The 242,702-nt window shown below is 48.8% G+C and overlaps 6 protein-coding genes and 1 long non-coding RNA gene across 28 annotated transcripts; 6 read left to right on the forward strand and 1 right to left on the reverse strand.

The window, feature by feature from the left end:
* The first annotated feature begins 11,156 nt into the window (after positions 1-11,156).
* Positions 11,157-43,543, forward strand: MEF2B (myocyte enhancer factor 2B). Of its 9 annotated transcripts, XM_053289546.1 has the most exons (10): positions 11,157-11,364; positions 22,993-23,131; positions 33,224-33,304; positions 33,712-33,915; positions 35,754-35,882; positions 38,102-38,282; positions 39,375-39,514; positions 40,275-40,386; positions 40,731-40,836; positions 42,585-43,543. In XM_053289546.1, the coding sequence occupies exons 3-10, from the start codon at positions 33,251-33,253 to the stop codon at positions 42,880-42,882; spliced, it is 1,224 nt and encodes a 407-aa protein (XP_053145521.1). In that variant the 5' UTR covers positions 11,157-11,364; positions 22,993-23,131; positions 33,224-33,250; the 3' UTR covers positions 42,883-43,543. The 9 variants fall into 9 exon arrangements, with proteins under 9 accessions (XP_053145521.1, XP_053145519.1, XP_053145528.1 ...); XM_053289544.1 differs by lacking the exon at positions 22,993-23,131; XM_053289553.1 differs by lacking the exon at positions 22,993-23,131 and having other exon boundaries at positions 40,299-40,386.
* A 10,228-nt stretch (positions 43,544-53,771) lies between these two features.
* Positions 53,772-106,457, forward strand: LOC128347764 (uncharacterized). Of its 3 annotated transcripts, none has more exons than XR_008317697.1 (5): positions 53,772-55,171; positions 59,186-59,242; positions 96,254-96,664; positions 102,666-102,858; positions 104,572-106,457. It is a non-coding gene; the product is annotated as an uncharacterized LOC128347764 (long non-coding RNA). The 3 variants fall into 3 exon arrangements; XR_008317699.1 differs by lacking the exon at positions 53,772-55,171 and adding an exon at positions 55,254-55,364; XR_008317698.1 differs by lacking the exon at positions 53,772-55,171 and adding an exon at positions 56,863-56,904.
* Positions 106,458-120,741: 14,284 nt separating this feature from the next.
* On the forward strand, positions 120,742-134,489 carry TMEM161A (transmembrane protein 161A). Of its 4 annotated transcripts, XM_053287799.1 has the most exons (13): positions 120,742-120,877; positions 123,717-123,820; positions 124,372-124,452; positions 124,737-124,834; positions 125,143-125,299; positions 126,945-127,096; positions 127,187-127,247; positions 127,355-127,498; positions 130,153-130,266; positions 130,955-131,129; positions 132,716-132,812; positions 133,501-133,555; positions 133,797-133,924. In XM_053287799.1, the coding sequence occupies exons 1-12, from the start codon at positions 120,875-120,877 to the stop codon at positions 133,527-133,529; spliced, it is 1,215 nt and encodes a 404-aa protein (XP_053143774.1). In that variant the 5' UTR covers positions 120,742-120,874; the 3' UTR covers positions 133,530-133,555; positions 133,797-133,924. The 4 variants fall into 4 exon arrangements, with proteins under 4 accessions (XP_053143774.1, XP_053143772.1, XP_053143773.1 ...); XM_053287797.1 differs by lacking the exon at positions 133,501-133,555 and having other exon boundaries at positions 133,797-134,489; XM_053287798.1 differs by lacking the exons at positions 120,742-120,877; positions 123,717-123,820; positions 133,501-133,555 and adding an exon at positions 123,827-123,970 and having other exon boundaries at positions 133,797-134,489.
* Positions 134,490-138,265: 3,776 nt separating this feature from the next.
* On the forward strand, positions 138,266-167,532 carry SLC25A42 (solute carrier family 25 member 42). 3 transcript variants are annotated; one of them, XM_053299479.1, is made up of 8 exons: positions 138,266-138,379; positions 153,611-153,736; positions 154,643-154,754; positions 156,280-156,305; positions 158,132-158,298; positions 158,721-158,837; positions 162,133-162,284; positions 163,984-167,532. In XM_053299479.1, the coding sequence occupies exons 2-8, from the start codon at positions 153,650-153,652 to the stop codon at positions 164,307-164,309; spliced, it is 987 nt and encodes a 328-aa protein (XP_053155454.1). In that variant the 5' UTR covers positions 138,266-138,379; positions 153,611-153,649; the 3' UTR covers positions 164,310-167,532. The 3 variants fall into 3 exon arrangements, with proteins under 3 accessions (XP_053155454.1, XP_053155453.1, XP_053155452.1); XM_053299478.1 differs by having other exon boundaries at positions 138,273-138,404; XM_053299477.1 differs by having other exon boundaries at positions 138,330-138,485.
* Positions 167,533-169,876: 2,344 nt separating this feature from the next.
* Positions 169,877-185,939, forward strand: LOC128344390 (uncharacterized). Of its 2 annotated transcripts, XM_053294415.1 has the most exons (6): positions 169,877-170,009; positions 171,739-171,900; positions 173,639-173,779; positions 175,014-175,184; positions 177,463-178,272; positions 185,458-185,939. In XM_053294415.1, exons 1-6 carry the CDS (start codon positions 169,995-169,997, stop codon positions 185,737-185,739), a joined length of 1,581 nt encoding a protein of 526 aa, XP_053150390.1. In that variant the 5' UTR covers positions 169,877-169,994; the 3' UTR covers positions 185,740-185,939. The 2 variants fall into 2 exon arrangements, with proteins under 2 accessions (XP_053150390.1, XP_053150391.1); XM_053294416.1 differs by lacking the exon at positions 171,739-171,900 and having other exon boundaries at positions 169,883-170,009.
* A 768-nt stretch (positions 185,940-186,707) lies between these two features.
* On the reverse strand, positions 186,708-196,663 carry ARMC6 (armadillo repeat containing 6). Of its 2 annotated transcripts, none has more exons than XM_053294418.1 (8): positions 196,512-196,663; positions 192,692-192,842; positions 192,284-192,366; positions 191,186-191,756; positions 190,100-190,245; positions 189,694-189,825; positions 188,103-188,240; positions 186,708-187,491 (listed from the first exon to the last, which is right to left on the reverse strand). In XM_053294418.1, exons 2-8 carry the CDS (start codon positions 192,810-192,812, stop codon positions 187,279-187,281), a joined length of 1,404 nt encoding a protein of 467 aa, XP_053150393.1. In that variant the 5' UTR covers positions 192,813-192,842; positions 196,512-196,663; the 3' UTR covers positions 186,708-187,278. The 2 variants fall into 2 exon arrangements, with proteins under 2 accessions (XP_053150393.1, XP_053150392.1); XM_053294417.1 differs by lacking the exon at positions 196,512-196,663 and adding an exon at positions 196,364-196,505.
* On the forward strand, positions 196,603-222,400 carry SUGP2 (SURP and G-patch domain containing 2). 5 transcript variants are annotated; one of them, XM_053294410.1, is made up of 12 exons: positions 196,603-196,712; positions 197,269-197,367; positions 200,127-200,248; positions 207,213-208,703; positions 209,493-209,610; positions 210,093-210,562; positions 212,031-212,142; positions 213,846-214,261; positions 215,683-215,744; positions 215,907-216,055; positions 219,608-219,725; positions 222,085-222,400. In XM_053294410.1, exons 3-11 carry the CDS (start codon positions 200,134-200,136, stop codon positions 219,723-219,725), a joined length of 3,051 nt encoding a protein of 1,016 aa, XP_053150385.1. In that variant the 5' UTR covers positions 196,603-196,712; positions 197,269-197,367; positions 200,127-200,133; the 3' UTR covers positions 222,085-222,400. The 5 variants fall into 5 exon arrangements, with proteins under 5 accessions (XP_053150385.1, XP_053150389.1, XP_053150386.1 ...); XM_053294414.1 differs by having other exon boundaries at positions 215,919-216,055; XM_053294411.1 differs by lacking the exon at positions 196,603-196,712 and adding an exon at positions 196,972-197,076.
* Positions 222,401-242,702: the final 20,302 nt, after the last annotated feature.

The raw sequence follows: 242,702 nt of genomic DNA on the forward strand, positions 1-242,702 counted from the left end.
TGGGCCAATTTGTTGGGGCGCTGGTCTCAAGTGGTGAGACCACTATCACTAGCCCATGTCTTTGGCGCAAACCAGGAAGGAAGTTCATTGCGTTTCTCCAGGCTGGCATCCTAGACAGCCCCATGGGAGTTAAGCCAGCAACTTTCTCATCCGGACCGCAGAGGCGGAAGATGCCCGCTGTGTCTTTTGCGTGGGTGATGCCAGCTGGTCATCGTCTGCTTTGGCCCAAGGAAGACGGGGAGCAAGGGTCTCATTCTGAAAAATGCTGTTGACTTTGGCATGTGGGTCTGTCTGGGATCTTGAGGCCACTTGGCCGCCTGGGATTTGCTGTTCCCACATCACGGGCATGTGGGTTCCAGACTGGAGGCGGGTTTTTTTTTACAAGAGTTAAAAGTGTCTTTTAGAAAGTTAAAAGTATCACCAGCGTTGATAGTGGGGTGAGTTTGGGGAGGGGAGGGCGGTAGATCAGTGGGACAGTTTGATGATGTGGGTCTGCTTATGTCCTCAAGAGGGAGCCAAACCTTTTCCGCTGCTGTCAACAACACACACGGACATCAGACCAATCTCAACAGGGAAAACCTCAGACGCAAAGCCAGCCCAGAGAATCAGCGGAAACATGTGCTTGCAAGTTACCTGTAAAATTCTTATCTCTCCCCAGATTTTGGAGTTTGAACAACCTAGTCTTGCGTCCCAAGTGGAAGTGATGCACCGAGAATCCTCCATTGTTGTATTTCTCAGTTTCTAGAGTGGAACCTTCATATTCAGGGGCAGTCTACCTCTGAATATCAGCTGCTGGTAGACAAATGAGAGGGGGGTTTGTTGCCTTTGTGTCTTGCTTGTGGGCTTCCTGGAGGCAACTGCCTGAAGTCACTTTGGTCTGATGCCTGGGGAATGCATTTGGTCTGATCTCACTTGATGGGGAGGGGAATGCATTGAGACTTTCAATCATTTTTGTGTATTCTTCTCCCCCCCCACCCCACCCACAAGCATTCAAAAATGTTCTCTCTGGGGCACCTGTCCCCATTAGCTAGTTATTCAGTGGTAGACTGCTTCTGCCTATGGAAGTTCCATTTAGTCAGCATGACTCATGGCTGTTGATAGACATGTCCACTATAAGAACAGCCCAATTGGATTAGGTTAAAGGTCCCTCTAGCCTAGCACTCTGTTTCCAACGGGGATGGGTAGAGGCCTCCAGAAAGCCCCCAAGCAGGGCAGGAAGGCAAGAGATTTCTCTGCTGTTGCTTTCCCCAGCAACTGGTATTCCAGGGTCTACTGCCTCTAAACATGGAGGCTCCATCTCGACTGCCATGAACAAGATTGCCCTATCTTCCAGGAATTCATTGAATTCCTGTTTCAACCTCTCTCCACTCATTGCATTTATTACATACTTCCTGCAGCATCTCTTTGGATTTGAGCTGTTTCCCGGAAGCCTACGCCCCCCCCCCATTCCCCCCCTACAGAAACAAACTGTCAGCCTGCCACGGGGCCTAGAGGGGCCTCCAACTTAGTGGCATGTCCTCCGACAAGACAAAGTCACGTCCGTCCAGGGACTGCGGCAACAGCTAAATCTTCCCGATGCAGAGATGGCTGCGGTGGCATGCAATTAATGGGGTGTTAATGAACTAATCCTAATGCCTTAATTGCTAATCTTAATTGCTCCCAGAGAAAGGGGGAAAGGCAAAGAGCCACTCTTTGTCCTTTATGGGCCACGATCCGAGAACGTTATGCACGCACAGAACTCAAGGGCCATGGCTCATGCAGCCCACAGTGCCTGGGAAGTCTCCGTGTTCATTGCCAAAGAGGCAAGCTGTGTTGCAGAAGAGGCAAGCCCTCACGGTCATTAGTGCAGCAGATGGGGCGGCGGGGAGGGAGTCTCTTCCCTAGCTTGTAGCTCATAGTTCAACCATGCCTGTTAACATGTCTCTCTCTCCCCCACACCTCCCTCCCTCCCTCGTCTTTGTGACCATGCCTCCCTCTTAACAGCTAAATTGTAGGTGTTAAGTGAATCATTATTAGTGTATTGCTTTGGCTCTACTGTTGATTTATAAGCAGGGATATCTTATTATCTGTATCATCTTCTTTTCTTTCTTTCTTTCTTTCTTTCTTTCTTTCTTTCTTTCTTTCTTTGCACATCCGTCAATCTGTCTGTTTTCTTCCTCTTCTGTCTGTCTATTTCCTCCCTCCCTCCCTCTATCTAGATGGGTAGGGTGGTATTCTGAGCAACAGGCTTCATCGACGCTGGCCGGCCTGCTGCATCAACCTGGACGGCACAGCACCTCAGCTAACAATCAGGGAAGGTGCCATCTCCACAGAGCTCTCTCTAGGCGGCCGCTTGGTCCTCTGCTGCTGTCGCTGGATCATGTAACTGGAGGCTCTGGGTTGCATCAGGTTCCCCTTCAGCTCCCGCAGTAAACACAAACTTCTCTCCAGGGGGATCCAAAGGTCTCATTCTCCAAGGATGGTGAATCCAGCAACTGCTTGGAGATCGATCAGAGAGATTGTGTGTGTGTGTGTGTGTGAGAGAGAGAGAGAGGATTTTAAATTTTTTAAATTAGATCTGTTTCTATATTTTAGCATAATACTTTAATAGTGTAATTTTTATAGTCTTGTTTTAACTTTTTCTATGTGAACTGCCTTGTGATTGTTTTAATGAAAGGTGGTATATAAATTCAACAATAAATAAAATAAAATAAAATAAAATCTTTATGACTATTCATTATTTGTTTGCTAAACTCGGGTGAGATTTGAACCAGGACTTCTTCCTAACATTACACCTAGCTGATCAAAACAAACTGAAGTTTGGGGATTCATAACACTGGTGTGGTGCATGGGCCCTGGGCCCCGTAGGAGGGCCTTCTCTGTGGCCGCCCCTCTTCTTTGGAAGACTCTCCCCCTCGCCCATCTTTAAAATTCACATCTGCCCTGCATGTGTCCTGCAGAGAGGAGAGCTGGTCTTGTGGTCGCAAGCATGACTTGTCCCCTTAGCTAAGCAGGGCCCGCCCTGGTTGCATTTGAATGGGAGACTAGAAGTGTGAGCACTGTAAGAGATTCCTCTCAGGAGATGGAGCTACTCTGGGAAGAGCAGAAGGTTCCAAGTTCCCTCCTTGGCAGCATCTCCAAGAGAGGGCTGAGAGAGATTCCTGCCTGCAGCCTTGGAGAAGCCGCTGCCAGTCTGTGAAGACAATACTGAGCTAGATAGACCAAGGGTCTGACTCAGTGTATGGCAGCTTCCTATGTTCCTATGTGCCTCTCAGGAGGCAAAGGGTGGCGTTCTTCCCACCAGAAGGAGTGGGCCAGTAGCCCAGGTCGAGTTCTGGCATGTGCCAGGGGGACCCTAGCACAGAACATCAAAGGCTGCAGAAACTGCAGAAACTAGGGCTTTGTAACATGGGAGTGAGAAGCTCACCCTTCCCATGTCAGGAGGGAGAGAAAAGGGAAAATGTCCTATCGGGCAGCCGACGCTGCCTGAAATAATAGACGGAGAGTTTGCCCGGGCTCTCAGTAACCAGGGAGGGAGGGGGAGTTCGCTCTGGGCTCCTCCGGAGACTGAGCCACCGCCCCCACCCCCCGGTGCATGTGACATCATGTGCACGGGTGTATCTGGAGGGGGCCGCCAAACGGGGCCAGACCCAGGCCACCGTTCGACTGGCTCCACGGCTGTCAGGATGCAAGGCACTCTGCACGTCCTCAGGGGCACACTGCTTGAAGCATCCTTAGGTGGCGATCCATGGAACTGAAAAATGGCTAAGCCGTGCCTGGATCCCCTTTCAGTGCAGTAAAACTGTACATCAAAAATGGTGCCACCTCCCATTTCAGAGACAATGAAGCCATTTTGGGTATGTCTCCCCCTGAAAACAATTTTTATGAATAATTATTTTCCAAGGTTGGGTGTCCCCTGCCTGCCCCACCCACTCCAGGGTGCTCTATAACCACAGCTCAATTTAAAAACCAGTAGTTTGAAGCAGAACGAACAGAGCTGACCTTTTCTTCTTTAAACAAGGTGACTCTTACCCATGCAAATTTGGTTTGTATCTGACTGCCAGCCAGAGGTGTAACTATAGGGGGGGCAGGGGGGGCACGTGCCCCGGGCGCCATCTTTTCTGGTCACATGGGGGGCGCCATCATGACCAATTTTTTTTAATTTTTTTAAAAAATTTTGTTAATACAAATGTTTCCTGCTTAGTGCAGCAGTGCTGCAGCAGTTAAGGGAGCGCGTTGGTGTCCCCTTCCCCATGAGCGGTCCCTTCCACGCCGCCTGCGCCCCCCGCATTGCTTTGCTGGCACCTGGCAGCCAGTCAGTGGCCTGGCTTGGCAGCGGCGGCGGGCGCTTGTGAGGAAAAACCTAAGTATAATGTACTATGTTGGGGGGGCGGGGGGCGCGGTGGGGGGGGGGGCGACATTTCAGTGCTTGCCCCGGGCACTGTTTTCCCTAGTTACGCCTCTGCTGCCAGCACATGGGTTATGAAAGGGTGGTGCCTATATTCGAGTGGCCGCCATCTTGAAACAAGATGGCAGACCAGGGGAAAATACCTCCATCAGGGTCTCCTTAGACCCTTTCCCACATGCTGTGGATTTGGTATGTATCCAATTGTCAACACATCAGTTGCAAAGGGGTGTTGCATATACTTTGAGTGGCCGCCATCTTGAACCAAGATGGTGGATTGACCAAACCAAAAAAAACAAAAAGAAAAAACATCCCCTGTCAGGGTTCCCGAGGACTCCATCACACGTATGCTGTGAATCTGGTTTGCACTGGACAATAAACACAAAAGATATTAGCAGACACGCAGACATAGTGATCTCAGAAAAAATCTTGTTAATTTCACTCCCTTTGACAGCACAAAATGAAATCAACAAAGCCTGACACCAATGAATTTTCTGAAAATTACTTCAGAGACCTGCAGCCAGGGGGTGGCTAGGATGGGCCTGCTCCCCTAATTTTCTCCCCCCCTTCCCCCATAAACAAATAATTTTAGAATAACTGAACATTGCTTGCATTTAGCACAGATGGAGGCCAGATAAGCCAGGCCCCCACTTTGGGGGGGGGCATCCCCTCCCTAAACGTTTAGGCTGGCTATGAGCTGGTTAGCTGGGTTACATGGAAGTAAATTCCATGTACATTTTTCATGTGCTTTCTGTAGAATTAGGTGCAGCTTAACGGGGTTCCCCAGGGGGTATACCACCCGCCAGATGACAATGAAACTCAGACCTGCTTCATTTTGGCAAGGTGGCAGCACTGTTTAAATCTCTTTTGTTTGTTTGTATTCAGGAAACCATTTTAAAAATATGATTTCAGTTCCGGTTCTTGTTCATCACTATCTTGCAGCTCAGATACAAAATTTTAAAAGCCAATTTGGAAACCAGTTCAGACCCTTTGAAGTGGTTTGGTTCAATTTTTTTGCTGAATAGTATCTAATTCTCTTGCTTGAATCCATTCATAAGAACACAACAGCAATCATGTTGGATCAGGCCCAAGGCCCAACTAGTCCAAAATCATGTCCCACCAGGTGCCTCCAGGAAGACCACAGGCAAGAGCTGAGGGCATGCCCTCTCTCCTGCTGTGACTCCCCTGCACCTGGTACTCGGAGGCATCCTGCCTTTGAGACTGGAGGTGACCTGTAGCCCTCTGACTAGTAGCCGATGATAGACCTCTCCTCCATGAAGTGATGCAAACCCCTCTTCAAGCTGTCCAGGTTGTTGGCTGTCACTACATCTTGTGGCAGAGAATTCCACAAGTGGACGATGCGTTCTGTGAAAAAATACTTTGGTTGGCTGGTACTAAATTTCCTAGCAATCAATTTCCCTCTCTCCTGCTGTTGCTCCCCTTGCAACTGGGATTCGGAGGCATCTTGCCTCTGAGGCTGGCCTATAGCCCTCAGACTAGTAGCCATTGATCGACTTGTCCTCCATGAATTTGTCTAAGCCCCTAGTAAAGCCATCCAGGCCATCACCACATCCCATGGCAGATAATTCCATAGATTAATGTTGTGCTGTGTGAAAAAGTACTTCCTTTTGTTGGTCCTAAATTTCCTCACAACCAGTTTCATGAGATGACCCCTGGTTCAGTTGTTATGAAAGAAAGAGAAAAAATTATCTCTCTCCACACCATGCATGATTTTGTGGACTTCTATCATGTCTCTCCTTAGTCATCTTTTTTCTAAACTAAAGAGCCCCAGGGATTGTAGCCTTGCCTCGTAAGGAAGGTGCTCCAGGCCCCTGATCATCTGGGTTGCCCTCTTCTGCACCTTTCCCAGTTCTACAACGTCCTTCTTAAGATCCGGTGACCAGAACTGTACGCAGTACTCCAGATGCGGTCACACTGTAGATTTGTATAAGGGCATTATAATATTAGCATTTTTATTTTCAATCCCCTTCCTGTGAGATTGATAATAGTTTTCTTTCTTCAATGAAATCGTTTTGATTTTTTTAGATCTAAGGCCTTCACCAACAAAATCTGATCTCTCGGCAGCTTTCGATGCTATCGAGCATAGTATCCTTCTGGAGTGTCTGAGGGGATTGGGAACAGGAGGCACGGCTTTGCAGTGGTTCCGCTCCTACCTCCCAAGCAGATTCCAGATGGTGTCCCTTGTAGACTGTTGCTCTTCAAAATCTAAACTTTTGTATGGTGTCCCTCAGGGTTCCATACTGTTTCTAATGCTTTTTAACATCTACATCAAACCACTGGGAGACATCATCAGGGGATTTGGTGCAGGGTGTTATCAGTATGCTGATGACATCCAAATCTTTTTCTCCATGTTAACACCATCCGGAGAAGGCATAACCTCCCTAAATGCCTGCCTGCAGGCAGTGATGGGCTGGATGAGGGATAACAAACTGAGGCTGAATCCAGTAAGTACCAGAGGTACTTCCTGTGTGGCGTTGGAACTTGGGAGACAATTTTCTTTCTATCAGCTTCAGCTGTTAAGCCACCTGCATTCGTTTCTTGAGATAAATGACCTCAGAACAATAGTACAACTGCTGGTCACCTCCAGACTTGACTACTGCAATGTGCTCTATGTGGGGCTGCCTTTGTATGTAGTTGGTTCAAACTTCAGTTGGTTCAGAACGCGGCAGCCAGGTTGGTCTCATTTCAGAGAGACCATATTACTCCTGTGTTGAAAGAGCTACACTGGCTGCTAATAAGTTTCTGGGCAAAATACAAGGTGCTAGTTATAACCTATAAAGTCCTAAACACAGCCCTGGATTAACCATAAGGCAAAACAAGCACGTGCTTAGGGCATCAAGGGAAGGGAGGCACCACAGAGTTTTCCCCCAGCTATCATGCCCTTAACTCTTTCACTGAACATAAGAACATAAGAATAGCCCTGCTGGATCAGGCCCAAGGCCCATTTAGTCAGTTGCAGGGGAGCAATGGCAGGAGTTGCAGGGGAGCAATGGCAGGAGAGAGGGCATGCCCTCAACTCCTGCCTGTGGCTTCCAGCGGCATCTGGTGGGCCACTGTGCGAAACAGGATGCTGGACTAGATGGGCCTTCTTGGGCCTGATCCAGCAGGGCTGTTCTTATGTTCTTATGTAGTCCAGCATCCTGTTTCGCACAGTGGCCCACCTGATGCCGCTGGAAGCCACAGGCAGGAGTTGAAAGGGGCATGCCTTCCCTCCTGCTGTGACTCCCCTGCAACTGGGACTCAGAGGCATGCTGCCTTTGAGGCTGGAGGTGGCCTTTAGCCCTCTAACTAGTAGCCGTTGATAGACCTCTCCTCCATGAAGTGATCCAAACCCCCCTTAAAGCCCTCCAAGTTGTTGGCTGTCACCACATCTTGTGGCAGAGAATTCCACAAGTTGTGATTATGCGTTGTCTGAAAAAGTACTTCTGTTTGTTGGTCCTAGATTTCCCAGCAATCAATTTCATGGGATGACCCCTGGTTCTAGTGTGATGTGAGAGGGAGAAGAATTTCTCTCTCTCCACTTCCTCCACACCATGCATGATTTTATAGACCTCTCTCATGTCTCCCTGCAGTCGTCTTTTTTCTAAACTGGAAAGCCCCAGGTGTTGTAGCCTTGCCTCATAAGAAAGGTACTCCAGGCCCCTGATCATCTGGGTTGCCCTCTTCTGCATCTTTTCCAGTTCTACAATGTCCTTTTTTAGATGTGGTGACCAGAATTGTAATGTAGCAGTACCCCAGGTGTGGCCGCACCATCATTTTGTATAAGGGCATTATAGTTCCTGAATTCCATTCAGGAACAGGTATATGCTCTATATCCTCTGCCATGAAGATGGACACAAAGAACTCATTGATCTTCTCTGCAACCTCCATATCCCCCTTAATAATCCCTTTTAGGGATGTGCACAGACCGCGGATGCGCGGTCCGACGCTGGGTGTGTGTGTTGCTTTAAGGGCGGTGGGGGGTTGTACTTACCCCTCCCACCGCTTTTCCCCCTCTGGGGCTTCAGTTTTTAGGGGAATCTTGGCATGGTGCATGCGGTGGTGGGCGCATGTGCAATAGTTAATTCCGCTTTTAGCAGGCAACGAGGAGGCAGGGACGGCAGGGAGGAATGCTGCCGCCCCAAAGATTTCCCTAACAACTGGAGTGCCAGAGGGGGGAAAGCAGTGGGAGGGGTAAGTACAACCCCGCCACCCTTAAAGCAATACCCCCCCCCAGCATTGGACCGCCAGACCGGGCCACCTATGAACCGGTTTGCAGGCCTCTAACATGACCTGCGAACCGCTTCATGCACACCCCTAATCCCTTTCACTCCCTCATTGTCTAGTGGTCCAACTGCCTCCCTGGCAGCTTTCCTGCTTCTGATGTATTTAAATACGTTTTTATTATTCCCCTTGATGCTTTTAGCTAAATGTTCCTTCACCTTGCATTTCTTTTGCTCCCTTGCATTTCACTGCCACACTCCGCTTTAGTCGATTTTTTGTGATTGTTTTGATCTGCCATGTTCAACTTTACTCTGCCTTGTTAAAAAAACGTTTTCTTTGGCTCGGTGAGCGACTAAAGTGTCGAGAAACTACTAAACTATGTATCAGGAGTAAAAAGTCATTGATTTGCGAAAGATTCCTGTAAAGAGCAGTACACAATATTCACGGAAAAGATGGTCATCTGTTATGATGTCTGACCTTGAAGAAGAAATATTTTTCTCAATCATTCCTTCTGTTGTGGCTATAAATATGAAATTGTAGGCAGTGGAACTGTTTTGTTTTACCTTTTAAAAAATCTAGAAGAAAACTTTTTAAAATTTAAATAAATATTAAGTTATAATTAAATAATTTGCTTGAGTCTTAATGTCTTGTCAGTTAAGCAATGGAGGGGAGGCAGTGGCACCATTGTTGGGCTGTTCTTAGGGCATCAGAAAATGCCTTCTTCGCCATGAGCCCACTGCCCACTGAGATCATCTGGAGAGGTTAATCTGCAGTTGCCACCGGCTCGTTTGGTGGCCATACAGGGACGGGCGTTCTCCTTTGCTGCTCCGAGGCTTTGGAATGCACTCCCTGCTGAAAAAAGAGCCTCCCCATCTCTGACAACTTTCTAAAAGTCCCTAATGACTCATTTTCCCCCACCCAGGCTTTCTAACTTGACCTCGGTTTAAATTGTTTTAAGGTTTCATTTTAAATTTGGTTTATGTTGTAAACTGCCCAGAGACGGAAGTTTGAGGTGGTCTACAAATTATATACATACATTAAATAAATAAATAAATAAATAAATAAAATGAAATACACACAGCAGATAAATATAAAATCAAGAAAATAAAACACCATACACCAAACGGTTTCCATGTCTTGGGCTGAGGGGTTTGACTCTAGGTTAGGTTCAAGGCAGAGATTTTAGGTTTCCAGTGAATTCTGGTTCACTGGGTGTGTGTGTGGGGTGGGGGGGAATCTTGTTTTAAACAGGATTTGGGGCTTGGGTTCAAGTGTGAGTCAATTCCCAGTTTGCACTAAAAGTTCTATGCCACCTTTCCACTTGCAGCATGGGAAGAATGTCATTCCCAATAATATTCTTTTTTTTAAAGCAGCAATTTGCATCATTATTACATCTTTAATTCTTTATTTTATTTTATGATTTATTTTATCGTATGCCTTCAGACGATACCCTAAATTCTTCAGGTGATGTAATCGTAATCTAACTGTGATATATTTGCAATGTAGCAATCTTAATATTGCATATAATTGCTATATTGGCAATCTAGAATTTTTTTTAATGGATCCTTACATTTCTAGAACACTTTTCAGAAAAGTATATCCCAAGGTGCTCACTCTCTCTCCCTCCCACACACACACCCGTACAATATTTATTTTTAGAGACCTTTTTTTTTAATGATGATGATGATGATGTCAACTACAGAAGGTCACACTACTATGACACTATCTTTAATTTTTCTTTAGTTATCCTAGACCTTTGGAAAGGGCCCAATAATTACATTACCAAATCCAGTCAATAACATCTGGTAGACTGTGTGTAGATAGCATAACAACAACAGCAACAGCAATAATATATTGATTAATATTGTGGTTTTTAATGCTGTGCCCTATTTTTTAATATTGTGTCACGACTGTTGTAAAAGCTACCTTAAATGGCACAGCAGGGAAATGCTTGACTAATAAGCAGAAGGCTGCCGGTTCGAATCACCTATATCGGGCAGCAGTGATATAGGAAAAATGCTGAAAGGCATCATCTCACACTGCGCGGGAGGAGGCAATGGCCAACCCCTCCTGTATTCTACCAAAGACAACCACAGGGCTCTGTGGGCGCCAGGAGTCGACACCGACTTGACGGCACACTTCACCTTACCTTACCGTTGTAAACCAGCTTGCGGTCGTCAGATGAAATGCGGTATACAAAACCGAACTGATTAAAAAACCGATGGTATTCTTAATCCTTTATTTTATTTTATTTTATTTTACATTTTATGTACTTTACTAAAATATACAGACAGAAAACTTTAAAATATAGTTTCTTTGGGGGAAGGGGTTCTGTTTTCCACCACGGACCTTTTACCCTCCCACCCCGTGAACGTGTGAAAAGAGAATATTCCGAGTTAGGGACTAGAAGCTTCCTGGTAGGGCGGGCCAATGAGCTTCTGCATGCAAAGAAGCCGGCAAGGCGAGCCCAATCAGGAAGGCGCGAGGGTGTGGCTATGCAAAAGAGTAGCCTTCCAGGCCCGGCTGCGCCTTCCGGCTCAGAGCGAGCGCGAGGCGAGGCTGTGTTGTTTGCTGTAGGGACTTTTGCAAAAATTATTATTATTATTATTTTGCAATTAATGCGATGGTCCTTGCACGGAGAGGGCTGCGCCTGTCGGGACTTGGAAGAGGGAGCGGCTGCTGGTGAATCCGAAAGGCAGCAGGGCGGACCTCCTTGGCAGGGAAGGAAAGAAGACCGGTTGCACACCTGAGCTCAGGTAACCCGCAGGGGAGAAGTGGGTCTGGAAGGTGAATGGGGCTGGCTCGGAAGGGATGCAGAAGAAGGAAAAACTGGAAGTTGGTTTTTTTTGGGGGGGAGTACTTTGATTTGTCAAACTTTGGCTGCCTCCCGCCTCAAGCCTCGAATTCTTCCCCCGAGGACTGGCTGTCGCTGGAAAAACACTCTGTGTAAGCTCAGAGGGCTGCGCTCGTCGCCCCAGCCCGCCCGTGGTAAGAAACAGCGCCTTCCCACGGATTTCCAAAGCGATTATTGATCCTATGCTAATCCCCCTGAAAATCTGGCATGGCCGAGGGAGGCAGAGCTACGGATTGGGAATGTCCCCAGTTCGAGTCTCTGCCAGGAATGCGCTTGGGTGGCCTGAGGCAGGCTGTGCTATCCGCACCTGTCCTGTAATATATGGGGTGGGGGGGAATGATGATCCTGGGCTACCTTGCAAGGTTGTTGTGAGGATTGTGACCAGATCATGTCTGTGAGGTGTTATTATTTTATGGCGATTTTTAAAGAAGCACTAACAAAGAAGCCAAATGCATGCCATTTGTTGCTCTGCCCAAGGAAAGTGAATCCTGACAAAGCACTGTTGAAACTGACAAGAGAAGTTAGTCATCACATAGAGAAGTTTGTCCCATTGTTGCATTTAATGAGTCTTAGTTAGGATCTGTTGTCTCTGGATACAGTTTCTCCTCTAAATATAAATGCAAACTCTTAAAATTTATACTGGCATGTGTAGCAAAGGAAAACAGCTACTTATAATAGCTGTTTGCTGGGAAGTCCAATACTTTCTGAATTATTTCCATTCCTCCTCCTGCTTCTTTCGAACAGAAAACCCCTTTTCTGAAAATATATAGAAAAAACAATCCTCTTCCTCAGTGCTCCAAAAGTGATTCTCTTACAAACTACAGGACTTTGAACAATATAACTTCAAATCTGCTATTATTTATGAAGTATTTAGCTTTCACGATCCTCTGTGGTGCTCTGACTTGCTCAGTTTGCAGTTCTAATGTGCTAAAAATGGTGCTTTGAATTATTAGTACAAATATATATATGTATGCTGCTTGTCAACAAAAAGTGCTCCAAGCAAGAGAAGAATGAGGATTATGATGGTGGTGCTGATAATTAATGATCATTTATTGAACTTTTTTCTTGCTGAGTACCAAAGGCCGTGGGTGACTTTCAGGTTTATTTATTTTGTGTGTTGCGTGTTTAGCCCAAAGGAATTCAGGGCAGTGTACTTGATCGTTCTCTCCCCCCACCCCCGCCCGTCCCCTACCATCAATTTTATTCTCACAACAACCCTGCAATGTAGGTTTAGCTGAGAGAGAGGGACAGGCCCAAGGTCACCCAGTGAGTTTCAGGGCAGGGTGGGGATTTGAACCTGGGCCTTTGCGAGGCTAGCGTGGCACACTAACCGCTACACCATGCTGCCTTTGTGGTCTCCAGATCTAACCAATGCACCACTCTGCCTCTCCAGCCTGTGTTTGGCTTACAGCTCTGAATCATTTGGCCATTGGTGATGTGTGAACATGGAGGGTTTGGAGTTATGTGATTTTGGTTCATGGTGCAGAAGATGGGGGAATCACCAAAAATATTTAGATACAACTTTTCAACAAACAAAAGTTATCAGAGCAGTTTACGAAGCAAAAGGAATGAGAAAATAGTCCCCTGCCCCCGGGGGCTTATAAATGAAAATGAAGTACAAAGAGAGGCCCCCAGCAGCACCACTGGGGGGGAACCCTGTGTGGGGCTGAAAAGGGATGCTTGCTCTTCCCCTACTAAATATGAGTCACTACTTTTAAAGGTGCTTCCTGGCCCGGGACTGGGACTAGAAGATTTAGACTTTTGGCTTTGGATCCAAAGGGGGGTCTCTGGTCCTGAGGAGGACCTTGAGGAACTCCAGACCAAATGGTTGCAAGTGAAACAGAATTGGGTACTGGAGACATGGTATGGAGAGATGGATGTTCAGTTTTCCAAGGTCTTTGGACCCTTTGTTCTGAATCTTATGAGATCAAGCTTACACCCTAAGTCTGAGAGATTCTGCATTTGGCTGGGTCTGGGGTCCAGAGTGTGGGGAATATCCCGGACATGGCATCTGAAGGGGGGGCCAGGGGAGGAGGAGAAGCCAAGATGCACACGGATTTTGAGGCTGGATGGGGAGAAGTTCTCTCTTCAGAAATTCTAATTTCTTAGACATTTCTAGGACATTTCTTACAAAAAGAGATTTTGGCACTAGACTCTGTTTGAAACCATCTCTTTCCAACTGGGAAGCTGTTTCTCTAGAGGAGATTCTCTGCAGTAATCCCACACTACTAGTGCTGAGAGGGCTTCATTCTGCACATGCCCAGAGACACTCTCAGCTGTGTTTACTTCACATCTTACTATGCTGAGACTGAAAACGAAGACCAAATATGAGCCCCGATTTAGTCAAAGACCCATCTGTATCTAAGCGATACGAGCCTAGGATCGTGTCTTCAAGGGGGAGTGTGTGTGTGTCTGGATTTGTGTGGGTTCTGGACAGAAAAGAATTTTCTCTCTGAATCGGGCAGGGATATTCTGATGTGTCTGATCGATTTCCTGGCCTGCTTCTCCTGCAGTTCCAATTTTAGTGGAGTCTTCGAAACACACTTATTTTCACTTCTGTTGCACAGAACACGTCATGAGTACTTCCCCTTTATTGTTTGTTCAGATTTGCCTCCCTGTTTCTCTGCGGTGCTTCTGTACCATAACTCTAAATGCCACAGGGGTGTGAGACAACATTGTGTGAACCTGTTGCTCTGACCTCTGCCCTCAAAAGGTGACTGAAGGTTTGTCATGCGTATAGCTGACGCTGAAATCTCCTCTGCCTTGCTTGCTTTTGAACAGTAGGTGCTATAACGGTTCTACTTTATACAGAGTATTCAAGGCAAAAGAGATTTGTGGCAGATTGCCTTTCAAGTTTCTAGTTCTTAAGCTTGCAAAGATGATACTTTAATCCTCCCTCTCCTTCAAGGAGTTCAGGCCAGAATTCTCCTGGAATTTGCATTGACAACCCTCCTCTCCTTCTCAAAAATAAAATGGATCTGCCCCCCTCACAAAGTTTCTTTCTCAAAGAAACTTTGATGAAGGTGTGTGCAAAAAACTGAGTCCTGGGTGCATTTCAGATGCACATTTTGGTATTTTGATTTTACCTGCTTGTACTGGAAATGCAGATGACTTCATCTTGAGAACTTTCAGGAAACAGAGTCATTGCTTTATTTTTAATTTATTTATATTTATTAACATGCGGACACGCGGGCGCACACACACACACACCACCTTCAACCGATGACCTTAAACCATAATAAATTGCCTTGCTGGATGGGTCTAAAAGTCTACCCCAGTATCCTGTTTCCAACAGTGACCAACTGCAGACCTCTCTGAAGCCGTCTTGAACAACACAAAAGCAGCAACCTTCTCCTGGTGTTTATCTCCAGCATCTATATTCAGAGGTAGATTGCCCCTGTGCATGGAGGTTTTGTTTGATTTAACAGATGTTCATAGAACTCTTAAGGAGGACTGTGGTCCAAGCTCCCGCTTCCAGCCGTTTCAAGACAGACGTTTCTGAGTAGCATGCAAGCAAAGCATGGCCTTCCTCATTGTTTTACTTGATGGTCGGAGGTAGGCTGCTTTGGAACATGGAGGTTTGATTCCAAATTATTAAAGCAAATAAGAGCGCTGCTGGCTCAGACCAAACATTTATCTCTACCCATGCTCTCTGACCATTCTTAATTTGACAAATCTTTATCCTGTTCTTTCCTTTGTTGCCATTTTCCCTGACTTCAAAAGCCCTGGGTTTTTTAACCTTCCCTTGTACAGAAGGCGCTCAGATTCCTTTGATAGTTCTTGGCTGGACTGTTCTGTCCTTTTTCTCCATCCTTACCAGATTCTTTCAGAGACCCGACCCATGTGCGGAGAGAGTGGCGTGAAAATTTCTGGGATTTTCCCACCAGCACCATCTCTTCAAATCTCCTTCAAGGACAAATGGGGAGAAATTATTTTAAAAACCCGTTTGAGAGATGATGATGGTGCAGCACTTCTGGTGCTTAATTTGGCAGGGGTTGGTGGTGGGGGGGGAGGATATCTTAAATATACTAATTGGTTTCCCCAATCTTCCCATCTTCTCGGGCTTTCCCAGGAGTAGACAGTTTCTATTGCTAATCTCAAATCTGCTTTCCATAATCCAATCCCTCTTCTTCTTATTTTTTTTAGGGGTGAGAAAAAAATTTCTGGGGGATTTAGGGACCACTTTAAATAACTATCTGTAATACTCGTACTTGGGATGCGATCTCCAGAGTCATCTCCACCCCGCTGACGCTTATCCTTGTGTATGACAGGATGGGTTAGATTTTCAGAGTACATTCTGTAGGAGTGGGGTTGCCCAGAGCGAAAAGACAGCTAGACATTGCTGTTTTTCTTACTAGAATTAATAATGTATTTGGCACATTTCTACACCTCCCCATATGCAGTGGTTCACCATCTAAAACACAACGCAGCACCAATTAAAACAATTTAAAATATAGGTTTTTTTTATTATTTATTTATTTAACACACTTCTATACCACCCAAAACAAACTTCACAAAAAACAAAAAGCTAAAACATTAGTTAAAATAAATGACAACAAAAAACCTTAAAACAGTAGTTAAAACAAAATAAATGACATAGTAAAAGTTAAAACATTACAGCAATTTAAATTTTTAAAACAACATTTTAACGATGATAAAATTGTTAAAACAATATTTAATTAAAAGCCTGGGTGAATAGGTGTGTCTTTAAAGACATTTTAAACGTTGTCAGAGATGGGGAGGCTCTTATTAGCAGGTGAGGCCTGTCGTTGACCTGGCAAAGTCATTTTACGTAAATTACAAGTATAAGGAAGTTCAAGAAATTAAATATACGCAATGGAATGTTTTAGCACCATGCTGGGGAAAGGGAAATAAAAGAATCGTGATGAAATTTGTAGGATTTCAACTTCAAACATTCACATCATCATCATCATCATCATCATTATTATTGAAAATAAGTGCTGCCTTTGTAAAGAAGCAGATGAAACCGTGGACCACCTAATCAGCTGTTGTAAAAAGATCGCACAGACTGACTACAAACAAAGGCATGACAAAGTAGCAGGGATGATACACTGGAACATCTGCAAAAAATACAAGCTACCTGTAGGCAAACATTGGTGGGACCATAAAATTGAAAAAGTTGAAGAAAATGAAGATGTAAAAATATTATGGGACTTCTGACTACAAACAGACAAACATCTGCCTCACAATACACCAGATATAACTTGTAGTCGAGAAGAAAGAAAAACAAGTCAAAATAATCGACATAGCAATACCAGGGGATAGCAGAATAGAAGAAAAAGAAATAGAAAAAAATCACCAAATACAAAGATCTACAAATTGAAATTGAAAGGCTGTGGCAGAAAAAGACCCAAAGACCTTGAAGAGCACCTCAACACCATCAGGGCCACAGAAATCACCCTCAGCCAATTACAAAAAGCAGCTTTACTGGGAACAGCCTATATTTTGCGACAATATCTATAATAACCAACAGTATTGATGATAAAATTCAGCCATCCCAGGTCCTTGGGAAGGACTCGATGTCTGGATAAAACAAACCAGTCAATAACACCTGTCTGACTGTGTAAACAAGAAATAATAATAAATTAATCTTTATTCGTTAGCTGCCCCATAACAAATTGTTCTCTGGTCTGCTCACAACAGGGGATTAAAATATACAATAACAAGTTGTTCTAGTAAGAACTATTCTGCCTACTTTCCTTTCACTATCTCTTCAACTGGACGAAATTTGGTTCAAATCGAGGTCCACAAGTTAGATCTCTTGTACCTCAAATGTTCGTGTGTCCACCACCTTGGATCAGGGTGGATGGCATAATCACAAACTACGCCATTGAGGTGTCCCTTTGTGTCTCTACAACTGTACCCAATTTGGTTTATATTGGTTTAGGCATTGTGAAGTTGATGGTGGGGGACACACAGACAGACACACACAGAATGCCGGGTGATCTCATAAGCCTACTGGAAAGAAGGCTGAAAATTTATAACACATTAAATCATAACAGACAAAAGAGGTGAAAAGAAAACACAAAATGCAATACAAAGCAGCTCAAAAACTCATTTTAAAATTAGTTAAAAATCAGACCAAATCTGAAAACCTGAATTTAAAAGACCTGGGTGAACGAAAAGGTCTTTTTAACCTGGTGTCTAAAAGAAGAAAGTGACAAAGCCAGGCGGACCTTACTGGGGAGGCTATTCCATGCGTCCACTTTACTGATTCATTACCATAGATGGCAAATTTGAATCATTGTAGACTTGAATATGAGAAAGGTCTTCTGCTTCTCTTGTTGTTTTTGAATTATTGATCCGATTATTGAGTGTGAGAACTCTGTTCAGAACAATAACAGTTAAAATCTGAGGATTATAGTCAGAATTTAACCTTTAAAAATACAAAAAAAAAAAAAAAACCCTTTCCCTCTGCATATTCCCATATAAAAAGAAGTCCATCCGGCTAATTTCAGTGGCAGGATTGTGCATGCAAAAATTTGGTGTCTGTAGGTAATTGGGACGTAGGACTTTCTTTCGCACAAACACACTCTCAAACTCTTAAAAATATATAATGGATATTTCACCATTGGGGTGCCTGGTGCTGCATGTAATGCCACCACAGGAAATGAAGTCACTTCCCCATGTCTGAAAGAAACTGGCTGGACCGACAACGATACGACAGACAAAGTTCCCTGTAAATCCGTCTAAGATGATGCATATCGGAGCAAAAGAATAACAATCCTATATTCTGATGGAGAATCTGAACGGAGAGTAACTAACTTGGAAAGAGATCTTGGGGTTGTGGAGGACAGCTACTAATAACATAAGAAGAAGCCGGTAGGATCGGACCGAAGTTCGGTCTAGGTTTGTATCCCGTTTTTGATTGGGGACAGCCAGATGCTTCCAGAAAGCTCCTGAGCAGGGAAGGTAAGCAATGTCCCTGCTTGTCATTGAGCATCTGGGTTCTGAGTAGACTGCACCTGTGCAGGGAGGTTCTATTTAGTTACTGTGGCTAATAGACACTGACTGACCCATCAAAAGGCATATGGAATGGGGTTGCTGGATCGGTCCAGTCCAGTAACCCTGATTCCACATGCCCTTCAATGGATCTATTGGAACCTGCTGGCATCCACTTTCCAGGATCAGCCAAGCATCCTGCTTCCAACGGTGGAAAGCAAGATGTCTCTGGGAAGCCCATGAGACAGGGCTCGAGGGCAGCAGCATTCTCCTGTAATCCCTCCTCAGCATCTGGTGTTCTGAGGTAGACTGCTGCTGGGCAAGGCAGTTCTTTAGCTACAGTGGCTGCCATTCAAAAAATCTCCCTCTACATGAATGTGTGCCTAAACCGCTTTTAAAAGACATGGAAGCTGGTTAGCTCTGTGGCCATCCAACATTCAGAGTGTGATCTGGTCTGGGTTCTGTCCTCTCCCAGTACCAGCAAGGTTTCATACCTGCCTCTTCCCCATGGAGAGAGTTATAAGCGAATAATTCTCCGCTGGCTTCCCTTCTCCCCACCTGAAATTAATTTCCGGCAAGGCCTCGCCCTCAGGAGAACGACACTTTCGGCGGTGGAAAGTTTCCCAGAGCTGCTAACTTTAGACCCAGGCATTTCAGCTGCAGAGAGAATTAATTTAACAGTTCGGAGGTTTTCCTGGCACTGTCTTCTCAGAACCTGAAATTAAGTGGTGTGTGTGTGTGTGTGTGTGTGTGTGTGTGCGCATGCGTGCGTGTGCGCATGTACGTGCACGCATGTTACTAGGATCAGGCCTGGCTTATCAATTCTGTTTCATGTTTAAACAGCCTCTCCGATTCGAATCCCAGCTGGTACTGTATCGGGCAGCAGCGATATAGGAAGATGCTGAAAGGCATAATCTCAAACTGTGCAGGAGGAGGCAATAGTAAACCCCTCCTGTAATCTACCAGAGAAAACCACAGGGCTCTGGGGTGCCAGGAGTCGACACCGACTCCTCACCTTTAAGCACTTGCAGGTGGGGTGTGAGGGTGGTGGCTGTATTTTGTCCTGAAGATTTGGCATTTGGGGCTAGGCTGCCTCTGAACGTGGAGACTCAATTGTGACAAATAGCCCTAGATTGCTCTAGCCTTCATACACTTCCTCAACCTTTTTGAAAACATGGCCACTATTGCATCTTGTGGCAGTGAGTTCCCCCACCCTACGCACTAAAAATGGCCTTGCTGGATTAAACCACGGGCCCCGCTAAAATTTCCCCAGGATGTCCACAAGCAGGGCACGAAGGCAGCAGACCTCCCCTGTTTTGTTTCCAGCATTTGATAATCTGAGGTAGACTGCCTCTGACCATGGAGGCTTGCTTGTTTGTTCTTCAAGGCTGGGTGAGGTGGTGGTGGGGAGAATTTTGCCGAAACTCTCTCCCCCTGCTTGCCGAGCAGAGATGGCCTCTGTGACCGGAAACACAAAAGGGGGAACTTATATACCCCCAAAATAAACTGAGACTTTCACTCTTTGTCACTCTAGAAATTAGCCACACTCCACGTGCTCTCGTTCTGCTGTGTACATTGCCGAGTCAGGGGCGTATATATAGCAGCCAGGGGTTTTTTACCCTGTGAAAAAGCTATTTATAAACCGCAATCGTACAGAATCTATTAAGTCAACCCTTGTATAATCCCAAAATAGGTTTAAATTCAATAATGCAAAAATGTTGCGCGTGTCACCTCCTAACGAGTAAACGCAAGCTGGTGCCGCTAAGCATTTAAAAATTTAAAAATCAGCTTTTTAGTTTGCCGAATTGCAGTGCAACTTTCAGGAGCTTAAAGTGACTTATCCCTTTTTAAAAGAATGATTCAAAAGCCACAGCAAGGCAATGCCATTTTCGGGCCCGATTAAAATATCACAAACAAGTGAGCAAGGTTTTGAGTTCCGCAGCACTCTCCTTCCGGCAGAATCAACTCAAGAGGCAGGGAGAGAAAAGGTTGGCAGGGTGTTGAAGCCCCCAAGCGAGCAGTTTGAGTATTAATATGAAGGAAAGGGGGTTAGGATGGTGAGCCAGCATGGCGTAGTAGTTAGAGTGCTGGACTAGGACTGGGGAGATCTGAGTTCAAATCCCCATTCAGCCATGAGACTAGCTGGGTGACTCTGGGCCAGTCACTTCTCTCTCAGCCTAACCTACTTCACAGGGTTGTTGTGAAAGAGAAACTCAAGTATGTAATACACCGCTCTGGGCTCCTTGGAGGAAGAGCGGGATATAAAATAAAAAATAAAAATACATGCTTATTTGCAAGTAAGCCCACTGAGTCCAATGGGGCTTCCTTCCAAATATGTCTTCTATAAAATCACAGCCTGGGAGACTATAAGAGTAAGGATGATTTGTGTCTCTGCATAAGTCATTGTTCTGTCCCTGGTCTTGTGGTAGCAAGCATGACTTGTCCCCTTAGCTAAGCAGGGTCTGCCCTGATTGCATATGAATGGGAGACTAGAAGTATGAGCACGGTGAGATATTCCCCTTCTTAGGGGATGGAGCCGCTCTGGGAAGAGCAGAAGGTTCCAAGTTCCCTCCTTGGCAGCATCTCCAAGATCGGGCTGAGAGAGACTCCTGCCTGAAACCTTGGAGAAGCTGCTGCCAGTCTGTGAAGACAATACTGAACTAGATGGACCAAGGGTCAGTAAATGACAGCTTCCTATGCTCCTGTCTTCCTGATTGGAAGGAGGTGACCCAGAACAGCAACTCATATGGAGATGTACCTTTTTCTTCTGGGGTAGCCAATTCCACTGCGTCTGTTCACCAGGAGTGAGGCTGCTGAACGATTTGGAGTTGTAGCCAAGATTGAGACCAGGTTGAGAGATCATTCAGAGGCACATCAGCAGCCTCCTTTTAATGGCTGCATTTATAGGCGCACCCCCCCCCCAACGTTGCTCGAATCTGTTTCCCACACCTCTAGAGTGCCTCCAGCAAATGGTTTTAGATCATTGCATCAGGAATGCTAGCAAATACCCTGTCTTGCACCCTTGCCCTGCTAGGACAAGGCAGGCTGCACCTGTTGGATAGCCACCTTGGACCCCAGCTTTAAAAGCACCAGAGTTCTTCTCTCCTGCTAGCTGGAGCCCCCTTCTTGGCAGGCAACCTATTCCTGCGGTCAGAGCTGCATTGGGCTGGTGGCTTCCGGCTGGCCGTCTTATTTTGGTCCCTGGCTTGGCGTCGCTTTCGTAGGTTCAATGTTTCCACATTATCCTTCCCAGAGTCCAGCTTTTTGAAGAACTGCAGGAAAAGGTGGCTGAGAATGAATCCCTTCGGCTCTTCCCCAAGGACAGAGCTTAGGATGGTAGATCCTGGGGAAATACAAGGAAATTGCCCCCACTCTTCTGCGACACCCTGCTAAGGAGGGTGGAGGGTTTGGATTTTATTTTTCTTTTGTTTGTAATAACTTTGCCCCCCTCCCTCAAATCCAGCCCCAGAAATATTTCTGACTGGTCAGTTCTGAGGGGAAGGATATTTTTGCATCCGCAGACCCGTGCACCTTTACTTGGATGGGAGATTTGCAGAATTTTAAAAACTTGGTTTTAAATGCCATTTGGTTTCCCAAAGTCTGGGACTTAATGCTCCAAGACAAAATAGCCTCAGATTTAAAACAAGACCCTCACTTGACTAGGACACAATTTTATTCTAGATGGCAACCCTTTTGGCTCTTTCTCTCTCTCCAGGACATGGATCAGATTAATTTAGCTGCTGAACTCCATGTGATTGCCACTTGGTGACTGAACTATCTTTTTCTTTCTCATATTATAATATATGGTACCTTCATGTGTTCTGGGGGTTCTGTTGTCATTATATTGGATAACCTGGTGTATGTAATTGAAGGTTATAGCTGTCTCTGCAGCAAATTTTTAAAAAAATCAACATATTTTTATACCGCCCAGAACGCACGTCTCTAGGCAGTTAACAAAAAAATAAAAACAGAGAATAAAACATTAGTTATAACAAAAACTAAAATTTTAAAACATTACAACAATTTAAAAATTTTAAAGAATATTTTAAAACATCATTAAAACCATATATTTTATATATATATATATATATATATATATATATATATATATATATATATGGTTTTTTATATATATATGGTTTTATATATATATTATATATAAACCATTATATATATAACTACATATATATGTAGTTGATATTTGCAGGATTTTTGACGGTCATGATTTTTGTTCACCCAGTTTCAGAGAATTATACCAAGAGACTCCTAGTCTCGGATGGGTCTGTGGCGTGCATATTAGTCATGACAGCTAAGTGGTGCCTCTATGTTCAGGGGCAGTCTACCTCTGAATACCAGTTCTTGGAGACAGACAGACTGGGTGGGGGGTTGTTGCCTTCCTTGCTTGCTTGTGAACTTCCCGGAGTCCTTTGGCCGTTGGAAACGGGATATGGCCAAGATGGGCGTCTCTGGTCTAAAGGTCAGCCAAGGTGATTCTTCGGTAATGACCTACCAAAAAACCCCTCCCAATTATGGATTTTCCATTGGTCTTTTTTTTTTTTTTTTTTAGTATTTCCCGTAAACCCATCTGCAGGGTGGCTGGCAAAATCGCACAGGTGTCTGTGAAAGCGGCAAGTCCTGCGTGCCAAGCCGGGGGTATTATTAATGGCGGTGCCCGCTGACGAGCCATTTGCATCACGGCAGAGACGGTAAACTTCCTACTCGGAGCCCTAATGAGAGCTCCGAGATGAGAGAGAAGCCCCAAGGGGCGTGCTGTGTTTTTCCATGCGTCTGTTCACACCTCTGCTGCGCTGGCGTCAAGGGACAGCCTGCGCTCCGCGGAAGGCCAAGGCTTCGCTAGAGGTGTTAAGTCTGCTAGGTTGCACAGCTCCGGGCTGCAAGGAAGGGCTTAATGGCACTCTGTAACCAAAAATCCCCGCATGTAGAAATCTAGTGTGTCAAGACATGCTGCTAGGTTTCTACATGTGTGGGTGGTTTTTGGTTTTTTTTTTTGGTGGTTTTTTTTGTTCTCAAACTTGGGTCCCCAGATGTTGCTGGACAGAAATGCCCATCATCTCTAGCCACAGTGGCCAAAACGGTGATGAGTGTCTGGGGGCACACGTTCGAGAAACCCTGCTTTATAGCAAGGAGCTAAATGGGGAAGTTCCATGTAGCTCTCATGACTGAAGGCCCTTAACAGCCCTCTCTTTCTCTGTCAGATCTTCGAATCCTTTTAAAGGCCGTTTAAACGCCTGCTGATTCACGTGTTCTTGTGTGTTTTTTGTCCCGTTTGAGAATGTGATTTGGGCTGACCCCAATTTGGAAAATTTCACTCCATTCGTTTCCCAGCTGTCTCTCCCCTTTTCATCCCTTTTTTATTCCAGAGCTGTGTATGAACCGAAGTTCATGCCCCGGTTCTAAGCTGAACTGGCTTGTGCCGCTGCCGAACCGGTTCAGCGGTTCGAGTGCAGTGCCTGGTTGTGGGGCGGGGGGGGGGCATGAGCGGGACCTTTAAATGTGAGTACAGCAGGTCCTTCCCTGCTCACCTGCCTGCTCTGTGTAGCTTCCTGCTGCAGCAGTGTTCTCTCAAACAGCCCGCACACGGCACCAGCACACATATGGCCTCCGCACATGCTCAGACACAGATTTGTGTGGTCAGCAACAGCTATCAAATTGCTCTGACCGGTTTTTGTTAGACTCCATCACCATCACCATCGGCCGTCCCTCACCAAATCCGTTTCTCTCTGTGGCAACTTCCTTTTTGCAGGGATAGAAGCCCTGGAGAGGCTTTATTTCATTCATTCATTCATTCATTCATTCGATTTACATACCGCCCTTCCAAAATGGCTTTAGCAGGAAAGGTTTTGTTTTGAAACCTAAGCCCAGTTCCAAAGAGGTTCCCCGTTCTGCCTCTGTGCCAAGCAGCTTTAAAAACGGGATTAGAGAACATCATCATGGAGGAGTGGTCTGTGGCCGGTGATTGGTTGTGATGGCTATGTGGAGCCTCCCTAGCTGGATGCAGTCTATCTTGCAATATGGGAGCGACAGTGAGAGTGGGCTCTTGCCTTCAGTGTCCAACTTGGGGGGCTTCTCGGCGGTCTTCCTACGAATCGGGAAGCCAGGCTTGATTCACTGTCTGAGCCGTCCAGGCACGTTCTGCTGTTTGTCCAAAGTGGGGGCTCTCTGCGATTTAACAGGTGGAGAACAGCTGCCCCAATTTCAACCCAGCACAGCATCTTTTCCAGTAGCCATTGCGGGTGTCTCTGTTGTGGCTGTTATTTTATTTATGTATTCATATTTAATCCATGAAGCAAGCCCACAAATCTTGCCATTGGTACCAGTGCGGAGGACGGAGGGCATGAGTAATGCTTATCGTGATTTTTAGAAACGTCTACCCCGCTAGGGATGGGGAATGGGTGGTGGCATTGTTGCCTTTACCGCTCTCTGTCTGTTATCACCCCTTCTTTAGCCTTAACCACACACACAGACACCCCAATGATGACGGCACAATTGTAGTCATTTCTGCAAGGCCAGGCTGGTTGTAATATCTTGATGGAGTCCTCTTTGGAGGACTTTCCTGCCAGTTCCCATTCCTTGGACAACATCAATGACATTTTACAGTAGTTCTTGTGATTTTGAAGCCTCTTGGCGCTTTTAAGGCACCATGGCAAATTTGGCTGTTGCAGCAAGCCTGATGGCCAGGGCCCTGAACGCCTGAAAACACACGGAAAGCTGAAAGTCTTGCAAAGCTGTCTCCTCTTTTCCATCTCTCGGGGGGCAGGCCTTGTCAAAAATCGGTGCGCATTCATGCCACCCCAGCTGGCTTATGTGCTAATTGTAAGCCCTTTGGGGCAGGGAACCATTTTCTCACACTCTTCTGAGACGGGGACTGCTTCTGAAAATGTTCTGGTTGAGAGGTGGTACATAAATATTTTTAATACTAATCGTATGTTGAAGACAGATCATCCTGGAGAGAATCTATCGATGTGGTCACTAAGAGTTGTCAATCAATCAATCATATGTGCCTTATTCAAAGATGTCCCTTTGCACTAATCCTGCAGGGAAAGCCTGTAGTAAGTATGCATTTCTTTATCACAGCCTGCTTTCCCTTCAAAGGGAAGAAGCAGGAGGAGGACAAATGGGGCTGACCCTCAGAAACTGCCCCTCCACTAATCTGCAGGGTGCTGGCTGCAGGCTGTCTGAGACGCTTGGCTTTCATTTTTTAACAGCAAGTTGCTAGTCCTCATGGTTGCAAAGTGGTACTTGAGAGTCTGTGATCAGTGCCTGCTGAAATCCTAGAAGCTTGGAAGGGTGGCTGCTGCATCCTCTTTCCTTCCTCTGCTCTGTGGTGCTGGTTTAGTGCCCTGGTGATAAACAAGGGTGTCTCTAAACGCACGCAGAGTGCTTTGCTTTCATCTCTCAGGAGCGTGTTCCTCTGATCAGGACCTCCACATCCAAAGGTGCTGTTTTGAAGTGGGCTGAGTCCTCTGGATTCCTTGCCTTTAGAAATAGACAATTTCAAGGTTTTTTAAAGTCCAGATTGCGATATTTGGGTCTGCATGATGTGTCGGCAATGGCTGTATTCTGCCTGCCTTGTGGAAATGGAGTATCATAAGCAGGCCTGTATGTACACCATATGTGGTGGTGGAGAAGAATTTTAAAAATACAGGCAATCCAATCTTTTCTCCAAGAAAAATGGATTTGATAGGCAGTGCGCATTATGCACTGAACACCTTATTCTTAGCATGCCTAATTACCAGCCGCAGTGGAAGAGGGAGGCATCACGGGAGGGTGTTGAAATTACCGAGTATTTTTTTTATTCAGCCAATTCTGAGGTTTCAATCGGTGTTGCTAGGGATGGAGGGAATTCCTCCCATTCCGTTCCTTCCTTCCTTCCAGAAGTTTGTTCTAAGCTGCGTTCCGCTCCTTCTGAATTCCGGTTTCACTGACTAGGAGAATTCCTCCCATTAGTTTCGAAATTGGAGCAGTTTGCTGTCGCATTCAGCTCATCAGTCTCCTTGCCCTGGTCCCGTATTACTGATGATGCACAAATTCATAGAGCCCTGCAAAAAAAAAGCAATTGCCATATAAGTGTACAAGTACAGACTCGCAACACAATGTTGCAGTGTGTCGCTGATATGTGGGGGAATGGCAAATGTGGTGGGTTTATTGTGTGACTGTGTGTGTGTGTGCATGCGTGGGCACAGGCGTATGTGTATGGTGATCAGCAGATTAACAGATTCCGGGTCCAACTCCCCGCTCCGTTCCTCCGGAGAGTTCACACACGTGCGGGTTTTTCCCTCTTACTTTGTGGGGGTTAAGCCTCCCTCGTGCCAAGAGTATAAATGGGCTGGACTCCTTTCACCTCAGAAACATAAAGGTGTGAAATGGCTGGTGAGAGAACTAAAGAGTTTTAGACACCTCCCCCCCGCCCCCCGTCCTCAAAAGGGTTGTATGACTGTCTCGAGTCAAGGGACGAGAAATTTTCTTGAATTTCTCTTCAAGCTGAGAAATTTTCTGCTCTTTTGGTTCAAGGCCTCAACTCTGCTCCCCCCGCCACTGAATTCTGTTAGCCTAGTTGTCTGTTAACTGCCCTCTGAGTCCACAAACATTCCATTCCACTGAGTTACATTTGGTAACTCAATTAACCCTTAGGAGTCCTCCCCCACCCCCACCCCTTCAGATTGTTGTGAAACCAACATTTCTGTGGGTTACCCCATCTGCCGATACCTCTGTCTTGCCTGCAGTTGCTCCAGTTGCTGTGTCCATAAGGAAAATAATACTTCCAGCTCTTCTGGAAATTGTTATAAATGACGTGACTGCATGAAGATACATTATGAAAAAGAACTGTGATCCACTTTTTTTTTTTGCAGAGTTTTACCATGTGGGCCTGAGCACTGAGAAAGCACCATGCAGTAGGGATGTGCACGAATTGATTTTAAAATTTGATTTGTGCCCAAATTGAATCACCCCTGATTAGTTTTGTGTCCGAATCTGTCCCGCCGAATCACCCCAGATTCGATTTTGATTTGATTTGATTTTGATTCTGATTTATTCAGACCACTTATAAAAGCCCTAGGAGCACCAAATTTGGTTGGTGGGTAGGTCCCCATGGGTGCCACACACCACCCAAATTTTAAGGCAGTGGGGCACTTGGTTGATTTTTAATAATTTTCTTTAGTTTTTTTTAAATAGTGGGGATTTGAAGTCACCCTATCCTAACCCTAACATGGATCACCAGCTTTTCTTTTCTTTTTTTAAACGAAGCTCTAGCCCTTGTAGAAGTAGAGTTACGGAGCAAAATGTGTGGTCACTATTTTTCAAATATTTGGATTCTTTGGTGTAGAATGACTTTTTCTCATAATGAATCTCTATGAGGAGTTATTGCACACCTTCATTTCTTCTGTTCATTTTGACTGCCATGTGCCAACTACCCCCCTCCACCTGTTAGATAGTGGGATAATGAGTTTATTTTTTTAGGAATATTGAAGTGTTTAGATTCTTTGGTGTCTTCATTACACACCTTCATTTCTTCTGTTCATTTTGACCCCAATGCTTTGCAGGTGGGGGTGGGGAATTAATGGCATCCTATGTGCCAACTATCCCCCAACTCACAAGCCACTGGGTACTCAGTTTATAATTTAGGAATTTTTGACGTGTTCAGACTCTTTGGTGTGTAATGAATCCTCATAGGGATTCATTATGAGGAAAGGTTATTGCAGGTTGGAGGGGGTGTAGTTGGTACATGGCAGTTGACAGTTGGCACTGTCTAAAGACAGTCAAAATGAATAGAAGAAATGAAGGTGTGTAATGAATCCTCATAGAGATTCATTGAGGGAAAGTTATTATACATCAAAGAATCCAAACACTTGAAAAATAGTGACCACACAGTTTGCTCCATAACTCAACTTCTAAAAGGGCTAGAGCTTAGCTTTAAAAAAAACACCCCAAAAACGAAAGCTGAGAATCTGGGGAAATTAATAGGATGAATCCGAATCTTGAATCGGTTTGAATTGAATCTGGTGTGATTAGATTTGGATCCGAATCTAGCCAATGGACCACAGGGGTGATTTGTTCTGTCTCGAAATTGCCCGAATCAGCTAGATTCGGGTACAAATCAATTTGTACCTGAATCAATTCACACATTGCTAACACACAGAGGGAATTGTGACCCATTTGTACAGGCCATTGTATCAGATTGCTTTTTTATGGTGTGTTATCGATGCCCAGGGTACATCCATAATACCAAGGAGAGAGAGAAAGATGTATGAACTGAAGGAACCCAAAGCTGCTTATACCTGCAAAATTTGGATATCGTTTTAAAAAATAATTAAACTACTTATGTAGTTTGGCAGTTCTCTTGGACCCAAAACTGTCTCTGTTTTCTCGGGCTGAGGCAGTGGCCAGGATTGCTTTCTATCGGCTTCAGCTGATATGCCAACTATGTCCATTTCTGGAGATAAACAATCTCAAAAGAGTGGTACATATTTATTCATTCATTCATTCATTCAATTTTTATACTGCCCTTCCAAAGTGGCTCAGGGCAGTTTACAATTAAAACAAAACAATTAAAACCAATAACAGTTAAAACAAAAATATAGACAATATAAAACATCAATTAACAATTAAAACATCATAAAAAACAATTAAACAACCGGAATAATTTAAAAAAAAACCACATACCCTGAAAACCAGGTAATAGCATTAAAACAATTTTAAAAACCTGGAAGGCCAGGCCAAACAGATAGGTTTTAAGGGCTCTCCCGAAGGTCAATAAAAAATTCAGATTGCGGATTTCTGCCGGGATGCATTCCCCAGCCCAGGAGCAGCTACAGAGAAGGCCCACCTCCGTGACACCATCATACGAACTGGTGGTAACTGGAGACGGACCATATGCTGGTAACTTCCAGGCTAGACTTCTGTAATGCTCTGTGCATGGGGTTGCTTTTGTGTGGGGTTCAGAAATTGCAGTTGGCGCGGAATGCAGCAGCCAGGTTGGTCTCTGGGGTTTCCCGAAGACACCACATACCCCTATTTTAAAAGAACTGCCGTGGCCACCAATCTGTTTCCAAGCAAAATACGAAGTGCTGGTTATTACCTATAAATACGAATATGAAGAATATTTATAGACCGCTTTTCAACAAAAGTCCCCAAAGCAGTTTACATAGAAATAAATAAATACATAAATAAACAGAATGGCTCCCTGTCCCCAAAGGGCTCACAATCTAAAAAAGAAACATAGGATAGACACCAGCAACAGCCCCTGGAGGGATGCTGTGCTGGGGATGGATGGGGCCAGTTGCTCCCCCCCTGCTAAATATAAGAGAATCACCACTTGAAAAAGGTGCCTCTTTGCTCAGTTAGCAGGGGATATAAAGCCCATAATGGCTTGCGTCCAGGGTATTTAAGAGAGTGTCATGAACCTTGCCACTTACTGAGATCACGTGGGGAAGTTCGGTTACAGTTCCCTCGGGACAGGGCCTTCTCTGTGGCTGCCCCCGGGCTTTGGGATATGCTCCCTGTCAGTATAAAAGCTTCTCCATCTCTGGCTGCCTTAAAAAAAAAAAAAAAAATCATTTCACACCTGTCTTCTCAGACCTTTTGCAAAAACGGTTTTAAGATGTTTTTGTTAGAACTATTCTTAAAAGATTTTATGCTTTTAAAATTGTTTTGAGTTTTATTTACTGCTGTGTACATCACCTTGAGTTCTAAGTGTTAGGCAGTTTATAAATGTTTAAAACAAATAAATAAAAGAACCATGGATTCCTTCTATAATGTTTCCTCTTTAGAAAAAAGGCTGTGTCATTTTGAAGCGCCAAAATCCAGGAGTAAACTCAGAAGAGGAACATTTTGAAAGCAGGGGAGAACTGGACATGCTGCCCACTCAGGGTAGCTGACTCCTTTTTATTTTCTAAAAAAATGATTTTTATTCAGTGATAAACTGTACTGGAGAACCTTCCCACTCCCTCCCCGGCTCTTTCTCTCTTTCCGGTCTTCTCTAATGAGCTTTCCAGGGAGGAGATGTCTGATGAAACCGACCGTCTCCTTACATAAGCTTATGCCTGCCTACGCTGATGCACGCATACCCCGGTGGGCCAGCGGGAATTCGGGGACAGGATGGAATGACGTGCCAAGCTTTCTTTTGAATCAGAATCTAGTAGATTTTGCATTTTCAGGGAAATGTATTCTTCAGATTTGTGGCCCGTCCTCCTCATGGCTTCTGGGAAGGGTGGGAAAATCCCTGCTGGGCACGCCGAAGGTCCCAAGTTCAATCTTGACAGCATCTCCAGGTAGAGCTTGGAAAAACCCCTGTCTGGAAATCCTGAAGAGCTGCTGCCAGTCCGTGTGGACAGTCCTGAGCCAGATGGACTAAGGTCCTGACTCCATAGGCAGCCACTTTGTATGTTAATTGGCCATGTCCAAAACTCTCAAATCTAAAGAGCGTTAAAAAGGGTTAGAACTCTAGGCCGGAACAGCAGTCCTTTGAACTGTGATATTAAATCTTTCGGTCCTTCGGAATACAGTTTCAAAAGTTGCAATGTGAATTGCAGAGGGGAACTGGAACTAGGGGAGAGGCATACACCAGCCATTTCCTGAAAAACCAGACTTTAGCAATCACCCCAAATTCATTCATTCATTCATTCATTTGATTTCTATACCGCCCTTCCAAAAATGGCTCAGGGCAGTGCACACAGAGAAAGAACAAATAAATAAGATGGCTCCCTGTCCCCAAAGAGCTCACGATCTAAAAAGAAACCTAAAATAGACACCACCAGCCACAGTCACTGGATGGGTGCTGTGCTGGGGGTGGATAGGGCCAGTTGCTCTCCCCCTGCTAAATAAAGAGAATCGCCACCTTAAAAGGTGCCTCTTTGCCACGTTAGCAGGGGTTTGTCTTTGCTTCCAACCTTCAAGATCAGTTACATGGAGCTGAGGCACCCTGCAGATGCTTTCCCGGGCCTGTCGAGTCTGATTCATAACCTGCCTCTGCTAATGCCTGCCTCCAGCAAAACTGACATTTGCCGGTAGACTGCTTCAGAACATGGAGGCCATTTTGCCTAACGGCCAGTGACAAAACCTTCCCCCCACCGTGGGCCTGGAAACTGCCTTTCCCGGGACGGCGAGGAAGCCAGTTCCTCTCTCTTCTGCCCTTTGAGTTCTCCTCCAAATGCCCGCAAACACACGGCCTCATCCTGCACAACGTGGCACATGGGGGGATGTGGCTGTCCTAGTGGGCGGAAGAGAGGGGACCCTTCGCGAAGCTGCACCCCAGTTCCCAGCTTTGAGTTCCTCCTGATTCTTGTGGCGCTCCTGTAAGCTCGCCCTTGCTGGGGGCCGGAGGGCCGAGGCTTCCCCGCGGGAATATTTCCCGGTTTCCCCTTCCCACCACGGCAGTTCCTCTGCAAGCGGCTGGCCGCGTCCCTTTTAGCGCCTTGAGTGGGTGTCGGCAGAAATTGGCACTGCCCGAGGTCATGGGAACCCCGTCATGGTTTCCTTCCATCCTTTTAAAATTAGCTCTGAAAGGCTAAATATAGCCCGCAAAGTTTGCCGGCCAGAAGCGAAGACGGGAGGATGTCCGAGTGGGTGAGCGGGGGTGGGGGAATGAACACTGGGGAAATCCAGAATTTCCCAGTAGTTGCCGTTGATTTCTGTAGGTCTGGCTTCCTGGGTCAGGGGGTGGGGGTTTCTGTGTCTGGAGATGATGGATTCACATGTGGGGTCCTCTGTTGGGTTATAGCAGGGAGGCAGCGTGGTTTAGTGGGCCAAGCCCTGGGTTCAAATCTGCCTCGGCTAAGAATCTTGGCATCGGCAGGTTCTTGCTGCCTGTCCTCCGCCGGCAACGTGAGTAGGGTAGTTGGCTGTACCGTCGGCATTGGTGCAGAATTTTTGGCGAGGAGGTTAGGGTGGCGTCCATACTGCAGGCCGGAACTACTTTGAAGCTGAAACCCCTGGGTTGAAATTGCAAGGCTAAACGTTAGAATGCATTTCCTGACTGGAAGAGCTGTTGGACAGTGGAACAGTCTGCCTCATGAAACCTTCGCGGAAGGTTTTCAGGCAAAGGCTGGACAGCTATCCCTCTGAGATGCTTTTGTCTCTCCGAGAGGTTTTCATCTGTTTCTTGATTTTTTACTGTGTTTGATCTTTCTTTCTTTCTTTCTTTCTTTTTGCTGTTTTTAATTCTGTGCTGCCTTCATTGCTTTGTTGTTGTAAACCACCCCAAGCGGTATTGTCCTGGAGAGGCAAGATATAAATATATTAAATAAAAATTGAGTGAATGAATGAATAAATCAATGCCATTGCAGATTCCTGCTGAACAGGTTAGCCTCCTGGTGCTCTTGCGACTCTAAATGCCTATGTGCCACATGGTTCCTTGTCACGGACAATTAAACCAGTTTGAAACTGGTTTAAATCCTTCTCAGATGTGTCCTGGCTTTCTTAAATGAGCTTCTAAGGAGTCCCAAAGCTTCCCTGTAGGTGTTTGATTAAGACTATTTTTTGCCTGCTTTCCTTACGGAAAGTAAGCTTATAAGATCACCCCACATTGTGTGTGTGTGTTTCTCCCTCCCATCGATTTTTTAATGCCTGAACCAATATGAACCAAAGCAGCTACAGTTGTAGGGAACCCTCAACGGCATAGTTTGTGGTGATGTCACCCACCCCCGTTAAAGATGCCGGACGTGTGAATGTTTAAGGCTGAAGTGGGCTAACTTGTAAGGATGGTAATTGTCAATTCAGGTTATAGTGCAAGGAAAGTCGGCAGATTAGTTCTCACCGAAACTGCTTCTTCTTTTCTTCTGCAGAGCCGCCTTCACCTCCACTGAACCATAATGGGCCGGAAAAAGATACAGATCAGTCGGATTTTGGATCAAAGGAACCGGCAGGTAAGTGCCTTTTCAAAATGGGCAGTGCAAGCATGAGCTGCCCCCTTTGCTAAGCAGGGTCCACCCTGGTTTGCATTTGAATGGGGGGGCTACATGTGTGAGCCCTCTAAGGGATTCCCGTTAAGGGATGAGGCCACTCTGGGAAGAGCATCTGCCTGCTTGCGTGCAGAAGGTCTCAGGTTCCCTCCCGGGCAGTATCTCCAAGATCAGGCTGAGAGAGACTCCCGCCTGCAACCTTGGAGAAGCCGCTGCCTGTATGGGTAGACCATCCTGAGCTAGATGAGCCGAGGGTCTGACTCAGTAAATGGCAGCTCCCTATCTTCCTATGAGCTGCTGTGCTTTGCTCTTTCTGTCTCAGGCGGCTGAATTTGTGCCTCTTCTTCCCGGTTGCATCTCTCCTCTCGCAGGTCACGTTCACCAAAAGGAAATTTGGGCTGATGAAGAAGGCCTACGAACTCAGCGTCCTGTGCGACTGTGAGATCGCCCTCATCATCTTCAACAGCACCAACCGTCTCTTCCAGTATGCCAGCACAGACATGGACAAGGTCCTGCTGAAATATACCGAGTACAGTGAGCCCCACGAAAGCCGGACCAACTCGGATATCTTAGAGGTGAAATCTGGGGGCACACCTGGAATTCTGGCCCCATTTTCTTCCTGGGGGGGGGGGAATTCTCTCTATTGGGTTTTGGAGAGATGTTTCTTTTTTAGATTCTGAGCTCGAGTCAATTTCGACTCCTGGCGACCACAGAGCCCTGGGGTTGGCTTTGGTAGAATACAGGAGGGGTTGACCATTGCCTCCTCCCGCGCAGTATGAGATGATGCTTTTCAGCGTCTTCCTGTATCGCCGCTGCCTGGTGTAGGTTTTTCCCATAGTCTGGGAAACATACCAGCTTGGATTTGAACCAGCAACCTCTGGCTTGCTAGTCAAGTCATTTCCCTGCTGCGCCATTAGGTGGTGTGTGTGTACACACGTGTGTGTGTGTGTGTATAGTGTATAGTGTATATATATGGAAAAGTGCTTTTGTTGAAAAGCAATATATAAATAAATATTCATCATTGCCAGCGTGTCTCACAACAACAAAGCAATTAAAACAGTACAGAATTTAAAATGGCAAAAAATAAACCACAATATAAAATTAACAAATTGATTAAAACACCTCCGAGAGATAAAAGTGCAGCTGACTCATTAGGAATCCTCCATCCCTCATGACCCTGAATTTCTGAAACTTGTACAGCTGCTGGGTGAATTGCCGCTGCTTCTGTTCCTTCTGTGTATTTGTGTGGTTCTTTTTTTACATTCATATCTTGCCCTTCTCCAAGGAGCCCAGAGTGGTATATCCATGGCTATGCTTATCCTCACACCAGCCCTGGGAAATAGGTTAGGGTGAGTGGCAAGCCCAGAGTCACCCAGGGAGTCTCGTGGCTGCGTGGGGGATTTGAACTCGGGTCTCCCTGGTTGGGTCTCCTAACCACTGCACCACACGGTATCTCTTCTCATACTCTTCTGCATTACTGGTGCAGACATTATTGTGTGCATTGGCATGACACTTTACCAAAAGAATCTCCGTGCACTGACCCACCTGATGATTTCAGGGTTGCACTTTTGCTGTGGCTTATGAATGCTTTTGTGTACGTTGGTCACACAGGGTGGCAGAAATATTCCCATGAACCAAAAGCAGCAGCAAATGGTGTGCCCTCCACCGTTAACTGGTTACTGAGAACTAATTGATTCTAAATTAATGTTAGAAATTCTAGATAAACTGGAATTCAGGCGAAAAGGAATTCGGGACAATAAGGGAATGGAGAACCAGCGTGGTGTAGTGGTTAGAGTGCTGGACTACGACCGGGGAGACCTGAGTTCAAATCCCCATTCAGCCTTGAAACTAGCTGGGTGACTCTGGGCCAGTCACTTCTCTCTCAGCCTAACCTACTTCACAGGGTTGTTGTGAAAGAGAAACTCAAGTATGTAGTACACCGCTCTGGGCTCCTTGGAGGAAGAGCGGGATATAAATGTAAAAATAATAATAAAAAATAATAATGGAGCCCCGGCTTTCCCCCTCACATGGGTGATGGACATGAAACTCATTCTACAATGAATATTTATATACGATGAATATTTATCTACCGCTTTTCAACAGAAGTTCCCCAGCGGTTTACACAGATATAAACAAACAAATAAATAGAATGGCTCCCTGTCCCCAAAGGGCTCACAATCTAAAAAGAAACATAAGGCAAGATACCAGCCACAGCCACTGGAGGGATGCTGTGCTGGGGATGGAGAGGGCCAGTTGCTCTCCCCCTGCTAAATAAAGAGAATTGCCACTTTTTAAAGGTGCCTCGTTGCTCAGTTAGCCGGGCAGAGTGAGCCATTCTGGCTTGGGCTGGCCTGTCGTGTGTCTGTGTGTTTTCTAACCGTTTCCCCACATGCCGTCCCTTTGCTGTGCACAGACTCTGAAGCGTAAGGGCTTAGGCTTGGAGGGCCCAGAACTGGATCTCGAAGAAGCCCTGGACCCTGCTGGGAAACTGAGGCGTCCCAGCGAGGGCGTGGACCTGACGTTGACGCGGCCGAAACTTTGTGTGAGTAGCGACTTTTGGGGGAAGTGTTTGGCATGGACCTTCTGTGCTGGTGCCTCCCCGGCCCCTGACCACCCCGAATGCATGCTGGTTTAGGGTTCTCCTCTTTCCCCACTGCCAGCCTCGGATCTTATGCAGTTGGGGGCTGGAAGAAGCCTAGGAGAGGTGACCTGCAGACAGATATGAGTTCGATCATACCAGGTTGCTTGGCTTCCCAAGCTTGCAAACTTCTCTTCCTGTGAGAGAGACCCCATCGTTTCCTCATCTGTCGCCCCATTCTCCCATTCTAGATAATCCTGCCTTCCCATGGCTAGCCTTAAGGGTCAGCATTTCAAACTGCCACCGGCCGAGTCTGACCTTTGTTCCATCTAGTTGGGTATTCTGTACTCTGACTGGCAGCAGCTCTCCACAGTTTCTGGCAGCAGCCCTACCTGGAGATGCTGCCAGGGACTGAACCCGGGACCTTTTTGTGTGCAAAACTGCGCTGAGCGAGGGCCCCCTGATTTGAACTTGGGAACGTAAAAGGCAGAACATAATGCTCAAGGCAATTTGGGGCTCCAAAGAAAGACAAAAATTACCACAAAACCCCAACCACTTTAAAAGAAACAATTTTTCTTTTGGGTAGGCTGCTTTTTCAAACAGGTCTGGAAAAGTTCATATAAACAACAGATGCAGTTGATCAGCAAAAATATCTTTCTACAGCAAGAAATGGATGTAACTGGCAAACTAGGTCCATATGAAACTGCCTTCTAGTGTCAGGCTCTAATTCAGGATTGTCCACACTGACTTGCAGCATCTCTCTAGGCTTTCCAGACAGGGGTCTTTCCCAGACTTGCCTGGAGGTTTTGCACACATGGCTTTATGCCTCGGGGTATCTGAAGAGCGAATCTGCTTCGTAGCAGATTCGAGGCATTTTAATTCTTCGCTCCCTCCTGAGATACAATCCTCCCCATCTCTGACAATGTTTAAAAAGCATTTGAAAACCCGCCTCTTCACCCAGGCTTTTTCAGTTCTTTACAATTTTAAGGTTTTAATTTGTGGGTGATTTTTAAATTGTTAAATTGTTTTAAGTTTTTGTATATGTTTTAACTTGTTTTATGCTGCTGTTAACTGCCCAGAGATGAAAGTTTGGGGTGGTGTACAAATTTGATTGAGAAATAAATAAATAAATTGAGGGGTGAGACTGACCATTTGCATAGCCATCAGCACCTCCATCAACACCTTCGGAGAAAGCAAAAACCCCGGAGTTTCCCCCCAAAAGCTGCTGGAAATAGAGGATTTTTTTTTACCCCGGACATAACTCGGGCCAAGCCAGAATTCGCAGCCTCCCTTTGGGGAGAATCAAAGTCCTGTCTGTCCTGGTCCCTGATAGCCCGCAGGGAGGTCGGGTTAAATCCAGCGAATATGTGGACTGGCACACTCCAATCAGGATTAGATTTTGGGGAGGGTGGGGTGGGGGGAGCCCCGTCTGTAAAACCTCTGGAATTCAGTTTGCTGGTCAATGACCGAACAAACTAATCTCTCTCTCCCTCTGGAAATCTTTCACGCCCGGCTTTTAATTCCTGTAAATTGTTTAATTGCGGTTTTAAAATGTTTTTAAATTGTTAATTGTTGTTATATTGTTTTTAATTTGTTTTAGCTTTTTATTGTTTTAGTGGTTTGTTTTAATTGTAAACCGCCCTGAGCCATTTTGGAAGGGCGGTATATAAATCAAATAAACAAATCAAATCAAATAAATAAATAAATAAATAGTCCAGATCTCCTCCATTGTGGCGAGTGGCCTTCACAAATCTCTGTCCAAATTCACCCCCAACCCCCTGCAAGCTATCGGGGAGCACTTCACACACACAATTCGGATTTTCCACTGTGCCTTTAGGCAGGGATTCTCAACGTGTGGGTCCCCAGATGTTAATGGACTTCAACTCCCATAATTCCCAACCAAAGGCCACTGGGGCTGGGGATTATGGGAGCTGAAGTCCAGTAACATCTGGGGACCCACACGTTGAGAATCCCTGCTTTAGAGTGTAGCCCGATCTATATCCGGGGTAAACAAAATCCACTTTGTGCATCGGGGTTTTTTGCAGCGGGTGGGACTTCAAACTGGCAGTAAAACCTCGCAGCAAACCCGCAGCAAAAAGCTTGCTGTCTGGGAAAACTCCTGGAGAGGCTGAGTTAGGGACTCCCTAACTGGCCCTGTGACCTTCTCTCCCGCCTTTTCTCAGTCCGCAGCTTCTCTGTCGAGCCTCGAGGGTGCCTCGGTGGGAACTCCCCCCTCCGGAAGCGAGGGTGGGGCAGGGAGCACTGATGGATCCCCTCTCCAGCAGAACCGCTTGCAGCCGTTTAAGGCCACCCTCTCCAGGCATGGTGTCCCCCCCGGGCGCTCTCCAGGGCCCCTGCCATCAGGTATGTCCTAGGTGGGACCTGGCCGGTGCAAAAGGCATGCTTTGCCCCTCGGGAGGCTGACCCTCGCTGCATGCATATCCTACCTTCTTCCATGGCGGGGGGGCCTCCAAAGTGGGGTTCCCAGGCAGTCTCCCAACCAGGGGCTGACCAGATCTGGACCTGCTTAGCTTTTATGTTCCAAACAGTCCTCCGTATGGCTCCTTATAACTAGGAACATAGGAAGCGGACTTCCTTCTACTGAGTCAGACCTTTGGCCCATCTAACTCAATATTGTCTACTAAGACTGGCAGCAGCTTCTCCATGGTTGCAAGAACAATGGCAAAAAACACGTGGACAAAAGAAATAATGAATATATATATATATATATAGAGAGAGAGAGAGAGAGAGAGAATTATATGTGTGTGTGTGTGTGTTTGTATTATGAGAAAATGAAAAACCAGCTATCAACACACATGACAGCAAACAGCCACATCGGTATCACATGTGTAAACATAGATAAACATAAGGCCATAATAATACACATAATATTATGCTCATAATACACATATATATCGTTCTTTATTTATATATATTCATTATTTCTTTTGTCCATGGGTTTTTTTGCCATTGTTCTTGCTTTTCCATTCCGTGGACCCCGTTTCCTTTCTTCTCTCCATGGTTGCAGACAGGAATCTCTCTCAGCCCGATCTTGGAGATGCTGCCAGGGAGGGAATTTGGAACCTTCAGCTCTTCCCAGAGCGGCCCCATCCCCTAAGAGGGGAATATCTCACCACGCTCACATGTCACCTCCCACCCAAATGCAAACCAGGGCAGACCCTGCTTAGCAAAGGGGACCATTCAGGCTGGCTACCACAAGACCCGCTCTCCTCGTGGCAGCACAACCCGTGGGTGCAAAATATGTATCTGAAAATTCTCAATGAACTCTGCAGAATCAAAGCATCCCGTGTCTAATTGATGGGTGCGGGTTTCTGAACTTAGCACCTTGCCGTGCAGACCGAAGGTTCTCTTCAGGCACAACGGGGTCTGGAGACGCAGGACTTCGTCCCTCTGCCCCGTCAGCAGCTGGCACTTTGCTTTCCCTCTGTCCTGCAGGGATTGGGTACCCGATCTTCTCCCCCGGCAACCTGAGTCGTGCGCTGTCCAGCAAAACGCCCCCTCCGCTGTACCTGGGAGCTGACCCCCGTCGGGCCGAGGGGCACCTGTCTGGTAGCAGGACCAACATGACCTCTGCCGTGAGTAGCGCTTAGCAGCCGTCTCCAGTCGGGGTGAGGACGCTGACGCTGGTGTGGGTCTGCGGGGCCTGGGTGCAGGGGCAGCTCCGTAAGCAAGGAGTGGCATACACCTGGGACGCCAAAATGAGCCGGGAAACCGGCTCCTTGCCCGAAGTGCTGCTGCCAGCCTCTGCGCCTCCGGATGGAACCGAGGAAGCTGCCTCCTACTGAGTCAGACCCTTGGTCCGTCTAGCTCAGTATTGTCTTCCCAGACTGGCAGCAGCTTCTCTCCAAGGTTGCAGGCAGGAGTCTAACTCAGCCCTCTCTTGGGGATGCTGCCAGGGAGGGAACCTGGAACCTTCTTCAGGCAAGCAGGCAGGTGCTCTTCCCAAAGCATCCCCTCCCCGGAAGGGGGAATATCTGACAGTGCTGGCCCATGTAGTCTCCCATCCAAATGTAAACCAGGGCAGACCCTGCTTAGGCATCTCGCCCCAAACACCGGCTGCCGGAGGCTGGCTTTGCCATGCCCGTCTTGCTTTCTTGCGTGGGAAACTTGCACAGATTATTCTTGCTTTGCACAGACCCAAGGAATCTGCAGGTAAGGAGTGTATTCCTGGGGTGAACCCCACCCTCCAACTTTCTAGACTGTCCTCCCCAAGTGGGTTAGGCCCAAATCCCGGAGCTGGCATTCTGTGGTGCGTAGCTGCCGTACATGGAATTCATGCGTCCTGGGCCCGAAGTGCTGAATCTGACCACGTTTCCCGGTTTTCTTTCTTCTCAGCGCTCTTTGTATCCCAACCTGCAGACCGTGAGTCCCGCGTTGCCCGCTGGGACTGCCCCTCTTCCCGGTCACGGACTCCCAGGATATCCCTTCCTCTCTTCCAGCCAATCGGGTAAGGTCATTGATTCTGGGAGCGGAGAAACCCAGAACCTCCTAGCCTGACCGAGTGAGCAGCAGAGAACTTTGTCCACTCGTGATGTGGCGCCCTCTTCAGGCGCAGAGAGGAATTGCAGTGTGCAGCATCAGCTCCTGCGATTGGTTGGCAATATGGAGCATCTGGATTGGCCAGGCCTGGTATACATACAAAATGACCCCGCGCCTTTTTGCTTTACTCTGTCCACTTAAGCTCTTAAGCTGCCCGTTTCCGATGCCTGCTGTATACCATGCTTGCCTGCCTGCTTCTCTCTAGATTGCCAAGTCTGACATTCTGTTCTGATATCTCTGACTTCTTTTCAGAATACACCCCCGGAGACAGCGCCTCACACTCCTTTGGTCTCCAGGCCAGTGCTGTAGCAGGGTGGCAACACCGCGATATGATGATCACCAGGCACCCGCCTCTGGGGTAAGAGACCAAGAGGCACTGGCATTCTCTGCTCTGAGAAATGGGAGCGGATTGCATTTCTGGGTGCATTCAGACAACCATGCGTGCACTGAGATCTTTCTAGCTGTGCAGTTACTAAGCCAGACAAATGCATACAAGCTCTGACTACTGCTTGCTCTCTGGGAAACGGCCTTTCTGCGTCTCATTGAAGACTGGCTGAGAACCCGATGTGAGCTTTGGGTGATGTTTTGCTGCCACCTTGTGGCAACATGGTGCCTAGCAGCAAGAAGGATCACCTCGCTGCCACGTCCCATGAGCAATATAGGAACATAGGAAGCTGCCATATACTGAGTCAGACCATGGGTCTATCTAGCTCAGTATTGTCTTCACAGACTGGCAGCAGCTTCTCTAAGGTGGCAGGCAGGAATCTCTCTCAGCCCTATCTTGGAGAAGCCAGGGAGGGAACTTAAACCCTTCTGCTTTTCTCCAACCCCTGAGGGGAATATCTTACAGTGTGCAATGCAAGTTCTCAGGGGTTGATTCTTGGTGGGATAGGTTATGAGGACGGGATGCTATGCCCCCGACCTGGGGGCAGCTGCGCTGGAATGGATTGCCTGTGCAACACTTTTGCAACAGCCCAGCTATAACACCAAGAGTTAGAGTTGGCAGGAAAGATAAGATTTTTCCAGAAAGCCGACAAAAATATATTTTTGTAGAGATTATAACTTTGCACTCTGCGTGGGTGCTTTGCAAAGTAATGTAAGCTGGTCTTGTGATAGCACGCATGAATTGTCTCATTTGCGAAGAAGAGTCTGCCCTGGTTCTTATTTGGATGGGAGACTGAGCACTGAAAGAAATGCTAAGCAGGGTCTGCCCTGGTTTGAATTTGGATGGGAGACCGAGTACTGTAAGATATTCCTTAGAGGATGGGGCTATAGCTCAGGGGAAGAGCATCTGAGGTCCCAAGTTCACTCCCTAGCAGCATAGAGTGCTGGACTAGGACCAGGGAGACCTGAGTTCAAATCCCCATTCAGCCATGAGACTTGCTGGATGTGACTCTGGGCCAGTCACTTCTCTCTCAGCCTAACCTACTTCACAGGGTTGTTGTGAGGAGAAACTGAAGTATGTAGTACAACGCTCTGGACTCCTTGGAGGAAGAGTGGGATATGAAATGAAATGAAATGAATAAAATAATACACCCTTGGAGAAGCTGCTGCATGTCTGTGTGCAATACAGGACCAAGGGCCTGTCTCAGTAGAAGGCAGCTTCCTATGTTCCTAACTTTGTTGTTGTTTTTACTAATGTGAGCCCTTTTTATTTGTTTTAATTTTATATATTTCTACCCTGCTCCTCTGGCACACTGCCACTCAGAGCAGCCCACAATAAAACCACAATTAAAAAATAACAAACCAAGCATTAAAAAAACAAAAACCAACCGCAAGATAATATGGTGCATAAGAACAGCCCTGTTGGATCAGGCCCCAGGAGGCCCATCCAGTCCAGCATCCTGTTTCCCACAGTGGCCCACCAGACGCCGCTGGAAGCCCACAGGCAAGAGGTGAGAGGGGCATGCATGCCTCTCTCCTGCCGGTGCTCCCCTGCAGCTGATACACAGAGAACCATCTTCTCGTTTCCTTGGCTCTTTCAGCCGCTTTGAGGGCGTGTTTTAGTTGAAATGCATCACATAAATATGTTATCGTTCCCTGCCCTGAGGAGCTTACAATCCAAAGCAGCTTTGTTTTTTGCCTCCTCTTCCCCCCGCCCTCCAGCACTGCCGCTCGAATCGGAATCTGTGACCCGGCTGCCCTGACTTCCGCCTCGCCGCCTGTCCACGTCAAGTCAGAGCGCCTCTCTCCTGCGGCCAGCTGCAGCACCACGGCCCTCCAGCCGTCTCCCTGTGTCCGCCCCTCCCTCAGCGATGTCCCCATGGACCTCCCCCCCCGGGAAGATTACGTCAAAGCCTACCATTACTCCTTCCTCCTCTCCCGGTCGCTGGCAGAAGAACCACAACTTGCTGCCGTTCCCCCTCGGCGAATGCAGCCCGCTATAGAAGAATGGCAGAGATAATTGTGTGTGGGGTGTGTGTGTGTGTCCATATTCCTACATACACCTGAGGTTGGGAAGCACCTGCAGGGGGTGTACGTGTGTTGAGTTTGTGTGTGTGTGTGTGTGAGAGAGAGAGAGAGAGAATGAATGATCTACACACCTGTAGATCACAAGCAGAGAATTACGTATGGTGTAGAGTGGACAGAGAGAGAGAAGTTGTTTCCCCTCCCCTAAACTAGAAGGCGAGGCAGGGAATGACCAATAAATTTGATTTGGCCAGACATTTAGGGCCAAATCCTAAATTTGGGGGGAAGCAGACATTCTCCTTCCCAGAATTCACTTGCGGAACTCTCTGCCACAAGCTGTGGTCATGGCCTCTCTCGTAGGCATATCTAAAAACCTATTAGGCAAATTTGCCACGGGTGAAGTATATTGACGGCGAAATGTCCACTGCATGGACAGAGGCAGTCTATCTTGGAATCCCAGCAAACCAAGGGCAGGGCTGAGGGCTTCAGGTCCTGCTTGCAAGGTTGAGGAAGGGGAGGGTGGTGTTTTGGGGAAAACTGCCAGGTGATTTTTTTTTTTTTAAAGGACGATGAGCATGTTCATCTTGAAACTTCCAGGTGTTTTGCGTTATTGATGTATTAAAGGAAATTGTCACGCTTCTGTGAAAACACAAAGACCCCAAAGTTGTGTTGCTTTTGAGATTTTGCTTAAGGTGAAATAAGTTCGGAGAAGATCAGTGGGGGGAGAGCTGGCGCTCAATGCTCGAGCCTCTGCTTTGCCTGCAGAAGGTGCCCGGTGCAATCTCCGGCATATTAAGCAGAAATAGGGAAAGATCCTTGCCAGAATTCTTGAAAAGCTGCTGCCAGTCAAAGTAAACCATCCCAGGCTAGAAGGTCCCACATTCAACCTCTGATAGCATCTCCAGCAGGGCGGGTGGGTGGTGTGGGGGACCTTCGAGAGCTGCTGCCAGTCAGAGTAGGCAGTCCTGAACTAGGTGGACCAAGGGTCAGACTCAAGTCGACAGCAGCTGATTCCTACATACCCTTAAGCTGGCCCAAACCCAACAGAGCCATGGCGCTTGGGGGCCCACTGTGCCTGACCTGGCCAAGCAAACTATCACTGCCAGTGGGGAAGGAATACTGGAAATGCCCCTCTTCCAGAAGCGTTTATAAGGAAGAGGCGGGGTCAGGCCTGGTCACATGACCTCTTCTGGCCTATTGCTGTTTGGTGGCCTTTGCCAGTTGCCTGCCATTCCATCGTTGGCCAGAATTTAGTGGTGGCGCTCTTGCCGTATCCTCAGCTCGGAAGCTTGGCCTTGTTGCCCGTTGTTTTGAGTCCTGGCGTTGACTGATATTTTCCAACGGCTGCGTTTCCGGGGGCAAAAGCCGAGGCTGGTGCCTGCAGTCAGAAACTGCTGAAAGGGCCCACCATGAAAACCCACTCCCATCTTTTATTATTATCCTTTCACTGGAGCTGGAATCGTGCCTCGTTTTCTATTGGGAATCTTTTAGTGCAATCGTTGGGCGTCGGTTTCCCAGCATATGAAACCAGAGAGGCTGCCGAGAATCAGCCTTTGTATTGGAAGCCCCTCCCTCAATTATCGTTTGATTGGTTGATTTCTATACCGCCCTTCCAAAAATGGCTCAGGGCGGTTTACACAGAGGAGTAATAAATAAATAAATAAAATGGGTCCCTGTCCCCAAAAGGCTCACAATCTAAAAGGAAACTTAAGATCTACACCAGCAACAGTCACTGGAGGGATGCTGTGCTGGAGGTGGAGAGGGCCAGTTGCTCTCCCCCTGCTAAATAAAGAGAATCACCACATTAAAAGGTGCCTCTTTGCCAAGTTTGCATCTCTTAAGGCTGGGCTGTAAAGCATTTTGTGAATGCTCAGGGTCCAGAGGTTAAAACTGAACCGCAGAATTCACAGCTGGCCTCTTGCCCGGGGGTCAGAAGAACCTGGGTCCTCCCAAACACCCCTTCTCAACATTTTGACACATGTCCCAAACTATCCTGTTGACTTTCCTCTTACTAATACACTTGGCTGTGTTGGCAGTGAATGCAAACCATGGAGCTCTCTACTGCTCCCTGGGAGTAGAGAGTTGAAACTGGCATGCCCGGAGGTGAACAGTTCCTGCTTTGTGGGTTGCACAATGGTGCAATGGAAAAGCCACCTGCCTAGAGAGCAGGAGGCTGTTGGTTCGAATCCCCGCTGGTGTGTTTCCCAGGTGTAGGAAGGTGCTGAAAGGCATCGTCTCATAGGGAGATGGCAATAGTAAACCCCTCCTGTATTCTACCAAGAAAACCACAGGGCTCTGTGGGCGCCAGGAGCTGACACCGACTTGACGGCACAACCTCTCCTTTTCCAACAATGTCAATAATATAGTTTTGGTGAGATTCCGCACCCAACCTGGAGGTTACAGCCAGTTGCTCGGCTTGGGTGTTTGTAGGTCTTCCTTCCCGGTCCCTCATTTCTCATGCACTTCTGGGAAAGCCTTGCGTTGTCTGGAGAGAACAAGTGGCCTCTGTCGATAAAGCGGACGTGGCGTGCACAAAAAAGTTGGAGTCCGAAGAGGCAGCCATTCAGTGTTGGCCACTAGAGGGCACCCTTTGCTGAGTTTTCTCTTCTTCAGTGTCCCCTTCATCCTGTGTGCATTGCTCTCCCTGGCAGAGGGGCCAGCCGCCCCCCCCCCTCCCCCGGGCATTCAGAACAAGGTCTTGGCTTGAGGATTTTTTGGAACGGTTCTAGATGTTTGTGCATTGTGGCAAAAAAAGAACTGCAAAAGCACCTGATGGCATCCTAGGGAGCGTACCACTTTCTTGGGGTAGAACGTTTTAGAAAGGAGAGCCTGCTCTGGCAACCCTTATGAAAAGGATCATGTAGTGTTGGGAAAGGTGCAGAAGAGGCTTAGGTCTTTGGGGTGTTTAAGTTTTTAGAGCAGGGCCCCCAACCTTTAACAAGTCTTCGACTTGGGTACCCTATAGTGAGCGTGTGTGTGTGTGTGAGAGAGAGAGAGGCAGAGACCCCAGAGAGACAGAACATACAACGTTCCTCTTCATGTGTTACACTGTGGAACTGCCTGCTGCAAGATGTGCCAATGAAACAGACACTTAGATGTTGCAGTTGACAGCCTCTGGATCACATCCTCACTAAGTTGCTCATAAACGGTCTTATTGAAATTAACGAGGCACGTTTGCTTGTCCTATTGAGTACAGTGGGAGCCTTTGGTGCTAATTTTCTGAACCCTGTCAGCCAGGCTGAGGGGGCGGCAGGAGGGCTCTGAGTACCCCCCAGAAGCCCTTCAAGTATCCCTTAGGTACTAGTACCCCCTGTTGGGAAGCCCTGGTTTAGAGAAAAGACCATTTGGGCGGGGCGGGGGGATGATAGAGGTTTATTGAATAGGGTATGGAAAAAATGTATGGGGGGGGAGAAGTTTTCCTCCCTCTCTCTTCACACTAGAACTTAGGGGCCAACCATGTGATGAATTGACGGGAGAGACAAAATAGACAAAGTTCCTCTTCACGTGTCACACTGTGGAACTGCCTGCCACAAGATGTGGCAATGACTACCGCCTGAGACGCCTTTAAATTTGATCAGACAAATTCGCGGAGGAGGCGGAGAAGTCTAGTGAGGGCTATTACATTTGTGTGTAATACATCAAATTCCATGTCCAAAGGCAGTGTACCACTGGAATACCAGTTGCTGGGGAGAGACAACCGTTCAGTTGTCATTTTGTTCCATTTTTTAAGAATGTCACTCATTCAGGTACTTATTTGTTAAACATTGCATGTGTCTCTATATTTGTTCCCTGCTTCCTGGTTTGCTTTCAGCAGAAGACCTGGCCGTTCTTCTGTGGCCCAAAATTTCAGTTTTTCATCCCCTAGGCACGAATTTTTGGGGCCGGCAGGGTCCTTCCTGTCTCTCGTCAAATTAACAGCACAACCGCTTTGGATCTTCAGAGGAATGAGCTTAGCGTGAGGGCCTAGGCGGGGGCAAATGGAGACGGCCGTCCAGACGGTTTTATTTTAATATGCCGTGTCTCATCCTGGTGGGAGATACTTCGGAACAACAGCCAGCAAAGAGCGGCCTTGCATTCTGTTTGATCCTGACCTGGATCCATGGGGGTGGGGGGCAGACATAAAGGAGAGGGTGGGGCCGTCAGGGCGGCCAATCTGCCTTGATGCTGATTTATGGCGCCTGCGATTTGCATGCTTCATTTGCATATATGCTAATTGGGCTTTCCCACACTCCCTGGGTGGTGGTTGCGCCCCGCACATTTTTGCTATGGCAATCGGCTCGCCACGAAGAAAGCCCCGAGGAATGTCGGAGGCAGAGGTTAGCAGACAAGGAGGGTCTTCTGTGTGCCCACACGAGGGGCTGTGAGAAAGCAAGCGGCCTCAAAAGAAGTTTGCTTGAGGGGCCTGTGCGCGCTAGGGCCGGATCGTTCGACGTGCCAGATTTATTAAGCTGGTGCCAGCCTTAGTTTGAAATGTGGCAGGGAGTCTGGGCCCAGCTTTTCATGGCGACATTTGACGGTTGGGATATCTTGAATTGTGTGCGTCTTTTAAAGACCGTTCCAATTCCAAAAACATGGCTCCATTCAAACAGCCATGAAGCTGAGCGTGTTGTGGGTGTCTGATTTGTGGGGGACGCGTCCTGAGGATGCTTTTCAGGCAGTTGGGGGGAAAGAAAGCATGGGGAAGGGACCTTTTGGGAGAAGCACTTCACGGGCCTCGCGTTGGAGTCAGCCGCTGGCAGGCCCCAAGTTGAATCTCCCCCCCACCCCGCACCCGGGAAAGGGGAGAGAGGGGGGAGAGTAATATGGGCATCCTCCCCGTGCTAGCTGCTTCCCTGTTCAAAATGGCCTGGGACACGCACCAACTCCTCTGGGCAGCTATTTTTCTTTCTCACACAGAAAGGGAGGCTTCATTCTAGGCAGGGCTGCTCAGCTTCGGCCCCCCTGCAGATGTTGGCCTACAACTCCCACCATGCCTGATTAGTGGTCAGTGTGGCTATGGCTGGGGGTGATGTTCAACAGCTGAAGGGCCTAAGTGGTGCAGCCTGAATTTAAGGTGGTGAGGCATTATCTCATGCACAGGATGGAATGCCTCTTCTAAAATGAAATCTCTCTCTCTCTCTCTCTCTCTCTCTCTCTCTCTCTCTCTCTCTCACACACACACACACACACACACACACACACACACACACACTCACTCACACACTTGGATGAGACACTCTTCCTCCCCCCTTTTGCACAGGACAGAATGCCTCTTCTAAAATGAAATATCACACACACACACACACTCATTTAGATGAGACACTCTTCCCCCCCCCCTTTTGCACAGGACGGAATGCCTCTTCTAAAATGAAATCTCTCTCTCACACAGACACACCCTATTTAGATGAGACACTTTCCCCCCCTTTTCACAGGAGGGAATGCCTCATTTTAAATGAAGTGTCCCCCTCTTCTTCTCTCATGTGACAGAATGCCTCTTCGTGTCCGCCCTTTTCTCACACAAAGATGCACAGGAGGGAATACTCTGTTTAGATGAGACACTCCCTCTTCTTTCTCAAACACGCACGCACGCACGCATGCCTCTTCCAAAATGGCACCTGTCGCACCAGAATGCATGCATCAGCTATTTCTTCACAGTAATTCTGTGCACTGATGCATATGCAGATCAGCTGAAATACATACACTCAATCAATGCCAGATCTTCTGACATCTCGCAGATTCAGAGGGTTCTCTTGTACATCTCATGCCCAAGAGGTTGGCTTGAGACCGCATCCCGTTCCAGCAGCGCCCTTACCAGATTTAAACTCTAGCAGCTACTGTGCTCTTCGGCTTGCCTGACCTCCCCGCTCCTAAAAGGTCAAAATACATTGTCCAGCATTCAACAGTTGACATCAGGAAGTAAGACCAAACTTAGAAACCTGTTCAGATAAGGAGTGTGTTTCCCCCAGTGAATCAGGACCAACCTAAAATCTCTCAGTTGCCTGGAAGCAGCAGGATCAAATCCCGAAACACACAGATTGGCAACCCTTTGGAGATAATCCATTCCATTCACCCGGCTGTGTGATTGATCTCTTGTTTTCCTGGGTTTTTTTTGGGAGGGGGTGGTTTAAATCCTATGGTATGTGTTTTGTTTGTATAAGCCTTGAAACAGTTCAAAAATAAACAGTTGGGGAAATGTTTGTTCTCGAGTGATACAGTCGCCATATTCATCTCTGGGAGCTACAGTGCCAACAAGACAGTCTCTTACTATGCAGAGAATAAATGCATCTGAGCTGCTTCAGAATGTCCAAACTGGTTACTGGATCACTTTTCACAGTTAGTGTCTCAACTGGAGCTGGACTGGAGAGAAGCAGACTCCCTTGTTCTAGTGATGCTGATGTCGATTGTGACGTGCCATGTGCTTGCTGCATGCCACCGCCTTAGTGTTCATGTGCGGGCATTTGCATGCATGTGCACTAGAGATGCACTTGCTCTTTATTTATTTTTTACATTTATATCCCGCTCTTCCTCCAAGGAGCCCAGAGCGGTGTACTACATACTTGAGTTTCTCTTTCACAACAACCCTGTGAAGTAGGCTAGGCTGAGAGAGAAGTGACTGGCCCAGAGTCACCCAGCTAGTCTCATGGCTGAACGGGGATTTGAACTCAGGTCTCCCCGGTCCTAGTCCAGCACTCTAACCACTACACCACGCCGGCTCCATCTTCCCACATGGAGTTTTATCTTCTGGAGTCTGTGAACATTCCAGCCAGGTGGTCACAGCCACCATGTTCCAACAAGGTATCCTTAAGAAGGCCCAAACAAACAAACCAGGCTAGTGACCAGAAAATCAGCACCACCGGGGATAATTTGGGATTGTTGGCGAGTACAGGCACCTGCATCCTGTGTCACCAAACTAACAAACCAGGTTTAACAAACCAGGTTTACAGGTTTAACAAACCAGGTTTAACAACCAAACAAACCAACCAGGCTAGTGACCAGAAAATCAATACCACCGGGGATAATTTGGGATTGTTGGAGTGTACAGGCACCAAAAGATTGCGTCCTGTGTCACTTTTCTCACCGCCACAGCTTCTGAGAATTGTCATTTATGCTGTGGATTCCCCCTACAACGCCCCCTCCCTCTATCCTTGCAGTCTTTGCTAGCTGGCAAAAACTCTCAAATATTCATAGGTGAGGCTGTGAGGGAGATCTCCCCCACCCTTGACACCTTTAAATGAATTTTTGATCAAAAATTCACCAGAAACTCCAAATATGCAAGCCATTTTCTCCCCACACACGGATCCCTAGACCCTTTCCTCTGTTTGGATGAGGTCCCCCCCCCACGCCCCCTAGGTACAAAGAGATTCTTTTTAAGTGGGTTAGGGTGTGTCTGTGTGTGTGTGTGTGTTCATTTTTCTTTTTCCTAAACGCATACAGGTGACGAAGCTTGGACCTTTGGACACGGTCTATGGGCTTGTCCTGTGTTTGGTAAACTTGGAAAATATCTCCTCCAGTGATCATGAAAAGGGAGGGAGAGAGACACCGAGGGGCAGAACATGACGCCCGAAGGTCTCTCCTTTATGCCGAATATATCGCTATTTAAAACTCTTTCTGTAGAATAAAATAGGGGAGTGGGGGAAATAAGGTGTTATCATAGGAAACATGGATCCGCTTCGGTTCTTGGTCTTCTCAGAAAAAAATCTGAAGAGAAGAGAAGACAGCTTCGTTGGGTACAATTGGGTGACCTCTTGAGTAGGTTAGGACAAAGATCCCTTGGAACCGGCCAACACTCGTGCAGTGCAAGTCTAAGCAGGCTTACTCAGAAGTAAGCCCCAAGGAGTTACTTAATACAGCTACCCGTGTCTAGGCCGGCCGCTTGGATCTGCTTCCCCGTTCCTTAAATGCATTTGCAGCCTGATTGCACGAACGGTCGTTCACCCACCACCTCTCTACACCCCATAATAAGCTTTGGATCACCCCCCCCCCCAAAGTATACTCCCGGGAGACTATCCCCTTACAGATGCTTCGCTATGGTGCCCAGTTCAAAAAAATCTCATTTTTCGCATTGAAAACTCTACTCACACGACCTAAACAAGACATCTAACCTTGTCTCCCAATCGCTCTCTCTCTCTTTCACCGTCTTTTGCTTCTTCTACTTTTCCGTTACTCTCTCTCCCTTCCTTCCTCGCCTCTCCCATCTTCCTGCCTTATACTTTTTTGTTCTACTTTCTCCCACATTCATTTCTCTTTCTTCCTTATTTCCCTCTATTTTTTCTTCCTTCCTTATCTTATTTTTCTCTTATCTTAAATTCTCTTCCTTCCTTTTCTTATTTTTCCTCCTTTTCCTTTCCCCCCCTGTTCTTCTGTCCTTTTTTCTGTCCTTCCAATCCACCTGCCTGCCTTTACCAGCCCTTAAGAGCCGAGGCGACGCTCCCAGGAAACCTGGGACACGATCCAGCTAAACCTGCTGCCTCCCGCTCGCGAGCACCTTTACCCAGCGAGGAGTCTCACTAAGTCGAATGGTTTTCTTGGGTTAGCACGCACCGGATCGCAGCCTTCGGCTCATTGGGGTTCGGGAGAGAATGCTTCAAGCCGCAATATTACTCGAGAGTAAGCCCTTTGGAAACCAGTGAAGCTTACTTCTGAGTAACCAAAGTTACTCGCGAGTCGCGCCCCACTGAATGCAATGAGGCTCTCTTCTGCGTAAATAGGCTCGTGCCCTTTAAAGGAAGTTTACTAAGCCAACTAAAATCCTAACCATTACAGAAGTAGGAGGATAAAAAAAAGAATTCAAGGCCAGACAATTAAGGCCCAGAAACCGGCCCAAAATTTCTTCTTCGGCTCAGGTGATGAAGTGTTTGGAAAAGCTGATCGTGGTAGAAAGAGAAACAGTAAACGGACGAGAGATTTCTAAATTAAAAGATAGTCGCACGCATTGGCACACAGCATCCCACCGCCCTAGGACCTCAGCAAAAAATTAAAAATTAAAATACTATTTCAGAAAACTCCAACTCGGCCATGTGTGTGTCCTAACAGAGACAGCGTGCTCCTGCTCCAGAAACAGGGAGAAAGTTCTGTATTTGGGCATCAACTGTGCCGTTAGGTTTTGAAGTTGGGCACTCAGAACACCCGCACCCTACAGAGATAGTCTTAAAAGACGTGTTGGTTGCGTGTTTCCCCCCCCCTTAAAAAATACAATAATACACGTGTCAATGGCAGCCGATCGTGAGAACGACTTCTCCAAAGTAAGCTAATATAAAGGACCAAACTAGATCACGGGTATCGTTTGGGGTTGTGTAGAAGGAGCAGAGTGGACCCCTTTTCTCCAGCGTACAATACACACGTCAATGAGAGCTGATTGTGAGAAGGGCGCTTCCAAGGCAAGATAATATAAAGGGCCGGCTTCACGTGGGTAGGAGGAAGGGCTGGTACCCCGGGCAGCTTTTCTGAGCTCTGCAGACACATACGCTGCCCGTAGCAGATTCCTGGAGTGAGCTGAGAGTTGGAGAAGAAGACCTCCAAGGTCCCAGGCGGCACTGCGAACATTCTAGGATTCCTCCTCCTTTCACACGGGCTGGGGAAAGCTCGACGCCTTCTCATCATAGGACCTAAGGACAGCCCTGCTGGATCAGGCCCAAGGCCCGTCTAGTCCAGCATCCTGTTTTCACAAAGTGGTCCACCTGATGCCTCTGGGGAGCCCACAGGCAAGAGGTATGTGTGTGCATGCCCTCTCTCCTGTGGTTGCTCTCCGGCAACTGGGATTTAGAGGCATCTTGCCTCTGAGGCAGGAGGTGGCCTATAGCCACCGGACTAGTAGCCATTAATAGACCCGTTCTCCATGAATTTGTCTAAGCCCCTTTTAAAGCCCTGCAGGCTGGTTCCCGTCCCCACATCCTGCGGCAGAGAATTCCATAGATTATTAATGCGCCGTGTGAAGAAGTACTTCCTCTTGTCGATCCTAAACTTCCCGACCTTCGGTTCCATGGGATGACCCCTGGTTCTAGCGCTGCGAGAGAGGGAGAAACATTACTCTCTCCACTCCGTGCATAATTTTATACACCTCGATCATTCCTGCGTCGCCTTATTCGCTTCCTTTCCAAAGGAAACAGCCCCAGATGCTGTAGCCTTGCCTCATAAGAAAGGTGCTTCAGGCAACTTCTAGAGCTCCCTTCCCGCAGTCCTTCCTGCGGTATGTATTACTCGGAAGTAAGTCTCAGGGAGTCCCACAGGCGCTCCTCTCAGGCAAGGCTGCGTGAGAGAGCGCCTCGCTCTTGAGGATCTGTTGCACAACAGATCCTCAAGAGCACCCCTCTCTGGTTCGGGAAGGGTTAACCAATCTCCCCCCCCCTCCTCCACACACACAAACACACACTCTTTCAATAAAATAAAATAAATAAAACACACACGCAAAAACTGGGGCTTCTTGGGGGGGGGTGCCTCCTCCCTCTCCAAAGATCTCTGTCTTTCCAGGAGACCCGGTTTCCTTTCCCCCAGAGGAATCGCCCCTGATCATTCCTCGCCATGCGACCTATCCGAGGCTGGCAACGTGAAGACGTCACGCCTTAACGTAGTAAAAGCTAGAAAAAGTCCCCCCCTTTAGGGGGGGGAAACCCCCCCCCGCATTTATGCTTCCCCCTTTCTCCCCCCACCCGACTTCCGCGCCCTCTTTTGCCACTCTAATATGCATTTGTTGGAGGGTGGGGGGAGATGAGAATGAGCGCCATCCTCAAAGGTCTTGCTTTGAACCTGAGTGAAACGGACTAGGCAGCTGAAATTCCCTTGTCAGATGCAGGAGGAGGGAATTTGGGAAGGGAGGGGGGGAATCAGACGTCGTTAACCCCACGTACAGCCAACGCGAGGCTGGCTCAGATGGGCATCGCCCGCCTCTCTTAGGCACACTGGATCGCATTCCCCTGCTGCATCTCGCTCTTTTTTCGGGTGGGGGAGGCAAAAATAAATCTACCTTTGCCACCCTGGGAGCCGAAGAGCTGGGCGTGGGGGGGGGGGGACATCCTATATGGATACAGATCGAATTTCCAGAGATCTTATTTTTGGTTTGCAAAGCCGCCTTACTCTTTCTCGCATCTCTCCTCCTGGTGCCAAAGTGGTACCCAAGTCATTAAGGATGCAGATAAAAGGATGGGGGCGTGAATGACGCGGCGCACACAGCGCTGTTAACCACTTGGTGACCGGACCACCAGACCCTGAAGGAAGAGCTGGAGATATTTTTCTTTCTTTCCCTCGTTGGTTTGATTGTAAAAGGTGCCTCGTTTCGTAGCAGGGAGTCTATCTGCGTCTTAGAGAGAGATTTTTTCCCCTTTCTTTTTCAAAATACGATTGAAACCCACACGGCATCTGGAAGCTTCTCCCACCCACCCCTGCTCCCGCCGTTGCCCAAAAGTTTTTGAACTTGAATTTTCTCAGGGATTAATCCCCGCTCCGCTTCCCCAGCGCTCTGCACTGTTTTTGACCTCACGTGTTTGCCCCAAGTGCTGTGCGTAAACTCTTTCCTTGCGGTTTTTTTTTTTTTTAAAGGATTCCTCGTCGGTGTGTGTGTGTGTGTTGTTTGGTTGTTTGTTCTGCCTCAGGACCGTGGGAGGGGGAGGTCAAACAATATCCCCCCCTCCACTGGAGCTGCCCGGCCGCCCGCCCCCTTCCCACTTTTTAGTTCATGCAGCTTTGGGGGACCTTTCACGCTCTGGACAATGCGCCTTTTGGAAACGAGACTGTTTGGTTTTCAAGACACGTTGAGAGCTGGGGGGGGGGATGTGTGTGTAGAAGCAGGAACGGCGAGTGAGCAAAAAACAAAACAAAACCCAAACCCATCGCAGCTCCCTCACCACCCCCCTTCATCCCCCCCTACCCCCCTCTGACTTGGATCTGTGAGAAAATGTGTCTGGACTTGGAAGACAGAGAGAAATTGAACCTTTTTCTACCCTGCCTGCCTCCTCTCTCTCTGATCCCCCCTCCACTATAAAAAATTGCATCGCCCTCCCTCTCCCCCGCAACTTTTGCCACTCAGCCAAGCAAAAGTAACAGCGTTTATTATTTTCGAATGGGGGAGAGTTTTTTGGGTTTTTTTAAAGGGATTTGGATAGCAGAAGCGCCCATCCCATTTTCTGCCAAGACCGAAGGTAGGGACACTGCGAACTTCTGGTTTCTTCCAGCTGCTTCCGAAAAAGTTTTCATTTTTCCCTCCTCCCAGGAGACGGGGGACCCTAAGACATTCCCCCCCTCCTTTTCTCCTAAACTTCAGCTGCCTTGAGAAGGTCGATCTGGCTTTACTCGTGGAGGAAACTACTTGACAAGTAAGTCCCATTTTGATTAGACTTCTTTACACGCACGCGTGAATTTCTGGGACCTGGGAATTTGGGGGCGGGCGGGAGCAGGGAAAGGGCCTGGTCCTCCGCGGCCTCGATCCAAAGCTGAAGTCGTTTCCAGGTCCATGGATTTCTAAGGGAGAGAATTCAGCAGGGTGAGAACTGCATGAGCATTCAAGCGGTACGTGTTTACTTCTGGGTATGCCCCACTCACTCCTGAGTAAACAATCCTAGGACTGAACTGCACCTCTCCAGTTGAAGGCAGGTACTCTTGGGAGTACTTGGACGGGATGGTGCCCCTGTTTTAGCGTGGCAGAAGATCGCTGTCTTACCTGAAGGATGACCACATTCATTGCAGTGGTTAAAAATATTACAGTGGCATCAACTTGGGAGAGTGAAGGCCACGTTCTACACTGCTCCTTTTTGAATCGATGGTGATGGTATTATTTCTGTGATAGTCATCACCGGCCAACTTCTGTGGATCCAGGAACGCCATCTTTAGAGTGCTACAGGACGCCTGGTTCCTATTTGCTACAGCAAATCCAAATGGCTTCTCTTAGAAAAGCTTTTTTTTAATTTCCAGAACCTGTATTTTAAACTCTCTCTCTCTCCCCCACCAATTTTTCTACCTCTTTTATTTGAGGAGGGGAGCCAAAAGACTTCACCAGGCAATATTTTTGAAACCCAGCAGCTTTTGCATTAAAATGTTGGTGGTTCTCCAAAGCAAACGTTCGAGCCCTGGCACAGTTGGCTGATTGTTGGGACCCTGGGAAAGAAAAATAGTTGGGAGCTTGAATGGCGCAACCCTTGGACGCCTCCCCCCCCCCTTTCCATTCTATCCCTTGTTTGAGTAAAAGTTTTCTGTCCCCAGACCTGATTGTTATGGAAATAGAGCCCAGTGCGCTGTTGAACTTGAGGCAGTCTGATCTATTCCACCCCCACGTCTTGTTTGTGGTGGAGGGAGGGGGAGAAGCCCAAATATTTCCAGGGTAAAAATAATTAATCAAAACCTTCACAAGACTTCTAGGCCACAAAAGATGGGTGGGGAGGGAGGGGAAGGGAGGGGAGAGGGAACCCGGGGGCTGATGCTGAAGGGAGCTGAAATCTTTCTGCAGTGCTCAAAATCGAGGAGAGTTTGGCGGAATCCCTCCAAAGGGGGAAAATGTGATTACTGCAAATAAATAGAAGGGCCTTTCTTTAGAAAAGAAAGAAAGAAAGAAAGAAAGAAAGAAAGAAAGAAAGAAAGAAAGAAAGAAAGAAAGAAAGAAAGATTGAGCTTTTACACCTTTTCCCACTTCCGTTTTGCCAACTTTTACTCCATTCTTTCCTCTTAAAATGTTACTATTTATGCCCCTTATTTCTGTTTGTAAACTTGCTGCTGACTTTTCTCCTTCCACTCTTAAAAGAATGAGGATGATGATGATAAATTAATAATATTTGTTGTTATTAATTTATTTAGTGTCCTCCAACAAAAGGGTCTGTTTCCCATTCTGACATCTCTTCCCTTCTCACCAAACGTGTGTGTGTGTGTGTGAAATTTTGTTGGCTCAGTTTGAGGGCAAGCAGTCAGAGAACACCACAGCTGCCACATTCTATGCCAAATCTCTCTCTCTCTCTCTCTATCTATCTATCTATCTTCTCCAGCTACTAAGAGCCTAGGCACCATCAGAGGTGAGCGAGGAAGAGAAGAAGGAAGAGAAGATCCTCTTTTAGGAGCTGAGGTTTGCCCCATAAACCTTGATGAGGGGACCCCGGCACATGGACTCACTTTCCAACACCCGAAGTGATCTCTCCCCCAGCTCCCGCCCTTAGATTTTCCTCTCCACCGCCTCTTTTGAAAGAAACATTTTCTTTTTTTCATTAAAAGCATACAGAAAAATGCGACAGTATTCTTCACACTCCCCCCCCCCACAAATCCGGCAATATTTTCCACACTTTGGGTGTGTGTGTGTGGGGGGGGCTCTCAACCTCCCGCAAGCAAGGTGCCTCAGCACAACTCTACCTTCAAACTAAATCGATTCTACCCAGATAGATCGATGATCAGTTTGGTGGTGGGAGGGAGGCAAAAGGCTGGCTGATCAGTAGTATTAATACTCATTGCTATTTTATTTGACTTTTGTGTATGCCCCCCGCCCCGCCCCAAGTTACTGCTTCAGCTGCGCCAAATATATATAAACCAACTCAGCCCTGCAACAGCCAGATGTAATCATTTCCCTCCCAACACATCGACCCTCAATTTCGGGCAGGGGGGAAGAGGGCAGGCAGATCTTAATCACTGGATTAAGGTTTGCATTTGAAGGAAGTTTCTTCTTTAGCTCTGCAAACTGCCCCCTCCCCAGTTTCTGTCTCTCTCCTCTCTCTTTTCTTTCTTTCTTTCTTTCTTTCTTTCTTTCTTTCTTTCTTTCTTTTTTGTTTGGGGGGGGGGACAAAGTAATGCTCTCATATCCACCGTTTTGTAGGTTATCTCCCAATGCCTTATATTCTGAGGAGCATTGCAGTCCTAATGCACTATTACTTGGGAGTAAGTCACATTCAACACAGTGAGTTTTCCTTTTGAGAAAACGCACATAAGACCAGGCTGTAACTATACAGTAAATTTCTATAGGTATGTGCAAATAATCTATCTCCTTCCTTCCTTCCTTGTAGATCTATCTTTCTTCCTTTCTTCCTACCTCCCTATCCATCTAGGAGAGTTTTCTATATATGTGTATTCTTCTGGAATGCCTCCAGATTTTCCACCCTGCCACTTTACCAAGGTTGGCATTCCAGATATCTTTGTGTGTGTTTCAGTGGGCACCGAGGCTCTCTTCCTGCCCTGAACTAGGAATGCTTCTCTCCCTTGGACTTTGGCACAATTAAAAAGAAGAAGAAGAATTTCATATATGCCCTCCCCCTCAACTCCAAGTTAACTTCAGATTAAGACGATTCACTTCTAAATGAATTAATCTCTCAAATTGCCTTTCTTACTGAAACTGACCAAATATTCTGGCAGTGGGGGTGGATTTTTGGTTTCAGGTTGATTCACCTCTTGCTCTTTTTCTCCCTACAGCTGAAACTCAATTGTTGTTGTTGTTTACACAGTCAGACAAGTGTTAGTGACTGGCTTGTCTTATCCCGACATCGAGTCCTTCCCAAGGACCTGGGATGACTGGATTTTATTATCAGTGTTCTTGCTGTTATTATTATAGATATCATCACAGAATACAGGCTGTTCCCAGTAAAGTGGCTTTTTGTAATTGGCTGATGGTGATTTCTGTGGCCCTTATGGTGTTGAGGTGCTCCTCAAGGTCTTTTGGAATTGCACCTAGGGCGCCAATTGCAATTATTATATGCAATAAATATATTTATTTATTGCAATTTTATTGCAATTTATTTATTGCAATATATATGCAATAAAATATATATGCAATAAATAATAATAATAATAATAATAATAATAATAATAATAATAATATAATGTAAACCCTTTTCCTGACTGAAAACAAGGAAGGAAGTAAACTACTAACCCTTGGGGTTGATGATGATGATGATGATAATAATAATAATAATAATAATAAATAGCTATTTATATGAGCTATTTATTTTTACTTTTTTTATTTTTGGGTGCCTGTCTCTGTATATTTGTCTATATATATTGTACCAGCTCTCTTCTTTATCTGTTAGTAAACCATGCATGTATATAATCAGCTGTTGCAAAGCAGCTGAGAGAGAGTGGAGCAAAATGCAAGTCACCCATGTCAATGTCTTAAAATTAATCTGAACCATGCACTCGCTCCATTCTTTTACACATACATTTTGGATTGCCCCCTATCTCAATATTGCCATGCAATCTTCTTTGGTTTTTGCAAAAAAATAAAAATTGCTTGTTAATTACTCCCTTGAGAGAAAATGGCTACATCCATGTTTAATAATAATCTCAAACCACCTTGAGATTGTATTAATGAAAGATGGTATAAAAATTGATGATGGTGATAGAGATATTTGTTTTTCTCCCTCTCCTAGGCAAACCGAACTGGAAACAAACAAAAAGGGCAGGAACTTAGCGAATTCCAGGAGAAGGTAATTTCCATTTTAAATTGTTCTTTCTACCTGAAATTTAAGGTTTTGTGGATGTTATCCTATGATTTTAGGACACCTATGTGATTTGAGGCATGCTGCTCCTGAAAGACACACACATCTCTTGAGGAAACTGGAAACAGTGTCCCAATATTTAGGCAATACTGGAAATGACTTAACTCAGGAATTGGCTGGGGGGAGGGGTCCAATGAATTCTTCATGCTCCTTAAATTCTCCTCCCACAGACAGAGAGAAAGAGACTTCATTAGGGCTCCTGATTGAAGTCATCTCTCTGATCTGCCCCCTCCCCAAATGACCGTTCAGCAGTGAAAGATGTATCATCTCTATCCCAAAGCACCTGAAAGAGTTCCATTTAAACAGCCAGGCAAGATCAGAGAGTCCATATCAGGAGAAGGAAAATCCCTGAAAATTACAGTTCTCAGAGGTTGGAAGAGATTTCAGTGTATGCAGCAAGCTCCATTCTGCATTCTCGATCTCTCTCAATCACACCAACCCACACATGTATAATATGTTGCAATGGCACTCCTTTACACATTTACTTGAGGGTAAACTCCATTGAAGTCAATGGGACATACTTCTGACTCTGAGTCCAGCACTTTATGAGTGCAACAGAAAGAGAGAAAGATCCCTCACAAAAGCCTGTGTCACCTGAAGGCTGCGATCCACTGCACACACTTACGTGGGAGAAAATCCAGATAAACATGCACAGGATTGTTGCTGTGTGTGTTTAGTTTGGTGTTGGACTGTGCTATAGCAAATTTTTAGAAGTACTCAATAATAATAACATCTCTTTAAAAAACCAAACACCTCCAGTCCAGTTGATCAAGGTGTTTTAAATCCATTAATAATCGAACCCAGAGGTTCTCAAGCTTGGATTCCCAAATGCCATCACTCCCTGACACAATGGTCGAAGGATGATGGAAGTTGTAGTCCAGCAACATCTTGGACCCAGGTTTGAGGACTCTTGCTTCTAACCAATTAATCTGCTAAATTTTGCAACTCTGGTTTATGTTACATTCTTATGAGCACACAACAACACACACCAACTAGATATTCATGGTTACCTGGGTAACTTAAAATCATATCCTATCATGTTCACCTCTTCATACAAGGTTGAGCTGTCTTAGCAAGCCAGCTGGAGGTCAGCCACAGCATCTACAATCTCCACCATGTTGTGGAGAATGGTTTGGAGTCTTAACATAAAAGCAGAAATGTGTGAACCCCTTTAGCATACAAAAGGGAAAGAAATTACACTTCTGTACCACAGAAAGCTGGACAAAGTGACCTCTATAAATCATGCACGATGGAAAGAGAAATCTGCAGAATTTCTTGTCTGTGTTTCCCCCCCCTGGTTGGGGCCTTTAAGCCTCCAACAAGCTGGGAACCAGTTAGGAAGGATGAATTTCTCCTCTTCAAGCTTGAGATCAGTCCTGTTCTCTGGTGCCACCACCAAAAAGGCTCTGTTTCTGGTTCCCACCAGCCAATCTCTCTCCAGACCTTCCGGAAGCCTTTTAATTCTGCTTCTTGAAATGATTTTAGCTTCTTCTCTCTCCTCAGAGCACTGCTATCCATTCTTAACTTGCTACCATTCTGTTCTTTTATTTGTGGCATGTTTTTTGAAGCCTCCAGGCCCATCCTGGAGGTAGATGCTGCCTCAAGTTGCACAGATCAAGTTATTATTTTATACAGGACCATCTATCTAGCTATCATATTTATATCCCACCTGATATGTGTATCCATGGTTGTGGCATGGTGCTTTACAGAGGATGAAGGGGCAAGTCCCTGCCCCAAGGGGGTTACAATCTGGAAATTGATGCAACAGAGAAAGTAGGGGGAAATGGAGAAGAGGGTAAACAGGGGAGGGATATTTCTGTATAAGACCGAGGTCTCTGCCCCGGGTTGCTGACAATTTAACATGGGGAAATAGCAGAGAAAGGAAAATGGGATTGTGGTGCTTTTGCACAAAAGAGTTCTCAAAGTGGTTTACATAGGAAGAAGAAGGGAAAAAAACGGTTTCCTGTCCCCAAAGGGCTCACAACTGAAAAAGAAGCACCAGCCACTGGGAGAGATGCTGTGCTGAATGGAATAAGGACAGACGCTCTCCCCCTGGTAAATAGAAGAGAGTCCCCACTTGAAAAGGTGCCTTTTGTAGGGGTGGTTCCCAAATGCAAGAGGACCTGAAATGATCCCTTGCCCCCAAAGGGCTTACAAGAAACACAAAGGAGACCCCAGCGACAGCCACTGGGAGAGATGCTGAGCTGGGTTGAAGAGGGACAGTTGCTCTCCCCGACAAATGTGAAAGCCTCTACTTAAAAAAACACAAAACTATGACTATGTATTATTATTTGACTATGTATCATTAGACTATGTATTATTTCAGTGAGATGTCCTTGTAATTCCCCAAATGCATGTGGTACTATACGGAAGCTCTACCACGTCACAGTACAAACTGGTGGCGGGGAGGTAATGCCAGTTCTGCACATTTTCCTTGATATCACAACCCTTCCTGCTGATGAAAAACGAGTGCATCAGGGAGACCATCTCCTAGACTGCATTGCTGTGATCATTGTTGTACATAACTGTGTCTATATGGGGCTTAACAAAGGAAGAGTGGATTTTAAAAAGGCCCTTCTCTAGGGCGTGTTCGTCTTCCCTGTGCGTTCTGGATCGCCTCACCACCATCGCCACCACCTCCTATGAGGACATAGGGCTGCATATTTCCTGGAGGAAGCAGCAAAGCAGGGACTTTTAAATCCTCTAGATTAAGATCCTTCGACATCTGCAGCGCGCAGATGTAGGCATGGAATACACACAAGGCAAGCGAAAGCACATTTCAGCACCACGGACAGAACCACCCTCCCGGGCCCGCAGATCCAGCCAATATCCACAACAGCCTTTTTGCTCCCGATCCGAGGCATGTACGCGGCTGGTGTGGAATCCCTCTGTGGGTTTGGAGCCGTTAATTTGGTCTCCATTCCAACGCATCTCATCCTCCTCCAAGGCAGCGGGCAGGGTTAGAGAAGGGTCGAGCAGATCTCTCCCTCCATCCTCGCCAAAGGTTTCTGACTCTACCCAAGTTCCTCCTCACCAGGATTCATGACTTGACATCCTAAAGCCTAAAGCTTCTTCTTCTTCTTCTTCTTCTTCTTCTTCTTCTTCTTCTTCTTCTTCTTCTTCCTACTACTACTACTACGATTTATATACCACTTTTCAACCCCCCCCCCCGCAAGGGTTCTCAAAAACTCTACATAGAAAAATAATAATAAAACTTGGAGAAAACTTCCCTTGCTTGCATCAGGAAGTTTCTCCTGCAAGATTTGAAACCGGAGTCTGCTGGTTTTAGGGCAACAAGCTAGCCTCCAATAGGTGTGTGTGTGTGTCTGTCCTCCTCTGTTTCATCCTTTCTTCATCATCACCATCATCATTTATTTAGTTATTTATTCTATTTCTATATCACCCTTCCAAAAATGGCTCAGGGCGGTTTACACAGAGAAATAATAAATAAATAAATAAATAAATAAATAAATAAGTAAGATGGCTCCCTGTCCCCAAAGGGCTCACAATCTAAAAAGAAACATAAGATCAACACCAGCAACAGTCACTGGACGGGTGCTGTGCTGGGGCTGGATAGGGCCAGTTACTCTCCCCCTGCTCATTAAAGAGAATCACCATGTTAACTTAAAAGGTGCCTCTTTGCCAAGTTAGCTTGCTCTCTAACATATCCCACAGTTCCTTAATTCTGGCTTAATTAGGATAATTTCTAAGATTAATTCCAGAATGGATGTGTGCATGGTTTCCCAGAGATTTTGGTCCCTTTCCCTTCTATATGGAGAAATGGCTTGACTACCAAGCCAGAGGTTGCTGGTTTGAATCCCTGCTGCTATGTTTCCCAGACTATGGGAAACACCTATATCGGGCAGCAGCGATAAAGGAAGATGCTGAAAGGCTTCATCTCATACTGTGTGAGAGGGGGCAATGGTAAACCCCTCCTGTATTCTAACAAGGACAATCACAGGGCTCTGTGGGCGCCAGGAGTTGACACCGACTCGACAGCACACCTTTACCTACCTTTTACAGATGGGTATAAAGCAAACACTGCACATTGTGATGGGTTTGCACATCGGATTGTATCAGGATGCTTTTTGTGTGGTGTTTTACAAATGCATGGGAAAACACAACAACATACCACGGAAGTAAGATCACACTGCTTCCCACTGTGTCCCTCAGAACTGTCCTAAAGTGGCTCAGGAAATAATCACAGTGGAGTTTTTAAAAAAAATACTATCCATTTGAAAATCCTGTTTCTTTTCTCCTTGTCATGGCTTCTTGCTACCATGGTATAAAGTGTTTTACAGAGTGTTTTTTTTTAATTAGCCACAGGTAGAATTTACAGCTTAAATCTAGACTGATATGAATAAATGCCCCCTCTATTCCCTCCCTGTTCTGTTCTGTTTTCCCCCTATTGATTCCTTTCAAATGTGCCTCCCCCTTTGTTTTCTGTTGGGAAGGGAAGAGTGGGAAAGAGGCTGGTCCCGTTTTGCCTTCCTGCCTCTGCAGACTTCTGCAGTCTGCTGCCCAAAGCAGCCCATTTCACCCTGCCTCATGGCAGAATCCCCCAAGCTGCTGCCAGTCAGTGTAGACAATACTGAGCTAGAAGGACCAAAGGTCAGACTCAGTAGAAGGCAGCTTCCTGTGATCCTAGGCTTCTAGCCCTGCTACTTGAGAATTTTCCACTGGAGGTGCCTGGTACCAATCCTAGGCTTTCTGCATGCAAAAGCAGGGGCCTCTGCCCTTGAGAAACAGCTTCTCCCCTGTTTAAGGCAAGAGGAGGGTGCAGCCGGCAGCTTCTGGGTCGTAGTTTCCTCACACTTGCTTTTGGAGCTGAATTGTGGGCAGGGGACAGGACCTTTCTGCCCAGCAGACAAGGTTGTTTGTTGATTATCGCCAAAGTTTGATTTCGGCGGAGAACGTTCTCGGCGTTCAAGAAACATGGTTGTCTGGGCTAGCAGTTATAAAGTTATTTGTTGAGAAATTGAGATGGTTTCTGGAGAAAAAGTGAAAGATAAGAGGGAGAGAAAGGAGGAAGGAGAGCGAGGGAGGGAGAGGGAAAGAAAGAGGTACGTTTGAGATGTTATACAAATATGAGAGAGAGAGAGAAGGAAAGGGATGGAGGAATGAAAGAAAGAGACAGGCAAAGAGACAGAGAAACTAGCAATGCAGAAGTTGCTCCTTCCTTCCTTCCTTCCTTCTCTCCCTCCTTTTCTTTCTTTCTTTCTTTCTTTCTTTCTTTCTTTCTTTCTTTCTTTCTTTCTTTCTTTCTTTCTTTCTTTCTTTCTTTCTTTCTTTCTTTCTTTCCCATCTTCTGTTTCATAATCACTTTCCCACTTTCCTTCCTTCCTTCCTTCCTTCCATGGTCTCTCTCCTTCCATCTTCCCACTCCTTCCCTCCCACCTCTCCCGTTCTCTGTCAAAATCAAATCTACTTTGGGCAACCTTTCAGACTAACCCTTGACTTACTTTTGGGGTCTGGTCTTTCAGGGTTTTAAAACTGATTTTAAATGGTTTTAAACTGTTTTATGTTGTTTTGGGTTCTGGTCGTTTTGTTGGTTGAAATGAATGAGGTTTCAGTTAGTTGTGACTAACTCACCCAGGTGATTCCAACAGTGCTTAGCTGTGACGTGTGTGTATGTGTGTGTATAAAATATTATATTATGTATAAGACACAGCGAAACACCAGCTGGATGAGTTAGTCATGACAAACGGAAACTGCATTCATTTCAAAGGGACTTAGTCACGACTAACTTAGTCTGGAATGTTGTCCAAGATATCCATGATTCGAAACCTGATGCTTCAGCTTTCCAGAGCAACCGCTCTATTAGAAGAATTCTTTCCTTTTTTTAACCCTCACAGTGTGAGGAGGAACACAGACAAGGTATTCCTCTTTAGTATTCTTTTATTACACCTGCCTTCTGCCTTTCTTCTGTCACAGCATTTGAGGTGGCATTTGTGGAGTTCCCATGAAATTAGGATCAGCCACTAGCATGCAGAGAAGCATAAGCAAAGAAAGGAAATGCTAGATCCCTGCCCGCAAAGAGCTTACAATCTCAATTTTTTCCCATATAAAGGGAGGGGAGGGAACTTGAGGCAAGGTTATCAAAACCACCCCAAAAGGAGCAGAAAGGGAGAGGCCTAGGAGTCAGGGATGAGGAGTGAGCAATTGCAGTTAGGTGCACTTGACCTCCTTTTCCATTGACAAGGAAAACCAGAGTAATTAAGCCAAATTTGAATGCAGAAAACAAACAGGTGGCCAGGATTTCCAAGGGTGAGTAGGAATGAGTACACTTTCTTGAGTCTGCTAGAAGGTTATATATATATTGCAAAATAGAGATATCCATTAAAGATAGTTCTATTGACAATTCTAGTTATAGGGAGCCCTCCCGGACAGGAGAAATGTCTCTCTAAATAGCAAATGCTGAGGATAATTTATAGGGGAAATATTTTCCCTTCCTGCCCTGCTCATAGGCTTCCCAGAGGCCTCTGGCTGCCCCTCCCCCATTGGAAACAGGATACTGGGTCTAGATGGACTTCTCGCCTGCTCTAGCAGGGTGGCTCTTATGTAGGGTGGATTTATCTGTGGCAGTGTATGGAGCCTCCAGGTCTCTGAATTCCAGTTGCTGGGGAGCAAATAGCTGAGGAGAACTGATTCCTATCTTCCCTGCTTGTGGGTTCCCCAAAGGCCAATGGCTGTCCCCTGCTGGAAACAGGATACTGGGTCTAGATAAACATTCAGTCTGATCCTGGAGGGGCTTTTCGGGTGTCCGTAGGGTGGCTTTTAAAGACCCTGCATGAAGTGGACAACCAAGCAGGGGCGATTCCAGATTATTATTTTTTTAATGTTTCTAATTGGTTTGCCCTGTAAAAATAATAATCTCCCCCCCAAAAAGTTAGCCTGCCCTGGCCCAAGGGGCAGCAAGAAGAGCTGGCCTGTAAGTCACCGGGACCCAGCTTAGATGGGAAAGAAGAACGGGGCCGGGGGGGGGGCAGAGTCCTTGTGGGTGCTGCCATGGAGGGATTTTTACCCAGACCTCCACCTTGGATTCAGCAAACTTGTTCACCCGTGCCTCAATAGGCATCCCCAAATGCAGTGACATCATCAGTGGCTTTGGAGGGTGACCTCTGACCCTGTCTGGCTGTCCCGCATAGAGAGAGGCTGTCGTCTTGCCCCGTCTGGCATTGTCTCTTCTCTTCCCCCCACCCCCACCCTCTTTTTTCCCAGGCTAGCACTCTGGCTCCCCCCCCCCATTTTTTTTCTTTTCTGCCTACCCCAAAGGAAGCTCTTTTGAATCCATCAAGTTTAGAGAAGGGGCCGCAGACGACCTGAAATCATTTCGGGACGGAGAGACCGGCTGGCGGAGCTGAGAACTCCTATTCGCCAAAGGATTTGGGGCAAAGTGTCCACAAAGTTCTTTTGCCTTGACATTTTCTTTTCTTTCTTTTTTATCACCCTCTTTCCCACGCTTTGGAAAGTGAGAGAGAAAACTTTTTCAATTTTTAAACATTAAGTTTTTGGCAAAAAAGAAAAAGAAAAAAGTCCTTTTCTTGGGGAGGCAAAACAGAAGCACAAAGCCAAGTAAGTAGACAACTCCCCCCCCCCCAAATATTCTTCTTTCATGTAGCGTTTGCAGCTTTGAAAGGAAGCGAGTTTCTATCCAGGTAAAATCCATAAGAAAGAAACTAAAAGTAGATTCTGTTTAATCCAAGATAGGAATCTCTTACCTTGTAACAGTTTAAGAATTGAGCCTGTCTGTCTTGCATGCTACGTCATATTCATTTTGAATGCTTGTTTGTAAATTTGTAGTCTAGAAAGCTGCTAAACCACTGTCTCAATTGTTCAGAAATACTTCTAACAAATTCCGTTCTCTATGACCCAACACAAACGTTAGTTGATCAACGTGGCCAAATTTTGCTTTTAAAATTTTATTTTAAAAATGCGATTTTATATTAGAAGATCTGTTAACTCTGCAAAAGCGCGCGTTTCCCTTATCTATTTCATGGATGTTTTTAAATGATCAGCTCTGAAGTTTTGACTCTTGGGGGAAGGAGAAGGGAGAATGCTGAACTGTTTTCAATGGAAACCAGGCTGACTTTTGTTAAAGCTCCGAGCTGCCGTTTTAATAGGTAGCAAGGGAGGCAGAGGACTGGTCTCTCTTGGAGGTGTTGAAACAAACCAGTTGAAAAGGAGAGATCTTAACTTTGCTGCAAAGGATTATTCCAGTGGATGGAATAGTGCAAATTTTGCAAAGGAAAGTATGGCTTTACTAAGAAAATAAGAGAAATAAAATAGCCAATGCGAGGAAGAGAGAAATAGCCATCGAGAGAGAGAGAGTAATGCCCATTGGGTTTGGAGGCTTTAAGGGTTAATGGGTTTCCAGGCACCCATGACCATATCCAATGAGAAAAAGTTAATAAAGTGGGGGGTAGGGCAGGAAGAAATGAGGGAGGCGCCTTCAAAATCCTGGATGCTTCCTTTAAGGTGAATACACCTCTCATTCCCCTTCTGTGCTTCATGACTCAGCGTTTGTGGTGTCAGTAATTTGGGGTGTGTGTAAAATTGCTGTCAACTGCAGGGCAAGGATGAGGATTTGTGTGGCTGATGGGGAGGGGACAACCGAAAATGTGGGGGTGGCATTTGGAAGATCTGGGGAAAGGAGGCCTTTCTAGGAGACGTGTGTGTGTGTGTGTGTGTGTGTGTGTGTGTGTGTGTGTAAAAGACAGAGTGGTTCCTTGAGGGTCAGCCTATTTTTGCTGTGTGTTTAAATAGCATTTGGATGATAGGACACTTTGCACTTTCGGATATGTCCGCTGTCACTCGTGTTCTGCTCCAAAACAAGACCCATAGCCTAAGAAACTCCCCCTGGTTCTTTGATACCAATCCTCTCCCAGTCTCTTTCTAGCTTTCTGATAAGTGAAGAGAACCATTTGCTAACAGACATCCTGGAAATGGTCCCGAGTCCACCGGGAAGGATGCAGAGTAGTGTGTGTGTGTGTGTGTGTGTGTGTGTGTGTGTGTGTGTGTGTGTCCGTCCACACATTTAGGTGTTTGGTTAGGCCTACAGACCAGGGTTGGTTTTTCTCTTTGGTTATCTAGCTGTATGAGTATATCTGATGTCATAAAGCTAGAAAACCGAATGTAAAAACCCACTCACTGTTCAGCAGTGTGTCCGCCTTCCAAGACTGTTTCCACATCCTCCCGCGGCGGAATGGTGAATCGTTCCTGGACATTAACCCAAGGACATGCTAAGCTGGAGGGTGTTTTCCTGTCCCCTGAGGAATGGACACTGCTCCAAATAATTTTGTATCGGTCGATGTGTAGATTCGAGTGGATGGATGAGAGCTGGGATTTATTCGGGGCCCTGAATCCTTCTCGGAGAAAGATTTAGGAAGTCGGATTCGACTGTCAGGCCTGTTTCTTGGAGTGGAAATTAGCCCTTAGGGAAGTGCTTGAATGCATAACTGCACCTGAATTACCTGGGATCGACCCTGGCTTACTTCCCCTCTGGCTCAAAATTTGACAGTGAGGGTATTATTTTTCTGTGGGGGTGCACAGGTGATGATTCCACTTCTCAAAGGCTTTGGGCATCCTGAGAATGGAATTCCTGTGGGCATTCCTGTGGGCATCCTGAGAATGGAAGCTTGTGTTTCTTCGCTCATCCCTTCCTTCCAAATTAACATGTTCGGCCATACCAGAATGTTAACGATTGCATATGTCCTTGGTAAGAAATGCAGCTTAGAATAGACAATGACAACAAACCTACACATGCACAGAGAACAACCACCGAAGCAAGAGTCCAGCCCAATTATCGGCTGTTTTTAGCTTTGGGTAGTATGTGGCTGGTCCTCATGGTTTTGGAGTGATGCTGGATGTTCAGAGGAGTCGTTCATATGCCGATGCCCAAATCTGAGTCGACTTCTCCATGTATATGTGTGCCCTCTGGACGCTTAAGGAGAGCCACAGCTTAACGGCAGAGCTCCTACTTCATATGCCAAGATCCCAAGTTCAATCCATGGTGTGTCTGGTTTTAAACAGGAAATCGGATCTCCTTCTGCCAAGGACCTTGGCTGGCTACTGCTGGTCAGAATGGAAAATGTGAGGCTGAGCTTCTGGGAGGGACGATCACAAGGTCTCAGGTTCTGTCCTTGTCATTCCAAAAAATCCCTGCGCATAGAAAATGGGGAGGAGAGCTGGTCTGGTGGTAGCAAGCCTGACTTGTCCCCTTAGCTAAGCAGGGTCTGCCCTGGTTGCATATGAATGGGAGACTAGAAATGTGAGAACTGGAAGATATTCCTCCTAGAGGATGGAGCATCTAGGTTCCAAGTTCCCTCCCTGGCAGCATCTCCAAGATAGGGCCAAGAGAGATTCCTGCCTGCAACCTTGGAGAAGCCACTTCCAGTCTGTGTAGACAATACTGCGCTAGATGGACAAATGGTCTGACTCAGTATATGGCAGCTTCCTATGTTCCTAAACTGAGTGTGTTGGGCAGGAGATGAGAGAGGGATAAGAGCTGGTCTTGTGGTAGCCAGCATGAATTGTCCCCTTTGCTAAGCAGGGTCCACCCTGGTTTGCATTTGAATGGGAGAGTACATGTGTGAGCCCTGGAAGATATTCCCCTTAGAGGACAGAGCACCTGCATGCTCATGCAAAAGGTCCCTCCAAGTTCCCTCCCTGGCAGCATCTCCAAGATAGGGCTGAGAGAGACTCCTGCCTGCATGCAACCTTGGAGAAGTTGCTGCCAGTCTGTGTAGACAAGATTGAGCGAGACGGACCAAGGGTCTGACTCGGTAGAAGGCAACTTCCCATGTTCCTCTGAGATAGGCTGAAATGCTGAGTTGTTGTTCTCTGTGGGCAGGGGTTTGTGGTTCCAGAGGAGTATCTGATCAGGGGTGCCTCCCCTTTTGCAGTCTGATGGCGTGCCGTGCAAGCACAGAGTCCCCTCCCCGGCTGTGTTTATGGGCCCCAGCATGGGAAATGGTGGTGCTTCCCTTCACTTAGGCCACCAGAAGGTGGCAGGCAGCTTTAAAACAATATATTTTTAAAACACACATACATTTGCACGATGTGGCTTGGCTTGCTTACATGAGCTCATGTGGCAGAGAACGTTTGGGTGTGCGCTCAGTTTTCGGGCCGTGCTTCCATCCAGTGGTATCGGGGAATCGCTAATGTTCTGTTGTTTGGGAGCCTTTTAAGCTCTTGATGCAAACTGGTCTTCCTTTTCCACGGATGCAGAGGTCCAGCAAGGGCTGGGCTCTTTCATGGGACTGCTTGCTACATGGCTATGGCACTCTCTGCCACAAGATGTGGTGATGGCCACCGCCTTGGGTGGTGCTAAAAGGAGATTAAGCAAATTAAGGGAGGGAGGACTAACCATGGCTAGGAACCATGATGGCTAAATGGAACCTCCATGTTCAGAAGCAGTCTACCTCTCACAGCCCTCCTGCCCTGCTATGGGCTTTCTGGAGGACTCTAGACTGTCCCCTGTTGGAAGCAGGATGCTGGACTAGATGGACCTTTGGTTTGATTCAGCAGGACTCTTTTGAGATTCTTAGTACAGCTCGATGGAGCCTCCTTGTTCGGAAGCAGTACTCCTCAGAATACCAGCTGCTGGGGAGGGCAATGGCAGGGAGAGCCTTCCTGCTTTGCTTAGGGGTTTCCCAGAGGCATCTGGCTGTCCCTTCTTAGAAACAGGATGCTGGGCAGGACAGAACTTTGGTCCGATACAGGACCGAACAGATACAGGACAGAACGATACAGGACAGAACTTTGGTCCGATACAGCAGGGGCCCCTTTATGTCCGTAAGTCTTAACGCTGACCCAGGAGATGCACTTCAGCACATGTGCAGCTAGTGGGGAGGCATGTCTGCTGTGGTTGTGCAGTTCCTGGATTTGTCATGGGATGTGAAATTCAGACTTCTAAAAATGGCACCTTTCCGTGTGTTGGTTTTTTTTGCTTTTTGCTTTAATGTTCTTGAGACAATCTTAACAATATGTGGGCCAAGCCCGATGAAACAGCACAAGCCAAAGAAGGGGCTGAATGAAAGCAGCAGAGGGAGTGAGATTTTAGCACTCCGCTTAAGCGCTTTTCTCTAGCCCGATGTTAGCAGAAATTGGAATAAATTATTTGGAAGCCTGACCGGTCTCTGCTGTCTTTGCAGAGTTGGAATTTGGGTCTGCCTGATGTATCATTGTGACCGCCTTGGCGCAGAATTTCCATTTGGGTAATATCGAGGACACAGAACATAACTTTCCCTTGCTGCTCCACAATCTAACCTGCCCCCGACTCGAGCCGGGTGCACATCAGGGGAGTCAAATCTGGAGTCTACTTTGGGTGTAAAGATGGCCCATTCCTGCTCTTCAAGAAGGCCCCCTTCCCTGCTCCTTTCTTGTGGCAGAATTTCACTCCGCACCAAGCATTCCACTCCTCCACAATTCCGGTTTAACTGGGACTAACCTCAAGTGAATTTCCGGATTGGCGTAGGCTCCAGTTTAACCACAGCTTGCTGCTAATTTGGATCTTCTCTTCATCCTGTGTAAAGGGTGCCTTGATAACAAAATGCTGCAGGAAAGCGATCCTGAGGTGATTGCATGGGTAGCTGCAGATTTTTATACTAGGTGGTATATAAATTCAATAAACAAACAAATACATAAAATCCATTTTCTGCAGTGTTTTACCAGCATGCATATGTGCTCCAGTGAATCCGTCAGACACCACACACGAAAATAATTTTGATGCACTCATAGAAGATCATATCAATACTGGTTTTGTTGTTTGCACGTGTGCACATTGTTAAGGGAGAAAGAGATGAAGGAGCTGGAAGCTGTGGTTAACCGCGCATGTGTTGGTGATAAAAACCAAAACAGTGGATTCCTAAGACACTGGTTTCACTTTGAAAGCAAGAGCAGAGAATTGGAGTTGCAAAATCCAGGGAGAAAATTCGGAGGATATCATTTCTGATTTCCCGTTTTTTTCCCATGTGAGTCCCCAAGCAACTGTGCGATCTTGTATGGATAATATTTTCCTAGGCCCACAATGCAAAGGGAGTAAAAAGAGCAATTTCCAGGAGCGAGAGAGAGAAAGCTCTTCTCTTTCTCAGGAAGAGCATCCAGTGAGTCAGAAAGAACATCTTAAAATAGGTTTCACTTTAAGGACTTATCTGTTGAATGTCATTAATTTTCCAGAGTTCATTAAATGCAAACTTGGTATCTTAGCAACAGAATCTATTCCAAGGGAGCTATTTAAAAAAAAAAGAAAAAGAAAATGGTAAGAAAAAGACATACTCTTCCAGGCTGTTAATTTTTTTTTTTTTTTTAAGTCAAGTTTGAAAGTCAAGGATCTGGCATCTTTTAAAATTAAACATTCTCTTTCAGAAGGGGATGGGGAAATATGTCTAAGTTCTGATGGATATGCGGTAGTTGTCTTTTGTGATGCCAGCATTTTGGGGCTGGCAAAGAGAATCTAAGACATGAACATTTTCCAAATGACTGAATCATGCCTTTAAAAATAAATAAATACAAAAATGTGAAAGATGGAGATATGTGACAGACAGACAGACGGACATAGGAAACTGCTGTTTCTTGAGTCAGACCCTTGGTCTTCTTGCGCAGTATTGTCTACTCTGACTGGCAGTGTCGCTCCAGGCCTTCAGGAAGGGTTTTTTTCAGCCCTACCTGGAGATGCTGCCAGGGGTTGAACCTGGGACCTTCTGCACACAAAGCAGACGCTCTTTCACTGAGTTACAGCCCCATCCCTAGACCATCCCTCTGTAGTCCAGTTTATAAAACTGGAAGAAATAAAAAGCAAGCGTCAACTGCAGCACGTCAGTAGTCAGACACACTGGCCGGAATCCTGTGTCGTCCAACGACTGATACATTCTTCAACTGGACAGATTCCAGTGTTCCCCAAAAGCCGCACGTGTTTTCCTGTTTAAATAAAACAATGGCGCGTTCTTTGCGGGTCCAGCTCCGCAGATGAAATTGCTGCTGATTTAAGGCTCAGCTGGTGGGCTGTCCTATGCCGTTCGTCTACCGCTCGTAGCATTCCACCAGTATTCGGAATAGAGGAAGCTGCTGTATACTGGGCCAGAACCTTGGTCCATGTAACTCAGCATGGTCTGCTCTGACGGGCAGCAGCTCTTCAGGGTTTCAGGTGGGTTCCCCCCCTCTCAGCCCTACCTGGAGATGGTGCCAGGGATTGAACCTGGGTCTTTCTGCAGGCAAAGCCAATGCTCCACCACTCACCTGTATGAAGCTGCCTTCTACTGAGTGTGTGTGTGTGATGGCAGGTGGTGCATGAGTGGGCTTGGTGTTCACAAACATCCACTTCCCTGTGTGTGCCCTAGAAACGTCAACTCGCACTCTTAAAGAAAAAACAAAACCAACAACACTACTCTGCTTTTCCAATCTAAACTGAACACTCAAGGAAGCTTAGAGCAAGGTTTCCTAACCTTGGGTCCCCAGATGTTCTTGGACTACAGCTCCCATCATCCCCAGGTCATGGCAGGGGGTGATGGGAGTTGTAGTCCAACAACATCTGGGGAGCCCAGGTTAGAACACCCTGGCTTAGAGGATAAAAGAAATAGCAAAAAAAAAAAAAAAAAAACAACCCACAAACAAATAAACAAACAAAAACCCCACAAACAAATAAACAGACAAAAACCCTACCGCCAGACCTCAACAACTGAGAAAGGAAAACCATTTAGCTGGTTTGTGTGCTGCTTTTCCAAAAAAGCATCAGCTGTCAGCACTACCTTGAGAAAAAGTTCCCATTTGTTACAAAAGAACAAATGCGGTTTATCAACAAGTTCAGATGCAAGCCCTTTCTGCAGCAAGGGACTGACATAGAGGGGGTTTGTTCGTGGTGGGGGTCAGGGGGTGCACTCCGCCCGGGGAGGGCAGACAGTCGGGCGTGCTCCTGATCGGCGATCATGTGAATGCAAAGACTGAGGGAAGAGGAGGAGGAGGAGGGAACAGTGATCATTTGGGAGCTAGGCATGGCCAACCCTGCTTCTGCCCCCAGCATGTTATCGAGGGTGAACGAAAAGCCGTCCTCCCCAATCACTCTCCCCTCTTCCTGCCTTGATCTTTGCTGACCAGGAGCACACTGTTTGGGGTCGTGTGAACAAGCCGACTAGCTGACAAACTGGGTTTCTATGAAGCTGCTGCCTTCTACGGAGCCAGACACTTGGTCTGTATAACGCAGTATTGTCCTCACTGACTGGCAGCGGCTCTCCGTGACTTCAGGCAGGGGTCTTTCCCAGCCCTACCTGGAGATGCTGCCAGGGAGTGAACCTGGGGCCTTCTGCAGAGAAAGCAGGGCCTTTCCCACTGAGCAGCAGCCCCCTCCCTGCGCTTAATAGCTTTCGAGGACTGCTGCCTTCAAGTTGTGGTGCTTCCAGACTAAGCGGATCCCAAACTCCTACGATGACGAATATGATGAATATGTGTATACCGGATCCGGATCCTGAACTCCTGTGTCTCTGGATGAGTCCCTGACTCAGGCAGAGATGCAAAGGACAGACTCCGAGGCTTGTAGGTAGCTCTGCTGCGTCCCTGCATCAGGAACGGTGGGATTATTCCAGCTGTGCGTGATGCCAAGTGGAAGCAGGTAGGGATGTGTGAGCCAGCTGATTTCGAGCTGGGCTCAACATCGAACTGGCCCAGTTCGGACGGTCTGAGTTCGAACCGGACCAGCCCCTGGTTCTAAGAACCGGTTCGTGGACTGGCTCTAGTATACTTGTCAAGGGGGATCCTTGAGGATTCCTTTACAAGTAAAGGGGGCATCTCTAATCTTTAAGCTAAAGGCAGGGGCGGAGGAAGAAAGCAGACTCTGTACCGTTACAGGAGGCAGCAGTGGAGGTGGAGGAGAAGCATCGGAGGCAGTGGGGGAAAGTGGTGGGGGCTCCTCCAAGCCCTTTGCCGGCCTCCCAAATGACAGCCTAGGCTGGCTGCACCCCGGTTCGGGCCTTGGCATGTGCCGGATTTGCTGCCCACTCAGCAGAGGCAGATTCGAAGGAGGCAAACTCAGAGCAGTGACTCATGCATAGGAATATAGGAAGCTGCCATATACTGAGTCAGACCCTTGGTCCATCTAGCTCAGTATTGTCTTCACAGACTGGCAGCGGCTTCTCCAAGGTTGCAGGCAGGGAAACTGCCATATACTGAGTCAGACCATTGGCCTATCTAGCTCAGTATTGTCTTCACAGACTGGCAGTGGCTTCTCCAAGGTTGCAGGCAGGAATCTCTCTCGGCCATAGGGACATAAGAAGCTGCCATATTCTGAGTCAGACCATTGGTCTCTCTAGCTCAGTATTGTCTTCACAGACTGGCAGCGGCTTCTCCAAGGTTGCAGGCAGGGAAACTGCCATATACTGAGTCAGACCATTGGCCTATCTAGCTCAGTATTGTCTTCACAGACTGGCAGCGGCTTCTCCAAGGTTGCAGGCAGGGAAACTGCCATATACTGAGTCAGACCATTGGTCTCTCTAGCTCAGTATTGTCTTCACAGACTGGCAGCGGCTTCTCCAAGGTTGCAGGCAGGGAAACTGCCATATACTGAGTCAGACCATTGGTCTATCTAGCTCAGTATTGTCTTCACAGACTGGCAGCGGCTTCTCCAAGGTTGCAGGCAGGAGTCTCTCCCAGCCCTATCTTGGAGATGCTGCCAGGGAGGGAACTGGGAACCTTCTGCTCTTCCCAGAGCGGCTCCATCCCAGAAGGAGAACCTCTTACATTGTTCACACTTCTAGTCTCCCTTCATATGCAACCAGTGCAGACCCCGCTTAGCTAAGGGGACAGTTAGGCAGCAACTGACAAAATGCATCGTATACCACTGCCATCTTACACCATGCAGAGTTGCAACTTGGTGTTGTTGTTGTTGTTGTTGTTTAGCTGCCTTGGTTTTATCTTTGAACTTGTTAAATATTTTTTGAAGGCGAGAAATAAAAACCGCACCTCCAAAAGTGGCGGTTGCCCGTCTGTGGTCAGAACCGGCTTGCACAACTCTTTCAGTGCAATGCGGCCTGATGAACGAAAATCCTACAACACCCCCCCGCCACCCCCCCGACATGCACACCCCATCCCAGCTGCTTGAATCCAGACCCTTCAACACACTAAATCCCAGCAGCAGGGAGGACCACCTGCCCGCCCAGAGCAAACACAATAGCTCTGTCTGGGAGCTGAGAGGTGGAAGAGACGAATTTATGATCTATGTAATTCATTAGGAATATAAATAGCTGCTCTGATCAAACCCCCACCACTTTCTCTGACCAGTCATCTGGCCCAGGCTTAGAAAGTACACAAGTCGAGGTCAACAGAACTGGTTTCTGGTTTTTCTTTCTTTTTCTTTTTCTCCTTTCTTTTTTCCTCCTTTCCAATTTCGAGAGCAGGTCTGGAGAAATTTCGCCAGCCTGTAAATTCTCTCCAAATTCCCAGGTCCCTCCTAAGGAGAAATGGGGATTCTCTCCAGATTTCAGGATTCTTCCCAAGGGGAGATGTTGGCCCATTTTCTCCGCTGATATCCCCGCATCTCTCCTTGCCTTCGGAGTTGTAAACAAAGATGGGTCTGGAAGGGAGACCTTTCCCCACCTACCCACCCTGTTCCTTCCCTCTTTTTTTCACCCAGTGACATCTCCTGGGTTCCTGTGTGCACTGGTAATATGAGAAGAGACAGATGACCTGAAGGTACAGAGAGCTGCAGCCAGCCACACACGCTCCAATTCTGGAATTAATTTCAAAAATTCTCCTAGTTACAGTGGAACCTCCCTGAGTCCTCTTAAGAGGACTGCGTTCCCCTTCAAGGACCCCCTCCTGGGCACTGGGCAAGGCTCAGCACTGCAGGGTGGGCATGCTTGCCTCCGCCTCGTGCCAGGGGGACTGGGTGGAGTATTCCGCTTTGGCCCCTGCTTTGCACAAGCCCAGTCAGCCATTAGCCAGGGGGCTGCACTGGGGGGTGTTGATGGGGGCGGGGGCTTCCACTGGCCCCTGGGCCTTACAAAGAAGAGCCCTGGGCTAGGGAGACCAACCGTCTGACTCAGCTTCCGTGCTGCCGGATCCGGAATTCTTGCTAATATTAATAATATACACAATTTTGATTATTATTCAGAGCCCATTTTTCTTCCATTGTGGAACGTAAATGGGGGTCTCCAGGTGGCCACCGGTCCAGGCACTGCCTGGGGATGCAGACCTGCTCAGCTTCAGCATCACAGATCTGTTTCTTGGTCACCCCACAGTGCCACAGAAGCCCTCGCCAGCTGTTCGAAGGAACATGTGGGAAAGAGAGGTCAGGAGCCTGCCAGCTACCCTTGAGGTATCCGTGGCTGCCCCCTTGACTCTCCCCCTATTCTGAAACCATGGGGTTTCCAGAATGTGGGGAGAGCAGGAGAGTGTGGTGAGTTGGCACATGGCCTTGCCTCCTTTTCCATACATGAATTTGAATGCCCAAAGTGGATTAGAAGCTTGACCACTTTCATAGCACTGCAGAAGTTTCTCCTTCTCCTTCTCCTTCTCCTTCTCCTCCTCCTTCTCTTTCTCCTCCTCCTTCCCCTCCTCCTCCTTCTCCTTCTTTCCCCCCCTTTTCCCCTCCTTCTCCTTCTTCCCCTCCTTTTTCTCCTTCTCCTTCTCTTTCTCCTCCTCCTTCCCCTCCTCCTCCTCCTCCTTCTTTCCCCCCTTTTCTCCTCCTTCTCCTTCTTCCCCTCCTTTTTCTCCTTCTCCTTCTCTTTCTCCTCCTCCTTCCCCTCCTCCTCCTTCTTTCCCCCCCTTTTCTCCTCCTTCTCCTTCTTCCCCTCCTTGTTCTCCTTCTCCTTCTCCCCCTCCTTTTTCTCCTTCTTCTCCTTCTCCTCCTCCTCCTCCACCTCCTCCTTCTCCTCCTCTTCCTCCTTCTTCTCCTTCTCTTCCTCCTCCTCCTCCTCCTTCATATTATTATTTGTTTGTTTGTTTTGTTCTGTTCTATGTTGTTGTTTGCTTTAGTATTATTTTATTTATACACTGCTTTCCAAAGACAACCACAGGGCTCTGTGGTCGCCAGGAGTCGACACCGACTCGACGGCACACTTTACCTTTTCAGCAAAGGTTCTTGCAACCAGTGGGCTGAAATTATAAGGCAGCAAATTCCAACTAGGTGTTGGGAGAGATTTCCTGACTGTATGAGCTGTTGCACAGTGGAACAGTCTCTCCTGCACTGGAGGTTTCGAAACAGAAGCCACCGGGCAGGGACGTTGTAGCCGATTCCTGTGCTGATCAGGGGGTTAGACTAGAGGACCACTCATACCCCTTGGGGTATTAGAGATCCTCTAGTCCAACCCCCCAATCAGGGCCACCCCTCCAACTCTCAAATTCTAAGCTCTTTGCAGAGCAAAAGTGTAGGCAAGATGGTTTCTCATCCCCAAGGAACTGCCAGTCGTGGTTATCGGAGCGTACCCTCAATGGCTTCCCCAAAGGGCAGAGACGGTTCCGCTGGCACCGAAGCCGGTTGTAGGGCAGGCTGGCACCCAAGAGAGTGCTTTCTGTCTGTAAATGCCCCTTTGTGCACAACATCCGCCTCCTCCATCCCGGCCCGGATGGGCCACACAATAGCACGGAAACCTGAGCAAATAGCCTGGTCTCCTCCGCTGCCAAGTGGGCAGCTGGGAACGAAGGATATTTCCGCTCATTCCTCTGGCGAGGGTTGAATAGAGAGAGCACTTGGCTGGAAAGTGGGAAGCAGGTTCCGGATTCTCCGGCCCTGCTCTGCAACGCCGCATGTGCCTTCTTCCCACCGTCTCGGAGGAGGAGGAGAGGTTCAAGGGTTGGCGGCGTTTTTCACCTTAGGAACAAGGAGTCCATGGTTGGAGGGGGGCATGAATAGCATGGGACAATGGAGGGAAGAGGACTTTTTCGCCTTGTCGTTCCCGGGAAGAGTTCGCATTTTAAAATTTTATTGGTTTTTACAATATCTTAACAGTCAAATTACATTTAATTAAGTAAATCTTGACTTCCCGCTCACCAATCTGCGCGGTTCATATTAGCTCTACAAATCTACCATTGCTATAATAATTCAAAACACATATAGTCCACATTGCAAACTCAATTTTACCCTACCCAACCAGCTGTTATTACTAAATTTCAAACCCTGCTGAAAGGTCCATATTTGAAAAATAGTTCTTTAAATAAAGTAAGAATGGCTCCCAATCTTCTTTGAAACATTCCAAGTTTTCATCCCTTATGAGTGCTGTAAGTTTTGCCATCTCAGCGTATTCCAAAAATTTTAGTCGTTCTCGAAAAGAGTTAGGGATTGGGAGGCCATGCCATTGGCAGTCAAAAGGCAGACCTTAGCACAGCACAGAGGTGCTCTTACCCCAGACTTCGGGGCCGAGGTCCAGGGCCTCCACACCCCCTGGGGGCCCCCAAATCCTCTTTGGTCTGTCCTGGGTAATGTGTTCGCTGTGCCTCTGGCCCGTGCTGCACCGGGCATGCCACAGCACATAGCTAACCTGTGGAACTCTCCACCTCAAGATCCAATGCTGGCCACTGGCTAGGTTTCCAATCCTCCAAGATTGGCCTGGAATCTCTGGCAATCCACTTCTGTCTCCAGATGACCATGGAAAGCATGGGTTTTATTATGATGACATGAAATTTTGTCTCCCGCCTATAATGAAAAGTATTGGAGGTGGAAAGAATCTTCACGAAGAGCTTCAGGCAGAACTGGCAACCCTGGTTTAGCTGGCAATTGGCAGACACACTCATGGTAGGTCTGTCTGCAGAGATTAGCTGTGAGAGCTAAATGGAACCTCCCTTTTCAGTGGGTGTCTATCTTTGAGAAACCAACACTGGGGAGGAGGAGCAAAACAGAGAAGGCCAAATAAAACTGGAGTAGATTGGCCCTTCTTAGCTTTCCTTCGTCCCCATCCTCCGTTCCCCGCCTATCGGTCTAAATGTTTAAAACATCAAATAATCTTGTGACACTTGAGAACCTAGCAAATGCACTAAAGCAGAAACATTTGGGGACAATGTGAAATGTCTACATTTAAAATCTTGGACACTCCTTGGGGCAGGGATCTCTCTCTCTCTCTCTCTCTCTCTCTCTCTCTCTCTCTCAGACATTTCTCTGCAAAGAATATGTTGATAATAGTGCTAAGCAAACCCTGCTATCATGACTATGTCATTCAGCCAATTCTTCATGCAATCCTGTGTTCTTAGAACCAAATCTGCCAGTTTGCCAGATATATATATCTCCTATGTGCCACAATAGAACACCATCCTAATTTTTTTTTTTAAGGTTTTGTAAATTGTGGACGATGCAAGTCATTGAATGGAACTAGAGAAAGACATGCTGTTCTGGTAGCTCCAGGACTTAACACTCACATCAGTTAAGGAGGATGAATACAACAGAAGGAAGCCCGGGCAGGTGCGTGGCTGGGGGAGTCAGTCATGTGACTTGCCTCTGGGGGCCCCCCAAGGCAGTGGACCCCTGGACAACTGTCTCCCCTTGCCCTGTTATCGTTACGCCCCTGACTAATACTAATTAAAGGGCAAACGCCTGGTGAAACAGGTGTGTCTTATGAAGGGCCTTAAAAACAGCTAGGCAGGGGGCTGAATGAATCTGCGGGGGGGGGAGTATTCCAAAGAAGAGGGGCAGCCACCGAGAAGGCCCTCCTACAGGCCTAGGCACCAAGCACTACCCCAGGGCCCGGGACACTCAGGAGGGCCAGCTGAGAAGACCTCACAGGACAGGATACAACTGGCCGAGAGAGGCGTTCCCGGAGAACGCCATGGCATGTTCTATGGCATTATTATTATTATTATTTTATTTATTATTATTAATTCGATTTCTAGACCGCCCTTCCAAAAAGGGCTCAGGGTGGTTTACACAGAGATATAATAAACGAATAAGATGGCTCCCTGTCCCCAAAGGGCTCACCATCTAAAAAGAAACATAAGCTAGGACACCAGCAACAGTCACTGGAGGTACTGTGCTGGGGTGGATAGGGCCAGTTACTCTCCCCCCTGCTCAATAAAGAGGCATGCTGGTGTGTTCCTGAATTTGGAATCCTAGCCTGCTGGCGGCTCCTTTGGGACAGACGCCTCCTTCCAGGCTGTGCGGACAAGAAAGTGGCATTGGAAGAAGAGGCCCGTCTTGTTGGCCCGGGAGTTGCTGGGTAGGCATGGAGCAGCAGGGACAAGTTCCCAGAGTAGCGGCCGTGCTCCAAAGAAGCCCGTCAACTGGCCTTTCTTCCCCTCGGCCTGCGTGTTGAAAAGTCAAGCATCTCTTCTTGGGCTTGACTGGATGGCGGTTAGACCGCGGGTGAGCCGTTTTCCGGGCAGAGAATATCCGTGGGGGTGGAGCTGGATCTAAACGTGAAGGGGCAGAATCCTGACCCGCAGTCGGCGACAGGGCTGAGCTGCTTGGTCTGTGTGTGAAGCAGGATGCAGTGGTGAAGGGGCCGGCTGGGCCGCTTTGCTGTATATGGACCGCTTTGCTGCACCTGACGGCAGAAATGAGGCAACAGAGAGGACCATACGAGACGGAGTGGAATTGAGTGATCGAATCCTGACGTGTCAGACAAGCTGAGCCCTGTCATGCTGCTGCTGAGCAAATGTTTTTTAAAAATACTTCTTGTTAAGTACGGAAACAGGGTGTGTTCAGACTTCTCTCCCATCTTCTTCTTTTCTGTGTAAATTACTTTTTCTGTTGACAAACAGTATATAGTCTTAATAATAACATGCTCCTTTTCTAGGTGCAGGGAGGTGGGTTTTTAAAGATTCAGAAATGGCACCTTGTTGCGGCTGCAGCCTGAAGTGGTACAGTCCTCGCTGAAACCTCCAGACTGTACCACTTCATGCTGTTGCGTGTGTAATACTAAACCAGGCCTGAGAGAAAGTGGGCTTTATCAACTGTGGACATCAATTAGGACAGAATAATTTTGTTTATAATTTATTATGAATCGCTGGCAGCCTCTGGGAAAACTTCAAGAGGGTGGTTCTCTGCTCGAATTACAATATATTAGGGCTCCCCTGTGCTTCTTTCTTCAAATAACAGTATGTTAGGAATCCTCCATGCAAAAGTTTATAGAGCACAGCGCATGCACGGTTTTCAACAGTGGCTTTCAGTTCCTTCTTCATTTGGGGCTTTTCTCCTAATCTGTGTTGACCCACACAAGGGCATTACATAAACCAATTTTTTTTTTAAAAGCAGTTGTGTCACTGATTGTTACGTTTGCTGGAAGGTGCAATTATTTGCCACCAGCTTTGCTGTTTTGTTTTGTTAAGGATTAAATGAATTCATGGAGGAAGGGCAGGCCTATAAACTGCTCTTTGTCATGGAAACTAAATAGAGCCTCCATGTTCAGGGATAGTATATCTGCTTTCATATTGCTGTTATGACGCTCTTACATTTTTGTTTCTTTAAAAAAAAATGGTGAGATGCCTAGATCAAAAGAGCCAGCAAGGAATTCGGTAGCCTTTCTAAATTATGCAGCTGGGAGGAAGCCCTAGGGTGCCTTTTGCAAGTGTGCATTTGCAAACCTTTTCCTGTCTAGGATTATGTTTTCAGAGGAAACATTTGGCACAATTCCTATCATCTCCTGGGTAGCAACTCTGATATTCTGGATTGCTGCAGGGCTCTCCAAGGCAAGGCTACAACACCTGGGGCTTTTTTAGTTTAGAAAAAAGATCACTACATGAGAGACATGTTAGAGGTCTATAAAATTATGCATGGAGTGGAGAAAGTGGAGCACAATTATGTATGTATGTATGTATGTATGTATGTATGTATGAACATACTATATTTGTACACCGCCCCAAACTTCCTGTCTCTGCACGGTTTACATCGACATAAATTAAAACAGGGATTAAAACCTTAAATTACTTTAAAACCACAAGTTAGTTAAAAAGCTTGGGTGAATAAATGTGTCTTTAGAGACTTTTAACAAGTTGTCAAAAACAGGGAGGCTCTTATTTCAGCAGGGAGTGCATTCCCATGAAATTGATTGCCAAGAAATGCAGGACAAACAAAATGAAGTACTTTTTCACAAAATGCACCACCAGTCTATGGAATTCTCTGCCCTAAGAGAGGAGAGCCGGTCTTGTGGTAGCAAGCATGACTTGCCCCCTTAGCTAAGCAGGGTCTGCCCTGGTTGCATATGAATGGGAGACTACAAGTGTGAGCACTGTCAGATCTTCCCCTCATGGGATGGAGCCCATCTGGAAAGAGCATCAGAAGGTTCCAAGTTCCCTTCCTGGCAGCATCACATCTCCAAGATAGGGCTGAGAGCGATTCCTGCCTGCAGCCTTGGGGAAGCTGCTGCCAGTCTGCGTAGACAATTCTGAGTGAGATGGACCAATGGTCTGACTCAGTATATGGCAGCTTCCTATGTTCCTATGTCATAAGATCTGGTGACAGCCACCAGCCTGGATGACTTTAAGAAGGGCTTAGACAAATTTGTGGAGGACAGGTCTATCATGGCTACTAGTCCGGTGGCTATAGGCCACCTTCAGCCTCAGAGGCAAGATGCCCCTAAATCCCAGTTGCAGGGGAGCAACAGCAGGAGAGAGGGCCTGCCCTCACCTCTGGCCTGTGGGCTCCTCAGAGGCATCTGGTGGGCCACTGTGTATGAAACAGGATGCTGGACTAGAGAGACCTAGGGCCTGATCCAGCAGGGCTATTATTAGGTCCTTATGTTATGCTGCCAGTCAGTGTAGACCATACTGAGCTAGATGGACCAATGGTCTGACTCAGTATATGGCAGCTTCCTATGAACCTAGCCTGTCAGTTACTCCATGTCTGTTTCTTGCTATTGAAAGGACTTTTATTTCAACTTGTAGATCAGCTGTATATACTGTTTAGGAACTTGTTCTCCGTGTGATGCAGTATTCTGATACTTGTTCTTTGAAAAAAGCAGCAGATAAATAAACTAAATTGTGTGTGGCGGGGGGGCTTTTAAGTTGCTGAGATCTGGTGATCGTTTTTTGTTTTTCTTTTATGACCTAAGGTGCCTGGAGCACTTGTTTGGCTTTTTCTTTAAGTTCAAAGCAAACTGTTCCCGGTCCATTTCCTGACAGCACCTCCAGGTAGGGCTGGGAAAGACCCTTCTCCCTTTGAAACCTGGGAGTGTTGCTGCCAGTCAGTGTAGGTAGGGCTGCACTTGATGGACCAAGGATCAGACTCCACAGAAGTCTGCTTTGTATGCCCCATGGCGTGGTGGGACAGCAGCTGCTTGGCATAGTGAAGGCCCCAGGTCATAGGAGCACAGGAAGCTGCCATATACTGAGTCCGAACCTCGGTCCATCTAGCTCAGGATTGTCTACCCAGACTGGCAGCGGCTTCTCTGAGGGTGCAGCCAGGAGTCTCTCTCAGCCCTATCTTGGAGATCCTGCCAGAGAGTGAACCTGGGACCTTCTGCATGCAAACATGTAGGTGCTCTTCGACTTCCCCAAGGTGGCAGGCAGAGTTCTTTAGGAACATAGGAAGCTGCCATATACTGAGTCAGACCATTTGTCCACCTAGCTCAGTATTGTCTGCACAGACTGGCAGCAGCTTCTCCAAGGTTGCAGGCAGGAGTCTCTCTCAGGCCTATCTTGGAGATGCTGCCGGGGAGGGAACTTGGAACCTTCTGCATGGAAGCATGTTGATGATCTTCCCAGACTGACCCCATCCCCCAAGGGAAATATCTCACAGTGCTCACACATGCAGTTGTTCAAATGCAAACCAAGGGGGGACAATTCCATGCTTGCTTGCTACCCCAAGACCAGCTCTCCAATCCCTAGCCACGTCAACTCGGCAGCTAACCATGGCCCCCAAGGCCTGACTCTGTATAAAACTGCTTCATATATTCCTGGGTGGGAGAACCTCCATAGTTCAGTAGTACGGCAGGGCCGCCACCCCACCCCCCCGCCTCGCTTTGCCTTCCTCTGTCTGAGAGCTGCTGCCAGTCAGAGTAGACAGCACTGAGCTAGAGGGAGCGGTGGCCAGGCTCTGCAGAAGACCGCTCCCTGCGCTCACCCGCCTGCCTGCTTGACCTTGCCGGCAGTTCAGCGCGGCATTGTGGGTCGGGGGTCTCCGGCGCCTCCGGCGGGGCAGCAGGCGCTTTTTTGGGGGGGGGAGCTGGTGCCCGCCCCCTCCCCCGCCTTGACAAAAGGAGCGCGGAGCGGGGCGGGCGGGGCGAGGCTGCAGCACAGGGGCCGTGAAGTGGGGGTCAGCCCGGCGGGGGGCAGGGGGCGGGGCTCGCCAATCAAGCCCCGCCCAGGAGCAGTAGTGGGTGGGGGCGGGCGAGAGAGCGAGCGGCTCTGTCTGTCTCGGCGCTGGGAGGGGCTGACCTTGCCAGCGAGCCCCCCCCCCGCCCCGCGCCCCCCGCCGCAGCCTTTCTGCCGGGCGTGGGAAAACGGGCCGCTCCTCTTTCACAGCCAATGAGCAGCGAGGCCCGCCGGGGGACACCCCCCCCCGCAAGCCGTAGGAGCAGCAGCAGCAGCAGGCGACCCCCCCCCCTTGGGCGGGGGAGGGTCCTCCTCCCTCCTCCCCTCGCCCCACACAAGCCGCCCTCATTGTTCCGGAGCGCGGCGGCGGCTGCTGGCATTCAGATGCCGCGGGGCTCGGCGCGGTCGCCTAGGGGAGGCGGCGGTGGGGGCAGCCGGCCAGCCAGGCCCCCAATCCATGGCCAGGCTGGGGCGCGGGGGGGGGCAGAGGAGGAAGGAGGGGCCGGGCGGCTGCTGCTGCTGCTGCTGCTGCTGGTGGTGGTGGTGGAGTGGCCAGAGGAAACAGCCCGGGTTGGCAGCGTCAGGACCCCGCAAAGGACCCGCTCGCGGATGAGGCAGCGCCGCGGCTGTGGCTCCTCTGTAGGATTCCCCGCTCGGGCTAGCCTAGCACACCCTCCGTCCAAAGGACTCTCCTGCGGAGGCTCTGCCGGGAAGAACAGCTCCCTGCGTGGACTGCAAGCAGGAGGGGAGAGCTGGTCTTGGGGCAGCAAGCATGGCTTGTCCCCTTAGCTAAGCAGGGTCCGCCCTGGTTTGCATTTGCATGGGAGACATGAGCACTGGAAGAGATTCCACTCAGGGGATGGAGGTCCCAAGTTCCCTCCCTGGCAGCATCTCCAAGATCGGGCTGAGAGAGACTCCTGCCTGTGACCTTGGAGGAGAAGCCGCTGCCAGTCTGAGTAGACAAGGCTGAGCGAGATGGACCAAGAGTCTGACTCAGTCGATGGCAGCATTTTATGTTCCTCGGAGTTTCTCCTTCCCAGAAGTGGCAGGTCCTTTTGCCAGTTCTCTGCAGTGGGCACAATTGAATCGCTTGACTGTGCCTGCAGCAGAGGCGCTGGGATCAGCTTGCCCTCTGAAAAGACTCCTCGTTGTGTCTCTGTGTGAGTTGCTGCGCTGGGCTTTTTCCTTTTTTTACCCACCGGCCTCTGCCAGGGTAGGTGGACAGCCAGTTCCCCGCCACGTCACCTCCACCCAGATGGCCCGATCTCGGCCCCTGAGGAGACCCAGGCGGAGCAGTCTGTGTTTGCCGGCTGAAGGTCTGCACGAGTCCTTGCTCCCTTCCAGTCACTGGAAGGAAGAGATTCCCCCCCACACACACACACACCTCTCTGCATCATCCCACCACCACTTCCGAAGCAGAGGCCTATCGGGGACACCCATTCTTGGTGGGAGGCTGCCCACTGCAGCTCTGTCTGTGAGCTGCTCCATCCTGCTTCAAATCCGTTGGGCAAAAGCAGAGGCTGCAACGGTCCAGCAAGGTGGAAGTAGGCCTTGGGACAAGAAGGGAAGACGGGCCCCTGTTCTCTGGGGCAGCCAGGGAGGCTGGCTGGAGGGGAAGAGCCCAAGGAGGGCATTGGCCCCACTGCAAGCCTATTTCCGCACCCGTAAGGAATCCAACCTGTCGCTTCTGACACACTTTTTGGGTCGTTTGTGAACCATGATCAATCCAGCACAATAAACCAGTAAACGTATCGTATTTGTTTTTCATTACCTTGGCTTTTCCTTTCCCTCCCCACTCCTGGTCACCTCCTCCTCCCTTCAGATTTAGATTGTAAGTGCTTTGGGGCGGGGATCTAGCAGCCTACCTTTTTGTTGTTCTACGAATTAAATTGTAGAGGTAAGCAGAGCTCTGTGGGGCCAAACTATCTCGCCCGGTATCCCATCTCCAACAGGGGATAGCCAGATGCCCTTGGGAAGCAATAGATGTTTTCCTGCAGTTTGTCCCAACATTTGATACTCTAAGGTAGACTGCCTCTCAACATGGAGGTCTCAATTCAGCTCCAACAGCTAATAACCCAGTGAGGTGCAGGTGTTGGGATACCTGTGTTTCTGCACTCTGGGCCATTACAGGGCAGACAGAATTGGTTTGATATTCCAAGTTTCTAATTAAAACATGAATGGATTTTTTTTGCGGCGGGGGGGTGGATTTGTCACTTGTGTCTGCAGTCTGAATGTGAAGATCTCTGTCTCGCATCTGAAATGTTCAAGCTTATTGCATTGGGGGTGGGGGTGGGTGGGATATATTTGATTTTGAAACCCTTTGGAGACATCTTCTCTGCTCCCTGAAGATCGGATTTGCCACTTGTTCACACACCATCTGCTGCCTCACAGATCCGATGACTTGATATTCCTATAATTAACCTCTGGAATTCTCTGCCACAAGATGTGGTGACAGTCACCAACCTTGGTGGGTTTAAGAGGGGTTTAGATAAATTCATAGAGGACAGGTCTATCAATGGCTACTTAGTCATAGGGACATAGCAAGCTGCCATATACTGAGTCAGACCATGGGTCCATCTAGCTCAGTATTGTCTTCACAGACTGGCAGCAGCTTCTGCAAGGTTGCAGACATGACTCTCTCCCAGCCCTCTCTTGGAGATGCTGCCAGGGAGGGAACTTGGAACCTTCTGCTTTTCCCAGAGCGGCTCCATCCCATAAGGGGAATATCTTACAGTGCTCACACTGTGACTTCCAGCGGCATCTGGTGGGCCACTGTGCGAAACAGGATTGTGGACTAGATGGGCCTTGGGCCTGATCCAGCAGGGCTGTTCTTATGTTCCAGTCTCCCATTCATCTGCAACCAGGGCAGATCCTGCTTAGCTAAGGGGACAAGTCATGGCCAGTGTGGTGTAGTGGTCAGAGAGCTGGACTAGGACCAAGGAGACCCGAGTTCAAATCCCCATTCAGCCATGAGACTAGCTGGGTGACTCTGGGCCAGTCACTTCTCTCTCAGCCTAACCTACTTCACAGGGTTGTTGTGAAAGAGAAACTCAAGTATGTAGTACACTGCTCTGGACTTCTTGGAGGAAAAGCGGGATATAAATGTAATAATAATAATAATAATTATTATTATTATTAATATAATAAAATAATAATAAAGTCATGCTTGCTACCACCAGACCAGCTCTCCTTAGTCTTAGGGCTACAGGCCACCTCCATCCTCAGAGGCAGGATGCCTCTCAATCCCAGTTGCAGGGGAGCAACAGCAGGAGAGGGGGCGTGCACATATCTCCTGCCTGTGGGCTTCTCAGAGGCATCTGGTGGGCCACTGTGGGAAACAGGATGCTGGACTAGATGGGCCTCCTTGGGCCTGATCCAGCAGGGCTGTTCTTATGCCTTTTCTCTCTCCTCCTTGCTGCCATTTGTTTGTGACTAAATTTCCTCTCGGAAGAAAGGGGATGGAAGCAGGCGGGATGCTCTGTCACAGGGGTGAGCACCCTTGGCCCTCCAACTGTTGTTGAACCACAATGCCCATCATCCCCCACCTACAGGAATGATGGGAGTTGTAGTTCAACAACAGCTGCAGAGCCAAGACTGCCTACCCCTGCTCTGGACTAAGATTCCCCCTTTCCAGCATGGGGGGCGGGGTGGGCTTTCCCAAGCAATTTCCCACACAAGCACTTGTGAATTGCAGCTGATGACGAGGGTCTTCCGTCATCTTTGTGTCATGGGGGACCGGTCTATCAGTGGCTACTAGTCTGGTGGCTATTGGCCACCTCCAGCCTCAAAGGCAGGATGCCTCTGAGTACCAGTTGCAGGAGAGGAGAGCTGGTCTTGTAGTCGCCAGCATGACTTGTCCCCATAGCTAAGCAGGGTCTGCCCTGGTTGCATCTGAATGCGAGACTTGATGTGTGAGCACTGCAAGATATTCCCCTCAGGGGATGAAGCCGCTCTGGGAAGAGCAGAAGGTTTCAAGTTCCCTCCCTGGCAGCATCTCCAAGACAGGGCTGAGAGAGATTCCTGCCCGCAACCTTGGAGAAGCCGCTGCCAGTCTGTGAAGACAATACTGAGCTAGATAGACCAATGGTCTGACTCAGTATATGGCAGCTTCCTCTGTTCCTATGTTCCACGAGAGAGGGCATGCCCTTTTCAGCTCTTGCCTCGGGGCTTCCCAGGGGCATCTGGTGGGCCACTGTGTGTGAAAGAGGATGCTGGACTAGATAGGCCTTGGTTGTTCTTATGTGTCCGTGTTCTTATGTGTCCAGCCCTCTGCCCTCCGTGCAGCTTCTCCTCCTTGGCCACCAAGCTCGTATTTACTTTGGGCACTGACTTCCAAAGGCCACCTGCTGCTTTTACAGACTCTTTTGTTTATCTTGAGCCTCTTTATTGTCTCTTGACTGGTTCCCAACTCCACCCCAAACAGTAGCTTCCCATCAGGGGTGACAGGGGAAGTTTCACTACTAGGCAGTGACAGTCCTGGTTTTGCTGCATCGCAAAATAGCAGTAGGACTTCCGAAGTTCTCCTCCGCAAAATGTGCTCGTTTCGGAACGAATGGGAAACCGAATCGAAATCGGGCCGATTCGGTCCCGTTTGTATTCATAGCGGAGAGCACGTGTTCTGGAGCCCCAAAGAAGCCAAATGGTGATGCACTTCATTTGGGCCCTGTTTGTTTTTGTAACAAGCAGGGTGGTGGGAGGTTTGCAGTAGGACACAGAGGCGGACTCTCCCCACTCCCGCTTTTAAATAACTCATGTTGTGAATATTTATACTGCTTTTGAGCAAAAAGGTGACAATGTGGTTTAAATAGCAAAAGGCAACAGAAAAAGAATGAGGAGATGGTTCTCTGTCCCCAAAGAGGCTCACAATCTTATCTAATTTTTAAAAAATAATTTAACTTTAAACAGAGCTATTCTTTAAAATCAAATTTCAAAGTACAAAAGACGTATCGGAGCATCTCCTGGTAACTACCTCCCAGTGGCCACCATCGTGTCCATCTCCCCACTTGCCCCACACTAAGCTCTGGATTGATGCAGTGTGCTGTTTTCATAACTTTTATCAGTCTTGGGTATCTTGTTGGGTTTCGGACTACAACTCCCATCATCCCTGGTCTTTGCCAGGGATGATGAGAGTTGTATTCCAAAACCAAGTTACCCAAGACTACTATTATTTGATATTTACAAGGCAGTTTTATGCAGGTTTTTGTTTTGGTATATGGTATATGGTATATGGCATATGGTTTGGGTATATGTTTATCCTCACAACAACCCTGTAAGGTAGGTTAGGCCAAAAGAGAGTGAATGGCCCTAGGTCGATCAGGACTGAGTAGGGATTTAAACCCAGGTCTCCCTGGTCATAGCAAAAAACGGTGATTGCTCTTCTCTAACTCAATTCTCTAACCCACTCTCCCGTGACCTGTTTTTCTTCCCCCGGTGGAGAAATCTGGGACTTTTACACACAGCAGGCATGACCGTGAGTTTACTGGGAGGCTTTACTGCGAACTCAAAGTTGTTCCCCAAACCCAACACAAATAGTGGATTTTTTTTTTTTACCCCGGATATAAATCGGGCCACACTCTTAACATGCTGTGAAAACCCCAAATTGTGTGTGAACTGCTCCCCGATAACTGGCAGGGACTTTGGGGTAAATCTGACCAATATGTAACACACACACACACACACCCAATTCTGGAGGAGATGCAGGTTAAAGGGCTTTAAAAGCCCCGTGTGGAAAACTGCCTGGGAACACCGGAGGGAGACCTCCCCATTAGAAATGCATCCTGTGGCCCGACCACCTTCCTCCCCAATCGACACAAACACATATGCATTCCCTCTGAACTTAAAGCGTGTTCTCTGAGGCAAAGTTCAGATCTGTGACTGGTTTTCCCCACCCCACAACATATATATGAGGCCACAATATATAAGTCATTTATTTGAAAAAATGGATGACTGTTGCCCGTCTGGTCAACAGTGGTCAGAAGACAGGAATCACGAGAGGGACAGACAGGGACCTTCTCCGTTGTTGCCCCTTATACCAGGAATAGCTTCCCAGAACCCCATAGATCTTCTGCCCCCTTTCTCCCTCGCTGCCCGTTATGCCTGGAACCTGCGTATAAAGCCCTATTGATTTCCCTCTCCCTTAACTGACTCTGCTATTTCTCCCTTGCTGCCCCTTAGACCTAGAATCTTCTCCTAAAGCCCCATTGATCTCCTGCTCCTATAAATCATTCGACCTTCCTCCTTTGCTGCCCCATATGCCAGCAATCCACTCAAAAAACTTCACAGATCTCCTGCTCCCTTAAATGTCTCTGCCCATCCTCTCTTGCTGCCCTTATGCCAGCAACCCCTCCAAGAACTTCACAGGTGTCCTGCAACTTTAGCCAACTCGGTCTTACCTCTCTTGCTGCCCCTTATACCAGGAATTTCCTCCCAGAGCTCCACGGATCTCCTGCTCCTTTGAAGGGCTCTACCCTTCTCTTTGCGATCCCTTATGGCTGGGATAAGGGCCCTCTTGGTCTCCTCTTATCCAGCCAGCAGGTACCAATGTACAGATTGTACTGACGGTCCCGCCACCATCCCTGGGGGAGAAAATGGACAAGATGCCATGAAGATGATATAACCTCAAGTTCCGTTTTTAAAATTTAAAGCAGCTGTGGGTGCCTCTGGTTTCGACTGAGGCAGTGCCACCGCAGGAGAGGGTCTTTCCATGACACGCAGATTCGTTTAAGCCATTCAAAGTATCTGAGGAGTCTACCCACAGTGTCTCTGTTGGATTTCTTCTTCTGTCACTTCCTCCAGTCTGATTTCCACCAGAGGATGGGCACTTCGCCCGCGTCTGTGCCTCAGGTGACTGACCACGTGATCCATTCCTGACGCCAAGACAGAACAGAACTGCCTGTCGTCCAGGGAGGCTCTCTGCTGCATCTCTGCCTGAGTTTGCATCCTTCCCATCAGCTTCTGTGTGGAGGGAGGATTCTGCCACATTTCCAAATCAGGTATGATTGGAATATCCAGTCACTCCTGTGAGCCCAAAGTTCCTGGCCACAAAGGAGGTTGCCCCACTGAGCTTCTGAGGTCGTTCACACAATCAAAAACTGTGTTCTGCCCAGGTTAGGGAGCTGTGTCTGCTCCCAGTTTTCGGTTGTGTGGAAGCAAGGAAGGAGGAAAACCTGGGTAGAAGCGATCGTGTGCAAGCAAGGGAGGAGGGAAAGCTACCCAGGTTTTCCTCCCACCATGCTTTCACACGATCACTTCTGCTCAGGTTTTCCGACCTTGCTTCCACACAAGCGAAAACTAGGAGCACACACAGCTCCCAAACCCGGGTAGAACACAGGTTTTGATTGTGTGAATGACCTCAGTCACTCCTGATGCAGAGACCAAGCTGACTTACTTGCCATCAAGGGAGGGTAGCCATTACAACTCTGCATGAGTTTGTTCTGTGTCTATGCCTCTTTCCATTCAGGAGGTACATCCAGATCATGTATGTATGTAAGTTTGTGTATGTATGTATGTATGCATGTATGTATGTTTGTAGCATTCCAAAGTGCAAGCAAATAGGCCTCTGCCCTGAGGATCCTACAATCTAGAAACGTGTACAGAAACAGGCTTCTAAGGGCCATTCTTTCTCTTCTCTGAGGAGCCTACCCAGAGCCTCTCTAGATGGTTCCCTCGCTGTTTTCCCCAACATAAATTCCTTCCCGCATTAACCAAAGGGTGTTGCCGTGATTAGAGCATCGAGAGAGGCCCAGATCCAAATCCTGCTATCCCTATCACTGCCCTTGAAAGAGTCAACCTCTTTCTCTCTCAGCCGACCCTACCTTGCAGGATCGTTGTGCGGCTTCATTCTGAATTCTGGAAAAGCACAGTGGGTGTCCCTTTTGAGGGAAAGACCGGACTCACATTTGCATACCTGGAGGTAAGTCCCACGAGAACAAGAGAGGGGGAGATTAGTTAGAGTACCCTCACCAACATGAATGTGACTTGTATTCTCAGTACTGACATGGTTCTGGATGATGAGCATTTGTCAGCAACAAGCACGGCTTGGGGTTGTCCAGCACATCCCGGGAGGGGACCCAAGTTCCCTGCCACGTTCCCCTATGTCTCTGTGTGCTTTGAATCTTTATAGCCCTGTTTGGGGTAAGCCCAAAGTTAGGGTGAGGGGAGAGGCTGGGAGGGGGAGGAGAATTGGGGCCTTTTCTCCATGCCTCTGTGCCTGAAGGAACAAGACAAAGTAGCTCTCCTCTGGGACAAAGTCTTTGCTCCGGGAAAGTGTGCATTAATGTGTCCATTATCCAGAGGGAGGGAGGGAGGGAGGGTGTCGGGCTGTTCCATTGTGACTGGCTGAGAAGGGACCGAGACCCACGTCTGGGCCCTGGAGAATGAGATCATTGTGTCTGAGCTGTCCATCTCTCCCTTTCACATCTCTCCCGGCACGGGCTCGCCTTGAGAACCTGTCCTTTCCTCATCACCACCGTCAACCAAGTTAACCTGCTAACCCCTGCTAACTGGGCAAAGAGGCACCTTTTACCGTGGTGATTCTCTTTATTTAGCAGGGGGAGAGCAACTGGCCCTCTCCACCCCCAGTACAGTACTTCCAGTGACTGTTGCTTGTGTCTGTCTTATGTTTCTTTTTAGACTGTGAGCCCTTTGGGGACAGGGAGCCATCTCATTTGTTTATTATTTCTTGGTGTAAACTGCCCTGAGCCATTTTTGGAAGGGCGGTATAGAAATCGAATTATTATTATTATTAATAATAATAATAATAAATAATTGTCTGGTTTTGCTGCTGTTCAGGGTTTTTAGCAAGCTGTTGCCTGATGTTTGTTTAAAAGAGGCGGGATATAAGCACATGAAAACAAACCAACCCAAATATATTATTATTGTTAGGAACATAGGAAGCTGCCATATACTGAGTCAGACCATGGGTCCATCTAGCTCAGCATTGGCTACACAGACTGGCAGCGGCTTCTCCGAGGTTGCAGGCAGGAGTTTCTCTCAGCCCTATCTTGGAGATGCTGCCAGGGAGGGAATGTGGAACCTAGATGCTCTTCCCAGAGTGGCTCAATCCCCTGAGGGGAAGATCTTCCAGTGCTCATGTCTCCCATTCAAATGCAAACCAGGGCAGACCCTGCTTAACTGAGAGGACGAGTCATGCTTGCTACCACCAGACCAGCTCGCACTTCTTATTTGTTCGCTTTGTTACTGTTTGCTTTCAGCGACGGGTCCAGGCATGAGGGGCAGAAGGGGAGGGAAGGAGGGATTGCTTAGTGGAGCAGCGGATGACTCTTGAGTGGGGTTCCAAGGCATCGGGGCAGCAGTGGAGAAAGGGCAGACTCGTTTAAGGGAGCAGAAGATCTGCGGGATGCTGGGAGAGGGTTGCAGGCACAAGAGGTGTCGAGAGAGAGAAGGGTGGAGTCATTTAAGGGAGCGTGGGATCTACGAGGCTGTGGGAGGTGGTTCAAGGCGCAAGGGTCAGCAAGGGGGAAAGGATATTGGCTGCGGCCAGATAGGATGATGGCCGTCAGTCTAGATGGTTTTAAACGGGGATCAGACAGGTTCGTGGAGGGCAGGGCTGCCAACAAAAACTAGCTAGCTGCACATTTCCTCCAGGATCACCCTGAATACCATGTGCTAGGGAACACCGATGGGGATGGGCGTGGCGTTGCCCCCTTCCCACCGCTTGGGGGTTCCCCAGATAACCCTGGCTGGCCACTGCTGAATGGGCCTAGGCCAGATCCCGCAGGGCTTTCCTTCTACTCTCATTTATTTATGTATTGTTTTAATTATCCTTCACCTTTAACAGCACTCCGCAAACCTGGTTTTTAGAATCGCGAGTAGCCGTGGCGCGGCTTTGCGCCGTGCCTACTCATGAGGAGACCCCCGGCCGGGAGGCTTAAAAGCAGACTCCCGGCTTGGGGGTCTCCCCAGTATGCGCAGGGCATACTGGGGCTTGCGGGGGCCGCGTGGCCCCCGAGCTCCCCAGCCCCCACCGGCTCCGTTACGGAGCCGGCAATCGTGTGGCCGGGTGATCCGGCCACCCAGGGCTCCCTCCCCACTCACCCTGCAGAACCGGGTCTCTCGGATCGTAAGACCCGGTTCATAATCAAATAATACAGGTGTTCTGCACACTCCAGCAAGGCTCTACCAATGCTAAGGATTTATTGAGTGCATTGAATGCTGGAAAACACCATTCCTGTGCTATCTTTTCATCTTTTCAATTAAGAAGATACTAATTGTGTGTCTTTAAATGACTGTGCTGTCTTCCCTTGCTTACCCCCTGCCCCCATCTCACTTACCTTTCTCTGTGGTCTCCCCCTCTGTCATCTTTTAGACTGTAAGCCACTTGGGGCAAGGATCTAATTTTGAAATCGTTGCTATTTGTGGATGTTTTAATCTGGTTCTATGTTTTAACCATGACATTCTTGGTTTGGTTTGGTTTGCTTTATGTAAGTAAAACTTTATTTCAGTCGTAGACTAGCAATAGGTTTATGCTGTAAACTGCCTGGAGACTTTGGTAGTGGGCAGTATACAAATTAATTAATTAATTAATTAATTAATTAAAAGAAAGTGGTATTCCTGCCCTGATTGGCCATTCCTGGCAACAGATTTCTGGATAAGACAGACTTTTCATGGGATCCAGCAATGCAGTTCCTTATGTATCTAGCCGTGAAACTGAGCCTCGTTGTGCAGGGGTATACCTCTTGAGACCATATTCTCAGGTCAAATGAGAAGGGATATCCTTCACCTTTAATAGTTTCTTAATGTTGGGATATTTTGCAGGAAGGAGACCCGAATTAGTAATTCCATTCTGGATGGAGGTATCCGAGCCATTGTAGATGAACTGGGATCAGATATTGGAACAGAGAACCGGACGTATCTGATGGATTTTCCTCTCCGAGCAACATCGGAAGAAATTTGGGTGGCTGTTGGAATGAAAGACCCAGATGAATACCAGAGGCTAGGAAACCAACTTAATGGCTACCCTGAAGTTTCTGTGTGCCTCCTGGAGCCAACAAAACCCAACCTTCTATACCTTGCTTCTCCGAACAGGAAAAATGGCACCAGCATCATTAAATGATTTGCTCTGAGTCGGGTCGAAGAAATTGCTTCTGTCGTATCGCTCGAGGCAGGGATGCATTGAGTGATCAAAGATGACTCTTTATCGCTAAGATTATTTCCAGTCTCACCACAGTAAGTGTGGCATGGCCTTCTGTTTTGCAGCATTTTGGGGGGTCACATTGGGTTTTCTCAAGGGCACACCCCATGCGGCCTAGTTTTGGGTCCAGTTTTGTCAGCTTGGGGGTATCATCCAGAGTCTGTTTTCATCCCATCATGCTTTAGGATGAGTTGGGTTTTCGTTTCCCCGGTGACATCAAGTTGCTGTTTTTTGCTTCGGTTGCCGATACCGATTCATTCCGAGTCGATTCTTCCATTGGTTGCTCTTGGGAGAATGTTGAGTTGCAAGAGGTAGGGATGTTTTTGTAAACAGGCAGCTATGGTGGTACCTGAGACAAGGTGCCCAGGCTGTCTTGTCTCATGCCTTCACTGGGGCCAGCCCCCTTTCAAGTTTCCAAAGTGGCATGGGGAAACAGCCGAGGAAGGAAGCTGGCCTTCACTCTCTTCTTCACTCCTTGGGCTCCTTGCAAAGCTTGCCAGGGTCAGAGACGAATTATGACATCTGAAGCCCTAAGCAATGTTGACCTCAAAAGACTCCATAGCATTGCAAAATGGTCCGGAAGCACTGCTTAGCATGACACTCACCACACCACTCTGCTCATAGTAACAGCAACCTTCATCTGAAGAGGCTTCTAACCATGATGGCGGGCCTTGGTCTAAACCGAGCTCTGGCCGAACAAAATTGCAATATAATTTTTTTTCCCCAAATTCAATTTTTATTAGTTTTAACAATAGTATCCATAACAAACATAATAGACAAAAATGAACTTCCCGTGCACCTCTCTTCGTGAAACATCAACTGTAAGATTTACCCTTGCTATAATAATAATACAAAACACAAATTTAAACCTTTAAAAAGACAATTAGTCTACCCAACCTGCATGTTTTTCTAAATTTCAAATCCTGCTGTTAGATCCATAGTAGGAAAATGATTCTTTAAGTACAACAAAAATGGTTTCCAATCTTCTTTAAAGCATTCTAAGTTTTGGTCTCTTATCAGTGTTGTAAGTTTTGCCATCTCCGCATATTCCAAAATTTTTATCAACCAATCTTCTTTTGAAGGCAGTTCATTACTTTTCCATTTCTGTGCATATATTATTCTGACCGCCGTGGAAGCATACATGAAGAATGTTAAGTTATTTGTAGAGATTACTCCTTGTGTTATTCCCAGCAGGAAGGATTCTGGCTTCTTAGGAAATGTCATTTTAAATATTTTCTTTAACTCATTATATATCATATCCCAATAGGCCTTAGCCTTCCCACAGGTCCACCAAATGTGAAAAAAGTACCTTCAGAATGCCCACACTGATTGCAATATAATTTACCATTATTTCTGTACAGATGTATAAACTCAACATCATACATAGCTGTGTAGCCCTGTCAGTATATTTTTGTCCTATAAGGATTATAATATGAATACGACAGGTATTTATATACCACTTGAAGGTTCCCAAAGCAATTTACAGAGATATAAATAAATAAAACAAAAGGGCTCCCTGTCCCCAAAGGGCTCACAATCTAAAAAAAGAAACCTAAGACAGACAGCAGCAACAGCCACTGGAGGGCCGCGGTGCTGGGGACGGATAGGACCAGTTGCTCTCCTCCTGCTAAATAAAGAGAATCGCCACTTTTAAAAGGTGCCACTTTGCTCAGTTAGCAGGGGAAATGTCTGGTTTGGGGATAATGTCTGTTTTAGAGTCTTTCCTTCCACTGCTCCCTTATTTTTCTACTACTACTTGTAGTTTGGATATTCAGAGACCCCTCGTAATATGAGGCCTTACATTGTCGCTTCTGTAGCTTGTGTCTCAACGTGGCACTGGCCAGAGTGGCCCGCGCAGAGCTGCTCTGTTGGCAACTGCGGAGGGCATTTTGCCACCCCAATAATCTGCCACCTGAGTGAGGGACTCACCTTGCCTCATGAAAGGGCTGCCCCGTAAATAAACAAGCAACTGTGTGGACAGCATGCAGGTCTGAGTGGGTGGAGCCGGTGCACTGAATGCAGGAGGTCTCCGATTCGATCCTTCACGTCTCCAGTTGAATAGAATTGTGGGTGGTAGAGCTAGGAAACGCGTCTCTCTGTCTGAGTCCCTGGAGAGTCGATATGCACCAAAACCAACCAGTCCTGGGTGGGGTGGACCCATGACGATATTCTGCCTCATGCAACTTCACGTGTTTATCGGAAGCATCCATAGCTTGGTGGGAGTGCTCAGGGCATGGATGGAGATGGTTCAGTCTCCAGTTTAAGAGACTGGAGGGCTGCTGCCGGTCAGAGCAGACAGTGCTAAGAAAGATGGAGCGATTATTTGATTCAGGATAAGCCCATTTACACCGAGCGGTTGGACCTTGGCGGCTAAAGGTCTCTGCCAGGTTCAATCTCCGTTTGAAAGGATATCATGTCCCTGGACTGGGGAACACTCTCTCTGCTTGAGACCCTAGGGAGCTGCTGCTTGTCAGAGTAGACAGCGCCAGCCCAACTGTCAGACTCGGGCCAAGGCAGCTCCATTCAATTTTTGTGCCAACCTCACGTCTCCTTTTCCCGACACCCCCAACAGGCATGTTTGCGCCCTCCAAACAATTGAGTTAACTTTATTAGTTTTATGGCCCAAAAGGGGACGGCCTGAATAATTCATGAGGTGGGGGGGGGAGTTACCTCTGACCTTGAACGCTGGGGTCCCTTTTCCCCCTTTTTCTCTCCGCCCGCCGAGTAGCCATTTAGAACAGCTGGGCTGTCTAGCCGTGGCCGAACAGTTCAATGCCGGCTTTGTCTCACCCCGGTCATTAAGGCAGACAAGTTTTAAAATGCAGAGAAGTGACGATATAATATTTATGGACTCTCGGTTACCTCCTGCCTCTCTCTGCCTTTAGACGCCGTCAGCCTTTGCATGCCTCGTTTGGGGAAAGGTTGCCTTCTGCCCTCGAGGTGCCAAAGAAAGAAAAAAGAGGCATGCACAAGGGCGAGGATCAGAGAGCCCAGCAGAATTTGTGGGCTCAATTGCTAGTGTTCAGCTGGTCACCTTGCAAGATTTGGGAAAGCCCTTCTTGCTAAGATGTCAGCCACTCTGGCTTTTTACAGTTTTGGGTAACTGTAAAAAAACTTGTGCTTGGGGCGATATACAAATGTGTTAAATAAATAAAATAAATAAACTTGGTTTTGGACTACAACTCCCATCAGCCTGGCCTTCAGCCATTGTGGCCAAGGATGATGGGAGTTGTAGTCCAAAAGCAACAAATTTATTATTATTATTTTTGTTTACACAGTCAGACAGGTGTTATTGACTGGTTTGTTTTATCCAGACATCGAGTCCTTCCCAAGGACCTGGGATGGCTGAATTTTCTTATCAATGTTGTTGTTGTTGTTATAGATATTGTTGTTGTTGTTGTTGTTGTTGTTGTTATTTATTCAATTTCTATACTGCCCTTCCATAAATAGCTCAGGGCAGTTTACACAGAGAAATAATAAATAAATAAGATGGATCCCTGTCCCCAAAGGGCTCACAATCTAAAAAGAAACATAAGAGAGACACCAGCAACAGTCACTGGAGGTCCTGTGCTGGGGATGAATAGGACCAGTTACTCTCCCCCTGCTAAATAAAGAGAATCACCACGTTAAAAGGTGCCTCTTTGCCACGTTAGCAGGGGTTATCCGAATTATCCGAGTCTGGCTTTTAAACAAAGGGTCAGCTGCATTTATGGGAGGAAATGTGGCTCTGCTGCAGTGGACCAAAGCTGCAGCCATCCTGTGGAGCCTCCATGTTCTGAGGCAGTCTATCTGTGAATAGCAGGTGCTTGGGCACAGCCAGGAAAGGAGGGCATGGCCGTGGTGTTCTGTTCGAGGGCTTCCTGGAGGCATCTTCTGCCCTCGAGGTGCCAAAGAAAGAAACAGGGGCATGCACAAATGCTAGGATCAGAGAGCCCAGCAGGATTTGTGGGCTCAATTGCTGGTGTTCCAGCTGGCTATCTTGTAAGATCTGGGAAAGCCCTTCTTGCGAAGATGTCATCTGCTCTGGCTTCTTACGACGACATCAGTTCGAGGGCTTCCTGAAGGCATCTTACTTAGCTGTCCACACTCGGAATTAGGATGCTGGAACTGGATGGGATCATTCACCGGGGAAGGAAAGAAGGGCAAATATAGGCATGAGAGAGGGACGGAGGGAGGGAGGAACGGTTGCATCGGTCCCATACTCACAGGGGCAGCCCAAGGGCTTGTGGAAGCTGGCAAGACCCTCAGCGCCTGCCAGCCCCCTTTCAAAACTGGCCCATGAAAGCTTTGAAACTGGCACGGGAGACGGGCAGGAAGGGAGGCCTGCCAGCGGCCGCCTCTCCTGCAAGCTCCGCCCGGAGGTGTGAGGAGAGGCAAAGCGCCTTGCCGAGTCAGCAAGGGCCAGCCTGCCCCCAAAGAGCTGCCCCAAAGGCAACAGCGAGGTCACATCCTGCCCCGGTCGTCGGCCCCTGGAGGCTGTTGCCTGGCCTGGCCTGGCCTCCGGAAAAGGGCCTCCCCAGCATCCTTAGGTGGCATCACTGGGCCTTCTTCTCCACCTCTGTGGACGTTCCTGGGTATATTTGGGGGTGGCCAGGTCTGCTTAGCGGCATCCTCCTCGCTGCCTGCCTCTCCGAAGGCCCCGTCTCCATCTTGTGCCCCGTCTCCATGGCTCCCCCAGGCCACCAGCCACCTGGGGACGGTCTGTCGAGACAGACATCTCTTTCCCGGCTTGGCATAAATTGGGGGGAAGAGGCAGGCGCGCCCGGAGTGCAGCAGCGGGCTGTTTTCATGATTAGCCCTACTGTCTGGGATGATGGGTTCCCAGCCCTTGGCCGGGGGACGGCCGTTGGGGCGGGTTGGTGTTAGTGCTGCGTGCGGGAGCAGATGGGTCCTCCCCCAGATGGGACCCCACCTGCTGCAGAAATGCAAATTATGTCTGCGCTGGGAAGACTGTGTCCTTCAGGACGGCGGCTGGAGCGTGGGGAGAAGGAACAGAAAAGAACAAGGAGGCAAACAGTGCCCTTAACTCTGCTCTTTCTCCCCTGCTGCCCCTTATGCCTGCAAGCACCTCTCTCGCTTCCATCCTTGAGAGCCACCTTTCCCACAAAGCCTCCGTGACCCCAGTCCTTCCTGCAATGCAGCCTAAATATGGGGAATTTATTATTCATTCATTCATTCATTCATTCATTGAATTTATATACCACCTAGTACAAAAATCTCTAGGCAGTGTACAGAATTAAAACATAAAATATAACATTTGAAATTCTTAAAAAGATAAAATCATAATAGATAAAAACACATTGATTTTTTTTTTAAAAAAATTGCCTATTCATCATCCTCTGTTCAATTTTGTTTCCGTCTCTCTCCTCTTCCTCTGCCTGTTTTCCCTGTGTTGAATTATAGACTGTAATTCCCTCGAGGCAACGACCCTGCTTGAACTTCGTAAGTGCCTGGCACAATAGTACCGACCTTCTGTTTCTTTTTAGACTGTAAGTCCTTTGGGGCAGGAAACCATCTTCTCATTCCTTCTGCTGCAGGACCTGCTTTGAGAAATATTTTTTCTTGCAACTTTTTCTTGCAAAAATCAGCAACTTTTTGCTGCCTAATTGCACTTTCCTCCTCCTCCTCCTCCTTCTTCACAGGAAGAAGAAGAAGAAGAAGAAGAAGAAGAAGAAGAAGAAGAAGAAGAAGAAGAAGAAGAAGAAGAAGAAGAAGAAGGAGGAGGAGAGTGCAATTAGGTAGCAAAAAGTTGCTGATTTGGGGACTCGAAGAAAATTTATATCCCATATCCCAAGAAAAAATAGTTCTCAAAGCGATTTACACAGCAGAAGGGATGAGAAGATGGTTCCCTGACCCAAAGGGCTTATAGTCTAAAAAGAAACAGAAAGTTGGTACCAGCGACGCACCCGTAGGAGGGACACTCTGGAGAGAGCACCCACTTTAAAAGGTGCCTCTTGGGCCAGTTAGCCGAGGGGTTGTGTAAAAACAACTGTTGCTTTATTCCCCCAATGCCTACCTGCTCCCTTCCTCATCTAGGTTCCTGAAGATGAATAAAGTCATCTTTGAGAGAGAGAGGACGGTCTCACCCTTCGTGCGTGTTGCTCAGAGACTCTGGAGCTGTGGCTCCCCACGGACTGACCGCTTGGTTGAGCTGCTCAAAGGGAAACTTAACTGAAGGGGTGAACCCAGCCCAGCTCCTGCTCTTCGGAGACGGGGGGATCCTGCAAAGGTTGGTTCAGACCCGAACTTGAGTTTTCTCTGGAAGCAGATCGTGGTGGCAGCACGACTGCACACCTCACTGGAGCAGGGGTGAGTGAGTTAGACTGCCCAAACTCCAGTGGGCTCCTTTACTGGCTGCTGATGTGTTGTGGCTGCCGGTGTGCAGATGCGCTGCAATTCTTTTTGTGCGGTGCATGTGTGCTCCTGCACCACAGTAAAACACTACACTAAAAGAACTGTGATACAACCATGTGTATACAATTGCCTCCTGGTTGGTTTTTTTTTGGGGGGGGCAGTATTTTATATTACACATGCATCAATGTAATGCAAAGGCAGGGAAAAGACACAACACAAAGGAATGGAAGGTGTAGCAAACTGTGTATGTATGAACAGCGTCCTGTACAAAATTTGGAAAGATTTGTCATGTGTTGGTTTCTCTTCAGAGACGAGATCAGGGCCTTCAGAACTCCAAAACCCAAGGAGAAGTTCAGAGAAGGAGAATGTGGGGAACTGCTGCTATTTGGCCTCTCCTCCCTCCTTCTTCCCATTGGTGTCAAATATTCTATTGTATGCTTTTGGGGGCAGGGAACTTGTGGCTACGCTGTGGAGTTTGGCAGGTCAAGAGTGCTGCATAATATCACCAGATAGATCATCAATTAATCATGGGTGTTTTGTTTTTGTTTTAGGGGGGGTTGTGTTTGTTTTGTTTTGTTTTGTTTTTACCATTGGGAGGTTCCATCACCTGCTGCAGGCACCCAAATAGATGGACATCTCCCTCTCCAAATTCATGGAGGACAGGCCTATCAGTGGTATAGGCCACCTCCAGTCTCAGGCGCAAGATGCCCCCAAATCCCAGTTGCAGGGGAGTAACAGCAGGAGAGAAGGCATGCCCTCAGCTCTTGCCTGTGGGCTTCCCAGAGGTCATCTGGTGGGTCACTGTGTGACACAGGATGCTGGACTAGATGGGCCTGATCCAGCAAGGCTGTTCTTATGTAACGTTCCTCCAACTTCCCCCACATGGCTAAGGAGATACACACACACACACACACACCCTTATTCTGCAAGCCAAGCTTTTTCAGCATACTCAAGAAGGATCCCTTTTACCCCGGCTGACCTCCAGACACCCGTGCCAGGCAAAAGCACATCTCTTAAGTGACGATTTCCCATAAGTAAATTAAGGAAAAGGGTCTTTTTCCGTCACCAGCCCAAAGGTTCACTGTACGGCATAAAAGTGTCATTAGCAATTTCTGGCTCTGGGGATTCTCGAGCCAGGGAGGGGCGGAGGGACTCCCACGCTCTGCTTCTGCCCTGGTGCTGCTCAGAAACTGCAAGCATGTGGCTCTAATGTGGTGGGTCACCCTGTCTCAGGTAGGGAACCGTAGATCCAGGAAAGGCGCAAAGCACCGCAACACCCCAGGATGCTGGACTCGATGGTCCAATCCAGCAGACATCTCCTTATGTTCAGAGTGACACTCAATGGAGCCTCCATGATTAGAAGCAGTCTACCTCAGAATTACCAAATTCTGGGGTCACCACACAAGGCAGGGAGGTGTAGGATTCCGAAAGCATTGGTCCCGCTTCAGAAGCACAACTGAGCCATTCAGGATTCTCAAACTCCCAATCTGGATAAGGGGAAATTTCTGAAGCCTTCCTAATTCTCTGCAGGGTAAAGGGAAATTTCGGAAGCCTTCCTAATTCTAACCTTCTCCTGTCTCTTCAACAGTTTACAGGAGCAGAAGAGAATCCAGACTGCAGAGTCCTCCCTGAGATCTGACCAGAAGACATCCCCTCCCTGGACTTGTGTTTCGAACAGAATCAATGTTGACATGGCGAGAGACATCGGATATTAACAGCAGCCGCTGTGGATCATTCGCCCATGATCCAAGCCCAACATCCCAACTTGCATGACATCCATGCCAAATGCTGGGCCGGTCCTTAGCGTGGTCCCCAACTTTTAAAGTACCCCTGCCTTATCCTTACTTTAAAAATTTTCATTATATATATCCTGTTCTCTAAGGTGCGCTACGAATCACGATGTGCAGAGTTCTTTCCCTTATATATCCTCACAACCAAGCTGTGGCGTAAGTGAGGCTGACAGGTGATGATTGGCCGTAGATCACTCGCTGAGTTTCATGGCTGAGTAGGGATTTGAACCCAGGACTCACCCCTCTAACCATTGCACCATACACTGGTTCTCCGCCAAATCTGTACATGTGGCTATCCTTCATCTTACACAAACCCCTGCAAAAAGAGAAAAAAGCATGCATTTTGAAAATAATTGCACAACCCAGGGATTTGGGGTGCTGTGTATCGGTGATGACACAGGTGCTAGCCAATAGATATCCAGATTTTCCTTAGTGTAACATTTAAACAGAGGGTTAAGACAGTGTTCTGTTGGCTGGAAGGATTTGAACAGTAAGATCAAGTAGGGTCCTGAGTGGAATCATTACTGAGATGGACCCCATCTTACATAAGAACAGCCCTGCTGGATCAGGCCCAAGAAGACCCATCTAGTCTAGCATCCTGTTCCCTACAGTGGCCCACCAGATGCCTCTGAGAAGCCCACAGGCAGGAGTTGAGGGCAGGCCCTCTCTCCTGCTGTTGCTCCCCTGCAACTGGTATTGAGAGGCATCTTGCCTCTGAGGCTGGAGGTGGCCTTTAGTCACTGGACTAGTAGCCATTGATAGACCACTCCTCCATGAATTTGTCTAAGCCCTTCTTAAAGCCATCCCATAGATTAATTATGCATTATGTGAAAAAGTACTTCCTTTTGTCGGTCCTAAATTTCTTGGCAATTAGTTTTGTGGGGTGACCCCTGGTTGTAGTGTTATGAGAGAGGGAGAGAAATTTCTCTCTATCAACTTTCTGCACACCATGCATGATTTTATACACCTCTATCATTTCGCGCGCACACACACCCCAGTCCTCATTTTTCTAAACTAAAAAGCCCCAGGTGCTGTAGTCTTGCCTCATAAGAAAGGTGCTCCAGGCCCCTGGTCATCTTGGTTGCCCTCTTCTGCACCTTTTCCAGTTCTACAATGTCTTTTTTCAGATGGGACCAGAATTGTACGTAGTACTCCAGGTATGGCCACACCATAGGGCATTATAATATTAGCCATTTTATTTTCAATCCCCTTGCTAATGATCCCTAGCATGGAATTGGCCTTTTTCACAGCTGCCGCACATTGAGTCGACACTTCCAACGAGCTGTCCACCATGACCCCAAGATCCCTCTCCTGGTCCGTCACCGACAACTCGGATCCCATCAGCATATACTTCAAGTTGGGGGTTTTCATCCCAATGTGCATCCCTTTACACTTGCCAACACTGAAGCGCTTTTGCCATTTTGTCGCCCACTCCCCCAGTTTGGAGAGATCCTTTTGGAGCTGCTCACAATCTGTTGTGGATTTCAATAACGCTAATAAGGCACACCACTATCCTGGAGACCTTCGGTTTTATAATGCTATTTTAATAATCCGCTATCATTATGCTTTATATACACTTTGTGGAAATTCGTACTCCGTTTTCTCCCCCTTAAAAAAAGGGGGGGATTTAATGTTTTAATTAGAATAATTTTATAAATGAAATTAAAATGAAACATGCTTGAAACTGTCCAATCCTTTTTGTGTGTGAAATAACTTGGCTTGTTAGAGGAAAACAGGTATGCCAGTGCCTTTTGAGTCAATAAAGACGTCCAACGCTCTGAGTTGCTTTCTAGTCTCAAGCAATTGCTGAAAACCAGGGCTCACCACTGCATGTATATAACTTGATTCCTGAACACCAGAACACAAAAAACTGAATGTGGAAGCTGACCCCAGGTTTGATGTGAAATACCTCCAGTGCATCAGCTAGATGCTTCTGGGGAACTCCCAAGCAGGGTGCAAAGGGGCTCACTTTCCCCTACCATTTGTCTGGTAGACTGCCCCTGGACTTGGAGGCTCCATTTAGCCTCCAAGTCATCTTTAGACCTCTCTGTGGTACCATTCCTAGCTTTGGAGGGCTTTAAAAGAAATGTTCAGCCAGAAACAGTCATGGAGGAGAAGGCCTGAAGAGAGCTCTTAAGTCACCGAAGCTAAATCGAGCCTCTGTTGACAGAGGAAGTCTATCGGATGCGGGGGGGGGGACACACAGCCCTGAATGAGATGGGCTGGTCATGTGAATCTTTTCACTCTAGGGTTGCCCAATTTAGCCAAATCTGCCCAAACACTGGAGCACCTTGGCCCTGTTGCATATTTGTGGAGCATCACTGGAGTGTGCAATTTCTACTTAAGGAGGGGAATTATTTCCCAAGAAAGTCACCAGTGGGGGCGGGGGGAGAAGGAGGGAGGGAGGGAGGGGAGGAGAGGAGAGTTACAGCTTCTTCTCTCTTGCCTGGGTGGAGAGAGATAAAGCCTGACCGTTCCTGGAGTTAATCCATCTTTAGCTCTGTCCGCAGACCACCCAGCAAAAGAGCAGCCATCCGTGCCCTATCCCTCATCTAGGGTAAGATGCAAGCGAGTCTTACAAGCGACTTAGAGATTTAGGCCGACTTCAGTGGGGAGGGGCAAATGTCCCCTCCTGCCCTCCACCACTGCCACCAGGCTGGGAGATTAACTCTTGTTTCCAGCTTGCTTGAGCATCGATTCCACCGAATCGCCTTCCTTCTGCCGAATCGTCTTTCTTGCACCGAATCGCCATTCGATCCTCCCAAATCGCCTTTCCCCAGAATGGCCCCCAGCTGTTTTTCTGCACAGAATACCCATGGCCCAAGGATCCCAGACTAGTTCCACGCCAGCCAGAAACCAGAAAAACGGAGTTCGTGGCAGAGACCAGATTCGAAGCAGGGGCTTCCTCACTGGGATCACCAGTCTCTTTTCCACAATCAGTTAATGCCACTCTCTCACCCCCAGCCAAAGTTAGCTGCTGCCAAGGCTGCAGAGCTAAGCATACTACTGACTAGGGAGTAAGAAGTCCCAGTGAACTCAGTAGGACTTACCTTGAAGTAAATACGCTTAGGCTTGCCCATGGCAAGTAACGGGACAGGATTCGGTGGCAGCTCTCGGAGGCTGCTGGAGCTCCAAAGCCACAACCAGTGATGTAGCTGCCAGTTCAGAAGTGCAGGCTGGGCGTTCTCCATGACACACACACACCCCACGGCCATGCCCACCCCAGCAGCCAGAAAAGCCGAGAAATACTGGAGTGCCGTCCCTATGAATCCCCCCTCCTCTGCACCCCTGGCCACAACTAACTTTGGCTGGATCTCCCCTCTCTGAGCGTCTGCCTGTGCACTGTGTATGCTTGGTTTCCTTCCTTTTTAGTTAAACTGTTGGCTTGTTTGCATTTCATTGGGTGTTATCCAATGTGCCTGGGGGCAACTGTTGGAAGGGGCATCAATGGGTCGTTTGTGTGGGCTGGGGCAGGCAGGCAGGCGGGCAGGAAGGAGGGCAGAGTGAGAGAAAGAGGAGGAAGGAAAGAAGGAATGTAAGAAATTAGAACAGCAGAACTGCCCTGCTGGATCAGGCCCAAGGAGGCCCATCTAGTCCAGCATCCTGTTTCGCACAGTGGCCCACCAGATGCCGCTGAGAAGCCCACAGGCAAGAGGTGAGGGTAGGCCCTCCCTCCTACTGTGACTCCCCCCTGCAACTGGGATTGAGAGGCATCGTGCCTCTGAGGCTGGAGGTGGCCTGTAGCCACCTCCAGGAAGGAAGGAAGGAAGGAAATTGAGAGAAAGTGAGAGAGAAATGGAAGGAAGCAAAAATGGGGGGGGGAGCTGAAAAAAAGAAAGAGGAAGAAAGAAACGAATGGATTGAGAGAGGGGAAAAAGAAAAAGAATGGCAGAGAGAGAGAGAGAGAGAAATTGTCAGTAGGGCAGGGCTTCTGTTCTGTTCCTCTGCACCCTTGTCCGGCACTGTGTCGTCTCACAGAAGGTCCTGTCTGGGAACTTTCCAAACATTAAAAAAAGACACGCACGCACAAGGAACGCCCATCCCAGACAATCTGATCCAGAGCCTGCTCTGAAGCGAAGCTGTTGTGGGGCTGGGGGCAGCGGAGGGGGGGGACGTCTCAGTTTGTTATGCTAAATCCCCCCAGGATTCCATTCAGGGGCCTCAGCCGAGAGGTCTGGAGAGCAAGGGGTTCACAGGCCCTCTGGCTTTGTCATGCTAAGCACCTCCGGCACACACACGCACACTCCCGCACACGCACCCTGCGCGCCCTGCCATGGCTGCACCCCACAGCTCTGCCTCCAGCTGCTCAGTGGGGCATGAAGCCTTGGCCGCTGCGGCCGGGACGGGCCGAGGGCCACCCCCCTCCCCACACTGAAGGCATGTCAGCAGGCCCCAGACAATGGTGGGGCCTCCTTTCGGACGCCTGGGCGAAAACAAAAATTCGCTTTGTCGGGGTGAATGGGTTCCTCGCCAGCCGCCAGGTGCAAGGGAGAAATATATCGACGACGTCGTCGTCGGATGGGGAAGGCTACGGCGGGGTGAGGCCGCTCTGGGGGCCGGGGCTGGAAGAAAGGGGTCAACGGTGGGTTTATGGTGTGGATCTCTTCCACCCGCTGGCCAAAGATCACGGGCAAGCCGTGGTGGCGAACCCACAAAGCTGTATCACAGCAAGTTGAACCCCCCGACCCAATCTTGGCCGAGTTCCGAGATCAGAACTTCTGTCCGGACTATAGTACATCAGGGCTCATCATCTGGATCAGAAAATCCACTCATCGTCCACGGGCAGGAATGTATTTCGTGCGCAGGGTGGATTTCGAGGCTCACATGATCGGACGTTCCTCTGGGCGGGACATTCCCTGCACGCAGAAAGCTAGTGTGTCAGGGAAAAGTCGAGGAGACAACCCTTCTCCCTGGCAGGCTAGCTTTCTTGGTGCTGGGATGTCTTGCATGCAGAGGACTACTCAGTTTCGTGAGCCTGTCCCTGCAGCAAGATTACCAGGCCGCTTTGGTGAGGACAAGGCGAAGAACTGGGCCTTGGTGAGAACTAGGCTCCAGATTCTCCAAGGTCTTGGGCAACAGAGGAGTTCCCCACCCCGCCGGCCTTGCTGCCCCAAATCCTTTTCACTGAAGATTAAACATGGGACTTATTTAATGCAAGCAAAAGCTCCACCACTGAGCTGAGAACTAAAACACACAAAGAAAGAGGGGGGAATTCCCCTCAATCAAGGCAAAAACAAACAAGAAACCCTTCAAGTCAGTAATCTCCAGGAATAGGTGACATTTTGCTCCTGATGCAGCAGAGATGCAGCAGAATTGCCCACCTGTCCGCCAAAGAGTGGAAGGTGGCTGTTGCATCTCTGCATGAGTTACTGTCCCAAGTAGGAGGTGCTTCAAGGACAAAGATTTGTGCCAAAATTCCCCTGAGGTTGAGACGTTCTCATGGTCATGCTCTCGCCAGGTGCAAGAGGGGCACCTGTGCCTCCCGATTTTAATTCAGAAAATGAGGGCTGTGAGCATCTCTGCACAGTCTCCTCAGAGGGAGCCCTGTTGAACATAACGGGGTTTATTTCTGAGTAAACATGCTGCAGATGACACTGTAAGTATGCCAGCCAGCAGGTGGGGTATCAGTCCCAAAGAGAATGTTCTGGAAATGCTCAGATGGCAAAGATCCAGGTTCGAATCTCCACATGGCTGCAAAACTTCTGAGACTAATAGCAATAGCAATCTCTCGGTCTAATCCTGCCTCACTTTGCAAACAGGCATCTTCTGCTGGGATCTTCTGCCTTCCTTGTGCAACACATGTTTTTGAGCACAGTGACCCCCCACATCGGAAGAGCTGTCTTGGGGCGGGGGGGGGTAATCTTTCACCCTCTCTGCTCTCTTTTCTTTTTTTAAATCTGCGACCCTCAAGGCGAGGAGGGAGGTGGCCTGATCACCATATGAGCCCAACCCAACGGCCACGCTATTTGCTGGTTTAAATTTATGAAGCGGCCAGGAGAAAGAAGCAGGGGAACAGAAGGAGGTGGCCACCAGCCACTTTGAAAGGGGGGGGGCTTCTTGGGCCTTGCCCAGAAGAGGTGGGGTGGGGGGCGGATGGCGTGGCAGCCAGAGGGGGTGTGTGGGGTGAAGCATCCATCTTCCGCTTTTTGTCTGGGATGAAATGAAAATTTGACACCGTCTAGAAGCAGCCGGGTTCTCAAGGCCTTCCGATTTGTTCCAGGGACAGCCGAATTGCATTTGCATGGGCAACAGGATGAGGGAAACACCCAGACTGGTGAGGCTGCCGAGAGGACTTGCATGGGGTGAAGCTGCAGCCCCATTCCCTTCCCAACACTGACCCAAAGAGGGCTCCCATGCCTAGGTTAGGGGGGCTTCCCGGAGGTATTTCATAAGTGAGCAACAAGGCACCTTTCAAAGTGGGGGGGTCTCTCCTGTTTAGCAGGGGGAGAGCAACTGGCCCTATCCACCCCCAGCACAACGTCCCTCCCAGTAAACATAAGGACAGCCCTGCTGGATCAGGCCCAAGAAGGCCCATCTAGTCCAGCACCCTGTTTCCCACAGTGGCCCACTAGATGCCTCTGGGGAGCCCACAGGCAAGAGGTGAGGGCATGTCCCCTCCCCTGCTGTTGCTCGTAATGAAATTTTTTTACTTTGGGCACTTTAGCTGAAAAGCAGCATATAAATATTCATTATTTTATTTTATGTATTCAATTTTTATACCACCCTTCCAACATTGGCTCAGGGAGGTTTGGATTTGTCGTCGTAGTCCCCTGTTGGAAACAGGTTCCTGGGCAAGACAGACCTTTTTTTTCTGATCTGGCATGGCTCTTCTTTTCTGCTTCATTATACCTAAGTGGAACCTCCAAGTTCAGGGGCAGTCTGCTTCTGAATGTCAGCCGCTGGGGGATGGGAGGGGGTCTTTCTGATCTTCCCCAAGAAATAAACGTATGTATGTATGTATTTATTTATTTATTAAAAAGTTCTTGTATGCCGCCTCCAAAGATTCTAGGTGGTGAACAACAACAATACCAATAACAATTTTTTAAAAAATTAAAGGCCAAAAGCCTGGCAAAACAGGTAGGTCCTAAGAAAATCAATCTAGCACAGCATCCTCGTTCCAAGAGTGGTTAACCAGGCACCTTGACGGATATTTTAAAAAGACTGGAAATATTCCTAGCTAGGTTAGGAAGCAGATAAAGTGAAGTAGTTAAGCGGCCGCACTATTGATCAGAAACCCGCCCCCCCCATGTAAAGCTAGCCCATTCAGGGGCATAACTATCATCGGGCAAGAGGAGACAGTTGTCTGGGGGCCCACTGCCTTGGGGGGCCCCCCAGAGGCAAGTCACATGACTGACTCCCCCAGCCGCGCACCCGCCCGGGCTTTGCGGGGGGGCATGTTAAAATCTTGTCTCTGGGCCCACTCCAACCTTGTTACGCCCCTGAGCCCCTTCAATCTCACTCATGTGACCGCCTCCAGCCCACAACTCTGCAATATGAGGGCTAGAATACAGACCTACCTTGCAGGGTCAGCAAAGGGATTACAGGATAACTCGAAGCACGTTGAACTTCAAGCACTCTGTTCATAAGTATAGTATTTGACGCACTGGGAAGTCATCAAAAACAGGGCTTTCCCCTGTTTGTCCCCAACAGTCGGCAGCCAGAGGAAGACTATCTCTGAACATGGAGGTTCCATATAGTCGTTTTGGCTCAAGGCTTCCTTTGTGGTTTTGCCCAATCCTTAAAAAAAACCCACAGCCATCTAAACTCACAGCCATTGACACTGCTTTCGGAGGTCAGTTCCACCAATAGGGTTTTGTTCTCTTGCTTTTTGGTTGCAGCTATGAAAAAGGCCAATTCCATGCTAGGGATCATTAGAAAGGGGATTGAAAATAAAACGGCTAACATTATAATGCCCTTATACAAAACTATGGTGCGACCACATTTGGAGTACTGCGTACAATTCTGGTCACCACATCTTAAAAAGGACATTGTTGAACTGGAGAAGGTACAGAAGAGGGCAACCAAGATGATCAGGGGCCTAGAGCACCTTTCTTATGAGCCAAGACTACAACACCTGGGGCTTTTTAGTTTAGAAAAAAGACGACTGTGGGGAGACATGATAGAGGTCTATAAAATCATGCATGGTGTGGAGAAAGTGGAGAGAGAGAGATTCTTTTCCCTCTCACACAACACTAGAAGCAGGGGTCACTCCATGAAATTGATTGCCAGGAGGTCTAGGACCAACAAACGGAAGTACTTTTTCACACAACGTGTGATCTACTTGTGGAACTCTCTGCCACAGGACGTGGTGACAGCCAACAACCTGGATGGCTTTAAGAGGGGTTTGGATGACTTCATGGAGGAGAGGTCTATCAATGGCTACTAGTCGGAGGGCTGTGGGCCACCTCCAGCATCAAGGGCAGGGTGCCTCTGAGTCCCAGTTGCAGGGGAGTAATGGCAGGAGAGAGGGCATGCCCTCAACTCCTGCCTGTGGGCTTCTCAGAGGCATCTGGTGGGCCACTGTGCGAAACAGGATGCTGGACTAGATGGGCCTCCTTAGGCCTGATCCAGCAGGGCTGTTCTTATGTTCTTATGCACCCAAACTTTCTGCCGGTCAGCTTTGTGAGTTGGCTCTGGGCTCAAAGATCTCAAAAGTAGGAAAAATCTCTGCCTTGCTCTGGGTCTCTCACTGCCCTTGGCCACCCACTCCCCGCACAGAATGACAATCTGCGTTTCTTGCAGATTTTTGGAACTTGTCTGCATTTCCTCTAATGATGGCAAGAATGATTATTGATTTCTCGAGTCTGTAAAGTAAGTGCCACACATAAAAAGAAGGAAAAGTCACAGAACCCGCCCTTGGGGGTTTACTACATCTAAGAGACCAGACATAAAGAGGAAGGACTGAGAGAGAGAAAACGGGAAAGCAAAACCGAGAGCTCAGTAACGGGAGCAAGTCCGTTCAAAATATTTGCACACCTTAACCATCAAATTCTAGTTTGCAAAAACGGAGAAGTTTGGACTGGGAGTGAAGGATGCCAACTCTGACTGATGCGATTCATGGAGATTCCCTCCCTCCAATATCCCCCCACCCCAAATATTATGCATATACTATTAAAATCTCCAGACTTGCTTTCAAGAGTCACCAGGAGATGAAGACTGATTCCTGGAGACTCTGGACCAATCCTGGAGGGTTGGTAACCCTATCTACCTTGCAGGGTTGTTGTGAGGTTAAAATAAAGGGGAGAACTATGCATGCTCATTGGAGGAGTGAGGGGTGGTGGTTGATTATTCTGACTGAAATTATTCTTGGGAGATCTACACACACACACACGTTCTTCTACATAGGAACACAGGAAGCTGCCTTATACCAAATCAGACCCTTGGTCCATCTAGGTCAGCATTTTCACACTGACTGGCAGCAAAGTTCTCCAAGGTTTCAAACAGGAGTCTTTCCCAACCTGGAGAAGTTGCCAGGAATTGGACCTGGGACTCTATCTATCTATCTATCTATCATATTTATACACTGCCTGACATGTGCATCCTAGGTAGAGTACATAAGTTAAAATACAACAAATATAAAAACAGGATAAGAACATCAGAACAGCCCTGCGTGATCAGGCCCAAGGAAGCCCATCTAGTCCAGCATCCTGTTTCACACAGTGGCCCACCAGATGCCGCTGGAAGCCCACAGGCAGGAGTTGAAAGGGGCCTGTCCTCCCTCCTGCTGTTGCTCCCCTGCAACTGGTACTCAGAGGCACCCTACCCTTGAGGCAGGAGGTGGCCTACAGCCCTCTGACTAGTAGCCATTGATAGACCTCTCCTCCATGAAGTGATCCAAACTGCTCTTAAAGCCATCCAGGTTGTTGGATAAAAATGATTAAAACAATTATGATGTAAAACCAATTAAGAGCAGTTAAAAACCTGAGAAAACCGGTGCGTCTTAAGGGACTTTTAAAAAAGAGCCAGAGATGAAGAAACTCTGATTTTAACAGGGAGTTCATTCCAGAGCTCTGGGGCAGCCCCAGTGAAGGCCTGGTCCCGAGTCACCACTAAACAAACTGGTGGCAACCGCATAACCAGACCTCCCCAGATTATTTTAATAGGTGGGTGGGTTCAGACTCAAGCCCTTCAGGGCTTTAGAGGTAAGAGCCAGAACTTTCTGGTCACCACATCTAAAAAAGGACATTGTAGAACTGGAAAAGGTGCAGAAGAGGGCAACCAAGATGAACAAGAGCCTAGAGCACCTTCCTTATGAGGCAAGGCTACAACATTTGGGGCTTTTTAGTTTAGGAAAAAGATTACTGCAGGGAGACATGATAGAGGTCTATAAAATCATGCATGGTGTGGAGAAAGTGGAGAGAGAGAGAGAAATTCTCCCTCTCCCATAAAACTAGAACCAGGAGTCATCCCATGAAATTGATTGCCAGGAAATCTAGGACCAACAAACGGAAGTACTTTTTCACACAATGCATAATCAACTTGTGGAATTCTCTGCCACAAGATGTGGTGACAGCCCCAACAACCTGGATGGCTTGAAGAGGGGTTTGGATCACTTCATGGAGGAGTGGTCTATCATCGGCTACTAGTCGGAGGGATACAGGCCACCTCCAGCCTCAGAGGCAAGATGCTTCTAAATACCAGTTCCGAGGGAGTAACAGCAGGAGAGAGGGCATGCCCTCAACTCCTGCCTGTGGCTTCCAGCAGCATCTGGTGGGCCACTGTGCGAAAAGGTTGCTGGACTAGATGGGCCTTGTTCTAACTTGGGGTTTCACTTGGAAACGGAATGGCAGTTCTTTGAAGATCAGTGTTCTATGGTCTCTTCAGGGTGTCCCAAAGACCAGTCCGGCTTTCTGCATGCGAAGCAGAAATTCTATCATTGGGCTTCAGCCCCCATCCCCTAAGGGGTAGGCAACCTTGTCTGTCCAGCTGTGGTTGAACGACATGAGAGGAGAGCTGGCCTTGTGGTGGCAAGCATAACTTGTCCCCTTAGCTAAGCAGGGTCTGCCCTGGTTGCATATGAATGGGAGACTGAAGTGTGAGCACTGGAAGATATTCCCCTCAGAGGAAGGAGCCACTCTGGAAAGAGCATCTGGGTTCCAAGTTCCCTCCCTGGCAGCATCTCCAAGATCAGGCTGAGAGAGCTTCCTGCCTGCAACCTGGGAGAAGCTGCTGCCAGTCTGGGAAGACAATACTGAGCTAGATCGATCAAGGGTCTGACTCAGTATATGGCAGCTTCCTGAGCCAAGAAGCCACTTATTGGCGCAGTGGAGCAATGACTTGATTATCGAGCCAGAGGTTGCCAGTTCGAATCCCTGCTGGGAAACACCTATATCGGGCAGCAGCGATATAGGAAGATGCTGAAAGGCATCATTTCATACTGCGTGGGAGGAGGCAATGGTGGTAAACCCCTCCTATATTCTACCAAAGACAACCACAGGGCTCTATGGTTGCCAGGAGTCAACACCAACTCAACGGCACACTTTTACCTTTAGTATCCAGCCATTCAAATCTCCAGGGTTACTTTCAAGAGTCACCTGGGGACAAAGACCGATTCCTGGAGATTCCACTCCAGGCCAATCTCAGAGGCCTGGCAACTTCTAGGAATGGTGACTCTAGGGAGAATATTCTATAGCTGATAAATATAGGTCACTTGGCAGATGGCTTCACTATGGATTAAAAAGAAACTGGGGGCGGTGTGGGGGGGCACCTCAAACATTGCATCTGAGTTTCCTTCAACCTCAGCAAGAAAAGGATGAAACCTGGTTTAATCCATGAAAGTTGGTAGCTTGGCAAAAATGTGAAAACGTGGCTATGAAACTTCCTAGCAAAAACAGGGCTGAAGCGCCACTGAGTGGAGAAGTGAGGTAAGGCCCAGTCATCATCTCCAGGCATCCCCATAGCAACCCTGCATCTCTGCCAGCCAATCAGAAGCAGAGCTACCCAAACAGGTGGTGGAAGCATCCCCCTGGTAATCTGTAGGATTTGGGTAAAAATCTCTGACTGCCAGAGCAGAGAAATGTCCTGAAGGTTTTGCCCAGTTTTTAAAGACTGGGCAAATGATCCCATTGAGATCATCAGTAGGGGTCCATCTGCATTTGCCACCAGCTCCTCTGGTGGCTATTCAGGGACGGGCCTTCTCCGTCGCTGCCCCAAGGCTTTGGAATGTGCTCCCTAGTGAAATAAGAGCCTCTCCATCTCTAACAATTTTTAAAAAGTCCTTAAAGACGCATCTGTTCACTCAGGCTTTTAACTGATACAGTTTTGATTGTTTTTAATGTTGTTTTAGAATATTGTTTAAAATTTTTTAAATTGTTGTGTTTTAAAATTTCTTGTTTTTGTTTTTAAATAATGTTTTAATGTTGTTTTTATCTTCTTGTAAACCGCCCAGAGACGTAAGTTTTGGGTGGTATAAAAATATGTAAAATAAATAAATAAATAAAGCGATTGATTCTGGAGCCTGCGATTCACAGCTTACACTTGAGCCTTTCTCTTCTCTTCTCTTCTCTTCTCTTCTCTGTTAAAAACAATGTTTTTAGAATGTGAGCCCTTTTGGGACAGGGAACCATGTTTTTCTTTTTTCTGTGTAAACTGCTTTGAGAACTTTGTTTAAAAGTGGTATACAAATATTGTTAATAATAGTAATATGTATGTTAATAATAATAATAATAATAATAATAATAATAATAAAATGAGTGCCTCTCCCATCAACAATATGGTGAGACGTAACTTTAATAAATCTATACCGGATCGGTCGTCGCCCGGGTCAACAAGGACCGCGCCAGGTGCTGGAGTCCCTGGACATCTGGTGGCAAGTGGGCTAAAGGACTCAGGATCTTCAGCTGAGCAACCAGGGCTGGAGACTGCAAGGTTACTGGAAGAAACATCGCTTACTTCAAATGGTCAATAACGCGAAACTATTCAACACCAATGAAACAAAGCAGGCCTACAAGAAAGAACAAGTCAAGAACCGAGCAGAAAAATGGAAAAATAAGCCCCTGCATGGTCAATATTTGCACAATATAAGTGGAAAATCAGACATCACCAAGACCTGGCAATGGCTTAAGAATGGCAACTTGAAGAAAGAAACAGAGGGCTTAATACTGGCTGCACAAGGACAGGCACTAAGAACAAATACAATAAGAGCAAAAGTCAAAAAATCCACCACAAACAGCAAGTGCCACCTTTGTAAAGAAGCAGATGAAACCGTGGACCACCTAATCAGCTGTTGTAAAAAGATAACACAGACTGACTACAAACAAAGGCATGACAAGGTAGCAGGGATGATACACTGGAACATCTGCAAAAAATACAAGCTACCTGTAGCCAAACATTGGTGGGACCATAAAATTGAAAAAGTTGTAGAAAATGAAGATGTAAAAATATTATGGGACTTCCGACTACAAACAGACAAGCATCTGCCACACAATACACCAGATATAACTGTAGTCGAGAAGAAGGAAAAACAAGTCAAAATAATCGACGTAGCAATACCAGGGGATAGCAGAATAGAAGAAAAAGAAATAGAAAAAATCACCAAATACAAAGATCTACAAATTGAAATTGAAAGGCTGTGGCATAAAAAGACCCAAATAATCCCAGTGGTAATTGGTGCCCTGGGTGCAGTTCCAAAAGACCTTGAAGAGCACCTCAACACCACAGGGGCCACAGAAATCACCCTCAGCCAATTCCAAAAAGCAGCTTTACTGGGAACAGCCTCTATTCTGCGACGATATCTACAACAACGGCAACAACATTGACAATAAAATTCTGGCATCCCAGGTCCTTGGGAAGGACTCGATGTCTGGATAAAACAAACCAGTCAATAACACCTGTCTGACTGTGTAAACAACAACAACAACAATAATGTATAAAACAACAAATATATATATATATAGAGAGAGAGAGAGAGAGAGAGAGAGAGAGGGAGAGAGAGAGAGGCTGTTCTCACGAGCAACCAAGACGGGGCTAGGGCAACTAAGCCTGAGCTTGGCTGTTTGTGGGAACGGCCTCCAGGACCTGACAATCTCCTTGCAGCGCCTTGATGGCAAACCCAGCTAAGAAGCCAGGCTCTTAAACGAGGTTAAGGGAGCGAGTGCTTAACCCCCATTTCCCTGACTATGTGTCAGCGCTGCCTGCTTTCTGAAGCACTCGCTGGTGCATTGTGGGATTTCCGGGGGCCGGGACTACGCATCTCAACCCCTGCACCTCTGCACTGCTTGTGGCAGCCATGCTCCGTCTGGGTGCAAGATCTGCACACCCGGACCGCCCCCCCCCCCGATCATCTGTGGGGAAGGCAAGCTTCTACTGCCTTCCCCACTGCCCGCTCTCAAGCCTTCTCATGCAATTATGAGAAAGGGCTCATTTATATTATATTATATTATATTATATTATATTATATTATATTATATTATATTACTTCTTCAAAGTCCAGCTTTCTTATCCATAGAGCTTCACGGGGGAAATCATTGTCCGAACTATTCTAATCTTTGTGGGTATAGACACGTCACGGCATCTACACATGTGGTACACAAATGTGTTGGTACCCCTCCACGAAAAAAGAAGAACCCACAATTGTCACTGAAATAACTTGAAACTGACGAACGAAATTGGCACCCATCATTGTTTATTCCGCATTTAACAAAAATCAGACTTTGCTTTAGAGTTTTGATGCAACAGAATATTTCAAATAATAACACAAATGAAAATGGCACGGACAAAAATGATGGGACCCTTAACCTAATATTTTGTTGCGCAACCTTTAGAGGCAATCACTGCAAACAAGCAATTCCTGTAGCTTTCAATGAGATTTCCGCACCTGTCAACAGGTAGTTTGGCCCACTCTTCTGGAGCAAACTGCTCCAGCTGTGTCAGGCTGGAAGGGTGCCTTCTCCAGACTGCATGTTTCAGTTCTTTCCATAGATGTTCGATAGGATTCCAGTCAGGGCTCACAGAAGGCCACTTCAAAATAGTCCAATGTTTTGACCTTAGCCATTCTTGGGTGCTTTTAGCTGTGTGTTTGGGGTCATTATTCTGTTGGAGGATCCATGACCTGCGACTGAGACAGAGCTTTCTGACACTGGGCAGTACATTTCGCTCCAGAATGTCTTGACAGTCTTGAGATTTCATTGTTCTCTGCACAAACTCAAGGTACCCCGTCCCAGATGCAACAAAGCAGCCCCAAAACATAACCGAGCCTCCTCGTATCTTTCACAGTGGGTATAGTTTCTTGCAAAGCTTCATTTTTTCATCTGTGGACATAGAGCTGATGTGAGTTGCCAAAAAGCTCCAGTTTTGTCATTAAAAAGCCAGCCTGGAATTTGCTAAAATGCATATTGACAAGCCACAATGCTTCTGGGAGAATGTCCTTTGGACAGATGAGACAAAACTCTCTGTTTTGCTATGACCGCTCTATGTCCACAGATGAAAAAATCTTAACTCATCTTAACTCATGCTTAACATCTTAACTCATGCTTTTCCAATGGGAGTGTTTTTTCTGCATTTTCCAGGACATTGATGCATTTTTCTGGGATTTTCGATGAGTGTGGGGATTTTTTGTGGTCTTGTCAAGGTCTAGAACCTACCTATGTAAACAGTATGTTTCTATCTTTTGTCGTTTGGTCTGGGAATTTTATGTCAGTGAGTGAGCGAGTGACGTCCAAGCAGTTTTATATATAGATCACATATTATTATAACATATGCCTAGATATGTTGTATATTCTGAATGAGGTGCGGAGAAAGTCAATCTGCATTAATAATATGCATAATATGTTATTTTTGCATTAAAAAAAAAACCCCAGCACTTCTTTGCAGAAAACGTAAGGGTGAACGTAACAGGAAGGAGATGGGAAACTACAAGTCCCAGGATGCCAAGCGCCTAGCTGGCTGCTGAAAACCGGAAACAGGTGGAACTGGGTTCTTTTTAAACATGGAAACAAAAGCACCACCCATCTCAACATTTAGCTTTGTCATTGGCTCCGTGGCTGCCAGTCACTCAGCACCTCGGTTCGGATTGGTGAGAAGGATTCTCGGCAAGAAGATCAGAAGTAGTGAAGTCTCTCTGCTCTGCCTCCAGCTTGCCTTTGCTGGCGACTCCCCTGCAAGATGGTGAGTCCAATGCACGCGCTAAAAGGGCTCGTTTGGGGTCTTGGGGAGGGTGGGATTTGGGGCTGTTGCAAGGAGTTCTGCGGTGGCCCATTTTGCTCAGTTCCATGTAGTGGGTCAGTTTCGGAGGGCCATGACCCTGCAGAGAGCCGGGAGGAAATCTTGCTAGTTGCAAGACTTGTGGCTGTTGGCTGTGATGAGTGCCATTATTTGGCCCCTGCCCCCAGGAGCTTACAATCTACCGCGTTCACCCGAATTGAAGACGACTCTGAATTTAAGACGGCTCTCATAAAAAGTAGAAGCTAAGTACAGGTTGTGCCTGCATTTATTCGAAAGGAACAGGACTCTGAATTTATGGAGAAAGACTTAACTAGCAAGCCAGAGGTTGCTGGTTTGAATCCCCGCTGATATGTTTCCCAGACTATGGGAAACACCTATATTGGGCAGCAGCGATCGAGGAAGGTGCTGAAAGGCATCATCTCAGACTGCGTGGGAGGAGGCAATGGTCAACCCCTCCTGTATTCTACCAAAAACAACCACAGGACGCTGTGGGGACCAGGAGTCGACACCAACTCAATGGCATCCTTTACCTGATTTGTAGCATAAAAATACTTTGGGAAAGGCTAGTCTTGGATTCAGGAAAATACAGTAAATTGGCACTGTATAGTGGCTGAAAGTAAGAGAATGAGGAACTTCTCCTGTGTGAGGGCTGGAGGGATAAAATATTCTGCTGCATTGTGAGAGAAAAACTGACAGCTCTGGTTTGGAGCTGGGCAATATGCTGGCAAAATGTATGAGCTTGCCGTTCAGACCCACATAAACAGATGTTGGCTCTCTCGCATGCACACACAAGTTCACGTTCATGCTTGCTCAAGGATAGGCATGATTTGTGCAGGAAAATCCAGGAAGTGTGCATTTTGCATCTGTGCATTAGGCAAAAGGTCTAGTGGCTTTCTCCAAAGGAGTTCTCTTTTCTGCATACTCCTTGTGCTTTCTCACAAGGAGTACATTGCTTGTACAGGCAGTTAGGAAGCACATGAATAGATATCTCACACTCAGGGATATGGAGGGAGAGAGAGAAAAGGAACATAGGAAGCTGCCATATACTGAGTCAGACCCTTGGTCCATCTAGCTCAGTATTGTCTTCACAGACGGGCAGCGGCTTCTCCAAGGCTGCAGGCAGGAATCTCTCTCGGCCCTATCTTGGAGATGCTGCCAGAGAGGGAACTTGGAACCTAGATGCTTTTCCCAGAGCGGCTCCCTTAGGGGAAGATCTCGCAGTGCTCACACTTCTAGTCTCCCATTCATTTTTACAACCAGGGTGGACCCTGCTTAGCTAAGGGGACGAGTCCTGCTTGCTACCACAAGGCCAGCTCTCCTCTCCATTCCCCGCCCCCCGCAATGCACTGTGGGTGGTTAAGCCTGCTTCTGACAGAATTGTGCAGTGGAGATGGGGAATATTGCACGTGACTTGCACGCCCTTATGGGAGAGGGAACAGCAATTTATTTATTATTTCTCTGTGTAAACCGCCCTGAGCTATTTTTGGAAGGGCGGTATAGAAATCAAAATAATAATAATAATAATAATAACTTATACTGGAACGGTCAATCTTGGTAAATAAATGCTTAAGCTGGGAGGAGAAATTGAGGCCTCTATCCAGCCTGTGTGGCCTTCATCCCCCTCACCCCCACCCCGGTCCTTGTATGATCACTCTCTCCTGGTTTTTGGAGAGTAGCCAGATCCACCCTGTCCCCGTCCCTCTGAAGCTCCTGTGTGCATCGGATCAGTTTCCCACTGCTACAAATAGAACGGGATTCTGCCACCAAATTTCTCCCTCTCTGTGGGCATTGTGGTGTCCGCATCTTAGCTACGGCTCCCGAGGCGTGCAACAGTTTCCCCCTTCTTGGGAAGTAGAAAAACACTTTTCTCTCCCCCGCCCTCCTTCTGACCTTCGGTTGAGATTCCTTTGAGAAAATGATTTAAAATGACTCTCCCAAGCTTGCATTTAGCTGGTTGCCTCTGGCAAGAAAAGATCACCCCAGGAGATTAGAAAGAACCTGTAAATAACAGACAGATACTTAACAACTAAAGATAAAGCGTGCCGTGCTGTCAAGTTGATTTTGACTCCTGGCGACCACAGAGCCCTGGGGTTGTCTTTGGTAGAATACAGGAGGGGTTGACCATTGCCTCTTCCCACGCAGTATGAGATGATGCCTTTCAGCATCTTCCTCTGTTGCTGCTGCCTGATATAGGTGTTCCCCATAGTCTGGGAAACATACCAGTGGGGATTCGAACCAGCAACCTCTGGCTTGCTAATCAAGTCATTTCCCCGCTGTGCCATTAGGTTGGACTCTTTGCTCTGGAACCATGAAAATGCCACATGCCTCTGTGAGCAAGCAGTAAATAGCATTTTGAGGACTGTGCGGACTTTTTAGAAAGCTCACGCCCAGGCTACAGTGTAGCTGAACAGGCGCCTTGCTGATTTATTGAGGTAGACTGCCTTTGAATGTGGAGTTTCTAAATAGCCATCACTGCTAACAGCCACTGAGCAACCTCTCCCCCTCCTCCTCTCCCCCCTCCTCAATGAATTTGTCTCATCCTCGTTTTAAAGCCTTTGTCACACCTTGTAGCAGTGAGTTCCACACAGCCTTGTGTCAAGAGGGTCTTTCGCTGGCCTCTCCTAAATCTGCTGCTGGTTAGCTTTGTCTGATCCGAACGGTTCCATTTCAGTTTGTTTGGGCTGGAGCCGTGATCCTGTTTTGTTTAATGGAGGTGGAAGGAGTACCAGGCGGATGACCCACTTGCTGGTTCTGAGTGGGGTCTTCTCTTTCTGGTCGGCAGGCGCTGATGGGTGTGCAGCTCGTAGTGTCCTTGTTGGTGGCCAGCCTCATGCAGAAGATGGCACCCCACTGGTCCTTCGCACGGTGGCTCTTGTGCAATGGAAGGTACTTCACCCCAGGGGACGGCCCTCTTGTGAAGTAGAGGGAGTCCACGTTCCTCTTCTTAGCCACCTCTGCCACAGGCAACTCTCTGAGCAGCAAATTTTATTTTCTAAAGCATTTGATTGTAACTGCTTGCAAATCCATGGGAGACAGGTATTTTCTTTGAAGAGCATCCAGTTGATAAACTTGACTATATAATGAACGGAAGAGGCATTCCCATTGCTGTTCCCTCTAACAGGGATTCCCAGATGTTGTTGACTACAACTCCCAGCATCCCCAGCTGCAGTGGCCTTTGGCTGAGGATTCTGGGAGTTGTTGTCTGAGAATTCCTGTTAGAAGGAACACTGATTCCCATCTGTGTGTGAGGGAGGAGGAATGCCTATACTAAGACTATCTCCAAAGAGACACTACTCTCATACAGTGAGGAATGCCTCTCCAACTATTATGTAGATCCTTCCTCCTTTTCTACACGAGGGAATGCCTCTTCGAAGAATCTATATGCCCTTATTTATCTGCTTGGCCCTTAACCTCTTGTTTTCTTTTCATCATGGTAGTTTGCGCCGTTACAAGCATCCGTCAGAAGAGGAGTTGTTTGCCCTGGCTGGCAAGCAGAAACCCAAAGCCAAGCGGGACCGGTGAGTCTGGGGCTGGCAGTAGTCAAGTTGGAAAGAGGACTCATCCTCCACAAATGTATCTACCTTTCTCCTTTATATAAAAATAAAGTAGTATCTAAGCTAGTGGCTGTCACTCACTTCCTGTGGCAATGAATCCCACAGATTAACAGTGCATTGTTGCATGAAGCAATGCTTCCTTCTGTCTGTCCTGAGCCCACATTCTTTTAATTTCAATGGCCTCCGGGATTAGGCCAGATGGAGAACTTCCCCAGGTGGGTTATAATGTTGGTCTGTCCGTCTGGCAGGAGGATGAACGGCGTTACTGATGAGAAGCCTTTATCTGTGCCCAGAGATATTGATTTGCGACTGGAGACCAGCCCCATCACGACGATCGATGCTCTGGGTAAATGTGTGGAGGTTGGATTCTCTAAGCTACGTCTCTTTGCCGTGGGTGGGTGGGAGAAAGGCACCTAGTATAGGCTTGCTCCTACCCTTTGCGGGGGAAAGGGTAGGAGTTGGGAGCCAGATGGGAGCCCGTGAGGCTCTGCCCCAGGAGGAAACGTGTGCAGTGACTCACGCGGGGACATGGAAAGGGGCTCCTTGCCTCTTTGATGCTTGAAAAGTCAGCCTTTTCAGGTGTAAGAGACCATGCCTCTGCTTTCAGTGCATAATGCCCAAAGGTAACAAGACGGCGTTCTCCTTTCTGCTTAGTCCTACGCTATTTCCTGGAGTATCAATGGTATGTCGACTTTGCACTGTACTCCACATTCATCTACCTCTTCACCGAAGGCTATTACTGTCTGGTGGACCCCCGGAAGGAAGCCAATATCGGGATCCTCTGGTGCCTTCTCACCGTCATCTTCTCCGTGTATCCTTCTCTGGCGTAGCCGCTTCCTACCCTAAGAGTGGCAGCTTTTCTGCCCCGAGGCAACTGCAGTGGATTTTGCTGGGTTGTCCTTGTGCAGAGTGTCTTAAAGAGAGAGAGAGAGACATTCTCCAACCAGACCCCACCTTTTCCGTTCCTCCCAAACTGCCTAACAAAATTAGACAAAACTCTAAACACAGAGCAGGTTTCTGAGCAACGATGTGTTTCCCCTTTTCTTCCAAATTTGCAGGTGCTTCTCAAAATCCTAGATATCATTGCTGTTTTTGTTTAAATAGCAACCCAACAGATCCAATGGTAATTAAGAAAAAAGACATAAGAAACTGGAATACATAAATTTTTCTATATGATGGTAAAATCATATAGCAATGGTAATAGTGACAAATCATACGAGACGAAAATGCTAACAAAACATAAGATACTCCCAATGACAACTAATAAAAAAGGAGACCTACGTAGTCCATGATAGATATTAAAATGACAGCAACCCCAGTCAGGGGTCCATGTGTGAGTTCATATTGAGCCCTTTCTCATGAGCAGAGAAAGGGCTCCGATGGGGCGAGGGGAGGAAGCCGCGTAAAGCTTACCTCCCCTGCAGATGAGCAGGTCCTTGACTCTGGGTGGGCGGATTGCCCTCCCAGGCGATCATGGGTTGCTGCCGGTTGCTCCAAGGGTTGGGGTGTCGGGATGTGCCCCCCAGAGCTCCAAATAGGAGGGTCCCCCATTCCCTCCCCGAGTCTGCTAGCAGCCGCAGCTGACAACCAATCGGGAAAACAAAGTTAAGGGAGCGCTCACTCCTTTAACCTTCTTTTAAAGAGAGGCTCCATGGATGGGTTTGGTGCCCTGCTGCTGCCTGAATCGGTCTGATTGCAGCGGTTCACCCACGTGTGTGTGAATAGCCTCACAAACATCAACCAAACCTTCATAGTAACTTCAAAACCATGTTGGAAAAAAGCATTTGTGGGCACGCAATAAATCCTTTTCTCTTTTTTGAGGCAGCGCTTCCAAATTCTTCAGCCACTTTACTCCGAGCTGGAGTGGCCGGGGCCATCTGGGAGGGCGAATGCTCGTGGCGATTTTTGACAAGGTTTACAGCCCTAGAGATGGAAAAGCACAGAATGGCGTTGCAAGGCTTTGAGTGTGTTCTCATGCTTTTATTGTCCCGACCATCCGGCCTGCAACAGTCACATTTGCAATAGTGTTTTTAAAAGCTTTTAAAAACGCAAAAACTACTATGAAACTTCACTGATGTTGTCAGAGGAATAGTAAGGAAAATTGGCAGGAATGTCCTCCAAGGAGGATTCCATATGGAGAGCAGAGCAATTTGTTGTTGTTCTAACCCTGAGCCTAACCCTTTGCTCTATGCAAAAATGGCTGCAGTTTTACCCTACTTGTTTGGGGATAGGGATAAAGAAGGGGTGGTGACACACAGAAAGCCATAAGTGCAGCAATGTTGTTGTCTGTTTTCCACCTCTGGGGTGGGTAGATGTTGCCAGAAACCTTGATGAGCATTCGTCCTCTGAGATGGGACTGATGTCTAAAATGTGTGGGCCTGGTCCATGGAATAAAACTCTGGAGAAGGGAAATGAGATTCCTTGCGTTGATCCCCTTAGCCAAACTTCCGCGACAGCAAGATATTTTTCATGGTGATGCGCCACTACTTCCGCTCCGAGGAGGGAGGCGAGCGCTCCGTCTGCCTCTCCTTCGCCTTCTTCTTCCTCCTGATCGCCATGATCGTCCTCGTCATCCGGGAAGACTATCTCGAATTCGGCCTGGACAGGGGTGGGTAGGCTGCTCCTAGGGTGAGGTTGGCCGTTGATGGCCCATCGGCTGAATCCGGCCATTGTTTACCTGGTTTTCTTGTCTGCTCAGGACTGACCAACGTCAATGACAACTTGGAGGTCTTCTTAATGGAGCAAGGGTGGGAGTGGACGTAAGTAGGGCTTCCGCATTCTTCGGTCTCCAAGCCCAATTTTCTCCAAGGTTGGCTGTGGAAGCTCTCCTGGCCTTCCTTCAGTTCTCTTCACTGCTTCCCTGCAGGATCCCCGTGACCAAGCTGAGCGTCCGACTGGGACTGGTAGCTCTCTGCTCGTTCATCGGTGCCTGCCTCACCTTCCCAGGACTGCGCCTGGCTCAGACACACTTGGACGCCCTCAAGATGGCAGCTGACCGACCAATGGTCCAGTTGAGTAACAGCTTCTTGCTTTGTATAGAAAGCAGGCAACATGGTGGGACAAATGGGGAAAACTCTTTGAAGATCAAAGAACCACACTTTGTTCTTCAAAAACCACTATTTTAGTTGTATGCAAATATAGGCAGATTTCACCAATTAAAATCTCAATTGACTCGGATTTCTTTGAAGCAGCCGTAGATTTTAGGGATGTGCAGAACATTTCGATGTCGAAATGTTTCAACTCGAGATGGGCTGTTTGAAGTGTTTCAAGCTCAAAACAAAGTGCCCTCTATTTAGGCCTCTTTTTGAGCTCAGAACAACCTTGTTTTGATCAAAACATTTTGACATTTCAAGTGTCATTTTGGAGGCCTGTTTTTCCCTTGCTGATAGGTTTTCTGGCACTAGCTTCTTATTGGCTTGTGATTTCCTTGCTTCTTGGTTGGGCAACTGTGGCCCCACTGGCTGGGGTGGGGAAGGAGGAGGGAGGGGAAAACACAAAGGGAGGGAATTTCAAAATGTATTCAAAGAGACTGGGATACAGAGAGCCCTTAGGCCTCACTTGAGGATATATCGGAAGAGGTGGAAGGAATCAAGGAAGATTTGATTTTGTGGTTTTCTTTTCTCAGCACCAAGTATAATATGCTGTGCTGCTACTGCTGCTATAATTCTCTGGCTTTGTATTGACAAAGGCAGAACTTGGGTGCCTGCCTTGCTTCCTTGAGTTGTGGCTTGTTTTGTTTGTGAGATAGTGTTGTGGTGAGAAATGGGCAGCGGCAATTGTGTGAGAGATGGAGGGAGAGAGAGAGAGAGAGAGAGATTTCTTGGTAATTAAGAATATCACTGTTGGATCAGTCCCAAAGCCTATCCAGTCAAACATCCTGTTTCACAAGTGACCCACCAGGTGCCTCCAAGAAGCCCAGAGGCAGGGGTGAGAGCTTGCCCTCTCTCCTGCTATTGCTCCCTGGTATTGAGAGGCATCTTGCCTCTGAGCCTGGAGGTGACCTGTAGCCACCAGACTAGTAGCCATTGATAGACCTGTCCTCCATGAGTTTGTCTAAGCCCCTTTTTAAAGCCATCCAAGCTAGTGGCCATCACCACATCCCATGGCAGGGAATACCATAGATTTATTTTATTGTTAAATTTATACCCCGCCTTTCGTTAAGAAAATCCCAAGGTGGCTGGGATAACGTTCATTTCAAGGAAGCTAAATGAGTGTTATCCCAGCAGTGAGGGCTGCCTGCCTAGAAATGAGCTCTGGGGAGCTCCCAGCGGCGGTGCCGCCCCCCCCCCAGCTTGAAATTGTTTTGGGGGGTGCCTGGGGGTGGTGGCGAGGTGGAGGCGGCCCTCTCACTAACTGCTGGTCTGGGAAACTGCACACAAAGACTGTACCGGTCCATGACTCTAAAAACGTTGAGAGAAACTGCTCTAGGCCCCTGATCATCTTGGTTGCCCTCTTCTGTACTTTCCCCAGTTCTACAATGTCCTTCTTAAGGTATGGTGACCAGAACTGTATACAGTACTCCAAATGTGGCCATACCAACTATCCTAATGTATAAGGGCATTATGATATTAGCAGTTTTATTTTCAACCCACTTCCTAATGATTCCAAGCTTGGAATTGGCCTTTTGAAAGTGTTGGCACTTTCAATGAGCTGTCCACCATGACCCCAAGATCTCTCTCCTGGTCAGTCACCAACAGCTCAGATCCCATCAGCATATACTTGAAGTTGGGGTTTTTCATCCCAATGTGCATCACCTTACACTTGCTTGCACTGAACCACATTTGCCACTTTGTCGCCCACTCACCCAGTTTGGAGAGATCCTTTTGGAGCTGCTCACTACCTGTTTTGGATTTCACTACCCAAAAGAGTTTGGTATCATCTGCAAATTTGGCCACCTTGCTGCTAACCCCTGCTTCTAGATCACTTATGAATAAATTAAAAAGCACCGGTCCCAGTACAGATCCCTGGGGGACCCCACTTCTTACTTCCCTCCACTGTGAAAACTCTCCATTTATACCTACCCTCTGTTTCCTGTCTTTCATCCAGTTAGCAATCCACACATGGATGGATGGATGGATTGTTAAATTTATATACCGCCTTTCATTAAAACAATCCCAAGGCTTATCCCATGACTGCTAAGTTTTCTCAAGAGTGTTTCTGCAGTGTTTTGCAAGGCAGGGCTGCAAAATGTGTTGCACATTGCAATGCAAAACTTGTGTGCATGCACTCTGTGAGTGCAGTTTGTTCCAGCCATAGAGAACAATGGGGAAATTTGAAACACCCTGTTGTTTTCCTAGGTACACCAAAGTGGGTTGTGTAGTAGAGCATGATGGGTGCTACCTACCACCTAGCCCACAAAGAAATGGGCAAGCGAGCAATTTTAAACAATTTTTTAACTTTCCCCCCAAACCCATAGAGTCCTTTGGTGTCCCTAGGAGCTACCTTTGGAACACTGGGGTGTTTTGGGTTTCCCCATTGTTCCCTATGGCCGAAACACTGAAAATGTTGTCATGTTGAAACAGCCAGCTCAACCGCTGTTTTGACAAAATCCATTTTGTGCACATCCCTTGTAGATTTAGCCCGTGCTTGTGGAGTTGTCGAAGACTCTAGAGACGGGAAGATGGATACGGCTCTCTGACCTGTCTTGTTTTCCTTGCCTGGCAGACTCCTCCTCCATGCCAGCTTCCTCGCCCCTGTGATCGTTGTGCTGATGTGGATCAAGCCCATTTCCCGGGACCTCCTCTTGCACTCCCCCATGGGCAAGCAAACCATGCAGCTGTGAGTCTCTTTTTGTATGGACTACTTATTTATTTAAGCACATCTCTGAATCTTTTAAAGTTTCAGAACGGGCTACTACAGGCCTCTCTGGTTTCTTCTCTTGCTTTCCTTTTTGTTGATTAGCGTTTCCCAAACCAATTCTGAAACCTGGCTTCAGTGCCCCATGCTCTTATTCAATCCCAGCTAGACTACTGTAACACCCTTTTCATGGGTCTACTTTTGAAGATAGTCGAGAAGCGACAATTGGTGCAGAATGCGGCCGCCAGAATGCTGATGGGGCCAGACAAATTAACTAATTTCCATGGATATTATCCCAACTCCACTCTTAATAGGCTTAATGTAAATGCTGCCACTGCCTCTTTAAAAACCCTACATAATCTGGCATCGGGTGCTCTGAGGGACCACCAATTCCTGCATGAACCTCCTGGAACTGTGAAAGTCCCCAGCAACAAAAATCAAGTTTCTAGATGCCATGGCTATAGTATAGAGGTATGTGGACTCTCTGCTCTCACCCACACCCTTTCAAGCACCATGAGGTCTAGAAGAATTATTTTCTCCCCTTCCTCAATGCCAGAGGTGATCAGGAAGAAGCATTCTGCAGGTGGATTCTGGCAAGCACACAGGCAGCTTTTTCAAGCTTCCTCTTCCCCCTTCCTCGCCACTGACTGCTCCTTCTGCCTTCCTGCAGCATGTCTGACGCCACCTACAATTCCTTCCGCCTCTGGATGATTGTGGCACTCTGCGTCCTGCGCTTGGCCGTCACTCGCCTCCACCTCCAAGCCTATCTGAACCTTGCGGAGCGCTGGGTGGAGCAGATGAAGAGAGAGGCCGGCCGCATCACCGTGCTAGAGATCCAGCGGAAGGTACGAGCTGGGCAGAAGGGAGTGGGCTATCCCCAAAAGGGTGGAACAAGCAGCATCTTGGAGAGGCAGAGGGTTCCAGAGGCTCATGGTGGATTACATAAGAATTGCCCTGCTGAATCAGGCCCAAGGTGGCCCATCTCGTCCAGCATCCTGTTTCCCACAGTGGCCCACCTGATGCCTCTGGAAAGCCCACAGGCAAGAGGTCTGTGCATGCCCTCTCTCCTGCTCTTGCTCCCCTGCAACTGGGACTTAGGGGCCTCCTGCCTCCGAGGCTGGAGCCAGACTAGTAGCCACTGATAGACTGTCCTCCAAGAATGTGTCCACGCCCCTTCGAGATAGTGGTCATCACCACATGCTGTGGCAGAGAGTTCCATAGATGAATTGTGCACTGAGTGAAAAACTACTTCCTTTTCTTTGTCCTAAATTTCCCGACCTTCAGTTTCATGGGGTGACCCCTGGTTCTAGTGAAGTGAGAGAGGGAGAAAAATTCCCCTCTGTCTACCCACTCCACTACATGCATAATTTTATGCACCTCAATCATGTAATCCAAGGTAAAGAGCCCCAGATGCTGTAACCTTGCCTCAAAAGGACGGTGCTCGCTGACCATCTTGGTTGTCCTTTTCTGCACCTTTTCTAGTTCTGCAATGTCCTTCTTAAGATACGGTGACCAATGCTCTACGCCGTACTCTAGATGTGGCCGCACCGTAGATTTGTATAAGGGCATTATAATAATAGCAGCTTTATTTTCAATCCTCTTCCTAATGATTCCAAGCTTAGAATTGGCCTTTTTCACAGCTCTGTCCACACTTCCGATGAGCTGTCCACCACGACCCCAAGACCTGGTCAGTCACTAACAGCTGAGATCCCATCAGTGTATATGTGAATTTGAGGCGGGTGGGGTTGCCCCATTATGCATCGCTTTACACTTGCTTTTAATAGGGGCACAATTCCCAAACCTTGGGGGGGGGGTTCTCCCTTGAGGAGTGTACAGTTTTTAAAAGTGGCTGGAATGGGCTGGGGGTGGGGAACCCTCTCTCCATTCCCATGTGCAGAGTAGGGAAAGATTGCTAATGTTGGAGGGCTACTAGTTGGAGGGCTACAGGCCACCCCCAGCCTCAAAGGCAGGATGCCTCTGAGTCCCAGTTGCAGGGGAATCACAGCAGGAGGGAGGGCAGGCCCCTCTCAACTCCTGCCTGTGGCTTCCCAGAGGCATCTGGTGGGCCACTGTGTGAAATAGGATGCTGGACTAGATGCACCTCCTTGAGCGTGATTCAGGAGGGCTGTTCTTATGTTGGTGGGGTGGGACCTTTTTAAAGTATGGATGGATGGGGAGAGAGAACAAAAACTCTAAACAATATTATCTGGTTCTCAGGAGCAGACGGCCTCTGAACATGGAGGTCCCACTTAGCAAACATGTCCCAGAACCTTTTAATTTGAAAGAAGGGAGGCCCGCCAACACAGCAGGCTTGGCACAGACGCGTTTCTGAGCAGAAGAGCCTCGGATCCACTCTGTGGGAGAACCCCGCGTAGCGGGTCTGAGTGTGCTTTTGCTCGTCGTCATGACTGCACTGTGTTTTGTTTTCCAGATCACCCGAATTTACTGCTATGTAACCGTGGTCAGCTTGCAGTACTTGGGTCCGATCATTCTCACCCTACACTGCACACTGCTCCTCAAAACTCTCGGTAAGGGACTAAGCCAATTGCACTCCAACACAGTCAGCCCCCCCCCTTCCCTGCTGAAACAAATCCCTCTTGCATTTGACTCTACTGTCAGGGAGCCAAAGATCTGGGTTCAACGTCAAACCAATTTGGATACATTCCTCACCAGATCGCCACTTTCTCCAAAGGAGGCCTGACTTTCTCCAAGAGTTAGACCTTGGGTCCCCAGATGTTGGACTACAACACCTATCATCCCCTCTGGCTACTAGGAACATAGGAAGCTGCCATATACTGAGTCAGACCACTGGTCTGTCTAACTCAGTATTGTCTTCACAGACTGGCAGCGGCTTCTCCCAGGTTGCAGGCAGGAGTCTCTCTCAGCACTATCTTGGAGATGCTGCCAGGGAGGGAACTTGGAGCCTAGTTGCTCTTCCCAGAGTGGCTTCATCCCCTGAGGGGAATATCTTGCAGTGCTCACACTTCTAGTCTCCCATCCATATGCAACCAAGGCAGCCCCTGCTTAGCTAAGGGGACGAGTCATGCTTGCGACCACAAGACTAGCTCTTGTGGCTGGATATGATGGGAGTTGTAGTCTGACGGGATTTGGGGACCCAGGGTTGGAACCCCTGATTTAGCTAGCATACTTAAAATATTATAAACAATTTATTATTTTTAATTTTTTTTTACATTTATATCCCACTCTTCCTCCAAGGAGCCCAGAGCGGTGTACTACATACTTGAGTTTCTCTTCACAACAACCCTGTGAGGTAGGTTAGGCTGAGAGAGACTGAGAGACTGGCCCAGAGTCACCCAGCAAGTCTCATGGCTGAATGGGAATTTGCACTCGGGTCTCCCCGGTCCTAGTCCAGCACTCTAACCACTACACCACGCTGGCTTTTTAATGTTAATTTAATGTTTGTTTGTTCATTTAAAAAATCTTTGTATCAGAATGTTTTGCCCTGCAATTGATTCTTTTGTGTTTTGGTTTTTCCCCTACAAAAACTTAAGGCGAATACTCCTGGGGTCTTTATCCAGAATCTGCCCCCAAATCCCCGGCAGTGGATACAGTGCCTGTGCTCCAAGCTACCCCCTCGGCTGAATCTGGGACAGAAGACATCCAAGCCACGGTTCAGCAGATCACGGGGGCCCTCGGCGCTCTAAGCGCCGTCTTCACGCCCCTCTTCTACCGTGGGCTCCTCTCTTTCCTCACCTGGTGGGTGGCTGTCTGCCAGGTCGTCTCCAGTCTCTTCGGGCTCTATTTCCACCAATATCTGGCTGCGTCCTAACCAAGAGAATCTCCTGCTCTTCTTGCACAGCCTTGGACTGCTCTTTCAGGGAGAAGCTGGCTGCGGGAGCTGCTGATTGGTCAGTAGCTGTGCCGTCGCCAGGGATTAGCCAACTACTGTGCAGTGCCTCCTCCAATAGGAGAAGCTTCTACTGACTCCCTCCCCTTACACCACTACGGCCCAGAAGCAGGCTGCAGGGGGATGGATCATGGCCTCCGTTGCTCTGTTGCACCCCTGTGGCTTTAGGAGAGCCTAGCGGATGTTCTCCAAGAGCTGAGCGGCTGTTACTCCATGGCTATTTATGCTTGCTGTGCTATAGCCCAGAGAGGTCACAGACTGTGGTGCCAATCAGTGAACTTGGCTTTGATTCAAAGCTTTGGTTTTTAAAAACAATAAAGGTTCCTAGTCCTCATGACTGCAGAGATATGCTTTAGCAGCTGAGAGCAGGCTGGATAATCGTCCAGAGATGCAGGTTTTGGGCAATATAGAATGAAATGGAATATATAAGAGCCGTGGTGTTCAGGATGGGGTTTCGGCCCTCAAGGCTGGCAGATCTGGGGAAATGCAAAATGGTTCCAGTGGCGGATGACCTTTATGCAAATTAAGAGAGTCAATTTGCATAACATTCAGAGATTCCCAGAGAGAGCGGTGTATTTTGTAGATTTGCAACGTTTAGCGTGTCTTATTTGTGGAATCTGGATGGGAAGGGCACGGCAGGGCCGGGCCGTGTCCTCTTCTCCTATAACTCATAATTTCACAAGCTCAACCTAGCCTGTGCTTTAGACATGAGTTTTTCTCCTACATTTAAAAGGCTCCAAACATTTTTCCCCTTTCCTTGTAGGTCTGCTGACTGCTCGATCATTTTGATGGCCATAGCTGTTCTGCATGTGGAAACTCCCTGGCAGCATCTCCAGATCAGGCTGGGAAGGACCCCTGTCTGAAACCCTGGAGAGCTGCTGCCAGTCAGAGCTCAGTATTATCTGCTAGGTGGACCCAAGGGTCTGACTTAGTAGGGGGCAGCTTCCTGCCTTCATTGATGATCTGTTTCAGGACCGTGAGGGGAGTTCATTTGCAAGGCCAAATGGAACCCAAGCCCCCTTGAGCTCAGACCCACTGATGGTTCGCTGCCCCCCAGATGGCTGCCCAGACGTGCTCTTTTAACACATCTGGGACACTGATGGATGGGCTCTAGGGAGCAGTGACCCAGACGGGGCAATTGGCAGATGCTGCTCTCATACTGGCCAAGCCAGACACCAATTCAGCCTTCATTGTCAGGAGCCATTTAGCCTCTCCCTCCAGGGACAAAGGGAAAGAATATATTAAGGGGTCCAGAAGTCACCCCCTGCCGAAATAATAAGTCACTGGCTCTCCTGCTGGCTTAAACCACTGCTATCCAGGGCAGCCTTAGAGATCCCAGTTGTGGACTCTTACCCTGGATTTGCAACTATTTAAAACCCCCTGTGCAGCTCTTTCTGTGCTGGAAGGAGTTTCTGGAGTTCCAGCGATGCAGCCGCAAGTACCAAGTGGCTCAAATCACTCTGTGGCTGTTGCCCATTGGAAACTCTGCACTTACTCCTGTGTAACACTTGCTGTGTGGTGGCAGGAGCAGCTCATTGGGCTGCTGCTGCTGTGGTAGCTATTTATTATTTATTTAGCATATTTTTATACCGTCCAAAATGCAAGTTCTCTGGGTGGTTTACAAGACAATAAACAGATTAACATATTTCAACAATTAAAATTTAGAAAGTTAAAACAATATCTAATTAAAAAGCCTGGGTGAATAAATGCGTCATGACTGCCCTTCTAAAAGTTGTCAGAGATGGGGAGGCTCTTATTTCATCAGGGAGCGTGTTCCAAAGCCTTGAGGCAGCAATGGAGGAGGCCCGGCCCCGAGTAGCCACCAGACAAGCCGGTGGCAACTGCAGACGAACCTCTCCAGCTGATCTCAATGGGCGGTGTGGTTCATAGCGAAGATGTTCTCTTAAATACCCAGGGCCCAAGCTGTTTAGGGCTTTATAGGTTATAACAATGCAACAATAAAATAAATAAACAAATAAATAATTATTATTTTATCATTTATTACATTTATAAACCGCCCCATCCAGAGGCTCTGCGCGGTGTACAATAACTTTCAAAAAGACATAAAACCCACAATTAAAAAAATGCTAAAACAATAATGTAAACGTAACAATAATTGTTTTAACGTAGACCACCCTGAGCCTTTTGGAAGGGTGGTATAAAAGTTTTAATAATAAATAAATAAATAAATATAAAAATGATTCAAAAATGATTAAAACTATTTAAAACCAATTAAAATACTCTTTAAAAACAACAACACCACTTTATAAGCCTTGGAGATAACCAAAACCTTGTACTTTGCCCAGAAACTTATCAGCAGCCAGTGTAGATTTTTTAAGATAGGAGTGATATGGGCTCTCCGAGATGACCCAGAGACCAACCTGGCTGCTGCATTCTGGACCAACTGCAGTTTCTGGACTACGTACAAAGACAAGGCAGCCCCCCATAGAGCGCACTGCAGTAGTCAAGTCGGGAGGTGACCAGCAGATCTACGACTGTTCTGAGGTCATTTATCTCAAGAAATGGACGCAGCTGGCGTGTCAGCCGAAGCCCATTCCACTTCCCCAGCCACGTTTTTCTTTGCAGCAGCTTGCCTCCTCGTTTGCTCAATGACTCACGGTGACTGGCCCAGGGGCCCCAAGGAGGGACGACGACTTCTTCTTCTTCTTCTGCCTGTGCTGGGTGTCTCTGTGGCTTTACAGCTGCAGTGTGTGCAGACAGCCAGCTCCCTCCCTCCAGCTCAGGAAACCTTATGCTTCCCCTATAATATGCACCACCACTGTGGAGGGGAGGCAAGTGTTGGATTGTGGAGAAGGGGTGCCTTCCCACCTACCAAATGAAATTAACATCATGCACCATTTGTCTGTGCCATAGGATTCTGTGACCCAGTCGGGCCAAGTTTGAACTGTGTGAGTAGTATGTATTCTCAGATGATCCTGTTTTTAGCCAAGCATGCATATATTATACCAATTAACATGTAAAATGTATGCTTTTTTGTTTGTTTGTTTGTTTGTTTGTTTAAGTGGAGATGTTGTAGAGACTCTTTTGGAGAATAGCACCAACTATTTCCACCTTTTTTGGTGACAGATTTTGACTCTTTTCACCACCTGGCAGACCTAGGCAGCATTCTGGTTCTGTGCCGAGGAAGTCCACCAGCAAGGTACCAAGGCAGAAGCGGCATTCCTTTCTTGTTATGAGTACCCAGAATGTTGGGGGCAATATGCTAAAATCATTGTAAACTGCTTAGAGAGCTCAGGCTATAGAGCGGTATATAAATGTAAGTGCTATTGCTATGTGATCAACTGGGGTAGACTGCCTCTGCACAGGGAGGCTCAGGTACACAGCGTACTTAACAGCCATTGCTAGACCTATTATGTTTCTCTAGTCCCCTGTTCATAATAGTAATAAAGTCCCGTTCCAGCTAATCAAAAGGTCTGTCTAATTCTGCTTCCAACCCTGGACAACCCAGTTTCTCTGCAAAGCCCACAAGCCCAGGGAATGAAGGCAATCTGCTGTTTCCCCCCAGAATCTGGATTTTTTTTTTTATAAAAGAAAGAAACATAGACTGCCCTTGGACACAGAGGTTCCATTTAGGGTTCTGTTAGTGGCAGCTGCTAGTTGACATAATGTCCCACCCCATATTGGTGGCTACACCTGCCTGTCACACGAAATCCCGCCTTCTGAGCCCTACCGTTCTTTGGGCCCTCCGTCCCGCCCTCCTCTTCCTATTGGAGAAGACACCTGCCTGTCCGATACTTCTACGCCCCGTTTCCCGTCTCCTCTCACCCTATTGGCGAAGACACCTGCCGGTTACACCCAGAACGGCCTCCCTCGCGTCTCACCATTCTCCCCACCCCTCTGTCCATTCCTCTTCTTTCTATTTGAGAATATACTTGCCTGTCCCCAAGCAGGAGTCCGCCCTCGTCCCCTCCTCCCTTCTTATTGGTGCAGCCACCTGCCGATCACTCACAGAACTCTCCTTTTCCCCGCCTCGCTCGCGCCTTCCCGTTCTTCCCGCCCCTGCGCCCCTCCCTCCTCTCCCCATTGGCAGAGCCGCCTGCCAGTCGCACCCTCCCCTCGCCTCGCCCTTTCCCCAGGCCTCGGCTTTCGAGAGCAGCCCCGCTGATTGGCGGAGGCGGGGGCGTCAGGGGCGTGGCCCGGGAGGAGTGGCCCCGCCGAGGCAGCGCAGCAGCTGTGCAGTTCAGGCGCGGCGGCTGGAGGAGCAGCGTGAGCCTCAGTCTGTGGGGAGGGGGTGAGTCCTGGGTGGGCGGCCCGCATGCGCAGCTGGGCCCCTCAGGCCAAGGGGGATAGGATAAAAAGCCATATTATTCAGGTAGGTCTGTGTCTGTATTTGGGGGGGTGCCTTAAAGCCTGTGACCCCCCATGTCTTCATTTGGGGGGGTTCAAGGTGAGCTGCCCCCCCCCGGGTTGGACAAGGGTTAATTTCTGCTCTCCTCCAGACTTAGAGCAGGGAGCTAAGGGCTAATTAAGAGTTGAAGGGGATTAATTTCTGGGCTGACTTGGGGAGGAAGCTGTTTAACTTTTTGTGTGTGTGTCTGCGCCCCCCAACCCCAATTCTCAAGGTGGGGTAGGTTAACCCCCCACTTTCTCAGATGTGGGGGGGGCTAAAAGTGAGTGCTGGTCTCCTTAAAATGGGGGTGAAGGTCATTCACCCCCACAGAAGCGCCAGAGGCATCTATGGGGGTGGGGTGGAAGAAAGGTTGTTATTCTTTCCTCCAAGGAAGGTGAGGTGAAGGATGAATTGCTCTCCTTTTTCTCCTGGCAAGACTTGGTAAAGTCTTAGAGATTCTTATAGTAGGCGGTATATAAATTCAATAAATAAATAAAAGTAAAGTGTGCCGTGGAGTCGGTGTCGACTCCTGGCGCCCACAGAGCCCTGTGGTTGTCTTTGGTAGGATACAGGAGGGGTTGACCATTGCCATCTCCCACACAGTCTGAGATGATGCCTTTCAGCACCTTCCTATATCGTGGCAGCCCGATATAGGAGTTTTCCATAGTCTGGGAAACATACCAGCAGGGATTTGAACTTGCAACCTTTGACTTGTTAAGTCATTTCCCCGCTGCGCCATTAGGTGGCTTGCCAAGACGTGAGGGGGAGGTAAAGTTTCGTTGTTGCCGCTAGCTAGGCTTGTAGGAGGAGGGACTCGCCTTCCCCATGGAGAGAAGCGGGGGGGGGGGGGGGCGCGGCGGGCTAAATTCCCCCAGACTTGAAAGGGTTAATTATGCTTCTCTGTGCTTGTGTGGTGTAGGTCGGTATGTCTATGGGTGAAAAGGTTGATTTCTGCTCTCCCCACTTGAATTGAACTCCCCTCTCCCTTGAATTGTGGGCTTAACCTTTACAACTGAGAATATACCAGGATCTTACCTTACCAGGACAATTAGTTGTTTTCACCCTCCCCCACAACTGAGAGTGGGAGGCTGGGGGTTAACAGAGTAGAGGGGAAGAGCCAAAAAGTAACACGCACACCCTTCTTCGAGGGGTTGGGGAGATCAAAATATAATTCCCTCCTGGTTTCCAGATTGGAGAAGCCCCCCTGTACTGGGGTGGAAAAATGCTATAGGTTAATTCTCGCCCCCCCCCACCATAATATGCAGGCTTTATGTAAAGAGAGCACCCCCTTTTCAAGGGCTTGAATGTTGCTAAAGTCGTTTATAAAGCAAAAGGTATGAGAAAACAGTTCTCTGCCCCCAAAGAACTTACAATCTAAAATTAAATGCAAGGCAGGCTACTGGAAGAGGTGCTGTGCTGGGCTGAAGAGGAACCAATGCTGTTCTCCTGCTAAACAGAAGAGAGTCCTCACTTGAAAAGGTGCCTCTAGTCTTGGCCCAGCTAGTGGGGGTAAATTGCACCCCTCCACACCCATGGCTGGAGGGAGAAAGACTTTAATCCATCCAACACAAAAGCAGTGTGTTTTGGCTGGTGGGGAGAAGTAAAGTGTGTGTGTGTGTGTGTGTGAGAGAGAGAGAGAGAGAGAGAGCGCAACCCTTCTTTTTTTTCCTTACCACCACCCCACTTCCAAAATAAACCCCTTCCTTCCACCAGCCCTGCCCTCGAACTGTAGGAAATAGGAATGATTTTTCTGCTCTCTGGTTGCTGGAGTTAAAGTGGGTTGGGAAACTCCTCCCATTTTGCTCCTTCCATTTGGGGAGGGTGGGGAGAACTTGGTGGAAAGGTAATCTTTTCTCTCCTCCCCTACCTGGGGAAAAAAAACCAGAGTAAGAGATTGTCTTGGAGAGATCTCCTTCGCTGCAATCTTGAGTAAAGCAGAGGGGTGGGAGGTTGGTGGGCAGTGTTGCCTAATTTGCACTGATAAAAATTCAAGGCGCCACAGGGTAGCAGAAGGTTAAAAAGGCCTGGTGTGTCAATGGTTCATTTTTAACTTTCGCCCACCTGCAAGAAGGCGTAACAGAGCTGGGTGGGGGTGGTTAGGCAGATCCCTGTCCAAGAGTTCAGTTGTTAGAGTCCCTGCTTTCTCTGCATGTAGTTTCAATCCCTGCCCTCTCTCCAAGAATCTAGGGTGCAAAAGACCCCTGAGAACTGCTGCCAGGTGGTGATGACAGTGCTGAGCTCGATGGCCCAAGGGTCTGACTCAGAAGGCAGCGTCAGACCTTCCTCCGTAGCTCAGGGGCGGAGTGTTTGCTTTGTGTGCAGAATGTCCCTGGTGCAGGCCCTGGACGTTGCCAGTTAAAAGATCCCAATTAGCCTGGCTGGGCAGGCCTTTTTCCAGCGGTGGACAGGCTAATAATCTTGCTCAAAAAATAAGGCAGTTTTGTATGTTAAAGTGTGAATAATCGGGCTCACCCTTGCCACAGTTGTAGAGGGTGGTTTACCCTGTTCTCCTCTATGTAAACTGCTTTGGAAACTTTTGCTGAAAAGCGGTATACTGTATAAATACTTGTCATTGTAGTAGTAGTAGTAGTAGTAGTAGTAGTGTGATTAGAGGATTTTTTTTTTCTCCCTGGAGGGGAGAAAGATATGTGGACATCACCCCTGCCCTGCCCCTAGTGTTGAACTGAAATTGGCTTGTGTATGCCAGCCCCCTTTGGAAAAAAATCTGGGTTAACACTGAAGCAAGGCCGATAGAGGTTTTTGCCAGGCCAGGGGAGAAGTGGAATTGAGCCATAAAGCACAAACCGAATCGCAGCGTCTCCTAAGTGCTTTCTCCTGGAGGGGCGTTGCTTGCATTTTTATTCCCCCACCCCACAATTTGAGATGGAAGTGGGACTGCCACTTGGTAGCAGAGCATCTGCTTTGCTTGCAGAAGGTCCCAGGTTCAGTCGCTGACAACCTCTCCAGGTATGCCAGGGGAAAACCTCTGTCTGAAACCCTGGAGAACTGCTGCCAGTCAGAGTAGACAGTACTGAGTGAGTCGGACCAAGTGTCTGACTCAGTAGGCGGCAGCTTCATATGGACCTGGCTTGTCAATTTCTTGCTCTGGAAGAACTTGTTGATCAGCTGGACGTGCTTTGTAATGAACCGGAACTTTTTTCTCAGTGTGATGCTGCAGATTTGATGCTTTAAAAAGCTGCATAGAGAGAAATGAAATTGTGCTTTTTAAAACTGAGGCTTGGTGGTGGTTTTTGTCTTCTCCATCCCCAGCTGTGTTGAGCGTTCTGTTTAGAGTGGAAAGGCAGAGTAGGTCTTTGGGAGTTAAATCTCCAGGGAGGCTCAGTGGCTCTGTCTGAAATCTAGGAGAGCCACTGCCAGTCAGTTTAGACCGTGCTGAGCAAGATGAACCAAGGGTCTGACTCAGTAGGAGGCAGCTTCCTGTGTTCCCATGAGACTGTGTTGCTGCGCTGAGCAGCAGGGTGGACTAGAAGACCTCGGAGGGTCCCTTCCAATCTAATATTACTTGGTTTGAAAGGCAGCAAGCTCTTCTTTTTTCCTTCCACAGGACAGAGGTGGTAGCCTTTTTCTCCTCTGCAGTCAGAAGCAAGAGTGCCTGTCTAATAATCCTGGCAGTCCTCCTTGCTACGAATGGGAGGCATGTGCTTCTCTTTTTACAAATAATTTTTTGTTCTCTCTCCATGCCTGGACACTTTTTCTTGGGCCGCGTGGTGTGCTTCTGTCCCGTCTTTAAAATACAATTTTGCAAGCCAGCATTCATTAAACATGGCAGCATAAAAGTCAGTTATTCCTTCAGGCAAATTGGCCCTTCGTATGGTTTTTACTGTTCCCCGTTGGAGGAGAACCGCAAGGATTTGAACCTGGTTCTCTGGATCCATGAGGGCCCTGCTAGGTCCCTCAGCTGTTTGGTTTCCAGGAGATCCTCTGAAAATGTTCTCAAGTGGGGCATTAACGTGGGTTGCTTTCCCTAGCTCTGTGTGTCTTCAGCATCTGTCTGGCAGAGGTATGCTGCCTCTGGATAGGGAGGCTCTCTGCTTGCGTATCACAAGGCCATTGGCCTGGCTGTGTTGCTCTGTTTGTGACATGAGGAGAAGAGCTTCTTTGCTGGGGTGGACCAAGTTGCCTGTCTCCGTTGGAGGGGAGCCAGATGCCTTCAGGAAGCTCATGTGCATGGCATGATGGCAACAGCCCTATGCCTTGTCTGGTGTCCAGAGGTAGACTGATTCTGAATCCGGGTTTCATTTAGAAATCACGGCTGAGCCTTGCTGGATTGCACCCCAATCTTGTCTGCTGATGTGCTTCGAATGGAGAGGAGAGCTGGTCTGGTGGTAGCAAGCATGACTTGTCCCCTTAGCTAAGCAGGGTCTGCCCTGGTTGCATATTAATGGGAGACTAGAGGTGTGAGCACTGCAAGATATTCCCCTCATCAGGAGATGGAGCCGCTCTGGGAAGATCAGAAGGTTCCAAGTTCCCTCCCTGGCAGCATCTCCAAGAGAGGACTGAGAGAGATTCCTGCCTGCAACCTTGGAGAAGCCGCTGCCAGTCTGTGAAGACAATACTGAGCTAGATAGACCAGTGGTCTGACTCAGTATATGGCAGCTTCCTATGTTCCTATGAATGCTGTGATTAATGCATGAAAGGCTCGTCTGAGCCCGAAGAACCCACCTGCCGGAAGAGGCTGCCCTCACATCTCTGTATGATGCCCTGCCTCTGTGCTCAGCTCCGTTTGCCTGTCGCATCTCTGCACGAGTCCCTGCTCCATATTTGCCTCTGTCTCCTGGGGAAGCGTGTGCAGAGCAGGGAGGCAAGCTCAGCTGAAGCCAGAGAAGCTCACTGACCCCCTCTAAAAGTGAAGCCTCTTTGGGCAAAAGAGTGAACTAGTTTCAGAAAACTTGTAGCAGAAGTTTTGGACGGTGGCCTTCGGCGTCATTAGCCAAAGCACGTCCCTCAGTTTCTGATAAAGCTGCAAATCAGGGGGTGATTGTTGCCAGCCCCGTTCTAGAGGAACTCAACAGAACCATTCTTTGTTGAGGATGGATTTAACAGTGGGAAAGATCTAATTTCTTCTTACATTCCACTTTTTTTTTTTTAACCTCCCTTGCCTGTTAACGAAGCCCTGCATCGCTACACAGTGGTAGTACCCATATTGGATTTCCCCCAGCAGCTCTGCAGCTCCAGAGGAGTGGTCCTTTTTTTTGTGGCCCTCGATATTGCTGGCAGCGGAGCCCTTGCAGGCAAATGCTTTCCTCTCGGCACTCTGTGCGTGCGCGTGTGGCGAAATCCTTCCCAGTGGCAGCTGACTCTGCAAGCTTCCTCACTCGCCTGTGGTCGGTCAGTCATCCCGGGATTTCCAGAGGGTTCAAAAGTTAAGCAAGTGGATTCTTTCCCCACCCCTAACATTGCTTTGGGGTAGATGTTGTTGAGTCAAAGGGCAGTCCAATGCTCCTTGCCCCAGGCTTTCTGCCAGGCAAAATGCTTAACATTCTTCCTGGTATGTTGAGTGTGTGTGTGTGTGTGTGTGTGAAAACGTGCTGTGTTTCAGGATAAAATATAGCTTTAAGACATTATAGCATATTTACCCACATAGAAGATCCAGAATTTAAGACTTTAAAAAATAGAGGTTAACTGCTAACTTGGCAAAGAGGCACCTTTTAACGTGGTGATTCTCTTTATTGAGCAGATGGAAAGTAACTGGCCCTATCCACCCCCAGCACAGTGAACTGTTGCTGGTGTCGTATCTTGTTTCTTTTTAGATTGTGAGCCCTTTGGGGACAGGGATCCATCTTATTTATTTATTTATTTCTCTGTGTAAACCACCCTGAGCCATTTTTGGAAGGGTGGTAAAGAAATCGAATAAATAATAATAATAATAATAATTAATAGCACCTCAACACCATCGGGGCCACAGAAATCACCATCAGCCAATTACAAAAAGCAGCTTTACTGGGAACAGCCTATATTCTGCGACGATATCTATAACCATTGACAATAAAATCCAGCCATCCCAGGTCCTTGGGAAGGACTCAATGTCTGGATAAAACAAACCAGTCAATAACACCTGTCTGACTGTGTAAACAACAACAACAACAATAAATAACAGAGGTTATATCTTTTTATTTACCCAAAAGGAATAGCGCTCTGAATTTAAGGTGCCCCCACCACTTCCTAACATCAAAGATCTTGGAAACTTGCTAACTCAGCAAAGAGGCACCTTTTTAAAGTGATGATTCTCTCTGTTTAGCAGGGGGAGAGTAACTGGCCCTACCCACCCCCAGCACAGTACCCCTCCAGTGACTGTTGCTGGTGTCTATCTTCTGTTTCTTTTTCAGGTTGTGAGCCCTTTGGGGACAGGGAGTATAACCTGTATTTAACCTCTGCTTTTTAAGGGGGTTGTCTTAATTTCAGTGTCGTCTTAGGTTCAGTAAATACAGGCATTCTGCTGCAGGAGCCGCTTGGGATGATGTTCTCTCTTCCTGGTGACTTTCTGGAATTCTCTCTTCACCTCTTTCAAGACTTACTCCTCTTCCTTCAAGCCTGCAAAGGCTTGGGCCCTAATCCCCCTCTCCAACTAAGTTTACCTATGTGTAGTTGGTAATTGCATATTCATCCCCTGTTTACTTCTGCCATGGCTTCTCTCCTGTTCCTCTGTTGTCTCCCTCCGTGTTGAATCTGCAGAGGAGACTGTAAGCCCCTCGGGACAGAGACTGCCCTCTTGTATTTTGACAATGTTGTGCAGATTCATAGCAGATTTGAACTGGGGGACTTGATCCTTCGCTTGCTCTCTTAGTCACTATAATGTAGTCTTTTTTTGTGACTGGACTTGTTTCCAGTTACATATGAGCCTGATTCAGACATTATGCTATACGACTGTACAGATGTCTGTACACTTGTACGTGTGTGTGTGTGTGTGTGTGTGTGTGAATGACTGTACCTGTGTTCATTTTACAACTATCTCCAGTGCTTTTTAACATCCACATGAAACTGCTGGGAGAGATCATCAGGAGATTTGGAGCAGGATGCTGTCTATATGCTGATGACACCCAGATCTATTTCTCCATAGCGACCATCAGGAGATGGCTTAACGTCTCTTGACAAAGTCAATATGCTTGCTTGAAATTGCTTGCTTGAAATTGGTAGTGGGCTGGATGAGGGATAACAAACTGAAGTTGAATCTAAATAAGACATTCATTATGGGAGATCAAGACATAGGAAGGGGTTTAGATCTGCCTGTTCTGGGCGGGGTTGCACTCCCCCAGAGAGAGCAAATGTGTCGTCTGGGAGTACTTCTGGAGCCAAACACCTCTCTGATATCTCAGGTTGAGGCATGGGCAGGAATGCTTTTTATTAGCCTCGGCTGATACACCAGCTATGTCCATTTCTCAAGACAAACTACCTTAAAACAGTGGCGCACGTGCTGGTAACATCCAGACTTGACTACTGCAATGTGCTCTACATTGAGCTGCCTTTGTTAGTTTGGAAACTGCAGCTGATGCAGAATGCAGCTGCCAGGTTGGTCTCCGGGGCCACCAGAAGAGACCACACTACTCCTGTTTTAAAAGAATGACACTGGCTGCAAATTGGTTTCCAGGCAAAATGCAAAGTGCTGCTGATTACTTATAAAGCCCTCAACCGGCTTGGGCCTAGGGTATTTATTTATTTCATTTATTTATTGTTAAATTTATATACCGCCTTTCATTAAAGCAATCCCAAGGCGGTTTACAGCAAAAAATTTTTTAACACAAAATGGTAAAAAAGACACAATGAAAATATTAAGTGGGGAAAAAAATATTAAACAAATCTGATTAAAAAATTTTAAAAAACCACATAAAAGCAATAAAGATTATAAAGAGCAGCAGCAGAGAATCAAATAAATGCCTGGGCAAAAAGCCAAGATTTTACACTTTTTCTAAAAGCTGTGATGGAAACTGAGGAGTGAATAGCTACCGGGAGAGCATTCCAGAGTCTGGGGGCAACAACAGAGAAGGCCCTGTCCTGCGTGCACGACAACTGAGCCTCCCTCATTGTCAGCACCCGGAGCAGAGCCTCCTCAGATGATCTTGTCAAGCAGGCAGCAACCCCCTCTATTTAAAAGAGTGCCACCTTTGTCATGAACCTTCCCACCTATAAAGATCATCTGGGGAGGTCTGGTTGCAGTTGCCACGGCTCTCTTGGTGGCGACCCGCAACTGGGCCTTCTCTAGGGTTGCCCTGGGACTCTGGAACACACTCCCAAATGACATCAGAACCTCCCCATCTCTGGTGGTGTTTAAACAACTTTTGAAAACAGACCTGCTTTATCAGGCTTTTAGTTTATGTACCAAAGTTTTATTTAAGGTAACTTTAATCTGTTATATATGATCTTTTGCTGTTCGTTTAAGTTGTAAACTGCCCTGAGATTTTATACAGGGAGGTATATAAATTTGACAAATAAATAAAGCGAACCTGGATACAGGCCCTTCAAATGCATGGTACAGAGAGGAAGTAAACTTCTGTGCCTGCATTCCGCATAGCATGTGAACTCGTACAGATTCTTGTACGAGGGTTGACCTTGACGTGTGAATGAGCCTGTTCTCTGCCTTGTATTGCAATGGTGTGTGTGTGTGTGTCTGTCTGTCTGTCTGTCTGTCTCTCTCTCTCTCACTCTCATATATGGAGGGTCACCGTCTACTCACCATATGCCACAACTCTAGTTCTTCTGCTAGGAAACTCTGAGCATTGCTTTCCTCCTAACCGTTTCTTGATGTGACAGCTTTATTGAGGGGATAAGAATGTAGCTGTATCTTTTTATTATTATTGCTCTCGTTCTTTGACACGGGAATGCTGCTTTGAAGTCCGTCTCCTGTTTGGAAGCTGGATCCGAGTCCCGAATGCCCTCTAACTGCTTTAAACTTTAACTCAGAAGCATTCTGGGGGAGGGGTGTTGTCTTCAGTCATAAGAATAATGAAATATTTGCTCAAAACCCCCTCCGTGGCTGGACTTTGCACGCTCAGGGCTTAAACTGGATTTGTGTTGGCCCTGAGAATGAATTCTCCACCCCTCTCTCCAATAGTCATAGGAACATAGGAAACTGCCATATACGGAGCCAGACCATTGGTCTTTCTAGCTCAGTATTGTCTTCACAGACTGGCAGCGGCTTCTCCAAGGCTGCACGCAGGAATCTCTCTCACCCCTCTCTTGGAGATGCTGCCAGGGAAGGTGCTTGGAGCCTAGATGCTCTTCCCAGAGCGGCTCCATCCCCTGAGGGGAATCTCTTCCAGTGCTCACACTTCCGAGTCTCCCTTTCATATGCAACCAGGGTGGATCCTGCTTAGCTTAAGGGGACAAGTCATGCTTGCGACCACAAGACCAGCTCTCTTCCCTGTCAAACAGGGTCAGCAACAGGAAAGATCTGAAAATGAGTCCAGCTGCCACCTTTCTGTGTGTGTCACCAATCTGATAATGCATCTGACATTATTCAAGACAAGTCTGGCTTTTGGCCCTCATTCCCCCCCCCCCCCCTTAGAGTTGTCAACCTGTGATGCTGCAGCAATAAGACGCAACCCGTGTGAATGATTTTTGCATCACAGAGAGGCAGATCACTTTTCCTCATTAGATTTCTTCTTGGGCCCCGAGGGTGAAGCAGCCCTCCGCTTTGGGCAGTTTGGAAGACATTGCGACATACTCTGCAAGCTTGGTAGAATCTTTACTTGGTGCATAGAAGGTCCCGTGTTCACTCCCTGGCAGCATCTCCAGGGAGGCCTGGGAAGGACCCCATCTGAAACTCTAGAGAGCTGCTGCCAGTCAGAGCATACAACAGATGGGCCAGCAGATGAGCTAGATAGGCCGTGTGTGTGTGTTTGTGTGTTTGTTTGTGTGTGTGTGTGTGTGTGTGAGAGAGAGAGAGAGAGAGAGAGAGAGAGACAGAGAGACAGAGAGAGACAGAGAATAAATGGGAGACTCCATAGGTCAGTGGAACAGCATCTGTCTTGCATGCTAAAGATCCTGGGATGAATTTCTGGCATCTCCAGAGTTTCAGGCAGGGGTCTTTCCCAGCCCCACCTAGAGAGCTGCTGCCAGTCAGAGCAGGCAATACTGAGCTAGATGGACCAGGGGTCAGACTCAGGCCAATACAGCTTTCTACATTAGTTGCTTGCTTCCTCGTACCATACTTGGCTGCCTGACCTGCTATACATGTTACTTTGTGACTGGCATGGCATTGTACTTTAAAAAGCAAACCATGTTTTGACTGGTATCCGCATTGGTCAACCAGTGTTAAAAAGCTACAAAGTTGCATGGTGTGCTTCTAGTCCGAACAGAAGCACCAGTTTGTGGCAATATGTGGGGACCTGAACCTTTTCATCGGAGTCTGCAATCCTGGAGAGCGGCTGCCGGCCCGTGCAGACCATACTGAGGTAGACGGACCAAGGGTCTGACTCAGTAGGTGGCAGCTCCCTATGCTCCTGGTTCTGTCATGCTTTGTTTGTTTGTTTAACATATTTTTATACCACCCAAAACTTATGTCTCTGGGCGGTTTACAACAAAATAAAAACAGAAAGTGAAACATTAGTTAAAACAAATCGATGTGTCTTTAAAGACTTTTAAAAAGCTGTCAGAGATGGGGAGGCTCTAGGGAGCGCATTCCAAAACCTTGGGGCAGCAGCAGAGAAGGCCCGTCCCTGAGTGGCCAGCCGACGAGCCAGTGGCAAATGCAGACGGACCTCCCCAGATGATCTCAGTGGGCGGTGGGGTTCATGGTGAAGACGTTCTCTTAAATGCCCAGGGCCCAAGCTGTTTAGGGCTTTATAGGTTACTAGTATTTTTCAGCCCGTTATAATAACGGGCGCTAGTGGCTCTGGGTGGGGAGCACCTTTAAGAGCGGCGGGAGGATTTACTTACCCCTCCTGCCGCTCTCTCACTTGCCGCCACCAGTCGCCCCCGCCGCCCCCCACCTGATTAAGGGCCAAATCGGCCCAAACAATTGCCACCGACCAACCGCCCTCCCTCCCAGCTGCCCGAGTCCTCCTCGCCCGGTTAGGCCCGCGTCAGTTGGGTGATGAAAGACCATATTCTGAGAAGGAGAGAGGAGCTCGCAAACAGAGTGCAAAGCCTCTGCCCGAAGTGCCAAGTGAACAGAGTGCAAAGCCTCTGCCCGAACTGCCGCTATGGACGCAAAGGACGCAACAGGCGTCCTTTGTGCCCAAAGCGTTCGGGCAGAGGCTTTGCAGAGAGAGGAGCTCTGTTTGCGAGCTCCTCTCTCCTTCTCAGAATATGGTCTTAGATCGCCCGACTGACGCGGGCTGGGGTTGAGGAGGACTCGGGCAGCTGGGAGGGCGGGCAGGCGGTCGGCGGCGGCAGTTGTTTGGAACGATTTGGCCAACATAGCCGCCCGTCTCTGGGCGGCCGTATCTTTCTCAGTGGTTCTGGGCATGCGCTCCGCGCATGCCCAGAACTGCCGAGAAAAAAACGGGCGGCACGGGATCACACTTAAGGGTTTTATTATAGAGGATAACCAGCACCTTGTATTTTGCCTGGAAACATATTGACAGCCAGTGTAGCTCCTTCAATACGGGAGTAATATGGTCTCTCCAAGATGACCCAGCGACCAACTTGGCTGCCGCATTCTGAACCAGCTGTAGCTTCCAGACTACATGCAAGGGCAGCCCCACATAGAGCGCATTGCAGTAATCCAGTCTGGAGGTGACCAGTCTGGAGGTACCACTGTTTTGAGGTCATCTATCTCAAGAAACAGATGCAGCTGGTGTATCAGCCGAAGCTGATAGAAGGCACTTCTGGCCACCGTCTCAACCTGGGAGACCAGGAAGAGACTTGGATCCAGAAGTACCCCTAGACTGCGTACCTGTTCCTTCTGGGGAAGCGTGACCCCATCCAGAACAGGCAGATCAAAATCATCTCTTGAGTTCCGACCCCGCTTTGTAGCCACTCCCCAGCCCATCTCCCCACTGCTGGTGGAAGAAAGTTGGATTCTGCCTGGATTTGGAATCTGGCTTGCCATGAGACAGAACCTGTTCCTCTTGCCCAAGTATGACTTGAGTTCCATGTTTGCAAGTAAAAACAAACTCCTAAAGTGCTTTCAGGCAGGGCTTTGCCCCCTCCAAGCTGAGAGCATACTTCTCGGAGGCCCTGGTGGATTCCAAAATAGCTTCGGCTGCGGCTTGTTTGCCCTCCGGATATTTTCGGCTTTAAAAAAAAAGTATTTGCCAAGTGTCATGGTCTTATGGCTGTTAAAAGGGGTAACACAGATTTGCAAATAATCACATAAGGAGAAACGTCTGCCTTTGGTGCCTTCAGTGTGTCCTGAACAGACTTGTCAGCAAATGCTGAAATGTTAAAAATTCTGCACATAATTTTTGATTATGAATTTATAATTTATGAATTCATTTAATCATGAATTAACTTCATAATTATTAATTGTGAAAATCAATGTGGGTATTTGTTAAAACTGCAGGGGAGAAGTGCTGCTGTAGAAGAGGCATGCCTTCCTGTGTGAGAGAGCAGGGGAAAATATTAGAAGAGAGAAGATTCCCTGCTTTGGGGGGGGGCGGGGTTTGCAGAGAGAAGAGGGAATGCCTCGTCTTCAAAGAGGCATTCCAAGCCATCTCTAGTACTACGACTATGAATATTTATATCCCGCTTTTCAACCAAAGTTCCCAAAGCGGTTTACATAGAGAAATAAAAATAAATCAAATGGCTCCCTGTCCCCAAGGGCTCACAGTCTAAAAAAGAAACATAAGATAGACAGCGGCAGCAACAGCCACTGGAGGGATGCTGTGCTGGGGATGGAGAGGGCCAGTTGCTCTCCCCCTGCTCAATAAAGAGAATTGCCACTTTAAGAAGGCGCCTCTTTGCTCAGTGAGTGTGTCTCTGAGAGGAGGGGACTACCTCGGCTTAGAGAAGAGACATTCTGGTCCCAGGATGCGAGAGAAGTCTGGCTCTGATGCTTGTTGAAGTTACCACAACAACATAAATAAGCCAGCTTTTTCCCCTTTCTGCGTTTGCAGATTCAATCGATCCGTTGATCAATTCACTAAAACTTAGACTCAACAAAAGATTTCTTTGAATGGGGTGACATCCCTAGTTTTGAAGAGTGGAAACCACTCTGTCCTTTTCTAAAGGGGCCCTTGGCCGAGATGAGAAGGCGGCTGAACTGGTTGCCCCATTTGGCATGTGGAACTGGTCTTGCGAATGCTCCTCCGGCCAAGGGTCGAATGCAGCATTCCTCTCCCTTGCGAAACGGACCCTGTGCCTGGCCTGCGGTTAAATCCAGGCCCCTCTGGGACTCCGGACTGTCCTGTGCTGTGTCAGTCATGTCACTCGGGTAGATCTTTAACCAAGAGAGCAAACACACCTCTCCCTCTGCCTTTTGAAAGCGGCCCAGGACAAGCCTCCCCGCAGGAAGGCCGAGTGTGGAGGAGGCATGATCTGGCGGCACTGCGGTGAAGGAGCGGACGCCGCCTCCGGGCTGTGAGAGTGTCTCCATGCAACCTGGGGAAAGTGGCGTGGACAGAGGCCATTCTCCTGCGTCAATCCTGTTTCTGGGAAGGCAGCTGGGGAGCGCCCGGAGCCAAACGTTTCCAACGTTCCTTCCCTTGACGCCAACTTTTCCAGCCCCCCCCCGAGCTTCAACGCAGTAGCCTGGGTGCAGGATTCCTTTCTGACTCCCTCCCACCCCCGGGCCATACGTGCTTGTCTAATCTTCTCGGGACACAAACACACACACACACACACACGTGCGCGCCCTGGCGGTCTCCATGCTTTCTGTGCAGACTGGGGAGACAAGGGGCGCTTTGTCAGGCCAGGGAGCCCGGAGCGCCTGGCTTGGGTCAAGCTGTTGGCCAGCCGGCCTCTCTTGCCACCAACTTCTGGGCGCTCTGCCCAAAGGCGAGGAGCAGCCTCTCTCTCTCCCCCCAGTTCTGGGTTTGGTTGCTTGCAGCTTTGGGGAGGGAGCGTGGTGGTTTGCCTGCAGCAGGAAGGAACTCCGGCCTGCCAAGTTGAGAAGGCAGAGTAGGGTTGTTTGTTTGTTGGTTTGTTTGAAAGAAAACGGAGCCCTGTATCTTTGCAATTAGATTAGGTCGTGCGTGGCTTAACCGTCTTCTGTCGCCATGGGGTGGTGAACTCTCACCCACATCTCAAGTTTCCTCTCCGTATTGGGCCCGATTTGAAGTTTTAAAAAGAGGTGGGGAAAGTCTTAGATGCAGAAGAGATGGGCCCCAAAGGTGGTGGTGCACGGTTTGGGAAGGAAAGCTGCCCCTTTTGTTAGCTCAGAGGTCCCTAACCTTGTGACCCCAGATGTTGTTGGACTACAACTCCCATCATCCCCAGCCACCCTGGATGTTGCATGATGGGGTATGTAGTCCAACATCATCTGGGGACCAGTGTTCCCTGTAACAGGGATCCCCAGATGCTGTTGACCACAACTCCCAGCACCCCCAGCTGCGGCGACCATTGCAGCTGGGGATGATGGGAGTTGTAATCAACAGCATCTGGGGTTCCCTGTTGCAGGGACCACAGCTGGGGACCCAAGGTTGGGAACCCCTGCATTGGCTTATGGCTGTGTCCCTCCTCAATATCTTCCCTAACCTCCAAGTCTCTCTTGTGGTATCTTGCTTCTCACAGTGGCCAACCAGATGCTTCCAGGGCACCCACAAGGAGGTCACAGCTCTTTCCAGCTGCTTTTGCTCTTCAGCAGCTCCTACTGAGAGGTGTCCTGCCTCTGATCATGGGGGCTCTGCGTGGCTGCCACCCACCCCTACAGCTCTTAGACCCCTCGGGTGTGTGGGAGCGCCTCTCTCTTTAACTCTTAGGAAGGGTTCGCCGGTGGGGTTGGAGGGGTGAGTTCCTCACTGCTCTGCCGCTGCTTGTGAAATCTGATTCGCGTCTGTTTGTTGTGGAGAGCTTTTTAGAAACTTTGCCCTTGAGCTCGCTGCTGGGGTCTGCCCCGGTGTCCTCGGCAGTTGTGCTTTCTGGGCAGTGGGAAACATTTGGTCCCCCAGGAACCTCTGGTCACAGTCCCTAATGTGTGGAGAACCCCGTGCCTCTTGGGTGTCTTCTGTCCCTCCAGTAAAACCATTTCTTCCTCTCTCCCCCCACAGAACGCCCAACTCTCTTCCTAGCTAGTCATCGAGACTGGTATGGGTAATGGACAAGCGGCGAAAGGTCAAGCAGGTTTAAAACGGAAAGATGCCGAGCCCGGCCTCCACGGACATGCTTTGCCGGAGGTGAGCGGAAGAGGGGATCGGGTGGCTTCACAGCCCACCCAGCTTCGGATTCCTTTAGCAGTTAAAATAAAAAATAAAAACCTTAGCACTATTCCCCTCTCTTTTCCCCAGCACCCCAAACGAAAGGTCAAGTGTTTAGTGTGAATCTGGAAATTCCTTGCTTCCTTCTCCAGACGATGAGTTAGTCTAGTCTTTTCTCATCTCTCTGCCTGCAATGGATTTCAGGTCCTGGAAGTTCACAGGGCTGTGTCCGGAGTTATAAAGTACATGTTTGTTTTGCTTTACAAATGTATGTATTTTTACATGCCTGGGGAGTCTCCTCCAAGTACACAAAGTCCTTGACTTTATTTGTGGATGCTCCTCTTCCACTTCTAACCCAATAGGCACTTGGCTGCCCCAACTTGCTGTTTGGGTGCCTAAAAATTTTCTTAGCAACCAAGATGTTTGCCTACTCACTCCCAAAGAGGAGGGCTGGTCTTGTAGTAGCAAGCATGAATTGTCCCCTTTACTAAGCAGGGTCCATCCTGGTTTGTGTTTGAATGGGAGACTACATGGGAGTGCTGTAAGATATTCCCCTTAGGGGATGGGGCCGCTCTGGGAAGACCCAAAGGAGATCAGTTGTGTGAACAATACTGAGCTAGCTGAACCAAGAGTCTGACTCAGTATAAGGCGGCTTCCACTTTAGTGGCTTATTGAGAGAGAGCAAGAGGGGACCAGCTCTCTCCCAATTTACAGTGTATTTTTTGGCCTCATTCCTGGTCGCCTGGAGCCAATCTTAACTCGCCATAGGTGACTGGATGAGTGGATGTTTATACACTTGCTCTTGTGGGAGGCTCCTGGGTTGATTGGCTCTTATAGCTCTGCTGGTTCTCATCAGCATCTCTCCATGACCCTCTCTCTGTCCAGGGTGCCCAAGAAGGAAGGAATGTCCTCAATTCCCTGATGTCTGGGGCGTTAGCCGGCGCGGTGGCCAAAACAGCAGTGGCTCCGCTGGACAGGACGAAAATAATCTTCCAAGGTATTTCTGGGAGGGGTGAGGATAAACAGAGGCATGAGGGATCTTCCCATCTGTCTCGGCCCGACAGCTGGCTTCATGGCAGGCGTGTAATGACAAAAATGAACAGGGTCAAAACAGAAGGGAAAGAGATTAGTTGTTGGAGCAGGAGAATGACGCTAAAGACTCTGTAAGAAGAGTCGGGCACTCCCAAATATCTAACCTGCTCTGCAGCTTGGATTGTGAGAGAGCCCAGGAGAGAGGGAGGGGTGTTCGTCGCTGGGGATTAATCTTCGGATGAGATTTTAGCAGGAAACAATTGGGCTCGGTTATTTTATTGTGTTAAATATTTGCTCATCCCTAGACTGGAGGAATTGAGGGCAGGCAGAGTCAAGTTGAAGCCAGAGAGCTGGCAGGAACATTACAGATTGCAAGGAGGGAACCAGCAGGCCTCCGGGTGGGGCCGTCAAGGTTATGGGCAGCGGGAAAGTCCCGGGCAAATTTTATTGTAGTATTTATAAATACATCGGAGGGAAAGGAAGGAAATTGAATAGCTGCTATGAAATTACTGCTGCTACTTATATACCGCTTTTCGACAAAAGTTCTCCAAGTGGTTTGCATATAAAAATACATAATAAATGAATAGGATGGTCCCCCGCCCACAAAGGGCTCTGTCTTAAAAAGAAACACAAGGTAGACATCAGCAACAGCCTCCGGAGGGATCTGTGCTGGGATTGGGGGAGGGCTAATGGAACTGGGATGGAAAATGCTTTTCCGTTTTGCTTTTTGTATTTTGTTGTTGTAAAGGGTGAGGCACCACATGAAAATTGTCCAAATTCCTGGACAAAAACAAGTCTCCAAACTGTTGGAACTCTCCAAATGTTTCTATTTCAAGTCAAGTTTTCTTTACAGTCCTAGACCAAACAAAATGTGTCTCTTTTTATTATACACTATGCTGGACATACTTCTATCCTGCCCTTAAGAGAATTTGTTTTGATTAGTTGTCCCTAGTGTGGTTTTCCCAATTGCAGCTTTGAGTATCCACGACTGGGAAATTGTGAAAGGTCTCGGCAACCACAACCCGGCTGTCCATGGTTTGGCGAGATTTCTTGGTGGTTGTGCTTGGGGGTTTGTTTGTTTGTGTGTGTGGGGGGGGGGGTTCGGGGGGATGATTGGGGGGGTTCGGGGGGATGTTTTCTGGGGGTGCCCTCTCACTCTACTTGTTCACTATTGGTGATTTAAAGAGATTCCGGGTGATTTTTGGTGATTCTTTTGGTCATTTTTTCTGTATTTTTCAGTCTTTTTGCGACCGTGATTCCCCTAACCCCCTGTTTCCAATGCTCGCCAACTGCAAGGTTTTCCCCGAACGGAACCCTCACGGTTGGCGAGGGAGGGCTGTATTCTAATCTCGAATAAATCAAAGCCAGCTCCTCTCAAGTGTTTGTTTCATTTCTTCTCCCTTAGCCTGATGTGACTGATTGAATTTTTGAGCCTGGAGTTTCTAAGCCCTGATGCTTCATGCACATCTGTGTGTCTTTTTCTCTTTCAGTGTCTTCGAATCAGTTTTCCGCCAAGGTAAGGCAGAGTGCCGTTTTTCCTTTCTTGACTCACTTGCCGTTCGACATAGGAAGCTGCCTCCTGTTAAGTCAGACCATTGAGCTCCGTATTGTCCACACGGGCCAGGAGTGGCCCTCCAAGGTTTCAGGCTCGGGGATCTTTATTTTATTTTTATATTTACATCCTGCTTTTCTTCTGAAGTGGTACAGCAGGGAACTTGACTAACAAGCAGAGGGTTGCCGGTTCGAATCCCCACTGGTCTGTTTCCCAGACTACGGGAAACTATCGGGCAGCAGCGATATAGGAAGGTGCTGAAAGGCATCATCTCATACTGCGCGGGAGGAGGCCATGGCAAACCCCTCCTGTATCCTACCAAAGACAACCACAGGGCTCTGCAGTCGCCAGGGGTTGAAATCGACTTGACGGCACACTTTACCTTTCTTCTGAGGAGCCCAGAGCAGTGTACATGGTTATTTTTATCCTCACAACAACCCTGTGAGGTAGGTTAGGCTGAGAGAGACATGACTGGCCAGAGTCACCCAGGAAGTTTCATGGCTGAATGGGGATTCGAACTCGGGTCTCCCCGGTCCTAGTCCAGCACTCTAACCACTAAATCACGCTGGCCTTTTCTCCAGCCGTACCTGGAGGTGCTGCTGGGGTTTGAACCTGGGGACCTTCTGCAATGCAAAGTAGGGGTTCATCACCCGAGCCATAGCTCCTCTGCCTTATTATGTAAACCTAAACTGTGGAATGAATCATATTCTGCAGTGGTGGTATGCACACACAGAAATGACACAAGAATTCTGCCTCCCAATAATCATTTGTTTTATTTATAAAATAAATCTTATTTATTTATTTCTGTGTAAACTGCCCTGGGCCATTTTTGGAAGGGCGGTATAGAAATCAAATTAATAATAATAATAATAATAATAATAATAATAATAATAATAATAATTATTATTATTATTATTATTATTATTATTATTTGTGCTTTGCTCTCCACTCTAAACTGAATGCTCAAGGCAGCTGAGGGCATAAAAGAAATAGGAAAACTACCACCAAACCTCAACATTAAAAAAAAAAAAAAGCACAAATGTTAGCTGATTGTTATGCTGACTGTTTTCAAGGAATGATGATTGAAATACAGCATCACATGGAGATGTTCCTGTTCATTACAGAACAGATGCAGTTGATCTGAAAGAAGTCATTTCAGCAGCAAAAAACTGACTTAGAAACTGACAAACTAGGTCCCTATGAAGGTGCCCCCTACTGAGTCAGACCCTTGGCCCGTCTAGCTCAGTGTTGTGAACTCTGATTGGCAGCGGCCCTCCATGTTTTCAGGCAGGTTTGTTTGTTTGTTTGTTTGTTTGTTTATTTATTTAGCATATTTTTTATACTGCCCCAAACGCAAGTTCTCCGGGCAGTTTACAAGACAATAAAAACAACCAAATAAAAAGATTAGCCCATTTCAACCATTTAAAATTTCAGAAACACAATTCATTGCCCACATCCTACCTGGAGATACTGCCAGGGATGGAAAACCGGGGACCTTCTGCACGCAGAGCAGGTAGTCTGCCCCTGAGCGATGGGCCCTTTGCTGTAGAAACCTGCTGGGCACATGGAATTCAGGGGTAGACTACCACTGAACATGGAGGCTCTGCTTAAAGCCTTGATAAGCCTCTCCTCCACGAATTAGTTTAATCCCCTTTCTGAGCCACCTATGCCCGTTCCTGCTTCCTGCACCAGCAGCGTGTTGCAGAAATTGGGTTCCACGAGCTGGTCTTGCATCATCCCAGCTTACAGATCTCCCTCTTTCCCTCACCCCCCCGCCCCACTTTGTCCAGGAGGCTTATCGACTGATCTACCGCACCTACCTCAATGAGGGCTTCTTCAGCCTGTGGCGTGGCAACTCCGCCACCATGGTCCGGGTGATCCCGTATGCCGCCATCCAGTTCTGTGCGCACGAGGAATACAAGCAGCGTCTGGGCAGTTATTACGGCTTCCAGGGAAAGTAAGAGGAAATAGTTTGGGCCTATATATCAGTGGGGGGACCCTCTTGGCTGGGAAGAGGGTGGGCTGCTGAAACGGAGGGTGTCCTGACTGCTGGAGCTCTGTGATCTCTCCAAAATCTTCTGGTGTGACTGACCAGCCTAGAATTCCCCAGATACGTGAAAAAGGAGGGCCTTGGTGGGAACCCCTTCCCTTACTCCCGGGACTGGGTGGAAGGGGAAAGCTCTTTGTACATGCTCAGGGGCATCTCTCACATGGCTACGGGTTAAGATGGGGCTTGGAGGGCCCTCGCCGAGTCCTGTCTTGGCCTCATGCCCACCTGGGCCCACAAGGAGCCGGCTGTGGCCAAAGTGGTTTCTGCCTGCAGAAGGAGGAGAGAAGGAAATCTCTGTGGTCTGTCTTCTCTCTCTCTCTCGGATTCAGGGCACTCAGCCCACTCCCCAGGTTTCTGGCGGGCTCGCTTGCAGGCGCAACAGCGGCCATGTTGACGTACCCCCTGGATCTGGTCCGCGCACGGATGGCAGTGACGCCAAAGGAAATGTGAGTGGTTCTTGCCCAGGCCGATGGGATCTGGGGGTGTGGGGCGCTCGCTGGCTGGGCTAGAAGTCCTCCCTTCTGGCCTGAAATCGGATTTCAGAGCTGGCAGGAACTGGGGGCGTCTTCTAGTGTGACAGAAAGGCATTAATGCCTTTCTGTTGGTTAGTGACCCCTGCTAACTTGGCAGAGAGGCATATTTAAAGGGGCAGTGGTTCCATTCAGTAGGGGGAGAGCAACTGTCCCTACACAGCCCAGGAGAGCACTGCTCCAGTGGCTTGGGAGCCTCCCTTGTAAGCTCTTTGGGGCAGGGAACCATCCTTCAGGTCCTCTTATGGCACATAGTTTGGGCCTGAGAAAGGGAGTAGAAGGCAGCTTCCTATGAGGAAGCTTGTAGAGCCAGGGTTCCCGACTGGTGGCACTCCAGATGTGGTTGGACTACATCTCCCCCACTGTTGGGGATAGGAACAGCCCTGCTGCTGGATCTGGCCCGAGGAGGCCTGATCTAGTCCAGCATCCTGTTTCCCGCAGCAGCCCACCTGGGAGTTGTAGTCCAGGGACAGCCCTGATGGAGAGCAAAGCAGGGTGTGTGTGTGTGGGGGGGGGCAGCTCTTTGCCGCCGGCTTGCCCGAACTCTCTTCACCCCCCTGGAATGCTCTAAAAAGAACACCCCTTGGCAGTGCCCAGAAAGCAGCGCCCCCAGCACCCCTGCAGTGTAGGCCTGGCCAAGCAGCTGGCTGGCACCGAACCGACCTGGTTCGTCTCGTCGCCTTCCCCTCCCCCCCACCCACCCGTGTGAGGCCGTGCTTTTAAAATAGCCCAGATCTCTCCGGGCTGCCCGCTGAGCAGCCGAGGCCAAAAATAGCTGCCGCTGACAGTGAGCTGGCTGTGCCGCCAGTTTGTCCTCTGCCCTCTGAGTGAGTCCTGGGAAAACGAGTGCCCCGGGCTGGAGCTCTCCGAGAGGACGAGGCTCTCCCTCGCTCTCCAGAGGGCCGCATTTGCTGTGAGTCTGGGGACAGAGCCTCCCCTCCGGCGGGACCGCGCGTGGCTCTCGATCCCTGCCGGCAGCGCTGGCTTCCGCAAAAGGGAGTGAGCTCCTGGCTTCCCCAGCCTGCCGGCGTCCCCACTCTGGCTTTTCGATGCCCCTCTGTACACCTGCCTGCTTGGGCGTCGAACGGAAATCCAGGTGCCAGCCTTGGAATCCTGAGCGTTTGGGGTGGTGAAGCCCCCGTCTGGTTCCGCACCCTCTTCCCGCCAGCAGCTGGTACGCAGCGAGATCCTCGGAGCGTCGCTGTGATTGGGCAGACGTGTTCAAAGGACACGAGCCACTGGGGGCCCCTCCCAAAGAGAGGCCGCCCACCCGTTGCCATGCCCAGCACCCTGCTCCCTTCCCGCTGCCACCTCCAGTCGCCTCCGCTGCCACCCGTTACTGCCGCCGCCGCCGCTGCCACCCGTTACTGCCGCCGCCGCCGCCATTTCTCTGCCAGTGCTTGTGCTGGGGAGCGGGGAGCTGGGCGCTCTCCTCTCCCACGTGACAGAGAGAAAGCAGCCCACCGACCTGCTCCCTGCTGCACCTGCCGGCCGGGAACTCCCATCGGCTGCGGCCACTTTGTGGTGCCTGGTGCTCTTGGCAGGGAGTGGGTCGGTGGGCTGCTTTTTCTCTCGCGCGTGCACAGAGGCGTAACTAGGGAAAACGGCGCCCGGGGCAAGCACTGAAATGGCGCCCCCCCGCCGCCCCCCAACATACTACATTATACTTAGGTTTTTCCTCACAAGCGCCCGCCGCCGCCGCCAAGCCAGGCCACTGACTGGCTGCCAGGCGCCAGCAAAGCAATGGGGGGGCCGCAGGCGGCCAGGAAGGGACCGCTCGTGGGGAAGGGGGCACCGACACGCTCCCTTGACTGCTGCAGCGCTGCTACACTGAGCAGGAAACATTTGTATTAACAAAAAATTAAAAAATTTTTTAAAAAATTTGGTCATGGCGGCACCCCCCACGTGACCAGAAAAGATGGCGCCTGGGGCACGTGCCCCCCCTGCCCCCCCTATAGTTACGCCTCTGCGCGTGCATGCGCGTGCTTGTGGGAGAGGAAACAGCCCAGCTCTCCAGCATGAGCGCCGGTGGGGACAGGATGGTGGCAGGGCAGGGAAGAGGCTGTGGTGGGGGCGGTGGCAGGGCAGAGGGCAGATCAGCCCCTATATAGAGATGGTGGGGAGCGAGGGGGCGGGGGTGGCAGGGCAAAACCCTGCTAACCCTGTGGGGCAAGTAGAAAACGAAGATGCATAAAAATATTATGGGACTTCCGACTACAAACAGACAAACATCTGCCACACAATACACCAGATATCACTGTAGTCGAGAAGAAAGAAAAACAAGTCAAAATAATCGACATAGCAATACCAGGGGATAGCAGAATAGAAGAAAAAGAAATAGAAAAAACCACCAAATACAAAGATCTACAAATTGAAATTGAAAGGCTGTGGCAGAAAAAGACCCAAATCATCCCAGTGGTCATTGGCGCCCTGGGTGCAGTTCCAAAAGACCTTGAAGAGCACCTCAACACCATAGGGGCCACAGAAATCACCATCAGCCAATTACAAAAAGCCGCTTTACTGGGAACAGCCTATATTCTTTGGCAATATCTATAATAACAGCAACAACACTGATAATAAAATCTAGCCATCCCAGTTCCTTGGGAAGGACTTGATGTCTGGATAAAACAAACCAGTCACTAACACCTGTCTGATTGTCATAATATGACATATTATGTCAATAGATAATAATAAATAAGTAAAAGGGGTCTCCCTCCCTCCCCCGGGCTTCCTGTGCCCATGGATAGACTGCTTCTGAACATGGGGGTTCTGTTCTACCCCTCACCATCCCACCCTGCCTCCGAAAGCGCTCCCAGCGCTGTGGCCCCAGAGACACTGGCCGTGGTGGCGGGCGTGATATGCCGCAGGCTCTTCCGAGGGGTGTCTGTCTATGTCCAGGCTTTCCTCTTGAACGTAGGCAAGGAGCCAAGCCCAGCGCCCTGCCCCAAGCAGCTTCTGGTCCACACTTTGAAGAAAAAGAGCCTGGAAAGGCAGGAGCAACGGGAGTGGAGGGGGTGCAGTCCCCCCACACACATACATGCTGAGTTCCCCTTGGTGTTGGGGACGGTGAGGTTCGTTTGACAGTGGTCCCCTCCCCACCGCCTGCCCCCCACTTCCCACCGCTGCCCCCACGAGCCATTTCCAGCCTGCAGCGGCGAGCAGCTGGCCCAGAGACACGCAACGTGATCCCTTTCCCCGAACCTCCCGGCAGGTACAGCAACATCATCCACGTCTTCATCCGGATCTCCCGCGAAGAAGGTCTGAAGACGCTGTACCGGGGCTTCGCACCCACCATCCTGGGGGTGATCCCGTATGCCGGGCTGAGCTTCTTCACGTACGAGACGCTGAAGAAGCTCCACGCAGGTGAGCGTGCTCTGTGGCCTGCAAGCTGCCTTCCGCTCAAGGCTTCGTCCAGGTGGCTTGTAAAGGGTCTGGGGGGATGTGGGGAGGGGTGCTTCTCCTCTCTTCAAGCACTCGGGTTCAGGGTCATCCAACATGTCTGTCTATTCAGGACGGACCAAAGAGTCCTTCACACAATGCGTACTTGAGCTTATGGAACTGACTGCCACAGTACACATCGGCCCCAGACGCATTTGGGAAAGGGGGAGCGTATCTCCTGACTGTGAGTGCTACAGCAGGATCTCCATGCACAGTAGCAGCCTACCCCCAATTTTCAGTGGTTGAGGAGCAAACGCTGGCGAGGGCTATTGCCTTCATCCCCTGCTTGAGGGCTTGGCTTGCTAGGAGGACCTGTTTTGGCCGCTACTGGCAATAGGATGGTGGATTAGACAGACCTTGGGGCTGATCCAGCAGGGCTCCCCTTTGCTTCTGAGTGGGGCGTTCCTTGGATTCTTATCACCTTGCTCAGACCTCCAGCGATAGTGCTGTCGGGCCCTCCCTCCGGCTCCTGGAGGGATTGATGGGGGCAGTCACTGAGCCACGCGGCGGCAGTGAGGGGAATCGCGGGACCTCCAGTCCATGGCCGGTTGCGTGGCCGGGCAGGGGGCCACGGGAATGGGCCAGAACTGCCCTGGTGGATGCAGGGCACTCGTTAAGGAACGGGCCGCCAGGGATGAGGAGGTCGGCAGGGACAGGGACCAGCTGGCCCTAAAGGCTCCCGGAGAAGAGTGGGGCAAACTCTCCCGCTGACCAGTGGAGAGGGGCAGGGTAAGTAAATAATCCCCTCCCCACCACCTCTGAGGCCACCGTCTACCAGGCAACGGAGCAGCGTGGGGCTTAGCGGCCGTCCCCCAAAGTTGGCAGAAAGGAACCTCGGACAGGCGGGAAAGACGGTCAGCGGCAGCGAAAAAAGCAACGGCAGGGGGAAAACCAGCCTGCCTGGCGCTCCTGGTCTTGGCTGGCAAAGCACAGGCCTGGCGTCATTTTTTGTGTGGGTGGAGAAGGTTCCCCCACCTGGCCAGGGCACTATGTGAAATGAGGCCAAGATCGTTAAGCCACAAGGGCTTGTTGGATCCTCCCTCCCCAGGGGTGGGAAACACACCTGTGTTGCCTGTGAGCACGGAAGAGCCTTGATGGAGCAGGCCTGCTAGCCCACGGGTCTCTGACTGCAGCTCTGTAGCCACGGTTGACCTATTGAGCCAGCGTGGCGGTGTGGTTCGAGTGCTGGACTAGGACTGGGGAGACCCGAGTTCAAATGCCCACTCAGCCACGAGACTTGCTGGAGGTGACTCTGGGCCAGTCACGTCTCTCTCGGCCTAGCCTACTTCACAGGGTTGTTGTGAGAAGAAACTCAAGTACGTAGGACAGCACTTTGGGCTCCTTGGAGGAAGAGCAGGATATACAGTGTAAAAATAAAAATAAATAACTCCAGGCATCCCCAGTCGTAATGGCCAGTAGCCAGGCATGGTGGGAGTTGTAGGCCAACATTTGGAGCCCCTGATCCAGCTTTCCAGGAAGCCCGCAAGCTAAACACGGAGCCATCCTTTTGGTGTCCTAAGGTAGACTGCTTGTCAACATGGAGGCTCCACATCCCCTCCCCCTCACCGAACAGCCAAGTGCTGCTTTGTTCACGAGTGCCATGCCTCTCTTCCTCCTTCTCCAGATCACAGCGGGAGGCCTCAGCCCTATCCCATAGAACGGCTCGTATTTGGGGCCTGTGCGGGCCTGTTTGGACAGTCGGCCTCCTACCCCCTGGACGTCGTTCGCCGGCGGATGCAGACGGCGGGGGTGATGGGCCACTCGTACCACTCGATCCTCCGCACCATGAGGGAGATCATCCGGGAGGAGGGACTTGTCCGCGGCCTCTACAAGGGGCTGAGCATGAACTGGGTCAAGGGCCCCATTGCGGTGGGCATCAGCTTCACCACCTTCGACCTCACCCAGATCCTGCTCCGCAGGTGGGAGAGCGGCGTGAATGTGGAGAGGTAGGGGCCGCACTTCCCCGCCACCTCTTGTGGAGGGGAGCACCGTAACCATATGAGTGTTGGCAAATGTGGACGGGAGGCGTCCTTGTTGTTCTGCCCCCGGGGTGGGGGGAAAGCCCCCGAGTGGGTCCTTGTGCTAGAAGACTCCTCAGACACACCCCCTTCTCTGGGGCGGTGAGAGAGGGGTGCTAAAACACCCTCGCTGCAGCCATCTCGCAGAACAGCTCCGATACTTTTTCCTTCGTGGAGGAGCTCCTTCTTCCTTCTTCCCCCTCGCTGATTCTCAAGAAATCCCTCAGAAGGCAGTAGCTCTGCTTGCTCTCCATCTCTTGGCGATCATTCTCACCTTGCCAGACGCAGTCGCTTGTCTCGATCCAGCCTCCTCTGTGTCTTGGAACTGGACTTGTCTGGAATTTGAGATGCATCAATCGTACAATTTCTCCTTTTGAGGTTTGTTTTGTTTGTTTAAGCCAGCTGTTTTGGTTTCCAAAGTCTGGGCTCTACTGGATGAAAGCACTCCTTCGGCCCTCTTTAAAAATCCTGCCCTCCAGCTTACGTTGCGCATGGTGACCCTGAACCTTGAACCCTGAGCCTCCTAGAAGGGTGTTGCAGCTCAGAGAGGAGAAGCCAAAGACTGGATCTTTCTGTCAGGTCAAGTGTGGGAGAGGCACCACCTGATGACCTCCAATTCCTGTTGCCACAAGTCCAGAAAGTGGAAATCCAGAAATTGGGTTTAGATCAACAGTGTTAATGACTTTTTCAGAGCACCTGAATAAATGAGTATTTTGAATTCGGGGTTTGGGCTTTTGCATGCAGGATGGTGCTGAGGGGTTGGGTTTAGTGGCGTTAAGTGGGTGCTGCTTGAAACGCGAGTCCTGTCCCTCCCCCCCCCACCTCCAGTATTACTGTCTGCTTTCTATAAACTCCTGAGAAGAAGAAAATCTCAAGCGGTGGGATGTAGTCTGGTAGATCTCTAAGTGCCTGGATGAACGGGGTTCAATTTGAGATAAGTTGAGGGGAGGGAATTGGGAATCCCCTCCCCTGTGATACGAGGCTACTGAGCTCCGATGTGTCGTTTTCTGCGATACGAAGCTCCTGAGTTCAGATGTATCGTTCCATGCTTGCCTAGTGCTATCATGCATTTAAGGGTCGGTCTTATTTCTTGGGCCACAGCTCTGTGTTGAGGGCGGGGGGAACCCACAGCTGCTGTTGAAAATGGCAACTCTGGGTCGTCTGCCCTCTCCCCCGTATGACCCATTCAAGAGCTGTATGCTGAACCGACACTGCCCCATTGCTTTTTGCCTTTCCTGTTGTGCTTTGCTGCTTCTGGATGCTGACCTGGCGGCCCTCTGGACAGCCACCGATCCGCCTAGTTGTGAATCTCGCTTCCTTGGCTTCCTCTTCCTGAGCACAGGTACAAAGAAGTACCTGCTCAAGTATTTTATGGGTGTTTTTTTTTGGGGGGGGGGGGGTTCAAGAAACTTGAATGGGAATGCAGAGCCTGCCCTGGCCAGTTCCAAATGTCCTGTGGAGCTGGACAACTCGCTCCTCCGTTGGGTGCCGCTCGGAGCTGGTAATCTCACCGCTGCTTTATCTTTTTATAACTCTTAAGAATTGTCTCTGCCATAAGCTGTAGGTGTGGATTGTGGGGATGGAGTTTTCTTCTGCTCACCCCCCCCCCAAAAAACCGCCCCACCTTTTCTTTTGTCCTCAAAAACACATCTGCAGTGATGGGTTTTTGAGGACGCCCTCAAAGATACCTCCCAAGTTGGCCCCCTCTTCTAAGGTACCGCCCATTTGTGCGGGCTTCTTTACGCTGCGCAAAGAAGATGCAAGTCCCATTCAGACGTTATGTGGTACCTGCATTCAGATGTCTGTGTACACATCCCTGTGTGTGTGTGGTGTGAATCGCCAGCATTCCTTCATAAAGTGAAACGCAGGATACAGAAGGGAAGCGTACTGCTCTCTGCCCCAGGTCCCTGCACACCGACCTGTGTCCCTGTGTGCGCAGATTATCCGAGTGTTGAACCCCATGCAACTAGGGCTATGAACGAGCAGCAACTATTGTTGTTCATCTCCTGCTTTTCAGGGGAAAGCTCTCAAAGCCGTATAAGGAAGAAATGGCTCCCTGAACCCAAAGAGCAGGCAGTCTAAAAGGAATGCTGGGATTTCCCAGCCCTGCTCTGGAACAGGCATCAGATTGTGTTTATGTGTGTGCGCGTGCAAATGGTGAGCTGGGAATGGGAGAGCGGTCCCCATGTGAACGTGAGACAATCAGATTTCTTGGGAGAGGGCTTTCTTGGGTGGACAATACTTCTCTTTTTTTAAAAAAAATCATGTTCTAATAGGACTGGAGGCAAACAGGGGTGGTGTTTTGGCTGAGGATATTTCCTTTGTTTCCCTGCCAACACACTGGTTAGCAAATCGCTCCTGACATGCTCTGGGTGTCGTCATCCCCCGTGCCCCTGCCGAAATAGGCACCTGGGAGTTTTGGAGAGCAATTGTTCTAGGTGGTTTCCTCCCACAGCCAGACCACCTAACAGACAGCCTGCCCTGGATGTCTGCTCCTGAGCAGCGATCATCTCAGAGAGGTCTACTCTGCCCTGGGTCTTGGGATGAAGCGTGTTGGTTAGACCTCATTGGAGGCTTCCCACACATCCTCGGGTGTGCCGTCCTGCTGCGTTTCTGGCTGCAGTTTTGCCTCTTGAGTAGCCCCACTTGGGCCATGCAGTGTCCTGCCGATCATTCTGGCACGTTCTGGGGCGCATGCTCAGTTCATGTGGGACGGGCACTGGAGCGGCTTTCACGAGCATGTGGCCGAAAGCTGCCCGGTGCTCTGATGCAGCTGCTCATGGTGGACGACCAGAGGCGGCAGGGGCCAGCCATCCTTGGGGAAGCTTGTCCGCTGTTCCCGAGCACCCCTAAGCTGCTGGGGCAGTCTAGGAAGCACCACCCCCGGCCTGCCCAGTCAACTCCTCAGCTGCGTGCTGTGGGGCCAGAGAACTATGCACAGGATGGGTCGTGGGATGCTGCCGCTGTGGTAGAAACAGTTGCCACCCAACCTGAAAGCCTATCGCCACAGCTCCCTTTGGGCCGGAGGTTCTGGGTGTGGGGGTGTTTTCATACAGCAAAGGACCGTCTGTTTTATGCACGTGTGATGTACTTTAAGAGCTGTGCCAAGAGAGGATGTGTATTTAATAACGAGAATTAAAGAGATTTATCCAGTTTCTGGTGTACTCCATTTGATTATCTCCTGTGGGGGCACGTTGGTCCGGAATAGTGTTTAACAAGCATTTAGATCCCTGTTCGGGTGTCTGGTGAAGCTGGCTGCCGCGGGGACCTGGGTGTCTACAGGGCCTTCACCCCACAAATTAATGAACCATCTCCAGGATCAGGAAGCAAATCGAGAAGGGTTCTGGAGCCTTAAGAACAGCCCTGCTGGATCAGGCCCAAGAAGGCCCATCTAGTCCAGCATCCTGTTTCACATAGTGGCCCACCAGATGCCTCTGGGGAGCCCACAGCCAAGAGGTCTGTGCATGCCCTCTCTCCTGCTGCTCTTCCTCCCCTGCAACTGGGATTGAGAGGCATCGGGCCTCTGAGGCTGGAGATAGCCCACAGCCACCAGACTAGTAGCCATTGATTGACTTGTCCTCCATGAATCTACCTAAGCCCCTTTTAAAGCCATCCAAGCTGGTGGCCATCACCACACCCCATGGCAAAGAATTCCACAGATTAATTATGCAATGTGTGAAAAAGTGCTTCCTCTTGTTGGTCCTAAATTTCCCAACCTCCAGTTTCACAGGATGACCCCTGGCCCTAGTGTTGTGAGGGAGGGGAAAAAATTTGTCCACCCTCTCCACTCCATGTATAATTGTATACACTTCAATCATGTCTCCCCTTAGTTTCCTCTTTTCTAAGGTAGAGAGTCCCAGATGCTGTAGCCTTGCATCTTAAGGAAGGTGCTCCAGGCCCCTGATCATTTTGGCTGCCCTCTTCTGCACCTTTTCCAGTTCTGCAATATCTTTCTAAAGATACAGTGACCAAAGCTGTACGCAGTACTCCAGATGTGGCCACAGCATAGATTTGTATAAGGGCATTATAATAGCATTTTTATTTTCAATCCCCTTCCTAATGATCCCTAGCATGGAACTGGCCTTTTTCACAGCTGCCGCGCATTGAGTGGACACTTTCAAGGAGCTGTCCACCACAGCCCCAAGATCCCTCTCCTGGTCAGTCACCGACAGCTCAGATCCCATCAGCGTATGTGTGAAGTTGGTGGGTTTTGCCCCAGTGTGCATCACTTTACACTTGCTTACATTGAACTGCATTTGCCATTTTGTTGCCCAGTCCCCCAGTTTGGAGAGATCTTTTTGGAGTTCCTCACAATCCGTTGTGGATTTCACTACCCTAAATAGCTTAGTGTTGTCTGCAAATGGGACCACTTCACAGGTCACCCCAACTTCTAGATCATTTATGAACAGGTTAAAGAGCACTGGTCCCAGTACCGATCCCTGGGGGACCCCACTTTTTACTCCCCTCCATTGTGAAAACTGTCCATTTATTCCTGCTCTCCATTTCCTGTCCTCCAACCAGTTACTGATCCACACATAAACTTGTGTCCTTATTCCACGACTGCTAAGTTTACTCAAGAACCTTTGGTGGGGAGCTTTATCGAAAGCTTTAGGGAAGTCCAGTATACTATGTCAACTGGATCACCTTTATCTACATGCCTGTTGACACTCTCAAAAAACACCAAAAGGTTAGTGAGGCAAGACCTTCCCTTGCGGAAGCCATGCTGGTTCTCCTTCAGCAAGGCCTGTTCTTCTCTATGCTTAACGATTTTGTCCTTAAGTATGCTTTCCATCAATTTACCTGGAACCGATGTTAAGCTTACCGGCCTGTAATTTCCCAGATCCCCCCGGATCCCTTCTTGAAAATTGGAGTCACGTTGGCTACTGTACCAGTCCTCTGGTACAGAGCCTGATTGTAGGGACAAGTTATATATTTTAGCAAGGTCGGCAATTTCTCATTTGAGTTCCTTTGGAACTCTTGGCTGGATGCCATCTGGCCCTGACAATTTGTTAATGTTTAGGTTTTCAAGACAGTTTAGAACATCTTTCCTTGTCACCTCAAATTGGCCCAGTGTAGTGGACGGTGAAAATGTCGTGGATGCAGAACTCAGGGGAGTCCTGGGTTCAAATCCACGTTTGACTTGGATCACCACTGTCTGAGCTTGGGCTGATCATGCACATGATCTAGCCTACCTCACAGGGCTGTCATGGAGGAGGGAAAGCTGGCTTCACTGAATGCATTACTATGGCAGGAAGGGAATGAAAATAGGTCCGACTTGGGCAGCAGAGATTGCAGCCACAGCAACCCTTCCAGCGGCCCTAGCTAGATCCTGACTTTGGGCATACCCATGAGGACCCACAGTGCAGGGTGACGGGACCGTAGCACTTTCAAGCCCTTTGGAGACCTTGTGCCTCTCTTCTGGAGCCAGGGCCCAGATTCTGCATCAGCTCCAGAATCTCTTTGTGACCTCGTATCGGAATCCTGCCTCGCTTTTCAGTTGGGAGCCCAGCCTGGGATTGATGGAGAGAGGGATGGTGCGGCTCTCGTGGGCTGAGATCTAATGGTGGGCAGTGGGGGCTGAGGAAGGGAGAAGAGTCAGTGTAGCCAAGGAAGCAAAATGGCTGGGAAACTGGTAAGGGTGTTCTTTCCCCCCATTCCTGACATCCCTCCTCAAAACCCTTCTTTTCTGTGGGGTTTCGGACTTTTCCATTTCATAAATCAAACCTTTGTAGTCCACCTTTCCATTAGGAAAGAGGAGCCCCGCCCACTTGAGGATTGAGCAGATGCCTTTTTTTTTTTAAAGCTCGGTTTATTTTTAGCGTTTTTCTGGATTTAAGCACTTTATTTTATTGTTTTTATCACCTGCTGGGCATATATAGCTCTTAAATCATTCCTGCTTTGAACTAGTTTCTTAGCAGGGTTCTATTTTGACTTCCACTTCCTTTCCATTAGGAAAATGATGCCCAAAGTGGGTTTCAGCAACAGATTCAATCCTTGCCTGCAAATGTAACCAATTTATATATTTTTGTCATGACATTTCCCACATCCATTACCTTCAATAACTACTAAAAAAAAAAAAAAACTGGAATAAGAAAAGTGAAATGCATGAAGCATATATAATACATGCAAACAAACTTCTTAGCTAAAGGTGTAACATCACTAGTACTGTATGCTGCTTTTCAACAAAAGTCCCCAAAGCAGTTTACATATACAAGTTGTGTCGTCAAGTCAGTATCGACTCCTGGTGCCCACAGAGCCCTGCGGTTGTCTTTGGTAGAATACAGGAGGGGTTGACCATTGCCTCCTCCCACACAGTATGAGATTATGCCTCCCAGCACCTTCCTGTATCGCTGCTGCCCGATAGAGGTGCTTCCCCTAGTCTGGGAAACATACCTGCGGGGATTCAAACCGGCAACCTCATGTTCCCTAGGCAAGTTCCTTCCCCACTGCGCCATTAGGTGGCTAGTTTACCTATACATACATAAAATGGCTCCCTGTCCCCAAAGGACTCACAATCTAAAAAAAGAAACATCAGCTAGGCACCAGCCACTGGAGGGATGCTGTGCTGGGGATGGATAGGGCCAGTTGCTCTCTCCTCACTAAACAGAGAGAATCATCACTTTAAAAAGGTGCCTCTTCGCTCAGTCAGCAGGGGACCACTAAACTATGCCATAAGCTTAGAGATCCATTTGTTGATCTCCAACTGTACCTAAAAAGTGCAAAAAGGTGTTTATTATTTATTTGATTGATTGATTGATTTCTATACTGCCCTTCAAAAAATGGCTCAGGGTGGTTTACACAGAGAAATAACAAATAAATAAGATGGATCCCTGTCCCCAAAGGGCTTACAATCTAAAAAGAAACATCAGATAGACACCAGCAACAGCCACTGGATGGATGCTGTGCTGGGGGTGGATAGGGCCAGTTGCTCTCCCCCTGCTAAATAAAGCGAATCAACACACTAAAAGGTGCCTTTTTGCCAAGTTAGCAGGGCTTGTTTGTTTAGCTCTATGCCTCAGTTGGGTTGACTGCTTCCCTGATGAACTTTGGCCTGCTACCAGAGACCGCTTGGCTCCTCTCCCGGAGCTGCCAAAAATCTCTGGGTTGCACCTGGTGCCATCTTCTGGCTTGTAGGTCTCTGCCCTCATGGCGCATCCACAACCTCGTTGGAAAGGGAGGGAAGGAGAGCAGCCTGTCCCTGTGGCATTCTGGGTCTGCAGTGATCTCCCACGTGGCATCCATCTTCTGCATGGTCCCAATTAGTGGCTACTGCCAGATCCAGTCTCCCTGAAAGCTTTACGAGTCCCGGGTGCTTCAGCTGATCCTGGAACCGCTGCTTCTTCCTTCATGTCCCTGCTCAGTTCCCCGAAACGTACATTGGCGACTCGGAGGATGCGTTCAAAAAGCCCCCAACTGGAAAGAAACACTTTGTGCCCCCACAAGACTCCAAGTCAGTGAGCCCCCCGAGCGTGGACAACGAACCCAACAGCGACAACCTGGCAGATGCCACAGAGCGGAAAGAGGTACGGGAGGAAAGGAGGGAAGCCGTTACATGATTCCCATCGCTAGGAATCTTTGATGCTCTCTTGCTGAGAAGTTTCTCCCAGTGGGGATACTACAGAGAGAGTGTGTGGGGTGGAGAGAGAAAGAGAGAAAAAACTGGAGTTGTTTCTGAATAAAATCTACATAATATTCCTTGGTGTCTATGAGGGAAGCAGCTATAAAATACATCGTGCACGCAGGACAGGGCCTTCTCTGTGGCTGCCCCCAGACTCTGGAATGCTCTCCCAGTGGCTATCCACTCCTCGGTCTCCATCACAGCTTTTAGAAAAAGTGTAAAATCTTGGCTTTTTGCCCAGGCATTTATTTGATTCTCTGCTGCTGCTCTTTATAATCTTTATTGCTTTTATGCTTTTTGTTTTAAATTTTTTAATCAGATTTGTTTAATATTTTTCCCCCCACTTAATATTTTAATTGTGTCTTTTTTACCATCTTGTGTTAAAAAATTTTTTTGCTGTAAATTGTAAACCACCTTGGGATTGCTTTAATGAAAGGCGGTATATAAATTTAAAAATAAAATATAAATAAATAAATAAATTAAATTAAATAAAACAGAAGCCTGGGCAGGAAGGAAAATGTAAAGTGATGCCCATTCGTCACGAACCCCACCGCCCATTGAGATCATCAGGAGAGGTCCGTCTGCAGTTGCCACCGGCTTGTCTGGTGGCTACTCGGGAACGGCCTTCTCCGCTGCTGCCCCAAAGCTTCGGAAGACGCTCCCTGCTAAAATAAGAACCTCCCCATCTCTGACAGCTTTTTAAAAGCCTTTAAAGACGCATCTGCTCACCCAGGCTCTTAATTAATATTGTTTTAATGGTTTTAATGTTGTTTTATAATATTACTTAAAAAAATTTAAATTGTTGTAATGTTTTAAACTTTTTATTTTTATTTTTTAACTTTTTCTGTTTTTATCTTGTTGCAAACTGCTCAGAGGAGTAAGTTTTGGGCAGTATGAAAACATGTTAAATAAAATAAAATAAAATAAAATTAAAATGCCCTGTTGGAGTCTGTGCTGTTGCTGGAGAGGGATGCTGCCTTCTACCAAGCCAGACCCTTGGTCCATCTAGCTCAGTATTTTCTGCACAGGCTGGCAGCGGCTTCTCCAAGGTTGCAGGCAGGGGTCTCTCTCACCCCTCTCTTGGAGATGCTGCCAGGGAGGGAACTTGGAGCCTTCTGCATGCAAGCAGGCTGATGGTCTTCCCCAGAGCGGCCCCATCCCCTAAGGGGAACATCTTGCAGTGCTCCATCCAAATGCAGACCAGGGCAGACCCTGCTTAGCAAAGGGAACCGTTCGTGCTTGCTACTGCCAGACTTGCGCTCCTCCCTTGGTGGCCAGCCCGATGGCAATGCTGGCTCGGGGCACGCAGTTCTGAAAGAGGCCTGCACGTTCTCCAGTGCAGGATTTAATTTGAGACGCTTTCCAGAACTAAAGGGGAATTGAGGAGAATTGAGGGTGCCAAGGTTCAGAGAAAGAAAGGGGTCAAACCAGTGCCGGTTGCTGAGCCTGGGACCCTTCGGGATGAATTGCTTAGGTGAGTGAGGCCCAAGAGATGCGCCTCATGCAGGATCATGTGCAGGCTCCTCACGGATGTCCCAGAATCCTTTGCAAAGTGGCTGCTGGTCAGAAAGGTCCAGGTGCCGCCACTTTCTCCTTGTTGTGCCCCGTTTTAATGTGATGCTCTGTCCGTTCTCCGCACATAGCTGACTCCGGAAAACAAAGGTCGCCAAGATGGAGACGTTTGCGGCAGCAAGGAAGACGAGGCCAAGCGGGCAGCCCGCAGCCCCCAGAAGGGGGAGCAACCCCCGAAGCCACCGTATATGAGCTTGCTCGATTTTGGATGGGTAGGTGCCAGCGTTGGGCCTGGCAACCGTTTGGGGAGGGTACCCAGCCATAGGGAGCAACTGGGCCCCTTGCCTTTTCCCGATCCCTAGTTGGCACAGGAGTAGAATGAATCTCGGCTTTTATTTAAGAATCAAAGGAAGTTGGGCCTCACTATCGTGGGGAAGGGGCTGGGTTCAGACAGCACACGGAATCGTGGTTTATTTAGTTTCGGCACAATGGCCCCTCCCAACCCCGGGGTCTGCCCGCTCCCCTGTGCTCACAGAGTTTTCGACTTCTGGCCGAGGCTTAAAACGCACCGAGTTTTGCGGTGGCCTCCGAACGCAGCCAGTCTCGGTTTCCTCTAACCAGAGTTCATGAAAACGCAAGGCTAAGAAACGGGGACAGGATTTAGGAGTCGGTTTCCAAGCTGGGAAGCCTGAGAGCAGGGGGTTATATTGCTGCTTTATCTTGTCTCCAGCTCTTGCGGGTAGACTGCTCCTGAATGTGGAGCTTCCATCTAACTTGCATGGGTAATAGGGGTTATAGAATTGTAGGAGGTTAGAGTTGTGGAAGGGAGCATGGCGGCCTTCTAGTGCAAGCCATGGAGTTATATTAATTGCTTTGCTGGATCCAGTAAGGGTTCCATCTGGCCTGACATTCTGTCTCCACTGGTGGACAGCCCAGAAGCTTATAAAGATGACATGAAAGTAGTGATCATTGCCTGTTAGTTTCCCCCTCATCCAGCAGCCAGTAATCAGAGGTAGAATGCATCTAATCATGGAGGCTCGATTTGGCTTATCGTTGCTCTTAGCCACAAACTCAATTTGATAGTCAAAAGTATGCTGTTCCTGAGCATGGAGGTTTTATTTTGCTAAAAAGCCATTGCTAGCCACGCATCATCTGCATGAACGGGTCTTCAGGAAAATCCACAAGCAGGGCATGAAGAGAGGGCGTGAAGACAGGCCTTTCCCTGGTTGCTTCCACTATCTAGTTATCCAGAGGTAGACTGCCTCTGAACATGGAAGTTCCGTCTAACTAAACTGGCCTTTTGAAAGACCTCTCTTCCTCCACGAGTGTCTCACACACACCCCTTTGAAAGGGTCATGGCCCTTTCAAAGGGCCATGACCTCATCTTGTGGCCGTGAGTTCCACAAGATGACGCAGCCTATGAAGAAGTAAACAGCAACTATCTCAGAGGGTCTTAATTTTTTGCCCCTCTCTTGAACCTTTCCCCGTGTGGGTGTTGTCCCGCAGCTGCAGGAGAAGGAAGAGGAGGAGGCACCCCAGGATGACCAGGCCAGTGTGCTAGAAGACGCGAGCAGCCAGGGGACAGTCGCCAAGAGCTCAGTTTGTGATCTCCAGGAGGAGCTTTGGCCCCCGCCAGGGGATAACACAGAAGAACACTTGGAGCCCAGAGTGAGTGAGGTAAGGTGGGGAGACGGAGGCAGAAGCTGGTGTCGGGGACGGCATTTATATCCATGACACAGGAGGGGTTTCTCCTACTGCGGCGCCTGTGGAATTCCCTTCCTAGAAAACGTACCTCTCTTGTTCATCATTGGCTTTCCCCCCTTTTACCCTGCTGCTCTGATAATGTTATTTTGGTTAGTTTTTCTAATTAGTTTTTTTCTTTTTCATTTTAAAAACCAACAGCTAGTTTTTAAAGTCGGCTATGTTGCGTTCCGATACCATCTTGTTTTAAATACATTTGCAGAGCTAACATGGAAGTTGGGTTTCGCGCTTTTTTTTTTTTAAGTGTTTGCTGAGATTTATCTCTCTTGCACTCATGTTCCTTAATCAAAGATCTTAAATTCTCACAGCAGTTTGATCTAATCTGATAGTCGTGTGTGAAATTAACTTGCTGCTTCTCAAGCAAGTTAAGATTCTGAGAGGCTTGTGGTAATGGCATGTCATTCATTCATACATATGTGTGTGTGCACACGCATGTGTGCACACGCATGTGTACACACACACACACACACACACACACACACACACACACACCAGGATGGAAATAAAAAAATAAATAGCCCCAGGTGTTGTATCCTTGCCTAGTAAGGAAGGTGCTCCAGGCCCCTGATCATCTTGGTTGCCCTCTTCGGCACCTTTCCCAGTTCTACAATGTCCTTTTTTAGATGTGGTGACCACAACTGTACGCAGTACTCCAGGTGTGGCCACATCATAGATTTGTATAAGGGCATTATAATATTCACAGTTTTATTTTCAATCCCTTCCTAATGATCCCTTGCATGGATCATCCCTCTCCTGGTCAGTCACTGACAGCTAAGATCCCATCAACGTATACTTTAATTTGTGGTTTTTCATCCCAGTGTGCATCACTTTACACTTGCTAACATTGAACCGCATTTGCCATTTTGTCGCCCACTCCCCCAGTTTGGAGAGATCCTTTTGGAGCTCCTCACAATCCGTTTTGGATTTCACTACCCGGAAGAGTTTGGTATCATCTGCAAATCTGGCCACCTCGCTGCTTACCCCTGCTTCTAGATCATTTATGAATAAATTAAAAAGCACCGGTCCCAGTACAGATCCCTGGGGGACCCCACTTCTTACTTCCCTCCATTGTGAAAACTCTCCATTTATACCTACCCTCTGTTTCCTGTCTTTCAACCAGTTAGCAATCCACACATGTACAGGTGAAACTCGGAAAATTAGAATAGCGTGCAAAAGTCCATTAATTTCAGTAATGCAAATTAAAAGGTGAAACTGATATATGAGACAGACGCATTACATGCAAAGCGAGATAAGTCAAGCCTTAATTTGTTATAATTGTGATGATCATGGCGTACAGCTCATGAAAACCCCAAATCCACAATCCCAGAAAATTAGAATATTACATGGAACTAAGAAGACAAGGATTGTAGAATAGAACAATATCGGACCTCTGAAAAGTATAAGCATGCATATGTATTCAGTACTTGGTTTGGGCCCCTTTTGCAGCAATTACTGCCTCAATGCGGCGTGGCATGGATGCTATCAGCCTGTGGTACTGATGAGGTCTTATGGAAGACCAGGATGCTTCATTAGCGGCCTTCAGCACTTCTGCATTGTTTGGTCTCGTGTCTCTCATCCTTCTCTCGGCAATGCCCCATAGATTCTCTATAGGGTCAGGTCAGGCGAGTTTGCTGGCCAATCAAGCACAGTACACTGTATACTTTTCAGAGGTCCGATATTGTTCTATTCTACAATCCTTGTCTTCTTGGTTCCATGTAATATTCTAATGTTCTGGGATGGTGGATTTGGGGTTTTCATGAGCTGTATGCCATGATCATCACAATTATAACAAATTAAGGCTTGACTTATCTCTCTTTGCATGTAATGCGTCTGTCTCATATATCAGTTTCACCTTTTAATTTGCATTACTGAAATTAATGGACTTTTGCACGATATTCTAATTTTCCGAGTTTCACCTGTACTTGTCCCCTTATCCCATGACTGCTAAGTTTCCTCAGAAGACTTTGCTGGGGAACTTTGTCGAAAACCTTTTGGAAGTCCAGATATACGATGTCAATGGGATCACCTTGATCCACACACTTGTTGACACTCTCAAAGAAGTCCAAAAGGTTGGTGAGGCAAGATTTACCTTTGCAGAAGCCATGCTGGTTCACTCCCAGCAGGGCCTGTTCTTCTAGGTGCTTGACCATGTTATCCTCGAGGATGCTTACCCAAACGCCTTGCTTCTCTCCAGGTGGCTTTGATTGACAGCTTTGGATCCAATGGGAAGCTCATGCCACGTGCCACCACTTCCCTGGCCGACAGTCTGGACAGTGGCCCCCTCGACCACGAAGGCTACTACCTCTGTGACGAGGAGGCCCTCCTCAAGGACTCCAGTGCTTCCACGGGCTATTTCCCCTGCTACCGGACATACATCGAGTTTCCTCGGTACCAGCCCCCAAGCAGCGAGGGCCCTCCGGGCAGGGCAGAGTGGTGCCCAGGGACCTGCCAGGATGCCAGTGTGCAGTGCGACCTGAGCGGAGAGGAGGGCACGGCCGGCGGCGAGAAGACTGGAGCGGAAGCCAACAACAACTCGAAAGAAGCCAAGCCCTGGGTGGCCCCGGGCGAGATCTCCCAGGGGCTGCACGGCGGTGGTGGCCCCAGGCCCCCGTCAGGTGGGAGGAAATTGGAAGGGCTGGGTGGAAGGCGGCCGAGGCCACTGGGAGACGGCAATCAGGAGGTCGTCAAGCTCAGGAAGTCCCAGGAAGGGCCTCTGAAGCCCCACCCAGCGGGGAGTGCCATCCCCAGGCCGAGCGCCAAGGTGGGCATCGCCAAAGAGGTGCCTGCAACAGGGCCGTGGAGCACCCAACTGCCCATATCAGCCGCCGTCACCCGGAAGTCTTCCGAGAAAAGGAAACACCGGAGCTGCCGGCTGGAGGAGACGCCAGAGCTGAAGCCGCTGCTGCTGCACAGCCCGCGGTCCTTGCCCCCCAGCCCAGAGGAGAGTTTGGGGCCCTTGAATGTGTGCTGCTACGGCACGGAGGGCGCAGGGGAACATCGCGAGGTAGGTCCCGAGCCTGCTGTGGCCAGGGAGGGGCTGTCGCTTGGCAATAGAGCTCCTCCTCGGCATGCAAGACATATTTATTCACCCAGGCTTTTAATTAGATGTATCGTTTTTTATACTTTTAACATTGGGTTTCAAATGATTTTCATTGTTTCATTGATTTTAATGTTTTAAATTATTTTAATTGCAAACCGCCCAAGGGGATTGAAGTTTTGGGCAGTATAGAAACAGACTAAATATAAATGCAAAAGCTCGTGGATTCAACCCCTGGCAGGCAGGGCTGGGAAAGACCCGAGTCTGAAACTCTGGAGAGATGCTGCCAGTCGGTGTAGGCAATGCTGAGGAAGAGGGACCAAGGGTCAGACTCAGCAGGTGGCAGCGTCACATGCTCAGCGGCACAGTCTCTGCTGGGAAGGGGACAATAGTTCGCTTAGTCTCACCTGTATGCTTAAGACTACAGCCCTGTTGTGCTTTCCATTTTATGATTGGGCAAAAAAAAAAAAGGCAATCAGTTTGACTGAGGCAAAGGAAGGGGATTGGAAACAGAACTGCTAATATTATAATGCCCTTATACAAATCTATGGTGCAGCCACGTTTGGAGTATTGCATACAGTGCTGGTCACCATAAGAAGGGCATTGCAGAACTGGAACAGGTGCCGAAGAGGGCAACCCAGATGATCAGGGGCCTGGAGCACCTTCCTTTACAAGGCAAGGCTACAGCAACTGGGGCTGTTTAGTTTGGAAGAGAGGTGACACTGGGGAGACATGATCGAGGTCTATAAAATCATGCATGGTGTGGAGAAAGTGGGTAGAGATAATGTTTTCTCCCTCTCTCACAACACTAGAACCAGGGGTCATCCCGTGAAACTGATGGCCAAGAAATCCAGGACTAACAGATGGAAGTGCTTTTTCACACAATGCATAATCCACTTGTGGAATGCTCTGCCACAAGATGGGGTGCCAGCCAACAGCCTGGATGGCTTGAAGAGGGTTTTAGATAGATTCATGGTCTGTCAACGGCTACTAGTTGGAGGGCTATAGGCCACCTCCAGCCTCCAAGGCAGGATGCCTCCGAGTCCCAGTTGCAGGGGAGTCACAGCAGGAGAGAGGGCAGGCCCTCTGCATACCCTCCTCTCTTCTTGCCTGTGGGCTTCTCAGAGGCATCTGGTGGGCCATTGTGGGAAACAGGATGCTGGACTAGATAAGCCTCCTTGAGCCTGATCCAGCAGGGCTGTTCTTATGATTCAGCAAGGGGCAAGTTATAATTCATGTACGCTTGGGAGAGAATGGCGACTTTTTTTTCTTCCCTTTCCCATAATACTTGGCCTGGGAATCATCCGTTGAAGGCAATAAGCCTGAAACTTTGGACAAGCCAAAGAAACTCCCACAATGAAGCAATAATCTGGGGAACACCTTGCTGTTAAGATGCAGCAATATGTGGTTACAAGGGCAGTGGGCACATTCACAGGTATTGTACTGACCAGTATTGGAGCCTCCTTGGCCAAAGGCAGTCTACCTCCAAGGACCACTTGGAGGTGCAGGGCATCAGAAGAGGAGGTCTTTTGACCTCGTGTCCTGTCTTGTGTGATGCCCGGAGGTGTCCGGCTGCCTGTTGGAAACTGCATGAATTGGTCCCCATTCCTCCACCACCCGCACCAAGCAAATCTTGGATTATAGTCTTGGAATATCCCAAAGAATACCAAATGCAGCCATCCCGGTTAAGAGCCCTAGGATGGAAGGATGACAACCTTCTCCCCACTAACTTTGCCCAAGGAGGGAAAACATGCCCTGTAACCACAAGACAATGCTGCCCAATTTGGCTTCTACTGGGAAGATACAAGTTCGAATCCCCATTCAGTCATGAAACTCACTGGGTAACTCTGAGAGTCATGTATCTCTCAGCCTAACCCTACCTCACAGGGTGGTTGCGAGGATAAAAATAAGCATGTACACCACTCTGAGCTCCTCGGAGGAAGAGAGGGATAGAAATGTAAAATAAATAAAATTTGTCCGAAGACCCCAGCTACATTAAAAAAGAGATAGAGCTGTGGGCCACTCACTGGCTAAATGCCTGTTTAAAAACGGCTGTCTTCCGATTCCCCCGAAAGGCTGGGAGAGAAGGAGCCATGCTGATCTCATCCGCGAGCGGGTTCCGCAGCCCGGGGGCAGCAACTGAGAAGGCCCCGTCCCCCGTGCTCGACAAACGGGCCTCAGCTGCAGGCTAGATTCAGCTGGGAGCAGGAGGTCCTTCAGGTACCCAGGGCCCAGGCTTGTTTAGGGCTTTAAAGGTAATAACCAGCAGCTTGAATGGCACCCGGAGGAAAGAAAGAGGCCGCCAATGCAGAGCCTTCAGAATGGGTGCAATATGTGCACTGTGAACCATCTCAGAGATCTGTCTGGCAGCCTCATTCTGCACCCTCTCTAGTTCTGAATACTTCTCAAAGGCAGCCCCATACAGGGCTCGTTGCAATGATCCAGACGGGACAGGATGAAGGAAGGAAGGAAGGCACGGGTGACCGAGGCCAGATCAGCCCCCTCACGAAAGGGACGCAGCAGCTGACACACCAGCCAAACCACCACCTAACCTTAATTCTGCAAGTGAGCTTAGAGAAGGGATACCCCCTCCCCTGCTCCGCCCCCTGCCCTCTGCCTTTCCAACCAAGCTAGCAATATTTATTTTTCTTTTCCTCCCCTCCCCTTTATTATTTTTGCTTGACCATCCCTGAAGGAGGGCTCTGTTAAACTCGAAATCCTGGTTGCCGCTTTGTGATGTTTCCGTTAGCCCTAACAAGATCTGGCACTACAGTTGCATTTGACTCTTAAGCAAGGTAGTGTTTTTTTAGCTGGCAGCAACTTCCCCATTAGCCGCACGGTGGTATTGGATAACCTCATGGGGTTTTTGTCAGGACTGTAATTAGAAGAAGAGTCATTGCCCCCTGTGTGTGAGAGAAGCAGGACTACTTCCTCTAGGCTGAAGATGTATGCCTTTAAAAGTCTGCCTTTTTGCTTTAGAACAATTGCCTTTTTCTTCATATGCAAAGGCATGCAGATTGAATTATCAACTAAAACTTATGTGTTATCAGCTAAGGTTTCTTTGATTAGCTGAGAGCCTTAATGATGATGCTTTCAGTATTGTCTCCCCACTTCACAACTGATAATTTTATCCATCTAAGATTGATTGATTGATTAAGTGCCGTCAAGTCGACTCTTAGCTACCACATAGATTCTCTCCGGGATGATCTGTTTTCAGCTTGGCCTTTAAGAACATAAGAACAGCCCTGCTGGATCAGGCCCAAGAAGGCCCATCTAGTCCAGCATCCTGTTTCACACAGTGGCCCACCAGATGCCGCTGGAAGCCACAGGCAGGAGTTGAGGGCATGTTACTCCCCTGCTGTTACTCTCCTGCTGTTACTCCCCTGCAACTGGTACTCAGAGGCATCCTGCCTTTGAGGCTGGAGGTGGCCTGTAGCCCTCCGACTAGTAGCCGTTGATAGACCTCTCCTCCATGAAGTCATCCAAACCCCTCTTCAAGCCATCCAGGTTGTTGGCTGTCACCACATCTCGTGGCAGAGAATTCCACAAGTTGATTATGCGTTGTGCGAAAAAGTACTTCCGTTTGTTGGTCCTAGATTTCCCGGCAATCAATTTCATGGGATGACCCCTGGTTCTAGTGTGATGGGAGAGGGAGAAGAATCTCTCTCTCCACTTTCTCCACACCATGCATGGTTTTATAGACCTCTGTCATGTCTCTCCGCAGTCGTCTTTTTTCTAAACTAAAGAGCCCCAGGTGTTGGTAGCCTTGCCTCATAAGAAAGGTGCTCTAGGCCCCTGATCATCTGGGTTCTCCAGTTCTGCAATGTCCTTTTTTAGATGAGGTGACCAGAATTGAACGCAGTACTCCAGGTGTGGCCACACCATAGTTTTGTATAAGGGCCTTATAATATTAGCATTTTTATTTTCAATCCCCTTCCTAATGATCCCTAGCATGGAATTGGCCTTTTTCACAGCTGCCGCACATTGAGTCGACACTTTCAACAAGCTGTCCACCACAACCCCAAGATCCCTCTCCTGGTCAGTCACCGACAGCTCAGATTTCATCAGCGTATACTTGAAGTTGGGGTTTTTCATCCCAATGTGCATCACTTTACACTTGCCAACACTGAACCGAATCTGCCATTTTGTTTCCCACTCCCCCAGTTTGGAGAGATCCTTTTGGAGCTCCTCACAATCAGTTTTGGATTTCACTACCTGGAAGAGTTTGGTATCATCTGCAAATTTGGCCACTTTGCTGCTTACCCCAACTTCTAGATCAATGATGAATAAATTAAAAAACACCGGTCCCAGTACAGATCCCTGGGGGACCCCACTTCTTACTTCCCTCCATTGTGAAAACTCTCCATTTATACCTACCCTCTGTTTCCTGTCTTTCAACCAGTTAGCAATCCACACATGTACTTGTCCCCTTATCCCATGACCGCTAAGTTTCCTCGGGAGTCTTTGATGAGGAACTTTGTCAAAAGCGTTTTGGAAGTCCAGGTAGACTATGTCAACTGGATCACCTTGTTGATGCTCTCAAAGAACTCCAAAAGGTTGGTGAGGCAAGATTTACCTTTGCGGAAGCCATGCTGGCTCACTCCCAGCAGGGCCTGTTTTTCTATGTGTTTTACAATTTTATCCTTGAGGATGCTTTCCATCAATTTGCCTGGAACGGACGTTAGGCTAACCGGCCTGTAATTTCCCAGATCGCCCCGGATCCCTTTTTGAAAATCAGTGTTACATTTGCTACTCTCCAGTCCTCTGGTACAGAGCCCGATTTCAGGGATAAGTTATATACAGGTATTTTAGCAGGGAGGTCGGCAATTTCACATTTGAGTTCTTTGAGGATGATGATTTCAGTTGAGGACTAGTTTTCAGTTTTTCCAGACAGTTTAGAACAGGGTTTCTTAACCGTGGGCCCCCAGATGTTGTTGGACTACAACTCCCATCATCCTTAGCCACAAAGGCCATGTCAGGGGGTAATGGGAGTTGTAGTCCAACATCATCTGTGTGGCCAAGGTTAAGAAACCCCGGTTTAGAACATCATCTTTTGTCACTGCTATCTGACTCAGTTCTCTAGCCTCCATCCCTAAGAAGCCTTTTTCAGGAACAGGTATATGCTATACAGTTCTGCTCTGTCCCCTTCTGTTTTATCTGAATCCTTTGCACCCTTGCACTTTAAAGGATGGCATTTGCCAAACTGGATACTGCCCAGCTCCCGTCGGCTGTTCTCCAGGTGTCATTTAAAAAGCTGCTCTGCAACCTTCTTGATTTTAAGCGCCAGCAGTCTGGTTCCATCATGGTTCAAGTGCAGCCCATCCCTTTTGTACAGGCCTTGCTTACCCCAAGATGTATCCCAGTGCCTAACAAATCTAAACCCCTCCTCCCGGCACCAACGTCTCATCCACGCATGGAAACCCCTCAGCTCTGCCTGTCTCACTGTACCTGCGCATGGAACAGGTAGCATTTCTGAGAATGCTACCTTGGGGGGTCCTGGACTTCAATGCGCTACCTATCAGCCTAAATTTGGCTTCAATTCCCCACATTGTTGGTGCCGGCGTGCACCACGACAGCTGTCTCCTCCCCAGCACTGCCTAAGAGCCTATCTGGACGCTGCATGATGTCTGCAACCTTCGCACCAGGCAGGAAGGTCACCATGCAGTCAACACACAGGTCACAAATCTATCTCTCTATACCTCTAATGATTGAATTGCCCACTACAAGGAGGCCCCCACCCCCCAGAGGAGTATCCCCTGTGCAAGAGGAAGGTCTCTCAGTGGTGCATTCATTGCTGTCATCATCGAGTCCATCCACCTTGCTGCTGGTCGTCGTCTTCTTCTCTTTCCTTCCACTTTCCCCAGCATTATGGACTTCTTAAGGGAGCTGGGTCTGTGCATCATGTGTCTGAAGTGTGATAGTTTGAGCCTGGTCAATTTGTGCCTTGAGTGAAAATTCTGGATTGATTTGTTCTGTGATCCATTTGTTTGTTTTCCTGGCTGTCCATGGTCTCCTCAAGAGTCTTCTCCAGCACCAAAGTTCAAAAGCGTCAAGCCTTTTTCTATCTTGCTTCTTTAAAATTAATTTAAAATTACTGTCACCTTAAGTTTTTATACGTATATGCATGTGTGCGTATACATACATACATACATACATACATACATACATACATACATACATACATCTAAATCAGGGCTGTGCAATATATAATCTGGAATTCTGGAAATGGCCCTACATGAGCCATTCTGGAGGGTCTCTGAAATAATCGAGATCGAAATAGGGAAGCCTGTTTCAGTCTAGAGTTATCCAATGCTATTCTGGAGCTTTATGGAACTCCAAATGGCAGACCAAGTCTGCATTTTTTTGCCCCAATCACAGCGGGTGAGCAGAGAGTAGGGGGGAGCCATCTCCTGTCCACCCATGCATTTCTTGTCTTTTTAAGCCAGTTATTGTACTTACAATTAAAGATAATAAAGTGGTAGATTCTTGGATGTTACATCATTTTTCTTCCGCCATTCCCAGAGTACAGAAAAATTCTGGGTTACTTAAAAAAGTTAATTTAAAAACAGCTGGTTGGATTCCTTTTTAATTAAATACACAGTGTCTGGCCATCCTTACCTATTTGTGGGGCAACTTTCAGAGCTCCCTTTCTAGCTGTTCTTTTCTGGTGACTTAATTTTATTTTAACTTTTTGTTGATTTAAAAAAAACAAAAACCAGATTCCGAAGCTGATACTAGAACCGTTATCTGTGGTTCTGGATCAGATCCACAATCATTTTTTAAATTTTATTTTACATGTTTTTATTTCACATATTTTATTTTTTATTTTACAATCATGCACAGCCTCTGAATTATATATGTATATGCATGTATATATAAAAATTAGGTATGTCGAGTCACTCACAGGAGTGTGACAAAACCTTTAGACCTGACTTTCCAGAGCAGCCCCATTCAGCTGGCCTTGTGGGGCACTGCCAGGCCTAAACTTGAGTTAGTCAAAAGCTGGGAAGCAGGGAGCAAGTTGGAGCAGAAGGCAGCTTTGATGGCAAGATGATGTCATCCTTCCCAGAATTCCTTGCCTAGGAGCCATGATGGTCCCAGTAGGTCTGGAAGGATTGACTACTACTTCTTCTTTTCTTTCTTCTTTTGCAGGCGCAGCTGGTGAAAGAAAGAGGAAAAGAAACGCGGCTCTCAACCACCCTCAGTTCCCCCTTGACATCGGGGACCACCACCCCTTCAGAAACCCACACCTACGCGTCCCGCCTCAGCTTCCACTCAATTGTTTCCTGGATGAGGAAGATTTTCCGCAGGTCACCGTCCCCAGCAGAACAGCCCCAACCAAGCACCAGCCAAGGGACAGAGGCAGGCAGGAAGCCAGGGCCTACTTGGCTAAGTTGGTTCGTGAGTAGCCGAATCTACCCCCAGCCGCTTTGAGGTGGGGGCCCCCGGCCTCACGGGGGCACCAGAGAGAAGTCGGGGGAAATATGCTCTATGCTGATTTAACGAGGAGGATTTTCCAAACTTCACTCCAGAATTGGAGCAGGAGAAGTTGGCTGTGGAGATCTTGGTTCCTGGGGTTCGTTTGTATCTTATGACACCTGGGTACACGATTGCATCAAGGTTTTGTTTTCTTATTTAATGTGGTGTTTTACCTTTGTTCAAATGCTCGCGTGTGCCATGATAAAACACTGCCTGAAAAATGTGGGTGCGGTGGTCTGTACAATGGCAGCAAGCTGGCTGATGTGGAGTACGTTGTCAATGTTAAAAAGCGAAACACATGAATAGGGATGTGCACGATCCGGTCTGGAGGCCATGAAAGAGGTTTGAACATGGCCTGGTCTGGCAGGGGGTTCCCTTTAAGGGCTTTCCCCCTGCCAGCGTTCTGGTTTTTGGAAATTATTTTGGGATGGCAGCATTCCTCCCTGCTGCCCCTGCCCTCGTTGTTAGCTGGAAATACTGGAAATAACAAGTGCGTGTGTGCCCACTGCCGTGCCCACATGCCTGCCACACGTTGTGTGTGTGACATACTCATGCAATGGGCGAAGTGGGCGCACACGCAGTGGCGAGCAAGCATGCACTTGTTACTTCCGGTATTTCTGGCTAACAACAGGGGCAGGGGTGGCAGGGATGGCAGGGAGGAACACTGCCACCCCAAAATCGTCTCCAAAAAATGAAGTGCTGGCGGGGGGAAAGCGGCAGGAAGGGTGAGTGCAACCCCACTGCCCTTAAAGGCCGGACCGTGCCTCCGTGAACATCCTTACACATGAACTGAAGGAAGAGGAAACCCAGGGCAAACCATCCCATTCCGTCTAGACACCAGACCCACCCACCGACTGACCACTGGTCACTATGGAAGCATCAACACATTTCAGGGAGGGGAAAAAAGGCAAGACACACAAGTGTGTGGTTCTTAACACAACCATGATAACACTACAGAAGACAGCCGAGGGCAAGTAGTGGAGGGCACAGAGCATGGGCAGACACAGTGGGGAGAGAGGCAGCTAAACTAGTTGCTGTGGGAAACAGAGGCCGAGCTGGGCCTTGACACTTGTAGGAAGAGACCGGTGTGTCAACTGCAGTCATAAAGCGAACCCGTAAACCCTTTCCTCCTTTTTTTTTCTCGTGGTGACAATGGGGGTCGTTCTACAAAGCGTAGCTCTGCGGCATTAGCTGGCGACGTGTACACAGGCTCTGCCTGGGTTGGGATTGGTCTGAGAGCTGGGCGCGCCTACAAGCGAAAGGGAAAAGGCAGAGCGCGAAAAATACAGCCACGGCCTGCAAAATTGGGGGCGATGCAGGGGCTACAGTCACCGCTGCCGCCATTCAGTCGGACCCCTTTCCGCGAGCCAGGGGAACACGTGTGTGTTGAACGCATTCTTTCATTTCCCTCTCTTCAACAGCTCGGCCTGGCTTCATTCCAGTCTGCATTCCCTTGCCGCCGCAGCCACCCTGCAGGTTGGAGGCTCTGGGGTTTCAATGGGCCAGACCCCCTTTCTGGCCTGTCCAGAGTTCCCGCAGCTCCACCTTGCAGCCGAGGTCCCTCAGAGCCGCTTTGGCGATGTCATCGCAATCCCGGTGGGCCGCCCGGGCTTCTGAGATCAAGTCTTCGGCTCCCATCTCTAGGATGGGTTGGGAGAAGTCCCGGGTGCGAGAGACAAGGTTCCGGATCAGCATGCATGCTTGTTTCTGGGTGGAGAGAGAGAGAGAGAGAGAGAGAGAGAAATGCCATTCAGACCAAACAGCATGTACAAGAACGGCCAAACATCTCCATCTCATGGGTCAATGTGTGTGGTCTTGAGATGCTGATTATTTTCTTCCCAACACTTAAATCTGGACCCCTGCCACCATTAGCCCCCAATTTAGATACTCTGATTTACTGCCCCGAATTAGGTCGTTAAAATGGTCTTAGATGTTCTCTTTTTCCTGTACCTTTTCTAAATGAGGGAGAAAAGGGAATGCTTCTTTTCTGAAGAGTTATGTCCAATGTAAGAGAAGAGGAATGCCTCTTCCTGGAAGAGGCTTTTCTTCCTCTGGTCAAGAGGAAAGCAAGCCTTTGAGCAGAAGCATTTACTTTTGTGCAAGAGAAAAGGGGGAATACCTCATTTTAGAAAAAACACCATCATCATGTTATGTATTTTTAATGAATATTCAGGCATATTTAAAATATCTGAAGTCCTGCCGATTCAGCCTGCAGGTTTTACAAGAGGAGGCCAATAATGAGTTCTGCAGCTTAACAGCTGCAGAAGAGACCCCTTTATCAAACATACAGAAAGGAGAAAATGGGGGTTTCACCATACCTGGACAGCCACTTCTCGGGGGTGTGTCTTCATGGCCTGCAGAGCCGCCAGGGCCCCTCCCCCCTCCATGATGACGCTGCAGTTTTCTGGCTTGCGCAGCGCCAACATGCACAATGCCGCACAGCTCTGCTCACACACCTGGGTGGGGGGGAGAAAGCCATGAACAAAATCCAGGGGCAACCCTTTGGCACCCGAAGGAGGGGATTACAGGCCGGCCAGCGGCCCACGCGGGTTCACCTTCTGGAAGCTGCCCAGGTGATCCCCCACAAGTCAAACAATGGGCAGGTATTACTGTGGGGCAGGTGCAGAAGGAAGAGAGTTCTCCCCACTTCTGCCCAAAGGCTGCAGAAGCAACCCACACCATCCATATATCCCCAAAAGGAGCCGTGCCTCTTCTCGCCAACGGAAGGAGACCCTTTTGGAGGATGTGCCCCGGCCAATACCCCCCAGCCCCAACAAAAGCCGCCTGGCTCCAAGAGACCCAGAGCAGCCAGAACGTGTCACCGCCTCGGGAGGAGCTCTGGGGATCCAGCGCCCCGCTCAGTGAGGCTTCTCTCCTGGCCAGGAAACCCGTTACCCTCAGAAGCAGAGGTGATGCTGTGCCAGGGCTGCTAGGGGCCTTCTTCTCAATGGGCCTACTTCGAGGAAGAGGCCAGCTCAGCCACCTGCTTTGGATCGGGGCCAGCCTAAGCCTCAGGAAGGGGCGGGGCTCCTAGCTCCGAAATCCCCCAGCCCTTTGCTGGATCAACGGCAACTCCATCAAGCTCTTGCCTCCAGCAGCTGCCTTGCTGGAGCAACGCCCAGTCCAAAAGCCAGTTCTGGGCACCATCTCTTAAGGAGGACACTGTAGAACTGGAGGAGGTGCAGAAGAGGGCCACCGAGATGATCAGGGGCCTGGAGCACCTTCCTTAGGAGGCAAGGCTACAGCATCTGGGGCTTTTTAGTTTGGAAAAAAGTCAACCGAGGAGAGACATGATAGTCTATAAAATCATGCATGGAATATAAAGGGTGGACAGAGATAATGTTTTCTCCTCCTCTCACAATACTAGAACCAGGGGCCATCCCATGAAAGTGATGGCCGAGAAATTTAGCACCGACAGCAGGAAGTACTTTTTCACACAATGCGTAACCGACCTATGGAATTCTCTGCCACAAGATGTGGTGACAGCCAACAGCCTGGATGGCTTTAAGAGGGATTTAGAGAAGTTCATGGAAGGTAGGTCTGTCAATGGCTACTAGTCTGGTGGCTACAGGCCACCCCCAGCCTCAGAGGCACGGGGCCTCTCAATACCAGTTGCAGGGGAGAAACAGCAGGAGAGAGGGCATGCTCCCCTCACCTCTTGCCTGTGGGCTTTTCAGAGGTATCTGGTGAACCACTATTATGGGAAAGAGGAAGCTGGACTAGATGGGCCTGATCCAGCAGGGCTGTTCTTATGACCTCCAAACAGCCGCTGGTGGAGAGCACTTTGGGCTGCCCCTGGCACCATCCAAGACAGATCTTGGAGCACCGCAAGAGTGCCAAGACAGAGACAGACAGACAGACAGATGTGCAGCCTATGCCCACTCCAAAAGCTACCTTACTCTCTTTTACCTGAGGGCTTGCAAGATGGCGGCTCATGGCTAAGACGATAAGATCCGTCCCTCCGACGTTGACAATGGCATCCTTCACATCATCGTTGCCCGCAATGGCCCGGATGGCACTCAGCACCTGTTTCACCAGCTCCTACCCACAAAATAGGAGGAAAGAATCCCCAGTCAGAATCAGGGCATCAGACGGAACAGCGATTTCTTATTAAAACAAAGCCCCAATGCTTACAGAATTATGAAAGGTATATGGGTGGAAAGAGAGAGATGGACACAGATTCCTTTTCCTGCTGCCTACTGAATCAGGCCTTTGGTCCATCGAGCTCTACATTGCCAACACTGACTGGCAGCAGCTCTCCAGCATTTTAGACAGGATACGGATACATCACTTTGGGTATAAGATGGTTCTCTACCTGGTGGTCGATGCAGTCTGCCAGCAACGCCACCATGAAATTCAAGCCTCCCAGGTCCACGATCTCCTGGCAAAACTCGTTGCGGACAGCCAGGCGTCCTAGCGTGGCACAGATTTCACTCAGGACGCTGCAGTCATCTGTGAAGGCTGCCCAGAGTCAGGGAAAGAGGAGAGAAGAACAAAAACCTGAACCTGAGATCTTCTGTGTACAAGGTATGCAAATGAAACTGCCGCACACCTGAGTCTGACCTATCTGTTGAACACAGATTTACTCTGGCTGGCAACAGCACTCTAATGCTTTGGCAGAGAGGGGTAGTTCCTTTTAACTGGTGATTGAACCTGGGACCTTCTACACCAAAAGCAGGCACGCTACCTACTCAGCTCTTTCCCTATGGATTCTTCCAGGATTCCCTCTAGAAGTGACCAGTACTGAGCCGGTGTCTAAAAGCTATCCTGTATAAGGCTGGGTTGGGAACCTTACCATGGCAGGGAGTCAGGAGGGACAAAGATCCTAGAGAGCTCCAAAAGGGAAAGGAGTCAGGACCATGGAGAGCTCCGAGCAAAAGAGCTAGGTGCAGCAGCATTCAACAGACGTTGCTCCAGCAGATGCCTGGAGCGGGCCACTGGTTTTTACAGCTGCTGTCCTAGCAGAGTGACTTAGCCCCAACCCTTCCCTCGGGAAGGCCCTGTTTCTTATTAAAGGGGCCTCGCCCGACCCTTTAAGCACTGGCTCCTGCAGCACCAGGGAAACTGCTTGGGCTGGCAGGACCGCGAGGGACGCCTCTAAGCCAGAGGATGCAGGCTTGAAATGGATGCAGGGCCATTTCGCATCATTCCCAGCCCCAGTGGTCATGATGAGAGCTTTAGGCCAACATATGCAAGAGGACCCAGCTTGCGCAGCCCTCTTCTAGGGCAAGTCTTTGTCAGGCACTGGAGCCCAGACTCTGCATGGTAGGGTCTCCCCACCCTGTCTTCTCCCATGGACTATCCACCAGATCTGGGGTCATGACAATAGCCAAGTGGCCTGGCCGCTTAAGAACTTTAGGGGTCTCTCTGGGCACGTACGAGGGGTGGGGGAGAACGCTACCTTTGGCGGCCTCTATCAGGATCCTCAAGCCGTCGTGATCCGACACAATCATCTTGGCGTGGTCGTGGGCATGGCCAAAGGGCACCCGGATGTCGTCGTCAAAGGTCATGATGCGAAGGCCAGAGCAGGCCTCCCGGACCACGTTGGCGCGATCCCCGTGCTGCACAATGGCCCCCGCCAGCAGCGGGAGGACCCCGCCTCTGACCAGGTCCTGCCGGTTCTGCTCGTGCTTGAGGCAGGCGTGCCGCACGCAGCGGATGGCCACGAACGTCAAGTCGGCGGCATCTCGGCTCCCCTGCAGCACCTGCAGCAGCAGCTCCTGGCCGGAGGCGTCGAGCAGGTCAGGCTGGCCGTCCGTGAGCGCAGACAGGGCCTCCAGGGCCTTCAGCAGGGAGCAGCGGTCCTCACAGGCCAGGCGGCCAGCAGCCAACACGGCCGCGTAGGCCCCTTTCCGCCCCGCCAGGTAACGGACCGCCAGCTCCCGCCTGCACTGCTCGGCAAAGCTCCCCAGAAGCTCGTCCATCTCACTCGAGTCGGAGTCGACGATGGCTTTCTGGAGCGAGTCCAGGGTCTGTAGCGGTGGGGGGAGAAAAGGACAAGCCATCCCGTTTCCCTCAACGCCTTCCGTTCCCTCTGCACTGCCTTCCAAGCCTCCTTCAATGCAGGTTTCGCTAGGAGAGTTTTAAAAGCAGCTTCCAGAATTGGAAGCCGGCGCAGTATGACAAAGCTTTCAGTGTACCTCTGCAAGCTAGATCCCGGGGATACAGGGCGGGGGAAATCTGGGAATTAGGCTGTCCCCTGTTGGAAACAGGACACTGGGGTAACTGGACCTTTTGGTGTAATTAATGAGGGCTCTCCTTATATCTAGTGGAGCCTCCATGGTCAGAGGCAGTCTATCTCGGAACCACCCACTAACTAAGGGGCAAATGGGGGGGGGTTGTTGTCTCTATGGCCTGCTTATGGCCTTCGCACAGCCATGTCAGTCGACGCCTGTGGAAACAGGATAATGGACTAGCTAGCCCTTTGGGGTCCGATTCAGCAAATACAGCCCTCATATTTCTTGACCCTTTCCTCGCCAGCAACCGGCACTTCACTCACCTGTAAAATCGCGTGGTTCTGTTCCTGACCGTTCTCAGAGGTCGGATTGGGGGCCTCCTTTACTATGTTGCTCAGATCGACACCTGGAAGGAGACAGAGACTGCAAGACTGCTTCTTACATTAAATAAATGCTCTAGCAATGGTCACCAGCCACACACACACACACGCTTTTATCAAACCTCCATGTTCAGAGGCAGTCTACCGTGGAATACCCGGTGCCAGGAACAAAGAAGGGACAGAGACAGAGACACATGCAGTGGCATGGGATCCAAAAACTCTGCCAGAGTTCTCTCGGCCTCCACCCCCTCAAGAGACACAGGCACCCCACTGAAATCGTGCAGACAGCTGTCTTAAGGCACAGGGCTGGCCCTAACAGGTGGGTCCCCGCCTCCCTTCGGCAAGTCGTACCTTGGGATTCAAACTGCTGCACGGCTTCGTTGAGCGCTTCTTCCGGCTCTAGGCCAAATTCAACGATGTTCTCCTGCACCACCTCGTCAAAGGTCTCCTGGGTAATCTGCTTCGCCGCCATGGTGGCCAGAAACCCGCCCGGCTGCTCCACCTGTGGCCAGGAAAGCCTTTTTTTTTAATACAGACACTGGTGTGTGCGTCCTTAAGAATGCAAGCAGCAGTAACGCACGCAGATAAGAACACACATTATGTAGAGAGAGTCCATAGAGCAGCGGTCTTCAGTATGGTTTCAATTGGGGGCCATTTGGGCAAAAAACCTTCAATGCCAGAGCTGGTCTGGGGGTAGCAAGCCTGACTTGTCCCCTTAGCTAAGCAGGGTCCGGCTTGGTTGCATATGAATGGGAGACGTGATGTGTGAGCACTGGAAGAGATTCCCCGTAAGGGATGGAGCCGCTCTGGGAAGAGCATCTCTGTTCCAAGTTCCCTCCCTGGCAGCATCTCCAAGAGAGGGCCGAGAGAGACTCCTGCCTGCAACCTTGGAGAAGCCACTGCCAGTCTGGGTAGACAATACTGAGTGAGATGGATCAATGGTCTGACTCAGTATACAGCAGCTTCCTATGTTCCATTATCCATGGCGCCGACCTCCACACTGCAGGGGGCTTTTCTCAGTGCTGGGAGGGTCCTTGAAGACAGATGGAGCCCCCTCTTAAGAGCTGGAAGCACTTCCCCACGCAGCACATCACTAATCTATGGAATTCTCTGCCATGGGATGTGGTGATGGCCAGTAGCTTGGATGGCTGTAAAAGGGGCTTGGACAAATTCATGGAGGGCAGGGCTATCAATGCCTACTAGCCCTGATGGCTATAGGCCACCTCCAGGCACAGAGGCAAGATGAAAAGTGAGGCTCTGCACGATGGGAACAGTTGCCTCCACCTGGTGCCAGGGGGACTGTGCAGAGCAGGGCTGCTCAACTTCGGCCCTTCTGCAGATGTTGGCCTACAACTCCCATAATTCCTGGCTATTGTCCACTGTGACTGGGGATTATGGGAGTTGTAGTCCAAAAACAGCTGGGGGGCCTAAGTTGAGCAGGCCTGGTGCAGAGTATTCAGCTTTGGTCAGAGTCAGGGAGCTGCAGTTAGGGGGCCGCCAGAAGAACACTGACACAAAGAGAAGTTTTGCTCTCCCTTGCCACCAGACTATTATTAATATTTAAGAAAATAAATAAGAACAGCCCTGCTGGGTCAGGCCCAAGGAGGCCCATCCAGTCCAGCATCCCGTTTCACACAGTGGCCCACCAGACGCCTCTGGAAGCCTACAGGCAGGAGCTGAGGGCATGCCCTCTCTCCTGCTGCTGTTGCTCCCCTGCAACTGGGATTCAGAGGCATCTGAGACTGGAGATGGCCCACAGCCACCAGACTAGTAGCTATTGATAGACCTCTCCTCCATGAATCTGTCTAAGCCCCTTTTAAAGCCACCCAGGTGGTAGCTGTTACCATATCCTGTGACAGAGAATTCCACAGGTTAGTTATGTGTTGTTTCCTTTTGTTGGTCCTAAACTGTGTGGCAATCAGTTCCAATGGGCTGACCCCTGCTTCTAGTGTTATGCAAGAGAGAGAAAAACTTCTATCCACTCTCTCCACACCATGCATAATTTTATAGACCCTGATCATGTCGCCCCACAGTCATCTTTTTTTCACGACCCCAAGATCTCTCTCCTGGTCAGTAACTGGCAGCTCAGACCCCATCAGTGTCTATGTGACGTTGGAGTGTTTTGCCCCAATATGCATCAGTTGACCCTTGACTGAACCGCATCTGCTATTTTGTCACCCACTCCCCCAGTTTGGAGAGATCCTTTTGGGGCTCCTTGCAATCTGTTTTGCATTTCACTACCCTAAGTAGTTGTCCCACCTTAAGTAGCACAGTGGGGAAAATGCTTGACTAACAAGCAGAAGGTTGACAGTTCAAATCCCCACTGGTATGTTTCCCAGACTATGGGAAACACCTATACCGGGCAGCAGCGATATAGGAAGATGCTGAAAGGCGTCGTCTCATACTGCGCGGGAGGAGGCAATGGGAAACCCCTCCTGTATTCTACCAAAGACAACCACAGGGCTTTGTGGGCACCAGGAGTCGAAATGGACTTGATGGCACATTTTATTTTACTTTGCCCTAAATAGTGTCATCTGAAAATTTGGCCACCTCGCTGCTTACCCCAGCTTCTAAAGTTAAAAAGCACTGGTCCCAGTACAGATCCCCAGGGGACCCCCCTTCCTACCTACCTCCATTGTGAAAACTGTCCATTTATACCTACCCTCTGTTCCCTTTCCTTCAACCAGTGACCAACCCACACATGAACCCGTCCCCTTATCCCATGACTCAGTTTTCTCAAGAGTCTTTGATGAGGAACTTTGTCGAAAGCCTTTTCCAAGTCCAGGTATACTATGTCAACTGGATCACCTTTATCCACATGCCTGTTGACACTCTCAAAAAATTCTAAAAGGTTTGTCCTTGCAGAAGCCATGCTGGTATTTAATATAGCACTTTCCAAAGCAAAGGTTCCCAAAGCAGCATATATAGAGAAAGGAATAAGAAGACAATTCCCTTCTCCCAAAGGTCTTACAGTGGGGAAAAAAGCACAAGGAAGACGCCAGCCGCCACCACCGGGAAGGATGCTAAGCTGGGGCTGAATAGGGCCAGTTGCTCTCCCTCTGCTAAATACAGGGAGAGAACCACTTTAAAAGGGGCCTCTTGGCCCAGTTAGCAGGGGCGACTCCCGAACAGAAACGGGGCTGAAGGTGGTTCTCTGCCCCAAAGAGCTCACAATCCAAAAAGAAACTGAAGGGAGGTATCAGCAACAGCCACCAGGAGGGAGGCTGGGCTGGATTGCCTCCTGCTTAACAGAAGAGAGCGCTTCCCTTGAAAAGGGGCTTCTTCGAGAATGGAAAGCATGGCTGAAAATATTTCTATGAATCTGGAGAATGCTTGAAAAACTGCTTGTGCAATGCTGAGGTGGGCGGGGTGGGGGGAGCTTTCTAAAGCGGCTGCTTCTGATTATTTGCCGGGCCTGCATCCACAGGGTTTTCACATCCAAGAGCTCAGCTCAGAGCTGCTCTGCAACGCCAGCTGGGGGGGGGGGGAGTGCTGAGCTGTGCCGAAAGGGCTCTTGGCAGGATGCCGCAGACAGACCATAGCTGCGGGGGGGGGGAGGGAGTCTCAGAAATCTCTTCCCTGCGGGCAGCTCAGCAGAGGCTGCACCTGCAGGAATACAGAGCAGGAGGACAGGGTGTTCCCCCATCTACAGTGAAAGGTGCCATCCTTTGAGACCAAAGGAGCAGCTGAGAGCAACAGCAGAGGCAGGAATGCCTCTGAACATGGGCAAAATATACCCTACTTCTCCTCCACCCCCATCCCCTCCATGGGAGTGGAGAAAAGGAGGCCAGGCAAAGCCATTTTATAGCAGAGAGCAGAGTGCCCTTGAGTAGGCACAGAGTTCATCCTGCCACCTCCCTCCCCCGCCATCATTGGTTTCTACTCCCAGCAGGGTCTCTGAGCATATGCAGAGTATGGTTTCCTACTTCCTCCCCCAACTATTGGGTTCTGCCCTTAACTAGGGAGGAGGAGGAGGGGAAACGGGCAAAGCCGTGCCTCTGATAGTGCAGCCTTCCTACCTACCTCCCCCATCATCGTTGGCTTCTGCCCTTACTGACAGGGGAGACAGAAAAACTGACATCCAAAAGAAATAGATTCCCCTGAGCATATGCAGAATCCACCCCCCCATCCCAGAGATGCAACCATGGAATTTTCTCTTCGCACCGCTTACCCTCGGCGCTCGCCGTAGCGTCTTTTCCACGAGGAAAGCCGATTGCTCTGGATGATCCCAGAGGACGCATGCGCGTAGAACAGCTGTTTCCGCCTATTATCCGCTGGTTCAGGCTGCGCGCGCCACGGTGGGCACAGAACTGCGCATGAGCTGGTGATTGGTGGCTGCTGCGCTTACGCTCGATGGGGCAATAGGAGGAAGGTGAGCGAAAAATCGCGCCAGTGTCTTGCTTCTCCTCACCATCAGCTTTGTTTATTCTTTTCCTTTTCCTTTGAAAGAGAGGAAATGAAATGGGGAATTGATAAGGTGGTTCTTAACGAGGAATGGGCGCATGCGCGAAATGCAGAACCTGCCAGCGGCGGTTGAAAAGGCGGGCGGCCGTTTGTGCGCATGCGCTGAGGGTAACGAACGTGGGCGGTGACGACAAATCCTTGGGCGGCGCCCTTTGTGCGCATGCGTGCGAGGGAGCATGAGGCTTTCTCCGTAGACAACGCCGAGTCTACGTTTTTAGGCGCATGCGCAAAGATTTGATGCCTGGGCCTGGATGTAGATCCTCCTGAGTACGGTTAGGCGTGTGGCGTTTATCTAATTAATAATAGTAATCATACTGAAGCTGGGGGGAGATTTTCATATTTAAAGAGTATTGGGAGAAAGAGAAAAAGTTTAAGACTGAGGAGAGACAGGGTTGCCAACTAATGTAGAAAACTCACCCCAGGACTGCTCTTCTGCCTTTTAATAGTAGTTTTTCTGTCTGCAGGAATTAGCAGGTGCAGCTCTCCAAGGCATGAAGATTGAGAATAGGTATCTGTTCCTGCCTGCCTAATAAGCTGAGGATAAAGGTGCAAGAAAGAGCCTGGTAAGTTGGCAACCCTACGTGGTTCAGAGGCTGTTCTTTTCCTGATTTCCCTTTAAATGGGAGAACTAGGGGTCTGCTCTAGAAACCCTGACTGATCCTTCTGATTCCTCCTTCTGAATGTTCGCTCTCAAAAATGTCTTACATTTGTGGGACATGGAGGTGGTAGCGATAATATTAATTAACTAAAACAGTAGCTGGTGCTTATAAGTGGGCACTTAGGAGTCGAGCGTTCTGTTTAAGAGGGCTTTTTGTTCTTAGTTAGGCCTTTCAGGGTTGGAGGTCCTAGTGTGTGTGTCTTCCTGTTTCTGTGTGTGATGTGGGGAGGGGCTGTAACACAACGGTGGATCCCCCTGCTCTGCATGCAGAAGGCCCCAGGTTCCTTACCTGGCAGCATCTCTGCCTGAAACCCTGGCACAATCAAAGTAGACCATCCTGATGGACCCATGCTCTGACTTGGAGGGTGGCAGCTTCTTGAGGGGTTGAGGCCTTGGCTCAGTGGCAGATCCTCTGGGCTGCACACAGAAGGTCCCAGGTTCAGTCTCTGAAATCCTCTGGTAGGGGGGAAAGAACTCTGCCTGAGACCATGGAGAGCCACTGCCAGTCTGTGTAGACCAGGTTTTCTCAACGTGTGGGTCCCCAGATGTTATTGGACTTCAACTCCCATAATCCCCAGCCCCAGTGGCCTTTGGTAGGAATTATGGAAGTTGAAGTCCAATTACATCTGGGGACCCACACGTTGAGAATCCCTGGTATAGACAGTACTGAGCTAGATGGATCAATGGTCAGACCCAGTATAAGGCAGCTTCTAATAGACCTAGTTTGCCAGTTACTATTTGTCAGTTTCTTGCTGTGAAAAGACCTTCTATTTAAACTTGTTGGTGTACTGCATTTGTTGTTTTGTAATGATTGAGAATTTTTTCTCAAGGTGATTATGTAATTCGATATTTATTCTTAGGAAAAATCAACGGAGAAATAAACTATACTGTGCTCTTTTAAGATTATTGAGGTTTGGTGGCTGTTTTTGCCTTTTTTTAATGCCCTCTGTTCTGTTGTTCTTTAAATGTATTTATTATATTTGCAAACTGCTCCAAATGTCTGTCTCTGGGCAGTTTACAGCAACATAAAACAAAGTAAAACAGAAATTAAAACCTTAAAATAATTTAAGACCACAAGTCTAGTTAAAAATGCTTGGGTGAATAAATGTGCCTTTAGAGACTTTTTAAAAGTTGTCAGAAATGGGGAGGCTCTCATTCACAGCAGGGAGCACATTCCAGAGTCTCAGGGCAGCAACAGAGAAGGACCATACCTGAGTAGCCACCAGACTAGTTGTTGGCAACTACAGACAGAGCTCTCTGAATGATCTCAATGGGCAATGGGGCTCATAGTGAAGACAACATTCTCTTAAATACTCTAGGCCTAAGCTATTTAGGGCTTTATAGGTTATAACCAGGATCTTGTATTTTGGCTAGAAACAATATAGGAATAATATGGTCTCTTTGAGATGCCCCGGAGACCAACCTGGCTGCCACATTAACCAGCTGTGGTTTCTGAACTATGTACAAAGGCAGCCCCACATAGAGTGTATTGCAGTAGTCAAGGCTGGAGCTTACCAGCATATGTACCACTGTTCCGAGGTGGTTTAACTCACGAACTGGATGTGGCTGGCGTATCGGCCGAAGCTCTGGCCACTGCCTCAACCTGAGACAAAAGGGAGAGGTTTGAATCGGTTTCCTCCAAGACTGGAGCTGGCAAGCCACCAGCCTCTCAATTACCTTGCTCAACCATGGAAGGTTGGAGACAGGCCTTTGGTTGATGGATTAAGCACCATCAATTCAGTGTCGACTCTTGGTGACCACATAGAAAGATTCTCTCCAGGGTGATCTGTCTTCAACTTGGCCTTTAAGGTCTCTCAGTGGTGCATTCATTGCTGTCATAATTGAGTCCATCCACCTTGCTTCTGGTCGTCCTCTTCTTCTCTTCCTTTCAACTTTTCCCAGCATTATGGACTTCTCAAGGGAGCTGGGTTTTTGCATAATGTGACAGGCCTACAGCTGCTTAACTCTGAGGGATCCAATGCAGGCTTCTTCAGAAGAGGTCTACTGATTGCCTCCTTGAGACAGGAAGGTATCCTGCCTTCCTTCAGAAAAGCACGTATAATATCTACCAGTCCCTCTACAACATGCCTGCTCAACTTAGGCCCCCCAGCTGTTTTTGGACTATAACTCCCATAATCCCCAGCCACAGTAGCCAGGGATTATGGGAATTGTAGGCCAACATCTGCAGGAGCGCTGAAGTTGAGCAGCCCTGCTCTATAACAACCCCCCTGCCAGATAGTATAAGCCATGTCGGACAAGGGTCAAGAGAACAGGTGGTAGGCCGCACTATTCCAAGCAGCTTATCTACATCATCAGGAGCCACAAACTGAAACCAGTCCAGCCTAAGCACATAAGAGGAGATGCTGGACACCTCTGCGCTAGACTCTGCAATAATTGTGTGGTCTATATGTTGATTTATATGTTCACATGTTCAAAGCATGGACTATAGCTTGGTGCAGCTTTGCATGTAGAAGGTCCCAGGCCCAATCCCTGGCAGTGTCTCAAAGTAGGGCTGGGAAAGACCCCCGTCTGAAACCTTGGAGAGCTGCTGCCAGTCAGTGTGGACAATGCTGAGCTAGGGGGACCAAGGATTTGACTCGGTAGACAGCAGGTTCCTATGTCAGCTTGGTCTCCCTCTTGAGCCCTCTTCCTTTTGTGTTTCAGAGTCAAAATGATCTCTCACCGGATGGCACAGGAGACGTTCAATGCTGTGATGCAGGCCAGGGCAAAACGGTGCCGCGTGGACCGGAGTGACGCCATTGACGAGGCACTCCATCAACTTCGAGGTAGCCCTTAATGGAGGGAAACGGCGGCCCTCCTGCAGATGTCGGGCTACAGCTCCCATCGTCTTTGGCTACTGGCCACTGTGGCCAAAGACGATGGGAGCTGTGGCCCGACATCTGCAGGAGGGCCGCCGTTTGATATCCCTGCTTTAATGCTTCCTGCCTGTTCCATTCAAGTTCCTTGATGCTGAAAGGGGGAAAGGGGCAGCTCAGATGTTGCGTGGAAGCACAATTAAAGCCCAGTTCAGTGTAAGGGTGTGCACAGAACCCGCTAACCCGGTTCAGTTCGAGTGCGAGCTGCACTCGAACCTGACTGGGCCAGTTCGGTCTGGCCCCCATTGACACACACACACACCCCGCCGCCCCAGTTCTGGGGTGGGGTTTGTGAATTTTTACTTTTAATTTTTTTAAAAAAATTATACCTCCTAGCCCCTTCGGGGGGGGGGGGCTTCCTAATGGAGGGGTCCCCCCAAACGGTTCCCCCTCCCCCCGCTGGCCTCGTTTATCACTGCTGCGGCCCGTAAAATAATCTTGTTGGCCCGTTCAGGCCTCTGTTATTTGCCATGGCAGCCGTTTTGCCTGCCGCCATGCATGCTCAAATGGCCTCTGCAAGGCCTGGCATGGCCCAGGGCCTCACAGAGGTCATTTGAGCATGTGTGGCGGCCATTATTTGAGCATGCATGGCACCACACAGAATAACAGAGGCCCAAACGGGCAAAAAAGGGTTATTTTATGGGCCGTGGCGGTGATAAATGAGGTCAGTGGGGGGAGGGGGAACCTTGGCAGGGATACACACACACACCCCACGGCCTTTAGGAAGCCCCCCCAAAGGGGCTAGGAGGTACTAATTTTTTTTAAATTAAAAAATTCACGAACTGGTGTGGGGGTTCAGGTCCGGACGGAACCAGGCGGGGGTGGTGGTTTCTGTTTGACCCTGAACCAGTTTGCACATCCCTAGTTCAGTGCAATCTCTCTCTCTCTGTGTATATACATTTGCTTCATATGTACAAATCTAATTAATGAGCAAGATTATTTCAATGTCTTTTTCTTTTTCATCTGGCTAAGGTATTGAACCATTAAAACTGAGGGTTCTATTCTACTCCAATTTCACTAGTATTTTTAACTCTTCAGTTCAGACACTGAGTGACATGCGGGAAATTACTGTGTTTTTGCACCAAGAACCTGCAGGTTATCTGATTTTTTGCAAACAAAAAGCAGGATGCAGAGATCTAAAAGAGGGCGGGCTTTCTATTAAATCATTAGCACAGACTCTGGACAGGACTCTGCACAGACTCTGGACATGGACTCTGTCCCATCCTACCACGCCTGCTGGATTGTCTCCCTCTGTTCAGGAAGCCTTGGGCACGGAACCGAGGAGGAGGCAGCTCACCGCATCCTGCAGGCTTGGGCAACTCCTAGCAAGCAGCCCAGTCTTGGGAGCTGCTGGGAGTTGTGGTTTGAATGTCTCCCAGCAGCAACCTGCATGACTATGGCGGGACTACATTTCCCAACAACCTTTGCACTGCATTTCCCAACAACCCTTGAGTTGTTCTGTCTGCTGTTTTTAAAGAAGAGGAAGTTTCTCTCCCGCCTCCTCTCCCCACCAGCCCTTTTCTCTCCCCACTGTCCCATGTTTCCACAGCCCGAGGAGGTCGTCCTCCAAAAGTGTGGCGTTGTGGACTGACCATGCGCCAAGACAGGACCAATAAGAGAACTTGAAGGCGTGGCTAGCCTATTGCGTGGGAGGCGACCCAGCCCCAGTTCCGGTCCTGTCTTGGCTCCATGAACAGGTCGTTTCTGTTGCTCTGCAACTTTTTTCGCTCTTAATAAAGCTTGCTTGGCTAGCCTACTTCTTTTTCCTCTCATCCTTTCTAGCATTGTGCCAGGGTGGGAGAGAAGTCGGTTTTCCTTTCTGTCTCTTTCTAGTTGTACAAAAAAACTTCTGTTTAGTTTAATTCGGCTGCTTTCCCCCCCACTTTCATTTTCATTTTTCAATGGAGCGCACACATGCGGGCGCGCCTTGAGAGGGCTCTCTTTCGGAAGGCCCTCTCTCTGACCATCGGGGTAGGCCTTCGCCCGCAGTACAGACTGAAGTTGGGGATATGGGCCCTGCTGTTGGTACCTGCGGAACGTTGCGCCCCTTCTAGGCCAGCTGTTCCCGCTTCAAGTGGCAAAGCTCCAAAGAAAGCCCATAAGAAGGGAAAGGAGAGCACAGCTGCTTCGCCTATAGAGGCTTACGCGGTCCGCCTGAGGGAGAGATTACTGCTCCAGGCTGTCTGCGAATCATGGCCCTGCCACCTTCCAGACGCCGGCACGGGATGCCCAGCTGCCTCTGAACCGGGGCGCTCAGCCCCCTCCTTCCAACCCGGACCCTCCTCTTGGCTTGCCGGAGGAGGTGCTTCTGTTGCCGGACTCGCCCTGCAGCCGCCCTCCTCCTCCTCGCCTGCCTCTGGCACAGGAGACAGAGATAACGCATGCAGAGCCCACGCCCAGTTTATCGGCCGGGGCCCTCCTGCCGCTGCCCTCTAATCTGGCCAGAACTCCGCCAGAGACCAGCCCCTCCTCTCCGCGACTAGCGGTCCTTCAGCCTGCACAGCCCGGGCAGCCAAACTTGCCACCAGGACTGTCTGGGATTCCTGTGTGCCCTGTGGATGTGAGTACCACACCAGTTCCTGCTGTTCTCCTCCCTCGCCCCCCCCCCCGCCCAATATTGTGAGTTGGCTGGGTGATTTCTTTTCGCGCCAATGGTCCGAATTTTGCAAGGCTAATGTGCCTATTCAAGCTCCACTGCCAACTAGAGCTAATTGCCACCACTCCAGGTCCTCCTCGTCTGATTCCAGTGCTGGCAGGCTTCCTATCCCTACCAATGAAAAGGGCCGCTTCCTTCCACCCAGACAGAGAAAGAGACCTAGATCCCCCTCTCCCTCCTCCTCTTCTCAAGGAGCTCCTTCTCCTAAACACTCTCTGCTCCATCCAGGCCTCCGCCTATTCATTCACAGGCGACTGCACCTGGCCTATCCATACCTACCACCATACCCAGGGTCCCCCCTCCTTCCAGGTCGGTCCCCTCTGATGTACGCCCTCTTATCGGCGGGATGCCCTGCCTCTGACCTGGAGGAGAGGCTGAGTGGGAATGATGAGGGAGCTGACTCCTTGTCTGATAAGGAGGAAGGAGAACTCTCTGATGAAAACACAGTTAGCCCTCTTCTGAGCTCCTATCGCCTTTTCTCTGTCTCAAGCTAGACGCGCCATAAACAATATTTCTCTTATTGATACTACTCAGACCACATCCTCTTGAGCATAATGTCTTTCCCTCCTGTTCGGCCCCAGCTGCTACTGTTCCCTTCCCTTCCTTGTTCCGGGAGGTTATGATGGCGGAATGGGCTTCTCCCGCCTCCTCTAGGGCCCCTGGTCCTCTCCCTACAAAGCACTACAACCTACTGCCTGACGTAGCCTCTCTCCTTGCGGTTCCCACAGTGGACCCTCCGGTGGCCCAATTGGTGTCCGCTTCGTAGTGATTAAAGAGGGAGATGAGCAACTCAGGGCTCCTGAAGACCGCAAAGCTGATATGCTTCTTCGAAAAAAACCACTCTGCCTCGGCTACAGTCATCAAGGCGGCCACTACTAATTCTATCTTCGCCAGGGCCTCAATGCTCTGGGTCAAAGAATGAGCCGCTATGGTTCCTCCTGAACTCACTAAAGTGCGCCAAGGGCTAAATAAGTTGGCCAAAGCGACAGCACTAATGGCGGATTCTAGCCTGGATTTCATCCAGCAAGCCGCTCAGGCTATGGCCTCGGGGTGGCAGTTGGCCATTCCCTCTGGTTGAAGCATTGGGATGTGGACTCAAGGTCCCGGCTTAACCTTTCAGCCACCCCCTTTACAGGTGCATGACTCTTTGACGAGGTGCTGGATCCAATCCTCACCGAGACCAAGGACAAGAAAAAAGCCTTAGCCTCCAGTTTCAGGGAATTTTGTAGGCCCTTTCGTGCCAGTTCTCAGTCCTTTCAGTCCTTCTGAGGATCCCAGTGGTCTACCTTCTCCTCTCCCAAGGACAACCGAGGCTTCTCCTACCACCCCGCCTGATGCAACCAGTGGCAACAGCAAGGAGGAGAATCAGCCAGAGGACGCTCTTCCAGAGCCTTCCCCTCAGCCTCTTCCCTCCCCAACCAAAAACAATGACTACCCCCCCAGTAGTCGGGCTACTTTGTGCCTTCTCCCAGTGGAAGACCATGACTCAGGACCGCTGGGTTCTGTCTACCGTCGCCCACGGATACGTCCTGGACTTCCAGGTGCAGCCTCCAGATCAGGTCACCGTCTCTCCCAGATCGCCCTGCCGGACAAGCATCAGCGGATGCGTCTAGCCATTCAGCATCTTCTCCTGATCAATGCTGTCGAACCTGTGCCATCGACCGAATAATGGCAAGTTGTTTACTCTCTCTTGTTTCTTGTACCAAAGGAGGATGGATCTTGGAGAGCAGTGCTGAATCTGTGTTCCCTCAACCGGTTCATCCGCAAGTGGAAATTCCGCATGGAGTCCCTCTGGTCTATGAAGAAGGCAATTCTACGGCAGGACCTCCTGGCTTTTGTTGATCTTTCCGAGGCCTACCTCCACGTATCTGCTCTACCCAGTCACTGCCGGTTCCTCAGGTTCTGCTACGACGGACACCACTACCAATACAGGGCCTTACCCTTTGGTCTGCCCGAGGGTATTTACCAAGACAATGGTGGCTCTGGTGGCCAGCCTCCGGACGAGCGGAATCCACATTTATCCATATTTGGACCACTTGCTCATCCGAGCATCCTCGTTCCCACTAGCCCAGGATTCGGTGCAGCACACCCTGTCTGTCCTGGCCTCCCACAAGTTTATTGTAAATAATCAAAAAAGTCACTTGGTGCCTTCGCACACCATCCAGCATTTGGGGGCGATCTTCAACACCCGTCCGTCTCCCTGCCACCAGATCGCCGGCAGAAATTGGCACTCTTCATCCGTCCTCTTCTTCAGGCAACATCCGCGGACCTGATGTCGCTGGTCCAGCTGCTCAGGCTGATGATCTCATGCCTCGAGTGCTCCCCTTGGGCTCGCTGGCGCTCCTGGCCCCTTCAGTGGCTCCTCCTCCTGTTCCAGGAGGACATCATGGCCTGTGTCCACAAGGAGATCTGCCTGCCGTTGAAGGTTCGGCATTCCCTCAGGTGGTGGTGATCTCCCGCCTTGCGGAAGGGCCTCCCCCTCATGACTCCCACGCGAGTTCTCATTACCACAGATGCCAGCCTGTTGGGCTGGGGGGGCTCATTGCAACGGCCAATATGCACAAGGCATTTGGACACCTCAGGAGAAAATCAACATCCTCAACTGGCTGGAGCTTCGAGCCATCCGTCTGGCCCTTCTCCAGTTTCTTCCTGTGATCCGTCAGGCCGATGTCCTAGTCCGCACGGACAATGTGACCGCCAAATCACACATCAATCACCAAGGAGGCACTCGGTCCCGAGCACTCATGACAGAGTCTGACAAGATTCGGATTCGTTCTTCATATCCTTCCAGCAAGCTTCCCTGGGAGCTAAGATTTCCAAGGCCACGATTGCTTCGGAAATGCAAAAGGAGTTGCATTTCTGTGGCATATGGGTCTCTCAATATCCCTCCACCTTCGAGGATTACCGCACATCCGACTCAAAGTGCAGCTGCTTCAGCCACCTTTGCGACTAATATGCCCTTGCTTGAGATCTGCAAGGCGGCCACCCGATCGTCTATCACTCCCTTCATTAAACATTATAAGATCTCGTCCTTTCATGAGTCTCAGGTGGCCTTGGGCCACACTGTACCACAACAAGCGGTCTAATGTGCATCCTCTCTGTACCCACCTGACTACAATATTAGCTTGGGTATTTTCCGCACTTTTGGAGGACGACCTCCTCAGGCTGTGGAAAAAGAAACATTGGACTAACCGTGAAGGGTTCTTTTTCACAGCCGAGGAGGTCATCCGGCCCACCCTCAGATGTTGGTCTACTTCTCTGTGGGTGTGTTGGTTACGTCCAGGGGGGCGCATTCTCCTGGGTGGGGGCGACTTCTGGGCATTTAACTTTGTAGGCTATTCTTGTACTTTACTGTTTTTTCCTACTTGTTCTGTTCTATGACTAATCCTTTCCTTTTCTATGTGAGCACATCAGTCCCGAAACTGGGGCTGGGTCACCTCCCATGTTATAGGCTAGCCACGCCTTCAAGTTCTCTTATTGGTCCTGTCTTGGAGCATGGTCAGTCCATAACTCTGCACTTTTGGAGGATGACCTCCTCGGGCTGTGAAAAAGAGCCCTTCACGGTAAGTCCAATGTTTCTTGCTCCCCCATACCCCACCCCCCGTGCCTCTCCCCACTTCCCTGTCTCTCTCCCTGCCACCCATGCAGGGGCTATGCGCGAAAATATGGTACTCAAAGTAGTCCCATTGAAATTAAAAGGACAGATTAGGCAATGCCTAACTTGTCCTTTTAATTTCACTGGGACTGCTTTGAGTAATTTCCCTCCATGTCAGCAACTAACTCTAAAAAATAGTTTGGTGATAGCTTCAGATGCATCTTGTATAAAAGGAGGCCAAACTCTTTCTTTACTGGTAATGTGATTCTTGAAAGCATTTGAGAGAAAGCATTTAATTTGAGAAGAATATTAATTGTTTAAAAGCTGTATTTTTGAAGGTTTGTGCCACAAGTGCATGGTATGTTATGCAGAGTAATACAGCCAGACATGAGTGTCTGGCTGAACATATCCAGGCTGAATGCCTGACTGTTGAACTGGGTCCCATTCCCCCACCCCCCTTGGGATTTGATTTCAGTTCAAGTCTGAAGCAACCAAGAGATTTGAGGTTGTGATCTGGCTCACTGGGGTGGGGGGAACCCCTCTGGCCTGTCTTTTGGGCTTGGCATGCCTTCCTGTTGGCTACCACAGTGATCAACATCTACCTTGTTCACTTCTCTCCACAGTTAACTCGCGGCCAGCCCAGCGTCCCCGATATGATGACGACGATCTTCAGGACGATGGGAAGTTCCGGCGTAGTGACTGGAGGGAAGACCCTGGAGAAGACTATTCCCTGCGCTCCTACAGATCTAGCAGCCCCGCCGAGAGAGAAGAGGATTACTACCCCAAAAACTATGCCCACCCAACGACACGGAACCGAGAGTATGACCGCCTGTCTTCCGTGAAACGAGATTACAGCACCCCATCTTCCAGAGATGAAGATTACGTCCGCCCAGCCTCTCGAGAACGGGACTACAGCCGCGTCCCTACTCGAGATGCTCCTAGGATCCGTAAGGCGGACTACACTTCTCCGGAGCTGTTGAGCGAGTTCAGGTCGCCGGGGCTCTTGGAAGAGGCTTATGGAGCCCAGCGCAACCGGGATTATGACCTGGATTACAAGCTGAAGCCGGAGCCGGAGCGAGAATTTAGCCCTGCTTTGCGGGGCGGGAGAGGAAGGGGTCTCCGGGGGAAGCGTGGCATGGTGGCTTCAGGCATGCTCAGAAAGGACATGGCTGCTCCCATCAGGAAGTGGAACACCAAGCCTTTGTCTCTGCCGGAGGATTCCCCAGAAGACTCCGCCAACCAGCCCAAGCCAAGACTAGCATTTGCCCATCGCCCCCACTTAAGCCAGAGGCCAACTTTGGGCCCGTTTAGGAATGTCCTGGATTCCATGAAGATCATCAATGTGAAGGAGCCAGACTTGGAGCACATTGACCCCTCCGACATCTTTGCCACCTTTGGGGTGGAAATCATTAAATGGGCCGGATTCAACCAGATCAAGAGAGACCCAGAGTATTCGGAGCTCCACCGAGTGCTCTTCACGCTGGAGACGGAGACTTGCGCCAAGATCCTGGCCTCCTTCAAGTGCTCCCTGAAACCGGAGCACCGTGACTTCTGCTTCTTCGTTGTCAAGCGCTTGAATCACGCCGCACTGAAGACCCCCAAGCTGGACAACAAGTTTCTGAACCTGCTGCTGGAGAAGAAAGTAGTGATGACCAAGAACTGCTTCTTTGAGGTGATCAAGCCTTTTGACCAGTTCATGATGCGTCTGCAGGACTGTCTGCTGAAGAGCACCACTCCTCTCCTGATGGCCTGCAACGCTTACGAGCTGAGCACCAAGACCAGCAGCTTCAACGACCCGGCGCAGATGGCCTCTGCTTTTGAGACCACCGTTTCCCTCTGCCGGAAATCCTTGGCCCTGCTGGGGCAGACCTTCGCCCTGGCGTCGACTTTCCGGCAGGAGAAGATCCTGGAAGCCGTGGGCCTCCAGGAAGTGGCCCCCCCGCCCACCATGTTCCCCAATTTCGACACCCACACCTTGTTTGGGAGAGAGTACATGGAGAACCTGGAGAGCTGGCTGGAGACCAGTGGCCACCAGATGCAGCTGAAGAAACCGGCCGCCGAGCCTCCTGCTCCAAACCAGCGGAATGTTCCAGAAGGCAGGCCCAAGCTTAAGAGTAAGGAGACCATGCGTCTGAAAAACACCCCAACCTCCACATGCTTATTTAGCACTATTCCTTAGGGTTGTCTCTTAAACAGAACTGATGCATTTATTTGAGTCGTACTTGACTAATCAGGTAGGCTGTTCTGCATGTCTTTGTATACGAGAGAACCCAACAGGTCTAAAGCAAACAAGAGGGCTTGTTCTAGGAGATGCTTTTCCAGGTAGGGCTAAGGGGAAAAAATCTTTCTGAAGCCCTAAGGAGCTACTACTCTGCCAGTCAGAGTAGGCAATACTACATTAGAGGGACCAAGAGTCAGACTCAGTAGACAGCAGCTTCATCTGTCTATGTGTCCATACATTCTTTTTTGTTGGGGCACAAATGATAAACATGTAGATTAGTGCTGTTACTGCACAAGGCACATCGTTATCATATTGCCTGTTCTGAGTTAGCATTTTTGTGAACAGCAGTTCTCTGCCATATTGTTAATGTGGATGCTATTATTTCCCCCCCCCCCCTTTGTAGTCCTTAATTCCTAAAGGACTACCCCACCCACCCATGCAGCCAAATGTAACATTGACCTAGCTGGTTGAAAACATTGACCTGGTTGTAACATTGACCTAGCTGGTTGAAAATGAGCACCGAGTTGTATATGTGGGAGCTGACATACATCTCCAAGCAGGGCAGTGTTTGGGGCAGAATCCTCTGGTGGTTCTTGTTGGTGTTGCGTGTTTGACCTTTGCTCTGTGTGTGTGTATGTGTGTGTGTGTGTGTGTGTGTGTGTGTGTGTTTGTGTTTGTGCAGTCCCACAACGAGCTGACCGGAAAGTCGTGGAGACGATTGAAAAGCTTGTGAACAGCACGATTTCTGGCACACTGACAGGAAAAGAGAAATTCAGAATGAAGGGAGACCCAGAATACTGGTGAGTACATCAGACCAGCCCTGCTGGATCAGGCCCAAGGAAGCCCCTCTAGCCCAGCATCCTGTTTCACACAGTGGCCCACCCGATGCCTTGACTTGACAAGTCCGGTACCTTGACTTGGTTGCATTTGGGCATGATGTCCTTCTGTCAAGGGGCTTGGGCTGGCATGTGTGGGGCTCTGCCCTGCTTTGTAGGCCCCTTGGTTGCGGAATACCCTTCCTGTCTTGGAATGTGACCAGCCGAGGTGTCTCGTAAGGCTTCTGCTGAAGAGCCCTTTGCCAGTATTCCAGGTGCTGAGGCTTGTGCGGGGCGGGTTGAGGTGGCGCCCAAGGGGCTCCGCGGAAGCTTCTGTTGCTGTTCTCGCGGCAAGAGACAGGGCCAACGAGCCCTTGGGCTTGGGCTTGGCTCCTGCCACTGAGAGTTCTGGATTATGCTTCTCACTAACTGGCTGCTCGTTCTCTGAACTGAAAAAACCCAAACAGGTTTTTGCACGAGGAGGAGAGTCTGGAGCACAAATACTACAAGCTGAAGCTGGCCGAGATGGAGAGGCTGATGTCGCCCGCGAAGGAAGAAAGCCAGGAAAAGAAGACGCCCGAACAGCGGGCGATGGAATCCGTGAGGACCTTGCTGTATGTGAGGAAAATCGCCAGCATCAAGAAAAGGCTCTTCCGGCGGAAAAGGCCCGGACTCCTGCAACGGGGGGCCAGAGTCCGGAAAGTGAAGAAATCCACAGTTGGGACCCAGACGCTCCTCTCGGCCGGGACGATGCTGAAGCAGCAAGCCCTGAATACTCTAGGCCCTGCCACCTTGCCTAGCTCCTCATTGGGTGAAGCCAGGCTTCCAGAAGAAGCGCCCTCCCCAAGGGAAGCTCCAGACACAGGCAGCTTGCTGGGACTCCCTGAGAACTCTGAGTCAGCGGAGAATGAGGCCGTGGCGTGCCAGTTCCCTGGCGGTAGGTGATGCGAGAAAGAGAGTATGGTTTCGTCCGTATTCAGTTAGACAAAGCAATCTTTTTTTTTTCATTTTGAAACATAGCCTTTGGGTGCAGCGTTTCCTCTAAGGCAGGCTTTCCCAACCTGTGGCCCTCCAGATGTTGCTGACACAGACAGAGATGTTAGTAAAATAGTATAAAAACAAGAACAGGTTTTACTATAATAGAAGGTTGCACAAATTCAAAGCACAGTACAGGCACAAATGTTTAAAGGTTCAGTTGGCAAGAGTACAAAGTCCAGAATGCAAAACAAGCTTGCTAGCCTTCTCTCCCAGGGCCTAGCAGGTTCGAGTTGAACCAGCTCCTTCATGGCTAAATTCCCTAGAAGTTTCAGCCTGGCCTGACCCTGCTTGTGTTTTGTATTCTGAACTTCCAGCGCACACAACAGTTGGCAGCACTCTCCCTCTCTCACAGAACTCTTCTCTCCCACAGCCCTCCTCCTGGCTGTTCAACCCTCCCTTTTATCCAGTTCCAAATGGAATAAAAGGGATACATGAACCAGTCAGGAAGTTTCTTCCCTCCCCTCTTGCTTGTGGGCTTCCCAGAGGCATCTGGTGGGCCACCGTGTGACACAGGATCCTGGGCTAGAGAGGCTTCCTTGGGCCTGATCCAGCAGGGCTGTTCTTGCGTTCTTAAGTGGCCAGAACCTTCTATCTCTGCCTGGAGACAGCCAATCATAACACTTTGTGATCCTCCCCTCCCACCCACCCACAAACAACTCTGCAGCTGACTACTTTTACCTCTGATTTGGCTGTTAGTGTTTGCCACCTAACCCCTGCAAAGCCTGGAGGGGGGGCACAGAACAAACTTAAGAAATTGTAAAACGTAATGGGAAGGAGTGATTCCTTCACAGCGGCTTACAACAAAGTTCATTAAAACACACACAATAAAACAACCTCTGAAATCATAGAAGTGCTGCGTAAGACAATCATTAAAACAGGGTTTCTGCTTAAAATTAAACCGGGAGGGGGCATACCTAAGCAGTGTTCCCTCTAAAGCATGCGCATGTGCGTGCGCTCCCAAGTTTTTTATGTCTGCTCAGAACAAAACTCATTCCGCACACAGGTGAAAGAAGTTAGAGAGAACACTGGACCTAAGATCAAGGGGCAGGGAGTTTGAGAGAACCAGGGCCACCACAGAGCAGTAGGCAAATACTGGGCTGGATGGATCAGACTTGGTAACATGGCGTAGGTTTGTATGTCACTGTTGCTGGCCTGTCAGGCCTTGCTCAGTACCAAACTTGCTGGAATCTTTACAATGCATATGGGTATTCCTGAGATGAGAAGGGGGTGGATTCATTGGGGGCAGGGTCCTCATTCTTAGCTCTACTCCTGTGCTGCATCAGCCTCTGAAAAACTCAGCCCCTCTTGGGAAGGAATTGCTGGTGCAAGCAGCAACCCTATCCTAAATACACTTTTCTGCCTTCCAGTGGATGCCAAAACGATGGAAACAGCTGAGAAGCTGGCAGAGTTCGTTGCTCAGTTTGGCCCAGAAATTGAACAGTTCAGCACCGATAACAGCGCAGACAACCCAGACCTCTGGTGAGCTTCCTTACTGGTTTCCATGTCCTGTTGTAACTGCAGGACAAGTCACTACAATACTCTCCTCCTCCTGTTTTCCTTCCGTTTCTTGTTGCTTACCTTGGGTCAGATTTTAGATTGTAAGCTCCTCAGGTCAGGGACCTGTACCCCTGCACTTAGTGAAGCAATAAGATGGCACTATTCCCGCCACCTTTTTTGCCTTCAGCTTTCGTTAGGAAAATTAAACCACCTTGGAGCTTCCAAAATTTGTTTGAAGTGCGTCTTTTTAATGCCAGCATTGAGAGCAAGGCTGATCTGTCTGGATACTCCAGAAATTTCCCTTCCAAGTATCTTTCCCCCCACATCAGGTTGTCTGTCAAGGAGCTGAGCCTAGCTTAGCTCACTTTAAGGGCCTTGGAGTAAAACCACCTTTTCCAGGAACCCTTGGTATGGATGCTTGATCTCCATCCCAAGTCTGTCTGTAAGTAACTGTGATAAATCTCGCATGCTTCCCTTGTTTCTCCGTGCCTTCATTTCCTTTTCCTTCCTCTCTAGTTTCCCTTCCGTTTTTGTCTTCTGGATTGTAAGCCCCTTGGGGCAGGGACCTCTCGTTCTGTGGATAGCGTTGTATAAATAATACTAGCTGACCTGCACAGAGCATCTGTGCGCTCTTTGGGGCCGGCTGTTCCCTCCCTCCCACCCCACTCTTGCCCCCTCTCCCTCCCTCCCACCTCCCTCTCTTGCCTCCCTCCCACCCAATTTTATCCTGCCCTCCCTTCCCCCCTCCCCCTCCCTCTTGCCCTCCCCTCCCCGCACTGAGTACCTTACCTCCACTGCCACAGGCCAGGCAGGTCCTCCTTACCAGGTGGCGGGCAGCCGAAAAGGCCCCCGCCGCCACAGTTCCTTCTCTCTGGCGGCAAACAGAGAAGTTCAGCCGCCCAGTTCCCTCCTGCACTGGCCTCCCACAGGTGCCTTTGCTCCACGGGTGCCTCCACCAGAGGCCCACTGCTGCCGCCGCGCCTCGCCTCTGCAGCTGGGCCCACAGGCCTGCCGCCCGGCCGAGTTCTGGCTCTGCGCCCCGCCGCTTGCCTCCCAGTGCCATCCATTTCAAGTGGGCCGGCCCACTGCCTCGCCTCTGCAGCCGGGGTCAAGTGCCGGTTCTGCGGCCCGCCACTGGCCTCCCAGTGCCAGCCAGCAGGCCGGTCCGCCGCCACCATTGGCCTGTGCCCCAGCCAATCAGATGGCTTGCCGGGACGCATTTTCCCCGGCACACCTAGAAGAAATAAATAGATAGATATTTGATGATACCTGGTCACTGGGACCAGCCCTTTAAAAAATCAGAGACTGTGACTGCCACAGTTATGCTTGGTGGCGATTTTTTTTTAAATACCGCCTTCTGTAAAAATTACCCCAAGACAGTAGACAACACTTGCTTAAAGACACTGCAGTAAAATGAAGGATTAGGGATGTGCATGGAACTGAGGATCGGCTCTGGTGCATGCTGGTGCCGTCCCGCCACTGTGTCCGGGCTGTGGCGGGAACGACGCTGCAGCAGGAAGCTGCCCGGAGTGGCGGAGAGCAGGGAAGGAGCTGCTGCGCTCCCTTCTAAAGGTGCTGCTTGCCGCTCCCCACCCCATGGACGGTGGTGCCCCGGAGCGCCGAACACGTCCATCCCTGCTGTGAGAGTTGATCCCTTTCCTGTGTTCTGTACCTCCTCCCTCCAGGTTCCTCCAGGATCGAGAGAGCTCGGCGTTTGAGTATTACCGCACGAAAGTCTACGAGCTGTGCCCTTCCATCGACTTTGATGCTGTGCAAGAGACCAGACTCCTGGAGGGCGAGGAGGAGGAAGAGGAGGAGGAGGCAGAACTGGAGGAAGAGGGTTCGGCGGCTGAAATGGGAGCAGAGGAATCGGAGGAAGAGGAGGGGCAGAGCTCGGCAGACGTGGCCGAAGGCGCGGCGAAAGCGGAGGACTCGGGCGTGGCTGAGGACGGGCAGGCTGAGGGCAGCGCCCCGGGGCTGTCCATCCCAGCCTCTGGGCTTGGCCCGGAGGCCCCCTTCCAGCGCAAGAGGATCAGCAGCAAGTCCTTGCGGGTTGGCCTGATCCCGTCCAAGAGGATCTGCCTCATCCAGGAGCCAGAAGGTGAATGCGGTGGCTGTGTGGCCCGCTGGGGAAGCAGCGCGGAGGCCGTCTCCATGCTTGCTTCACGTGGCGGCTCCGAAGTGGGAGCAGGCCTCCCAGGGCCGGGAGAAGGCCTTGTGGCTTCCGGCCGCTTGCTGGCGGGTTCTGGAGATGCCGCTCGCCACTGTTGATCTGTGCTGCAGTTCCTTGTCAGCTGGGTCGGGAGGGCGTTGTCTGTAGGGGACTTGACAAGAGGGCCCTTGCTAACTGGGGGGGGGGGGGAGCCTTGCCTGGGGAAAGCAGCTGTTCCTCTTCAGCACAGCATCCCTCCCAGTCGTTGTGGCTGCGGTCTTCCTTGCATTTCTTTTTGGCTTGGGAGCCCATTTGGGCCAGGGAATAGTTTTCAGGCCCACGTGGAGGCACACAGTTTGGGAATTGCCCCTCCTCAGTGGGCCAAGAGGAACCTCCTCATAGGAACATAGGAAGCTGCCATATACTGAGTCAGACCATTGGTCTATCCAGCGCAGTATTGTCTACCCAGACTGGCAGCGGCTTCTTCAAGGCTGCAGGCAGGAATCTCTCTCAGCCTGATCTTGGAGATGCTGCCGGGGAGGGATCTTGGAACCTCAGATGCTCTTCCCAGAGCGGCTCCATCCCCTAAGAAGGGGAATATCTTCCAGTGTTCACACTTCTAGTCTCCCATTCATATGCAACCAGGGTGGGCCCTGGTTAGCTAAGGGGACGAGTCAGGCTTGCTACCACAAGACCAGCATCTCCTCTCCTAAATCAATTGGGGACTCTCTTTTATTTGATGGGGGAGAACACCTGTCCCTGTTCAGTGCTAGCATAGCATCTCCTGGAGAAGAGAGCTGGTCTGGTGGTAGCAAGTATGAACGGTCCCCTTTGCTAAGCAGGGTCCACCCTGGTTTTCATTTGGATGAGAGACTACAAGTGTGAGCACTGTAAGATATTTCCCTTTGGGGATGGGGCTGCTCTGGGAAGAGCGCCTGCCAGCTTTTCTAAAAGAGATGCAAGAGGCATCAGAGGAAGCAGAAGCCAGTAGAGCCTGGAGGATTGCATGCTGTCGTTTCCTGTACGCAGACTTAGGCTTCGTTCCAGTATGGTCTGGGCACTAGGGATTGGGCCAGAGGCTTCCTGCATACGGGTTTGATGGAGTTCCTCTCCTCCCTTGCTTGGGTCAGGGCAACTCTCTGGTTGTGGCGGCTTCACAGGGCCCCTGGCCTGGAATAAACCGCCCTGTCCCCAGTGGGGAGTTCTTGCCTTCGTGCCTGGCTCGCGGGCTTCCTGCAAACGTCAGGCTAGTCACAGCTGGCAACAGGATGCAGGTTGTAGACGCGCTTTGGGGTCTGACCCAGCTGGGTCTTTGTATTCTTGTGCCTTGTTTACATTCCGCTTAATTTGGCCTCTGACTTCCCTTGCAGTTCACGAGCCCGTCCGGATTGCTTACGACAGACCGCAGCGCCGGGTGCCCTTTAAGAAGAAGGTGAGGTCCTTGATCTTTGGAAAGACTCCTCCAAAGCAATGCGGCCCTCTTTATGCGTTGAGGCAAAGAAAGCATGTAACTTATTGTGTCTGTAATCAGCACTAATCTCCTTGGTGTCTCTCTCCTCTTCCCCCACCCCGCCCTCTGCATCCCACTTCCCAGTCTCCTTTGCAGAAATCGAAGGACTTGGAATTTCGGCAGAATCGGCTGACGCAGAAGAACATCGGCTTCCAGATGCTCCAGAAGATGGGCTGGAAGGAGGGGCGAGGCCTGGGGCTGCAGGGCTCGGGCATCAAGGAGCCTATCAAAGTGTATGTCGTGGGGCGAGAGTGTGTGCGCGCGCGCGCATGTGTGTGAAAGAGTTGCCTCTCGAATACCCAGCGCCTGGCACTCACTGTTCCTCTTCTGTGAAGAACAGAGCTCCGTTCAAATTCATCCCACTTGCAGCTTGTGGAACCCGCTGCCACAAGGTGTGGTGATGGCTGTTGACTTGAAACTGTTTCAAAAGGCCCCCTTAGACCTATTCATTGAACTCTGGCAAATGGCTCTTAGCCATTATGTCTTAAAATGGAGCCTCCATGTTTAGAGGCGGTCTGCCTTTGGATGCCTGGGGTAGGCAGGTAATGGAGAGGGCCGCTGTCAGAACACCCTCTGCCTGTGGGCTTTCCAGAATCCACATGGCTTTCTTTCTGTCACTGCTGATCTCTTCCTCCCCCACCAGCCATTCTTTTCTTTTTTTAAGAAAACCAAAACTTAGACTTGCATCTTGGGAGTAAATCCAACTCTGCGCAACATAACCAGACCTCTTTGATATAAACTGCTGGATGCAGAGCCAGGTGTTTGTACCGGTGTTCAGATGGGTGGGTATCCAGGGCTTTGGGAGGCAGCCTTCTGGAACAGACATCTTGGGTTTGCTCCTACCCCCACCTCTGCCACAGTCCAGTAATTTCTCTCTCTCCTTTCAAGGCCCAGTTGTGGGATCCCTGGTCCAATCCAGGACCTTTTAAAGCTGAGTTTCCCCGTGTCTAAAATCTCTGAAAGCATCTTGTTTACAGCTGATGTCTTGAACTTTCCAGCCCCTAATCTTCTTTATCTTTAAAATCTCCGAGTGTCCCATTCTCCTTGATGGATGGAAAGCAGATCTGACACTTTCTTTGCCCCCTGCCTTCCTTTCAGGACAGTGAGCCTATAACTCAGTTGCAGAGCGTCTGCTTGGCATGCAGAAGGTCCCAGGTTCAGTGCCTGGCGGTACTTCCAGGTAGGGCTGCGAAAGAGCAGGATAGAGAGAGAATGTTTCCTCCCTCTCTCCCATAACACTAGAACCAGGGGCCATCCCATGAAGTGGCAAACTGAAGGCCAGGAAATGTCGGACCGACAAAAGGAAGTGCCTTTTCACACAGCGCATAATTAAGCTGTGGAATTCTCTGCCACTGGATGTGGTGATGGCCAACACTAGCTTGGGTGGCTTTAAGAGGGGCTTGGACAAACTCACAGAGGACAGGGCTATCAATGGCTACTAGTCTGGTGGCTATAGGCTGCCTCCAGCCTCAGAGGCAAAATGCCTCTCAATCCCAGTTGCAGGGGAGCAACAACAGGAGAGCGGGCATGCCTTCATCTCTTGCCTGTGGCTTCCAGCGGCATCTGGTGGGCCACTGTGGGAAACAGGATGCCGGACTAGATGGGCCTCCTGGGGCCTGATCCGGCAGGGCTGTTCTTATGTTCTTAAAGCCTGGAGAGATGCTGCCAGCCAGAGTCTGATTCTGTAGAAGGTTCGTATGCACTTCCTCGACTTCAGTGCCATTCTTAATCAAACAGAAGACTCCGGGTGAATTGTGTGGCCATTTGGCCGCACCCAATTTGGCCTTTCAGTGCTCAGGCCCTTGGGGTGGGGGCGGAAGGAGAGTCCCCTCCTGCCTGGACAGCAGGTCAAAGGGAAACATTTCTGCTTCCCCAGAAGCTGTGCTCTGGAGTAGGGATTCTCCGCGTGGGGTCCCCAGATGTTCTTGGACTTCAGCTCCCATAATCCCCAGCCCCCAGTGGCCTTTAGTTGGGGACTATGGGAGTTGAAGACCAATGACATCTGGGGACCCCCACGCGGAGAATCCCCGCTCTGGAGGACTGGCTGGTGAGTCCAGCTGGGTGCCAGCATCCAGTAGTGCTCTGCTTTCCTCTGCAGCGCTGTGAGCCTTCTCGCCCCACCTGCCTGAGCAGCTGGGTGCAGGCTAGGGCAACATCTCCGCTTTCCCTGCTTCTCTCCTCCGCGGAGGTGGCCATTCCTGCCCAGTTCTTCCACGCCTTGGGACCCAGAGGCTTCCCCGACCACCTTGGCCTCCCCTTGGTCAGGTCGTCTTGGGGCTGGGGCCGCCGCTCAGTGGTAGGGCCCCCGTTTGGCATGCAGGAGGTCCCAGGTCCGGTCCCTGGCAGCCTCTCCAGCAGGGCTCCTCCCCGAAGCCCTGGAGAGCCACTGCCCTTTGGACCATATTGGGCTAGCCGGACTCATCGTCTGACTCTGTAGGCAGCGGCTTCTTAAGTTCCCGACGCAGGCAGTCTTCTTCCTGGGACAATCCTTGCCCATCGTGGGGGGCCCAGCACGATCTCTGCTCCCACCATTTCTTCTTGGTTCTGCTGGAGGGTTCCTTCTGAGAAGGGGTGGGCAGTCAAGGCCATGCCTGTCTCCCATCCCCCAAGGCTTGCTCCCTAGAGGCTGCTCCATCGCACATCAGCCTTCCCTCCGGGGTGGGCAGTGAGCCATTTTTGCTCCAGGGCTTCAGAGCGCTGACTCCAAATATTGCCCTACGCTCTTTTCCGAGGGGGCTCTTTCACAGGGCACCTTCCTGCTTTGGAGTGTGTGTGCGAGGGTGGGCTGGTGGGTTTCCTCTCTGCCTAGCTCTCAGCTCTGTGATGACTTTGCCAGCTGTGGGCCGCTTTAAAGGCACAAGTTCAGTCTCTGCTCCAGAATGGGAGCCCAGAGGCACCTGGTTCCACGCTGGAGTTCCAAAGGCGGCCCGCCATCTCTCCGTTGCATCTCGCCTCTAATCCAGTTAGACTTCTCTTCCTGCACCATCCCATCAAATAGCTGATCCACTTCCAGTCCAGCTTTCTGGTTGCCCTCTGACTGTCTTGCCATTCCCGAAACCTCTGAAATAAAGCCGTCTCTAAACAAGAGGCAGAAATTCTCTTGGGGCCCAACGCAGATGAGGATGCTCTTTCCTTGGAGTCCAGTGCCCGCCCCCTTGGGCTGTGCTTTGGGCAGAGGGCCGGGAAGGTTAGCCAGTGTCTCGTCTTCTGGTCCCACGAGGAGGGAGGCGTTTCACTCTCTGCGGCAGCATGTTCCCTCCAGCAGCGTGCCGTAGCAGTTAGAGCGCTGGATGAAGGATCCCTGATCGGCCACATAGCTGGCAGGGTGTCTCTTGGCCAGTCTCTTTCTCTCCCTCCGTCAGCCTGACCTCCCTTGCAGGGTGATTGGGAGGATCAAATAGCATAACCTCCTTCTCGCTGCTCTGGGCTCTTTGGAGGAAGGCCAAGATAAGAAATGGATCTTCTTGCGTGCCAGTCCTGCATCCCAGGGGACCATCCACTCGTGAGTCCTACCACAGTTCCTTCTGACAGGCGAATCCTACAAGCCATCCATGCCGAGGTGGTGGTGTTTTTATTTTCCTTAAAAAAAAAAAAACTTATTCCATGCCTTTTGTGTCTGAAATAATAATGTACCTTCTCTGGGTTGGCATGGACAAGGGAGCGTGGAGAAGGTAGCCCAGACTTGGCTACCTCTCTGGAAGCACGGTGGCCAATGTGCCTCTTGTCTGCCATGGCAGCCAGTGGTAAGGAACTCTGCTAACTTTCCAATTCTCTTGCCTCCTTAGGAACCCCACTGCAGGGGAGGGCTTGGGTGTTGCAGGGAAAAAGAACAGAGACGACAATTTCGATGTTTTCCGCCAGCGAATGATCCAGATGTACAACCTGAAGAAATTCTCTAAATAGGTAGGTGCGGGCACAAGGCAAGCTCCTTCCATTTTGAATTAGAACAAAGCCAGAGATGAGCACTGAGCTTTCGTAAAAGCTTGCAGTTTTGCACACTTGGGGTGTTTGCACAGGGATTTTCTGCGTTGCCCACCCTTTTCCCTTTTGTGCATGGCATTCCTGCAAGTCCCGAATGACCTTTGCACCGGCCATTGCGGCTGGGATGCCTTATTGCTCTTTCGGCCTGGCTTCCCACCAGAAACCTGTTCTAGAATTTTCTGTTGTGGAGCACTCCAACAATACAGCCGCTTTTGGAGCAAATGACCTAAGAGAAGGCTGGATGAAGAAACGGCTCTCCATCAAAGGCCAACTGTTCTCTTGTCGAGAATCCTTCCTATCTCTCTCCTGGGCAGGATAAAAAAGGACCGTCCCCATGGTGGAAATGTTGATTCTCTGCCCTCTTCCTCAAGACTTGGAAATCCAGTTGGGCGTGTTCTTAAACGTCCTGTTGAATTGCTACATGGCCGTGATACGCAACAAGTTCTGTTTAATCCATCTGTTGACACATAAGTTTTGCTTTTGAAAAACAATAAGCATGTAAGACCCTGTATCTTAAACCTTAGGGCAAAATATGAATCTCTTTTTTTATTTTGGAGCCCTTTGTTTGTCAAAAGCCAGTTATTGGTAGTATTTGCCTCCAAGCATTGGCCTCTCCTTCGATTCACATGGATTTCTGCCCTTTATCTGCCAGCCTTTGTTGACTTTTTACCTCTGCAAAAACACTTCACTGTTCTTCTGAGCATTATCTTTGTGTCTGGAAGCAACGCATCCAAGGTTATCTGGAATTCCGGTTTTGTTTTGCATGCTGCAGGGCATCTGTCAAGAATCCACAAGGACAGTTTGTTGAAGGCTGCGATTAGCCCTTTTCAAGACGGCTGCTTTGTGTGTTTCCCCTCCAGCAGTACTTCACTAAAATTGGCTGCTGCTTTAATGCAATTGCAGCAAATGACTTGCTTTGCTAAGGAGAACATCCTAGAGCATTGAAGAAATCCACATTTGAGGGCTGACCACCTGACAGTATCCTGATTGCTTTAAAAGCTCTTGGGTGGTAACTTGGGCTTAAAAACCTGCTTGCCTCCCAGGAAGTATTATCCGGCAACATTTGCCTACAGCTCTTGTCCCATTTTTGCTATTTTTTGTTACTGTCTGCAAAGGGCTTCTTGTTAATTGTACAAAGGCCTGTGTTATATTCCTCCTAAAGCAGCCAAGAACATTAATTTCCCCACAACTACCCCTTTGGCGTGGGGTTCTGTAATGTGAGCAATACCTTCGTGTTTATACCTTCGTGACAAAAAAGAAACTTTGATGTGAAATCCTGCACCGCTGTAGTTTGCTGCGTCTCTGCCTGCTTCCTTGCATCAGCCTTTCAGCACTGGCAAATGCCACCATGTAGAAGAAAGTCACTCGGAGTTGACCCAGCTGCGTGGAAAGGGTTTGGCTTTTCTCCCCCTTTTCGAAGACATTCCAAGAGCCGTGAGGGGAACCACCTGTTTCATCATCGCTTGAGTCAAGTTGTTTTGCAGTTTGACTGAGATGCTGAATGACCCTACAGGATCTTCATCCCTGCAGAGCTGGGAGCTGCATTTTTCTCTAACCCAGACCAGGGCTCTGTCCGACGTGGCCTGTTGTCGAAGAGCCATTTGGCTTTTAGTGCCAGACCTCATCTTGGTTCACATTCCTCAAAGTGGTTTCTCATTCTTTCTTCCTCAAGTTCGGAATTGCAAAGAGCAAGAAGCATATCCTGACATATTCTCTATTGCTCGGGGTCCACTTTTCCCAGTTGGTCTTGGCAGTGTTCTCTGCCCTTTTGTGGCTGAAGCCGAGATAACCACAGTTTGGCTTAAGGATACTGGGGAAATGGCTGGGATTTTTTTGGTTTCTAAGCCACTTCTGATGGTGTAGAATGTCTGCTATCCTTCTGGTCAAAGCTCACTTCAGAGCTGCTTGTGCATATAATGAAATCTGGAAAGTTTAGAGATGAAAATATAAGTTCTTGGAGTGGCCAGGAGAAAACCTTTCAACCTCTACCCTCCTAGATAAACTGTAGTTATAGTCTTGTCTTCCTTGTGTAAAAGGTTTGGTTTGGGACGAAATTAATGGAGCAGCCCTGGTGCATTTAAATTCCCAGCATTGCTGTCCATGCTGTCCCGCTCTTACCTTGGCACGCTACCAAGATGTTCTCTTTTTTCATGGGTGTGTTGATTAACCTGCTTCAGCAGGTAACTTCTGGTTAGAACATCTGAATGCCTTTTTGAAAATGATTGAAAACATGCCACTCATAAGTTTGCTCGGTTTAATCATTTTTTTCCTATCGTTCTAGTTTTCCAGGTGCTCTGTGGTCTTCGAGAAAAACCGCCAAGAATGCTTTTCACTTCCATCAGTAGGGGGTGTGCCTCCTCTGTGCATCTCTCCCCCCCCCCCCCGCTTTTGGGGATTTGGGGTTTTTTGTTTGGGCTTTTTTGCCTTTTTAATGTTTCTTGGAATTATTTTTGTTTCCCCCTTCCTGCGGCATTGAACAGTATTGACAAGTAGTGAACAGAAGTTTGTTAGCCGATGACTGACCTTTCTTAAAATGTTTAATGGCATATGTAAGCCCTTTTTTGAGTCTGCAATAAACATGGATCAGGAAAACCCAACTATTGCCTGCCTCATATCAGTTCTTGAATGTTACTCCCATTTTATTGTGTGTATCTGTCTTTTATTTTTTCAACGTATAGCCTGCCTTTTGTGATAGCCCCAAGATGGCCACCCTGAAGCCTTGAAAACTCGGTGCACACAATCAGAAACACAATTTAGATTGGTACAGAGACAACTCTGGGGAGACACGATAGAGGTTTATAAAATTATGCATAGAAGAGATAGAGTGAACAGAGAAAGTTTTCTCCCTCTCTCCTAAGACTAGAACCAGGGGTCATCTCATGAAGCTCATGGCCAGGAAACTTGGGACCAAAAAAAGGAAGTACTTTCCCTCCACACACAGCACACAATTAAACTATGGAATTCTCTGCCACAGGATATGATGATGGCCACTAGCTTGGGTGGCTGTAAAAGGGGCTTGGACAGATCCATGGAGGACAGGTCTTTCAAGGGCTACTAGTCTATTGGCTATATAGGCCACTTCCAACCTCAGAAGCAAGATGCCACTGAATACCAGTTTCAGGGGAGCAACAGCAGGAGAGAAGGCATGCCCTCACCTCTTGCCTGTAGGCTTCTCAGAGGCATCTGGTGGGCCACTGTGGGAAACAGGACAAGACGGGGCCTCGGGCCTGGCTCAGAAGGGTTTTTTTTATCCCATAAAACCAGAACGGAGGCTATTTGAAATACCAGTTGAGTACTGAAAACTATAATCTGCCAAGATTTCCTCTAGTCAGCTATTAAAAGCCTGGCAGAACAAGTTAGTTTGAAAGCTGCCTTCAGGCTGACAGAGAGGGGCATCGTGCACCTCCTGTGGCAGGGAGTTCCCAAGCTTGGAGGCCACTCCGAAAAGGCCACGTCTCACATTCTTGCCACCTGAGCTTCACTCAGTGACTGTGCACACGATAGAGCTTGTTCAGAAGATCTCAGCAGACCGGCAGGCTTGCCTGTATTGCACTTGTACTGTTTTATTATATGCTTACGCTTTTCAGCCTGTATTGGCTGCTAAAGCAGCTTAAGATATCTGAAACACACCGAGATAGCATTAAAATACCATTAAGTATGATGGAAACTTCTGGTCTTTGCTTCAGCCTTCTCACTGCAGAGGGAGGGGGCAGAAAGAGTCACTGATGTGAAGTTGGGCTGGGCGGAGGGGGTGGTGGGTGTGTTTGGCTGGTGGCAGAGATGTCAGCCCCCCGAAGAGCTCCTCTCAGGCTCATTTTTGCAGGGTCTCCTAGAGCAAAACGGGAAGGGCTGCCACTCAAGAAGGCATGCAGAAGGCCCTGGGTTCCACCTCAGGTAGCACCTGCCGGTAGGGCTGAGAAAGCGCAGGGTCCCTGCCTGACACCCTTGAGCAGGGGTGTCCTCCCTAGTCCCCGTGGCCAGTAGCCCATTCCAGGCCCACAGCAGCCGGATGGCCCCAGTTGGGCACCCCTGCCCTAAAGAAGCTGCTGCCAGTCAGTGTAGACAGTTCTGAGACAGACCAGGGGTCTGCCTTGGTGCAATAGTGTGAAAAGAAAGTATTGCCTACGTTCTTCTGTGCTAGGAAATGTATTTTTAATGGGGGAAGCGTCAGGCAGTGGGCTGAGGAAGAGTGCAGATTGAGCCCAGAAATCAGGCTGGAGCTGGTAAGCATCTCCCCCTTCATCGGCCTTCCCTTCCCACTTCAGCGTACACGCTCTCACTCTCCCCCTCCCTCCCTCCCTCCCTCCTAAACCAGGTCAGTCTAAATTTCCGTAAGTTGATGCCAGCTCTGGCATCTTAACCCTGCAACTGTAGAATCTGTGGGTCACCTGGAAGGAGCTGTGTTTTGAACCCAAGGGCGCCGTGGTGCAAACGGGGGTCTGAAAGAAGCCTGCAGGGCAACACAGCCAGGAGAGAGTGCTGAGTAGCTAAGAAGTGAGAAATGCATCGTGTTGATCCCCAGTGGCGATTCCACTGCACAGCCTGACATGCGATAGTCTGTGGTAGAGAAGATGGCAGAGTATCTCGGGGGACCTTTAAAGAAAAGCAGAGACGGAAATGTATCAGGCTATTCTCTCTGTCCAATTCACATCCAGCCATGTTCAAAGACATCCACAAAAATTACAGCCGCCTCTTGACACCTACCTCTGCCAGTGAGCATACACAAAGTGCAATTCAACTGGGGGCTGGGGAGACATTTAAGTTTGGTGGGGAGGAAATGAGCCAGGCCCAAGCACAGTAATTTCCAAAGTGGTGTGGTTTCAAAACAAAAAAGTCATTATTTGGTTAACAGGCTGGAATTCGAATCCAAAGAAGACAGACGTACTGACATGGCACAAGAGATGGTTTAGACTTGCCTGTTCTAGATGGGTTTACGCTCCCCGCAGAAAGAACAAGGATGTCGCTTGGGTGTGCTCCTGTCCTGGGTCCAAAACACACTCTGGTTGAGACAACAGCCAGGGGCACTTCTTGTCAGCTTTGGCTGATACATCAGCTATGTCCGTTTCTGCAGGAAAGTGTATTTATTTATTACATTTCTATACCACCCCATACAAAAAGGTCCCTGGGTTCTGACTTTAAAAATATATATATAGTTAATTTTATTTTAAGGTTCAAATGGCCTTAAAACTGGTACATATGCTTGTTTGGCGCTTGTTTTAGACGGGGTGCTGCTGCCCCCAAAGGAGCTTGTTCGTGATTTGGGGGTCCTTTTGGACTTGTGCCTCCTGCTTGACCAGTAAGTGGAAGCTGCCGCCAGAAGTGTTTTTGCTCCGCTTCATCTGGTTCGCCAATTACGCCCTTACCTTGATCGGCAGGCATTAATGACGGTGATCCATCTCCCACTTAGATTATTGTAACGCTCTCTATCTAGGGTTACCTTGGAGGAGGATCGGGACGCTGCAGCAGGTCCAGAATGCAGCGCCTCCTCATGGGTGCCAGAAAATATGACCGGGTAACACCTCTCCTGCAGTCATTGCACTGGTTGCCTATTTGCTTCCAAGTTCAATTTAAGGTCCTGGTTCTGACCTTCAAAGCCTTGCGGGGTTTGGCACCTGTCTACCTACAGACCTGCCTCTCCCATCCAGTTACATCCCATCCAGTTAGATCATCTCAGATGGCCCTTCTGTCGGTCCCTGATTTCAGAGATGTTTGGGATTCTAGGACCTGCGAAAGGGCCTTTTTGGTTGCTGCCCTGCTCCTTTGGAACTCTCTCCCCCTACAGATCGGGCTAGCCCCTTCCTTACCGATCTTCAAATCGCTATTGAAGACTTTTCTTTTTCGCCAGGCTTTTGCCCTGTAGTTTATTTTTCTGTTCTTTGGTAGTTACTTTTGTTTTTCATTTAGGATGTAATTTTTAATGTTGCCTGTTTGCTTGTCATTGTGCACTGCCCAGAGTCTTTGGAGGGGGCGGTATATTAAATGTCAGGAATGAAGGCTTGAGTACTGTAATGCACTCTACATGGGGTTGCCTTTGTACATAATCTGGAAACTACCATTGGTGCAGAATGCGGCAGCCAGACTGGTTTCTGGGACAACCCAAAGGGACCGTATAACACCAGTTTTAATACAAAGTGCTGGTTCTTACCTATAAAGCCCCAAACAGCTTGGGAGCAGGTTACTTAAGAGACCGCCTCCTTTGTCATGAACCCTGCCGCCTATTAAGATCATCTGGGGAAGTCCAGTGATGGCTACCACTGGCGGCAACTTGGGGCCGGGCCTTCTCTGTGGGTGCCCTGGGGCTCTGGAATGCACTCCCTGTTAAAACTGGAGTTGCGCTATCTCCGGCTGTTTTTAAAAAGATCCTTAAGATGCATCCTTTTCCTCAGGCACTGAATTAATCTTAACTGGCTTTATATCATCATTGTGTTTAATCATTTTATCCTGTGTTTATATTTGTTGTATTTCAGCTTCTGTACACTGCCTAGGGATGCACATGTCAGGTGATGTAGAAATGGGATGAATAAAGTGTTTCCTTCTGTCTCCCCTGGAGGAGGGTAGCCCCCCTCACCCACCCCCGGTGTGAGTCAGGGCCAAGCTTCTGTTCCTACATTTGTTTGTTTTCTCAGTATCTTGCACCTACAATTCTAATTCGGGGGAAAGCTAGTGACTGATCACAAATTTGGGAAGCACGGGTTGTGCAGAATAAAGGATGTGCCATGTGTACCCTTGGGCATTATAAGAACATAAGAACAGCCCTGCTGGATCAGGCCCAAGAAGGCCCATCTAATCCACCATCCTGTTTCGCACAGTGGCCCACCAGATGCCGCTGAGAGCCTACAGGCACTGCAGGAGTTGAAAGGGGCAGGCCCTCTCTCCTGCTGTGACTCCCCTGCAACTGGGACTCAGAGGCATCCTGCTTTTGAGGCTGGAAGTGGCCTATAGCCCTCCGACTAGTAGCCCTTGATAGACCTCCTCCATGAAGTGATCCAAACCCCTCTTCAAGCCATCCAGGTTGTTGGCTGTCACCACATCTTGTGGCAGAGAATTCCACAAGTGGATGATGCGTTGTGTCAAAAAGTACTTCCTCTTGTTGGAATTAAATTTCCTGGCAATCAATCTGTCTTCAACAGAGTTCAACCAGACCTGCCTACAGGAAGCTCAAGGACAGGGTATGAATCCAACAGCCCTTCCCATCCCTTGCCCCCTGTAGCAACTGGTATTCAGATCATGTCTCTGGACTTAGTATTTGCAAATAACATTTAACGACATAAGAACAGCCCTGCTGGATCAGGCCCAAGGAGGCCCATCTAGTCTATCATTCTGTTTCACACAATGGCCCACCAGATGCCGCTGGAAGCCACAGGCAGGAGTTGAGGGCATGCCCTCCCTCCTGCTGTGACTCCCCTGCAACTGGTACTCAGAGGCATCCTGCCTTTGAGGCTGGAGATGGCCTATAGCCCTCCCAACTAGTAGCCGTTGAATCCCTCCAGTTGGGAGTTGCATAAATATGCCAATGCCACCACTCTGACCCTGGTCTTGACATTTTAGAATTCTTCTTAATATTCAAATGTTAGGAACTGGTCTTGTAGCAGGAAACATTTGCTAAGTAAGGTCTGCCTTGGTTGGCATTTGGATGGGAGACTACATGTAAGCCCTATAAGATATTTCCCTTAGGGCAGGGTTTCCCAAGCTGTGGCACTAACTCCAGATGTTGCTGAACTACGACTCCCATCATCCCCAGATACAGCAGAGTGGAAGAGCAGGTGGTGACCCCAGCTCCACTCCCTTGCAGCAGTTCCAGGTAGGGCTGGGAGAGACTGTAACAGAGATCTGGTTTTCGGGGACTAGAGACAGGGCCTTTTCGGTTGTGGCCCCTCGGCTTTGGAACGCCCTACCTGAAGAGCTTTGCCATGCTCCCTCCCTCAGTGTTTTTTAAAAAACATCTCGAAACTCACCTTTTAAAGGAGGCTTTTTAATGCTCCATTATTGTTTTGTTATATCTGGCAGGTTCTTTAGCTTCTTTGGCTTTTTATGATTTTCAGTTTTAATTTGAACCTAAATGTGGTTTTTAATCTGACTTTTTTTAAAAAAGTTAATTTTATTACTTTTATTGTATTGTGTCTATCTTATTGTATTGTTGGGGTATAAATATTTTAAATAAAATAAAAAATAAAAAAACAACCTTGGGGAGTCCTTGCCAGTCAGTGTAGACCAGGTGTTCTCAACATTGGGTCTCCAGATGTTATTGGACTTCAACTCCCATAATCCCCTGCCCCAATGGCCTTTGGTTGCAGATTATGGGAGCTGAAGTCCAATAACATCTGGGGACCCAACGCTGAGAATCCCTGGTGTAGCCATTGTTAAGCTAGATGGACCAATGGCATACGGCAGCTTCCTATTTTCCTTGAGGTTTCCCTGGTTTGCATCAGAAAACCGGCAACTCGATATATAATGAGTTAAAGAAAATATTTAAAATGACATTTCCTAAGAAGCCAGAATCTTTCCTGCTGGGAATAACACAAGGTGTAATCTCTACAACTAATTTAACATTTTTTATGTATGAAAAAACTGCAGGTTGGGTAGATTAGCTATGTTTGTAAGGGTTTAAATTTATGCTTTGAATTATTATTATAGCAAGGGTAAACTTTATAGTTGATGATTCATGAAGAGATGTGTGTGGGAAGTCCACCTTTTTGTGTGTATCTGTAATGAATGACAATATTACTATTGTTAAAATTAATAAAAATTGAATTTGGGGAAAAAAGAAAGAAAACCGGCAACTCGAATGCCTTTGCAGAGGAAAAAGCATAGCACGTCTCGTTGCTTTTTCTTGAAGATGTTTCTTTAGACTCCGGACAGATCTCTCCCATTCAAATGTAATTAGGGTGGACCCTGCTTAGCAAAGGGGGCTTCATGTTTGCTACCATAAAACCAACTCTCCTGTTGACATCATAGTGAAAACGGGTGGGGGGGGGGGGGTTTCATGTATAAGAGTAAACAGGAGAGCTTGTGAGCACAGCAAGTGTACCCAAACTCTAACCATGGCTCAGAGATCAGGAAATGTGATATCTGACTGGGCCACGTTCAGACATTCTTGATAATAGAATATCCTTGAGCTCATTTTCATGCTTATGGGTACTTGAATTTGTTGATTCAGGGTTATATTCCTGAACAAAGAATTATTTATGTAGACATCGAATTTTCGGATAAATCAGCCACATACACAGTTCAACATTTTTAAAAAGGCACCGAAGACATATTTATTCAGCCAGGCTTTTAATTAGATGTATAGGTTAATTAGATGTATAGGCTGGATTGGAAGAAGATGGGTGCAGCTTTAAAGCTGGAGGAAGAAACATCAATAACCTGCACTACACTGACGACACTATTCTGAGAGCTGAGAATGCAGATGATCTTCAAGCTCTAGTAATGAAAGTCAAGGAGCACAGTGAAAAAACAGGACTACAACTAAATGTCAAGAAGACCAAACTAATGACAATGGGTACAGCAATCAGCCTCAGAATTGACAGTGAAGACATTGAAGTGGTGGGTAGCTTCTGCCTTTTAGGATCGACTGTCAGCAGTAAAGGATCCAGCAGTCAAGAAATACACCGCAGACTAGCACCTGGTAGGGTTGCAATGAAGGCCTTGGAAAGGATATTGAGATGCTGTGATGTGTCTATACCAACAAAGATTAGAATCATTTGGACAATGGTTTTCCCCGTGACACACTATGGATGTGAAAGCTGGACTTTGAAGAAGCAAGATAGATAGATAGAAGCAAGATGCTATTGAACATTGGTGCTGAAGAAGACTTTTGAGATGACCACGGACAGCCAGGAAAACCAACAAATGGATCATCGGACAAATCAATCCAGAATTTTAACTCAAGGCCCAAATGACCAGGCTCAAACTCTCATACTTCAGACACATTATGCAAAGACCCAGCTCCCTTGAGGAGTCTATAACGCTGGGGAAAGTGGAAGGAAAAAGAAGAAGAGGACGACCCGCAGCAAGGTGGATGGACTTGATTACTACAGCAATGAAGGCACCACAGAGAGACCTTCAAGGCCAAGTTGGAGACAGATAATCCTGGAGAGAATCTCTCTATGTGGTTGCTAAGAGTTGACACCGACTTGACGGCACTTAATCAATTAATCAATAGGGTTAATATTCTATTATTGGGTTTTTTAATGATTTAAATTTTTGTTTAAATGATTTTGTTTAATTGATGCTTAAATTTTTTTAACTGTAAACTGCCCAGAGGCGCAGATTGTGGGCAGCACTAAAATACAGTGGTCCCTCGACTTACGAAGTACTCGACATCCGAAGATTTCGACTTACAAACGACGAAAAATAACGGAAGTCGTTGCCGGTTTAGATGCGGCTTCCTCGACCTACGAATTTTTAGATGCGGTTTCCTCGACTTACGAATGTTTCCAGTCCTCCGTGGATGCGCTTTTCGACTTACGAAAATTTTGACTTCCGAACGTGCGTTCAGAACGGATTATCTTCGTAAGTCGAGGGACCACTGTATGCTAAATAAACAAATAAAATTGGCTTTGAGAGTCGTGACCTTTCCCTCAGAGCGTTCCGGGGGATTGTGCTTCTCTATGTGAGGAGCTCAGGGTCTCCCCGAGCAAATTCTCAGTACCCCCCCAAAAGCTTCAGTTCCTTTGTGGGAAGCCCCAGCAGCGAAGCTAGTCTATTGCATAGCATAGTTAGTCTTTCTTTCGGTCTTGGACCAGCATAACAGCAAAATAGACAAAAATGGTTCAAACAACCTACCCCTACAAAATAATAAAAGCTAGTCTGTTCAACAGGTATAAAGCTCACGTCATACCCAAGTGCCTCATCCCTGCTCTTTGGATCACAGCCTCTGTCTGTGATAGCTAGTAATCGAGATCTTTAGCTATAAGGAGGGATCACCAATGGGAACGGGCTTCGGGGGAACCCACAAGCAGCGCATGAAGAGAATGGCTTCATGTGGTTTGTGCCCAACATCCGTTTTCCAAAACATGGCCATGGTCAACCCCTCCTGTATTCTACCAAAGACAACCACAGGGCTCTGTGGTCGCCAGGAATCCACACTGACTGGACGGCACACTTTATTTACCTTTAATAGGACCAGAACCCCTTGTCTCGATTCAAGCCTGAATAAACAGCATCCGACCTTTCAACAGAAATCTTGGCCTTGTTGTTTCTTTCATTTAATGTTTCAAACAGATCATTGACAATGCCAATTTAAAGTTGCACGGGAAAGTGGTGGGAAGCCAGGGGGATGTCCGTTTACCCCGACAACGAGATAACGCGACCGTAATGGTTGGTATGGTAAGCATTTTTCTCTGCTGCCAGGCAGAGCGGGTGTGTGATCTCTTTCCCGCTTAGTCACAGCAGCTGTGCTAATGAATTCGATTTGGTGTCAGAGTATATTTTGGGTTTGAGGCATCGTCGAACGAATGATTCCTTTTCAAAGGCAACCAGGAAACTGAACCTTTCCCCCCTTTCCATTCTGCCTGCCTGCCCGCTTGCTGCTGGCAGGGCAAGGTGGTCTTTTTGGGGAAGACAGAGCACTAATGGTGTGTTCTGTTTTTATTTTCTGCTCTAACCCTGGCTTCCTCCCTCCCCCTTGAATGCTTCATATTTCAGAGGAAATTCTCCCCATATAGTCGCTTTTCAAATCCAGTCCCATTAAGAAGAAATAAATACAATTGCTGTCTTTGTGCAAAAGCGCCTCTTGGGCTATCCTTTGGCAACAACAGATGTGCCCTTTCAATCCGCTTTTTCTTTTATCTTTTGAAAACTTGTTGACTCATGTCAGGATCTTTGAAGTATTGCTTGGGTGTATTTCCTTCTTTCCTTCACAATTTTTCCCCCATACAGGCTGAACTGTGTGTCACATTTCTAGGACATAAGCCGGTTCTCTCAACAGTGATGCCTGCATATTCAGACGCATGAAACCGCCGCCAGAACCATAGTAATGTCTGTCTTGGTAGAGGTTGCTTTACCTGTTTTCAAGCTGTGCGTCATGAGGGCTAGAAACATGTGTTGCAGCTTTCTGAATAAGAGTCCGCATTGGCTGAATGCCCCTTCCTGCATCGGACTGCGCAGGTAGCACCTGTTAGGCTCTCCGTTTGAGCTGAAAGCTGCGGATCTGGCGCTGCCATGTTCAGTCAGGGAATTATTTCAGTCTAACAAACGCTCTGCAGGAACTGTAGCAGAGGGACGCCAGCCTTGTTTTGTTTCCTCTTCAGATGATGCGCTTTATTCAGCCACTTCAAACAACTTCTTGGGGACTGAGCCAATTCTCCTCCAGAGCCTGAAGAATCCTTGAAGGACGGGCGGAGTTGGAAGCGTCTTGTCCCTATGGTCAGGCACAGCTGAATGGAGCTCTAACCACTCCGGCCTGGCAAAGATCTCTCGTTAATAGCATTGGAGGCACACCAGTTGGTCTCAGTCTCAAGGCGGCCTTCCTAGGACCGTATCTGCCGGCCACAGAAACCGTAAGGCACAATACCCCCCCCCCTGCAGTCTAGGCAACAGCCAGCATTGAAGAGGCATCCATGACACAGTGCAAGAAGCTGAATAGGCAGATTTCTCAAGAAAAGGAGGACCAGGGGCGTAGCATCCATTGGACAAGCAGGGACAAATGTCCCTGGGCCTAATGGGTCAAGAGGCCCCCAAGGAGACTGCCCCACCGCTGCTCCGTCCTCTTCTGCCCCTCTGCTGCCCCGCCCCTACTTCCGCTTCTTATCTTGGATTCGGGTTCCAGGGGGTGCTTTAGGGGTAATCAAGTGGGACAGGCAGTGGGGGCAGCGGTGACGACGAGTCTCTCCACTCTGGCCAAACTGTGCACCTGCGCAGTTACGCTATAGACATGACTTGGCGGGCATGTAACGTCCATAGTTGAACTGCACAGGTGCGGAGTCCGGACAGAGAGGAGAGGCCCGCTGTGTCCGCTACCTGTCCTGCTCGGATCACACACACACACACCCCGGAACTGGAGGACAAGATAAGTAGCAGGGGAGGGGCAGGAGCGGCAGTGGTGAGGGGGCAGAGTAGGGGCGGCGGGGGGGGGATTTTGGCTGCCTCGTCCGTTGCGTCTGATGTCAGGTGCAGGGGGTGTGGCTTGGGACACACGCGATGGGGCCCCCCCAAGCCGGATCTTGTCCCCTGGCATCTTGCTACACCCCTGGGAGAAACTGTTGCACCCTGAGAGAAATCTTTCCTTTTCAGTTTGTGGATTGGGGCGGAGGAGAGAAATAAGATGTTAAATCTATTTATTTATTTAGCACATTTTTATACTTCTCAAAACTTACGTCTCTGGGTGGTTTACAACAAAATAAAAACAGAAAGTAAAACATCAGTTAAAAGAAAAGAAAGAAAAAAGCAGTGCAAAGCAGGATTCTGAGATATCATCCCAGAGCTTGGATGCAAGAGCCGTGCAAGACTCACATTCAGACTAGAGAGGTTGAGGGTGAGGACTACTCTTTGTCCATCGCATCAGCTTCCCTTATCCTTGGGTGCTTCTGTGGCCATTGCCTCAGCTGTTGCCATATAACCACTGGCTTCTACCTGGCTACACAGCTCCTCTGGTCCTCCTGAACTTTGGTGCTGGGCACCGTGATTTTGATCTTATTTATTTATTTACAATATTTCTATACTGTCCAAAACCGGCGTCTCTTACAATGAAAATCATTTAAAACATTAAAATCAATTAACAATTAAAATCACTGAAAAGGTTAAAAACATTTAAAACCCAGTATTAAAATTATTTAAAACCATAAATCTAATGGGTGAATAAATGTGTCTTCAGGGCCTTCTTAAAAGTTGCCAGAGATGGGGAGGCTCTTATTTCAACAGGGAGCACATTCCAAAGTCCAGGGGCTGCCAAGGAGAGGCCCGTTCCTGAGTAGTCACCAAACGCAGATGAACCTCTCCGGATGATCTCAACAGGGGGTGGAATCATGGTGAAGAGGAGGTTCTCTTAAATACCCAGGGCCTAAGCTGTTTAGGGCTTTATAGGTACTGACCAGCACCTTGTATTTTGCCTGGAAATGTATCGGCAGCCAGTACAATTCCTTCAACACAGGAGTAATATGGTCACTCCGAGCTGACCCAGAGACCAACCTGGCTGCCGCATTCTGAACCAACTGTAGTTTCCGGACTACGTACAAAGGCAGCCCCACATAGAGCGCACTGCAGTAGTCAAGTCTGGAGGTGACCAGCAGATGTACTACTGTTCTGAGGTCGTTCATCTCAAGAAATAGACACAGCTGGCGTATCAGCCGAAGCTGATAAAAAGCACCTCTGGCCACCTCCTCAACCTGGCACACCAGGGAGAGGTTCGGATCCAGAAGCACCCCCAGACTGTGTACCTGTTCCTTCCGGGGGAATATGACCCCATCCAGAACTGGCAGATCAAAATTGTCTCCTGAGTTCCGACCCCGCACAATAACTTCCTCCATCTTATCTGGCTTCAGCCTCAGTTTGTTGGCTTGACTAGCAAGCCAGAGGTTGCCAGTTCGAATCCCTGCTAGTATGTTTCCCATACCTATATCGGGCAGCAGTGATATAGGAAAGTGCTGAAAGGCATCGTCTCATACTGTGTGGGAGATGGCAAAGGAACATAGGAAGTTGCCATGTAATGAGTCAGACAATGGTCAACCCCTCCTGTATTCTACCAGAGACAACCACAGGGCTCTGTGGTCACCAGGAGTTGACACACACTCGACGGCACACATTACCTTTATTGGGCTTTAGCTCCCAATACAGCACTTATCTTCTCCAATTCCTTTGGGAAGGAGTCAAATATAATTATTATTGGGGGGAGACGACGACTGAGTTTAATTCTCAAAAGGGGGCTGTGGGTCTGGGCCCAGGGTCCTTTGAGTACCTAGCAACATCCCTGATCCCAGCTAAGCTGACAACTGCCCTTTCCCCCACAGAATTGGACTGCAAACTGCTTTGCTGAGCAACTGAGGATTCCATGCCATCACAGCAGCTCAGTCAATCAACATTACAAGCTTCACACACACACACACACACACACACACACACACACACACACACACACACACCGCCCGCAAGCACAATATAATATGGATGCCCTTTCCTTCTGTCAATGAGTGGCATTGTTAGGTTGCTATATTTCAACACCTTCTCCCTGAGGGCTCTTTCAATGACATTCTGCAATTTGTAAATGTATTTCATGTGATGAATCACTTTTAAAAATCAGATAATTAATCCATAAATAAAGTTCTTTAATCAGTTGACAGGCCTATTTTCACCAATTTGCTTGCCAGCAGGAAGGCATCTATTATTTTCGCCTCATAACAGCAAAAAGGAGTTGCAAAGGAATTTAATTAGTTTCTATAAACAGGCCCTTTAGTAAAGGGGGTGGAGACCCAATTCTCAATTATCCTGATGGCAAATTATCCGTCCCACAAAGGTTTAATCTAGGTTTCTGTGTACTCTTGGATGTCTGATGTTAATCTGTGCGGATTTTTGCTATGCCCCCACCCCACCCCCACAATGCAAAGCATCTATAAGAACTGAAGTGTTTTGTTTTGGTTTTTAAAGGGAAAATAAAAATGAACCACTATTTTTTTTATTTAGCATATTTTCATTAACCATTTAAAGGTAAAGTGTACCATCAAGCTAATTTCAACTCCTGGCGCCCACAGAGCCCTGTGGTTTTCTCTTGGTAGAACTGATTGATGAATTAAGTGCCGTCAAGTCAGTGTTGACTCTTAGCAACCACATAGATAGATTCTCTCCAGGATGATCTGTCTTCAGCTTGGCCTTTAAGGTCTCTCAGTGGCAGGGGCATATCTAGGGTGGGGCAGGCAGGGCACGTGCCCCGGGCGCCACTTGAAGGGGGGGCGCAATTTCTTAAAATTAAAAAATTTTTAAAAATGGCCACCAAAAACAAAATGGCCACTGTGCCTGCTCAAATGGCCTCTGTGGGGCCCTAGGGCATGCCACGCCTCACAGAGGCCATTTGAGCATGCACAGTGGCCATTTTGTTTTCAGCGGCCATTTTTTAAAAAATTATTTTTAAAAATGACCACCACACATGCTCAAATGGTGCCTGTGAGGCCCTAGAGGCCAGTGGGAGGAGGGGAAAACTTTGCAGACCCCCCACAGCCTTTAAGAAGTCCCCCGAAGGGGCCACAGGTCATTTTTTTAAAAAATAATATAATATGTCACTGAACACATATTCAGATTGGCACTATGTACAGAGAATCAGGGCTTTTGAATACTGAGCTGAAGTTTATGAGCTAAGATTGTATCCATTTGCTCTTACTTTGCTTCTTGTGATAAGTGAGTTAAATGTGATGTCTTGCTAATATGGCTATTAATGGTGAGTTTGTCTTTAAATCAATGTGAAATCCTTAGTATTAAGGCCCACTGGGAGTTTCTTGCTCTTTCTCTCATTTTTACTGTCTTTCTGAAATACTATAATATATTCCAAGCAGTGACACAGTTTACTCTGCATATCGTTTAATTATTTTGAGAGTATCTGGGAAAAGTCAAATTCTCCATTTATTTTTAAAACTTATGTAATCGTGCTGCTATAATGCATAGCAGAGAATTAGACAGGCACTTTTTTTAGTTTTTCCAAGTACACCTCCACATAATATTTGGGGGTTTCATGAGCCCCAGCATACTGAAATTTGTCGTTTTCCAGCATTTTCTTGGTCTGGCTACGTCCACTGCTAAATAGTTTTTGAAATATTAAAAGATTAACAAGCTTGACTTGTATTTTTCAGCTGACATTAAGGTAAAGTTATCTGAAAGATAGGTGTCAGATGTTTGGACGGGGGGCGTAATTTCAGTGTTTGCCCTAGGCGCTATTTTCCCTAGATACGCCTCTGCTCAGTGGTGCATTCATTGCTGTTGTAAACGAGTCCATCCACCTTGCTGCTGGTCATCCTCTTCTCCTCTCTCCTTCCACTTTTCCCAGCATTATGGATTGCTCAAGGGAGCTGGGTCTTCACATAATGTGTCCAAAGTATGATACATTGAGCCTGGTCATTTGTGCCTCGAGTGAAAAATCTGGATTGATTTGTTTTATGATCCATTTGTTTGTTTTCCTGGCTGTCCATGGTATCCATTGGTAGAATACAGGAGGGGTTTGCCATGGCCTCCTCCTGCGCAGTCTGAGATGATGCCTTTCAACATCTTTCTATATTGCTGCTGCCCGATATAGGTGTCTGGGAAACATACCAGTGGGGATTCAAACCGGCAACCTTCTGCTTGTTAGTCAAGCATCTCCCCGCTGTGCCACTTAAGGTGGGCACTAACCATTTACCAATGGCTTAAAATTCCACAGTGAGGGAATTTGTGTCCCTGTTTTTCATCTGGGCAAAAATCTGTTCTGGTCTTCTTGAAATTGGGTTTAAACTAACCCTTGCTTCTCTTGGTGTTTGACCAGTTTTGGTGTCACAGCTTTAGCCGTAAAATCCTGGAACTGGGAACTATAGTGTGAGGAGAGGGAATAGGGACTCCACTTAAAAAAATCTGACTCCTTTTACAAAAGCTACAGTAGTGACAGAATGGCGATTAAAAGTGGTTTTTAAGTCTGGGTGTTGTAGAGATGCCCAAGATTTCCTTGATGGTGGTGGTGGTGAATATTTATGGACCACTTTTCAACCAATTATCATAATAGCGTGGTTTACATAGAAAAAGAAAAATAACACTCCTGTCCAAAAAGGCCTCACAATCTAAAAAGTAGCATAAGGTAGACACCAACAATGGTCCCTGGAGGGATGCTGTGCTCTTTCCCTGCTAAAACAGAAGAGTCTCACCACTTCAAAAGGTGCCTTTTTACTCGGTTAGCTGAGCTACAGATCTTAAATATTTTCGTGTGTGTTGGGGGGGGGGGACCCGATTGCTAATAATGCTAGTGAATTTTCTCTGCCGTCTTGTTTGTGTTTGTCTGTTCCAGAGAGCCCAGCTTTGTCCATATGGCTTTCCTACCAGGGAGTGGAGCAGACTTTGACTCGGAGAGAACGTGTGTGTTCCTCACTGACACCGCGGTGGGATTTGAGTTCCATGGCAAGTTGCTGGTCTCGAGAATTGCTCAGATGATCTGCAAAGTGTGTATCGGGACGCCTGATGTGCAGATTGTGGGGTTTACCCTGCCATTCTGGAATATGACATTGACAGACAACGAATGTCTGAACCTTTGGTTCTGACCTCATAGGTTCCAAGAAGTGTGTTGGGGGCCCAGCACTGGAGGGGCCCCCACGCATGTCCTAAATTTAAAGCCAATATAGTAGTACAGTCACCCAGCAGCAGTCGCTCCCTGTGTGGGGTCTGACCCGCTACAAGGCAGCTTCGTGTATTCATGCACAGGACAGAGATGCTCCCAATCAGAGGAGGTCCGGTTGTCATTGGCACCAGTTCCTTTGGCGGCAACCCAAAACCAGACCTTTCTCTCGAGCGGCCCCAGGGCTTTGGACCGCACTCCCAAATAGAATCAGAGCTGCCTCCATCTCTGCTGGTTTTTAAGAAACAGCTGAAGACATCAGGCCTTTTAATCAGGGCTTTTAGTTAACCAGTTTTGACATTTATACTGAGAGTTTAAATTGTTTTAATTGTTTTGGTGTTGGTGGTTGTATATTTTGGTTATAGTGCATAAACTGCCCAGAGATCTTGGGCAGTATAAAAATAGGCTAAATAAATAAATGAGTGGTTGATGAGACCAGAATCTTCCTATCCAGTTCTTCTGCTCCCACCATCATAGGAACATAGGCAGCTGTCATATACTGAGCCCGATCCTTCGTCCATCTAGCTCAGACTGGCAGCAGCTTCTCCAAGGTTGCAGGCCGGAGTCTCTCTCAGCCTTATCTGGAGATGCTGCCAGGGAGGGAACTTGGAGCCTAGATGCTCTTCCCAGAGAGGCGTCTCCATCCCCTGAGGGGAATACCTTACAGTGCTCACACACTTCTAGTCTCTCAGCCAAATGCAACCAGGGTGGACCCTGCTTAGCTAAGGGGACAAGTCATGCTTGCTACCACAAGACCAGCTCTCCTCTCCTCATGCCTCATAGCTCAGTGGTACAGCATCTGCTTAGCATGCCAAGGGTCCCAGGTTCAATCCCCAGCATCTCCAGGGGTGGCTGGGAAAGCCTCCTGCTGCCTGAACCCCTAGAGAGCTGCTGCCAGTCAGAGTAGGCAATACTGAGTTAGATGGACCAAGGATCAGGCTCGGGAGGTAGCAGCTTCCTGTGTTCCTCCACGCAGGGCGATCATGGCGGGAAGCACTTCCTGAAGAGAAGATGGACTGCGTTTCTCAAGTCCACCCTTGTCGGCTCTGTGCCAGAATCAGATGTGCAGTTCAACGTCGTGATTTAGGATTTGTGCTCAAGGCCACCTATTGGTGCGAAACTATCTTTTATGGCATTTTTACCCAGCCATAAAAGATGTGTTTTTAGTTTTAAAATCTGTTGCAGTTATCTGTGAAAGCACTTTGCAAGCAAAAGGTAGAGAGCTGGTCTTGTGACTGCAAGCATAAATTGTCCCCTTTGCTAAGCAAGGTCCACCCTGCTTTGCATTTGAATGGGAGACTACAAGTGAGTGCTGTAAGATATTCCCCTTAGGGGATGGGGATGCTCTGGGGAAGAGCATTTTCATGCTTGCATGCAGAAGGTTCCAAGTTCCTTCTCTGGCTTCTCCAAGACAGGGCTGGGAGGGACTCCTGCCTGCAACCTTGGAGAAGCCACTGCCAGTCTGTGTAGACAATGCTAAGCTAGATGGACCAAGGGTCTGACTCAGTATATAGCCGCTTCCTATGAGCCAACATGGCAGGAGGGGATATTATTAGGCCATTTGGCATTCTTAGGAGCAGCTATTTGGCCAGAAGCCTGCTGTTTAAAATCAAGGCTCTCTATGAATATGAAAGATATTCATAGAGAGCCTTTTAAACCACACACAAGAGCCATATGCCTGCAAGCTATTTGCAAACAAGTTCAAATCCGAACCGGCTCAATATCGAATTGGTTCGGTTTGAAGGTTCAGGGTTGAGCCGAACCCCGAACCATCATTACCACCATCAGTGCGGGGGTTCGTCAAAGCTTTAAAAAATACCCTCCTTTTTTAACTTATCCCCTTGGGGGAGGGAGGCTTCTCCAAGGTGGCAGGGGGGGTCTGTGGAGGTCCCCCCTCCCCCTTCCGCCCTTCCATTTTGTAAAAATCCCCCAGTTCAGACATCTTCGGCCCTTTCTGGGCCTATTCCCCGGCATGGTGGCCATTTTGGCCTGCCAAAATGGCCACCATGCCAGGGAATAGGCCCAGAAATGGCAGAAGATGCCCAAACCGGGCAATTTTTATGAAAAGGAAGACCAGTGGGGGTGAGAGGGACTTCTGCAGACCCCCCCGCCACCTCGTGGAACCCCCCCGGAGGGGGCATTTTTTAAAAAGGGAATTTTTACAAAAATGGTACAATGAACCCAGCGCTCCGAACTGAACCAAACGCGGGTGGGGGGCGGGTTGCAATGGGGCAAAACCAAACTGGCCTGGTTCGGTTCGGGTCCAGTTCGAACTCAAACCAAACCAAACCAGGCGGGTTTGTGCACACTTCTCTAGCTTGCTTGTCCGTCCATCTTAAAGATGCTAATTCTTTTCTTTGTCAAATGTTTATCACCCCCTTAACCCAACAATAGCCTTCAGCCATGAATGAGGCAGACAAGTTTATTGTGTTTTAAAAACTGGGTAATCTTGTGTGTGAGGGGTACTAATCTTCAGTTTCTTGTAAAAATATATTTCCCCCCCCATAATTTTCTCTTGCCATATATTTAGAAGGAGCTTTGAAGTCATGAGCATTACTGTTGGGTGGAGGGTGGGGGTTAATTAAAGGGAAAGTTGTGCCTGTCGAGTCGGTGTCGACTCGTGGAGACCACAAAGCCCTGTGGCTGTCTTTGGTAGAATACAGGAGGGGTTGACCATTGCCTCTTCCTATGCAGTATGAGATGATGCCTTTCAGCACCTTCCTCTATCACTGCTGCCCGATATAGGCGTTTCCCATAGTCTGGGAAACATACCAGCGGGGATTCGAACCGGCAACCTCTGGCTTCCTAGGCAAGTTACTTCCCCACTGCGCGTTAATCACATAAAGCAATATCCAACTTGGACACACAGTAGAAGGGAGTGGAAGGCATGAACAAAAAGATGAGAGAGTCTCTGAGCATGTACAAAAGTTTCTTATCAGAGGCTGCCGCATACATGCCCTCATGTCTCCAAGGGAGCCCCCATTAGGCCCAGACCTTGAAATTACCCAGGTGCAGAGGCGCTCTTACCCCTGGACTTTGGGGCTGAGCTACAGGGCCTCCACACCCCCTGGGGCCCCCCAGATCCTATTTAGTCTGTCCTGGGTGGTGTGGTTTGTGCCCTCAAGAACCTGCGTGTTAAAAAATGGGGCTTAACTTGCAGCGGGGAGCCTCCAAAGGCCTTTAGGTCCAGGCTCCAGAAGTACCTAGGTGCACCTCTGCCCAGGTGTGCCTCTGAGTGCAGCTGGTTCTCCTGACTCCACCATTTCCCTTGCTGTCCTTTCCCCACAGCACCTTCTGGGCAGGGATGTGTCCCCTTTTCCAGAAATGATGGCATCCTGTTTCCCTGTCTACCACTGCCTCTATTACCCTCCCCTCCCCAACCCAAACCCTCTGTTGTCTCCCATGGGTTGAATCAGAGATTGGAAGCCTCTCAGGGCAGGGACCCATCTGATAATCCTTTGTAAAGCCCCACGTGCATAGATGGCACCCGTATTCATTTGACGATCTCTTGCACAGTGTACCAATGTTCGAGAGGAAGTCCTGTTGCTTTAGGGGAAAGTCAGCCCTCGCTGTGTGTGTTCACTGTTCTGTTAGGAACATAGGAAGCTGCCATATACTGAGTCAGACCATTGGTCTATCTAGCTTAGTATTGTCTTCACAGACTGGCAGCAGCTTCGCCAAGGTTGCAGGCAGGAGTCTCTCTCAGCCCTATCTTGGAGATGCTGCCAAGGAGGGAACTTGGAACCTTCTGCTCTTCCCAGAGCGGCTCCATCCCCTGAGGGGAATATTTTGCAGTGCTCACACTTCTAGTCTCCCTTTCATATGCAACCAGGGCAGACCCTGCTTAGCTAAGGGGACAAGTCATGCTTACTACCACAAGACCAGCTCTCCTCTCCAAGTTGTTCTGATACTAATTTTAATCTGTGGTTGACTGGGGGCTCTACACTGCCTTGGACGTGATTCAGAAAGCCCAGTAAATAATTACGTATTTATTCAGCGATTTATTAAGAGATTTATACACCACCTTTTGTCCTTCAAGAGGATCTCCTCCTTCCATCAATTCTTCCTTTCTTTGTAATAATTTATGATCAATAAATCCATCTTCAGGTCATCTCTGGCTTCCTTTCACTTCACTTCCCCCATTCCCTGCTTTTTAACTTTGATTCTAAGAAGGGATAATGTCCTTAAAAGGGTGATGAAGATGAAGTGTCTCAAGATCCCAATTAACACTTGGGAAACGGTGAATATATAACACATATTCTGTGGCCCAAATTTCTCTCTCTCTCTCTGACCAATTTTGGATTTTCCCCACTGTGAGCGGAGGGAACTGCCTGTGTGCTGTGAGACCTTAAAGGCTCTTGCAATTCCCAAGGTATTCACCCACAGAGGAGGCTGGCTGTCGCATCTCTCCATGAGTCCCTGCCCTGACCTCATTCCAGTCCCCCTCCTCCAGGAGCAGATAATTCTGCCACACCTCTGCATTGGGTGTGCTGGGAAGTGCCCTTCAAATCAGTGCAAAAAGGCAGAAGAACTACTCGTCCTCAGAGGAGGCTGGCTGTTGCAACTCTGCACGAGTTGCTTCCAGTCAACATCAACTGGGTGGGTTATATCTGCCATATCTC

The sequence above is a fragment of the Hemicordylus capensis genome, chromosome 2 (assembly GCF_027244095.1).
Source record: "Hemicordylus capensis ecotype Gifberg chromosome 2, rHemCap1.1.pri, whole genome shotgun sequence".
NCBI classification, from domain to species: Eukaryota; Metazoa; Chordata; class Lepidosauria; order Squamata; family Cordylidae; genus Hemicordylus; species Hemicordylus capensis.

What these genes read in the sequence shown, in the direction of transcription:
- MEF2B (XM_053289546.1), top strand. Translation starts at nt 33,251, where the DNA reads ATGGGCCGGAAAAAGATACAGATCAGTCGGATTTTGGATCAAAGGAAC. An exon ending in TGGATCAAAGGAACCGGCAG is followed by an intron (nt 33,305 to 33,711) that starts GTAAGTGCCTTT and finishes CTCCTCTCGCAG; the next exon opens with GTCACGTTCACCAAAAGGAA. An exon ending in TCCAGGGCCCCTGCCATCAG is followed by an intron (nt 38,283 to 39,374) that starts GTATGTCCTAGG and finishes TCTGTCCTGCAG; the next exon opens with GGATTGGGTACCCGATCTTC.
- TMEM161A (XM_053287797.1), top strand. An exon ending in GGCAAGCAAACCATGCAGCT is followed by an intron (nt 130,267 to 130,954) that starts GTGAGTCTCTTT and finishes GCCTTCCTGCAG; the next exon opens with CATGTCTGACGCCACCTACA. An exon ending in ACTGCTCCTCAAAACTCTCG is followed by an intron (nt 132,813 to 133,796) that starts GTAAGGGACTAA and finishes CAAAAACTTAAG; the next exon opens with GCGAATACTCCTGGGGTCTT.
- SLC25A42 (XM_053299479.1), top strand. Translation starts at nt 153,650, where the DNA reads ATGGGTAATGGACAAGCGGCGAAAGGTCAAGCAGGTTTAAAACGGAAA. An exon ending in TATTACGGCTTCCAGGGAAA is followed by an intron (nt 158,299 to 158,720) that starts GTAAGAGGAAAT and finishes TCTCGGATTCAG; the next exon opens with GGCACTCAGCCCACTCCCCA. An exon ending in GCTGAAGAAGCTCCACGCAG is followed by an intron (nt 162,285 to 163,983) that starts GTGAGCGTGCTC and finishes CTCCTTCTCCAG; the next exon opens with ATCACAGCGGGAGGCCTCAG.
- LOC128344390 (XM_053294415.1), top strand. An exon ending in ATGCCACAGAGCGGAAAGAG is followed by an intron (nt 171,901 to 173,638) that starts GTACGGGAGGAA and finishes CTCCGCACATAG; the next exon opens with CTGACTCCGGAAAACAAAGG. An exon ending in GCTTGCTCGATTTTGGATGG is followed by an intron (nt 173,780 to 175,013) that starts GTAGGTGCCAGC and finishes GTTGTCCCGCAG; the next exon opens with CTGCAGGAGAAGGAAGAGGA.
- ARMC6 (XM_053294417.1), bottom strand. An exon ending in AGAACCACGCGATTTTACAG is followed by an intron (nt 191,757 to 192,283) that starts GTGAGTGAAGTG and finishes CCACCGCTACAG; the next exon opens with ACCCTGGACTCGCTCCAGAA. An exon ending in CCTGATAGAGGCCGCCAAAG is followed by an intron (nt 190,246 to 191,185) that starts GTAGCGTTCTCC and finishes GACTCTGGGCAG; the next exon opens with CCTTCACAGATGACTGCAGC.
- SUGP2 (XM_053294410.1), top strand. Translation starts at nt 200,134, where the DNA reads ATGATCTCTCACCGGATGGCACAGGAGACGTTCAATGCTGTGATGCAG. An exon ending in GGCACTCCATCAACTTCGAG is followed by an intron (nt 200,249 to 207,212) that starts GTAGCCCTTAAT and finishes TTCTCTCCACAG; the next exon opens with TTAACTCGCGGCCAGCCCAG. An exon ending in CCTCATCCAGGAGCCAGAAG is followed by an intron (nt 214,262 to 215,682) that starts GTGAATGCGGTG and finishes CTTCCCTTGCAG; the next exon opens with TTCACGAGCCCGTCCGGATT.